General features: G+C 39.1%; 1 protein-coding gene across 9 annotated transcripts; it reads left to right on the top strand.

Moving 5' to 3' along the window:
• The first annotated feature begins 1,019 nt into the window (after positions 1 to 1,019).
• Positions 1,020 to 193,982, top strand: NEBL (nebulette). Of its 9 annotated transcripts, none has more exons than XM_070767098.1 (27): positions 98,011 to 98,070; positions 104,030 to 104,088; positions 117,737 to 117,808; positions 121,491 to 121,595; positions 123,187 to 123,297; positions 132,580 to 132,690; positions 141,539 to 141,640; positions 144,265 to 144,372; positions 144,686 to 144,793; positions 146,079 to 146,183; positions 147,389 to 147,496; positions 149,831 to 149,941; positions 151,488 to 151,598; positions 155,979 to 156,089; positions 158,517 to 158,627; positions 162,335 to 162,445; positions 165,860 to 165,970; positions 166,226 to 166,336; positions 166,637 to 166,741; positions 167,131 to 167,223; positions 168,798 to 168,890; positions 169,279 to 169,383; positions 170,940 to 171,111; positions 174,122 to 174,214; positions 178,482 to 178,607; positions 192,770 to 192,885; positions 193,331 to 193,600. In XM_070767098.1, exons 2-27 carry the CDS (start codon positions 104,059 to 104,061, stop codon positions 193,505 to 193,507), a joined length of 2,817 nt encoding a protein of 938 aa, XP_070623199.1. In that variant the 5' UTR covers positions 98,011 to 98,070; positions 104,030 to 104,058; the 3' UTR covers positions 193,508 to 193,600. The 9 variants fall into 9 exon arrangements, with proteins under 9 accessions (XP_070623207.1, XP_070623206.1, XP_070623199.1 ...); XM_070767097.1 differs by lacking the exon at positions 98,011 to 98,070 and adding an exon at positions 100,191 to 100,297; XM_070767099.1 differs by lacking the exons at positions 98,011 to 98,070; positions 174,122 to 174,214 and adding an exon at positions 100,191 to 100,297 and having other exon boundaries at positions 193,331 to 193,982.
• Positions 193,983 to 243,793: the final 49,811 nt, after the last annotated feature.

The following is a 243,793-nucleotide window of genomic DNA, read 5'->3' as shown; positions in this document are numbered from 1 at the left end:
CTTGGGCAGCATCCCTGCTGCCTGAAACCACCCAAAAATGTAATGTGTGGAGGTAAAAAACAAAGAAGGGTGTGCATGTGCATGCTGGGGCTACATTAAGATGCCCCCAGTTGTTTACCCTCATTTGGGGAGTGAAGGTGCATCTTATTCTCTGAAAGATACGGTAAGTTGTTTCAACTGCCACCTTCAAAACGACGCTATAGAGCACTGCACACCAAGACTACAGTACTAGACACAGGAACAGTTCCCCCTGAATGCCAACACTCTGCTAAACAAATAATTCCTTCACAACTGTCAAACTATTCACTAAGGCTACATTACTATTACTATTAGTCTTCTCATCGTTCCTATCATACATCTCCCCCCACTTATAACTAAATGACTGTAGCCTGTTGCTTGTATCCTTACCATTTATACGTATTAATATCGATTGTTTCCTGATTGCTTATTTGTATCCTATGACAACCATTAAGTGTTGTACCTCATGATTCTTGACAAACGTATATTTTCTTTTATGTACACTGAGAGCATATGCACCAAAGACAAATTCCTTGTATGTCCAATCACAATTGGCCAATAAAAAATTCTATTCTATTCCATTCCATTCCAATCCATTCCATCCTCTCTTCTCCTCTCCTATTCTCCTACCTTTCTATACCTTATTCTGGGGCTTATATATATATTGACATAATTATGTGTATTGTAAGCAGTTATCCCAATACTTATCATGCTTCTAGCATGAAGTGTGAACAAATGACAGTATTTTTAGAACGAGTGAATGGCTTACTTTGCATTTTGATGCCTTTCACAATGTATTTGTGTTCCCACCACGCAAGGATAAAACTTTATTATTTTTTTTTTTTAAAAGGACACATTATCTTGCTGGCACCCACTTACCTGCTAGGTTTAGGCCCCATGATTCCTCAGTTGGAGGCCTGGAGAAGGGAGGCGCCAGACTTGAACGCCCGACCCTTCAGTGCGGAACTGCGGGGGAGCCGAGCGCGCAGGCACGAGGCGGAGGCTGGCGCAGGCGGCTCCAGGCAGAAGCTCCCCTCCCACTCGCTCGCACATGCTGCCGAGCCGCCACCGCCGCCGCCAGCTGGAAGAGCCGCGCATTTTCGGCCGCTAACCTTCCACTTAGTCCGCAGGCTGCCCCCGGCAAGTCACCTTCGCTTGCGGCGGGCAAGGCATGCCCCTGACCTCCTGGGCGGCCCTTACCGCCTGGACGCTTAGCGGGGAGGCTGACCATGAACCCTCAATGCGCCCGCTGTGGCAAAGTCGTCTACCCGACCGAGAAAGTCAACTGCTTGGATAAGGTGCGCGCGCGCCAGGTGGCCGAGCCAGCTGCTGTTTGGGGCGAGGGGCGGCCGGGAAAGATAGAAGGGGACCCAAGCGGGAAGGCGGGTGGAGGGGTGGGCGAGGAACAGCTTCGGGATGGCTTCGTTCCCTTCCCTCCGCCTCCGGAATCGTCTCAGATTTTTACGTGTGCAGAAGTGGAAGGACTCCAAACTGGGACATTTTGGAGGCCCTCCTTTCCTTTAGCGGGGGAGCATTCTTTGGAGAGGGGGGGGGGGCGATGCTGAACTTAAAAGGAATGTCGTTTGCAGTTACGCGCGGAGCCTGGGAAGAGCCTTTCCTACCGGACACCTGTCACCTGTCTTGGATGGCAGCTGCCGCCACTGCCATTTCATCTCTTCCCCTCCCTCCCCCCTCCCGATGTAAACCGTGCGGTTTATGCGCGGGCAAAAGTGTTGCTTTCGAGCTCCCCAAACAGAACCGGAGGATGGGGGGGAAAGAGGTGGCTGAGCCTCGTGGTTGCGCGGCGGGTTCCAGGAGGGGCGGATGGGTAGAGAGAGAAAAGCTTGCGCGCCTTTCGGACCAGGAGGCTCAAGAGGAGGTGCGGTGCTGAAGAGCACGGCGCGGGCTTAGCTTTTCCTTGTGCTTTTGGGAACTGGGCTGCGGCGGGAGCGGGGATGAGCGGAAGCGCTGAAGGCGGCGGAGCAAGCCGACGAGCAAGTCGCCCGGGCAGCCCCTGCGCCTCCTCCCCCACCCAGTATCGCAGTGGCGCTGGCTTCAATAATGAACTTGTCACCCTGCGGCTGACGCATTGCTAGCCTTGCCTGCGGGAGGAGGCGAAGGACTGTGCCGAGCTTGATCTTCCTGTCAGGTTCCAGAGTTTCTCCTTCAGGCCCCTCATCCCCCCCCCCAAACCTGCTCGTCTGGATAGGCTTCAGAGGGAGTGAGGAGACAAGGCCTCCTCCTCTTCTTCTTCGATGAGAACGCCGCGGGACTGTCTCATTTCGACCTCCCCACGTCCTAAAGGTGAATCTCTCATCTGGGCTCGAACTGCTGCCTTGTCTCCAGCGCTGCAATGCAGAAGGGGTTCCTTCGGCGGCAGCTGTTACGTAACGGCGCCCGCCCGCCGGCTTCTGTAGTCAAAGCTTCGCGAGGGTGCAAGGAGTACATCACCTCCCGAACCCGCTCTTCTCGGCGAAATGATTTCTGTCTAGCCCGCTGGGTATCACAAATGTGCGATTGTCTGAAAGAAACCGCAAATAGTGAGGTGGTGACAAAAATGCCTTGCTCCCCCTTCCCAAGGAGGAATAAACAGATTTTTGGCCGGCATTAGGGTGGGTCTTTTAAAATACACATATAAGTGGGTAGCGTGGTTGTTTTCTGTTTCGGGATGGGCCTTGATAAATTATGTATTTTAATCTCATGTCCTTATGTTACTCAAAATAACAGGGACAATATTTTCTGGAATAAGGGAGAAATATAATGCTGTGGGATAGGCTATAAAAGAAGGATGCAAGTCGGATAATGTGATGTTTTTAAAATTTTAAGTAAGATGTCTGTCACATTGGGCTTGGCTAATATAGTAGCAAAATGCTCAGCCACTAGACAATATTTAAGAAGGCAGATTAAAGAAAAAGAATAACTGATAGTTACAAGCCATGCTATTATTTTGGGAGGAGACTTTATATCCCTAGCCACTTTCAAGAAACTCTACATAAAGTTTTAGCAAGCAATAGGAAATGCTGGTATTTGGGTCAATTTAATCCCGGCCCTCACAAAATATTTCCTCCTTTCTGTGGGTACATTGGAGCAAGAACACAAAAGGAGCCAGTGAAAAAACAATGAATTGGGATTGTCTGTTAGAAGCAAAACTTCAGTCCATGATTTTGTTGACATCAGTTCAAAAATGCTCCAAATTCTTGAAAACGCTTTACAACATTATCACAAGCTAAGTCAACAGCAACCTGAATGAAAATGCTCCAGAAGAATGAATGGCACTTTTAAATTGTAAAGCAGCAGCTGAAGTAAATTCTCTATAGCTGAGAAGTATTCTCTATAGCTGAGAACGATTTCTAGGACCCCATACAAGCAGAATGAGCAAGTGATACATTGTATAATAGAGTGGTTTGCCATATTTTGTAATCATATACATTTAAAGGTCCTATTTTGTAAGACCATTAAATCTAGATTTAAAAAATTACTCAGTTGTAGCCCTGAAAACCAATAGATCTTAAAAGCATCCCACTCACTGCATAAATGCTATATTGACAATGGTAATACTTATAACCATACAAAATTTCTTTCAGTACTGGCACAAGGGATGTTTCCATTGTGAAGTCTGCAAAATGGCTCTAAACATGAACAACTACAAAGGATATGAAAAGAAGCCTTACTGCAATGCGTAAGTGTTAAAATGTTAACTTAAAGAAGTGTACTCATACATACTCATTAGCTCCAGGTGGCAACACCTTGGTGATTTGGATGATCTTGAAAAAAAGAGAAGCAAGGAGAAGTCTGATTACTTCTTGAATGGGATGTAATCAGAAATCTCAGGACTATAGGCTAGGTGGAAGAGTAAAAAAATATTCCACAAAATGGGCACTTTGCATTATTATCATTATTATCATTATCATTATCATTATCATTATCATTATCATTATCATTATTATTATTATTATTATTATTATTATTATTTGTTGTGATTCAGCCTGAGGCTCCTCAGGGACCAGCTGGATCTCTGCCGGATCCATGCCCAGAGGAGGAGGACAGTGAACAGGAGGGGGAGGACCAGGCAGACAGGGGAGAGGAACGTCAGGAAGAGGAGGAGGGAGAGCAGCCTGAGACCCCCGGGGGGGGCCTCTCCCCAGCTAGTAGCCTGGATTCATTGGATGAAGACGCACAGGCTATAATAGACATGAGGCAGAGATGTGCAGCTCAAAGATGGGGCCAATTAGAAAGGTATTTCCATCCCTGAATTGGCAACAGCTGGGTTTGGGTGTGGTTCTCCTCAGCAGGGTTGAAAAGGCAGGCCCACCATTACAGTCTTGTGGAGAGTTATCAACTGGGAGTCCTGTGACCTTGCTTCGATTCTTGGCGTCTCTGATCTTGGCTTGTGGCCTAGAAGTCTGGAAGACTTGGGGGAGGCGTGGGTTTTATTATCTCCAGCGTTGTTTTTGTCAGCAAGAATCCTGTTTTATTGCCTGGCCTTCGTGAAACCTCTGTGAAGCTTCATAGTGTTCCTGTCTGTAAGAACAGCTTTTGTTACCTGTGTTTGCTTTCAATTATATAAACTGCCTTTGCTTTTTACCAGTGTGTCTGGATACTCTTTTTGGTTGGTGTTGGCGTCTGGGGGGACCCAGACAGAACAATTATTATTATTATTATTATTATTATTATTATTATTATTATTAATTAGATTTGTATGCCGCCCCTCTCCGTAGACTCGGGGCGGCTCACAACAATAACAAAGACAATGTAAGAACAAATCTAATAATTTAAAAAGCACAGTTTGTAGAAAAATACTCATGTTTTGGAGCCAACACTATCGAAAGGTTAGTAGATATGTTTTATGAAATATTTTTATGAAAACTGGGTATATACCATACACACACACATATACACTTTTCCTAAAAATATTTCATAAATATAGAAATATAGAAATTTAAACAAAATCAAATCATTTGCTTGTTATATTGCTAAAATGTCCAGGATGATCTTGTTTAAAGGTAGATTTATGGGGGAAAGCCTAATTTTCCTTTCAGGTAGGTAAAAAAGGTAAAGGAGTTCTTGCAGAATCTTACTCTGCTACTCATTGCTGACTATGGGGATAGTGGTGGTCATATGTATGTTCATTTCAAGGCCATTGAGCCAGGGCTGTCCGAAGACATTTCTGCTGTCATGTAGCCAGGATGATGTAATGGGGTCCTGTTACCTTCTCAGCAAAGTGTTAGCTATTTATCTACTCACGTTTGCATGCTTTTGAACTGCTAGCTTGGCAGGAACTAGGTCTTCATGTGGTGATTGGGTCTCAAACCTATATTGCTGGCTTTCCAGTCAACATACAAACACATAGATATTTATAGATATATACATATACACATGTATACATTGGATATATATTAGCATTTATTAAGCAACGGAACAGCTTATCTCCTGAAGTTGTGGGTGCTGCAACATTGCTGGATTTTTTTAAAAAAAGAGTGGATAACCATTTGTCCAGAATGGTATAAGGATTATGATTGTGTAAATTGTAATACAGTAGTTTAAAATGTCCAATCATTAGGATACTTTAGACTCCAAAATAATCATAATTGGATCCAATGCAATATATCTGCATTCAATGCAAAATACATATGCAATCATGTTAGGAACAATTTTAATATACTGCCCACGTAGATTAAAAATAAACACTCTCCAGGAATAAATTTTCCAGTGAACATTTTATTTCCTTCAGTATAATCTAAATGCTTTCAGTTTCATCAGGGACTTCTTAATTGGATGTTCGATATTTTATAAATCCATTTTTGCACACTGGTAATGGAACACTTTCATTTAAATCTATTCCTTGTGGTTCCCCAAAGCTCCTTTTGGAACACATGGAATATTAAAATGTTTGACTTGGGATGTGTGCCCAATACATCTAGTTTAGTATGCATAGTGTTTGTTTGCCTTTCAGAAAACAGAGTTCCTTTTGATTTCGAAAAGGGCAAGTTGCCTTTTGTTGCTTGTAATTTATTTACCTGCTTTTGTTTTTCATCTTGTTGGTCAAACAAAATTAGGTTGCTTTCTATAGTTTATTTTTTTAAAAAATCTTCTTTTAATGTTAGCAGGATCCTAGAACTCCTATTGAGGCAACAGGAAACTGAGTTAATAGGAATGAATGTTGAATAACAAAATAACAGAGTTGGAAGGGACCTTGTTCAAGCAGGAAATTCTACACCATTTCAGGGTTGTCCAATCTCTTCTTAAAAACCTCAAGTGTTGGAGCACCCACAACTTCTGGAGGCAGTGAATGTCTTTTTACAACTGGCCTACTCTTTGGTAAACTAAAATTATTATTTTTTAAATGTGCAAGAAATTTAATTTGCCTGAAAGCAAGTACTGGTGGGCCCATAAAATAGAGAAAGTGACAAAATGAAGAAATGAAATTGCTTTTGGACTTTAGAATTCAAACAGAAAGGCACCTGCCACATAATACCCCAGATTTAACAGTTGTTGTTAAGAAAGACACAAAGGTCTGGATAGCAGACATAGCGGATCCTGTAGGCGGCAGAATAGAAGAGAAGGAACTGGAGAAGATAACAGAATACAAAGACCCAGAAATAGAATAACTGCAGAAAAAAGAAAACAAAGGTAGCACCAAGAGGCACTTAGATGGTATCCCAAAATACCTGTAGTAGCAGTTGAATAGCATCAGCATTAATAAAGTAACCATCAGTCAATTGCAAAAGACAACTTTAAATGGAGTAGCTTACATTCTGCAATCATACTTCTAATATAGGGGTGTCAAACTCAAGGCCCGCAGCCTACACCCAGCCCTTGAAGTGCTTAGATCTGGCCTGCAGGACGACCCTAGAAACAGTGAAGGACTAACCCATGATGCTCTGCCAGTAAAACTGGGGTTTCAGGAGGGCAGTACACGGCCCTCCTAAGCACCATTTTTGCTGGCAGAGGGTTCAAGAAGCCATTGCAGCCAGAAAGGGAGCCTGTTTTCACTGGCAGAGCACTTGGGCCCAACTGATGTTGACCTGACACCCCCCCCTCCCAGATTAAACACAACCCTGATGGACCCTCAATGAAATCGTGTTTGATACCCCTGCTTTAATACCATACATCGCACACATCTGGCTATCCCAGGCTATAGGAAAGAACTGGATAAGTGATTAAAAATGCCAAATCCATTCTAAATCTGACTCAAAAAAGAGTAATTATGGAAGGATCCTTGGAGTCCTAGTAGTGGATGATCATTTAAACATAAGCCAGCAATGTGTGGCTGCAGCCAAAAAATCTAATGCAATCCTTGGTTTTATAAATAGATGCATAGACTCAAAATCATGTGAAGTACAGTATTAGTACCACTTTATAAAGCCTTAGTAAGACCAGACCTGAAATACTACTTTTGGTCATATTATAAAAAAGGATATTGAGACTTTGGAAAAAATGAAAAGAAGATCAACTAAGATGATTAAGGGCCTAGATATAAAACCACCTGAAGAACAGTTGCAGGAATTGGGTACGCCAGTCTAGAGATAAGAAAGACTAAGAGTGACAAGACTAGGAGTGAGTATTCCAGTATTTGAGGGGCTGCCACAAAGAAGAAGGAGTCTGCAGAGAGGGACGGCATACAGATCCAATAATTTATTTATTTATTTATTTGTTTATTTATTTATTCATTTATTCATTCATTCAATTCAATTTTTATGCTGCCCTTCTCCTTAGACTCAGAGCGGCTTACAACATGTTAGCAATAGCACTTTTTAACAGAGCCAGCATATTGCCTCCACAATCCGGGTCCTCATTTTACCCACCTCAGAAGGATGGAAGGATGAGTCAACCTTAAGCCGGTGATGAGATTTGAACCACTGACCTACAGATCTAAAGTCAGCTTCAGTGGCCTGCAGTACAGCACTCTACCTGCTGTGCCACCCTGGCCCTGTGATGATGATGATGATGATGATTATGTCAGTACAACACAGCAAACGAGATCACTATGCTGGATTTTGTATTTCATCACCAGTCGGGCGCTTCCCAAGCACCTAGGACTGCGTGGTGTAGTGGCGAATTATGTTTGACGATCCCAGTAAAGCGGCCTTTTGCAATTCACAGATGGAGATTTTGTCAATTCCGATGGTTTTTAAATGTCCGCTGAGATCCTTTGGTACTGCGCCCAGCATGCCAAGTACCACTGGGACCACTTTCACTGGCTTATGCCAGAGTTGTTGTTGTTGTTTGTTGTTGTTGTTGTTGTTATTATTATTATTATTATTATTATTATTATTATTATTATTATTCAAAGTACCAGAGGGCAGGATAAGAAGCAATGGATGGAAACTAATCAAGGAGGAAAGCAACCTGGAATTGAGGAGAAACTTCCTCACAGTGAGGAATATTAACCAGTGGAACAGGTTGCCTTCAGAAGTTGTAGGTGCTTCATCAGTGAAGGTTTCAAAGAAAAGACGGAACAGCCACTTTTTTGAAATATAGGGCAATGATGGGTTAACTTTTTTGATGCCGAGTGCCCAAAGTGTGCGTGCACAAAACTCCAGAATGCAATGCCAGCCCCCCATGTACATGCTCCCCCCTAGCATGCACACATGTCTCCTGTGCATGTGCCCCACCCCCTTGCCCCTTTTTGGCTTTCAGATTGGTGCAGTAGACTTTACAGGCCACAAAATGGGGCACGGGAAACACCCCCCTGTGCCCCCATGCCCCATTTTGGCTCTGGAAAACCTCCTGCACCATCCTGGAAGCCAAACTAGGATGTGGGGATGCTGCACAAGGCCCCAAAATAGAATAGAATAGAATAGAATAGAAATTTATTGGCCAAGTGTGATTGGACAAACAAGAAATTTGTCTTAGTACATATGCTCTCAGTGTACATAAAAGGAAAAGATACATTTGCCAAGAATCATGTGGGACAACACTTAATGATTGCTCTAGGGGTCAAATAAGGAAATAAGGGGTCAAATCCAATGTCAGTGTCCCCGTGCATGCACCCTATCCTTGTACATAACCACATGCATTCCCCATATGCACGATGCCCCCCATGCATGTGTGGCAGAAGCCCAAATATCAGATGGCTGGTGGGAGGCATATGTACCTGCGCAGTGGAGCTGGGCTGGGGCAACAGCTGGCTTGCCTGCAGAGAGGGCTCTGAGGCCATTAATTTGCCATAGAAACATAGAAACATAGAAGACTGACGGCAGAAAAAGACCTCATGGTCCATCTAGTCTGCCCTTATACTATTTCCTGTATTTTATCTTACAATGGATATATGTTTATCCCAGGCATGTTTAAATTCAGTTACTGTGGATTTAACAACCACGTCTGCTGGAAGTTTGTTCCAAGGATCTACAGTGATCCCCCGGTTATTGCGTCCCCGACCATTGCGAACAGGGTAATTTGCGATTTTTCAACCCGGAAGTCAAAATACCATCTACGCATGCGTGCCCTTTTTTTCTATGGGCACGCATGCGTAGATGGCAACCGGGAGATCAGCTGCTGGGCGGCTTCCCTGGGTCTTCCCCCTCTTGCTGGCATCAGCGAGGAGTTTCCCCACCGCCCACGCAAACTCCTCGCTGCCGCTCGCCCGCCCTTCGCCTGCCCACGCCGTTCGCTCCCCCTCTTGCTGGTGGGAGGGCGAGAAGCCCTCCCCAGCACCCGCTCGCCCGCCCTTTGCCGCTCGCCCGCCCTTCGCCCTGGCCGCTTCTTCCCAGCGGAGAAATTCCAGCCCCCACCTGGTCCCGCCCGATCCTCCTCCCTGAGGCAGCTCGCCCTCCCATGGCCGCTTCCTCCACCCTCCATCGCAAGCCCTCGCCACCGCAGCCAACGCGCGCTGCGATCTTCAAGCCCGGCTCCTTTCGGCCCAGCATCCCGGGCCAAGCAGCTGCCTTCCGTGACTGAGCCTGGCTGGCCCGGAAGATCGTAGCGCGCGTTGGCTGCAGCGGCGGCGACATTGCTGCCGGCTTGGCTTCGCTCGCTCGCCGCTGAGGAGCCGAAGATTGGGGGGCGGCGCGGCTCTTTTAAAACATCGCCGCCGACATGGGGGGCTTGCTAGCACCCCCCCAAACCCGGGTTGGGGGTTCGGGGGGGTGCTAGCGAGCCCCCCCATGTCAGCGGCGATGTTTTAAAAGAGCCGCGCCGCCCCCCAATCTTCGGCTCCTCGCTAGCGCTGCGGAAGTTTAAAACACCATCTGCACATGCGCAGATGGTGTTTTTACTTCCGCAGTGCTACTTCGCGAAAACCTGCTCGTTGCGGGGGGTCCTGGAACGGAACCCTCGCAACGAGCGGGGGATCACTGTACTACTCTTTCAGTAAAATAATATTTTCTCATGTTGCCTTTGATCTTTCCCCCAACTAACTTCAGATTGTGTCCCCTTGTTCTTGTGTTCACTTTCCTATTAAAAACACTTCCCTCCTGAACCCTATTTAACCCTTTAACATATTTAAATGTTTCGACAATGTCCCCCCTTTTCCTTCTGTCTTCCAGACTATACAGATTGAGTTCATTAAGTCTTTCCTGATACGTTTTATACTTAAGACCTTCCACCATTCTTGTAGCCCGTCTTTGGACCCATTCAATTTTGTCAATATCTTTTTGTAGGTGAGGTCTCCAGAACTGAACACAGTACTCTAAATGTGGTCTCACCAGCGCTCTATATAAGGGGATCACAATCTCCCTCTTCCTGCTTGTTATACCTTGTTATGCCATCACAAATATTTATTTATTTATTTATTCATTCATTCATTCGTTCGTTCGTTCAATTTTTATGCCACCCTTCTCCTTAGACTCAGGGCGGCTTACAACATGTTAGCAATAGCACTTTTTAACAGAGCCAGCATATTGCCCCCACAATCCGGGTCCTCATTTTACCCACCTCGGAAGGATGGAAGGCTGAGTCAACCTTGAGCCGGTGACGAGATATGAACCGCTGACCTTCAGATCTAAAGTCAGCTTCAGTGGCCTGCAGTACAGCACTCTACCTGCTGCGCCACCCCGGCTCAATATAGGATCTCTCGCTTGAACAGGGGGTTGGATTAGAAGACCTCCAAGGTCCCTTCCAGCTCTATTCTGATTAACAATTAAAGAAGACATCTGGTTGTGTGACAAATCAATCTAGCTGTAATTGATAAAATCACCATGTGTTATAAATGGCAGCTTTACCTGGAACAGCTTACATTTTGCGATGAAACCTTTAATACCAATAAATATTAACATCTGCCTTGGGACAAACATCAACATCTCAGGTTCTTGGGAAGGACTCAATAGGTGGATGAAAATGCCAAATCCAGTCTGAACATTTGGCTGATTGCATGATGAACTACAATAACAACAGGTGCATCTTTAGGCATTAAAATATTACCTACCATCTGAAAAAGTTTTACAATAATTTACCAAACCAAAGGTTAAATGATTAATTTTCAAGTAGTAGCTTGAATTTCTTACTGTTTATTGGACTTGGTTTAATATTCCTTATACAGTGATACCTCGTCTTACAAACGCCTCGTCATACAAACTTTTCGAGATACAAATCCAGGGTTTAAGATTTTTTTGCCTCTTCTTACAAACTATTTTCACCTTACAAACCCACTGCCGCCGCTGGGATGCCCCGCCTCTGGACTTTCGTTGCCAGCAAAGCACCTGTTTTTGCGCTGCTGGGATTCCCCTGAGGCTCCCCTCCATGGGAAACCCCACCTCTGGATTTCCATGTTTTTGTGATGCTGCAGGGGAATCCCAGCAGGGGAATCCAGCAGCGAAAAAATGGGCACTTTGCTGGCAATGGAAGTCCGGAAGTGGGGTTTCCCAGCAAGGGGAGCCTCAGCGAAATCGCAGCATCGCAAAAACACAGAGGTCTGGAGGTGGGGTTTTGAGGACTTCGGTGTTTTTGCGATGCTGCGATTTCACTGATGCTCCCTTCACTGGGAAACCCCACCTCCAGACTTCCGTTGCCAGCGAAGCGCTCTTTTTTGCGATGCTGGGATTTCCCTGCTGGGCTTCCCCTGCAGCATCGGAAAAACACAGAAGTCCGGAGGTGGGGTTTCCCATGGAGGGGAGCCTCAGGGGAATCCCAGCAGCGCAAAAACAGGTACTTCAGCTGGCAAAAGGGGTGAATTTTGGCTTTGCACGCATTTATCGCTTTTCCATTGATTCCTATGGGAAACATTGTTTCGCCTTACAAACTTTTCACCTTAAGAACCTCGTCCCGGAACTAATTAAGTTTGTAAGACAAGGTATCACTGTACTACTAAATTTTAATACTCTTAATTACTGCAGAGAGCAAAGTCTTTCCTTGCTTGAAGAGTGATTTTAATACATGTTACTTACATATTTAATACTGAATGCTTTACTTATTCATATGGCTGATATGAGCCTCTTTTAAAATTGCTGTTTCAAATATGAGCATTTCCAGAAATGTGTATACAGTATAGAATTTGAATCTCTCAGGGGATGTTTGCTCCTAGGCTCCTGTGAGCAGATGAGACTGTAGAACTTGCATTATTATTCACTATATTAAGGATGTCCTTAAGGCTTATCTCCTTTTGTGTGTGTGTGTATGTCTCTGTGTGCTTGATATTAATTATGTTAGAAAAAGGTGAATGGTATTTCGGAATGCTTAAATATCACCACTTTGAACAGCATGATCATCAAATAGGAAACTGACAAATTGAGTCAATATCTCGTGTGAACATGATCCTCATTAAAAATCAATCCTTATCCTGCATTGAGAAAGAGGAACAATATAGAAAATAATCTTTTCACCATTTCATTTCATTCAGTGGAATATAGGAAACAGTCAGCCTTTGTGAACTTTAGCTTATGCTAACTATCAGATTTGTAAATACACCTTCATAGGTTTCATTTCACGTTTGGCACTTACTCTAGGGTATTGCAAATCATTCAATAATATAGTTTTATATCAAAATTTTAAATTGAGCATAAACATGACAAATTTCTGCAAAGATGACTTTGTAATGATATCTCATACAATTCAAAAGTAAACAATTTCATATTTTATGATATGTGCTTAATCTTCATAACAGTAGGTTAGTTTATTGTTTATCATTTTTTCACTTGAGGACAAATCATTGTTCAAGAGCTTAAATGTTGCTGGTAAAAAGCAGAAACTTACAGTATAAATCAGTAAAACTGATTTATGAATTTATGATTGGATCTAGTCACATTTAGAGAAGATTTGTTGATACTAGTGGTATAAATTAAATCTTGTAGTTTGATAGAAAGCTGATTCTATAGCACATCACGTTAACTTTTAAACATATTAATCAAAATACAGTATACCATAATTTACTGATTTAAGGTTAAATGAGTGAAATCAGTCGCAAAGTAACATGAGCTTGGCATAAACTCATGAATTGTTAATTTGCCAAACCTGTTAACAGATATGTTATCCTAGCAATCTATGTTTGCTATACTTAGCCAAAACTATTTTCATTTCTCCCTTTGAGCTCAATTTCTATTATACAGTGGTACTTCTACTTAAGAACTTAATTTGTTCTGTGACCAGGTTCTTAAGTAGAAAAGTTTGTAAGTAGAAGCAATTTTTCCCATAGGAATCAATGTAAAAGCAAATAATGTGTGCAAACCCATTAGGAAAGAAATAAAAGCTCAGAATTTGGGTAGGAAGAGGAGGAGGAAGAAGAGGAGGAGGACAGTCGCTGCCGAAGGAAGAAGGTGAGGGGAGGGGAATCAAAAAAATCCAAAACTTTAAGTCTTTAAAAAAATAAAGAGGGACTCTGAGGCAGTGAAGAAGAGCACGTGCCTCACATACACCCGGCGCGAGGCTGCCTCCCATACACTGCGCCAGAGAGAGAAACACAGACAGTCGAGAGAGAGGAACCTCCCGTTCCTTTGACCGAAAGGCAGCTGCTGCTTACTTCCTCTTCCTTTCCATGCTGAAAGACTCCCCTCTCCTCTCGCTCGCTCGCTTGCTTTGTAGCTGGCGCCTTTCCTTCACTGTGGTTCCTCCTCAGTTTGGCTGAAGCTGAGTTGATTCGGCCAGGGTGAAGTACCCCCTTTTGCCTTTCTGCGGCCAGATACTCCAGGAGGCAACCTTGCACTGGGTGTATGGGAGGCAGCGTGAGGGAGTCACCACAGCGAAGTGTATTCCCTCTCCAAGTGCCCAGAGAAAGGAAAATGCTTTGGTTGCTCTGGGCTGCCAAAGCTTCCTTAAGTGCCACCGAAAGGCTCCTCTGGCAGCCAAGAAAAGCCCGAGATGGCCGGAATTAAAGGGGAAATGGCACTCCCCCAAAGTGCTGCTCTCAAATTTCCTGGGAAATTTTTCTGGGCTCAGGTTCTTAAGTAGAAAATGGTTTTAAGAAGAGGCAAAAATATCTTGAACATCCAATTTTTATCTATAAAAGTTCTTCAGTTGAGGCATTCTTAAATAGAGGCACCATTGTATTATCCTTTATATGATTTTAATACTTTAAAGTCAACTTTTAATACCTGGTTTAGATTGATGTCTAGGTGCAAAACTCCAGAATTTTGGGGGAATTTCTGCTATGTGTTGGTCACCTGGAATTTTGCAGCCAGATATGGTGAACCTAATTCCAGATTATTCTCCCATTTCTTTTAATGTAGTAAAATAAAATGCTGCAAAAAGATGTAAAAAAAAACAAAAAAACATATTGACATCTAGATATGGGTTTAGGATTAAATGGAACTTAAAGTTTGGTAGATAAAGTTATAAATGAAAGCTTTAACTTAATTATGAAACTTTAAAGCAGCAGAAATAAATTGATTTAATGAAGCATGGGAATAAGGACTGCTTTTGAAGCACATTATTTAGGAATGTAGCAAGATAATAGTAATTATGAATCCAGACAAAAATCCCAATCTGATGTGGTATGGGAGAGATTTTTTTGTGGTTTTTCTGCATCTGATGTAAAATAAGAAATATATTAATTTTAAAAAGCTCTACAAATGTGTTTCTCACTGCTTAGAGCATTCCTGGGAGTTGAAGTCCTCACAACTTAAAAGTTGCCAAGGTTAAGAAACACTGAGCTGAAAAACACTACAACAAAAAGATATAATTTATGGGATGGGATGCAATTTGTTTGGGTGGGTCAGTTTATGTGAGACCAGGGATACAATTCTATGCAGATTTTGCACAGCACATAAAGACTGCACCAGTTGCAATTACTGTAAAGAAAAAAAAAGGTCTTTAAATATATTGAATAAATTCTGAATACTAACAAAAATGTTTTTGTGGGGTAGTAGTAGAATTTGGTGCAAGAGTTCCTTAAATGCTAGTAGCAGCCAGAAGGCAAAGCATTCTAAATACATTTTAATGATGTCAGAATCTTCAAGGATCAGACTGGATATAATAAATTCTGCATCAGAAACAAACTTGTGTTATGTATAGAGGATTGAAATTTGGTGGTAAACGGACCTTTTTGCTTGTACTTCAGCCGCTAGAAACCTGTAATCCTCCCTAGGTTGGATTCATACTTCATTACCAACTTTGATTTTTATTCTGATATGGATAAAAGTATTATTATTGGATTGCTACATATTGTTTTTATCACTGTTGTTAGCTGCCCTGAGTCCACGGAGAGGGGCAGCATACAAATCCAATAAATGAAATGAAATGAAATTAGTTGGGAATGAACGAATGAATGAAGGTGTGTGTGTATGTTTGTACGTGTTTATTATGTGTATGTATGTTGTGCATAGAGAAGAGTCAGAAAATTGGAATTCTGGAGTGTTATCTTGTTAAGATGAGGCCATGTATATTACCATTTTGGACAGAGGAATAGAATCCTCAAATACAGTATCATAATTAAATTCCTATTTAGGCATTTCCCTCATATATAAACTAATGCATTAGTATATTTTTAAGACTTCTATTATATACCTGAAAGATGGAATTAGTTAATGGATTGACCATAATCCAGGTTTCAATTGTTCATTAATGAATAGGCATTCTTGACTTTTCAACAAGTGATTGAAAGCACATTTGTAATGCTAGTATTAGAAGTCTGCCTTCTATTTATTTGAATTACATTACCTTAAGATCCCCCTGAAAGTAGAGGGAAGAGAGAGCGATAGAGGGAGGGAAGTAGTATGAAATATAGAAAGAAAACAGATGGGAGATAAAAGTAGAAAAGGCGCAACATTAGGATATCCATTCATGGCATTTTGGACAGAAATGTATAATTATGTATGTTACGATACTATGGTATAGGTATGGATATTTTATGTAAAGATGGTGAAAAAATAATAATTTTTTGTAAAAAAAGATCCCCCTGCTTACAAATAGTCCTTGACTTGTGAGCACGAACTCCAAATTTCTGTTGCTAAGCAAGACAGTAATTGAGTTTTGCCCCATTTTCTGGCCGCAGTTGTTAAGTAAATTATCTCAGCTTTTAAGTTAATAACATGGTTGTTAAGTGAATCTGGCTTTCCAATTGATTTCACTTGTGAGGTCACAAAAAAGGATCATGCTGACACCGGGGCACTGCAATTGTCATAAATAAGAGCCCATTGCCAAGCATCCGGATTTTGATCATGTGACCGTGAGATTTTTGGTTGGTAAGGATTAGGCACCATCTTAGACGGTCGAACTTAGTTTTCTGGGCACCTGATAGTTTTCTGAATCTTTTCTATGTCATCAAGACACTAAAAAAAACAAACAGCACACTAAACATTTTCTATAAGAGGCAGTTTAAAAAAATTACAGAGGTCCGGTTTCTTTAAGTTTTCAGTTGTTTTTCATTTAATGTAGCAAAAAAGTAGAATGGTCTATTCATGTGCAAACTGTGCTGTTTTCTGTACATGCAAATAAAGTCTCTTTTGAGTTTTGTCCTTATAAATAAAGTGTCCTTTGAGCTTGACCTTTGCTGATTTCATGGACACATTAATTTACTCTTTTGGACAATAATATGAAAGTCATTTGCCATTGGTTTATTCCACAAGGTTTTCTCAGCTTCCCGTCCTGTTTACAACTTGGCCATTCCCTTACACCAGTGTTTCTCAAATAGTGGGGTGGCCCCCCCCCCTGAGGGAGCACAGAGCGATGCCAGGGGGACACGGGACCCCGAGGAATTTGCTTCTTTTGCTGCAAGGAGTAGGGTTTTTTTGCACCAAACAATAGGACAGAGTAGGAGATATAACAAACCCTTAAGAGACACCATGGAAACATATTTATCAGGGATGAAAAGAAATGAGGAGAGAGACAGAGATAATGAGACAAACGTTAAGTCTCCCAAAAACTAAGATGAGGAGATATGACCAAGCCTATGTAGTGCTTGGCTTCACTGTATGTTTACTACGTGTAAAAATGTTGGCAGCGGACAGCATGAAGTCAAATAAATTAAGGTGTCACTTAAACACATCACACCCCAATCACGCTGATAAGTCGCTTGAGTTTTTTCAGCGAAAACATGGTGAATATTGCAAACAATTGACCCGGCGGAGAGTTGGGTGTGTGCGAAATGCTCACTTCTTCCTAGGGGAGGCGTAACAGAAAATAATAGAGAAACACTGCCATTTAGTCTCATTGGGATCAGCAACTCTATTGTTAAGCAATGTCATGTGAAACGTACACTGTTTCGGGATCCCCTGCTATCATGTGAGGCTTCACTTGCATCCCATTCATTTTTGGAAGAAGGTAAGGGACTTTGTCATTTCAAGTCTCCCTATCCTCCTATCTCCCCCCATCTCTTTTTTTTGGGCCCAGTTTACCTGACACCACCAGCTGTGCCTCCTGGACTGGCCCGGTGTTTCTTTTGCCCATTGTACTGTGTAGCACTACTAGCCAATGTCTTCTTTCATGTGTGGCCTTTTTTTTGCATACTAGCGGGGGCATCCTTTTACACTCATACAGCCAGTCCTTTCATCTGGTGGCCTTCTTTTGTGAAAAGAAGTCTTAGCTGGCACATGAAACAATTCTAGTGAAACAAAAGAAGGATTTTTGTTGCCAAGTGCAACAAAAGAAGGACCTGGTCAGGAATGGCACACAAGGCTTGAATGATGGATGAATGGGGTTTTTTTTAATATAAGGTTTTAAAATTTGTATTTTATTTTACTATTGTATGTCGCCCTGAGTCCATCAGGACATGGGCGACTTATAAATTGAAGTAAACAAATAAGGCAGTAGACATCTGCCTATCTACAGCATTCAATTGCCAGCTCTGGGACAATTCCATGGTACTTCCCGCACAAATGATCAGAATAGTGACTCCTATGGTGGGTTGGCAACAAAAATCAGTTGGAGAGGGCAGCGCTGGCAACAGGGATGTTTGAAGGCTGGTGGGCCAAAGATTGTTCACATCACTGTGGGGTCACCTCAGGAGCCAGAACCTGGATGATCAGTTGTAACTTTCTTTCTTCAGCACTATCATAACTTCGAACCGTCACTGAATGAATGGTCACTAAGTGAGGATTATCTGTATACAATAGTACCTCTACTTAAGAACGCCTCTAGTTAAGAACTTTTTTAGATAAGAACTGGGTGTTCAAGATTTCCCCCCCTGTTCTTAAGAACCATTTTCTACCCGAGCCCGGAAAAATTTCCTAGGAAATTTGAGAGCGGCATGAAGGCCCAGCCAGTTTCCTGGGCTGACAGAGGAGCCTTTTGGTGGCGCTTAAGGAGGCTTTGGCAGTCCAGAGAGAACAAAGCATTTTCCTTTCTCTGGGCGCCTGGAGAGGGATTAAACCTCTGTCAGGGCACCAGAGAAAAGAAATGCTCCCTTCGCTCTGGGCAGCGACTGTCCTCCTCCTCTTTTTCCTTCTCCTCCCACCCAAATTCCGAAATTTGTTTCTTTCCTAATGGGTTTGCTGGCATTATTTGCTTTTACATTTATCCCTATAGGAAAAATTGCTTCTACTTACAAACCTTTCTACTGAAGAACGTGGTTATGGAACGAATTAAGTTCTTAAGTAGAGGTATATTTAATGTAAATGAACGAACGAATGAATAAATAAATAAATATTTATTTCCCTGTTTTCCTTCCAGTGTAGTTACCCATTCCCCTATCTTCTTTGTTTTCTTCTTGTTTTTGGCTCTTTCTGATAGGAAAGGGGATACTAGGTGTTCCTGTAAATACCTCTGTGTTTCTGTATGTACAGTATGTAGGTGGTTTATGTTATGCAAAGCTCTGTTATATGAATGCATAGCCACCTCTGTTTACTAAGTAAGAAAAGTGAAAGAAAATGCAATTGTTGAGATCTTTGGGATTGTTTACAATTGGAGTGAGCAATACTCAGCTGGAAGGAAGGGATAATATACAAGATTTCTAACCATTTATCTCTCTTTCCCCATATCAGCTGTTGCTTATGGAGAAGGAAATGTTTTAAATTAAATGGCTCTTTAAAGTAAATTTTTCATCTTTTGACACTAAAGCATTGAAATCGTTCAGTGTTTGTTGGTCTGCTTGGGAACCAAAATATATCTGCTTTTCTGAAAGCTTCAGAAAAAATGAATACAATGAAGATAAGATTGTTAATTGCATAAAAATCCAGACAAAACAAATCTGAGGAAAAAAAATCTTTTTCTGAGAGCCAACTGTCCTTGCTTCCAAGAGAAATCCCTTCACATTTGCCAGAACCTTTGCTAATGTAGTAGAAATAAAACTATTTGGAGAAAAAAATTAAAAGAATCACAAAAAAAAGAAACAAAATCAGCAGTCTTATTTAAAGTTTAAAAAAGAAAAGAAAATGAAACAATGAAGATAAATCATCAAAAATTAGTACTTTAAACCTTGAATCAAGAGCTTTATCATGATGTTTTAAAACAATATTTTCCAAATTTTTCATTATAATGGAAATTCTCTAAATCCCCAACAGACAACAAAATACTATAATTGGCCTTATGGCCAGAAAATACTATTGTCTCAACTCATCTAAAAAGCATGTGGTGGAAACTATGTTAATGGGCAATACATTTATCCTGAATGTTTTCCTAGGAATACAATTAGAAATAGGCTACTGCCCGGATGAGGGTGAACGCAGTTGGGTAGCAAAAATGGAGCTCCACCCCAGAATATCCAATTTGCATTGAAAGATTTTGAAAGAAAATGCAAGGCATCCTGCATAAGCCATGCCCACAGTATGGTAGTAAAAAATTTGGTGGCCCTTCACTGAATACAATATAGATAGTCCTAAACTTAGTGACTGTTTTAAGTTACAAGGCTAAATATAGGGAAAACAATCTTCCTCACATCTTAGCATTCTCAAGGTCATATGATCAAAATTTAGGTGGTTGGCAACCAGTATGTGTTTAAAGTAGTTGTAATGTCTGTAGGGATCAACTACCGGTAATCACTATTTGCAACTTTACCAGCTTGTTCTGATAATCAAAGTCAATGCAGTGATTTGCTTAACAATGACATGGTTAAAAAGGTTATAGAATCAGGTGCAACACATTTAGCAACTGCTTTGCTTAGCAACATAAATTCTGGTCCCAACTATGGTTGTAAGTTTTATTTATTTGTTTGTTTGTTTGTTTGTTTGTTTATTTATTCATTCATTCATTTACTTACTTACTTACTTACTTATTTATTTATTTATTCCAATACAAATACACATTGAAGAGAAAGATATGTAATAATATAAGTAAAGAAAAGAATAGAAGAAAAGATATAAAAGTATAGGTGAACATATTTGAAAGGAAGAAAAGATATATGAGATAAGGAGAGACAATTGGACATGGGACAGAAGGCACACTGGTGCACTTATGCACACCCCTTACTGACCTCTTAAGGAACCTGGAGAGGTCAATCGTGGATAGTCTAAGGGAAAAATGTTTGGGGTTAGGGGTTGACACTACTGAGTCTGGTAATGAGTTCCACGCTTCGACAATTCGGTTGCAGAAGTCATATTTTTTACAGTCAAGTTTGGGGCGGTTAATATTAAGTTTGAATCTGTTGCGTGCTCTTGTGTTGTTGCGATTGAAGCTGAAATAGTCATTGACAGGTAGAACATTGCAGCATATGATCTTGTGGGCAATACTTAGATCGTGTTTTAGGCGACGTAGTTCTAAGCTTTCTAGACCTAGGACTAACATAAAATATTTGTCAAAAGTTATGAAAAGATTGGGATTTAATTCTACAAAATGCTTTGGAGTGTGCAGAATGCAAAGGTTGTTTGCAACTCTATAGAAAGGGCTCAGACAATAGACAAGAAGGATTGATCTCTCTGCTGAAGTCAGTAACTCAGTAAATAGAATGCCCTAGGCTCTTGGAGCTCTGAAGGAACTGTTGTTCCTGGAAATACATTTCACCTGACAAGTGTTATTACCTTGAAAATAATCTTCGGAATATTTCAAATACTAAAATGTAATAGAGTTCATTACTGCTACTGATGTACTTCTTTATTGAAAGCGTGAAGCAAATGTTCCCTTTGCCCCGTTGGACGTGGCCCTAGAGGCCTTGAGCATCAGGACTGTGAATTGAATCCGAGTCTCTTTGATTTAAGTTCATTTCTGTATTTCATGAAGCTTTATATTCTCTAGGTCTCTGTTGCTAGCCTGCCTATCTTTCAATACCCTTTTGTTCTTCAAAAGCTCACAAATTCATAATTGCTTTGCTATGTTTGGTTGCTATGTGCTGTAACATTAAGTATGGATGTTGGTAGCTGTGTGTTGAAAGACTAAGTCCTGGCTACTAGCCTGGAAATTTTTTAGTATTTTCAATCAAGTGCTGTTTTGTTTTATAATTTAGAGACAGGAAGAGGAACAAAGTTGCCATTAGCCTAATTTGTTGGATGATTGGTACTGGATGAGCATAGTACCTTGAGCAGTAAAACATTAGCCTGTTAATGCTGGATCCATTATGCTCCATTGCAATGAGGCTTAGGCTGGCATTTCAAAGGAATGGAAGAAGAGTGTTTAATTTTCTGTCCTTTTTCCAAATATATTTATTTATTTATTGGATTTGTATGCTGCCCCTCTCCGCAGACTCGGGGCAGCTAACAACAATGTTTAAGTTTAAGTTTAAGTTTAATCAGATTTGTATGCCGCCCCTCTCCGCAGACTCAGGGCGGCTCACAGCAACAGCAACACAATGTACAACAAATCCAATATTTAAATTAATTTAAAAAACCCCACAAGTTAAAACCAATCATACACACTAGCGTACCATACATAAATTTTATAAGCCTAGGGAGAAGGAACATGTCAATTCCCCCATGCCTGACAACAGAGGTGGGTTTTAAGGAGCTTACGAAAGGCTAGGAGGGTGGGGGCAACTCTGATATCTGGGGGGAGTTGGTTCCAAAGGGTCGGGGCCGCCACAGAGAAGGCTCTTCCCCTAGGCCCCGCCAACCGACATTGTTTAGTTGACGGGACCCGGAGAAGGCCAACTCTGTGGGACCTAACTGGTCGCTGGGATTCGTGCGGCAGAAGGCGGTCCCGGAGATATTCTGGTCCAGTGCCATGAAGGGCTTTATAGGTCATAACCAACACTTTGAATTGTGACCGGAAACTGATCGGCAACCAGTGCAGACTGCGGAGTGTTGGTGTGACATGGGCGAATTTAGGAACGCCCATGATAGCTCTCGCAGCTGCATTCTGCACGATCTGAAGTTTCCGAACACTTTTCAAAGGTAGCCCCATGTAGAGAGCATTACAGTAGTCGAGCCTCGAGGTGATGAGGGCATGAGTGACTGTGAGCAGTGACTCCCGGTCCAAATAGGGCCGCAACTGGTGCACCAGGCGAACCTGGGCAAACGCCCCCCTCGCCACAGCTGAAAGATGTTGGTAAAACAACATGTAACAATCCAATTTAATAAAATCCTTCAGAGAAGCAATTTCTCTGAGAGTGATAATGCTGTGGATGTCTAATTCATAGGTCCCTGATGGCAAACCTATGGCATGTGTGCCACAGGTGGCAAACAGGGCCATAATCAGAAGGCATGCTAGACTTTGCTAGGTTTTCCGTTCCAGTGGGCATGCAAGCGCTGGCCAGCTGATTTTTGACCTTTCCCTGTTTGTTTTGTTTTGTTTTGGTTTGTTGCTTTTCCTGCAAGGAAAAAAGTTATCACCTTGGCTGAACCTGCTTTCCACCTCGGGTTTCCCGATATGGGGGACCTCGGGGAGGGGGTCATTGTGAAGCAATCAAGTCTGGCCTCTCGATTCCTTTTCCCCACCCACTACTCTCTTTGCTCCGGTCACCATCTGCTCTCTAAAGTTATGTTTGTGTGTGTGTGTGTGTGTGTGTGTAGGTGCATGTGGAGGGCAAAGGGATCCGATCCCATGTAAAAGAGGGAAGTTGCAAAGTGGCTGACTCACCGTCCTGCCTCCTTACAGCACGCGGCTCCTCTCCTCGTCTTCTTTGTCAAATGCCGAGCAAACTTTTCTACCTCCCTGCTATAGCTGCTGCCACTCTCCATGCGTGCCAACATACACACACACATACAGTGGAACCCCGACATAAGAGCTGCTCTACTTAAGAGCAACTCGAGATAAGAGCTGGGAGGGGAGAGATATTTTTGTTCTACTTACAAGCCCAAATTCGAGATACAAGCGCCAAGGAGCTGTCTCCTGAAGCCAAACGCTAACTTCCGCGTTCGGCTTCAGGAGACAGCTGCGAAGCGGCGCGCATGTTTTAAAAGGTTGCAGCCGGCCTGGGGGGCTCGGGGGGGTGCTTGCAGCTTTCTTTCTTGCTCTTTTTCTTTCTCTCTTTTACCTTCCCTTCCTCTATTTCTTCTTTTCTTTCTCCTTCCCACCTTCTTCCCTCCCTCCCTCCCTTCACTCATTCCTCTCTTATTCTCCCCTTTCATAAGTTTCCTTCCTTCCTTCCTCTGTTCCTGTCCCTTCCCTCTTTCCTTCCTTCCTTCCCACCCTCCGTCCATTCATTCACCCATTCCTCTCTTGATCGCTTAAAGCCGGTCCCTGGTGCAAAAAGGGTTGGGGACCTCTGTCCTACAGGATTGGGTGGCAGAGAAGTTGAACATATGTAAATTTAAAAGTTTAAGAAAGTTTACAAGTTAAGTGAAAGAAACTTCATTATTCATTTATATGTACATGTACATTTCTTCATTAAAAACATGTCTTTCTGCATAATTTAGACTAACTTTGTGAGTTTTTTGAGGGCTGGAACCAATTAAAATTATTTACATTAATTCCTATGGGGAAAAGTCATTCGAGATAAGAGCTGCTCGACTTAAGAGCCCAGGTCCGGAACGAATTAAACTCGTATCTCGAGGTACCACTGTATATATACACACACACACACACACATGATTCCTTTGTGTTCTGCCGGGCTCTATGGTATGAGTCTCCCAAAAATTCAAGGGTAAAAATTTCACACACACTTGAAAGTTCAAACACAATGTTCTTTATCACAAAATTCAAAAGAAACAAAGCACCCTTTTTGTATTGCAAAGAGCACTCGTCCCAAAACAACCTTGTAGGCTGTACAATCCCCTTAATCAGTCCTTAAGTACTTAACTAGCAGCTGTGAAGAAACGTCACCGCCCTCCTTCTTCCACGAAGTGAAACACATACACTTTGCTCTGCTTTGGTTTCCAAGTCGTGAAAAATCAACAAACAAAGCCCGGAAACAGCAAGGCACAGTCCCGAAGAAACAACGATCAGATAATCTTCCACAACAGCCAAGCCAGCATGCTGCTATTTATATCAGCAGCTCTAATTGCTGGAGCCCCACCCAAACACAGGTGGCCTCTCTTATCTCCTGTAATATTTCTTCAATTTGTCTCTTCTATGCATAATTCTGCGCCTGCGTGGGTCTAACACTTCCTCATCTGAATCGACCGAAGATAATGGAGATTGGCTTCCTGGGTTGTGTGCCAAGCCCCCCTCTTCCAAGTCACTCCCACCTTCTTCTTTGTCCGAGGAAACTGCACTATCTGACTCTGTCGGCAATAAAACAGGCCTATGACATGTTGATGTTTCCCCTGCATTCACCTCCACATTCCTTGGGGCAGGAGCTGGGCCAGAGCCAACCACAACACCTTTGCATGGGGGCAAGTCCCAGCAGCAGCAGCAGAGGCACCAGGCTACAAGGGACTCTTCTGCCTGGGGGTGGGGGAATCGGCAACGTTTGGAAGAATCCCTCCTCCTCCTTCTCCCGGTTATCTCTTTGCCAAGCTTTCCACTGTTCCCACTGGAGTTGGGCTGCACATCAGCAAACAAAGAGAAAAAGAGATGCCCTGGTGGGAGGAGGGGAGAGGAGGAGGAGGATGTCCAGGAGCATAGCAGCTCTGCAGTGATGGGAGGCAGAAAAGTTTGCCATGCGCATGGCAGCCTCCCGATTCTTATTTTATTTATTATTTATTTATTTATTTTGTCCAATACACAATGAGGGTTTTAGTGGGTATACATCTATATACACATAGTAAAATACATGATGAAGGTTATAGAGGAGATACTCATAGTAAAATACAGTGATCCCCCGGTTATTGCGTCCCCGACCATTGCGAACAGGGTAATTCGCGATTTTTCAACCTGGAAGTCAAAACACCATCTACGCATGCGTGCCCTTTTTTCTATGGGCACGCATGCGTAGATGGCACCCGGCAGATCAGCTGCTGGGCGGCTTCCCTGGGTCTTCCCCCTCTTGCTGGCGGGAGGGCGAGCAGCGGGCATCAGCAAGGAGTTTCCCCACCGCCCACGCAAACTCCTCGCTGCCGCCCGCCCTTCGCCCGCCCACACCGTTCATTCTCGCCGCTTTGGAGCTGAGTCCTGAAGCGAATTCGCTTTAGGACTCAGCTCCAAAGCGGCGAGAGTGAGCGCGGACAAGCCGTTCGCTGGCGCTAGCTCTCGCCTGCCTGCCCGCTAGCGAGGAGCCGCCTGCCTGCCCGCTAGCGAGGAGCCGAAGATTGGGGGCAGCGCGGCTGTTTTAAAACGTCCCCGCCGACATGGGGGGCTCGCTAGCACACCCCCAAACCCGGGTTGGGGGTTCGGGGGTGTGCTAGCGAGTCCCCCATGTCGGCGGGGACGTTTTAAAACACCCGCGCGACTTTCCAATGAGTCCCGAAGACAACGCGTTTGTCTTCGGGACTCATTGGAAAGTCGCGCGGGTGTTTTAAAACGTCCCCGCCGACGGGGGGCTCGCTAGCACACCCCCAAACCCGGGTTGGGGGTTTGGGGGGGTGCTAGCGAGCCCCCCATGTCGGCGGGGACGTTTTAAAACACACGCGCCGCTTTCCAATGAGTCCCGAAGACAAATGTCAAACTTCCCCGTTTGTCTTCGGGACTCATTGGAAAGCGGCGCGTGTGTTTTAAAACGTCCCCGCCGACATGGGGGGCTCGCTAGCACCCCCCCAAACCCGGGTTGGGGGTTCGGGGGGGTGCTAGCGAGCCCCCCATGTCGGCAGGGACGTTTTAAAACACACGCGCCGCCCCCAATCTTCGGCTCCTCGCTAGCGCTGCGGAAGTAAAAACACCATCTGCACATGCGCAGATGGTGTTTTTACTTCCGCAGCGCTACTTCGCGAAATCCCGCTCGTTGCGGGGGGTCCTGGAACGGAACCCTCGCAACGAGCGGGGGATCACTGTATATCTAAGAAAGAATAGAAAAGAAGATATAGTAATAGAACATATCAATGAAAGAATAGAAGAAGAGATATAGGAATAGAAAAAAAGGTATAGGAGATATAGGAGAGCAATAGGACAGGGGACGGAAGGCACTCTAGTGCACTTGTACTCGCCCCTTATTGACCTCTTAAGAATCTGGATAGGACAACCGTAGACAATCTAAGGGTAAAGTGTTGGGGGTTTGGGGATGACACTATGGAGTCCAGTAATGAGTTTCATACTTCGACAACTCGGTTACTGAAGTCATATTTTTTACAGTCAAGTTTGGAGCGGTTAATATTAAGTTTAAATCTGTTGTGTGCTCTTGTGTTGTTGTGGTTGAAGCTGAAGTAGTCGCCGACAGGCAGGACGTTGCAGCATATGATCTTGTGGGCAATACTTAGATCTTGTTTAAGGCGTCTTAGTTCTAAACTTTCTAAGCCCAGGATTGAAAGTCTAGTCTCATAGGGTATTCTTTGCATCCTTTGCATGGGGGAAGCCCCAGCTCTGGGTTCGATACTCATAGAGAACAGAAGAGCCAATCGTCGTGGATGGACGAAACACCTACTGTCCTTTTTCTCCCCACAGCACCCCTTCCCTCCAGCCTCCTCTGTTTGCCACATATATGCTCCGCCACTTCTGTCACTCTGCACCTTGCCTCCCTCTCTCTCTCTCCTATCGCTCCACTGAGGAGCATGAACATGCTGTGCTGAATGATGGCTCTGTGGCCGGCTAGGGTGGCTCTCTGGAACAGACTCTCCCACTCCCGCTGCTCTGGCTTGGATTTTGACTATATTTATGATTTTAGCCCAGAGGATCAGGCTGAAGCCATAGATTACAAAGATCATTGCAAAACCAGCTCCCTCCAGAGATTAGAACTGCCCCCACCCTCCTTGCCTTTCGTAAACTCCTTAAAACCCACCTCTGTCGTCAAGCGTGGGGAAACTGAAAAATCTCCCCCTGCCTATGTAGTTTTTTGTGTATGATATGACTGTATGTATGTTTTTATATATTGGGGTTTCTTGTTTTTTAGACTTTCTTAAATGTATTATTGTTATTTTAGATTCTATTAGATTTGTCATTGTATATTGTTTTTATCATTGCTGTGAGCCGCCCCGAGTCTACGGAGAGGGGCGGCATACAAATCTAATAAATCAAATCAAATTAAATCAAATCAAAACCAGTAAGTGCCTTCTCAGGCAAGATGAATCTACTTGTGCTAGTCGCCTTGCCTCTCTCTCTATTCCTGGCTTTTTCTGGGGTACTTCCCTGTTCAAAAAAGGATTTTTCTCTTCAGCCAAGCGCCGAGCTAGGCGCAGCTTCATCCTGGCCCATTGGACACAAAGTCCTAAAGTCCTTCATTCCTTTAAACTCCTTAAATTAGATTTCGGGGATTGGGAGAAGATGTCTGGATTCTGTGCTGCGTGCGCCTATTGCAGAGGTGAAGTTTGTGTGTGTATGTGTGTGTGTGGATTTTTTTTTTTTTGCATCAGGCTCACTCAAATGGATCTTGTGCTAAAAAAAGGCATTTTTTTCACCTACCAGATTTCAGAAAGAGCTGTTTGCATGCGCAGGGGGCAGCACGTGTGTGTGTGCACGTGCGGGGATGAGGGAAAGTGTGTGGGTTTGTGCACAAATGCAAGCATATCCATACCTCCCCCTTCGCTATCACTGTCATAGTCATTCCAGTAAGAGTACTGTTATCGTCTTTTCACATGGACCTTGCCATTTCTTTTTTCTTTTTTTTCTTTTTACATATTTTTATTAATTTTTTAAAATGTAGGACAAAACAAGACATACAACAGTTAACACATAGGGGAGCTACAATTGCTCCGCTAAGTATAGAAGTTTTCTTAATACAGAAAAAAAAAGACTAATTCTAATTTAGATCAATACAGAAAAGTAATCTTATCAATAAAAAAATCACTATATTATCAATAGTAACGTACAAATCTTGACTTTTCAATATTTTCTAGCATTTATATAATTATAATTAATACAACTAAAATCAGTTAGTAAGAATAAGCTTATTTATTTAATATCATTATATAGTATATTCAACCTAGTAAATTTAACTATTTCAATACTTTAGTTTAATATCTTTAAAAATCCTTTTTTTGCATTCCACCCATTGTAGACTTTCTGCCAAGTTTTGTAAAATTCTATTTCAGCTTGATTATTTAACCGTCTCGTCATCATATCTAATTCTGCACATTCCATAAAACCTTGCCATTTCTTATAAGCATTTTGACATTGCACATAATCCAAAGTGGGCCTTTTGACAAAAAAACCAACAACAGTCAGATGACGATGATATAGATGAAAATGCCTCAGACTAATAGGGAGGTCCCACATTTTGGATTACAAAGGACGACATCGTATTGTCACAGAGAAACATGTACTTCTATTCCTATGAATTAAAAAAAAAATAGAGTGCCAGAGACAGATTTCAAAGCGTTTCATGGCAGTTTAAAAGCTAACATATGTTTTATGAAGTACATTTTCATGGATAATTTCATTCTCAACAATACGTTTATCTCTTCGTATATTTGCTAATACATTATTTTGTTCCAAAAGACTAATATAGCAAACCCTATGGAAAAAGATAAATGAATTATATATTATTGAGAAATGTGTATGTTATGAGAAAGTAGAATTAAATCTATAGAATGTAAAGGACTCATTTTTCATTTTCTAGCCAGTGACAAAAATAAATACTGTAACTAGTAATAAAGGCCATATAGTGCACTGGTGTCAAACGCAAGGCCTGCAGGCTGCATCCAGTCCACATGGTGCTTAATTCTGCCTCCTCCAACCACAAGGCCCCCATTTTCGGCCTGGATAGCCTCCTGAAATCCTCTGCCAGCCCTGTTTTTGGCCTGGGTGGCCTGTGATCTTCTGTCAGGGGGCTGCAGGCCATCCAGGAGGAAAGTTCTTTCTTAGCATTTGGCCACCAGCAGATGGCAAGGCTTTGGCATTCTCCCTGGTCTCGCCTTCCTCCTCTGGAGGCAATGGATCCCCCACAACTCCAACCTGGCCACCACTAGTGCTTCCAACACGAGTGATGTCGATCTGGCCACACACCCCACAACGTCCCTCACCCCCCGAGTTCTGATGTGGCCTTCAATGAAATTGAGTTTGACACCCAAAATATAGTGGAAAGACTATCTACAGATGTTTGAAATTTTTACTAATAGATTCATTTCACCAATCAGCAAAGTGCAATTTTTTCATATGTTTAAGTGAAATGAATAATTAACAGCTTGCTTTAAAGAAACAATTATCCAAGATTTTGGTCTCAGGATTGAATTTTGAAATTTGATTGAAGATCCCAAAGAATGTTAGCTTATGTAGGTTATATTTATTAGTATTTAATGTATTAGAAATTAAAACTGAAAATTTTAAACAATATTTATTAATTTATTTTACAAACTTCCCGAAAGGATCTAAACGACTGCTACTCTAAATTATGAATATATTGAATTATATTTAAAAATTATTATCTATTTTTTAATAATTGCCAAAATTATTATCAACTTTGCTTTAATAGAGATAATATCTGATAACAGGATATAATATGCTTTTAAGTTTTCAATGATTCTATTTTCCACATAGCTGTGCTGATTTGATGTCAGTACTGCAGAACAGCTTTAAATGTTTGTCTGGATTAAATTGTAAAGTTACAGCTATCTGGTTTTGAAAGCAGAAACATTAGTAGAAATAAAACTATTTAAACAAGAGTAAAAGGAATGTGCATTGCCTTAATGCTGCCAATTATTGAAATATAAATAGAAACATTTGGAAGTAAGATTTTCAGTCTCCTTCTGTAAGCAGAAAATACTGGCAAATGTTTGCTACTTCTCAAAATAAAATTTGGATAGTCCTCTATAAACTTGGAAATGCAAGCTGCTACATGAATACTGGCCTTTATTACATTTGAAAGCAACGTTAATAGAATAATTAAATGTCAGGCCAAGGATATGTTTTAATGGAATTACTGCCAACAACATTTTGCTAGATACACAGATTTCTTTCATATCTGTATTCCTTATCTAGTATACATGTGAAGTTGAGTGGGAAATTTTTGTGAACAGTTAAAATTGAATAGCTTTTTTTCTTCTAAAGATTTTTCCTTATTTTTTTCTTAATCCTCTAAACATTTTCATACAAAATTACTGTCATGAGAATTATTGACTTAGAGCAGTGTTTTTTGGTATTTGCAACTTTGAGGTGTATGAAATTTAATACTGTATACGGAGTTGAGAAATACTGGTTTAAAGCACAAAGACTTCAGTTAGGGTTGAAAAAAAGGTTGCTGATAAAATTTGTACATTAGTCTCTGGGGATTGCCAACTTTTTTTTAAATGGAAGCCTCTTCCTTATGACTCTTCCTTGGAAGTTTGCCTTGAGAATATGCTCAGGCCTCTATAAAGAGGATTAAGCACTTTACATATACTGTTGGGGATAGTGATAATTTTGTTCCTTTTCAAATTGTAATATGAGAACTCTGGAAAATCTGAGAAAAGATCTCTATTGGCCCAGTTTTTAGATCCTCACAAATGGTATTGCTAATTATCATTTACAATTCCTAAGAAAATATAAAGAATAAAATAGAATTTTTATTGGCCAAGTGTGATTGGACACACAAGGAATTTGTCTTGGTGCATATGCTCTCAACGTACATAAAATAAAATATACATTTGTCAAGAATCATGCGGTACAATACTTAATGATTGTCATAGGGGTCAAATAAGCAATGAAGAAGCAATATTAATAAAAATCTTAGGATATACGCAACAAGTTGCAGTCATACAGTCAACATGGGAGGAAATGGGTGATAGGAATGATGAGAAAAACTAGTAGAATAGAAGTGCAGATTTAGTAGAAAGTCTGACAGTGTTGAGGGAATTATTTGTTTAGTAGAGTGATGGCGTTCGGGAAAAAACTGTTCTTGTGTCTAGTTGTCTTGGTGTGCAGTGCTCTGTAGCGACGTTTTGAGGGTAGGAGTTGAAACAATTTGTGTCCAGGATGTGAGGGGTCAGTAAATATTTTACCCGCCCTCTTTTTGACTTGTGCAGTACTGTATACAGGTCCTCAATGGAAGGCAGATTGGCAGCAATTGTTTTTTCTGCAATTCTGATTATCCTCTGAAGTCTGTGTCGGTCCTGTTGGGTTGCAGCACCAAACCAGACAGTTATTGAGGTGCAGATGACAGACTCAATGATTCCTCTGTAGAACTGAATCAGCAGCTCCTTGGGCAGTTTGAGCTTCCTGAGCTGGCGCAGAAAGAACATTCTTTGTTGTGCTTTTTTGATGATGTTTTTGATGTTAGGTGACCATTTTAGGTCTTGAGATATGATAGAACCTAGAAATTTGAAGGTCTCTACTGTTGATACTGTGTTGTCTAGTATTGTGAGAGGTGGAAGGGTGGAAGGGTTTCTCTTAAAGTCTACCACCATTTCTACGGTTTTGAGTGTGTTCAGTTCTAGATTGTTCTGGTCACAGAATCAAGAACAGATGAAAATACATTCAGAATATTTTTAATATTTCGATTTGCGCTTTTAATACTACCACAAATTTTGGAGCTTGGGGATACAGTATCTCTATTTGCAAAACTTTAAGTGACAATGATAGAAATTGATGCAGGGAATAAATATTATTCCTTTTCCTTTCTTTTCTTTCCCTATGCTTGTTGGTTCTAGATTGTTTTAAAATGGGGAACAATGATTTCATTCATATTTATTAAAATTCGAAATGTATCCTAATAATGCTGGAAGAATGGCCTTAAATCTTCATGTCTCTGCCCTTCATCCTAAGATAAAACACAGGAAAAAGTGTAAGGACAGACTAGATGGACCATGAGGTCTTTTTCTGCCATCAAACTTCTATGTTTCTAAGGTGATAACCAGTTCTCATGAGAATTCCTTCCCCCCATCTAGAGACAGGACATAGTAATTTTGCTATATATTTGTGATATCATCTGAGGTTATTATAACAAGATTGTTATTATAACTGAACAAATAATGTTAGAACTTAAATTCATATTTTGGATAACATTGGTGTTTAAAGTTGATGGAAATAATGAAATGGAAATAAGAAAACTCTGTTTATTGAACTTGTAACTCTGTTGATACAGTTTTAGTAATGAGTTGCAAATATTATTTTAGGATCAGGTGCCATCTATATCTACATGTAAAATTTCCTGACATACAATATCTTCTCTTTTTAACAAACCTAAGTGGAACAGCAATGATCAGGTATAATTTAGTTTTAAAAATATGTTTCTGATCATTTTCATGAACATCATTAAATTTAATGTTTGTATAATATTACTTTGGGATTTTAATTTCAATTACAGGAGCTCTTGGAAACAGTTGCTTGGTAACGCATACACTTTTTTTTTGAAGCAAGTATGCAACCAAAGTGTTAGTGTTAGCTCTGAAATAAGCACATTTTTGAAAGGTAAACTGTAAATAGAGTCCATCACATTTCGTTTTAAGATGGAATAGAAACATAGAAGTCTGACGGCAGAAAAAGACCTCATGGTCCATCTAGTCTGCCCTTATACTATTTTCTGTATTTTATCTTAGGATGGATATATGTTTATCCCAGGCATGTTTAAATTCAGTTACTGTGGATTTATCTACCACATCTGCTGGAAGTTTGTTCCAAGGATCTACTACTCTTTCAGTAAAATAATATTTTCTCATGTTGCTTTTGATCTTTCCCCCAACTAACTTCAGATTGTGTCCCCTTGTTCTTGTGTTCACTTTCCTATTAAAAACACTTCCCTCCTGGACCTTATTTAACCCTTTAATATATTTAAATGTTTCGATCATGTCCCCCCTTTTCCTTCTGTCCTCCAGACTATACAGATTGAGTTCATGAAGTCTTTCCTGATACGTTTTATGCTTAAGACCTTCCACCATTCTTGTAGCCCGTCTTTGGACCCGTTCAATTTTGTCAATATCTTTTTGTAGGTGAGGTCTCCAGAACTGAACACAGTATTCCAAATGTGGTCTCACCAGCATTCTATATAGTGGGATCATAATCTCCCTCTTCCTGCTTGTTATACCTCTAGCTATGCAGCCAAGCATCCTACTTGCTTTCCCTACCGCCTGACTGCACTGTTCACCCATTTTGAGACTGTCAGAAATCACTACCCCTAAATCCTTTTCTTTTGAAGTATTTGCCAACACTGAACTGCCAATACAATACTCAGATTGAGGATTCCTTTTCCCCAGGTGCATTATTTTACATTTGGAAACATTAAACTGCAGTTTTCATTGCTTAGACCATTTATCTAGTAAAGCTAAATCATTTACCATATTACAGACGCCTCCAGGAATATCAACCCTATTGCACACTTTAGAGTCATCGGCAAATAGGCAAACCTTCCCTACCAAACATTGATTATAATGTTTCATGTTATCTTAGTATAAGCATATTGTACATGGAGCCATCATGATGAAATTGAACTAAGGCATCCATTGTTCTCCTGAAGACAAACTGCCCTCCCCCAGTGGGTCGACCTCTAGGTAGGCACAGGATGCCACGATTGCCACATCAGAATGAAGCAACGGAGATAATTTTCTCAATGAGATGACCTCGAATGTATCAAGATCTCTCCTTTTATTGTATTTCACTTTTCCTGACGTGTGGTACAGAATAACCAATTCGCGAACGCCACATACATTAAGCCATCCTCCAACTACCATTTACTCATGCACTGTATAAGGCAACCTCCTCGTGACTTCCCTATGGATAATTAACGGAAGCTCCATTCTTTGCTTTTTCCTGTATTGTGTGTTTACTGGTGATTAGCAAAGGAATGAGAGTAAGGCATATATTTCCTTATATGGAAGTTAGCTATAGGTTTTCTTCATGTTGTATATCAAGTTAATTATTTTCCATGTGGTCATGGATTCTTCCCGCTTGCTTACTCAGCCTGGACTTTGCTTCCTTAATATAGAGGAAGAAATAAGGTTTATTCAGCACCCATTAGGCTAAAACATCACTCTTCAGCAATATTCCATTCCTAAAGTTCAGTGCCTATGAACCTATGATTACAATATTCTCCCCTTCTTGATTTATAGTCATATAACCCAACTTAGCTTTTTCTTTCTCCTTGGGAAATTTAATCAAACTTGTGAACATCAATATGAAGATTTTGAAGCAAATCTAAAAGGTATAGATGCTTTAGCTGTTTACTGCTTACTAGAATCTGTAAAGAAAAGGAACTGGGGCTTTCATCACATAATTGTGGCCTCCATCTTGATTTTTATGACTCTCCTGCAGACACTCCTTCCTACTCTTCCTAAATTCTATCCTGCCTTTTATCTGAGAGCTCAAAGCAGTTTACATGGCAATGCTGCCAGGTAGATTAGATTGAAAGACAATAGCTGACCCAAGACCACTTTGTAAGCTTCGCGGGCTATGAAGGGATTCCAACCTGGATCTCCCTACTGTTAATCTCACAACCACCATATTTCATAGGTTCTTATTACTTCTGTTGTTTCCAACTACTCAGAGTGGTTTTAACCAATAATGGGCATCCAAAAATTTTACTGCCACACTGTGGGTGTGGGTTATTTTCTGGGTGTGGCTTAATGGTCATGTGACTGGGTAGGAGTGGCTTGCCGGCTATGTGACCAGGTGGGAGTGGCTTGAACGATCATCATTGTTCAAATGAACTGTTAAGTCCTCAACTTACAACCTTACCAGTGTTGCTTGCTGGGGTGACAATTTGCTTTGCATTTCCCGTGCTCTCCTTCCTGGGTCGCCCCCCTGCCTCAGGCTGGGTAGCTAGGTGAACGGGTGCTGCCGGAAGCATAAATGCTGCCAGCACCGCTTCCACCCACACTTTCTGCTTGCATCTCAGGCAGGAGGTGGCCGTGTGAGGCTGGAGGGGAGCTGGGCAGGAGAGAGGGAAGCTCATTCGGGGCCAGGAAGGAGGAAAGAGGAAAAAAGCAAGGAGCGCAGATGCTGTTTTTTTATTATTGTTGTGAGCCGCCCCGAGTTTGCGGAGAGGGGCGGCATATAAATCCAATAAACCTAAACCTAAACCTAAGAAAGGAGAGCCGAGCCAAGACCAGTAATCCAGGAAGGGACTGCTGCCGATTAGCTGGAGCTGTGCACACACCTTCATTTCCGCTGGTGGAACTGCGTTCCACCCCATCCTGCCTGCTGCACACCCCTGGTTTTAACCTATAGCAGTGATGGTGAACCTTTCCCCCCCCCAGGTGCTGAAAACATATGTGCATGCACGAGTGCCCACACCCATAATTCAATGCCTGGGGATGGCAAAATGGCCTCCCTTACCCACCTGGAGACCCTCTGGAGGCCTGAAACAGCCCATTTACCAAAGTGTGGTGGACCCGGTAGACTCGTTTTTCACCCTCCCCAGGCTCCAGATGCAAAAATGCCCTCCCCAACCCCTGGAGACTCTGCAGAAGCCAAAAATTAATTAATTAATTTGTTTATTTGTTTATTTGTTTATTTGTTTATTTGTTTATTTGTTTATTTGTTTATTTGTTTATTGTTTGTTTGTTTGTTTGTTCGTTCGTTCATTCAATTTTTATGCCGCCCTTCTCCTTAGACTTAGCAATAGTACTTTTTAACAGAGCCAGCATTCATTCATTCATTCATTCATTCATTCATTCATTCATTCATTCATTCATTCATTCATTCATTCATTCATTCATTCATTGGATTTATATACCACTCCTCTCCAAGGACTCTGAGGAAAATGCCCTCCCAGAGCCTCTGGTGAGCCAAAAATCAGCTGGCCAGCATGCACATTGGAGCTGAACTAGGGTAACAGATCACGTGCCAGCAGATATGGCCCCATATGCCACCTGTGTCACCCGTGCCATAGGTTCACCATTACTGACGTATAGCATGTTCATTTTATATTTTGATTTTTAGCTTCTTGCATCTTTTTTGAGGGGATTAACTATTAATAAAAAGCAGGAGATTAATGGATTTAGTAAAAGAAAAAAATAAATTGAAATATGGGAGTCCTATATATAAGTAGTCCTTGACTTACAACCATTCTTTTAGCAATCATACAAAGTTACAACAATACTGAAAAAAGTAACTTATGAGTAGCCCTGCACTTAAAACCGTTGCAGCATCCCCATAGTCATATGGTCAAAATTTGGGCATTTGTCAACTGGCAATGGTTACAATGGTTGCAGGATTCTGGGGTCGTGTGACCTTGCCAACTAGCTGCTGACAAGCAAAATAAAGGGGGGGGGGGAACCAGATATACTTAATGGTAGCGTTATTTACTTAACAACTGCAATGACTAAGTTGTGAAATCAGGTGCAACTTACTTAAATAATCACTTTATTTAGCAATAGAAATTCTGGTCCCAATTGTAAGGTGGCAGTAAGTCAAAACTTTCTAGTTTCCATTACAGACATTATGTGTATCTCTGTGCATCTACAGTACATTAAGGAGGGGGAAATCATGCAGCCAAATGATCTCAATAGGGTTCCTGAAAGGCAGGTACATCTCCACCCCATGTCCAGTCAACGAAGCAGTGGAAGTGATGTGCTGGTGCCTAGAGGCTGTTGGGGACTGGATGGGTGTCAACAAACTCAAACTCAATCCAGACAAGACGGAGTGGCTGTGGGTATTGCCTCCCAAGGACAATTCCATCTGTCCGTCCATTACCCTGGGGGGGAACTATTGACCCCCTCAGAGAGGGTGCGCAACTTGGGCGTCCTCCTCGATCCACAGCTGACATTGGAACATCATCTTTCGGCTGTGGCGAGGAGGGCGTTTGCCCAGGTTCGCCTGGTGCACCAGTTGCGGCCCTATTTGGACAGGGAGTCATTGCTCACAATTACTCATGCCCTTATCACCTCGAGGTTCGATTACTGCAACACTCTCTACATGGGGCTACCTTTGAAAAGTGTTCGGAAACTTCAGATCGTGCAGAACGCAGCCGCGAGAGCCATCATGGGGCTTCCCAGATTCGCCCACTTATCTACAACACTCCGTGGCCTGCATTGGCTGCCGATCAGTTTCCGGTCACAATTCAAAGTGTTGGTCATGACCTTTAAAGCCCTACATGGCATTGGACCAGAATACCTCCGGAAATGCCTGCTACCGCACGAATCCCAGTGGCTGATAAGGTCCCACAGAGTTGGCCTTCTTCGGGTCCCGTCGACTAAACAATGTCATCTGGCGGGCCCCAGGGGAAGAGCCTTCTCTGTGGCGGCCCCGGCCCTCTGGAATCAACTCCCCCCAGAGATTAGAACTGCTCCCACCCTCCTTGTCTTCCGTAAACTACTTAAGACTCACTTATACCGCCAGGCATGGGGGACTTGAGACACCTTTCCCCCAGGCTTATTATAATTTATGTTTGGTATGTATGTGCTGTTTGGTTTTTAATTATGATAGGGTTTTTATTTTTATTTTTTATTTTTTTCTTAATATTAGATTTGTGCCTATATATATTGTTTTATCGTTTGTTGTGAGCTGCCCTGAGTCTTCGGAGAGGGGTGGCATACAAATCTAATAAATTATTATTAAATTATTATTATTACATTGTGTGAATAAAAAGATTTTATTATTATTTATTTATTTTATTTTATTTATTTATTTTGTCCAATACACAATAATACACAATGAAGGTTATAGAGAAGTGGTTCTCAACCTGGGGGTCGGGACCCCTTTGGGGGGTCTAATGGCCATTTCAGAAGGGTCGCGTAAGACCATGGGAAAAGACAAATTTCCCACAGTGTTAGGAATTAAAGCTTCTATTCTGGCGCCTTGGATCATATTTTTACAATCTGACCAATCAGGTGTTTACAGTGGGGGTGTCCCTCTGGCCTTTCTGCCAATCAGCTTAAATCTCTGTTGGGAGAATTGGCGCTAGACCTATGGTTGGGGGTCACCACAACATGAGGAACTGTATTAAGGGGTCACGGCATTAGAAGGTTGAGAACCACTGTTATAGAGGATATAGTAGAGAAGAAATATGAGATATAGGAGACAGTATAGGACAGGGGACGGAAGGCACTCTAGTGCGCTTACGTTTACAATTTGTATGGGTTTTTTTAATCGTAGTAAAGCATGTCCACTTATTTGGGGATATTTTTACTCAAGGGTTCAAGTAGACCCCCAACTGACTAAAAGAAGAATTTCTTCTTTCAAAAACTTGCTGTGAAATTAAAATTTTAATAGCACTATTATATGCATGTAATTTAAGTAAAATTAAATGAGATTTAGATTATATCCTCCCTTTTTGCCCTTCTAGTTTTAAGGCTCATAATCTTTAGCAAGCTGCTCAGACACATGTAGTATTTAGATTAAAAATGCCTGTCCTAATTTAAACAGGGTTATGCCCAAAGGTCACAATTATTGGTAGCAACAAATCTCACATATAATGTAAGTTAGAAATTGAAGGAATAAAGGAAGAAGAAAAATATTTGTATCTTCTTCTAATGTTTAAAGAGGTTAGGAAATTCCTAACTTAGGCTTGCAGCAAATTTTTTTTAACCTTCTCTTGGTTATCATGATCTTGGGTATTCTTCAAATCATTTCATACCCAAGATATAATGTTCTGACATCTTCTGGAAAACTACTGAAACACTCCTGGAACAGCTCAATTAGTGTTGCCAGGAGGAAGAAGAGAATGTTCTGGAATGTTCTGAAGACTTTTGGTTTTGCACGTATACATTCCTGAAGAGAGAGGCAGGAGAGCAAGCAACAACAATTTTTTTTGCAAGTTGTTTTGACAGGATTTTAATCCTGAAAGGTGGGTTATAAGTAATTGCAATAAGTAAATAATGAAGAGTTTATGAAAGAAATTCAGTGATTCCTTCTATTCCACAGCTAGCTATCCTACTGGTGTATTTTTAATAATTTTAATTTTATCCCATGGGTAGTCCAATTTCATCTTTCATTTTTCTTAAATCCTGCTTTGTTCGGTAAAGCTTACTTTTGCTTTGAAGTGAAAGATTGAATGCACCATGGGATGTTGGCATTTACACTTTTGGAAAGGCAAGAAACACAAACAGTTATTGTCTGTTTAGAATTGCTCTTTGCTTGGGGCAACAATGAATAATAGCTTCAGAAAACTGGATAACTGCCATTTTTAGGTAGAATACATTTGATGCATTTATTTCATGTTTGGGAAGTGAGGATCTTGAAGTTGCCTAAAGCAATGAAGGTTCCCTGTGGATCGGTTCCCCCCAGCCCTTTAAACCCCCCCCCCACTCTCTTAGGAAATGAATAACTTAACAAGAGAAGGGCAGGAGATCTGTGCATGTATTTTTGTTTCTGAGGTTAGTGTTCACTTAATCACCTGCCAACCTCAAAACACTAAAAGACTGTTTCTACTAGAACTAAGTAGGCAATGTAGGCGTTCCCAGGACTGCATGCTCTGTTGCCTCACTGCAGTTTTTAAAAAATATATATAAAATATTCAGAAACGTACTTTTCTAAAGAACAAGCTCATCTTTATAGCTGATGAAAGCAGCACAACTTACATTCTGTTTCATTATAAATTTAGTATAAAGGGAGAAAAAAAAAGATACAAATCTCAAAATTCAGATTTTAGGTATACTGTATTTCTCACATTGTGTGGTTTTTATACATTAAAAAAAGAAAATAATCTCAGTAAGGAATCGTTTTCTTTCTCTCCCCCCTCTCTCCCTCTCTCTCTCCCTCTCTTGCTATCTATTTCTCTCCCCCCTCTTTCCCTCTCTCTTTCTCCCTCTCCCTCTCTTGCTATCTCTTTCTCTCCCCCTCTCTCCCTCTCTCTTTCTCTCTCTTCCTCGTCTTCAGGCCTTTCATTGTTACCAGGACTTGCTCAAGGGCAGTCCTAATTAATTTCTTTCAGTTTTTGGATTTGAACTCTTGGTAATGAACACTGCTTAGCCACTTAGCGTTTATTGAAAGAATATTCAGGCTGAAATATTTTAAATATGTAAATATAGATTATCCTAATTATGTCAGAAATATTCCTCTCTTGGGCAGGACTTCTTTTTGCATTTTTCAATAACATTTTGTAAATAGAATGGGCGTTGGCTTACCTGAACACCTTTTCTCAGTAGATTGCAAAACAGTCCAGGAATGGGTTGCTATACAGTGTTCCCTCGATTTTCGCGGGTTCGAACTACGCGGAAAGTCTATACCACGGTTTTTCAAAAATATTAATTAAAAATACTTCGGTTTTTTTCCCCTATACCATGGTTTTTCCCGCCCGATGACGTCATATCTCATCGCCAAACATTCGTCCACCTTTAATAAATATTTTTTAAAATAAATTTTAATAAACAAACATGGTGAGTAATAATCTAAATGGTTGCTAAGGGAATGGGAAATTGCAATTTAGGGGTTTAAAGTGTTAAGGGAAGGCTTGGGATACTGTTCACAGCCAAAAATAGTGTATTTACTTCCGCATCTCTACTTTGCGGAAAGTCAACTTTCGCGGGTGGTCTCAGAACGCATCCCCCGTGAAAATTGAGGGAACACTGTAGTCTGATCTGCCCATGTCTATGTTTTTTTGACCACTCCTCCATGCCTCTCGGCACATGTCCCAGTTTTCGATGAAGTGATGTCTGAAAAGGAGACTTGCATAGAATGTTAGAGACCAGGTGGCTGCAAGTCCCATAAGCATTCAGTACGGCGGGGCTGGACTATTGTGCAACCTGCTGAGAAAAATTATTTTGCTTGAGAATGGATTTATGAATTTTCATCCTCCCCTACTCTGCTTAATATCAAGTATTGGTTTTAGATTTTTTCCATACTGTAGATTTATTGGAGGTTCGATGTTATTGAACGTTTTATTTTCTGGTAGAAAAAAAATGGATTTTTATTTTTGCTTCTGTTTTTAATGATATGCTCTGGGATGTGCAGCAGGCTATTTACTGTCTGTTCTGAGTCATAGTACAATCAGTGGCATTTATAGTAAAGCACAATGGAATCAAAATAAATTGTGTATCGTATTATAATCAGACAAATGCCAAATGCTTACTTATAGCTCGACATCATAAGGGTATTTGCATGACAAACAACAAATCTCTTTAAATGTTACAATTCTGAAGATAGATATCAATGTGGTATAACAGTTGATCCCCAGGAGAGCAAGTGAAAGGGCTATATTTAGTCTGGAGGAATCCAATTCTAGTTGATTTTTATTCATAGGAGCTTATTAAATGACTTTGGGATTACAGCTGTTTATCAGCCTGATCTATCTCATGTTTTTCATGTTTATGAAACATGAAAAAAAAGAGATTAGTACAGGTACTACTTGACTTACGATCACAACTGAGCCCCAAATTTTCATTGGTAAGCAAGACTGTTGTGAGTTTTACTCCATTTTAAGGTCTTTCTTAAGTGAATCACTGCAGTTAGTATCATAGAATGGAATGGAAGGGAAGGGAATGAAAGGGAAGAGAAGAGATTCCTCACCTCGAGGCTTGACTACTGTAACGCTCTCTACATGGGGCTACATTTGAAAAGTGTTCGGAAACTTCAGATCGTGCAGATTGCAGCTGCGAGAGCAATCATGGGCTTCCCAAGGTATGCCCATGTTACACCAACACTCCGCAGTCTGCATTGGTTGCCGATCAATTTCCGGTCACAATTCAAAGTGTTGGTTATGACCTATAAAGCCCTTCATAGCATCGGACCAGAATATCTCTGCGACCGCCTTCTGCCGTACAAATCCCAGTGACTGATTAGGTCCAACAGAGTTGGCCTTCTCCGGGTCCCGTCGACTAAACAATGTCGTTTGGCGGGTCCCAGGGGAAGAGCCTTCTCTGTGGTGGCCCCGACCCTCTGGAACCAGCTCCCCCCTGAGATTAGAACTGCCCCCACCCTCTTTGCCTTTCATAAACTCCTTAAGACCCACCTCTGCCGTCAGGCACGGGGGAATTGAGACATCTCCCCCGGGCCTATACAATTCATGTATGGTATGTTTGTGTGTATGTCTGCTTTAATAATGGGTTTTTTAAAATGTTTTTAAAATGTTTTTAAATTATTCGATTTGTCTTGAATTGTTTTATTGTTGTTGTGAGCCACCCTGAGTCTATGGAGAGGGGCGGCATACAAATCTAATAAATAAATAAATAAATAAATAAATAAATAAGAGAGAGAAGAAAAGAGAAGAGAACAGAATATCATATGATACCATAACATAATACCATAACAGAATACCATATGAAACTAGACTTACAATTCTGGGTCTAGAAAGCTTAGAACTAAGACACCTTAAACAGGATCTAAGTATTGCCCACAAGATTATATGCTGCAATGTCCTGCCTGTCAGTGACTACTTCAGCTTCAACCACAACAACACAAGAGCACATAACAAGCTCAATATTAACTGCTCCAAACTTGACTGTAAAAAATACGATTTTAGTAATAGAGTTGTTGAAGTGTGGAACTCATTACTAGACTCCGTAGTATCATCCCCTAACCCCCAACATTTTACCCTTAGACTGTCCACGGTTGACCTCTCCAAATTCCTAAGAGGTCATTAAGGGGCATGCATAAGTGCCCTAGAGTGCCTTCCGACCCCAGTCCTATTGTCTCTCCTATATCCCATATATCTTTTCTTCTATCCCTATATCTTTCTTCTATTCTCTCATTGATTATTTTATCCTATACTCTCTCTTCTATTCTTTCTCTAATTCTATTTCCTCGAAGGTGTCCTCTATTACCTTCATTGTGTATTATTGTGTATTGGACTAACTAACTAACTAACTAACTAACTAACTAAACAAACAAACAAAAAAATAAATAAATAAACAAATAAATAAAATAAAGTTTATTGGCCAAGTATGTTTGGACACACAAAAAAATTGTTTCGGTGCATATACTCTCAGTGTACATAAAAGAAAAGATAAATTCGTCAAGAATCATAAGGTATACAGTGATCCCTCGAGTTTCGCGATCTCGATCTTCGCGAAACGCTATATCGCGATTTTAAAAAAAATTAATTAAAAAAAAACCACTTGCGGGTTTGGCTTCGGGAGTCAGCTGGGAAGCGGCGTGGCTGTTTTAAAAGGTCACAGCTGGCCTGGGGGGCTTCCCAGCACCCCCCCGAACCCCCAACCTGGGTCTTCCCGGCCGCCCACGCAAAGGGGAAACCCCGGCTCCTCGCTGATGCCCGCCGCTCGCCCGCCCGCCCGCCAGCAAGAGGGGGAAGACCCAGGGAAGGTTTCTTCGGCCGCCCAGCAGCTGATCTGCTCGGTAGCGCAGCAGCAGCGAGGAGCCGAATCGGGGTTTCCCCTTTGCGTGGGCGGCGGGGAACGCAAACTCCACCATCTACGCATCCGCGGCCATAGAAAAAAGGGCGCGCATGCGCAGATGGTGTTTTTACTTCCACAACCCTACATCGCGAAAAATCGATTATCGTGAGGGGTCTTGGAACGGAACCCTCGCGATAATAGAGGGATCACTGTGACACTTAATGATAGTCTGGGTACAAATAAGGAATCAAATCATATTAGAAACCAGTCAATATAAATTGTAAGAATATAAGCAACTAAGTTACAATCATACAGTCATTTGTGGGAGGAGATGGGTAATGGGAACGATGAGAAGATTAATAGTAGTGCCGACTTAGTAATTGGTATTGAGGGAATTATTTGTTTAGCTGAATGATGGCTTTCAGGAAAAAATTGTTCTTGTGTCTAGTTATTCTGGTGTGCAGTGCTACATAGAGTCATTTTGTGGGTAGGAATTGAAGCAGTTTGTGTCCAGGATGTGATGCGAGGTGTCTGTAAATATTTTCACAGCCCTCTTTTTGACTTGTACAGTATACAGGTCCTCAGAGGAAGGCAGGTTGGCAGCAATTGTTTTTTCTGCAGTTCTAATTATCCTCTGAAGCTTGTGTCTACCTTGTTGGGTTGCAGAACCAAGCCAGACAGTTATAGAGGGGCAGATGACAGACTCAATGATTCCTCAGTAGAACTGTATCAGCAGCTCCTTGGGCAATTTGATCTTTCTGAGTTGGTGCAGAAAGAACATTCTTTGTTATGCTTTTTTGATGATGTTTTTGATGTTTGGTGTCCATTTTAGATCTTGTGATATGGTTGAACCTAGGAATTTGAAGGACTCTACTGTTGATACTATGTTGTCTAGTATTGTAAGAGGTGGAAGTATGGGCAGGTTTCTCTTAAAGTCTACCACCATTTCTATGGTTTTGAGTGTATTCAGTTCCAGATTGTTCTGGTCATTCCACAAGGTTAGTTGCTCAATCTCCCATCTGTTTGTGGATTCATCATTGTCTCAAATAAGGCCAATCACTGGTGTGTCAGTAGTTTAACATATGGATTGTTAGAAATGTAGTCATTGGTATAGAGAGAGAAGTGGAGAGACCACACAGCCTTGGAGGGCCCCCGTGCTAATTGTACAAGTATCTGATGTGATTCTGCTTAGTTTCAGCTGCTGCTACCTGTTTGTTAGGAAGCTTATGATCCATGTATAAGGGTGTTTGGATACCGTTAGCTGGTTCAGTTTAGTTACAAGAGTGTCTGGAATGATGGTCAGCAGCTCCTTGGACAATGCTTAACAACATGGTCCCTTCAATGAATCCCTCCATTTTTGCTGGTGCTGCCTTGAATCCCAGCGAGAGGAGCCTCAGGGGAATCCCCGCGCTTTGGCTGGCAACGGAAGTCCGGAGGCGGGGATTCCCAGCGGCGCAAGACAAAAGGGGTGACTTTTGGGATGGGGTTGCATGCATTATTTGCTTTTACATTGATTTCTATGGGGAAAATTGCTTCGTCTTACGAACTTTTCATCTTACGAACCTGGTCATGGAACGAATTAAGTTCGTAAGACAAGGTATCACTGTATAATAAAATACCTAATCCCAGTCTCACAGTTTACTTCTCACAACAGTCACATTCTGAGCATTTACCAGATTTCAAGGCTTACAATTTTCATATTGTTTTAATGATTTTTGTCTTATGAATTTATTTGGACGACTTGGGTAGTGATAAATTCATATGACTGATTCTAAAGCTATACAGGTTTGGGTCTAGTTTTTACATGGATGGGGACTCTCTAGGAAATCTACAATGGAAGAAGTCCTTAAAAACTTTAAACCTCCCAAACCTATACAGATATCCAATAATCATCTCAAGAAAGAAAGCAGTGGCAATTATTTTTGTACTAGTGCCTCAAAATCCCATCTTCATGAAATCTTCAAGGGTCTTCATGCTTGATTTTATCTAGTATTAAAAGTGTTTTTATATGCCTACAACTAGACACACTATAATATAATAAAATGTAACATTAGGAAATTAATATAGTAGCACACTATAATTCAATTTAAGAATACTCAGTAATTAAAATATAGAGCTTATGTAACCTGAATGGCCTATAATATTTATAACAGTAATTACTAATTATAATTTTGATAGTAGCTGGATCTATATTGTTAAATAGAGAAAAGCTCTCAAGGTGTTGTGGCTCCTTAAAGATAATGAGGTCCCATCAGCTATGGCTAGACAATTGAGTCAAGTACACAAATATGAACTACAAGAAGATTGTTCAAATATCCAGGTTTGTCCAGGTGAGCACAGTTCATTGAGCTTGCACAACATATCTGGTGTGAAAAATGGGGCTGCTTAAGTTACTCAATGAGAAATAAATACATAAATAACATAGCTAATAAAGTCCACATCTTCCTTCAAATATTGATTGATTGATTGATTGATTGATTGATTGGATTGGATTGGATTTGGATTATTAATGGTGAATATTCTGAGCAGTGCCTGGTTACAAGCGGTGTTCCACAGGGGTTTGTTCTGGGTCCTATTCTTTTTAATATGTTTGTGAGTGACATAGGGGAAGGTTTGGTAGGGAAGGTTTGCCTATTTGCCGATGACTCTAAAGTGTGCAATAGGGTTGATATTCCTGGAGACGTCTGTAATATGGCAAATGATTTAGCTTTACTAGATAAATGGTCAAAGCAATGGAAACTGCAGTTTAATGTTTCCAAATGTAAAATAATACACTTGGGGAAAAGGAATCCTCAATCGGAGTATTGTATTGGCAGTTCTGTGTTAGCAAAAACTTCAGAAGAGAAGGATTTAGGGTAGTGATTTCTGACAGTCTCAAAATGAGTGAGCAGTGTGGTCGGGCAGTAGAAAAAGCAAGTAGGATGCTTGGCTGCATAGCTACAGGTATAACAAGCAGGAAGAGGGAGATTGTGATCCCGCTATATAGAGCGCTAGTGAGACCACATTTCGAATACTGTGTTCAGTTCTGGAGACCACACCTACAAAAAGATATTGACAAAATTGAATGGGTCCAAAGACGGGCTACAAGAATGATGGAAGGTCTTAAGCATAAAACGTACCAGGAAAGACTTAATGAACTCAATCTGTATAGTCTGGAGGACAGAAGGAAAAGGGGGGACATGATCGAAACATTCAAATATGTCAAAGGGTTAAATAAGGTTCAGGAGGGAAGTGTTTTTAATAGGAAAGTGAACACAAGGACAAGGGGACACAATCTGAAGTTAGTTGGGGGAAAGATCAAAAGCAACATAAGAAAATATTATTTTACTGAAAGAGTAGTAGATCCTTGGAACAAACTTCCAGCAGATGTGGTTGGTAAATCCACAGTAACTGAATTTAAACATGCCTGGGATAAATATATATCCATCCTAAGATAAAATACAAAAAATAGTATAAGGGCAGACTAGTTGAATCATGAGGTCTTTTTCTGCCGTCAGTCTTCTATGTTTCTATGTTTCTAACTGTATTAAAATAAACAGAAGAACCATTAAACTTACCTGAATGGTCTTCTCAATGCACTGTGAGGAGAGTCCAACATGGGTTATTCTTCAGCCTTATTGGTAGGGACTGAGTTAAAAATTAGGATATATAAAATTACATCCCGCCCACTAGCTGCCCTTTCAAGCCAGTCAATAAAAATGAAGGAATAGTGTAAAACAGCCAAACTTTATTAACAGTAAAACTAACTGAATAATGTATACTCTAACAAGAACCTGCGCCCCTGGACCAAATTAGGCCAGGAAGTTTGGACTCTCCTTGCAGTTCATCGAGAAGACCGTTCAGGTAAGTTCAACGGTTCTTCTCCACTGCACTGCTTCAGAGAGTCCAACATGGGATATACCCAAGCCAGTGAACTAGGGTGGGACAGGCTGGACCAGGGGCGCTGAACCACACACCCCTTGCAGCACTCTACGTCCAAATTCAGCTTCCGCTGAAGCAAAGGAGTCCAAACGATAATGTTGTATAAACGTTGTGGGCGCTGACTAGGTCGCAGCCCTATAAATGTCCTCAATTGGAATCTGAGTAGTCCAAGCAGTGGAAGTAGCTGCGCTCCTAGTAGAAGGAGCCGTGACCCCAGTTGGCAAGGGGGCACCACTCTATACGCCTCCATAATACAAGATCATATCCATCTGCTAATAGTTCTTGCAGATACCTTTGCACCCATGGAAGATGGGAGAAATGAGACAAATAAGGTCTCAGACCTCCTGAATGTCTTACTGCAATTAACATATATCTCCAATGCTCTACGAACATCTACCATGTGTCCTTTTATCTCTAGTGGTTGAGTACCTTGTGTACAGAAGTCTGGGAGAACAATGTCCTGAGACCTGTGAAATGTGGTGTTAACCTTAGGTAAGAAACAAGGGTCCAACCTCAGTTGAATGGAAAACACACAAATCTGGATGGACTGACAATGCTGCCAACTCCAAGACCCTGCGAGCCGAAGTAATGGCCACTAGAAAAACAACCTTAAATGACAAGATTCTCAGAGAAACTTCCGCTAAAGGCTCAAACGGAGGTTCTGTCAGCGCCTGTAGAACCAAGGGGAGATCCCAGGATGGAAAATGATGAGCAGCAGGTGGAGACAAATTTGCTGCGCCTCGGAGAAAGTCCCTCACCCATGGGTGATGCGAAATGGAACACGGAGTCAGGCTGCAGAACCATGGCAATGGCCGCCACCTGCCTGTGCAAGGTATTCGGTGCCAACCCCTTGTCCAGACCGTTCTGTAAGAATTCTAGGACATGGATGACCGAGGATGATTGTGGTTGCAATTCCTGTTTAATGCAAAAACGACAATAGGCTGCCCATGTCCCTCCCATTGAGCCACGGTGAAAATTTAGATTGCATCCATTCCTGGCTGGTAGAAGCAGTCTGGGAAAGCAAGACTCCTTTGCCAGCTTCCCAGCTGGCAAAACATTATTTTTTGTGGGTTCTGTGGGCATGGCTAGGGAGGGGGCATGTGACTGAGAGCGTGGGCATGAGTGACATCAAGTTGGCCATGCCTACTCAGTCACATGACCATCAAACCACACCCACAAAATAAGCCATGCCCACAGAGTGGTAGTAAAAAGATTTGGAACCCACCCCTGGTATAGATCATTTATTGCCAATAATGCCTTCGAGATAGAATTAATTATCATATTTTTCTGTAAAATTATAAGTATTATTGGATGATATACTGGCATATAAACCAATCATCCCAAAGGCTATACTAACATTTAGATGAGTCTACAGAGAGGGGCGGCATTCAAATCAAATCAAATAATCAAATCAAATCAAATCAGTAAATGATCTGATCCTTGTACTTTCATAATGAGAAAAACATTGTGTGTAACCTACTCACACAATTTGTGAGCAGATTCACTGTTTGCTATAAAGAGATATCGAAAGAGAAAGGCTTTTCTCAGGGATGTTTGCATAGAATGCAGTGATGGGTAATTGATTGATGCAACCCATTCAGTTTATAGATAGTGGCTTTGTATGAGCAAAAGATATAATAGTAAATTCCTGTATGACAGTTCCCTCAGGCCAAGGAGGAATTTCCATGTTGGCTGTTGCACTTAAGCCTCCAGTCAAGCTATGAGTGATGGTGGGTGGGGGCAGTACTACAAGTTGCATTTTATCTGTGACTCTTTGTGAACTATGTAAGAAGAAGGTGAAACTAACAAGCAAGGTGGTCTCCAGGGCAAACTTTACAGCATGTGATAAATGGAAGGCAGACAGGTTGTGCTGGTTTTTCTCTAAAAACTAAAGAGAATGAATGGAAGCCCAAAAGAAGTCCTTTGCTTTCCTTGCCAATAGAACTTTGCTCTGGCGGCTTAAGAAGGTTGGATGCTGCTTAATTCAACATGTCAGATTGTTGTGTCAGAGCAGACATACATCATGTTCCTCTTCTCTGCAATAGATGCTAAAAGGTTGCTTAGCAACTTAATTCTGCCTGCTTTAATTACTGCCTTAACACTTTGAAACTGATAAAAGAAAACTGACTTTTGAAGATAATTTTCTGCAATGGCCTTTTCTTATACAGTAGTACTAAGAGTAAGAAGCAGCACTAAGCTGTCTGGATTTGCTTCATAATAAGATAGCAGTGAAAAGGTTTCAAAATCCATGCTGGGCAATATCATTATTAAGCCATTCAAAATGAAAGAGTGGTGTGCACGATTTTGAATTTTTTTTTTTAGAAATTTTTGTCATATTCCATATTTATTTCTTTATTTCAGCATCACCTGGATAAGTGAAAGTAAAAACTTCATGACACTTATCTTGTACTCATACAGTTTCCATATTTCTTGGTTATCTGAGAATATATTTAGCTTGGAAGGGTAATGGGAGTTGTTAAACTATGAATATTCAATCCAAGTAATTTAGTTATTTAGTGTTGAATATTTGCAATTCCTAGAACTTTTGTTGATCATTCTGGTTGTATTTTTACCATGGTCATAAGCTGGCTTTCCACTAACTCTCTTTCAATAGCTTCTCAGTAACTCTCTTTCAATAGCTCTGTTTCAATTATTAGGTCAGTATGTAAGGAGACGGTTTACTATGCAGTGTTTCTCAAATAGTGGGGCGAGCCCCCCTCGGGAAGCACAGAGTGATACCAAGGGGGCGCATGACCCCGGGGAATGTGCTTTTTTTGCTGCAGGAGTAGTGGTTTTCTGGTACTGAACAATAGCACACAGCACAGAGTAAGAGATACAGGGTGCATATGACAAACCCTTAAGAAACACCATGGAAAAATATTTAACCAGGATGAAAAGAAAGGAGGAGAGAGGGGGAGATAATATGACAAATGTAAGCCTCCTGAAAGCTAAGATTTATTTATTTATTTATTTATTTATTTATTAGATTTGTATGCCGCCCCTTTCCGTAGACTCGGGGCGGCTCACAAGATAAGGAAATATGATGAAACCTATGTAGCATTTGGCCTCACTGTGACTATGGTGGAAGATGAGGAAAGATCAGTATGTTTACTGTGTCTAAAAATATTGGCAGTGGACAGCATGAAGCCAAATAAATTAAAGTGTTACTGAAACACATTACACCCCATCACGCTGATAAGCCGCTTGAGTTTTGTCAGTGAAAACGTGCTGAATATTGCAAACAATTGTCCCGGTGGAGAGTTGGGGAGGCGTGAAATGTTTACTTCTTCCTGGGAGGGGGTGTAACAGAAAATAATTGAAAAACACTGATTTAAAGATTCAACCAGAAAGAAGTGAATTGACCCAGGCAAGTACTATGAAATGCAACCCCAACAGAAACAACCATGCATAGTGCTAAGCTTATTTTATTGTGTCAGTCATCTCTCCCGATTCCTAAGAAGTCAGTAAGGGGCGTGCATAAGTGCATCACCGTGCCTTCTGTCCCCTGTCCTTATGTTTCTATTTTACTAGTATCATGTATATAAGCATCGTTCTATCTTTGTATGCCACTAATATGTACTTGACAAAACAATAAAATAAATAAAAATAAATTTCAAGTAAATTTATAAGCAGGCAAGCAAATTTTGCACTGCAGCCTAAGCTGCTGATCTATCATTTGGCTCCCAGCGGAATTTCAGTCTGGATTGCACTGGATTGGTCATTATGTTGGGCTGGTGCTCAATCTGAACTATGGAACTCCAGGATTGGTTGACTTCACGCTTCTTGCCCATACTAACCATGCAGGGAATGTCAGATCACTGGCTGGCCCCAATGTGTATTTCCTTTTTCCTTTCCAAGGCTTTTTTGACTGACTCTTTTCTCTTCTAGCCCAGTGGTTTGCACACACTGGAGCTCTCACCTCCCTTTCTCACATTATTCTATTTCCTTTGTAATAACCCAGACCTCTTTGTTCCGACTTCCTCAATAGGTCTTTAGAAACTTAATAGAGGAAGACAGATAGTTCAGCTTCATTGAAGCAAAATAGAAAGTTCTTACATTGTAACTTAATGATGTTTAAAAAACACTTTTGTGGGCAGTGTGGGTGGGAAAGCAGTCTGGAGAGCCCATTGAGCTCTTGAAGCAATGGCCATTGTTGCAAGGAATCTGTTTAGTCTGCTGGTTAATGTGTGGGCTAAACCATGAGTTCTAATCTCCCCCTTAAACACAGAAACCAGATAGATAAATAATCTCTCTCTCTCTCCTTCCTTCCCTCTCTCTTCCCTATCTTCCCCATACATGGTTGTTGTGAAAAAAAAATTGTGAAGAATTGTGTGCTATGCATACTGCCTTCATTTCTACCCCCACTCTTCAGCAAACCATAAATCTAATGATTAAATAAAAGATAAATGTTGTGTTGGATGGAGCATGAACATAGAAACATAGAAACATAGAAGTCTGACGGCAAAAAAAGACCTCATGGTCCATCTAGTCTGCCCTTATACTATTTTCTGTATTTTATCTTAGGATGGATATATGTTTATCCCAGGCATGTTTAAATTCAGTTACTGTGGATTTATCTACCACGTCTGCTGGAAGTTTGTTCCAAGGATCTACTGCTCTTTCACTAAAATAATATTTTCTCATGTTGCTTTTGATCTTTCCCCCAACTAACTTCAGATTGTGTCCCCTTGTTCTTGTGTTCACTTTCCTATTAAAAACACTTCCCTCCTGGACCTTATTTAACCCTTTAATATATTTAAATGTTTCGATCATGTCCCCCCTTTTCCTTCTGTCCTCCAGACTATACAGATTGAGTTCATGAAGTCTTTCCTGATACGTTTTATGCTTAAGACCTTCCACCATTCTTGTAGCCCGTCTTTGGACCCGTTCAATTTTGTCAATATCTTTTTGTAGGTGAGGTCTCCAGAACTGAACATCTATGGTTGTGTATAGTTTATAGATTTAATGTCCCTCGGTGGGATCAATTGCAAGTGCACTAGAGTGCCTTCCGTCCCCTGTCCTATTACTCTCCTATATATCCTATATCTCTTCTTCTATTCTTTCATGATATACTCTATTCCTATATATATGTATGTATGTATGTATGTATGTATGTATGTATGTATGTGTATGTGTATGTGTATATGTGTGTGTGTGTGTGTGTGTATGTGTATATATATATATATATATATATATATATATTCTGTTACTATATTCTATATATTCTATATATTCTATTCCTATATATTCTATTCCTATATCTTCTTTTCTATTCTTTCTTAGATATATTTTACTATGAGTAACTCCTCTATAACCTTCATCATGTATTTTACTATGTGTATATTGATATATACTCACTAAAACCCTCATTGTGTATTGGACAAAATAAAAAAATAAAAAAAAATAAAAAAAAGTTATTCAAAACAAATCAGCAATTGTCAGCCGGCAGAGAACACAGCATGCAGTCAACCAGCAGAAAGTGTGTATCTTACTATAAATTAAATATATCGTTTTATTTACATATTTAATATATTTTTATCCTGTTGCAATTCAAAAATGATTATTGATATACAATTGCCTTGTTTCTGTACGATCAGTTCTCTAAGAAAAAGAAGTATCAAGAAAGAGTAGTTGAAAACGTTGCCCTCCTCATTATAGTTCTCATTATCAAGACAGAACAGACTTCCCTAGCAGATTGACTCCTAGTCACTCTTCCATAAGCCTTCCTGGCCAATGGGGAAAGTTCTGGTGAAATATTTCCAGTAGGGTTCATGGATTGTTAGACACTTTCTAGAGCAGTGTTTCCCAACCTTGGCAACTTGAAGATATTTGAACTTCAACTCCCAGAATTCCCCAGCCAGCGAATGCTGGCTGGGGAATTCTGGGAGTTGAAGTCCAAATATCTTCAAGTTGCCAGGGTTGGGAAACACTGTTCTAGAGAAACTGGGTAGGGAGTTTGTATTCTTAAAACACTCCTTTTTGTCCCCAAAATGATCCCATTGATAAGGAGATTTAGTAGGATAGTACCTAAGTATCTTAGAACAGGTTATGAAACTCATAAACTCCTGTTATGAGTTTCAAATAAACATGGATTTCATGTATTAATGTCAGAAGCAATAATGTCAAATATTTAAAGCAGGTATTTTTATTTCAAAATGACGTTATATTTGAAATATTTGATACACTAATTATTTACGGAAATAGTATTAGGCAGCTAACAATAGATTGGTAATTGGAGGATCAAATCTTGTATAAGTAGTCCTTGACTTACATCTGTTTGTTTAGTGGCTGTTCAAAATTATAATAGTATTGGAAAAGTGACTTATAACTGGTCCTTGCACTTACAGCTACCAGCATTCCCACAATCACGTGACATCATTTTGCAGTAGATCAAATTATATCCACTTGTTGACTAGAACTTGAAAAAGTTTAGGTAACTCACTCTTTAAAAACTATTATATTATTTTTCAAGTATAATAATAATAATAACAACAACAACAATAATAAACATTTATTTATAATTCCCTTTTAACAAAGGGTATGACAGCAAGCCATATACAACTAACAGACAGACAGTAGGCAATACACACACCTAGCTAAAACACAACTAATAAACAAAACCTGTTAAAAACATTCACAACCTCTCCAATTTCTTCCCGTCTTGCAATTCCTCTCTTCCCCTAATAATGCTACCTTCAACAAATTCAAAATTATAAACAGCATTATCACTAGGATTAAATACCACAAGGCTCAGAATTGCAGAATAAAATTGAATAAAATTGTTTCCTGTTAATTGAGGAGGTTATCAGCAATTCTTGTTTAAATAAATTATTTATCATCTGTACAATTGTGAATCATTATATGTAGTTGCCTCATATTGGCCAATTATGCATTATTATACATTTAGAAATGTTCCTAATTGTTAGGTATAATCTACCCAATTAAACATTTAGAGATGTTCAGATACCTTATGGATTGCCAAAATTTGGGTGTCATATCCAGAGGTGGGCTCCAAATTCTTTTACTACCACTCTGTGGATGTGGTTTAATTGTGAGAGTGGTTTGGCAGTCATGTGACCAGGTAGGAGTGGCTTGGCAGTCATGTGACTGGGTGGCAGTGGTTTAATGGTCATGTAACTGGGTGGGCATGGTCAACTCAATGTCACTCCGTATGTAGGAGGCACTACAACTTTGTTTTAAGAAGTGAGATGTATTTTATTAAACATTTGAAGGAATATTAATGGTAAATTTAATTAGAAGGCAATGGATTTATATGGATGACAAAACTAGAAAAGGAGGCGGCAAGAGTTAAGCTACATATACAGAGGCTTAGGAGATAATCGAATGGGTATGCGATTTGTTCTTGAAAAAAAAAAGTACTTAAGATGTTTAAATTGTATTGAAGGTATATGATGTTATAAGCATGTTTTTACACTGTAGAAAACATAAAAAACTTTTTGGCAAAAAAAAAAAAGGTCACTCACGTCCAGGAGTGCCTCACCTGCCCCTCCCCTCCCAGCCATTCTTTGTCACACGCAGCCTCAAGGCATCTATAGATCTATAAAAACGTTGTTCATCTTTTTTCAGCTTTATTATTTTTATTATTTTTATTTCAACTTTATTATCTACATACTATGGAATATAGATGTACTTTCATGGACCATTGAAATAAGGAAATGGTTCACGCGCTTTGTCCTAGAGTGTGATAGACCAGGGGTTTCTAACCTTTTGGACTTCAAGGACCACAAAATTCATAATTTTAAATCCCGTGGACTACTGGTGGATTGGAGTTCAGACGCCTTCCAGACTTACCTGTTTGCTTCTGCGAAACCTCCAGGTGGGAGGCCTGAGAGAAAGTGCCTACACAATACTACACAATCATAACCACACATAACTTTTAATGGTCAGAAAGGGGGCATGTACTAGTTGCCCCATGCCTGGTGACATAGATAGGTCTTAAGGCTCTTGCGGAAATCCAAAAACTGTTCTTCGGCCTCTTTGTGTGGCTGGCTATGCTTCTGTATCGCCTTCCTGATGGTAGGTCCAAAGAAGGGAGAGTGTGACTCCAGCAAGTGTCTGATAGAAGGTGGGGGTGTCACTGTCATCTGTGAGTGTGACATCCACTCCTCCGGAGAGCAGCCAGCGGGAAAATGTGAATGCTTCTTTGTTGTGCAACAGCAAGGATCTGAATTTTTCATAGTTTACTTCGTCCTCTGAGAAGCTTTTTTTTAGACGTTCAGGGACTTTTCCATCAATTATGAGAAGCATCCTTTCCATCTCTAATAATAATAATAATAATCTTCAGAGATGAAGAATAGTTCATTCATGTGCTTAGTTTGACTTGCTTATGAGACCTGTGCTAAACTTCTCTTTCTTGAGCATGACTTTCTCATATGAAACTGCTGGAATGTATTTAATGCAGGAGTTGTCTCCTTTAAAATTACATTTCCTGAAAAGGCAGCAGTTAGCAAATTCAAGGATCATCACTAGGTTATATAAGGAAGGTATGTGTGAATCAGCATTGCAATCACAGCAAGAGATTGCATCTCAGGTCTGATAGCTGACTGAAAAGGGAGGGAGGAAAACCATCTGGTTTTCATGAAACCCGTGGAAAAAAAGGTATTCTGTTCATTTCTCCCACACTCCCAGTCCACCCCTCCCCAATGTCCACAGCAGTCTTTGGCAGTACCAATTGACACTTACAGAGAAACATAAGGCTTCATTTCCTAATCCAATGAGAGAATGGAGGAAATGACCTGAAGGTTAGGAAGAAAATGAGTCTCTCTAGCAGTTGCCCTTGCTGAAAACATGTCTTCTACTTAAAGAATTATAGCCCTAAAGAATTTTGGAGTAGAGAGTGTTGAAATTCTTTAGCCTCCTTGCAATTCCTAGCAAGCCACTATGTTGGTATGTTCGTAACTATGAAGGTTCAAAGCTGCCCTGCTTAAAAGAAAAGCATTAACAATGTAAGTTTCATTCTCCTTTACTACAGGGAGGATCCTACAAATAATGCCTTCAGTTTTATTTTAGAAGTACAGTAATTAGTTTTGGAAAGAACAAAAAGGAAAACCTTGTTTTTAAAATAAATACACGGAGTTAATGCTATTATTGCAGCTTGCAACCTAAATTGTTTTGCTGAGGAGGAAACACCTCTCCAGGAGGAAAGGTTACAGCTTCTTATCACTAAACTGCACTTGACCAACTCTTTACAAAATAGGGAACCAATGTTTCTTTTCAAACAATGTTTCTTTGGTATACCAGATTTTTTTGGTACCCAGAATGTGGTATTATTAACATAGAAACATAGAAGACGGCAGAAAAAGACCTCATGATCCATCTAGTCTGCCCTTATACTATTTTTTGTATTTTATCTTAGGATGGATCATGTTTAAATTCAGTTACTGTGGATTTACCAACCATGTCTGCTGGAAGTTTGTTCCAAGATCTACTACTCTTTCAGTAAAATAATATTTTCTCATGTTGCTTTTGATCTTTCCCCCAACTAACTTCAGATTGTGTCTCCTTGTTCTTGTGTTCACTTTCCTATTAAAAACACTTCCCTCCTGGACCTTATTTGACATATCTGAATGTTTCAATAATGTCCCCCCTTTTCCTTCTGTCCTCCAGACTATACAGATTGAGTTCATTAAGTCTTTCCTGATACGTTTTATGCTTAAGACCTTCCACCATTCTTGTAGCCTGTCTTTGGACCCATTCAATTTTGTCAATATATTTTTGTAGGTGAGGTCTCCAGAACTAAACACAGTATTCCAAATGTGGTCTCACCAGCGCTCTATATAGCGGGATCACAATCTCCCTCTTCCTGCTTGTTATACCTCTAGCTATGCAGCCAAGCCTCCTACTTGCTTTTCCTACTGCCCGACCACACTGCTCACCCATTTTGAGACTGTCAGAAATCACTACCCCTAAATCCTTTTCTTCTGAAGTTTTTGCTAACACAGAACTGCCAATACAATACTCAGATTGAGGATTCCTTTTCCCCAAGTGCATTATTTTACATTTGGAAACATTAAACTACAGTTTCCATTGCTTTGACCATTTATCTAGTAAAGCTAAATCTTTTACCATATTACAGACGCCTCCAGGAATATCAACCCTATTAGAGTCATCGGCAAATAGGCAAACCTTCCCTACCAAACCTTCCCCAATGTCACTCACAAACATATTAAAAAGAATAGGACCCAGAACAGACCCTTGTGGCACACCGCTTGTAACCTGTCTCTGCTCAGAATACTCACCATTAACAATAACTCTCTGATGTCTACGCTTCAGCCAGACATCAGTATTTTAATAATGATGATAAAATTGAGGCATAAATTTAGATAGTCATTTCAGAAGATATATTTGTTACCATCTTTTGAAATATAGAAACATAGAATATTGATGGCAGAAAAAGACCTCATGGTCCATCTAGTCTGCCCTTATACTAGCACCATGTAATGCTCCTGTTACTTGCCCCAACTTCTGCCAACCTAGCAGTTGAAAAGCATGTAAAAATACAAATAGAAAAATAAGGACTATCTTAGGTGAGAAGGTAACAATGTTCTGTGTGCCTTTGGCATTTGGTCCTGCTGGCCACATGAACCACAGAATTGTCATCAGATAGCGTTGGCTCTTTGGCTTTATAACAGAGATGAGCACCGCCCCCTAGAGTTGAGAAGATTAGCGTGTATGTGCAAGGGGAACTTTTTCCTTTTAATATCAAGATCTTAAAGGATTTTAAAGTTGATTGTACTCAGGATAATTTTAGCACTTTGGTATTGGGATTACTTTGAAAGGAACAAAAAGAAGGAACAGGGGAAAGTGACTGATACTCCAGAAGAAGACTCACCCTGTTTATTGACTAATTATGGAGACTAATGGCCTGGGATTTATAAAGACCTCCCAACTGCCTGGAAGAAGTTGATTAGGTCTCTTCTTGACTCTTTTAACAGAAGCTATTAAACTCTTGAACTATTATTAGATTTGTAAAAGGCTTTCATGCAAAGTATTTTTTCCAACATTTCTGGAACATTTAATTGCATAAATGCTATGTAGGCAGTAGGATGCTATGTAGGCAGTAGTAGAATTCTACCCATTTGTCATAATCACTATCAAAGATTTTTACCTTGGATTTATACTAAAATTATTGAAATGTAATTACTATGGAAACAAAATACTTATCAGAACTGATTACAGTTTTGAAGTGTATAGGTTGGAACTTCTATGGATGATTTCTTAGTCACTTCCGTAGGATTGTTAGAGTAAAGTGAAAAATATTGTAAGTTTAGTTTAGTTTAGGATATTTAGTTTGTGAATAAGTATGAACATAACATATAAACATATAACTATAAACAGGTAAAATATATGCATAAGAAATGAGTACGAATAATGGAAACAGTAGGATGGATGCTAGGCACGCTGGTGTGCTTATGCATTCCCCCTTACAGACCTGTTAGGAATGGGGTGAGGTCCACGGTAGATAGTTTTAAGTTAAAGTTTTGCAGGTTTGAATAAATAAATGATTGGGCCTCTAAGGCATATTTTGGCATATAGATTTAAATTACCGGTTATTTTATAATACATAGTAAAATTGATTCGTTCTTAAAATAAAATAAAATGCTGATTTATGTCTGCATGTGATTGTTTCTCAAAACATTTTACAAAATGGAATTACAGTGTTCCCTTGATTTTCGCGGGTTCAAACTTCGCGAAAAGTCTATACCACGGTTTTTCAAAAATATTAATTAAAAAATATTTCGCGGGTTTTTCCCCAATACCACGGTTTTTCCCGACCGATAACATCATGTCATCGCAAAACTTTCGTCTGCTTTTAATAAATATTTTTTAAAATAAACTTTAATAAATAAACATGGTGAGTAATAATCTAAATGGTTGCTAAGGGAATGGTAAATTGCAATTTAGGGGTTTAAAGTGTTAAGGGAAGGCTCGTGATACTGTTCATAGCCAAAAATAGTGTATTTACTTCCGCTTCTCTACTTCGCGGAAATTTGACTTTCGCGGGCAGTCTCGGAACGCATCCCCTGCGAAAATCGAGGGAACACTGTATTCCAGAACAATCTGATTTGATAAACTAAATGTAGATTGACCCAATGTATCTCAATTGAATTCTTTACCATTCATCTCATATATATGGACCTCATTTTACAGAAAATCATATGACTTTTAAAAATTCTTGTTTTAGATACTAGGCCAGTGGTGGGTGGTATAATATTTTGCCACTGGTTTGTATGTGCAGAAGCATCCCTGGTTGGTGAGTAGAGCCTCCCACTGCTGGTGCTACTGGTTCTAAGAACTGGTCTGAACTGGGAGCAATCCACTTCTGTACTAGGCTAGATACAATAATAATAATAACAATAATAATAATAATAATAATAATAATAATAATAATAATAATCATCATCATCATCATAATAGGCTAGATACTTAGGCATGGATGTTAGTTTACAAACAGCATGGGCTGACACAACATAGGAAGCCAAAGCCAAGCAGAGTGCATTATGAATCAGCACAGTGGATCAATAGAGTCAGTAGAAAGAGATGCTTTTGCTGAAAGCAGAATTCATTGATTAGATTTAGATTTAGTACCCATATGTTGGACTACCCTGCGTTGCTTATGTAAATTCTATTTTAAAAGCTTAACGAATTGTATTGGCATTTGGGAAAGGTATTTCAGTTTTTGTAATTGTGAACTGGAATTTCCTTTGCTAAAACAGTTAACAGCATTTTTAATATTAAACCCAGTGGTCATCTGCTCTGCTACATTCCTTATATTTCTTACCAAATTAAATATGATATTGTATTGTTGCAAACAAACTACAGTTCATTTATTATTTATAATGCATCTTTTGTTTTATAATAGCACATCCCGTATGATGCAGCTTTCAATGTAATTCAATTTTAGAAAAAAATCTTCCCATGTAAATTACCAGTTTCTTTACTTTTTTATAATGAAATAATGATATACAGTGTTCCCTCGATTTCCGTGGGGGATGCGTTCCGAGACCACCTGCGAAAGTAGAATTTCCGCGAAGTAGAGATGCGGACGTAAATACACCATTTTTGGCTATGGACAGTATCACAAGCCATCCCTTAACACTTTAAACCCCTAAATTACCATTTCCCATTCCTTTAACAACCATTTACTCACCATTATTACTGGTACTCACCATTGAATAAGACACTTAGTGATCCTGATATTTATAAACATAATTATTTATTAACAATAATTATTTTTTTTTGTTATTTATTTGCAAAAATTATTAGTTTGGCATTGACATATGACGTCATTGGATGGGAAAAACCTTGGTATAGGAAAAAACCGTGAAGTATTTTTTAATTAATATTTTTTGAAAAACCGTGGTATAGGCTATTTGCGAAGTTCGAACCCGTGAAAATTGAGGGAACACTGTATACTATAGTTTAAATTTAGGAGAATTAGAAAACAAATGTTATTGGCTTTCATCAGGAATGATAGCTAATAATACAGATTATCCTGACTTACAACCGTTCATTTAGTGTCCATTCAAAGTTACAATGGGACTGAAAAAAAACCCTTTATGGACATTTTTCATACTTCTAACTGTTGTAGCACCCTCATGGTCACATGATCAAATTCGTGATGGGTTGATCCAGGTTTGGCCAGGTTCTATGAACTGGTAGCACTGGCAGTGGAAGGCTCCGCCCACCCACCTGGGACACTTCTGCGCAAACCAGTAGCAACTGGATTTAGAACCCACTACTGGATCAAATGCTTCACAAGTGATTCATATTTGTGATGGTTGCAATGACCCAGGATCATGTGATCACCTTTTGCAATCTTCTGACGAGCAAAGTCAATTGGGAAGCCAGATTCACTTAACTGTGTTACAACTTAACAATTGTTACAATCATGTAACAACTGTGGTAAAAATGTCATAGTATATTCATATTATGTGTACTGGACTTTGAAACACAGAATCTATGAACTCAATCTGTATAGTCTGGAGGACAGAAGGAAAAGGGGGGACATGATCGAAACATTTAAATATGTTAAAGGGTTAAATAAGGTTCAGGAGGGAAGTGTTTTTAATAGGAAAGTGAACACAAGAACAAGGGGACACAATCTGAGGTTAGTTGGGGGAAAGATTAGAAGCAATGTGAGAAAATATTATTTTACTGAAAGAGTAGTAGATCCTTGGAACAAACTTCCAGCAGACGTGGTTGTTAAATCCACAGTAACTGAATTTAAACATGCCTGAGATAAACATATATCCATTGTAAGATAAAATACAGGAAATAGTATAAGGGCAGACTAGATGGATCATGAGGTCTTTTTCTGCCGTCAGTCTTCTATGTTTCTATATTTCTATATGATAATTATATCTTTGTTTTATTGACATATTTGTGGCAGATTGATTTCTAACTTTTTAAAATAAATTTCAACAGGGATAGTGACCGATATAACAATGTAAGTTTTCGATCTGGGTTAAATTTGTAATATGACATGTATCTTTAATGTGGGGGAAAGTATGGTAGAAAAAAAAATTAATTTATGTTCTGGTAGCAAATAATGCAATTGTTTTGTTCAATGGCATTTATTAACAGGAAATATATTTAATACAAAAGCAATGAGGGTAATATGTAAACTTCACTAAATCTTCCAGTTCCAATGAATGTCACAAATCCCTAACAGAAAGGTTTTGTCTATTAATTTTGAGGTGTAGTGGCAATTTCTAGATTGATTTTGACATACAGACAGAATCTTTTAAATTTTATTTCTAATCACTGTGCACATTTATTAAATGAAATTGCAACTGTGTTTTTGTTCTTATTACACCTTTTCTTTGCTCTGCGGACCTGCAAAGATTGGAAATGTACCGTATTTTTTGGAGTATAAGTCACAGAGAAATATAAGATTCACCTTACTTTTGGGGGAGGAATATAGGGGGGAAAAATCTACCTCTAGGTATTCATTTTAGTTTGTTCAGCTTCGGTACATTATTTTATCTCCTGGTTAAGACTGAAAAGCCTTTTTCAGAGGGAGTACGAATGAAAACAAGCCTGCAAAGACTTAGGGAAGGAAAAACTGCTTCAGAAGGAGTATGAATATAAATAAATGCTGCAAGCCAAGAACATCATTAGCATTGCGTTAGGTCTGAAAAAGCCTTTTTCAAAGGGAGTAGGAATGAAAACAAGCCTGCAAAGGGCTTTGGAGGTAGTAGGGATAAAAATAAATATTGCAAGAAGATGATTATGAGAGTTGCTCAAAGGAGCAGATGGTTATATTTCCTGGAATTTTGCAAGACAATTGAGAGCAGAGTGTCAAACTGGATGCATTATGTGAAGGGAATAAAGTCATGATACGTCTCATGATGCCAATGTGATGTAACAAGTTTGACACCTGTGGCCTAATATACTAGTTAATTGTTTGACAACTAACAATGAAAAAATAATTGTCACCAACTACTAGCTGTGACTCTTTAATTTTCATGGAAAAAAATTCAAGGCAACTAAACAGGGGATCTATTTGAATTTACTTGTGAGATGGATTTAGAGACATTTTACTGCAGTCATTCATGAAAGTTCTGGTTAAAATTCACAAGCTGATGATGAGGAAGAATAATTCTATTCTCTTTACCAAGTAACCTTGTCCATCCTTTGACTAGACTCCAAGTAGACCTTGATTTGTTCATTTAGTGACTGTCCAAAGTTATAACAGCACTTTATGACCATTTTTCACACTTAGGACTGTTACAGCATCCCAGTGTTCACATGATCAAAATTCAGACATTTGGCAACTGGTATTATTTAGGATGGTTACAGTGTCCTAGGGTCATATGATAATCTTTTGTGAACTTCTGAAGAGCAATGGGCATGCTAGACTCACTTAACAGCTGTGCTACTAATTTGACAACTGCTAAGATTCACTTAACAATTATGTCAAGAATGATTTTAAGATGGAGCAAAACTTATTTAACAACTGCCTTGACTAGCAATGGAAATTTTGGCCTCAAAATTATCAATTACTTGTGGCCACTGGACCAAATATATTTGTCTATAAGAATTATACACATAAGTATATTTTATGTGCATATGTATCCATGTGGGATGAGGAAATAAAATTAGGTTTTGAAGAATTGGCCTGCAGGATTATTAATACTTCATTGACCCAAGGTGCTACCTCCTATTTTCATTGGACTTTAAGTGACAAAATGCAGTTATCAGCTGCAAAAGGCTGTGTTAGAGAGAGAAAAAAAATCTTCATGCTTATTACTACCACTTTTTAAATCAAGTGCCAGTTATATTGTTTAAAGAGCTGTCCTCAACAATGTGTTAGATGAAATCTCTTATGCTCTCTTATGCGATTTACAATCTGCAATGTTGTGACTTCCTAAAGCATGATATATCTAACAGTTTTCAATTCAGGAGAGAAGATTTATAGATCTGTTTCTTTTGTAAGGCACTCATAACTTGGCATGCTTTCACTATTCAGGAATTAGCTTCCTTTTTTACATCCCACTACCATATATCCATCAGTCATCTCCAAACTGGCACACTTTTGGTACTACCTCTTGCAGGGTTTCTGCCTACCAGGGTTTTTTTTAAAGTGAAGGCGCTTTTTTTGGTGCAATTACCATGCCTCATTTATGAAATTTTATGAAATTTTAATGCTATTTCCATTTGCTTTTTCCGTCTTTTTTTTTGCCATAGAAAATTTATCCAAGATGTTTGACATAATATAAGAAACAACGATACTTTAAAAAATCCTTGTTCTTAGGGGTGGTGGTGTATCCTTACCATTAAGATAAACTCATTCATGTAAGTTCTTGGTCAAGGTAGACTGAGAACCTACTGACAGAAAGGCTTTGCAGTAATTTGAATTTATTTTGAATTTTTTAAAAATGAGTTCTTTCAAATGTCTTGCTTTCACCAAGATTCCTTCCACTTGACAATTTAGGATCTTTTAATATTATATTTGTGCACAAGTTATGTTATACAGTACTCTTTTTCAAAAGATTCCCTGATATTATTTCCCCATTGAATCTTCCCCAACAGTACTGTGATTTACAACTGAGCTACAGGACCTAAATTGCAATCCTTGAAACAATGGTGAAATCCTACCGGTATGTCCTAGTTTGGGCATACTGGTAGTGGGGGCCGCCAGTGGTTCGGAGAACTGATAGTGGCAGCACGAGGTGCTACCCACTTGTTTGGACTTTGCCATTTTCTTGTTTTTAACCCTCTGTGCATGCACAAAGCCTTCTGCTCACGTGCAAAGTTTTTTGCACAAAACCTTTTGCACATGGTGCAGAGCCTTTTGGAAATGTACACAGGATGAAAAAGTGCACACCACAGTGGCTCACGTGCAAAACACATCCTTCTGAGCTGGTAGGGAACGTAAGTAGATTTCTGTCTTGAAATTTCTAAAAATAGTTACAAAATAATAACTGTTACTAAGATTGGGGAAATCATTAATTAGTGATCAATCTGTAACCAAATGTTGACATGTCAGCATACAGCTTATACTAACTGGTTTTGAAAGAAACATCGGATGGCTCTTGGATTTTGATAGAAAACTGGGAGGATTGTGGTCTTGCTAGAACCCTTCTGAAGAGCCTGATATTCACTGCCCCTCATTCATATATTTGAGAGTATCAGGATGTTAATATCTGGTTCAGAAATATTGAAGTATCCAAAATATCATATTCTCTTTCTTTTTAACAATTTGCCTCTTAGAAGCCAGATTGTTAGCTCATAAAAATTGGAGTTTGAGAGTATTTGTATTGGTGTATCATCAGAGAGACAAATGTAGAATGAATTACCTGGCATTATGCTATGAGATATGTCTGATAAAATTGAATTGTGATCTATGTAAAAACTTAAGCACATATGCACACCAAATAGTTAAATATCAAAGCTAAAGCCTTAATCTGGATTTCTTATGATAACATAAATTGATAAAAGACTTTATTGCTTTATTGTTTATTGCTGTCCATTCTAAAATGGGTATTATATATTTGATGTAATTAACTGTTTTTAAGGCATATCATACAGATAATTGTTCTTTGCAGAATAGAGGTTGATGTTTCATTGTGTAAAAATTGACATTTACAAATAATTGCCATTTAATAAAAATGGTCTGTTCTTTTCTTCTTCTTTTACATAGCAAATATGTGGGTTTAAAAAAAAAAGTGTCAGGATGTAGTACAGTATATCATTATATAACACCAGGTCTTCAGATAAAGAAGTTGACATGCTGGCTTTTTTCCCCATTGAATTGATATTGTGCCCTTTGATTATTTTATTATTTATAGCAGTTACCATGACAAATTTAATCTTGTTTAACCAATTTGGAATGATCTTATCTCAAACCTCTTCAATTCTTCCACAAGAATGAGATGCAATTCCTGTGAAAATATAAAAACAACATACAGTACTTTAGAAAGGAAATAGAGTCACGGATAGCTATGCATAGTAGGATGAATTATAAGACTGCCAAATTTGACAAGGTTACACTTCTTCCCATTCCATCATTGCCAGATTTTTAAGCTCAAAAGCAACAAGCAGATATTTAAATTAAGTAAACATGGTGGAAATTGGTGAAAAGTATGATTTACTTGGTATTCAGTTCTATGTTGAAAGAAAAATAATTAAATTTTTATTTTCTAATAATCGTTTAGGTATTGTCGATCCTAATTCTGGCAGCACATGAAGCAAAGCTTTTCTCTACCTAAGAAGACAAGCTCCAAAATAACCAGCCAAGTAATTAGAGAAGATTTTTAATAGTAGAGGGTTTATTAAATCACAGACAGTAGTAAATGCTTTGCGAGTTCATGAAATTTATCTCATATAATAAACATTCTTCAGTTATTGTCTGTAACAGACTTTTGTCAGGTTCAGGTCTTCCTGAGAGAATATTCCAAATTGCAGAGAGAGAAGAGTTGTATCGCTTTAAATGTAAAACTACCTAATCATGGTGAATATGCAAATTGTAGTGTAACCTGATTGGCTGACAAAAGCACATAATGCACCTTTGCATAGGTGTGGCGTGTGGCATGTGGCGTGTGGCGTGTGGCTTGGCTTGAAGGTATTGTGGTTTGGTATGGTTTAGAATAGCTGGTAAATAAGGTGGCTTAGGGTGGATGGAAAATTGTAGCTAAATATTGTGACTGAGACTAGTAGCTAGAGAATTGTGAGTACTTTGTATATGAACTACTAGAGAGCTACAGTGTAAATAATTAGTGTAGGGTTGCTACTAAAGAAGTAAATATTTTCCTAAAAAACTCTGCAGTACGTTCTTCAGTTATCTTCAAGATAAAAGTTCCTGATATCCTGGTCTAAGTCAGGCTGGTTAGCTGCTGTGGCTATCTGGATGGGTTAGCTTCTGCAAAACGTTACTCCAACAACTTGCTCCTGCCATTTTATACCAATGTATTTGAGGTATCTTAATATTTGGAGCCCAGCAAGTAACAATTTTGTTGTTCTGACTAATTTTGAGAACCTAAACAGAGTGAGACAGCGTTAGTATTTAGTATTTAGATAGAAAACATCCTGGAAGAAGGCAACAACAAATCACTTATGAATTGTGCCAAAAATATCTACAGGGAGATGGCTATGTAGTCATTAGGAGTTGAGCTTGACTCCAGGGAATCTTTATCTTAATATTTGGAATTTCAAGCTGGCTCTCCTTGTTCGGCAAAGAGGCCTGTGAAGTAGTTTCATGGTTAGGTGATTGATGGTCTGGGTGTTCCTGCCTCTCTCTCTCCTTTCATATTCGGTTTTTTTTTAATTGCCTTTCCTGCGTGGGTGACTTCCTTTGTAGAATAAATAAAAACTTCACTTTTGAAACACGAAGCAGTCAATTCCTAACTAGTACACCAGGATGGCCTTATTCTATACTGCAAGTTCTGAACTTTTCCCCAATAGTTCTCCAGGTTCTTTTCAGAACATTGTTTCTAACACAGAAGGAGGCAACTATTTTGATCCATGAGACTATTTGGGCTTGAGAAGTCAAATAAAAAAGCTGCCACAGTGTTGGATGATCTAAATGAATACAGCCTTTCATAAAACACCCATTTACTGGAAGACAAGGTAGTGAGGCTGCTTTGAGCCTTGCTCGTTAGCCCCAGGGATGTTTTCTTCAATTAATCTTTCTTTTATCTTTTCCTTTTAAGCCAATGGGTATACTTTTAAGCAAAGCATTTGGACTGTAGTCACTTGTTATTTGTTACTTTTCGAAAGCACTTCCACACAGCATAGGAATATACTGGGTCAGAATCAGCACTTAAATGGATCGATCTTGTAATGTCAGTTAAATTTGAAAACTGACTTGGGTTTTTGCTATGGTATGTTGAAATCAAAGCAATGCTGAGTGTTCAAGTACGCAGTTCAAGAGGTTCCATGAGTAGCCCATTCTCTCAATGGTAGGCACTTACCTCATTCCACTTCTTGGCTTATTTCTCTGCCATCTGTCCAAAAAAGGTAAGCTGCCGGGGTTGGCAGTATTTTGAAAATGGTGAAAGTAAAAATGCTGTTTCCCAACCGGAAGTTGAAATTGTGACGTGGATAAATAGAATTCCTATGAATGCCTTTAGTTGAAGTTTAAATTAGACCTTGAAAATATAGGGGATACTAGAAGTTTATTACTTTGCAGGATCTACTTGATAGAATATATCAGTGATCGGGTGCCAAAAGAGCGTGGGCATGTGCTATCGTGCATGTGCCAGTGCCCACACCTATAATTCAATGATTGGGGAGGGCAAAAATAGCTTTCTCCACTTTCACAGGCTGGAAATGGCCTGTTTCCCAACTTTTGGCAGGCCTAGTAGGCTTGTGTTTCGCCCTCCCCAAGGCTTCCCTGTAGCTGGGGGTAAAAAACGTCCACCCCATCCTCCTGGAGGCTCTCTAGAAGCCAAAAATGCTCTCCAAGAGCCTCTGTGTGAGCAAAAAATTAGCTGGCCGGCACACACATGCACATTGGAGCTGGCTTGTGTGCCAGCAGATATGGCTCTGCGTGCCAACTGTGGCACCCGTGCCATAGGTTTGCCATCATTGGAATATATGAAATACTAGTAAAATACTGTATAACCAATTCTCTATAACCGTGGCACTAGCTTTGGACATTGGAATGCTGCACAATACCACATTGGTCAGATGCATTTATAATACTAAGCCATAATGTAGTTTATTTATTTTTGGTTCAGCATTATGGGTAAATCCATCCAATATAGCTTAGAGTTATATCTGATCCAAATCTTAATAGACTTTTCATCCTCATGATTTTTTTAAAAAAATGTGATTTGGAAAAAAGGGGAATTAGGTGTCCATAAATCAGGAGCTGCCTTGAACAGTATGAAATTCATTCAGTCTTTTTTTGCCATTTCCCAACATAACTCATGGTTTACAGTTAATGGTATGGAAAGTATAATAAATCCTCTTTAATAAATTATCTTTTCAAATTGCCAGTCAATAAACCCATCTTATTCTGTTTTGTGGGCACCATTCCTACTTTGATGTATGATCCCAATAAATTAACTGTTCACATTTCTTTGTCTGTAAATATACTTTTTTATGATTAGAATAAAAATAAAGGTTTCCATATGCCATAGTGAGTTGGTGGGCTATTTTAGCCCTTCTAAGACCACACGATGAAGTGGAATATAAGTAAAATAAACATCATTGCCAGAGTCTACAAAGTCTCCAAGAAACCACTATTGAAATTTAGAGGTTCTTAATATAAAAGAAAATCCATATTTTTTTAGCAGCCAAGTCTTGAAAGTAGGAAGCTGTAGGATGACCTTTTGAAAGGTCTTATGAGAATAGAATATTATTTAATGGAACTTTTGATATTAACTCCATTCTGGGTTGTGAAGTTTCAAGACGTGTGATTCTTTCTTGAAAAAGGTTATGACTAGGTTAGAGTGTGAGTGCGCAATACTCTAATGTAACTGTGCTACTATTTTTGTAAAGTCTTTGTTATGCCCCTGGGCAGGAAAGCTGGTTCAGAACAACAGTGTTATTTTCAAAAAGCAAGTCACGGTCTACAATAAATGGAGGAAGATGGCTTTGTCTAAACTTTTAAATAATCTAATCAGTAACATGTACTGCTAGGGTTTTGCGTGCCCTGTTCTATGAAGCTTTTGGAATACTGTAGCCCTTTAATTCTAACTCTTAAAATTTAGGTCTAATGTTGCAAGTGATTTCAAGTGCTTTATTAGAAAGCACATTGGCATTTTTGTTGTTTTTAAGGCTAATAGTAATTGTCCTAATGGATAACCATTTAAATATGAGGCAACAGCTGCCAAAAAAGCCAAAACAGTTCTAGGCTGCATATACAGATAATATCACAAGTTTAATAATAATGATAATAATAATAATAATAATGATAATGATGATGATAATAATAATAATAATTATTATTATACCATTATTATTATTATTATTATTATTATTATTATTATTATTATTATTATTATCCCCTAGCCCAGAGGCTCACAACCTTTGTGTCATGGCCCACTATTGGGCTCTGAGCTGTTTGTAACCAGGCCAAGAAATGGCGGGCAAGTGCCTCCACTTGTGCCTCCACTCGCGTGAACAGTAGCCTGTCTGTCTCTCTGGAGCAATGTGTGTGTATGCATATGCATGTATGTCTACGTAGGTATGTTTATCCTGAATCTGATATCTTCCAGATGTGGCAATTTACACCACCTTGAAATTCTTTATTATTAGCTCCACTCAATTTTTAACTCTGGATTGAGGATTTCTTTGAGGTTTATGGGATATTATCATTCTACCATGGCTCTTAAAATCTTGTCTGCTTTGATATTTTTGCATCAGTAAAGAATTAGCCACTGCATATTCTGATTCTCAGAATATCGCATTTCAGACATTAACACCCTTGAAAATGTCCAAAGATACTTCATCAGAAGAGTCCTTCACTCCTCCACTCGAAATAGAATACCCTACGAGACTAGACTTTCAATCCTGGGCCTAGAAAGTTTAGAACTAAGACGCCTTAAACAAGATCTAAGTATTGCCCACAAGATCATATGCTGCAACGTCCTGCCTGTCGGCGACTACTTCAGCTTCAACCACAACAACGCAAGAGCACACAACAGATTTAAACTTAATATTAACCGCTCCAAACTTGACTATAAAAAATATGACTTCAGTAACCGAGTTGTCGAAGCGTGGAACTCATTACCGGACTCCATAGTGTCATCCCAAAACCCCCAACACTTTACCCTTAGATTATCTATGGTTGACCTATCCAGATTCCTAAGAGGCCAGTAAGGGGCGAGTACAAGTGCACTAGAGTGCCTTCCGTCCCCTGTCCTATTGCTCTCCTATATCTCCTATACCTTTCTTCTATTCCTATATCTCTTCTTCTATTCTTTCATTGATATGTTCTATTACTATACCTTCTTTTCTATTCTTTCTTAGATATATTTTACTATGAGTATCTCCTCTATAACTTTCATCATGTATTTTACTATGTGTATATAGATATATACCCACTAAACCCCTCATTGTGTATTGCACAAAATAAATAAAATAAAATAAAATAAATAAATGCATAAAGCAAAAATATTGGAAAAATTGTACCTAAAAGTCACATGTTGCAGTCAGACATATTAAGGGTTTATTTGGATTTTGCCTTACAGTATTGGTATTAGAACTGTTATTAAAATTATGAACCATGATTTATGGCAGAGGTGTGTTCCTGCCGGTTCTACAGAACCAGTAACAGGCATTTCCCCCCCTCTTGATGAACTGGCAGCGATGGCCGGCGCTCTCAGTGGCACCATAGGCACCGCCATCTTGTCTTTTGCTTCTGCTCACATGCAGAAGCTGTTTTTAGCACTGGGTTTTTAGCACTGTGCATGCACGCCCTAGCAGCACACAACGTGTGGCATGCCCACCCATAGCAGCGGAGGAATTTAACTGACAGAGAGGTAAGTCAGAACCTACCCCTGATTTATGGCTTATCATTTTGAGTGAATCCAGCTAATTGTGTTCAATAAACTCATAGTTAAACAACGTCATGTTGCAACTACAAACTTAGACTGTAGATCAGAGCCAAATCTGCATTGTTCTGTTTTTATTCTGTAGAGAAGGGGTGGGCTGTTGCCCGGATTGGGGGGGGACACAGTGGGGTAGCGAAAATGGAGCTCCACCCCAGAGCACCCAATTTGCACTGAAAGATGTTGAAAGAAAATGCATAAGCCACGCCCACAGAGTGGTAGTAAAAATTTTGGTAGTCCTTCACGGCTGTATAGTATCAAATTATTGTCATTTGCAGGCTAATGAATTAGATAGAACAAGATTAGGGATTCCCCTCCTCCATTTTTGGGAGGATAATGTGTTTAGTGGCTGCCTCCTAAGCAGGATTGAAAAAAAGCAACATTGGTTTTTGGCAGAGGGAAGAAGCAGAACACACTTCTTGGTTTGATACCTTTTCTTCTTTCTTTCTTTTTCAACCGGCAGGCAGTAGGAATAATTTTCTTTTTACACTGCTGAGGAGGAGAGGGGTTAAAATTATGTTGCAGATTGCATGAAGTTGGCTGAAAATCCACAGACTTCCTCCCTCTACATTTTTTTCACCTAATATGCCATAGAATAGAGAAAAAAAGTTACTTCTCCATTTTGTTGTGCGGTATAATGAAGAGGATTAGGTCATGCTTTTCTGAAATAGCTAATGCGCATAAAAAGCCTTATTGAAAAGGAATGAAACATCCTTACAAGTGCCATTGATACATTCCCTTCTGCATTTGTTTGTGTGTGTGTGTGTGTAGCAGCAATAATAGGGAACACCGCTGCTTTTAATCCTAAAAGTTTTTGTTGGAAAATTATCCATCATGTTTCTCAATTTTGAATGAATCAATGATTCAAGATGTGCTTAAAATGAAATAAGAGAGCTGCAAGACAGGGTGACGGGAAGGGAATTAAAATATTTTTTCCCCCCAATTTCATCAGCAGCAACTTTTCATATACAGTGATCCCCCGAGTTTCGCGATCTCGATCTTTGCGAAACGCTATATCGCGATTTTTCCACCCGATGACGTCACTCCCTTCCTTTCTCATCTTTCTTTCTCTCTCTCTTTCTCTATCTTGCTTCTTCCTCTCTCACACTCTCTTCCTCCCTCTTTCATCTCTTTCTTTCCTTCTCTCTCTTTCTCTATCTCTCCCCCTCTTGCTCTCGAGCGGCGGGTGGCACCCAGGGAAGGTTCTTTCGGCCGCCCACCAGCTGATCTGCTCGGCAGCGCAGTAGCAGCGAGGAGCCGAAGATGGGGTTTCCCCTTTGCGTGGGCAACGGGGAAACCCCATCTTCGGCTCCTCGCTGCTACTGCGCTGCCGAGCAGATCAGCTGGTGGGCGGCCGAAGGAACCTTCCCTGGGTCTTCAACTCCCAGAGCGGTGGACAAGCGGAAAGGCGGCAGACAAGCGAGCAGGCAGGCGGCTCCTCAGCTGCTGGGTCTTCCCAGGTGCGGAAGTAAAAACACCATCTGCGCATGCGCGGCCATGGAAAAGGGCGCGCATGTGCAGATGGTGTTTTTACTTCCGCACCGCTACATCGCGAGAAATCGATTATCGCGAGGGGTCTTGGAATGGAACCCTCACGATAATCGGGGGATCACTGTACATGGAACAGCAGCACAAATCATGATTAAGAGTTAGCTTATACTTGAAATAAAGTAGAAATTATCATTGAAACATTATGGTTTGTGCTGATGTTCCACTGTATATGTAAAGTTGCCAAAAAATCTTTTCCCAAAAGATTTTTAGGGAAAAATCTTTTAATTGCCTCCCTGCCCTCCATGGTCTTGCAGCCCTTTTACTTTACTTTATATCAATTCTCCTTGCATTTTCTTTTCTTTTCTCTTTATATGAAGCTTTAAGTAATTATTTTCTTCCTTAGCCAGGTCTCTTTTGTACTTCAGCCAGTTCTTTCATCTTTTCAGAGTTGAACTCACTATTTTAATTAACTAAAGGGCTGCCATCGTAGTGCAGTGTTTGGTTTTTCAGTTTAGTTAAAAAGACACATTTGCTTACTTAATTTTGCAGTATCGTACCATCCTCCCTGGTTTTCTAGCATCTGAATTAAATGTTTATTTTATGTTCCATTGTTTTTACAGCTTTAGCATTATGCGCAAAGCATCTTGTGTATATTTGTCCTGTTTCTAAACTAATTTTACAAATTTTCTGCTATCTGATGTACTCTGATGATAAACTTCAAAGCACAGGAGAAAGATAATCTCAAACTGGAACTTCAAACAGAATTTCTGACTTTAAAAACACATTATGTCCAGTACCCAGCGATATCAATTTTCACCAATCTTTTCTTTTTTTAAAGCTCATGTCTCATAAATGTTTAACATCCAGGTCAGAATTGTAGGATTCTCTCAAATGATTAGGAACCAAACATTTGTGCTTCCATGACTTGTACTTTTTACCATATCAAAGCATTAGTGTTAATATAACATTAATCACTAGAAGAAGACAAAGATGACTATACAGTATATGCTATTAGGTTGACATTTGAAATCTAAATCCTCACATTTTTGTCTGCACTGTATGCCTATATTGAGCATTAGACATACAATTGGCCTTTTAAAAAGTAGCTCATAAAAATTGAGCTGTGTTTCTGTATTGCTTTATTTCTGTATTTATTTATTGTACATTTATTTAAGTACTGAAGAGATGTAATTTTTGTTTACCTAAACAACCTTTAGATTGGGATTTTAATGAAAAATATTTGGATTGCAGATGTTTACTTCATTAGATCTATAGTACACATCGAATTCTGCAACGTAAGATTTAACAGAAAAATTCTGAATCAACTCAAACAGCACAGAATCAAAGTGCTATTTTGTCAATTATAGAATCAGTCAAATGTCCAGCAGAAGATACTGAAAAGTTCACTGAGTGCTCTACAAGGTCAGTTCCAGTTTTCTGACATTATAGAGCAGTGATGGAGAACCTTTTTTCCCCTTGGATAACAAAAGCATGCGTGAACACCCATAATTTAGTGGCCCCCTATTCATCACACAACCCCTGCGCATGCACGTACAAACCCCTCCATGCTGTCCCACTGCCTGCATGAATGCACGACTCCCCTCCCCATTTCCTGACTTCCAGTGGGCCCAGTAGGCCCATTTTTATGCCCTCCCCAGGCTCCAGAGGTTTTCTTGCAGCCTGGGGAGGGTAAAAACTGTTGGGCTTTTTTGTGTATCTTGGTTAATATTAATATTATTATAATATTATTATTATAATATTATTATAATATAATAATATTATTAATATTAGCAGAGTTCAGCTGGCTTAAGTTGCAGTGAATTCAGCATGGCAAGAAATTAATTGTGTGGTTTAGAATCCCATTTGTTAGTAATGAATGATCACTCCTTCAAAAAGATGAAATTTATTGTTTATTTATTTATTTTGTCCAATACACAATAATACACAATGAAGGTTATAGAAGATATAGTAGAGAAGAAATACGAGATATAGGAGAGACTATAGGACAGGGGACGGAAGGTACTTTAGTGCGCTTATGTACACCCCTTACTGACCTCTTAGGAATCTGGAGAGGTCAACCGTGGATAGTCTAAGGGTAAAATGTTGGCGGTTAAGGGGATGATACTATGGAGTTCCATGCTTCAACAACCCGATTACTAAAGTCATATTTTTTACAGTCAAGTTTGGAGCGGTTAATGTTAAGCTTGAATCTGTTGTGTGCTCTTGTGTTATTGTGGTTGAAGCTGAAGTAGTCTTTGACAGGCAGGGCATTGCAACATATGATCTTGTGGGCAATACTTAGATCATGTTTAAGGCATCGTAGTTCTAAGCTTTCAAGACCCAGGATTGTAAGTCTAGTTTTGTAGGGTATTCTGTTTCGAGTGGAGGAATGAAGGGCTCTTCTTGTGAAGTATCTTTGAACATTTTCAAGGGTGTTAATGTCTGAGATGCGATATGGGTTCCAAACAGATGAGCTGTATTGGAGGATGGATCTGGCAAAATTTTTATAATCTTTACTTACAATTTTGTTGATTCATGCATTTACATAATACAGGCATAAATGCTTATATTCCTGTACATATTAATTATTTCTGCATGATTCCATGTGTGAGGATGTCTTCGGATTGATCTCACACATGTGTCCTCAGCCGAGGACAACGGAGCACACAGGGAGATGGAAGGAGTAAGAAGGCTCAGCAAGGCCAAAAGGGAAATAGAGAGGGGGAGTCACTGAGTCACTCTGCTGTGTTTATATAGTCTGCAGAGTACATCCCCCTTTTTGTCATCAAAAGGTGACACACCAGTCAGTCAATCTGCGACCTGACCATAGAGATGTGCCCACAAGACAGTGTAAGCATGTGTTAGAGTGGTGAAACCCAACAAAAACGCCCTTTCCCACTTTCTAGAGGCCCTCCGGAGACTGAAAACGCCCTCTTAGAACCTCTGCATGAACAGAAAATCAGCTCGCCAGTGCGCAAATGCTGGCTGGAGCTGAGCTAGGGCAATAGTTCACATGCTGGCCAATATGGCTCCATGTGCCACTTGTGAATACCATCAGAAAATTATTTCCCATTGTCTTCTAATTCACTCAGTTCATGCTGAGTTGACAGATTGTAATAATCAACTTCTCAATAGATTGTACAAATCTTTTCCCCCATCCAAATGTCTTATTATTATTATTATTATTATTATTATTATTATTATTACTACTACTATTATTACTATTATTACTACTACTATTATTATTATTATTACTATTATTACTATTATTATTATTATTATTATTATTATTTATTGGATTTGTATGCTGCCCCTCTCCGTAGACTCGGGGTGGCTAACAACAGTGATAAAAAACAGCATGTAACAATCCAATATTAAAACAACTGAAAAAAACCCTTATTATAAAACCAAACATACATACAAACAAACATACCATGCATAAATTGTAAAGGCCTAGGGGGGAAGAGTATCTCAGTTCCCCCATGCCTGATGGCAAATGTAGGTTTTAAGAAGCTTATGAAAGGCGAGGAGGGTGGGGGCAATTCTAATCTCTGGGGGGAGCTGGTTCCAGAGGGCCGGGGCCACCACAGAGAAGGCTCTTCCCCTGGGTCCCGCCAAACGACATTGTTTAGTTGACTGGACCCGGAGAAGGCCCACTCTGTGGGACCTAACTGGTTGCTGGGATTCGTGCAGCAGAAGGCGGTCCCGGAGATAATCTGGTCCAGTGCCATGAAGGGCTTTAAAGGTCATAACCAACACTTTGAATTCTGACCAGAAACTGATCGGCAATCAATGCATACTGCGGAGTGTTGGTGTAACATGGGCATATTTGGGGAAGCCCATGATTGCTCTTGCAGCTGCATTCTGCACGATCTGAAGTTTCTGAACGCTTAACGCTTTTAACCATTAATCTGTTCTTATAGGGTAAAATCTAGGAGTTCATAAATATTTTAATGGTCCTACCTTGAGGACATAGTTGTACCCAGCCACTACTCTCAGAAGAACTACTCAACTCATAGTGCCTGTGAGTGAAAATCTTCCCCAATTATTTCTCTTCTTCATGTCTACAGTATTTCTTCTCTTACTGCTACACATTTCTACTTGTCAGTTTCTGGCAATTATTATCCCCTCCAGATGGAAATTATAGTCACATGAATGCCCCATTTATTATCCAAGTTTTGAGCTGCTAATTGGTTTGGTTCATTCTTACATAACTTAATCCCACTTTCCAAGAAAGTGGAAAGTGTAAACAAAAACTCCAAAATAATATCACCTCAATTTTGCTTGGCACAAGTAGGAGAAATTTCAAATTTTAGCTATTACACAAATGTAAGTACACTATTACATTTCGGTTGACATAACCTACATAAATAATCTCAATAACTGATCAATACCTGGAACTTACTACCTGACTCTATTGTTTCTTCACCTAACCCCAAAATCTTCAACCTTAAATTATCTACTGTTGACCTCTCCCTTTTTATCCCTGTGTCTGAATAAATTGTAAGGGCCGTTCATAAGTGCACTCTGGTGCCTACCGTCCCTGTCCTTCTGTCCTATTATCCTTTTTATCACTTCTTTATTATGTTAATACAAACTAAAGCAAACAAAGGGACTACCTTTGAAGAATCTTCAGAAACTTCACATCGTGCAGAATGCAGCTGCGAGAGCAATCATGGGCTTTTCCAAATATGCCCATTTTACTCCAACACTCCGCAGTCTGCACTGGTTGCCGATCAGTTTCCGGTCACAATTCAAAGTGTTGGTTATTACCTATAAAGCCTTTCATGGCACCGGACCAGGATACCTGCAAGACCGCCTTCTGCCGCACGAATCCCAGTGACCGGTCAGGTCCCACAGAGTTGGCCTTTTCCGGGTCCCGTCGACTAAACAATGTCATCTGGCGGGACCCAGGGGAAGAGCCTTCTCTGTGGCGGCTCCAACCCTCTGGAATCAGCTCCCTCCAGAGATTAGAACTGCCCCTACCCTCCTTGCCTTTCGTAAACTCCTCAAAACCCACATAGGGGAACTGAGACATCTCCCCCTGCCTATGTAGTTTTAGTGCATGATATGACTGTATGTATGTTTTTTATATTGGGGTTCCTTGTTTTTAGATTTTTTAAATGTACAATTGCTATTTTAGATTTTAATTTATTAGATTTGTCAATACATATTGTTTTTTATCACTGTTGTGAGCCACTCCGAGTCTGCGGAGAGGAGCGGCATACAAATATAAATAAATAAATAAACAAACTCTATACTTGTTTGACAAATACAATAAATAAATACATTTTGAAGGTTAACAGAGGCAATTTATTGAAAGGTTGAAAGAAAGCAATGTGGGTTCCATACAGGTGAGCTAGTCTGATTTTTTTTCTGTATACCAATCGGATACAGAAGGAACAGAATAAAGCATTATCTTGAGTGAAAACTAAGGATGCATTGAGAAAACTGCAAATGTTTGTGGGCAACCTTGCATTCCCAAACATAGAACTTGGCACAGACTGCCTTATTAGATGTAAAATGGCTATAAATGTAAACTAATCAACACTTCAACCCAATTGCATTGTTTCATACCAATATAAAGGTAGTCCTCAACTTACGAAGACTTTGCTCTATATTACGACCTTTCTTGCCTCAGTCGTTAAGTGCATCACTGCAGTTGATAAATTAGTAATCTGGTTGTTAAGTGAACCTGGCTTCCCCATTGACTTTCTTGTCAGAAGGTTGCAAAAGGGGATGTCATGACCTTGGGACATAGCAACAGTCATTAATATGAACCAGTTGCAAAGCCTCTGAATTTTGATCACATGATCATTGGGGTTCTGCAAAGGTTGTAACTGAAAAATGCTCATTGGTTACTTTTTAAAGTGCCGTTGTAACTTTGAACAGTTACTAAGTGAATTGTGTAAGTTGAGGACTACCTGTATTATGCTTATTACTTGGAATACTTTAGGGAGAAGAAACCCTTTGGAATGATGACTATTATATGTTTCCTGGACTTTCTACACATAGAAAACTATCAAATCATTTTAACTTATCACATTAATTTTCTGTGATGATTAACAAAATGTTAAATGCTAAAAGTACTTTATATTGCTCAGAATTGGCTGACAGCAGAAAGAATGTCCAATTTTCAATTAAACAAAGTGATTTTTTTGTGGTAAATAACTAATTCTATTATTAGTCTGCACTAGACCCTGCATTTCTATTGTATTAATGTAGATGGGTTATTTGCTTGCAAGAAATATGTAATTATTGATTGACAAAGCTTGGAGACAAAAATATAAAAGGGAGTTGTCACATACATGCCCCATAGAGGTAGATTAGCAAATTGCAGTTGCTATCATATAAATCCCTGGGAAGATTTATTAAATTTTCTTTGGTCTTCTTCTCAGCTAATAGGCCTGACAACAGATGATGGTAATCCTGGATATTTTTGACTAGAACAAATCATAGTATTTTGATTTCTATATAGTACTGAACTACAGTATATCAAAAGGGAAGAAACCTTGTGTTCCATATATTATATTTTAGCCTAAGGAACTTACCGTATTCATTGCATCACCAGGAATATTGATCTGAAGATTGTTTAGGCATTTGGTCTGAATATATTCTATATGTTTAATTTCCTATTTTTTTAACCTCCTTTAAAATTAGGGAAATTGACTAAATGCACATTAACTGCTCATTTTATGAACATATATGTAAGGTGAATAAAACTGTTAAATATGCATATAATTCTTAGAAAATAAGCAACAATGGTTGCAATAAATGTCAGATTGGAGTAGCATTAAGCAAATCAAATTGTGGCTTAGCATTATAATGATATTTTATAAATGGTAGCTCTTTAATTATAGATAACTTATAAAATAAAATCTCCTGATTACAAACTTTGTAAAAGTGAAGATCTGTGTGGCACCCATGGGTTACTAAAATTAAATGTAGTAATAAATAGTATTTGAGAGGAAAGTAGTATTTCAGACTGAAGATAATGTTCTAAAGGCATGATTTTCTTTATGGTAGAGCACATTGTTTATTTATTTGTTTGTTTGTTTGTTTGTGTGATTGATTGATTGATTGATTGATTGATTTGTATGCTGCCCCTCTCCGTAGACTCTTGCCTATTTATGTGAAGGAAAAGTGCTGATCTTATTAACATTAATAAGGATGACCTTTGAGAATGTGGAATATGAATGAACCTTTTGTGACCAGTTCATAAAGAGGCTGAGTTTGCATTTAAAAAGACAGCTATCAAGATAGTAAGAGACAGAATTATATATACTCAGCCAGACATTGCAAATCAGTTGATGGAGACTCCCCCACTCAAGATATTACATGTTCTATTTAACAGCAATACTGATCACTGTATTGCTGCTGAAGGCAAACTGCTTCTTAGATTTTCATGTTTATAGACATATAATCCTGTCTGTCTCTGTCTTTCTCTCTTCTACCTATCTCTTGGCTTGAGAACCAGTTTGGTGAAATGATTAAAGCATTAGGCTAGACATCATGAGAGCATGGATTCTAATCTTGCCTTAGGCACAAAGCCAATTAGGTAAACGTGGGGAACTCTCAATGATTTCTTTGAGTAACTTAATGGAGAGTCACTTATTCTAGGAAGGGGGCAGTGGTAAACCATTACTGAAAAATGACAGCGCCGGACTTACCCGGCAGGCAGGCTTTGCTGGAGGGACCGGGAGACACGGTCCCTCATGGCGGCCGCCATCTTGGATCCCGGGCGAAGTCTCGCGATGCGAGACTTCGCTCGGGAGATCGGGGCCTGATTGGCCAGGCCCCTGATTGGTCCGGGCGGGGCCTGCTTGCCCTATATAAGGGCGAGCAGGCCCGGGGCTCTTCCTTTTCGCCCGGACCAAGCTACAGAGCAGACATTCGTTTGTCTGCTCGCGGCGGCCATTTTGTTTGGCGACCTCGTGCGAGGCGCCATTTTGTGGCCTGTGGGGGTGAAAAGCCTTCTCTCTTCTTCAGCGGAGCCAGCATCGGCTGGCTCCGCTCCGGTTTGGAGCCTCATTGTTCTGTTTAAGGGGGAGGGTGGTGCTGCCTCCTGGTGGCCTCGCGGGCGCGCGGGGGTCGCTGGGGATCGAGGCCTGGGATAAAGGCCTGGTGTTTGGGCCTTGTTGCCCTCGGGGATAGGGGGGAATTGGCTTCCCGGGGGGTTTTAGCTCCGCTTAGGCCTGCTATTTGAGCAGGCCTGGTTCCAGTGGTGCAGGGCCCGTTGGGGGAGGGCTTTGTCCCGCCCTATTCCTTATTGTATAAAGATAGAATTTAGTGGCATGGCCCCTAAGAAGCGGCCGGCTAAGGCCCTCCCGGCCCAACCTGCGGTGCGGCCCAGGAGGGCTGCCAGGCCGTCTGCTCGGGCTCGGGCGGCGGCAGAGGGGCCCCCGGGGGGGATCCCGGTGGGGGGGGTGGCTGGGTTTATGCCCACAGTCCCTCAACCCGAGGTGTCCCCTTCTCTTTCCTGGGCCAGGGTCCTGGAGCGGCTCGACGAGTTGGAGAGGTGGAGGTCGGGGGCAGGCCCGGAGGGGCTTTCCCCGGCTGCCACCGCGGCTTGGGGCGCAGACCCCGAAGAGGAGTCGGCCCCAGCTGGGCAAGTGGCCCATGAAGTGCGGATGGCGGGCCCCGGACAAGCGGGCAGCACCGGACAGACGGGCCATGCTGGACAGATGGCCCCGCATGGGCAATGGTCATCGTTCCAAGGCCCAACCAGGATGGGCCCACCGTGGATGGCTTCGACCCCCTACGGGGCAGGTGAGGTTGCACCACATGTAGGTACATCTCCGCTCCTGCCCATTCAGGGTCCCGGGTTCATCCCGCCAGCTTTGGGGGGTGGCAACAGCTTCACGGGGGCTGCTGCAGGCACCTGCGGTCAGGTTTGGTCCCCGCCGGCTCCGCCAGCGGGGGCGCTGGGGGTGCCTGTCCCGCCTGGGGCGGGGGTGGGGGGTTGGATTCCTCCTCCACCGGCCATTATGCCACCGGTCCCATTCATGTACCCGCCGGGGCTTGGGGTGCTGGGCTCGGGGGCCACCACGGTGTGGGACCCGTTCGCCAGCATCAAGCCTGGGGCCATCCCTTGTGGGTTGCCCGCCACACCTTTAGGGTACCATCTGCACCCCTCAGTTAAGGAGGCAATCTGGCGGGGGGAATACGTTGATTTGTTCTCCCTCCTGAACAGGGAGGTCCCTAAACAAGATAAGGAGATTGTCCCTGGGGAGAAAGTGAAAAAGACAAAGGTCACGAAATGCTTCAGCTCGTGGCTGTATGCATTTCTGACCTTTGCGTCGGTGGTCATTCAGAGGCAGCCGGAGAGGGCCGCTGCCTTGTTGAAGTACATCGACCTGATAGCGAGGGCCCATTTCGAGTATGGGGGGACCATATGGAGGCACTATGACAAGGGCTTCCGTATGCGCATTGCTCATGAACCCTACTTGCCTTGGAATATGGTGGTTCCGGACCTGTGGTTCCAGGCCACTCATATGTCGGGGAAGGAGGGCTGTGATAGGACCGATAGCGGTCATTTTATGGAGGAGGAGCCTGCGACGCCCGCGCCGGCAAAGGCAGTGGCGGGTGCCGTTAGTAAGGGTGCCTCTTTAATTTGTCACGAGTTCGCTGCAAAGGGGGCGTGTTTTCGCCCCATTTGCAGGTTTCGTCACGCCTGCGGAGGTTGTGGGGGAAACCATTCCGCAGCCGTGTGCCCCCGCCCCAAGAAGGGGAGTGAAAAGAAAGGCTCGGGTCCCCCGAAGCCTCCCCCACCTGCTGGGGGAAAAGGGGCCCAGCCCAATTAATTTAGGGGTGCTTGAGGGTTGGTTGGGCGACTACCACCCTCGCTCGAGAGCGGCCGCTCTCTTGCTAGGTTTTGTGCAGGGATTTAGGATCCCTTATCAGGGTGTTAGGAAGGCCTTCATGTCTGACAACCTTAGGTCGGTTGTTGGTCATGAAGACATTGTTAGGGAGAAGATTGGGAAGGAGGTGGCCGAAGGCAGGGTCCTGGGGCCCTTTGCGGAGCCGCCCTTCCCGAATCTTCGTGTGTCTCCCTTAGGTGTGGTCCCCAAAAAGGCGAGTGGTGAATTTAGGTTGATTCACCATTTGTCTTTTCCAAAAGGGGAGTCAGTGAATGATTTCATTCCTGACGAGCTGTGTTCAGTCCGGTATGCGTCCTTTGATGCAGCCGTGACTATGGTTAGGAAGTGTGGGGTGGGAGCCCTTATGGGTAAATGCGACATTAAGTCGGCATTCCGGCTCCTCCCCATACACCCAGACGACTTTGAGCTGTTGGGCTTCCATTTCGAGGGGGGCTATTACGTGGACAGAGCTTTGCCCATGGGGTGCTCTGTCTCGTGCTCTCTTTTCGAGAGTTTTAGCACCTTCTTGGAGTGGGTGCTCAGGAGGCAAAGTGGCCTGGGTACGGTCGTTCACTACCTTGACGATTTCCTTTTGGCGGGGCCTGCGCATTCGGAGCAATGTTTTGCTTTGATGCGGGACTTCGAAGCCCTTTGTGCTCAATTAGGGGTGCCTTTAGCCTCTGAGAAGACCGAAGGCCCCGCCACCAGGATTACTTTTCTGGGTATTGAATTGGACTCAGAAGAGCAATCTTCCAGATTGCCCCTAGAGAAGTTGGTAAAGATTAAGCGGAAGCTCGATGAGGTCCTGGGCTGCCGGAAGGTGACCCTACGGCAGCTTCAGGAACTGGCAGGCATTCTTAATTTTGCCTGTCGGGTAGTTGTTCCTGGAAGGGCTTTTTCCAGGAGGTTGTATGATGCGATGAAGGGGCTCCGTTTGCCCCATCATCGTACCCGCCTTTGCGCCGGGGTCAGGGCTGACCTCGGCGTGTGGCGGGATTTTTTGGATAGATTTAACGGGTTGTCTTTCTGGAGGCACGAGCTTCTGTTGGAAGCTGAGTTGCAGCTCTGCTCTGATGCCGCGGGGACTTGTGGTTTCGGGGTAGTGTTAGGTGACCAGTGGTGCTGGTCGGCATGGCCTCCGGAATGGAGTGCCACTTCGTTGGTTAAGGACCTTACGTTCCTGGAGCTCTTCCCCTTAATAGTGGCCTTAGAGCTTTGGGGGGAGCAGTTTAGGGACAAGACTGTGCACTTTTGGTGTGACAACCTAGCGGTTGTCCATGTGGTGAATGCCCTGTCCTCAAAGAGCGACAGGGTCATGCGGCTTGTCCGCCATTTTGTGCACAGGTCCTTGTCTCTAAACGCATTGTTTTTGGCTAAGCATGTCCCCGGGTTAGATAACGGGGTTGCTGATGCCTTGTCCCGTGGTCAGTTGTCCAGGTTTCGGACCCTGGCCCCGTGGGCCCGAGAACTGCCAGAAGCGTTCCCCAGCCACCTCTGGAGTCTGGGAGGGATTCAGAGTGGTGGAGAGGCGAGGCATCCCGGGCAATCTCCTTGTCTGTAGCGCCCGGCACCCTCAGGGCATACCAGCGTGCAGGTAAGGAGTTGTGGGAGTTCAGGCAGGGCAGGGGTTACCAGCTTAGTTGGCCTGTCCCTGTAGAACATTTGGCCGAGTTTTGCGTCCAACTTAGGCAGCGTGGCCTATCAGTTAGGACGATCCGGTCCCGGTTAGCCGGCCTCGCCTTTCTGTCCAAGGCGGGGGGGTTTGCAGATCTTTCGGGTGACTTTCGCATCCGGAAGATGCTGGAGGGCTGGCTTAGGGAGCAAGCGGGGGCCCCAGGTGACACTCGTCAGCCCCTGACGGTGGAGCAGCTGTCATCAATCAACGTGGTTTTTGGCAGTCTGTGTTCCTCATTGTACGAGGCCCGTCTTTTTAGGGCAGCGGCTTGTGTCATGTTCTTTGGGGCCCTTCGGGTCAGCGAGGCCATGGCTTCGTCTCAGGCTGACACTTCGCTCCGGGCCTTCCAGTTCGCTGATCTGACCTTTAGGCAAGGGGGGGTGTCCCTTGTAGTGAGAAGGTCTAAAACGGATCAGCTGCACAGAGGGGTTGCCTTACAACTTAGTGCGGCCACCGACCAGTCGGTGTGTCCGGTGGCCGCCCTACGGCTTTATTGTGGTATGAGGGGGTCAGGTCAGGGGTACCTGTTTAGGCATTGTGATGGTACCCCTCTGACCCGTTTCCAGTTCTGGGCTTTAGTATCTAGGGCGATGGCCCAGGTGGGCATGGATCCCGCCGGTTATGGAACGCATTCGTTCCGTATCGGCGCCGCCACTAGTGCGGCACTTTCTGGTTTCCCGGCCCATCGGATTCGGGAGATCGGCCGCTGGCGGTCAGCGGCATATTTGGGTTATGTTAGGCCCGCTGAGGATCCCAGGCAGGGCTTAGGCTAGGTAACCTCTCTGTGTCTGTGTCCTCTTGCAGGTCCCCAGGCTAACACGAAACCGACGGCGCTGCTGTGTGGCCACAGCATGATTTTCTGGGCCGGCCGCGCGGCAGCCAGGAGCGCCATCGGGACCCACCTGTCCCTGGGGCGGTGGGTCAACGTTACCTGGATGGGCCGGAGAGGTATGCGGTGGGAGGGTCTCCTACCGGCGCTGCTGGGCGGTCAGCATTCTGTGGCTGCGCCCGGCGATATTGGGGGCGGCTCCTGGAGTCGCGCCCAAAGGGGTCTGGGTGGGCAGCGTCCTGTGGCCGCACCCAGGTGGCCGGTATTGCACTTAGGTGGCAATGACCTGTGCATGCTGGGAGGCCTGGCGCTGCTCATCCAGGCACGCGAAGACCTGCGAAGGCTTCGTGAGGTCTGGCCCACCACGCAGGTGGTGTGGTCAGACATATTACCTAGGATTGTGTGGAGGGATGCCTCTTCCCTTAGGGCCATTCACCGGGCTAGGAGACGGGTGAATAGGGCTATGGGGAAAACAGTTAGAGAATTGGGTGGAGTGGTAATACCTCATCCCCTTATATCAATAGATAAGCCATGGCTTTACCGTAATGATGGCGTTCACCTGTCTGACCAGGGGAACGCCATCTTCTTACAGGACCTGCAGCGGTCTCTGCGTGAGCTGGCGCAGATAGAGGGGGGAGTCGGGGGGCCAAGATAGAGATCTGACCCCCGCTCCTGTGGCAGGTTAGGGGCGGAAAATTGGGTGGTTTAGCAACCGCGCGTTCTCCCTTGGGCATCTTTGGGGATGATTGACAGGTTCTCTGCAAGCTCATGGAGGGAGTTTCTGCCTGAGCAGCTGGGGGGAACCTGTCTTTGGGTCCTGCACCTTTAATTCCCCGATTCGGGTTAGCCGGTGGGACCCCCCTCATGCACAGCATGGCAGAAAAGGTCACAGGTGACGGCCTGGCCCTCACCTGGACCTTGCATCGAGATACGCCCATGTGTTGCCCAGGAATGTTTACTGGCATAACGTCATTTCCGCCCCGGAAGTATTTGTTTGACCCTGCAGGTCCAGTTCCGGGTCATAGTTGTTTATGCTAATTTATGCAAAGTATTTGAATAAATTATGCAAATTTATGTTAATAAAAATGACCCAATTTTAAATCCAGCTCTGGTGTCCGTGTCGTTACTCCGTCTCTCCAGCAATGACAGCGCCGGACTTACCCGGCAGGCAGGCTTTGCTGGAGGGACCGGGAGACACGGTCCCTCATGGCGGCCGCCATCTTGGATCCCGGGCGAAGTCTCGCGATGCGAGACTTCGCTCGGGAGATCGGGGCCTGATTGGCCAGGCCCCTGATTGGTCCGGGCGGGGCCTGCTTGCCCTATATAAGGGCGAGCAGGCCCGGGGCTCTTCCTTTTCGCCCGGACCAAGCTACAGAGCAGACACCCGCCCGCCCTCCACTATTTTGCAGTGTGCTTAGGGGTCGCCCTTAGGGGGCCGAATGGGAATTTTTTGCAGTTCTGCCTCTTAGCTGAGCTGTTTTTTCGCCCATTCCACACTGGGGTGATGGCTGTGCGGTTAGGGGGTGCTTGCATTAATTAAGTTAATTGGCTTACCTTTGGTCATTTGGGTAGGCAGGTTAGGGGCGGAAAATTGGGTGGTTTAGCAACCGCGCGTTCTCCCTTGGGCATCTTTGGGGATGATTGACAGGTTCTCTGCAAGCTCATGGAGGGAGTTTCTGCCTGAGCAGCTGGGGGGAACCTGTCTTTGGGTCCTGCACCTTTAATTCCCCGATTCGGGTTAGCCGGTGGGACCCCCCTCATGCACAGCATGGCAGAAAAGGTCACAGGTGACGGCCTGGCCCTCACCTGGACCTTGCATCGAGATACGCCCATGTGTTGCCCAGGAATGTTTACTGGCATAACGTCATTTCCGCCCCGGAAGTATTTGTTTGACCCTGCAGGTCCAGTTCCGGGTCATAGTTGTTTATGCTAATTTATGCAAAGTATTTGAATAAATTATGCAAATTTATGTTAATAAAAATGACCCAATTTTAAATCCAGCTCTGGTGTCCGTGTCGTTACTCCGTCTCTCCAGCAAAAACTTGACAAGAAAACTGTAGGGATTTGTTTAGGCAGTCTCGAAGAATTGGAAACAATTGAATGAATTGGTTTTAAGTTTTTCCTTAATTTTGCTTTTCATTATTTATCTCCCATTTTAACAATGTTTTATTTTCCTTCCCTTTCTATTATACTTTCAAACATAATGCATATGTAATGTTTGGTTTATTACTACGCTTTCTTAGAACAATGTGTGTGCCAATACTTTATTAACTTTACTATTTATTTACTTAAATTCTTCTGCTTCTAAATGCCTAAGGTTTGCAGTAGTTTAAAGAATGCTGCAAGAAGGATTGAAATAAAAATAAAGTAAAAACAATCATAGACAAAAACTTTGCATAAACTATGATTGTATCATTCAATGGTGATAAGCTAAATGCCTTCTGAAAGTGCGAAGTCTTTGCCCAGTAAGGTAGAGAATTGTGGCCAGTCTTTTTTGTTTTAAAAAATGTCTAGAACAAGTACTAGGATCTAGGTTTCGGTTTCACAAGTAGAGAGACTTCAGCCTATGCCATTGGTGGCAAACTTTTTTCCCTCAGGTGCCGAAAGAGTATGGGCGCACGCTACTGTGTATGCACAAGTGCACACACCCATAACTCAATGCCTGGGGAGGGCAAAAACAGATTCCCTCGCCTCCTGGAGGCCAGAAATGGCCTTTTCCCCAACTTCTGGTGGGCCTAGTGGGCTCGTGTTTCACCTTTCTCAGGATCCAAAGGTTTCCTTAGAGTTGGGGGAGGGTAAAAATCCCTCCCCTTTCCCCCTAGAGGCTCTCTGGATGCCAAAAACACCCTCCCAAAGCTTCTGTATGAACCAAAAATCAGCTGACCAGCACACACATGCACATTGGAGCTGAGCTATGGAAACAGCTCATGCTCCAGTAGATATGGCTCCACATGCCATCTATGTCACCCATGCCATTGGTTCTCCATCACTGGCCTATGCTATGTTTTCAATACAAATCATGGCCACCATTTATCATGCCCTTCAAGGACATATATTTAGAAAAATAGGAGAATAGGTGCTACGGTGGGGGGCCAAAATATCAACTAATCCCTGTCATTGGGATTGAGTTAATTTTAAACTAGTAAGATAAAAAGCCAAATCTGTTATGAGCTGCCCTAAGTCTACAGAGAAGGGTGGCATAGAAATAAATAAATAAATAAATAAAAAAAAAAACCTGTTTTTTGATGCAACATACAGGTTAGCCTCAACATTAGCAAAGGAACTCCTGAAATAAAATAGTTTAAGTGCATACCACAGTGCAACAATTATTAAAGTGATTTAATTGAATAGTATAATTTTTTCCAAAAATTGCTCATTTATAAAACTGAGTGATAACAGTATATTCAAAAATTATTATATGCTCATGGGCCAGCATGTGTAAGGTAATAATGAAAATCCTTTTGATATTTATTCCTAAAAATTGTCAAGAGTTTTTAGATATAGCGGTACCTTAGTACTTATTTTTATTTGGCTCTGGGAGATGTGATGAGTATAAACATTTTCCCCCCATAAGGAATAATGTAGTGAGTCACAAGCCAACTGACACCGATAAGTTCTAGATTGCTTCAAGTATTAAACAAACAATGAGTACCAGGACAAAATGTTCACATCAGAATGCAATGACTACCGAATTTGATGAAGCAGTGTACCAAAATATCACTGTAATTGATAAAAAGTCTATATATGAAATTATTCCATCCCGAAAAAGTTCAGATTAACTGTATATGTTCTGGAATATCGGTAACCTGTGAGAGGAAAATGTACCTAAAAAGAATTTAAACACAAATAGTGTGATAGGACAAATTTAGAAATAATGAAGAGAAACAATGATAGCATAGCAGACTTTTTTCACTCAAAAACATCATTCTCTGCTTTTTTTTTGCTCTGAAAGATGAATTTATTAAAAAGAGAATAGTACAACTGTGAATAAGTAAGTGTGTCTTGGTTGTGAAGTTGCTAGGCTTTAGAATCCCATTATATTTATTGTTTTCTTTATTAAAAGTTACCATGTTATGCAAACCGCCATTAGAAAGTATGTACAATCATTAATTACTTTAAATTATTGTAATGAGCCAGAATAAGACTCAGAACAAATAAGTTACCAGGCTGTTGCTGCTGCTGTTATTATTATTATTATTATTATTATTATTATTATTATTATTATTATTAATTATTACTTTGTTCCAGACACTATCCAAAACAATCCTTTACTACGGTGGCAGATACACCTGAAAACATTCGATTAAAACAGCAAAGTGAATTGCAAAGTCAGGTAATGTTTGCATTATTTTTTGTAAATGTGTTATGGATAATTAAGGTGTATTTTTAAAATGATCCTGATTACTTATTGATTTATTAACTAAATGTTTACCGATTATTAAACATAAAGGATTAATTGAAAGATGAGGGTTTTTAAAAAAATCCACAAATACAATCATTCTTTGTTTTTATTTTCTTATTTTAATGTTTCTATTAAAAACTCAAAGATGTGTCTCACTTCTGTATTTTGTTCACTATATTTTGTTTATTGTTATTAATTAATAAGAATATCTATTGAATCACCTGTAGTAAAACTTTCTCATTATTGACTACAAAATAGAACTTACTTGACCAAGAATTAAGAATTTAAATCAACTGATAGTTAATTCCAGGAAACATTGATCTTGATCTTGAATTGCTGAAATTACCATTTTTTTTTTCTTTTCATGCGTTGACGAAATCTGTCAAATCAAATAAAGAAGAAATCTTTGATAATTTATCTTATCTAAATATTTAATTTTCTTCTTAGATGTTCATTCCAGTTATTCATCAAACACAATTTTCGTGCAAACGGTTTAGAATTTAGAATTCATGAGAGACAATAGTATATATTTTGTTGTGAGCCGCCCTGAGTCTGTGGAGATGGGCAGCATACAAATCTAAATAATAAATAAAATAAATAAATAAATACCTTTCATATCCCCCAAAATGTTTTTGCTTCTTTTCCTGGACATTGCAAAACTTGGACCTTTCAATGTATTGTTTGGGAAAAAAAGGTTCAACAAGTGTTAGCCAATTGCATAGTTTACTTATGTGATGTATATTACATTTGAGTTGGTGGCCAGATTATTTACCCAACTAATTTAATAGAGTGCAAGAACGGTATCAACTGATTGCTCTGTTATTTACAACGTGTTTTCAAGTTATCTTAACAAATTTGTATGATCACCAGTTTTGATAACCATTTCCTCCTTCTCTCCATCCATGTCATGAATGAAATAATGAAGAGAAAAACAGAAATACTTCTGGATTATCCTTGAAATTAATTTGAATGCCTATGTATATTCATATGACATACTAGAATAAAGAGGAAGATTATATTACTGTATATTCTTCCTCCTGTAAAAAATGCCATTGTTTACATGAATTAATGAAATAACAAAAAATAATTACATGAACTAAAGAAATAACATCACAAAAATACAAAATGTATTTTTGTTTTGTTATTTCTTTAGTTCATGTAATTATTTTCATTTACACTACAAAACAATTGGCTTCTTTACAAGAGAAAGAATAGATATAGAATTCTCTTCTCCCTTTATTCTAGTATATTGTATAAATATATATAAATATTTATGCAATGTAGAATAAAGTAAAGTAAAATGACTAACTGGTGAACCTGGTTACATGTATTCACTAAAGGTAACAAGAGAAGTTTGAATGCACATGTGAATCAAATTTGCATTGTTCTTTTTCCTATTCATAATGTAATTTTCTTAAAAAATAGCTTCTATGACATATTCTTTTGTTCCTGTAAAAATACAAAGGATACATTCATCTATGTTTATTCACAATGAAAACTGAACATTTTTTTATCAGTGTTTAATTTTCCCTTCTTTAGAAACAATCTTTCTATATTTTGCAAAATTCCAGACAGACATATGATAGCATAAAAAGGATATGGAAAGCTCCAACTCTTTGTTGCCATATATTGATTATCTGGATTTTTGCAGCCCAGATAAGGTAGTCATAGTGTTTTATGAAATTGATGCTTTCATGCACTTCTGATTTAGCATTTAGGTTTCAGAGTTGTAAATGATTAGTCACTGGTCCACTGAGAGTCAGATGATTAATGAAAAGACCAGAGCATTTAATTTACACATTCACTGGTGTGAAAATATTCAAGTGTTATGTGAAATCCTGATATGAAAATAGAAATTTGAAAACAGTGAAGTGTGAATCAAGGTGGTGTTTTTGACATCAAAGACTCTAAAGAGACAAAATATATAAAAGGGTGGGAAAGATGATGTAATTGAAGTGGAGAAATAATATTTACTATTAAAGAAATAAGGATTATTTATTTTAAATATTTTTTCCACAAGTTCTGTATATTATGTAGAACAGATATATTCCTTTTTTAATTTTACTACCTATATATAATTATAATGGCTAGGCACCTTATGATTTAATTACTTATAAGGTTCAGTGAACATATGTGGTTTTCTATAGTCACAGCTGTATACAAAAACGTTATACTTGTATTAAAAAAAATATTGTAGAAATGTAGGTTACAGTCTAGACTAAATTTTAATTCTTATAGTTCAGGACCCTCTCCTGATTATGAAGTAGTAGTGATAATATTACATTTCTCATATTTTCTTTGTCCTAAATACGTCCAATCTGTTCATGCATAATTTTTATACTAAAATTGTTGGCTTATTTATTCATCCATCCATCCGCCCGCCCGCCCGCCCACCCACCCACCCATTTATGTATGTATGTATGTATGTATGTATGTATGTATGTATGTAAGTATGTATGTATGTGTGTGTGTATTATTTATTCATTCATTCATTCATTCATTCATTCATTCATTCATTCATTCATTCATTCATTCATTCATTTATATGCCGCTTACTCCAAAAGGAGTCTGAGTAGCTAACAATTGGAATAAATACAACAACAATAAAAAACAGTTAAAATCTAATAATAAAAGTCAATAATAACAATAATATAGAAAATATACATACATTCAGCCTAATTCCAGGCCTGCCGGAAAAGCCAGGTCTTTACAGCTTTCCGGAACACCGTTAGGGTGGAGATAATGTGGATCTCTGGAGGCAGTTGGTTCCAAAGCGTTGGAGCCACCACAGAGAAGGCTTTTCCCCAAGGTTCTGCCAGCTGACATTGTTTGGCAGACGGGACCTGGAGAACGCAACTCTTTGGGCCCTTACTAGCCGCAGCGAGGTATGAGGGAGGAGGCAGTCCCGTAAATAGTCCGGCCCATATTCTAGTTTGAATATGGATAATATTATACATTACGATTTTGCTCAAGTTATTTTACACATTATTTGTTGCAACATAGTAGCATCACATCATGTAATTAAAAATCTGGAAATTTATTTTAAGCCAAATGACATAATTTAACTTTTTTTAAAAAATATTACATTTCAACATTCCAATGTGATAAAAATGTTGGATTTGAGTTTAGGGGGTATCTACACATATTTGCACTACTGTAATGAATTGTTGGTATCATAAGCAACTGTTATAAGTTATAGTAATGTTTTGGACTTCAGAAAAGCCAGTAAGACCTGGAATTTTTCCTGGATATTGTTCTGCCGGCTTGTTTCAACCGCCCGTAATTACAGGGTAATTAGTCCAGGAAGACACACACCACATGATAAAAGGAAAACCCAAAGTTTTTATAAACAGAAAAACAGAAACATCTCCCTTTTTAAATGTCAAAGGGATTTTCTGGTACACACAAGGCACAGGTTAAATGCAATCCAATTGCTCACCCAATAACTGGGAAATTGAGTCCAATTTTAAAGTCCAGAGAGTCCACACACAATCCTGAACAGCACAAAAACCATGAATCAGATAAATTGCCATGAGGCTAAAACACCAGGTTGCACTTTTATCTGTAGCACTAATTACAGCAGCCCCACCCAACCACAGGTGTCCTCATTTTCTCTTGTAATAATCCTTTAGTTGTTGTCTCCTATGTATCACTCTACGCATGTGTGGATGTGTCATTAATTCTTGTTCAGAATCCAAGGATGATACAGATGATTGATCTCCTCCTGGGCTGTCTGCCAAACTCCCCTCTTCCCTGTCACTCACACTTCCTTGGTCAGAGGAGGCTTCGTCGGCAGATTCCACCGGGCGCAAAACAGGCCTGCGGCATGTGGAGGTTTCCCCCACATCCACATGCACATTCCTTGGGGCAGGAGCTGGGCCAGAGCTAACCACAACAGGGCAGAGATGTCTGTATGCGTTTTGTAAAATGGTTATGTGCAGTCTCTATTTTCTTTCTTTCTTTTTATTATTTTACCATATTTATGGAGACCTCTGTCTGTCTGTCTGTCTGTCTGTCTGTCTGTCTGTCTGTCTGTCTGTCTGTCTGTCTGTGTCTGTCTGTCTGTCTGTCTGTCTGTCTGTCTGTCTATCTATCTATCTATCTATCTATCTATCTATCTATCTATCTATCTATCTATCTGATAGGTTGCTAGATGCCTACAATTATATATTTATATTGGAAGTCACATAAACTTTTTAAATAAATAAAGTACATGCTTATGTGCTTCATGATGTCATCAGGGAAGTGAAATGATTAGGCTGTTTCAATTGTGCTATGATGTGAGATACAAATAAACAAAATAGATCATTTCCATTAGTTTAGTATTATTATTTGTTTAAGAGAATGAATGTTTGATTTAAAATTGGTTGTTTCTTTTTAGCTGCAAAAAACGCAGAAATTTCTTTATCTGAAATCCAAATTTCATTGAATCATGGACTAAAGTTCTGTAATTTTAGTCTCATAAATATAAGAAACATCACTCGCTTTTCTTTTAATATCTGTCAATCTCTGTTGCTTCACATTTCTTTTCATTTTGATAATTACATTTTCTTTTTGCCTTCTTTAAAATAAAATAGTTCCAGTGTCTCTTAGTTTCAATGCTCCTCACCAGGAGTTCACTGACACCAGATGGTTGATAAAAAGTAATAGCACTTAGTGTAAAGCTAACACCAAATGTGTTCTTCTTTTAACCATCAGTCTGTGAGAAGAGAGGAAGAACTGATAAAAGCCAATCTGTTTATAAATAGTATCCAAATAAATTGGAATGCAGAGAAAAAAAAGGAAGTTTAACACAATAGATTTCTCCAAAATTTCCTTTCTGCTCTTACTGTGGAACATTTAACTTACTGAACTTGTTTATCCATGCTCAAACAAGCATTAATATTAATATGGATGCATTTATATATTATAGATGTCTCTTAATTTGATTCATTGACACAATTTCTATGAGTCTACAGAGAGGGGCGGCATACAAATCTAAATAATAATAATAATAATAATAATAATAATAATAATTATTATTATTATTATTATTATTATTATTATTATTATTTTGTTCAAAAGCATGGCACTGTCAATCATCTGTACCCTCAGCTGCCCTGAGTCTCAGAGGAAGGGAGGCACATCAATCAACCAACCAACCAACCAACCAACCAACCAACCAACCAACCAACCAACCAACCAACCAACCAACCAACCAACCAACCAACCAACCAACCAACCAACCAAATAAGTAAATAAGTAAATAAATAAGTAAATAAATAAGTAAATAAATAAGTAAATAAATAAGTAAATAAATAAGTAAATAAATAAGTAAATAAGTAAATAAGTAAATAAATAAATTCTATTTATTTTTGCATTTAACTGAACAGTGGTTACCCTAATGCAGTATTTGACCGTCTTTTCTAGCCCCAGCACCATTACTTGACCTTGAAGAACAAGAGAACAAGAGACAGTGGAAGTCCTATGGGGGGCAGGGAGGACAAAATCAGAGGCAAAACAATTTTCTTCAGCTGGGATTATTATTAGAAAAATATAAGAATGTTTTCTTTGCAAGCAGGCGGATTAACCTTTATTTTTCTTATGTCTAGAAATTCTCTAATTTCTATTTTTCTCTATCTTATTTTACACTCTATCTAATTTTTAAATTTTACTTTGTAGGTCTCCATTCCATATATACACTCTCCACACATCATATACAATATTTAGGGACGTGGTGGCTCAGTGGCTAAGATGCTGAGCTTGTCGATAGGAAGGGTCAGTAGTTTTGCAGTTCGAATCCCTAGCTCCGCATAAAGAAGCGAGCGCCCATTACTTGTCCCAGCTTCTGCCAACCAAGCAGTTCGAAAGCATGTAAAAATGCAAGTAGAAAAATAGATAAGAGCATTCTGTGCGCCTTTGCAGTTTAGTCATTACAGCCATATGACCAGTGATATGTCTTTGTACAGTGCTGGCTCTTTGGCTTTGTAATGGAGTTTGAGGACTGCCCCCTAGAGTCAGGAACAACTAGCACATATGTGCGACAGAAATTACCTTTTATACAATATTTTAATTTAGTCAGTCTTTGCTTTAACATTGTCTTTCTCCTTGTTTTCTTGCTAGTTATTCACTTGTGTCAGGCCTTTGGAAGGCTTTTACTAATATGAGGTACTTTAGGCTACCTTTCATAAAGCTCTATTATCACCCAGGTCTGGGGCTATTTTTTTCTTTGGCATGTAAGCCTTTCCAATGCTAGTGTCCAAGCCTTTTTTTTCCTTTGGTCAAGATTTAGCAATGGTGCTGGGCTTTTCTGAACGTAACTGTTTCTTCTTGGATGTTGATGAATAATTGTATGAGTTCCTGAGACACAGTTGGTATTGTCTTCTGTTGCCAGTGCCTGAGCCTCACTCAAGATGTTGACAGGAGCAGGGTCTGATGGCCGCAGCAGTGGGAACCTTTCTTCTCTCACTTCTTCTTCCCCCTGCCTGGGGTTCTGGTCCTTTTGGACAAGACCGGATCCTTCCTGCAGGGAAGGTGATACAGGGGACACTGCCAGAGGCCTGGTAGGGCTGGCATGCCCCATCAGGTGAACTGGCTTGGTCTCGCACCGGCTGTGGTGAAGCCGGCCAGGCAGCCATGCCTGTGCCAACACAGCTGTGGAGACAATGCGATGCCGGGATGGAAACCGAATAGTAACATCTGGAAAGAGCTGAAGGAGTTACTTACAGAGAAAAGAAGCGATCTACAGCGGATGGTGGTGAGTTGAGAGTGCCTGAAAAAGATTTTGGACTTTTATTTTTTTATTGGATTGTGGACAGAGCTAAAACAGCCGTAAATTGAAGAAAGCAGCTATCTTTGCAAGGTGGTCTTCAGTGAAAGCTTCAGAAAGTGGCAAATTGTCCATGATTTTAAGTTACCTAATTATTTTTTTTAAACTTGCCCCTTTGAATCAGGAACCTTAAATTCTTGTTGTGGGAGCTATATTTTTCTTTTTATTTATAAACAAAGTGGAATGTTAAATACCGGAAGAGGATACTAAAAACCGGAAAGAGCTGGGAAAGAGCTGGAAAATCTGTCATCTAGCACCATCGTGTGGCTGGAGGAAATATAGCAGCTTGTTATTTGTTTAAGGACTTTGATATTGCAGTTTATAAATACAGTATTGTATTTTAATTTGAGGTATGTGAATTGGAATCTCTGTAAGGTGTGGAAAACAATAAAAAAATTATACCTAAAGATGTTGGATGTTATTGGCTAAGCTGTTCCGACCTTTCAGTTTGCTCCCCTTGTTATCCAAAGCCTTTGGTATTTAGGTGTCACACTTATAGATCTTTTGGGACATCTTCACTTTCTGTTTTCCTTTTCTCCATTATTGCCATTGTACTTTTTTTTCAGTTGGTTCTCCAAAATTGTGACCATGGAACCTTTAAAAGGAATAGTAAGAGTAGAAAATATGGACAGGAGTTATTTCCACTTATTTTATACAATGCAACTTCTAGCAGTTTTTTAAAAAAATTGATTTGCCATCAATTGAGGATAATTTTTAGCAACCTGACAGTCAATTTTCTCGAAGATGAAGGAATGTGATCTTTCAGGTATTGCATTGTTGTACTCTTTACTACTGTAATTTTTTTATTTGATTTTTAATGCCACCCTTCTTCTTAGACTCAGGGCGGCTTACAACATGTTAGCAATAGCACTTTTTAACAGAGCCAGCATATTGCCCCCACAATCCGGGTCCTCATTTTATCCCACTTCGGAAGGATGGAAGGCTGAGTCAACCTTGAGCCGGTGATGAGATTTGAACTGCTGACCTGCAGATCTAGCAGTCAGCTTTAGTGGCCTGCAGTACTGCACTCTACCCACTGCGCCACCTTGGCTCATTGAAACCATCCAGCTTGCTGCTGTTTTTAATTTTGAAATAACTACCCCTGCATGATGAAAAATGGCTTTTATTGATTAAAACTTTTGCAATTCTTTCACTTAAAATTACCTTGAAGCAAAGCCGTTAGTTCATAAAATCTTGCCCTGTCTTTTTCTTATTTATAGGTCAAGTACAAGCGAGACTTTGAAGAAAGCAAAGGAAGAGGTTTCAGCATTGTTACCGACACACCTGAATTACAAAGACTGAAAAGAACTCAGGAGCAAATCAGTAATGTATGTGACAAGGATCATACATAAAAAAAACCCCAAACCATTATGGAAGTGACAGTGAGTTGGGTGATTGTTGCCAGAACTGAGTTTGTATGGCTTCAGAAATTGGATTATTTGATACTTTGTGTGCTTGTGGTGCTAGTTTTGTTTTACTTAGTAGCACATTGGTAGTGTGTGTTTTCCTTTCCAAATAAATTAAAGGTGGAATTACCAATCAAATTTATTTAAAGATGGCAAATTAGTATATTTATGGTAAGCTTCAGTGCACTGCAGTCAAATATTTTTCTGTTGTAAATTAGATGAGCTAAACATTATAAAACTACTTCCCAAATAACTAGGTTGCAGAATTACTTTATTTAATAGGAACACTGGCTTGGGTGGAAAGGATTATCATTGGGGGGAGAAAAAGTTCACTTCTTAACGGAATACCAAATTGCATTGGGATTTATGATATGAATATTTTTGTATGAAGAAAATACTCTGTTTTAAAGAGCACGGTGTGTTCTGTGTTCTGTTCTGTGTTGTGTAGCAGAACACAGCTTCTTATGTGAGGATACTGCTATCTTGCAATGCTCTTTTGTTATAAGATGGAAAAAGTCCTACAGTGAGTGGGAATGCTTTTTGATAGCAATTTTAGATCTAATCTATTGCAAATAATATTTTTTGAAATAAATACACTGCAAGATATAATCTGCAAAATTAAAAATTTACAAAACAAACAGATGAAGATCCAAAGGCTCATAGGAATTTGTAGATTGAAGTGTAAAAAATATTATATTTAAACAGATGATAGCTTCTTATTCTCTCAGACAACTTTTGACTAACCAAAGGCAGGAAGATATTTTGATTTATTTATTTAAGGATTTGATTGGAGGAGATAAATCTGCTGGATTATGAGGAACTGCTGAAATCCATAAAATGTTTAGAGTGATATAAAAAAAGGATATAGAAGGATTGTTGATAGCGTTTGGTAACACCAAGGAATAGGAATGACAAGAAAGGAGTGTATTGTACAAATACAGATATAAAACTCAGGGCAACTGTGAGATAATTCCAACTGTTATTCAGGAGATGTGGAGTGTGTCCTCTCTTTTCTGAGGTAATGGAGGTAAGTTTTTTAGAATACTTTGGAAGGCTATTAAAAAGATATGTGTGGAATAATATGCTATTAGCAGCATTTAAAGCTATATTGCTGAATTTAACAACAGCTTTATTTTCAAAAGTCTTCAAAACTCTTTGTTTGATGCCATGTACAATAATTTACAGATACTGTATTAACAATTATTAATAATTGTAAAATGTCACATTTTACTAAAGCCTTTTGCTATTAAAAATATTGAGGAAATTTGAGAAACGGTTACAGAATAATAATACTATATCAGAATGGAATTTTGTCATTAAAAAATCAGCAAAACCTGAATATCAAATATATAATTTTATAACTAGGTAAAGGAATGGTTCTGGAATTCAGTAGGATCGTGGTTATTTGAAGAAGAAATTCCTAGCAGGAGGATCAGTGACTTGATAGAGTTCTATTGTCATCATAGTAAAAATCTCAATGGATTGCTCTAAGAGTATTAAATAAATTAACTGCTTTTCCCAATTTTAGTTCACTTTTCATAGTTGAATGAACATTTTAAATTGCCTGTACATTTTCCAATTTGTGTAGTGTAGTTTGAAATGCTAATAAATTATTGTATTTTCAATATTTCAGATCAAAATATTAATATTTTTCCTGGAGAGTACACAGCTTTGTCTTTCAAGAAGTCTGCCTATGATTTCATTCAAGAATACAGCAAACTACACTTTCATTTATAATCAGAAACTATTTATTTCCTTGTTACTTATAAATTTTGCTATGCTGGATATTATCACAATAAAAACAATTCACTGTTTAGCTTTTTTAGTGTTTCATAAAAAGGTTATAATGAGCACTGAAAGTGAAAAATTGTGTGAGAAAATGAATATAATTATATTTTAAATGCAGCATGAAACCAAATCCTGTGGAATAATTCATTTTTAATCTCAGTAAGAGATTTTAAATTACATTAAAAACATGTGATAGTATTTTCATATGTGTTTTCATGACTATTTCATAATTTTGTTGGCTTGATACCATGTAGTGCTATTAGCCAGGAATGACTAAAGAAGCAAGTGGTTTGCTTAAATTTTCTGGTTGGAAGAAGTAGCTGAACTCGACAGAAAATATTGTCATTCGGCACTTATTGAGGTGAGTTTTATCATTGACAATCATAAAAATTATCACGAAATGCAGTTCAGAAACTTAATGTACCTGCTTTCATTTTATGAATATTTTTTAGTCCAATTGTTGGACAGTTTCTTAGAATTAATGCTTGGCAGATTGTATGTTAGTGGATATTTTTTCTGGTCATTAATTGTATAATTAATAGAAATGTATTTGTATTAATACTGTTCATTGCAGAAATATATTTGTTCAAGAAAAGAAAAGAGAATTAGTTTACTTTGATACAATCCATTCATCATTTCCTGTTGGCTTATTTTAAAGTAATAGTAGATATCACTTTTTGAAAAATAATTATCTGAAGTTAAGTGTTTCTAAATTCTTTATCAATACAGTATGGCTGGTAGCAGTCAACGGGAAAAGGAAGAGCTCAATCATACAGTATCTTTATTGCAGCTAGGTTAGCATACACACACACATTTACTGTACATTATACTCCCTTTATTTGAATTATTGTTAAAGAATTGTTGCAATAAGGTCTTTTTTCCCCTTTAGCCTTTCATAGAGTTCCCCTTCCTCCAATTTCTTTGGAGGTTTCTTTTTTTTTCAGTTCTCTACTGAATATTTGCTTGAATTGTAGATTTTTTTCCCCTAGGAGGTTGCAAAAGTGGTGGAAATTCAGGTGGAAGGTCACCTGAAATTCAGAAATTTTATCTCTTGATCAGGACTTTGTTTTTATGAAAAAGCCTGAAAATTTGAAGACCCTGCTTTAGTAGAAAATGAAAAACTATTTTTAGAAATCATGTCTTAATTTTTTTCTTGCAGATTTATTTTGTGTGTGCATAGTTTACTTTCATATTTATCAGATAATTATATATATATTTTATTTAATATAAATCATGCCATTTTTGTTCAAGTGAATACTTAAGGCAGCTAGCAATTATTAAAATACAAGACAGAAAAGGATAAAAAACCAAACCAATTTATTTATTAATTATATTTATTATCAGCCACCCTTCAAAACATTCAGAAGTTTATATTAATAAAACATAGAAAATAAAATTAATTCTAACATTTAAAAATTTGGTGAAATAAATGTATTTGTGTAGATTTCCCTGAGGCCAAAAGAGCACTATTTTCCTCCATAAAGTAGCCACATCTTTCTCCATAGCTGCAGGCAAATACTGTACTTCTGCCCTCCATGTTCTCCAAGCTCCCGGATATTCTCCTAATAATCTCAAGTGATCTAAGTGCCAGAGCTCACTGTAACAGCATTGCCAAAAAGGCATTAAGAGTTGTTAACCTGATCTTGTTTAGCTTCTTCTCTGGTAATGTTGAACTACAAACTAGGGCATGCAAAACTTTTGGTAGACCAATTCTTGAATACAGCTCATCTGTCTGGAATCTGCACTGTATATAAGATATTAATACCATTGAATGAGTCCAGAGATACTTCATGGGAAGAGTCTTCTACCAGACTTGCAATTTTGGGATTAGACAATTTAGACCTGTCTTCATTCTGACCTTAGCATAGTACATAAAATTATCGGCTACAATGTCCTATCTGTAAATACTACTTCAGCTTCAACCACAACAGTAAATGAGCATGTAATAGACTCAAACTTATTGTAAACCATGCCAAATTTGACTGCAGAAAAAACGACTTCAGTAACAGAGTTTTTAATGCATAGAATGCACTATTTGACTCTGTGGTTTGTTCCCCAAATCCCAAAAACTTTAATATTAAATGGTCTACTGTCGACCTCATCCCATTCCTGTCTTTAAGGGGCATGCATAAATGTACCAGCATGCTTACTGTTCCTATCCTAATGTTCCTTTTTATTTGTATCCATTTAATGTATTCATAATTATGTTAATACAGTGGTACCTCGGTTCTCGACCACAATTTGTTCTGGAAGTGAGGTTGAGAACTGATTTGGTTGAGAACCGAAACAATTTAAAATAAATTCCCCTCCTCAGTTGTCTCTCCCTCTAGCTTGCCTGCTTCTGTCCCTGTGTCTCTCTCTTTCTTTCTCTCTCTCTCTCTGTAGCTTGCCTGATTCTATATTCAGCTCTCTCGCTTGCTCGCTACTATCCCTGGCTCTCTCTTTCTCTCTCTGTAGCTTGCCGGCTTCTGTCTTCAGCTCTCTCGAGTGTTGGAGTTCCAAATATTTGTTTGGATTTCAGGGCAAAAGTTTCTTGAATTTCCTGGTCAAATACTGATTTGTTTGAACTGAGAAGCGTTCGAAAACCAAGGTACCACTGTACTTATATCTGCTATCTAACACATGTCTGACTAAACAAGCAAACAAACAAGCAAGCAAATAAAGTTCCTCAAAAAATAGCTTTATTGGAAAATTTTGGCACATAACTAGTGAAAACCAACTTTGATGGGCCCCTTGGTTTTCACCTAATTAAAAGTAAAAGTCTTTCCAAACAATCCCAACCAACCAACCACCCAGCCCAATTAATGCAGTTTCCGCTGGTCTGAAGACATCACTCCTTCCTCCAGCCAGGTGTGAGAACGTTCCCAAGAAAAAGTATTTTATTTTGACTACACAGCCCCAGCTATCTCTGATTCCCCCTCCCTATCCCTTACTCCAGTGTAAATCCTCAAGATGGCTTCAGCCAGGTCAGCTTCAGCGTTGACAATATTGTACTTAGCTCCCCTAACATATCTTTCCAGCCTCAATTTTGCTAGTGCCTTCCTAGTCTTGACTTTTTTCTGCTTTTCCCTCCCAAAAGATTATTCCAGATCAGTCACATTTTAGTTTATCCAGTACTAAATAAGCTTGATTCATTCTGTATATGGATCAAAAGATCTGCAACATTTTGGGTTGGGCATGGATTAATTCAGGACCCCTTTTCCCTCCCAAAAGATTATTCCAGATCAGTCACATTTTAGTTTATCCAGTACTAAATAAGCTTGATTCATTCTGTATATGGATCAAAAGATCTGCAACATTTTGGGTTGGGCATGGATTAATTCAGGACCCCTTTTTTACATTCCTCATTCAATGTTTTCAATTGGAAACTTAATGAAATCTAACTTGTATCTCTCCCTCTAATACAGCGTTCCCCATCCTTTCTCAGTTGGTGGCCTGGTGCGGGGGGAGGTAGGAAGAGTTTTGTGTGAGGTACAGGTGTACTCATGTGAGTGGGACTGCGAGTGTCGGTACTATTTGCCTATATAACTGGGGTTGGGAACACTGATGCCTACTGCTCAAGTTAGTGGGGCGGCAAGTGCATGCTGCCCACCACTCACAATACTTGATCACACCCATTACATCCTAGTAGTGGACCATGGCTCACAGGTAGGGGATTCCTGCTCTAATAAATGCTGTAAGAGATGAACTGAAAAATTAATATTACAAAATATAAGTGAGAGGCCCATTGTTTTCATCTGTATGTTTTCAGCCATTTTTGTTTATAATTCTTGAAGAATATATTTTAGCTAGCATAACATTCATACAGGTTTACTTTGAAAGTCTGAACAGCGTCTGAACAGGAGTAAATATGGATTGCTTTCTCTGCCACTTGTCAAGTCACAGTGAAAAAAAGGTTACTGTGTATTTCCTGCTTAAAATTTCTATGGTCATTGATCTTTTATGATTTTTGGTCAAATCAACTTTAAAAGGAAAAAAAAGAAAATACCGTAGGTGATATTTGTAAAATATTTCTTTGCTTAAGAAGTCTTTATTTGTATGCTGAATGTGACATACTGTTAATTATTGTTATTCCCTTTTTCCCCTCTCCAAGGTCAGAAAGTATTTGAGGAACATACAATAATGGATCAAGAGGAGACAAGGATAAAGAGGGTAATTTTTTTTTCATCAGCTACTGACTAGTTACATGTGCCTTGACCTTGGAGTTATTTATTTCATTTTATGATTCATCATCTGCCTAGTGACTAGAAAAGCATATCTATTGTGTTAAAACATTGAAATAGAGATGAATAATATTTGATATCTTGTCGTTCTACTTCAAATAGAATTTGACTGGGCCTGTTTTGTTTGTTCATTTATTTATTAACCCAGTGCTACTGTTCATTTCTGACACATTTTTGAAGCAGGACTGAATTCTTTTATCGTCATGACAGTAGTCAGATTTAAGGCTGATGCAAGATGTAATATAATACAGTGCCATGTGCATTAATCAACGAGAATGTAGCTAAAGAGAAAAGTGAGTTTCTTTAGAGGAGAATTGAGGCTAATAAAAAGATGCAATATCAAGCTAACTTAAAATGGAGAGTCTGTTTTCTTGTGAAAAATTGTATTTTTTGCAGTCTTGGTATTCAAATATTAGAGATAAGTTGATTGAGGCATATCTACACTAACAGCAAAGATGTAATCAATCTACTCTTTCCCTCAGAGATTTTCATCTGTGAAACAGAACTATGAAAAGATTTCCTTAGTTTCTCTGTTAGGCGCACTCTCTAGCCAGATTAGCACTCTCTTTTGTGTATTTTATGTACTCAGCTACACTGTATATTCCTGTTGAAGTCTAAGATGAAGTGAAATTTTAAAAAATGATGATTTTCTTTTGAAAACCTTCCCCCCCTAAATTCATTTCATAGCGTAGTAAGTTAATCTTTGACTTACAGTCAAGTTCAGTTCTATTTGTAGAGGGCCCCCTCTCTCTTTTAGAAGAACTCTATATTTTTGTTAATGGGATTTCTTGAACAATTGAGCCAGGTGTGTCAACACTTCTGTATTCTTAAGGTTAGGAGTCAACTTAGTCTTAATTTTTTAAAATAAAAAGTGATTAAAATACAAAGAGTTGCCTTAAATTGTCCTTACTCCTAATAGATCCCAGCTTCCTTTGTTTACAGCCTTCCACATTTGTTGACTATACTTCACTTCCAGCCAATATGAAATTCACTTTTTAAACAAATTATGTGTTCTGCTCAGCTAAAACTTATCCTGGATTTGTGGCACAGATCTAGCTCTTAGACTTGTTGATATTATTTAAATCTAAGATCCAGAATTTGAATTTTGAAAATAAAATATGAGTTGGAAGGGACCTTGGAAGTCTTCTAGTCCAACCCCCTACTTAGGTAGGAAACCCTATACTACTTCAGACAGATGGTTATCCAACATCTGCTTAAAAACTTCCAGTGTTGGGGCATTCACAACTTCTGGAGGAAAGCTGTTCCACTGATCAACCGTTCCACTGATTGTCAGGAAATTTCTCCTTAGTTCTAAGTTACTTCTCTCCTTGTTTAGTTTCTACCCATTGCTTCTTGTTCTACATTCAGATGCTTTGGAGAATAAGTTGACTCCTTTTTTGTGGCAACCCCTGAGATACTAGAAAACTGCTATCATATCTCCCCTGGTTCCTCTTTTCATTAAACTAGCCATGCCTAGTTCCTCATGTTCTTCATATGTTTTAGCCTCCAGTTCTCTAATCATCTTTGTTGCTCTTCTCTGCACTTTTTCTAGAGAGTCTCAATATCCCTTTTGCATTGTGGCGACCAAAACTGAATGCAGTATTTCAAGTGTGGCCTTACCAAGGCCTTATAAAGCGGTATTAACACTTCACGTGATCTTGATTCTATTCCTCTGTTAATGCAGCCTAGAACTGTGTTGGCTTTTTTGGCAGCTGCTGCACACTGCTGGGTGATATTTAAATGGTTGTCCACTAGGACTTACTGTTGAGCAATATACCACATATACTGTGCCTGTGCATTTTGTGCATTCTAATTAGCAAGAGTAGCATGCAGAAGTCAATTGTATTGATATTATGTAATAAAAATAATGTTACATTTTATTTATAGTCAAGTTATTTATTATTCAATTAATCTAGGGCAGGGGTAGGCAAAGTTGGCTCTTCTATGACTTGTGGACTTCAATTCCCAGGATTCCTTAGCTAGCATGATTGGCTCAGGAATTCTGGGAGTTGAAGTCTACAAGTCATAGAAGAGCCAACTTTGCCTAACTCTGATCTAGGGGAAAAGAGCCCCGCCTTGAGGCTGGAAATATAAATAAACGAAACAACAAATAAGCTATCAATCAAAAAAATAAATAAAAGTTTCAGAAAGAAAAAAGACCTGAAATAACTTGTAATTTCAACATGTTTCCATTATAACATGCACTTTACAATCTATTATTTAATGGTCAAAGTTTTTGGTATAGAAATTATACGTTTTCAGAAATATTTTTTGTTATCAACAATTTATGCATCACAAAGGAATTTTTTGATGTGAAGCTAATGAATACCTGTCCTGCACCACTTATTTAACTTTCTTACCTCACTAACCAGTACAGTTGAAAAAGGACCTTTTTAGTATATTGAAAGGCACAGAGGTCAAATATTCAGTTCTCAAGTTCTCATATATCCAAAGTTAAAATATTTAGCTTATTCTCCTTATGCCCCTGCTCACTCCTTCTCTATCACCACCATGACCACCACTAATAGGGGCTGCAGCTCCTACTTTTTCTCCTTTTCCTGGAACTGGGCTTTGGTAGGTGTATCTTCCTGGTAAGAAGCCCCAGAACTGCGGGATTTTGGAGCAGCTTGCTGTCCCACAAGACAAGGTGCAGGATGGCCAAAAGGGCAGAGATTGGGGGGGGGGAGGGAATAGGTAGGTGAAATGACTTTATCTTAGTGAGGTTCAGGACTGTGAGACCTGGACTGGTTTGGATTAGGATTAACGCTTGGCAAAAATCTTGCTTTATGACCTCATGATTTAGCAGCCAAAATCACAGCTATTTGTGATTGTATGTTGAGGCATATTTATATTCAAATATATTTTTCTTATGTGTAAATTTTGCATACTTTGTTGTGATAATTATTTGTAAGTGATTTTAATTGATACCTGGCAGGTATTTCATATTACTGTAGTTAAAAGAAAAGAAATTTATTAGTGACATGGAACAAATGACAGCCACAGCAGGAGGGGAAAAATAAATTATTCTAGGATGAGTTGGACATCTGTTGCTCGGTTCATTATCTATTAAATAGAACATTAATAGTGGAAAATATTACATTCAGCAGAAGTAACTGATAATTAGCAGTAACTGAGAATAATTGTTCTATCCCTTCTTTAATTTTTTTCTTATTATTGAAAGAGGGACATACAAAGAGAAAAAGAAAAATAGCTGCAGACAAAACAGATACTGAATATAGATTAAAAATATTATGAAAATATTTTTAATCTACATTTTCATTTACTTATTTCTCATATTGAACATTAAAGGTTGTTTCTATTTCTATTTAAATCCTAGAAATCAAATTCCAAGTGCTGTGTAATGGGCTGCTTGAATCTTATTGTAAAATTCCATTACAGATAGATACTGCCAATTTTGATTGTAGCACATCCATCAGTTCTAGTTTCACCATCTAATGCTTTCAGCTAGGTTTTTCTTTTATAGCATTTTTGTCAATATAATAAATTGCATTATAAATTTCAAAAAATAATTTTCTAATGTATTAATATAGGTGTTATTTCCTGAATTATATCTAATAAAATATCTGTGACTTCAGTTTCAATTTTATATTTAGAGTTTAAAAAAATATTTCAATCAGTTTGCTTCCAGTATTTTTGAGGGTTTTTTACCTTACCAATACATATTTTCAAATTTTCAAACTTGTTATAGCATTTCCAATATTTGTGTTTATGCTTTTTCTATCTTGGTGATTAGTGACAGGGTTATGAACCATCTATATTATTCAAACATTCATTTATTTAACAAAGTTACATGACTGCCTACCTTATTGAATGTGACTCTGGGAAGTCACATTCAGTGAGACAGGCACAAACTCTTAAAAATACTCTTAGAAAAGAAATAAAAGCAATATTGAGGGATAAAAACATCTAACTAAACACAGTACAATTACCCTACAGTTTTCCTGACTGGACCCCCAAGTTTTCTGGAAGATTACATTTTAAGGGCCCTTTATAAATAATTAATATTATACATTTAAATAATATTTAAATATTATATTTATATCTCTATTAAAATATAGATTATGAGCTTTTATAACAATTTTATGCTATAGCCTAGATGAAAAAAAATCAACAATTAAAAGCTTGACAAAGTGAATAATTCCTGAATCCTAAATAAATCTGGTTTTGAATATTTTAATACCGCCATTATATATTTGAATGAACATAAAACATATGATGAATGTAAGTGATACAAATAAGTATTCTGATTGATAATCACATTTTTGGAACATTATAGACAGTATATTGTGTACAGTATATACAGTGATCCCTCTATTATCACGAGGGTTCCGTTCCAAGACCCCTCGCGATAATCGATTTTTCGCAATGTAGGGTTACGGAAGTAAAAACACCATCTGCGCATGCGCGCCCTTTTTTCTATGGCTGCGCATGCATAGATGGTGGAGTTTGCGTTCCCCGCCGCCCACGCAAAGGTTAAACCCGATTCGGCTCCTCGCTGCTGCTGCGCTACCGAGCAGATCAGCTGCTGGGCGGCCGAAGGAACCTTCCCTGGGTCTTCCCCCTCTTGCTGGCGGGCGGGTGAGCGGCGGGCATCAGCGAGGAGCCGGGGTTTCCCCTTTGCGTGGGCGGCCGGGAAGACCCAGGGAAGGTTTCTTCGGCCGCCCAGCAGCTGATCTGCTCGGTAGCGCAGCAGCAGCGAGGAGCCGAATCGGGGTTTCCCCTTTGCGTGCGGGGAAACCCCGATTCGGCTCCTCGCTGCTGCTGCGCTACCGAGCAGATCAGCTGCTGGGCGGCCGAAGGAACCTTCCCTGGGTCTTCCCGGCCACCCACGCAAAGGGGAAACCCCGGCTCCTCGCTGATGCCCCCGCTCGCCCGCCCGCCGCCCGCCGCCCGCCGCCCGCCAGCAATAGGGGGAGAGATAGAGAAAGAGAGAGAAGGAAAGAAAGAGATGAAAGAGGGAGGAAGAGAGTGTGAGAGAGGAAGAAGCAAGAGAGAGAAAGAGAGAGAGAAAGAAAGATGAGAAAGGAAGGAAGAGAGTGACGTCATCGGTGGAAAAATCGCGATATAGCGTTTCGCGAAGATCAAGATCGCGAAACTCGAGGGATCACTGTACTATAAATGGAAATCCGTCCCCCCCCATCCCTCCCAGAAATTGTAACAAATCAAAAACTACTTTACAAAAATTACAAGAATCTAATTTCAGGATAATAAGGTGCTCCAAAAATATGGCAAACATAGGAATTGCCAAAGAGATGGGGGGGAAAAGGGAAGTAATTTGTTTTTAAGGACAGTAGCTTCCTAGTACAGAAAATGTACTGCATTTTATCTAATGACAACTATAATATATCTTCAATTCAAACACATTTCTCTGTTGTGATAGACAGGGTCAAGAAGTAAGTGGAAAGGCTAGCATGAATCATCAAACAATACTGAAGCAGCCATTACCCCTATTGTTACTTTGATGATATATTTCATGATATCATACACTGAGATTGTGTATTGCTTTAGGCTAGTTTGTGAAGCAGAGATGTCTTTAACTTTGTCTGCTTAAAGAAAGATAATTATGCCTTCCAAAAAATACAGCTTAGGGTCTGTAATTGGGGTCTTGTGTGTGTTTTGAAAATAATACAGAATTACTCTACTTTGAAACTGTGCAATGTGTTACACAAGGCTTTTAAACATATAATCATTTTGAATTATTATAAGTTCTTAATAAAATCTTTTACATGGAGGACATGATTTTTATGTGAAGTATAATAACTGATGTTTCTTGTTAAAAAGGTAGGTAGTTGCCAATGGAAAGCCTATATTTGAGATTTGGAGAGTCATTGTTACAGTAGATAATATCATGACAAATGTATAAGTTGACCTTGTATATATATAAAGCCCCACATCTACAGATAGAAACTTCCTGGTTTCACAGTAGGACTTTTCCAACATTGGCAATGGAATACAGTGGTACCTCTACTTAAGAACTTAATTCATTCTGTGACCAGGTTCTTAAGTAGAAACATTCTTTAGTAGAAGCAATTTTTCCCATAGGAATCAACGTAAAAGCAAATAATATGTGCAAACCCATTAGGAAAAAAAAAGCTCAGAATTTGGGTGAGAGGAGGAGGAGGAAGAAGAGGAGGAGGACAGTTGCTGCTGAAGGAAGAAGGTGAGGTGAGGGGAATCAAAAAAATCCAAAACTTTAAGTTTTAAAAAAAAGAGTGACCCTGAGGCGGTGCGGAGGAGCATGCATGCGCCTCCCATACACCTGGTGTGAGGCTGCCTCCCATACACTGTGCCAGAGAGAGAAACCCTGGTGGGCGAGAGGGGGGAACCCCCCGCTTCTTTGACCGAAAGGTGGCTGCTGCTGCTGGTGCTATCTGCTGCATCTTCCTTCCCATGCTGAAGGGATCCCCTCTCCTGTCGCTCATTCGCTTTGTAGCCGGCGACTTTCCTTCACTGTAGTGTCTCCTCAGTTTGGCTGAAGCTGAGTTGATCTGGCTGGGGCAAAGTGCCCCCTTTTGCCTTTCTGTGCCCAGATGCTCCGGGAGGCAACCTTGTGCCAGGTGTATGGGAGGCAGCACGAGGGAGTCACCACAGCGAAGCACCCAGAGAAATGAAAACACTCTTTGCTCTGGGCTGCCAAAGCCTCCCTAAGCACTACCGAAAGGCTTCTGGAAGGCAGCCCAGAAAAGCCCGAGATGGCCGGGTTTAAAGAGGAAATGGCAGGAAACTGGACTGGCCTTTGTGCCGCTCTCAAATTTCCTGGGAAATTTTTCCGGCTTGTGTTCTTAAGTAGAAAATTGTTCTTAAGCAGAGGCAAAAAAATCTTGAACACCTGGTTCTTATCTAGAAAAGTTCTTAAGTAGAGGTGTTCTTAAGTAGAGGTACCACTGTACAGTGATACCTCATCTTTCAAACTTTTCATACAAACTTTTTCAAATACAAACCCGGGGTTTAAGATTTTTTTTGCCTCTTCTTCCAAACTATTCTCACCTTGCAAACCCAAGCCGCCGCCACTGGGATGTCCCACCTCCAGACCTCTGTTGCCAGTGAAGTGCCCTTTTTTGTGCTGCTGGGATTCCCCTGAGGCTCCCCTCCATGGGAAACACCACCTCCGGACTTCCGTGTTTTTGCAATGCTGCAGGGGAATCCCAGCAGTGCAAAAATGGGCGCTTTGCTAGCAACGGAAGTCCGGAGGTGGGGTTTCCCAGTGAGGGGAGCCTCAGCGAAATTGCAGCATCACAAAACCAGGGAAGTCTGGAGGTGGGGTTTCGAGGACTTCCGTGTTTTTGCAATGCTGCAATTTTGCTGAGGCTCCCCTCGCTGGGAAACCCCACCTCCGGACTTCCGTTGCCAGCAAAGTGCCCATTTTTGTACTGCTGGGATTCCCCTGCAGCATCTCAAAAACATGGAAGTCCGGAGGTGGTGTTTCCCATGGAGGGGAGCCTCAGGGAAATCCAAGCAGCATAAAAATGGGCACTTCGGCTGGCAAAAGGGGTGAGTTTTGGGCTGGCATGCATTAATCGCTTTTCCATTGATTCCTATGGGAAACATTGTTTCGTCTTACAAACTTTTCACCTTACAAACCTCGTCCCGGAACCAATTATATTGGTAAGACAAGGTGTCACTGTACTTCCCTTCCACTATACCAAAGAAGTGGTGCAGATTGAGGACATGCAATTTTCTATATTGCTTATTATCTTCCCACATCTGTTTCCTGTCTGGTGGAAATCCAGCCCAGTTCTTTATGTACATATTCCATAAATTTGATTTAGATTATGAATTCGACCTTGTTCCCTGCTTTACTGTCCCCAAATACTTCAATAAAACTGCATCATAAAAATAAGTACATATCTAAAAATGCTGGTTCTAATAATCATAATAAATTCCACAAGATTATATTACTAATTTTGCTTCTGCAAACTTATATTAGAACAGTGAATGGAGAATACAATTTTTAAAAAATACAAGTTATCCCCCAAATCTAAGGAATCTTATCAAAGTATTCTTGAACAGAGAGAGAGAGTTTAAAAAAGATAGGAATTTTATTTTTTTCTATATTTGGTAAAATGTGTTTTAACAAACAGTAGTTTAATATTGAAAATGACATTGTTCTCTTAAAACCATACAGAATATGAACATTAATTTAAAAAATTGATTATAAAAAAAAATCAAATTATTTTGTTCTCAAATAATTTGTAACCTGAATTTCTAATTTCAGTTAGGAAACATTAAATATGGAATTGCTTGATGGCTAATTCAGGGAAGCAAGATTAATGAATGGTAGATTTAAATGTTAGGGAATAAAATAAAGTTTCACCTTGGAAAAGCTATGAAGAAATAAGATTTGACATTTCCCTTTTCTGTCTCCTGGCAAAGGCCCTGTCATTTTGATTTACAGGTTATTATCTTCAGGCTTGTGCTGACACTTAAAACATTCCTTTTGGTCTAGAAAAATCCACAAAGCTTGGTATTACACATTCAAGCAGCCACTGCATTAGCTTTTTAAAAGAACTGAAAGGCAAGCTATGAGGTCATCATAGTGATAAAAGCCTAAGAGCTCATCCCAGTTATGTCCTTAGCCTTCCTAGAAATCAACTTTCAATCTGAATAGGTTAACATTAATAAATAAACTTTTGCTTTGAAAAAAATCTATTCTACTTATCTTTTCAGTTCGTAGCATATTTTGGATTACATTTTGCATTTTTTATCTGTACCCTCTTATTTTTAATCTTGCCATAATAACTTTATATTCATGCCAGGCTTTTGTTCTCCTATTCATTCAATTCTTAGTAATCAACAAAGTCTGTTATTGAGGTTGGTTCCCCCCACCTCTTCTGAACTTCTCATCTACATCTTGAAAGCTTCTTTCAGCTTATCATGATTACATCTATTCTACTTGTTTTTTTAATATTTTGATACGTAAATGTAATATTTCTCTTTTTTTAACAGATTTCTGGGAATATTTTTGGTTTTTCTGTTCTAGCTGAGAGAGTCCTATACATTTTATGCTAAATAATACATTTCTAGTACCACAATTATTATAGTTCTTTAAGAATTGAGATATTGTAATTACAATGCTGCACTTTAAAAAATTATGCTGCCTACTAAGTAATTACTTTTTTAAAACTTTTTTTTTGCTTTTAGTATTGGGTTCTGTAACCCAAATATGTTTCATTATACACTCTGTCTGTGCCATAAATAATTACTTCTTATACGGTTTCAAATTCCCTTTTCTTTTTCATATTATAGTACTAGAAAATTCCCTAACTCTTTACCTTCAGCTTAAAGATAGGAACTGGATACATGTGTGAAATCTTTTACAAACTTTAATTTTAGTTTTCATTGTTAAGTAAGTTTTAAAAAGCATCAGAAGCACAATGTCACTCCAAATTTTATTTTATTTTATTTTATATTCATTCATTCATTCAATTAATTTTATTTTGTTTGCCAGAAAAAATATCAAGCACTATTGCAGTGCAAATGAGTATAGGGTAAAAAGAAAGAAAAGCATTGGCTTCCAATTCTTTTTAGCAAAAGAGAATAAAATGTTAATATTACAGTCTCACCTTTTTCTTTCATATACTTAATATGTACTAGCCAATTCTATAACAACAAACTTATCTATTAAGCAAAATACAAACTTCATTTCCCCCCCAATTCAAACTCTGAAACTTTGAAAACTCTGATTAAAGCAGTTAATTTAGCCATCTGTGCAAGTTCCATGAGTTTTTCCAGTCATGGGTATTATGGGTATTAAAGTATCTTTCCATTTTCTGCAGAAAACATTCTTGTTCCAATCAACATAAATAACAGCAACTTTCCAGATTTTTTCAAGGTCTTTGTCCATTAAGACTGAAATGAACGTCTCTTGTTTGATTTTTATATTTCCTTTAAGAATGAATCGTACCCCAATACTGCTTTATCACAAGTCCACCAAAGATGGTCAAAAGTTCCTTCTTTTCATTTACGTTTCCAATATACATTTGAAATTTATGAAATTCATATATCTTTGACAATTTATTGGATGTTAAACAGTACATGATTTTAAATTATAATTGAATATAAATTTTAAACTTTGTCCACAGGTTTTCCCATTGTTCAAGCATTATATTTTATCAAAAACTCTTTGGATATAAATTTGTAAATCTAATTTAGTCTTTCTTTCACTTATAATTGTGTAAACCACTAATAGATGTATCCTTATGATACTCACTCTTCTTTTTTTTGATCCCGTTATCATAGTTCCCTCTAAGCTGAGCAGTGAGCAATCGCTCACTTAAAAATCATCATCAACTCAGAGTTTTCCAAACCTGCCCAGAAGCCGAGAGGGAAAGAGTGAGAGGGAAGGAGAGAGAAAGGAAGAGAGAGAAACAGATGGAAAAAAGAGAGGAAGGAAAAGAGAAAGAAAAAGAATGGGAGTAAGAAAGAGAGAAAGAAAATCAAAATCTAGTTTGAAACTAGCTCAACTATTTAAGTGGCATTTTGATATTGATAGAGTTGCCCTATAGACACACAGTACAGTATTTTATTTTGAAATTCTCTGGGGCAAAACAGGGTGGGTTTTTTATTTATTTGTTTGTTTGTTTATTTATTTATCTATCTATCTGTCTGTCTGTCTATTCATTTATTTATTTATTATTTCTGTGCCGCCCAGTCCCGAAGGGACTGCCGCTCAGACACTATACTTTTCCGCCCCCCCCCAAAAAAAAATTAGAGGGAACACTGCCCGTTATACTCCCCCCCATATGTCTCTGTTACCCATATCCGCTATAAAGACATTGGAATAAAAATCGGAAAGTAAAATGCTCCATTAAAAAAAAAGGGGGGGGGATTTCCTCTAGCTTTAACCTCTTTAGGAATTTTGGAGCACCATTTTCAGAAAAAAAAAGCCCATTTAGAATTATTTTTTAAAAATCTTAATATACTGTTTATAATATCTTAAGATAACACCAAATATATTCCTGAACAGATGTTTGTCAGCTGTGAAATCTAACGTTTCATGCACTTTGATTAAGGACTTTCAAAACAAAACATGCTAAGTGGGAGATGAAAAACAAAAGATAAACAAATAGTTTCTAGTCAGCACACTTTTTTTGCCAACATCATTTAAATCATTTAATATCTTAACTATATGGTAGAGTTGCAGTAGGGTAGTCTTCTGGAATGTCATATGGACATTATAAAATAGATATTTGACAAGGCGTAGATAAGATTATGTTTTTCAGGAGGCTGAAGAAAAGAGCCATATTTATCATCTTGTCCCAGTTGTCAAGGTAACCATGTTTCCTTATTGAGTATTATTCCTAGTAGGGAACATAAATTCTTGCCTAATTATTGCTAGCGATTACATTTTTCAGTTCATTGTACAGTATATCAATTACTTCAACAAGATCCAGGGCTTCCATGAATTAATGTAATGACTAACATATGTACATGCAAACTGTACTGAATTTATCATAAAATGTGATGAAGAACATATAAGGTGGATAGAAAGAAGTTATTGCACTGTTAAACATTAACATATACTGAGTCTTTTCTGGAATAATTTCTTCATTCTGAAGGCCAATCTCAAAAAAATATAAGCAGAAGGATAAGAGAGGGCCATGGAACCGATAATTATGGTAACAGTGCAGGATACGCTAGCATTTTCAACAGATGTCCTAGTTGCAGAACCAAAGTTATTCTGAAGGCTCGCATTCTATAAATTATTATATTTAAGAAGATTCTAGATATTCTTTTGTAAAATCACTTTAATTGTCAAGATTATCAAATTAACTTAATTAAAAATGAATAGGTTGGATAGGATGGGATCCCTGTTCAGACAGGAAACCTATATCACTTGGTTGTCCAATGTCTTCTTAAAATCTTCCAATGTTGGAGAATTCACAACTTTTGGAGGCAATTGTTCCATTGATTAATTGTTCTGTCAGGCAATTCTTCTTAATTCTAGGTTGCTTCTCTTCTTGATTAGTTTTCATCCATTGTTTCTTGCCTTCAGATGCTTTGGAGAATAGCTTGACCTCCTCTTCTTTTTGGCAGCTCCTGAGATATTGGAATATTGTTACCATGTTACCCCCAGTTCTTTAAGTCTGTGTTTTTCAACCAGTGTGCCGTGGCACACTAGTGTGCTGTGGGACATGGTCAGGTGTGCCGCGAAGCTCAGAGAGAGAAAGAAAGAGAAAGAAAGCAAGAGAGAGAGAGAAAGAAAGCAAGAGAGAGAAAGAGCGAGCGAGAGAGAAAGAACAAGAGAGAGAGAAAGAAAGCAAGAGAGAGAGAGAAAGAGAGGGAGGGAAGGAGAGAGAGAGAAAGACATAGAGGGAGGTAGGGAGGGAGAGAGAAAGAGCAAAAAAGAGGAAGGAAGGAAGAGAAAGAAAGAGGGATGGAGAGAGAAAGAAAGGAAGGAAGGAAGGGAAAGAAAGAGGGAGAGAGAAATAGAGCGAAAGGGAGGAAGAGAGAGAATTTTTTTGTCCAAACTTTTTTTAGCACCCCCCCTCCGCCCCACTCAATGTGCCCCAGGGTTTTATAAATGTAAAAAATGTGCCGCAGCTCAAAAAAGGTTGAAAATCACTGCTTTAAGTTATGCCCACATTTGTATTTCTCTAATTGATGGTCTACTTTTCTTGACAAGAGGTGTATATGATAGGATCAAGAATAGAGAGATATGATCTGACTTTCCTAGATGGGATAAAGGCATAGTCCTGTATCCATGCATCATGTTACTATATACCTATCCAAGGTATATAGTCTACTTACTGATAGAACTTAGGGAGGACAGTCTTTAAATTAGCTCAATTAAAATCACCTGCAGTCAAAAGCACCTTATCTGGGTAGGCAAAAAAGATTGTAAAATCGAACAAAATTCACTTAACAACTGTTTTGCTTAGCAATGGAAATTTGGGCTCAATTTTGGGGTCAAGGACCACCTGTACCAACTTCAGCAAATTGCCAATGATTTTGAACCATCTTATTTTAATATTTCATTTTTATTCATGTTCATGTTTCATATTTTATATAGGTCATATTTCATTAAGCAAATCTTCAGACATTTAAACTAATTGCAATTTTTTTAAAAAGAGGCAGCTTCCTATGTCATGTCAATATCATATTTGGCTCTTATTATTTGGAATTATAGGAAGTGCAGTTTATGAGTCAATAAATTTCAAGGGCATCAAACTAGGGAAGGCTGTTTTTCAAGAATGTTTACCCGAAGGACATATGATGCTTTTCACTTCATGCTACATTGTTCAGATAAGACTTTCAAGTATTGTCTAAATAAGGAAGAAACCCTCAGTGAAATGAAGATAGCCACAACACCAGAGTGACACAAGGAATTCAAATGGTGCAGGGCATAAGCTGCTTTATTACTCAAACTTGCCATCTTTCTAAAAGAACAAAAAATGGCAATGACTTTTCAGGAATCTACAAAGAATGAAGATGAGGAAATGATGGAGGAGGAAGAAGAGGAGGAAGCAACAGTAGGTGGCTGCGATCTATTATGTAAAGGGTGAAAAGACTTATTTTGTGATTTGTACTCACTTTTGGAAATGCTTTCCCCATAGGTATTCCTTAAACCTGTCATTGAGGATAAAAACATGGAACTTGCAAAGAAGTGCACAGAGTTAATAAGTAATGTAAGTAATATTTTCCGTCCTAGTATAATTCATGATATAAGATTTCTGCCCTGCTGATATTTAAATACATAAAATAGTATTTGCTCTAAAAAATGAACAAAATTGATACTGAAAATGTATTGTGTATTTTATTTATTCGTCAATAAAAATTACAAATTCTGACAAGCAAAATGAAAAAAATTAAAATGCGACAGGAATGATAGGCATGTTAGTGCACGTATACACGTCTATTTAGATATAGGACGATGTAGATATAGTTTGAATATATTATTCAAAATATCTGTAATATTCCATAATATTGTGGAATTGGACATGCCCTTTTAACCTTTCCCTTTTTAGCCTAGCCTATCCTAGTCTAGCGCAGCCTAGCCTAGCCTATCATTAAAGGATTATTGAGAACATAGTGGCATATAATAATTATATTGCAATTTTTTTTGGCTGAAGAGGAAGATATTTAAAATACTCCTAGGTGTTAAAAAAACCTCTAATTTCCAGATCTTTGCAATATTATTTCCTTCAGGCCAGTTGCATTGTTAATTTAATTATTTTTCCTGAGTATACCATTAAACTTTTTAAAAATTGTCATTGGTGTATTGTAAACTTACATTTCATTTGATTTAGACATAGTCAATGTCTTTGTTCCCATAGTTTAAAAAGTTTTAGTGAACTATTTGGATAAGTTTCAAAATAATTCATTCATAATTTTCCTTAAATGAATATTTCAGAATTGAGAGGTTAATGCATTTCTTTCATTTTTTTTGGTCCAACCTTCTTAATTTTAGTTTAATTTTTCTTAAATGAATATTACAGAATTAAAAGATTAATGCATTCTTTCCATTTTTTTTGTCTAACCTGCCTAATTTTAGTTTAATTTTCTTATGTTTTATTCAGTGGCTATTTTGTTGTTACTTGATTAATTGGGAATGCTTCAGCAAATTATAAAGTATGATTGTTAGGTACCCTTATGTTTGGTTTATGCCATATTGTTTTGTTTTTTTGCTATTTTGAATTGTTTGTAATTTTTCTTTGTAAGAAAGAGAATTGTTTTATATTGAGTTGAGCTTTGTGCATACTGACTTAGTCCGAACACACACAAGTAATCCTTGATTTATGATCATTTGTTTAATGTTGGTTTGAAACTGTTATTGTTACACAATCCTTGTGGCTCATGTATTTGAAATCTGGGTGCTTGGCAACTGGCTCACATTTATCCCATTCTTGTAGTCATGTGAAGTTGTGACCTTCCCAGCTTGCTTCCAACAAGCAAAGCCAGTTAGGGAAACTGGATTCACTTAACAACCATGGTAAAAATGGTCATAAAATTGGGTTTGGTCAGATAATGATTTGCTTTATGATTGTATCAGCATGGTAAAAATTTCAGTTCAATTGTGATTATAAATTGAGGACTAGCTGTAAGTGCATGCAAGAGGGGAGTAAGGCTGACAGGTGATAAAATATGCATACAATGTTGTGTCACAGCTATTAAAAGACAGAGCTTACAAGTGTGACATTATAACACATCAATGTTACATTACTGTGGTTTAGAAATAACCTGAATTATAATATTTAATCTGAATTGCGGAGCTGCTAATGGTAACAGAGGAACAATAATGCCGACGTCTCTTGATAAAAGTGTACTAAAAGCAAATAATGCTTGTACTTTCTTCCTTCCCCTTTTAAATGTTCCATTAATTTCAATGGCAATTGCTTCAAATAATTCTGTACTTTAGTGAGCCTGGTAGGATAGTGATTGTTGTTCTTGCCTTTATTGCTTAAAAAGAATTGGAAGCTTGTCAGGACTAGTATGGATAATATGAAACAAATAATCACCTTTCATGAAGAGCTCTCTGCCCATAGGCCACTGATTTTTCCAAAGCTCTTTGCTCTGGCTTAATGGAGCTCTGTTGGATTTCAGCCAGCACAGTCTAAGTGGTGGTCACAAAAATGTTAAGATGTCCTTATTTACCCTCTCTTTTTGTAGCATTGGTTCAAGCTTTGCATCTTATTCTCTGAATATGAGGTAGATTAAGCCACAGGGCGAAATATATTTCTTTAAAGTTTACCACTAATTTAGATGTGAATTTAAAATATGCCTTGGTTTTTCTCTCCCCACCCTGGGAGCACTGCAATTAATATATTGTCATTGAATTTCATAAGCTTCTTAAAACCCACCTCTGCCGCCAGGCATGGGGGAACTGAGATACTCTTTCCCCTTAGGCCTTTACAATTTTATGCATGGTATGTCTGTATGTATGTTTGGTTTTATAATAAGGGGTTTTAACCATAGTTCCCTCTAAGCTGAGCAGTGAGCAATCACTCACTTAAAAATCATCATCAACTCAGAGTTTTCCAAACCTGCCCAGAAGCCAAGAGGGAAAGAGTGAGAGGGAAGGAAAGAGAGAGGAAGAGAGGAAGAGAGGAAGAGAGGAAGAGAGAGAAACAGATAGAAAAAAGAGAGGAAGGAAAAGAGAAAGAAAAAGAATGGGAGTAAGGAAGAGAGAAAGAAAATCAAAATCTAGTTTGAAACTAGCTCAACTATTTAAGTGGCATTTTGATATTGATAGAGTTGCCCTATTATGAGCTCACTGTTATAGACACACAGTACAGTATTTTATTTTGAAATTCTGTGAGGCAAAACAGGGTGGGTTTTTTGTTTGTTTGTATTGGATTATTATATGCTGTTTTTATTACTGTTGTTAGCCGCCCCGAGTCTACGGAGAGGGGCGGCATACAAATCCAATCAATCAATCAATCAATCAATCAATCAATCAATCAATCAATGCTCAAGGACAAATTTCACATTTGCAGGATCTTGCTACTTACATGAAAATGACGAAAACAGTGTGGTAGCACCAGCTTCACCTCTTGTGTATGTATAAACAACAGGCATATATTGAAAGGGTGAGGCTTGAGTTGTAGTGTTGCAATATATAATCTTACAATTTGAACCCTTCTGTCAGTTGCTGCAGGCAGTGCTTCAAAGAAAACAGAAAGTTTGAGTGAAGATTTATTTATTATATTGAAGAAAGAGAAATGCCAGCAGTCCATACTCAGCTAGCTAGTACTGTGTTTCCCCGAAAATAAGACCCTGCCATATATTTTTTGGAACCATGAAATATGTCTTATATTGTGGGAATAGTAAGCATCTAGTGGCTTTAAAGATGTTTCAGTTGCAGTGGGAGATTAATTTGTTCAATAAACATTCCATCTGTTAGTACACTACTCTATTGGATACAAATCATATTTTTATTCTAGAATTGTGATTTTCAGTTTGTTAATAATAATGGTAAACAAAGAAAGAGAATCCCATGAAGTTAGGTGTCTTCCTTTCAAGAGACACATTACAGTAATCATATGCATGACTTAATATTAGAGTAATTCCCTTACAGCAATTCCACTGAAATGCTTCAGTGACACAGATAAAATGGCCATAATTATGAATACTTCACAGCTTCTGCCTATACGAGCTTTCCTGTCATTTAAAATCTGTTAGCTATTCTAAACTTGTGTGGTCTGGTAGTTAGGCACATTTTAAAAGTTAAAATTAAATCATATTAAATATTAATCTTTCATTTTAATCAGGAATTATTAATCACTTTTTTTCATCTTTAGTCTTGTCAAAATAAAAATTGTTTTTATTCTCTATTCCCACTTTTAACCCATTTGTAAAAATTCTCTTTAGGTCCGTTATAAAGAAGAATATGAAAAATCAAAAGGCAAGTGGACACAGGTGCCTGATACTCCACAGTTGACACATGTGAAAAAAATGTCTGCTGTTATTTCTGAGGTAAGGCAGAACATTTTCAATCTTCGTTTGTTATATTGATGTTTCTATGATTTACAAAGTAGCACTTATCACAAGAACGCAGCCCATTTCCCTGTCTTTCATTATGCCTCCGCCTGATTAAGTTTCAGCCTGTCAGAGGTCACACAGTTCATGGAATTACATTATGATACTATTTAGTCAATTTACTTTTATGACATGATGCTGTCATTGAGACCAAAGTTAATACAGAATTAAAAAATTGTGTTCAAGGCATGACCGGATAAGGATTTTAAGAATGACAATATTAGAAAATTTAGTTATCTGTGATTTTTTTCTTACATTTCATTTAACTTTGGCATAGTGGTTTTTTTTTTAATTTAAAGCATTTTCATTTCTGTTTAACAACCAAACTTCCCCTGGCTAGATTGCAACATTATTTAATACATTTAAAGAATGAAATAATAAAAATGTAATTTATTTACTCTGATTTTTAAAACAAAGCTTTTCAAAGAAATGATGTAGTTGATCAATATTATTTTGTTTTTAAGCACATTAAAAATGTTAAGCTTAAAGATCTACTATCTGCTGATCTGAAAATTAGCTGATGTGCAACACAATCTTAGTACATTCAGCTGAAATTCAGACAACTTAGAGGGACCTTATAGAGCAGAGGTTTTAACATATGGTATTGATTGATTAGGTAAGCAACTGGATTTAAAAAAAGCTCATGTTGCGAAGTCTGATTGAAATGATGAAATTGTTCTCAAAGGTAATTTTGGAAATTAGGAGACAAATTGGTTTAATTTTATTCATTATTTCACCATTATGAAAATGTAGCTTTTAAAAACAGAAACTCAACCAGTGAGGCCTGCCCCAAAATTTAGGAAGGTCTATTTTTCTAAACCATTATTTTTTAGACTTGTCAATTTTAAAATGCTTGGACTCAAGTCCAAGAATTCCCCAGATAGCATGATTGGTTGGAGAATTCTTAGAACTAAAATCCCAAATTTTAACAAAACTACCGTATTTTTCGGAGTATAAGATGCACCTTACATTTGGGGAAGGAAAATTGGGGGGGGGGATTCTACCTACCAGGTATTCATCTGTCTAGGATCCTTAACCTGTTCATCTTCAGCATATTATTTTACCCCCTGGTTAGGGCTTAAAAAAATCTTTTTCAGAGGAAATAGGAATGAAAACAAGCCTGCAAAGCTTTAAGGCTGGGAAAAAGCCTTCTTAAGAGGGAATAGGAAGCCGGGAAGATCGTTAACGCCTAGTTAGGGCTGGGGGTAAAAAACTCCCCCCCAAAAACCCCTCCCACTATATTCACAGTATAAGATGCACCCAAATTTTCAGTCACTTTTAGGGAGGAAATATATACTTATACTCTGAAAAATATGGTACCTTCTCCAAACAGATGATAACTCCTTTAGTAGTAGAATGGGAACTGCAGAATCAAACCTGCTTTTATTCTGGATCCCGGCTAGATAAACATTAATTTTAATATCTAATTTGTGAAACATTTAAAGTGAAAGTATTTTTATTGAATATCATCTTAATCTTAAACAATCATTAAAAATAATTGTTACTTTATTTTTTTCTTGCCCTCCAGGCAAAGTACAAAGCAAAAGCTAAGAAAGAACTTACTAACTCATTCTATCAGCAAATGCCTGCTACAATTGATAGTGTGTTTGCAAAAGAAGTCATGGATCTTCAGAGCAAGGTAATTTCACAAACATGCACCACAATATATTTTCCCACTTTATGCATGGTTTGTGGAATTGTGTGATTGTTTTTAATAAGGATTTCTTAATGTGTTCTGTTTTAACATTGGATTTGTAAACTGTATTGTTTGTTGGAAGCCGCTCCAAGTCCTCAGAGAGGGGTGGCATACAAATCTACTAACTAACTAACTAACTAACTAACTGACTGACTGACTGACTGACTGACTGACTGACTGACTGACTGACTGACTGACTGACTGACAGACTGACTGACTGACTGACTGACTGACTGACTGACTGACTGAATAAATAAATAAATAAATAAATAAATAAATAAATAAATGTTATCTTTTCTACCTTTTCTAAAAAAGGTACTAAACACAAACACAGCATTAATTGAAAAGCACCAAATGAGTTTTAGTAATGGAAGGTGCTTTGGTAATTTTCACAGGGAGAAATTTTAAAAAATTGGAAAAATTAAGTGCTATGTATATCAGCTTGAATTCCTGGATGAAAAGCAGGAATTTATTTCTAAAATAAATAAATGTGAAGGACTTAAAAAATAAAAATAAATATATAGCGATTTTTGTTTCTCTGTTTGCAGCAACATTAGTAGTAGGTAGAATTAACTAGGATTCCCACTTACAGTTTGCAAACATGTTACTTATAATTCAGTGAGAGAAATATTTTACCAATGCTTTGAACTCTAAGGGACAATTAGGCAAGTCTATAACATCTGTCAGCGCTCCAAATAGCATCTGAGAAATAAATCAGATTCCACTTCAAACCTGTCATCCACAATTCGATTTATTAACAGAGCCATGTTGGTTAAACTGTTGCCATACCGATATTATTCCTTCCTGTACCCTACCCAGGTTAAGGTTCACCCCGCATCTCCCTCGTCCCCACACCCAAATGTTCAGTTCAGTTGCAGGGATTCCATAGACCTCCTTACATTTGCTGGTGCAGAACAAAGGATGACCTTGGACTTCAAGAAAGGAATTTGTTGTGGCTAGTAACTTTCCCTTTCATAGAAACATAGAAACATAGAAGTCTGACGGCAGAAAAAGACCTCATGGTCCATCTAGTCTGCCCTTATACTATTTTCTGTATTTTATCTTAGGATGGATATATGTTTATCCCAGGCATGTTTAAATTCAGTTACTGTGGATTTATCTACCACATCTGCTGGAAGTTTGTTCCAAGGATCTACTACTCTTTCAGTAAAATAATATTTTCTCATGTTGCTTTTGATCTTTCCCCCAACTAACTTCAGATTGTGTCCCCTTGTTCTTGTGTTCACTTTCCTATTAAAAACACTTCCCTCCTGGACCTTATTTAACCCTTTAATATATTTAAATGTTTCGATCATGTCCCCCCTTTTCCTTCTGTCCTCCAGACTATACAGATTGAGTTCATTAAGTCTTTCCTGATACGTTTTATGCTTAAGACCTTCCACCATTCTTGTAGCCCGTCTTTGGACCCGTTCAATTTTGTCAATATCTTTTTGTAGGTGAGGTCTCCAGAACTGAACACAGTATTCCAAATGTGGTCTCACCAGCATTCTATATAGTGGGATCATAATCTCCCTCTTCCTGCTTGTTATACCTCTAGCTATGTAGCCAAGCATCCTACTTGCTTTCCCTACCGCCTGACTGCACTGTTCACCCATTTTGAGACTGTCAGAAATCACTACCCCTAAATCCTTTTCTTTTGAAGTATTTGCCAACACTGAACTGCCAATACAATACTCAGATTGAGGATTCCTTTTCCCCAAGTGCATTATTTTACATTTGGAAACATTAAACTGCAGTTTCCATTGCTTAGACCATTTATCTAGTAAAGCTAAATCATTTACCATATTACAGACGCCTCCAGGAATATCAACCATATTGCACACTTTAGAGTCATCGGCAAATAGGCAAACCTTCCCTACCAAACCTTCCCTTTCATGCAACTACCCCTCCCACTAACCATGATATTATTCTACTGTGGCAGGCCAAAGTCTATAACTCCAAATAATGGCTTTGGCCTGACAAAAGCCCTAAAATTGAATGATTTAACATAGATATTAGTAAACCCATATAATTATTGCAATTAGTAAAATTATCCAATACTACTTCTTGCCAGTATTTACCCTGTTTCTAGATTGAACATGAATCATGGTTGACTCCAGCAATAATCTCAGCATCTTTATAATATGATATAAATACTAACTTAGAATTTTTGGATAACTAAGAATATTGATATACCAGAGACTAAATCTGAGTGATTTTACATACAAACCATGTGTTTACAGAAAATAGAGGAAATAGTATAAGGGCAAACTAGATGGTCTTTTTCTGCTGTCAATCTTCCATGTTTCTATGTGCTTTAGCATTAATTCAATTCAATTTATTAGATTTGTATGCCGCCCCTCCCCGAAGACTCGGGGCGGCTCACAACAACAATAAAAACAATATAACAATGGAACAAATCTAATAATAAAATTACGTTAAAAACCCCCAACAATTTAAAAAACCATACAACACATACATACCAAACATAAAATATAAGAAAGCCTGGGGGAGATGTCTTAATTCCCCCACGCCTGGCGATATAGGTGGGTCTTGAGTAACTTGCGAAAGACATTAAACATTTAGCATTAAACTTTATAATATTGAATACTATACCCGGAGTAAATGGATATGTCCTTGAACATATGATTTCCAAAATGCTTTTATTTATTAATTAATATTTTAAATTCATTAGAACAACAATATAAAAAACTGTTCTTCTCAGTCCAACCCAAACAGGAACTCTTGAAGTTTTGGAAACCAAAAACACATAAGAAAGTTACATTTTTATTAAGTCTCAAGAAGGGGATACAAAAGGTTTCTCTCTACACCTGTTTTCAGAGATCAAATAAAATGGATCCAGATAATTAGCACTGTCAAAAAAAATCTAGGTATCTCTGCTTTTATTTGGGGATATTATCCAGAGTTGAAAGATTTGAGCAAAATAGGAGGAAACAATATTATATATCTTCATTGCTTTTATTTATTCATAAAGATAATAAAGGTGTGATATTAAAACAAGCAAACAAATTTAGATTGATAGGTAGTCATATACTATGAACGAAGAATTTTATAAATAACACTGCAAAAAAGGTTCAGTTTTTGACAGATTACTTTAATGATTATACCTGGGAAGCAAATAGTTTAATTTAAGAGCTCAGCTCTTTATTCAGAAAATGATATGATATTTTAAAAGAAATCTGTTAGGTAAAGTCTAGCTTAGTTATATATCACCTTGTATACTTTCTCTTCTGGTATAAACATTTTGAAACATGGCTTTGGTTTGGGGTAAAAACCAAACTGGTCTTTCTCTTTCTATAGCCAATCAGTTATCCCTTGAGATGATTAAAACCTAGCCTGGAATATTCATAGAATACAGGGTTATTTTGTAGTTATTAAATCATGGTTTTTTCCTCTTCATCTATGGTACCACAAATATGGTATCACAGGACAGAGTTGGCTGTGATATTCAGTTTTAAGATAATTTTAACCTCCTATATGTTTTGCTGTCTTTGTAAAAGTATTAAATACACAATGGTACTATTTAAGACTTACTCTGGAACACACATCTGCTTTAAGAGGACATACACAATATATTCTAGATGTACCATAAAACGTAAAATGTGCAGACACATTCATTTCCCATCTGTACCATAAATCAGGGCATTCTGCTTCAGACTGTAGGAAAGTGGAATAATTTCTACTTACTGAGTTTCCCAAACATTATGCCTGTAAGGAAAATGAAAGGGGAGATGTTGGCTTTTACAACAGAGCTGGGACTTGCCCTTTCCCCAAAAAACTGTTGTCTAGACCTTCATATTCCAAATGCACAACATTCATGTACAGACAGATTTTGACATATGCTGGAGGCAAGAAAATGATAATATTTATATTCTGTTCCCTCTTGCTTTTTTTGTCCTGTTCTTTAGTATTTATAGAGCCTCTAATTCCTTTTTTGATTTAAGATAGTCATGGAAAATACAAATAAACTTGTACGTAATTCTCAGTGCTTAATTTGCTTCGGTAATTGTTGAAAATGAGGGTAATTTATGACCAGTTGATTTGTAATAATTCTTATATATTTACTATATTGACAATGGGGTAAGAAACAAGCTGGTCAAAAACATTTTATTAAAAATTAGAATTAAGAATTCACATTTTCTGCTGATTATGTTTGAGTTGCTTGAAGAGTTTATGATTTATAAAGCCTCTTTAATGAGTACATTACTATCCCATAATAGGAATATAATTACAGTGGACATATTGGGACATTTTGCTTGTAGCAAGAGTAATTTTTAAATGAAATAATGGATGATGGGACTTTGTATATTAAACAGCTGTCTTGTATCCTGAGTCTACAGAGAGGGGCGGCATACAAATCTAATAAATAAAATAAATAAAATAAATAAAATAAATAAAATAAATAAAATAAATAAAATAAATAAAATAAATAAAATAAATAAAATAAATAAAATAAATAAAATAAATAAAATAAATAAAATAAATAAAATAAATAAAATAAATAAAATAAATAAAATAAATAAAATAAATAAAATAAATAAAATAAATAAATAAAATAAATAAAATAATAAAATAAAATAAAATAAAATAAATAAATCCCTCTTTTTTAGTTATGTTCTGCCTTCAGGAACAGAAAGGGTAATATCACATTTACAACACTGAAGCATTTAGTTGTCAACCCAAATGTTATTTGTAGACAGGAGTACCTCTTTTGTAAGAATAGCGTTTTGTACTACCCTTAAGGAACTTAAAAGTAATATAAGCTGAAGAATGGTCTAACGTCTAGTCTAAAATTAATTACATGCTACATGTTGGCACAAATAAGATGATAGACAGAGTCAGTGAAAACATGCCTGGGCATCAGAGAGATACAAAATCATGCTATGCTGACATTTTGTGGTTATCTGGAAGTTTGAATATAAGAAAAAAATTATAATGAGACAATCAGGAAAAATAGGATAGTAGAGTTAAAATTAGTTGAGCAAATATAGAAAGCATCCATGTTGAACTATAAGAATATAGAAATGGAAGGGAGAAAATCATGAGGTGAGTTTGTTAGGTAGAGTAGAGGACAGAAAAGCGATTTTAGAACAAAGGATCAACATTAATGGGAAACTTCTACCTTCAAAAATCAGCAACCAAGGAATGATACTGTTTGTTATGGAAATAGAGGAAAAAATAATTAAATCCTGCCTCTTGAAAATTACAAGTTCTTAATGGGTGGTATTTACATTTAAATGCTCTTAGGTTTTTTAAATGTTAGTTGCTAATGGTTGTTTCAAGTCTTTACTAAGAAAAGAAATACTAAAAGAGCATTCGGATTATGTGCTGCTTTTAACAATGATGTTTTGTATTGTCAACATTTTTTTTATTTTCCCTGAAAATTTTAATTATCCAGGAAAAAAAAACTTGATAGATAAATTAATACAAATCAAGGATGCATGTTACATGCAATTTTTTTTGGTATCTTTTCTGATTTGGACCTAAAGGCAGAATATAGAAAGTATTATAAAGCCAAAAATAATTCTAGAAACATAATATTTTCCTGCAGAAACAGTGGATGCATTATTATACTGGGAGAAATTAAACCAGTTGAAAGGCAGTTTTACGAGTAATCTATTCAAAGCAAAAAGAAAAATAAAACAAACTGTAAATGAGATGTTTGAATTTCAGAATGAAGAAATTAATTTTTGATCAGGTGATTATTGTTGTTAGACTTGCATAAAAGGAGATTGGAGTCACAGTAACTAGGAAAGGCTTTATTGTATCTCAGCTGTAGCGAATGCAGACTGCCAGCTTCTAACAGCCATTCAGAACTCCCGCTTGCAACTCACCAATCAGTGAGCAACATGCAAATTTTGGAACGTACCACTGTACATAACAATTATTGATTCTAAATCACTGGAAAACTCATATATGTATATAATAATAATAATAATAATAATAATAATAATAATAATAAATAATTTATTAGATTTGTATGGCACCTTTCTCCGTGGACTTGGAGTGGCTCACAACAAATAATATAATATAACAAATCTAATATTAAAAACATCTGAAACCCAACATTAAAACCATATGACACAATCATTCCATGCGTTAACTATATATACCTGGGGGTATCTTAGTTCCCCCATGCCTGGTGACATAGGTGGGTCTTTAGCAATTTATGAAAGGCAAGGAGGGTGGGGCGGTTCTAATCTCTGGGGGAAGCTGATTCCAAAGGGCCAGGGCCTCCACAGAGAAGGCTCTCCCCCTGGGGCCCACCAGCCAACATTGTTTAGTCGATGGGACCCGTAGGAGGTCAACTCTGTGGGACCTAATTGGGATTCATGCAGCAGAAGACGGTTCCGGAGGTATTCTGGTCCGATGCCATGTAGGGCTTTATAGGATATTACCAACACTTTGAATTGTGACCGGAAACTAATCGGAAGCCAGCCTCGAAGTGTTGGAGAGACCTGGGCAAATCTAGATAGCCCTACGATACCTCTCACGGCCGCATTCTGCACAACCTGAAGTTTCTGAACCTTCAAAGGTAGCTTCATGTATATATATATGGGAAATTATATGTGGATAATTCTATGCAATTTGTTACAAATTATCTTAGGATTTAAGATATGTTAAGATGTTTAAAACAACAACAGCAACCTTTCTTTAACTGACTTACTGATTGGTAGCAAAATCCTAAATATTTTATGCAATAATATCAGCTGATATAGTTTTTATCTTTATGGCATTATCAAGTTGTTATAGAAATTTTGGGTGCTGTGCGCTCAGTGTAATTATAAACAACAGCCTGCAGGAAGAAACAAACCATTGTCAAAACCATCCCCTTGCCTTCCCTTCCTTCTTTTTTTTATGAATAAACTTTTCTGTTATTTTAAAACTAAATTAACAGGTTTCTGAGTTTCTTGTTTCCTTGAAAACATTCTAAAAATATCATAGGCGAGGCAAAACTTTTTTAAAAAAATGAAGAAATGAATGGACAGTGTGGTAAAAGACTTAACTTATAACTTAACTTATTTTGGCAGAAAATTCCAGTGGTTGTTTCTTACTGAACACAATGACCCAAGAAGAATAGAAAGTGAGAACATGTCAGTGGCCTGCTCAGTGGGTTCTTAAAAAAATAAAAATCGTCAAGTACCATACTTGGCAAATGTGCTTGAAGCAATATTTTTGTTTGTAAAGTTAATGAATCTTAAGTTACAAACACAGTATCCAAGATAATAGTAATACTACATCTCTAAAATGTATTTTTGTACTAGATTTTCTTTTCTCAGAAACAGTTTATACTTTCATTTTTGCATTTAATGTTTGTTTTACCGTGTACAAATTACCTTGGATTTAAAAATAAGTTAGGTTAAACTTGAGTTGTTGCACACATTCTGCAGTTATGTATCCAATTATGATCTGCAATGGGCAAATTGCAGCCTAAGGCTGTATTTAAAATGTTGATTACATTCCTGTTCAACTAATCAGTTGAGAACTCTTCCCTATTGGTGGAAAGAAGGGAGAGGATGGACAGAGATCAGAAAATATGCACCCCAAAACCATTAGAAAATGCAAAGAGAGAATGGATTAGATCTTATCAATTGCTTAATTATACCTAAGCTAAAATTAATCCCTATAGATTCCTTACATATAGGCTTGAACAATAAATGAATAAACAAATTGAGAATCAATTGAATTTAAATTAACCAATTAAATTCAGTGCAGATTCTCTCACATATTTGATTGTATTACAGTTTTAGGTTATTAAAAAAGAAGGTTTTTTTAATGTACTGAAATATTTATTTTCTTTAATAAGAAACAAAATAATAATAAAATATAAATAAAAAAAATTAAATAAGAGAAAAAAGAAAGGGAAAACTACCAAAATATACTCATAGAAAACGGCTCACTTTTAAAATACAGTACTAAATATTAACCACACAAGTAATATTTTTCAGGTCTTCCATTATATTGAATATAATAGCTGGTAGGTAAGTCAGATGACTTGAAGTATGCAGGCTGGAAGGTTTTCAAAAGCCTAAGTAGGTAGAAAGCAAACTGGGAGATATAAGATGGTAGAATATCTAGTAGAATTCATGATGCTCAGAATATTGATTGGAGGAGTAAACATTCTTTTAAATATACTGTGACATCTTCTCCCACACAGGTTCTTGCTTCAATCAGTGCTTGCCTGTTGAAAGAACAGTTTGAAAAACAGATCTTTCAGTAGTCTTATGATCTGATATAGAGCTGTCTTATAATTAAGCTTCTGGAAAGGGACAGGGCAATAGAAAGGATTTTGAGATTTAATGGAGATTTTTTTCATCCAAATGGTTCATTGAATTCAGATTTTCTTATAATTCAATATCACATTGACCCAACCTTTTTACATTCAATTGCTTTTCCCAAAACCATGTTAATAAATGTATGTATGCACGAATCCCAGCGGCCGGTTAGGTCCCACAGAGTTGGCCTTCTCCGGGTCCCGTCGACTAAACAATGTCATCTGGCTAGACCCAGGGGAAGAGCCTTCTCTGTGGTGGTCCCGACACTGTGGAACCAGCTCCCCCCAGGGATCAGGACTGCCACCACCCACCTTGCCTTTCGCAAACTTCTTAAAACCCACCTCTGCCGTCAGGCATGGGGGAACTGAGACATCCCCCCTTGCCTATGTAGCTGTATGTTTGTGTGTATGCTTTTTATATACTGGGGTTTTTAGGATTTTTAATATAAAATTGTTATTTTAAACTTTAATATTAGATTTGTTACTGTATATTGTTTTTATCATTGCTGTGAGCCGCCCCGAGTCTGCGGAGAGGGGCGGCATAAAAATCTAATAAACAAACAAACAAACAAACAAACAAACAAACAAACAAACAATAGCTTAAAGCCTTAATCCAAAATAAAGTGTAAACTACAGCACAATTTGTTTCTTAACAAGCATGCATAGCTCAGTTAAATGGATTTTTCAGTTTTGTTCATCACATATTGTCAGGATTAAAGTTAAAAATGAGTGTTTCTATAACTTTGTATAACATAATTTATATTCTGAGTTTATGAAACTTATAAAAAAGCTTAAAGGGTTTAAAAACCTCAGAGATATATGGAATGAATGTATAAATGTTTGTCCTCTTATTCCAATAATAAAGAGAAACCCTGGGCTGTACTCTACTTTGCCTTTTGCATGCATACTAATAATATTTATCATTTTAGGTTCTTTACAAGAAAAAATATAATGCTGATAAAGGAATATCAAATTATGCACAGATGAAGGATCTTCCAGATGTTAAGCATGCCATGGAAGTTAATAAACACCAGAGTAATGTGAGTATTTTCTCAGCTTAAATAATTAGGTTCTTGTGTGTATTTTAAATGAAATATTATAGTATTTGACAGGTTGATGAGTAAATAATTGTCTTTTGTGTGATTATTTAAATTGTGATTTAGTTGTGTACAGTATTTACATTAGTAAAACATGTGGATGACTTAAACACAAACTAATGATTAACAATTTGCTAAGAGGGGAGAGAGAGAGGGAGAGAAAGAAAGAAAGAAAGAAAGAAAAATAAAGAAAGAAAAGCAAGGCATCTTTTCTTAACCATCTGCAGGTGAGTGGCTTCTTCTGACAACCATAGAATTGGAACTGGCTATAGAAATCCAATTCTAAAATAGAAATATTTTACTTCTAGCCATCAATTCTCAATATACTTAGTTTCTGCAATTTCTCTTCAAAATACAAATTTTCAGTTCCTTATTATTTTTATTGCCTTATTCCCTATCTTTTTAATGTGAGCAAGGCTTGGACATATCACTTAGGCTAAATATGGCAAATATAGATTATACTATTATTTCTATGATAATCTGAAACTATATTTTGATAATCCAAGTGCAGGACTGAATGTTATAGCATACCAGTTGATATTTCAGTCTACTTTAAAGACGATCTAATATAATAGTATATTAAAGGCCTGGGTTCCACTTACCTTCCCTACTGATTCGCATCGAAACAAAAATGCATGTTCGCTTTGCTCACGCATGCGCCCCATCATGTCATGCAAATACCCTCTGCGCATGCACAGAAGCTGCGATGACCGGACAACTGGTTTGGGGGCATGGACACTGATACAACTACAGCACCCCCTACTTTAGTCGTTTACAAGTTATAATACAAGGTATAATTTATTTTGTGAAATGTTTTACAATACTTTATTTATTTATTTATTTATTTTATTTATTGGATTTGTATGCCGCCCCTCTCCGCAGACTCGGGGCGACCAACAACAGAATAAAACAGCATATAACAATAATCCAATACTAAAAACAGTTAAAAACCCATTATTATAAAAAACCAATCATACATACAGACTTACCATGTATAAAATTGTAGAGGCCTAGGGGGAAAGTGTATCTCAATTCCCCCATGCCTGGTGGCAGAGGTGGGTTTTAAGCAGCTTATGAAAGGCAAGGAGGGTGGGGGCAATTCTAATCTCTGGGGGGGAGTTGGTTCCAGAGGGCCGGGGCCGCCACAGAGAAGGCTTTTCCCCTGGGCCCCGCCAGAATGTTACAACATTCTCATATTTCACCAAAGGGGCTACTGGATCAAAATTGAAACATGCTTAGAAGATTTATTCTTGACAAATCAATACTGATTTCTAATAATTATCATTTTGCTGGCAGTTGGATCTGCTTCCCAGAATATCACCTGTTCCAGGTTTCAGGGATCGCTGCCACTGCCTATTACTGCTGCTACCTATCACTGCATCCACGTGCCCCATTTTCAGCTTCTGGGTTTTTTGGCCTCTGCACTCCATTTTCAGAACAGGTGAAAAACAGGATGCATAGAGGCTGAAAATCAGGCCCATGGAGTAGGTGATAGGCAGCAGTGGTGATCCCTACAGCCTGGAACAGCTGATAAGCAGTATTCTGGGAGGTAGATTCAACCGCCAATCAGCTACTTGTGCTAAATCAGGCTGTGCTGACGCTGATCAGGCTGATTTCTCTTTGCTATATGGAGGCACATAGCTAGGAGGCAGAGTCCAGAGGTGTGGGCCAGTGGGCCTAGCTTCAGCACATTCACTCTATAAGATTCACAGACATTTCCACTCACATTTTGGGGGGAGGCAGTGCATCTTATACACATATGGTATTTTCAAGTTCCCAAAAGGTGTTCTGATCATGATTTCTGAATATGTGAAAAACCAATATTAAACTAGAGATTTTTATTCAGAGCAGTTTGAAGTCTGAAGAAATGATAAAATTGTAGATAGCTTTTAAGCAACATGACAGGCAATAGCCTAGAGTATATGGATTATACTCTAGGCTTGAGTATATGGATTATACTCTAGGCTTGGGTTAAGAAAAATGCCACTCTCTAGATATCAGATTTCAAATCTCATCATGTCCTTTCAATATGACAAATAGCCAAGAATGAAAAGGGGTTGTAGTTCAATGACATCTGAAGTGCAAGTCTTGCTTTAACCACTGTCTCAAATAAGAGTTATGGATGAAGAGTAGGAGACAAAGCAAGGATGCGAAGATTTCAAACGGCAGGAGAAAATAAAATAAACTACAAAAGGGAAAAGGAGATTGTCAGGCATTATCTATATCTGGAATACAGGAGGTAAGAAAGAGATAAGAGCTAGAAGAGGAAGTAGAGAGTAAGTTAGAAAAATACCTACAGAAGGATATGAAGAAGTAGCACTAATACTTAAGAAAAAGCTAGAATGGAAGTTGCCTAGCTTCAGAGGAACCATACTGAACAAAGCTTCCTTAGTTTAGCTTTTGACCTTGTTAAAAGAACCCATACAAAGAAGCTTGAGACTTAATTATTATTATTATTATTTATTTAATTTATATGCCGCCCCTCTCCGTAGACTCGGGGCGGCTAACAACAATGTTAAAAACAGCATGTAACAATCCAATACTAAAACAACTAAAAACCCTTATTATAAAACCAAACATACACACAAACATACCATGCATAAATTGTAAAGACCTAAGGGGAAGGAATATCTCAGTTCCTGCATGCCTGACAGCAGAGGTGGGTTTTAAGGAGCTTACGAAAGGCGAGGAGAGTGGGGGCAATTCTAGTCTCTGGGGGGAGCTGGTTCCAGAGGGCCAGGGCCGCCACAGAGAAGGCTCTTTCCCTGGGTCCTGCCAAACGACATTGTTTAGTTGACGGGACTCGGAGAAGGCCCACTCTATGGGACCTAACTGGTCGCTGGGATTCGTGCGGCAGAAGGCGGTCCTGGAGATAATCTGGTCCGGTGCCATGAAGGGCTTTATAGGTCATAACCAACACTATGAATTGTGACCGGAAACTGATCGGCAACCAATGCAGACTGCGGAGTGTTAGTGTAACATGGGCATATTTGGAAAAGCCCATGATTGCTCTCGCAGCTGCATTCTGCATGATCTGAAGTTTCCGAACATTTTTCAAAGGCAGCCCCATGTAGAGAGCATTACAGTAGTCAAGCCTCGAGGTGATGACTGTGAGCAGTGACTCCTGGTCCAGATAGGGCTGCAACTGGTGCACCAGGCGAACCTGAGCAAACGCCCCCCTCGCCACATGTGCATAGTTATTCTATAGCTGCAGGATAATTCAGTAAAGTACCTGGCATGCAACTCCAGGCACTTCTAAAATGATTTAAATGTGTCATGTTAAATTGCAATTAGCAATGAAAAAAAATGGCAATTCCATTAAGAAACCATTCATATCTTATAGACAGGCAATGTAATATAGTAATGAAGATATTGGACTTGGATTCAAGTAATTCTTGACTTATGACCACAACTGAGTCAAACATTTCTGTTTCTAAGGGAGACAGTTGTTAAATAAATTTTGCTCCATTTTTACAATACTTTTCCCCACACAGTTGTTAAGTGAATCACTGCAGTTCTTAAGTTATTAGTCTGGCTTCCCCATTGACTTTTCTTGATCAGATAAAAGTTGATCAGATGATCCCTGGACCCTACAACCATCATAAATATGAATGAGTTGCTAAGCATCTGAATTTTGATCATGGGGGTTTGTAACAGTTGTAAACAATGATCATAAGTCATTTTTTCAGTGCTGTTAAAACTTCAATTGGTCACTTAATGAACTGTTGTAAGTCAAGGACTACTTGTAATTCACAAATTATATTGAGCTAGTTATTCTTTCATCAGAGTGAATCTTTTAGGAATATTATAGGGATAAACATAGGGAAGACTTCTTTGAAGATACCTTTTTAGGGAAAATCAAGTGCATAAAATATTTTATCCTTATTTGTTAGCTTTTAAAGTATTATTTGCATCTTCATCTTTCAGTAATACCAGACAACTAGGCCATGGAACCAGAGTTGCTGGTGGTGATTCTTAAGCTGCCTTATCTTCACACTGTATGCATGAATCAGTGAAAGTATTTTAGAGCCTAGTTTTAATTATGCCATGAATTGCAACTCATAGCAAGAAATGAAAATGCACAATGTGATATTAACAAAGAGTATGAACTTGATTACTTAGCAATATATACACCTATTATTTCTTGGCAATTTTTTCCATACAATTTGCAAACATTCTTGTATCATGTTTTGAGTGATTAAAAAGTTGGCACTTTTCACAGTGAGTCAAAATATTTGGTAACAGCATGTGATCGTTCTGACCTGCACCTTGTGATATTTATTGAATGATTGGAAAATACATAATATTTGTAAATCTTTATATTGTTCCAAGTTCTTCGTATTTTCAATGAGGTATATAGCAAGATACAAACTATGGAAGACATTTAAAAATTGTCTCTCTTTATTCATGTGCTGGAAGAGTAATAATTCACAGGTAGAAAATATTGAACTAGATCGTGTCTGATGAAATGACAGCTGTATGATTTTTCTATTCTCTTGTCTATATGAAATTAATCACATTACCTTATTTCAATTACTGTAATGCTCTCTACATGGGGCTACATTTGAAGAGTGTTCGGAAACTTCAGATCGTGCAGAATGCAGCTGTGAGAGCAATCATGGGCTTCCCCAGGTATGCTCATGTTACACCAACACTCTGCAGTCTGCATTGGTTGCCGATCAGTTTCCAGTCATAATTCAAAGTGTTGGTTATGACCTATAAAACCCTTCATGGAATTGGATCAAAATATCTTCGGGATCGCCTTCTGCCGCACGAATCCCAGCGACCGGTTAGGTCCCACAGAGTTGGCCTTCTTCAGGTCCCGTCGACGAAACAATGTCGTCTGGCAGGACCCAGGGGAAGAGCCTTCTCTGTGGCGGCCCCGACCCCCTGGAATCAACGCCTCCCAGAGATTAGGATTGCCCCCACCCTCCTTGCCTTTCGTAAACTCCTTTAAACTCATCTCTGTCGTCAGGCATGGGGAAATTGACTCCCCTGGGCTGTTTTCGTTTTATGTATGGTTTGTATGAGATGTATGATTGTTTTTTATATTAAGGGTTTTAAATTGTTTTAATTATTGGATTTGTACTGTTTTGTTGTTGTGAGCTGCCCTGAGTCTTTGGAGAGGAGCGGCATATATTATAACAACAACAACAACAACAACAACAACAATAATAATAATAAATTTATTTGTTCTACCAGTGCATATAATAATGTTAATAAACATTTTATGCTAGTATATTGTTATGTTTCTAGTAGAGTTGATTGTCACAAGGCATCATAATATTTTTTTCATTCATTCATTCATTCATTCATTCATTCATTCATTCATTCATTCATTCATTCATTTAACTTCTATGCTGCCCAATCCCGAAGGACTCAGGGCGGCTTACAACAATAGTATGAGTACAATATAAATAGATACAAAACAGTAAAAAAAGTCAAACTTTATCTAAGGTTAAAACATGACAAACTAAAACCCCGTAAAACGTTATTATAAAAAATAGCAACCACACACATATACATACACACCATACATACATTGACCATCGAAGATGTAAATTAATGATCCCCAGGCCTGCCGGCAAAGCCAGGTCTTTGTGACCTTGCGAAAGGTCAGCAGGGTTGGAGCAGTATGGAATCGGGAGGAAATGGTTCCATAGAGCCAGGGCAGCCCCCTAGCCCTCCCCTGTGGACCCGTCAACCTGCATTGCTTAGTTGATGGGACCTGGAGGAGGCCAACTCTGTGAGCTCTTATTGGTCTCTGGGAGATATGTGGCAGGAGACAGTCCTGTAAATTTTACAGGTTTATTTTACAGGTTTCTAGTGATGGGCGAACCCAACGAAGTTCAGGTTCGGCGGATTCGGGCGGACTTTGCAAAAAATTCGGGTGACGTCACCAAACCCGGAACCCAAACCCAAATCGAATTCCGAACTTTTAAAAATAGAGCCATGGAAGGCAGCTCTTTGGTTGCCCACAAATTAAATTTTCAGGAGGGTGAACAGGGATGCAGAGTAGCAGGAGGAGGCAACAGCAGCCACCCACCAGATTTTGCACAGCAATCCGATATGCGTCAGGCATCACCTTTTTCACAGTAATCCCGTGTGATGGAAGGCCATGCGCTCTGTGGCCCTATCGGTCTCTGGCTGCTGTGACCGGTAGTAACAGCTTGAGGCTTCAGTTTACACAGAAAAAGGAAAGGCAGAGAAAGAAGGTGTTCCTGTGGTTGACCCCAAATTATATTTAGAGAGCGCATTAGTGGCTTTGTCTTGCGTAGAAAAAGGAAAGGCAGAGAAAGAAGGTGGTCCTGTGGTTGACCCAAAAGTACATTACAGGCTCTCAGAACAAATCTGTGCAAAAAAAATAGGTTTATTGAACACAGACTTTAGTCAAACACAAACTATACTCAAACTTTCACCATAAAAATATAACTGACTATATATGTACAAACATAACATGAATTTTACAACTGTGAGGGTGTTGTTGGTGTTGTTGTTGGTGGTGGTAGCGAACACTCTAACCACTCACTCAGGTGGTGGCACAGCAATATCGTCTGAGAACCACACCTGGTTCATTTTAAGAAATGTCAGTATGTCAATGTTGACTGTGGATAGGCAGATCCTTCTGTCATTGATGACCCCTCGTGCGGTGCTGAACACATGCTCTGACAGGACGCTTGCCGCAGGGCAGGCCAGCACTTCCAGGGCATAGAGGGCAAGCTCTGGCCACATGTTCAATTTTCCTACCCAAAAATTGAAGTTGGTGGAGGCATCGCTAAGAAGAACCATCATGCGCATGGACAGGTATTCGTCAACCATGTGGGTCACTTGATTAATATAGCACCGGACAGTCATTAATTCTGCCAGATATTTGTGTTTTTAATATTAGAAACATAGAAACATAGAAGTCTGACGGCAGAAAAAGACCTCATGGTCCATCTAGTCTGCCCTTATACTATTTTCTGTATTTTATCTTAGGATGGATATATGTTTATCCCAGGCATGTTTAAATTCAGTTACTGTGGATTTATCTACCACGGCTGCTGGAAGTTTGTTCCAAGGATCTACTACTCTTTCAGTAAAATAATATTTTCTCATGTTGCTTTTGATCTTTCCCCCAACTAACTTCAGATTGTGTCCCCTTGTTCTTGTGTTCACTTTCCTATTAAAAACACTTCCCTCCTGAACCTTATTTAACCCTTTAACATATTTAAATGTTTCGATCATGTCCCCCCTTTTCCTTTTGTCCTCCAGACTATACAAATTGAATTCATTAAGTCTTTCCTGATACGTTTTATGCTTAAGACCTTCCACCATTCTTGTAGCCCGTCTTTGGACCCATTCAATTTTGTCAATATCTTTTTGTAGGTGAGGTCTCCAGAACTGAACACAGTATTCCAAATGTGTCTCCCCAGCATTCTACATAGCGGGATCATAATATTGTACTAGAATTTATATTTTCATTTATTAGAAATGTTTTTCTTCCACAAAATATATTTCCTTCTGTCCTATTTTATTTTTAAATATGGGAATCTATTTCCAATTTCTATTGGTGAGGTTTCTGAACTTTATTCTTGAAAGTGCCACTGGTGTTGCACTTTTATTTTTTCTTCATAATAGAGTCTCCTTGACTATCTCCTGTTCTCATTCTAAAAATGCTCTATAGAAGAGCATCTTTCACATTGTCTATTGCTGGCTTGTTTTTGATATTACATTATCCAAAGAGTCAACAGTCTAGTGGAGAGGGAATTATATAGTTAAAGGTCATTCACATCCAGTGCTAGATCTTTTCATAACTTTTCATGACAAAAGAGAAGGGGTGCTCTGCATGAAGGTTTCACAGGATTTCAAAAGCAAATTCTTATTTTTAACAGATTGAGTGAAAATTGATAAAAGTGTTTAATAAAGTTTTTTTTAGCAACACACTAGGGTTTTTTCAATATATAAATTACATATAAAAAATAGAAAGTGACAAATGGTTAGCAACCTTCATTTGAGGAGAAATTTATTTTGTTGCTATTATTAAATAAAGTTTTTTTCCCTTATCTCCCTTTTATTAGGCATATAAAATTCTGTGAGTAAATTCTTCTTTTTTCTTTTTCCCAGACAAGTTAATGCTGACTAGTATTAATAGAATAGAAGCACACATAGATGCATGCTTCACATCTTTGGATAAAAAATTACAGCACAGACAACTGGAAATTCAAATGCTCAAAATCATATTCCGATACAACATCCACTACTTTAATCACTAGCTGAACAATCACTACCTCAGCCATCTAACAACCATCCAAACAATATATCCTTACTCATGAAAGATACCCTTGAAAGGAAACAAAAACATAATAACGTTATTCTATTTGGGCTTGAAGTCACAAATGAAGCTGATATAGATCAGATTTGCAACATTATTGCATCGAAGTTCCCTGCTGAAGAAATCATTAAAGTTTCCAGAGATGATTCGGTAGCCCCAAAATTCTGTTATTTATAAAGATGAACTCAGCAAATGAAAATTCATTTATACTATATACTCTATTAAAAGAAATGACCCCAACCCCAAAAAACTTTGCTCAAGTCCTGACCTATCCGCTCCCGCAAACTCCGAGCAGATCTCAAAAAACATCAAGATCAAGAATAAAGTGATCATTACTTTTTTACTTATGCTATGTTTATAAACTATGCTATATGTGTTTGACAAATAAATAAGTAAGTAAGTAAGTAAGTAAGTAAGTAAGTAAGTAAGTAAGTAAGTAAGTAAGTAAATAATAAATAAATAAATTTTGTTTTGAAGGCTGAATATACAAAAGGAAAACAAGAAATGAGCAAAGAGCCAACTGTACTTGGAAGACTAGACATTAATCACGCTCAGAAAGTATCCAAGTTGTTAAGTCAGGTAAGGTTTTGATGTATTTTACATTCAGCTGAAATATATTTCTCCCAAGCATAAAATCAACATTTTCTTTTTAAATTGTATTTTTTTAAAAAAAAAAAAGCATAAAAATGAGGCTTCAGTAACTTTTAAAAATTGTGTTGTGAAAAAAATGAATTTATCTGTCAGTGTTGAGGGAACAATAGCAGCAGCTCACCAATAGATAATAAATCTCAGTTTTGTTACAGAAGGTGATCAGATTATAATATTTTGATATACTCCACATAGTAAATGGTATGCTGGATTGTGCTTAATGTTGCTAACTTTTGTTATTGCAAATATTTTTTTAAAAAAATGTATTGACAACAAGGAATAATTTCAGTAGAAATGAAAACACATTCTGCAACTCAATATGCCCATTAAGCTAAAAAAAGAATGACTTGACTTTGTATTATGTTATATAACACCTAATACTAAATATAATATGAAGGATTCTTCAAATCAGAAAATTGACATAAAATAATATTTGCAAGATAGTTTTCTGGAAAGGCTAACCAAATTCATTAAGTCAAAACTTCTCAGGGATGTTAGGTTGCTTGTAATTGACTTAATTTTCTAGATCACTAGAATTTGTTTTTTCAGAAAGAACATAGTGTTGAAATGAATATAATTAAAGGTGGCTATATGGGACAGAGGTTTGATTGTTTAAATATTATTGCCTACTTAATCTTGATCAGTCAGAAATCTAGGCCCAAATTTAGTAAATTGACAAACTGATTATATTCTGTAGTAGAGTGTCTTTAAGACGGTTAGCAAGAAATAAGCTCAGTTTTCATCTTATAAATTGGCAATTAAACAAATAATAGCAGACTTTATAACTGGTGCTCTCCAAGTATATTAACTTCAAATCCATAATTCTGGGGTAGCATGGTTTGTAGTTCAGGAATACTGGAGCAAAACATATAACATATCTAGAAGCCATTAGGTTATAGGAGACAATGTTGGAGAAATTAGATTGAGGTAGTAACAATTAACTTTTTTAGAAAATAGTTAATTAGGAAAAGGTAAAGATCTTTTGTATGATTATATGCAAGCTAAATAATTAAAATATAATTAACTATCACATAGAATAGTTGAAGGTAGCTAAGTTGTATATTCCATTTTTTTACAGTTTGAGCAATAAAGAAATCCCATTATTACTTCATCTTTTCCTTTTTGTTAATAATGCTTTAAAGTATATTAATTTCCATCTTATATTAAATCATTGTGGAATTAATTGTTCTTCAGTATAATTATTACAGCTATGAGAATGCTCTCCATACTGCAGTGAACTTTAAAAATACGACTTCAGAATCACTGAATTAAAATTTATATTCAGGGATCTCTAGTGGATTGTTTTATATATTTTTGGGTCAGTAGTATTTTGGGTCACACTTGATTCAGAATATTATTACTGTATCAGTGTTCCTAAGAATAATTTGTTTAGATTATTTATAGAAAGTAGATGATCTCAGTAATGATTTCATATCTGATGCTTTTGGATAAATATTAATTTCAGAACATATTTATTCTACATTTCATTGGGTATTCCTAGAATTTAGATTTATTTTTGTCTTTTTAGTTATCTCTTTTATTATAAGCATTATGTTGCCATATAGTGATCAGGAAATTTACTTTTCTAACTTTTATGCACATGCATTTTTTCCTGTTTTCGTATGGAATCAGGAGAAATCACTGTGAACATACTACATGATCCTTTGATAGCTTGGCAGGAATTCGGTATCTTTTAAATGAAGGATTAACAACGTCTTTGGTAGATATTAGGAGAAAATTTTTTTGATCCTTACTTATTTGACAAACCCACATTTGGGGATAGTTCCAATTTGAAAACTACAAATGATTATTTATTTTGAATTCATGGGTTAATAGGGTATAAATATATTTAATCAGTTTATTTTATTTCAAATTTTTAAACAATCTGAATCATTGCAACAACAGCAATATATTCAATTAAAGCATTATTTGATTTCACTTTAGCAGCTTCTGAACCTTGCAAATTATTATCAGCACTGAAATGTATTTCTAATCCAACAACAGTTTCTTTTATGGACACCTTGGACCCACATATAAAAGTGGTTCATTGTTTTTGTACTGAAAGTGAAAAATAATAGGGATTGCATTTAATTATACCTGTATGTTTGTTTTACGAAGAGTAATATGTCTTAAATATGTGAAAATTATTTGAATTCTACTTCTACTTTTTATTAATTGGATTTGTATCATCATTACTGTATTTGTTGTTGTTGTGAGCCACCCCAAGTCTTCAGAGAGGGGCGGCATACAAATCTAATAAATTATTATTTTTATTATTAATTATATACCAGAAATTTGAAATTTATCATTATATGAAGAACTATACATTTATCATGAATGGGACTTTAAAAATATTATTTTTTAATATCCCAGATGTCCCCTTTCTTTGTACAGTTGAACACACTTTTTAATGGTATAATTAACATTGAACAGTGCTCAAAGTTTAACACTATTCATTTTTCCTTTTGAGATGCTAAAATAATCTAAACACTACAATAATAAATATATAAATTCTTCATAAATGTATTATTTGTAGTGATATATTTATTTCTTAGGCTAAATATAAAGAACAGTTTGTTAAAGAAACGAAGAATAATTGTTTCAATCCTCTGGAAACTGTTTTTTTCAAGCAAGCTCAACGGGCTTCTGTATTGGCAAGTGATGTAAGTGGAATTTTGGGGGAGAACATTTTACTACATTTATTGTAATGAATATTGTAAGTGTTCATTCAAAATGCCTTAGAATAATTTCCTTAAATTTTATTTGGAAAAGTCTAGTCCATGTTTTAATTTGGTCTCAAATTGAATGTTTTCTGATTATATTTTGGTGTTCTGCAGTAAATGAGTGCCACCTCATGGCCACTATAGATATTAAATAAATACATTCTGATTTTTTTTTTGCTAGAAAATTGGGAATACTTTATTTCTTGTGTATTTTGGGATAATATCACCAAAGAAACCTTTTTCCTTCATAAAGGTAAAATACAAAAAAGAAAGTCTGGACAGTCTTCATAAACCAGCATCTGAATTTCCAAACCAATTACAATTCAAGCATGCATTGAATGCCAGCAAGATCCACAGTAACGTAAGATGATCTTCTTGTGGTTATTTTGTAAACTTCATGATAGCTACATTTCCAAGAAAGTTATTATTTCAAGTATTTCTTCCTCACAATACATCTGTTCTGTTCACTGGATTCATTCATTCATTCATTCATTCATTCATTCATTCATTCATTCATTCATTTATTTTATATATCTATCCCAGGTTTGTTACTTTGGCAAAAAACTCAATGTGGCAAACATATTTGCGTCTCCTCCTTTTCCCCCCACAAGAACAACTCGGTGAGTTGGGCTGAGAGAGTTACTCAGCCAAATCACTCAGCCGATTTTCATGAAAATATTAAAGTTCAGAAAACCTAAATATTTAAATACATTGCTTACGACAGATTGGGTCTTGAAGGATTGCAGGTGATCTCCCACACGATAAGGGCTTTTCAGGCTTTTATCTTTTCCAATAGTCAAAAGATATTTCGGAGCTGTATTGTCTCAAATAGGAAAAAACGCTACAGTAATTTCTAGTACAAAATCCCAGGATCACACTTGATATTCAGTATACCGGACCTGATTATCTCAGGGACCGCCTTCTGCTGCACGAATCCCAGCGACCAGTTAGGTCCCACAGAGTGGATCTTCTTCGGGTCCTGTCAACTAAACAATGTTGCTTGGCGGGACCCAGGGGAAGAGCCTTCTCTGTGGCAGCCCCGGCCCTCTGGAACCAACTCCCCCCAGAGATTAGAATTGCCCCCACCCTCCTTGCCTTTCGCAAGCTACTTAAAACCCACCTCTGCCATCAGGCATGGGGGAATTGAGATCCTCTTTCCCTCTAGGCCTTTACAATTCTATGCATGGTATGTATGTATGTATGGTTGGTTTTTATATTAATGGGTTTTTAATCATTTTTAATATTAGATTACTATTGTATACTGTTTTATTGTTGTTGTTAGCCGCTCTGAGTCTCCGGAGAGGGGCAGCATACAAATCCAATAAATAAATAAATAAATAAATATTGTATTCAATATCAGTAATTTAAACACCAATTTTCAATGGCACAATTCTTACAGAATTGCCTCAAAGATCATCTCCCCCTCCGCAATAGCTCTTATATGCATTTAAGTAATTGTATAAATAATTGATAGCTACAGATTCCGTCTTTGTCAAAAAAAGAGACTTTTCTCCTCTTTAGGGCATTATAACTTGATGAAAAATATATGCATACACAAAAAGTTCCTACCCTAATGTACGCAAAGATATTCCGGCGCTAAATTCAAAATATTTTTTAAATTTAAAGATATATTTTCTTTTTTTCAGTATGAATATAAGAAATTATTTGAGAAAACTAAGGGGCTCTATCATTTTGAAGTGAATACTGCTGAACAGCTGCATTACAAAGAAAACACAGTCCTGCAAAGTCAGGTATGTCTGCATACTCTGTAAACTTGGAAGTGCATGTGTGCTTAATATAACACTTATATTGGTGGATTGTGTAAAATGAAGGGTAGAAGATATTGAATACATATAAAAGAAAGGAAATTCAAGGAGACTTCCGATTGACCTTATGGCAGAAATGACTGGAAAATAGTAGCGTTCCACCGAGTTCTGAAATGCAGTCAGCATTTCAGAGCCTGGTGGAGTGCTTTCCCGGTGGAGTGCTTACCTTATGGGGTCAAGCCACCCTGGAGAGTGGTGAAGGAAGAAAAAGCACTTCATTGATCATGACAAAACTGAAATTTCCTCATTGATCCGAAGAAAGCTCTCTCAAACGGCAGCAGGAACATCGTTCATTTTGCTCAGTTATAAGCTGGGACAATATGGACACTAAGATTCTTTGCAAGAGCGGTCCATGAACAGACCAGTGAAACTGGGTGAGATAACTTCCAACTTTTGCCCTAGAGTTAAATCCAAGTTAAAAATTCCAAAATAATAATAATTTCCAAACGTTAAGAAAGTGGCCATTGGATTTATGGAGTAGTATTAAAAACTAAAAAGAAAGATTAAAGATTCAGATGCAAAAGAAATTCCTAAAGAATGCTTTAAAAAAGAAAATCTGGAAAAAGTTGAACAACACTCTGAAAAGTGATTATAGAGAGAAACTGATTTTCTAAACTCTATCAGCCTGATTGGTTGACAATAAGCTGTTTTGACTTTTACACTCTGTGGAATGCTGGAATTGGGGGCAGCGGAGCCATCTACTGGAGGAAGAAGATTACTGAAGTGTGAGAAACAAGTGAAAGTGATGAAAGGAGAGAAAGTAAACAACATCTGGAAGGCTATTTGACCTTGATTCCAGCTTAGTATGCAATTTTGGATACTTGGAAATATTTAGTGACCTTTTGAAGATCTTTAAGCAATTGTATTATTATTGTTAGCATTGTGTAAAAAGTATATGGACCCAGTCAATATCCTTTAATATGGATATTAAAGGAAAATTTCAAATAAAACATTACATATTTATACTCACACACACGCACACACAAGAAATATGTATACAAATGATTCACTTTTCTATAGATAAAAGTATAATTGCTTTTCATGTGGAAGGTTTGTTTCTAATGGGCATATAGATAAATTAAAAGGCTATTGATTTTTAAATTGATTTTGATGTTTAATGTTTTTATTAGATTAAATATAAAGAGAAATATGAAAAATCAAAAGGCAAGTCTATGCTAGAATTTATGGACACCCCGACATATCAAACTTCAAAGGAAGCTCAAAAGTTTCAAAGTGAAGTAAGTGAAGTGTTTTTGAAAATTATTATTACAGGTAGTTCTCGGCGTACAGACCCAATTGTGCCCAAAATTTCAGTTGCTAAGTGAGACATTTGTTCAGTGAGTTTTGGTACATGTAATGACTTTTCTTGCCATAATGGTTAAATGACTCACTGCAATTGTTAAGTTAGTAACACAGTTTTTAATTGAATCTGGCATCTCTATTTACCTTGCTTCTCAGAAGGTCATAAAAGATGTTCCCATGACCCTGGGACAATGCAATCATCATGAGTAAGAATTAGTCTGAATTTTGATCACAGAACCATGGGTATGCTACAATGGTCATAAGTATGAATAATGGTTATGTTTTCTCCCCCAGTGTCATTGTAAGTTTGGGTGGTCACTAAATTAATGGTTGTAAGTCAAGGGCTACCTGTATAGTATAGTAATCAAGTATTGTGCTGAAGCAGCATCTAAATAAAGGGTTTGTGTATCAGTGCAATTTATTGTGAAACGGAGCAACTTAATAATGGTCCAATATTTGAATCCAGTCTTTGGTTTAGGTACATTCAGTAGAAGATTGGATTTATTGAGCAACAAATCAGCTGGATGTAGTATAAGCTTCTTTTTCAAATATCTTCACTTTATTTGTTTGTTTGTTTGTTTGTTTGTTTGTTTGTTTGCTTGCTTGCTTGCTTACTTGCTTACTTATTTAATTGGATTTGTTTCCCACCCCTCTCTGAGGACTTGGGGTGGCTTACAACATGTAAAAGCAATACAATTCTAAAATCCAGTAATAACTAAAAGCAACCAGTCTAAAACCCCAATTTAATTTAAAAACGGCCATTCCAATCCACCAACATACTTTCCATTCAACATACATTCATCCATCGTCATGGGTTGATGATTAGTGTACCCTAGCCTGTCGGCACTAGTATGTCTTCAAATTATTATGGAAGGCAAGGAGGGTGGGGGAGTACGAATCTCTGGGGGGAGCTGATTCCAAACAGCTAGGTCCCCCACAGAGAAGGCTCTGGGCCCCTTCAAGCAACATTGCCTAGTTGACGGGACCTGGAGAGGGTCGATTCTGTGGGGCCTGACCAGTCGCTGGGACGCATGTGGCAGCAGGTGGTCCCGTAAATAGCCTGGTCTGACACAAAGTAGGGCTTTATAGGTCATAACCTTTGAATTGTGTTCAGAAACTAATCAGCAGCCAATGCAGCCTGCCGAGTGTTGGAGAAACATGGGCATACCTGGGAAGGCCCATGAACGTTCACGCAGCTGCATTCTGCATGATCTGTAGTTTCCGAATGCTCTTCACAGAGAGAGCATTGCAGTAGTCAAATATTGAGGTGATAAGGGCATGAATAACCATGAGTAGTGACTCCCTGTCCAGATAGAGCAACAACTGGTACACCAGGCGTACCTGGGCAAACGCCCCCCCCCCCCTCGACACAGCTAAAAAATGGTGGTCTAATGTCAGCTCTGGATCTGGTTGCGAACCCTGTCTGAGGGGGTACCCCCCAGGGTAATGAACAGACAGATGGAATTGTCCTTGGGAGGCAAAACCCACAGCCAGTCCGTCTTGTCAGGGTTGAGTCGGAGTCTGTTAATTTATTTATTTTATTTATTTATTTTATTTATTCGATTTTTATGCCGCCCTGCTCCTTAGACTCAGGGCGGCTTACAAAATGTTAGAAATAGCACTTTTTAAACAGAGCTAGGCTATTGCCCCCACAATCCGGGTCCTCATTTTACCCACCTCGGAAGGCTGGAAGGCTGAGTCAACCTTGAGCCGGTGATGAGATTTGAACCGCTGACCTTCAGATCTACAGTCAGCTTCAGTGGCCTGCAGTACAGCACTCTACCTGCTGCGCCACCCCGACTCTTATGCCCATCCAAACCTTAATAGTCTCCAGACACTAGCACATTACTCTCATTGCTTCACTGAGCGGACACGGGTTGAGTTACTGATGGTAACTCACCCCGTGCCCTTGGATGATCTCACCCAGGGTTTCATGTAGATGAAATGTCACAGTAGATGTATGTCACAGTATGACAGATATTTTGCCATACTGGGACATACTTTTCAGAAAACACAAGTTCAAAGTATTCTTAGACATATGGAATAAGTAAAGCAATACTTTGGATCTTGTTGTGCTTATCCCAAATTACAATAATTATTTTAGAGCCACACTTTGATATTTTGCAAGTGTTTAAATTATACTTTATAAATATACTTTATACATTATAAATATGTTTCAGATCATTGTATAAAATGTTTTAGCTCTAAATTAGGAATGCATACATATGTACATACATATCTTTGATAATCAACAATGTTTTGGATTACAGAAAATGTATAGAAAAGAATTTGAAGAAGAAATAAAAGGGAAAGCAGCCTTGGACTTAGACAAGACTCCAGAATTCTTGCATATGAAACACATAAGAGATTTACTAAAAGAGGTAACATTTACAAACACAACATGAATAGTGTTTTTGGCATTATATTGTTTAAATTATATCACGTTTGTTTTTCTTTTTCTTTCAGTTTTTTCTTTTGTTGTAGTTATATACGGTAGAGAATTAAAAAATGAAGTTGCTGAATTATTATATAAAAACAATAGTTTCAATGTTTTTTACAGTTCAGATATTTCAACACATCACAATCAGTGTTCCCTCTCATTTTTGGGGGTGGGTGGGCGGAAAAGTATAGTGTCTGAGCGGCAGTCCCTTCGGGACTGGGTGGCACAAAAATAACAAATAAATAAATAAACAAACAAACAAACAAACAAATAAAAAACCCACCCTGTTTTGCCTCAGAGAATTTCAAAATAAAATACTGTACTGTGTGTCTATAACAGTGAGCTCATAATAGGGCAACTCTATCAATATCAAAATGCCACTTAAATAGTTGAGCTAGTTTCAAACTAGATTTTGATTTTCTTTCTCTCTTCCTTACTCCCATTCTTTTTATTTCTCTTTTCCTTCCTCTCTTTTTTCTATCTGTTTCTCTCTCTTCCTCTCTTCCTCTCTCTCTCCTTCCCTCTCACTCTTTCCCTCTCGGCTTCTGGGCAGGTTTGGAAAACTCTGAGTTGATGATGATTTTTAAGTGAGTGATTGCTCACTGCTCAGTTTAGAGGGAACTATGATCACAATTTGTATATGATGTACATTAGAGCCAAACCATAGTTTGAACTTACAAATGAATAGTATGGGAACACTTGTTTATAGCAATTTGTCAAATGTTATTATTTATCTAGATTTGAATAAATAAATTTACTCCACTTTCCAGCTTTTATAGGCTTATGATTGTTTACTCAATTATCTATATCTCCTTATCATACTAAAATTCCATTAAATGAGATTTATGTGATGACTGAATGAGGCTTATGCTTAGAATTTGAAAATGCCCCAAAGATAAAACTAAAAATGACACCACTTGGTTTGACAATTAAAGAAAAAAGTATAAGTTGTCTATTTCCTCTTCTGGATAAAGTGAAACAAGACTGAAATAATTAAGGTTTGCCTGTTCTGCCAAGTTTTGTATAATATCTATCTATGTGCTCATTTCAATCACAAGAGCTCATTGTGCTTCGTAACTCTGATTTACGGATAAGTGCCTTTTGTGTTGCATTTAGTGATCCTTTGTGAATAATGATAGCATTAACAGAATTTGAGTGACAGGGTCATTTACTTGTCTGTAATCCTGAAAGCCATCCAGAATAGAAGCTCTTACGGTTTTATAAAATAACCATGTAACGCTACCATAGTGTATAAGTAAAACAATGTTTTCTTTTTTTAGGAGCAAGATAAAGATTACCTTATAGTATTTGCACTTTTTTTGATTTCTCAGTTTTGATTTCTCAGTTCTGTTTTAACTATGAAAACTATAAACTCCTTAATTTTTATAGAAAATTTCAGCTTCACCTTGAAATATTTACTATGAAAGATTTATTTTTATCTTTTAAGATCTTGCTCACTATTTAAAGCTGATTTTCTATTACTTCAGAAAGAGTATAGAAAAGATTTAGAGGAAGGAATAAAAGGAAAAGGGCTGGTGGTACTTGAAGATACTCCAGATTTGATCAGAGTGAAAAATGCAACTCAGATACTGAATGAGGTAGGTGCCGTTTGTAAAGCTTAGTTAATGCCATTGAAAGTTTGCCCGCACAAGTATCTAAGTGAAATAAATTCTTAGTTTTGTTATAAGTAGAAAATTGTGTTTTACAGTATTTGAGTAAATCTATTCAACATCACCGATAATGCTGCTGCCCTACAAATCGACCTTGACTATGTGTCAGAATGGTTAAACAATTGGCAACTCCAAATCTCAATCAATAAATGCTCTGTCTTACACATTGGCAAAAAAATCAGAACACCAAATACAAACTGCGTGGCTATGACATCGTAGATGACCTTCAGTTTGTCAAGCACCTTGGAGTACTCATCTCAAATGATCTAAGAGCCAGAGCTCACTGTAACAGCATTGTTAAAAAGGCATTAAGAGTTATTAACCTAATCTTGCAAAGCTTCTTCTCTGGTAGTATTGTACTGTAAATTAAGGAATACAAAACCTTTGGCTAGACCAGCGATGGCAAACCTATGGATGATTTCTGATGGATGATCTCTGGTGGGCCTGGGACAGGGGTTTATGCTCTGTCCTGCTGCTTCTTGACCTCTCAGCGGCTTTCGATACCATCGACCATGGTATCCTTCTGCGCCAGCTGGAGGGATTGGGAGTGGGAGGCATTGTTCTTCAGTGGTTCTCCTCCTACCTCTCTGGTCGGTCACAGTCGGTGTTAGTGGGGGGTCAGAGGTTGACCTCTAGGTCTCTCCCTTGCGGGGTGCCTCAGGGGTCGGTCCTCTCCCCACTGCTATTTAATATCAACATGAAACCGCTGGGTGAGATCATCCAAGGGCATGGGGGGAGGTATCATCAGTTCGCCGATGATACCCAGCTGCACATCTCCACCCCATGTCCAGTCAGCGAAGCAGTGGAAGAGCCTGTAGGCTGTTGGGGTCTGGATGGGTGTCAACAGATTCAAACTCAATCCTGATAAGATAGAGTGGCTGTGGGTCTTGCCTCCCAAGGACAATTCCATCTGTCCATCCATTACCCTGGGGGGGGGGATTATTGACCCCCTCAGAGAGGGTCCACAACTCATCCTCAAGCCACAGCTGACTTTAGAGCAGTGATTTTCAACGTTTTTTGAGCCGCGGCACATTTTTTACATTTACAAAATCCTGGGGCACACCACCAACCAAAATGACACAAATCTAATAAATAAATAAATAAATAAATAAATAAATAAATAAATACATACATACATACATACATACATACATACATACATACATACATAACCCCCTCATATATACAATCCCATGTAACATCCTCTTATAAATACAGTCAATCATCAATCATCCTTCCTCAAATTTATACCGCTCTCTCATTTCTGGGTACTTCTCCTGTCTTTCCCCCTTTTTTCTCTCATGTTTCTCATTTCTCTCTCTTCCTCCCTTTTTTCCCTCATTCCTTCTCCCTCTCACTTCTCCTCTTTTTCCATCCCTGTCTCTCTCCCCCCTTTATGCGTGTGTGTGTATACACACTCGAACCATTTCCAAAACGAGTTGAGGGCTGGTTTTTTTCCCTCTTTTATTCTTTTCAAAAACAGGTGTGGGCTGGGGTTTTTTTCTTATTATTTGGGTGCTTTTTACCATATGCTTCAAGAAGCACCTCTCTCTCGCTCTTTTGCTCTCTCTCGTTCTCTCTCTTATTTTCTTTCTCTCTCATGCTTTCTCTCTCTTGTTCTCTGGCGGGATTAGTCATCTGTTGTCCTCCTGATGCTGCTGACGTGGTGCCAGGGACAAAACGCCCACCCACTCCTGAGGGAAAAGATGGACTGTTTGGGATGGGAATTAGCATCTCTCCCGCCGTGTTAAGTAGGCAAGGCAAGGCAGAAACTCGCCGGACGCGGAGCCCCAAAAAAGCGCCTCAGGAAGGCAGAAGCGAAGCGCCCCCACCGCCCGCTCGCTTTCCAACGCTGCGCCCGTTGCGCCGGGCTCTTTGCCTGAATCCGCCTCCTTTCTGAGGCTCGAGCGAACCTCCTTCGCCGGCAGCCGGGGGGTCGGCTTCGCCCCCTGCCCAGCCGAAAGTGTGCGTGTGAGGGGGGAGAGCTTGCTTCTGCAACCGCATGGCCAGAGAGAAGCGGGATAGCAAGCTTTCTTCTACCTGGCCTGGGCGCTCTGCTTGGTTTTCCCGGGCTTCCCGCAGCATGTAGGTGGCCGAGAAGACCGAGTGGGACTGTGAGAGGGGTGGGCGTTCCCACAGCGCTCGGAGCGGCTAGCGGACAGATCGCCAGCGCCGCTGCAGCCACAGCTGTGGGAGGAGCCGTGCCCCAAGAAAGCCGGAGAGAAGGACGGATCGGGCGGGGACAGCCACAAGTGGAAGCCTCAGCCCTGGATATCCCACTTGCAGAAGCCACCCCTCCCCCGGCTATTGCCCGACGCTATTAGCGAGGAGAAGCCATGCGCGCGAGGGGGACGACTTTCAAAACAACCTTTGCTGGCCTCCACCTCGCGGCACACCTGACCATGTCTCGCGGCACACCAGTGTGCCGTGGCACACCGGTTGGGAAACACTGCTTTAGAGAACCATCTTTCGGCTGTGGGGAGGGGGGCGTTTGCCCAGGTTCGCCTAGTGCACCAGTTGCGGCCCTGTCTGGACCGGGAGTCACTGCTCACAGTCACTCATGCCCTCATCACTTCAAGGTTCGACTACTGTAATGCTCTCTACATGGGGCTATCTTTGAAAAGTGTTCGGAAACTTCAGATCGTGCAGACTGCAGCTGCGAGAGCAATCATGGGCTTCCCTAGGTATGCCCATGTCACATCAACACTCCACAGTCTGCATTGGTTGCCGATCAGTTTCCGGTCACAATTCAAAGTGTTGGTTATGACCTATAAAGCCCTTCATGGCATCGTACCAGAATATCTCCGGAACTGCCTTCTGCCGCACGAATCCCAGCGACCAGTTAGGTCCCACAAAGATGGCCTTCTCCGGGTCCCATCGACTAAACAATGTAATCTGGTGGGACCCAGGGGAAGAGCCTTCTCTGTGGTGGCCCTGACCCTCTGGAATCAACTCCCCCTGGAGATTAGGATTGCCCTCCTTGCCTTTTGCAAACTCCTCAAAACCCACCTCTGCCATCAGGCATGGGGAAATTGATTCCGCCAGGCTGTTTTCCGTTTTACGCAAGGTTTGTCTGAGATGTATGATTGTTTTTTATATGTAGGGTTTTAAATTGCTTTTTAATTGTTGGATTTGTATCATATGTTATGTTGTGAGCCGCTCCGCGTCTCTGGAGAAGGGCGGCATACAAATCGAATAAATCTAATCTAATCTAATCTAATCTATGGCATGGGTGCCACAGATGGCATGCAGAGCCATATCTGCTGGCACACAAGCCATTGCCCTAGCTCAGCTCCAACCTGCATGTGTGTGCAAGCCAGCTGATTTTTGGCCCACACAGAGGCTCTGGGATTATTATTATTATTTATTAGATTTGTATGCCGCCCCTCTCCGTAGACTCGGGATGGGTTGTTTGGCTTCCATAGAGCCTCCAGGGGGATGGGGGAGGGCATTTTTACCCTCCTCCAGCTCAGGGAAGCCTTTGGGGCCTGGGGAGGGTGAAACATGAGCCTATTGGGCCAACTAGAAGTTGGGAAACAGGCCGTCTCCAGTCTCCAGAGGGCCTTCAGGGGGTGGGGAAGCTGTTTCATCTTCCCCAGGCATTGAATTAAGGGTGTGGGCACTCGCGCATGCGCAGTAGCACGTGCCTATGCTCTTTCGGCACCTGAGGGAAAAAAAGGTTCGCCATCACTGGGCTAGACTAATTCTCAAATACAGCTCATTTGCCTGGAATCTGCCCTGTATATCAGACTTTAATACAGTTGAGCAACTCCATAGATATTTCACGAGAAGAGAACTCCACTCCTCTGTTCACAACAGAGTACTTTATACCACCATGCTTGAAATTTTGGGCTTGGGCAACCTACAGGTACTTAGGTGACCTAAGCATAGTACATAAAATTATCTGCTTCAATGTCCTATCTACCAATGACTATTTTAGCTTCAACCTCAATAATACACAAGCACACAATTGATGCAAACTCAAGGTAAACCAAACTCTATCACAGAAAACAAGACTTCAGCAATAGAGCAATGGCTGGCATGCTCTACCTGACTCCGTTGTTACTTCATCAAACCGCCATAGCTTCAATCTTACGCAGTCTACCGTGGACCTCACCCCATTCCTAAGAGGTTTGCAAGGAGCGTGCATAAGCGCCCCATACCTACTGTCCCTGTCCAACTATCCCGATTTATTCCTGTGTTCATATTTATGTTTAAGCTTATAATTGTTATCTCTTACACGCTTGACTAAACAAATAAAAAAACCCAACCAAATAAATATGATTTTCTCTTTTGTTTAAACAACAGAAAGAATACAGAAGAGATATGGAACAGGAAATAAAGGGAAAAGGAGTGAAACATATTTCAGAAACTCCTGACTTCCAAAGAGCAAAGAGAGCATCTGAAATTGTTAGTGAGGTCAGTAAAGGAGGATATTCTTTAAATTATTATTGACATAAAGTGCCTGCATTTATTTTTCCTAAATCCAGACATCATGCTTCGGACAGATTCTATAGCACCATGAATTAATGTATCTTGTGAAGTGGGAGGAGTTGACTTGAACAAATAATTCAAATGAGCCGGGGTGGCACAGCAGGTAGAGTGCTGTACTGCAGGCCACTGAACCTGACTATAGACTGTAGGTCAGCGGTTCAAATCTCATCACCGGCTCAAGGTTGACTCAGCCTTCCACCCTTCCGAGGTGGGTAAAATGAGGACCCAGATTGTGGGGGCGATATGCTGGCTCTGTTAAAAAGTGCTATTGCTAACATGCTGTAAGCCACCCTGAGTCTAAGGAGAAGGACGGCATAAAAATTGAATAAATAAATAAAATCTTTATTAAACTCAAAAATTAGAAAAAGAGGGTTGGTATATAAAATAGGAAAAGGAATCTAAAGGGGAAGTAGAAGATGGGTGTAGGGAACATAAATGCAATATATGGGAAGATTAAATTCATAACAGTATTCTATAATAATAATCTACTTGCTCATTAAGAATATCTCATTATGGCACTGGTCATCATTTGATGGATTTTAAGCACTGTTGTGCTGAACCTGGCGATATAAAATCTTGCTCCTGTTTCTATGTACGGTAATTTTTGACAGTAATTAAGATTTGATTATTGTTTTAATATATTTGTAATATATTTGTATATATATATATATATATATTCTATTCCTATATTCTATATATTCTATTCCTATATATTCTATTCCTATATCTTTTTTTCTATTATTTCTTAGATATATTTTATTATGAGTATCTCCTCTATAACCTTCATCATGTATTTTACTATGTGTATATTGATATATACTCACTAAAACCCTCATTGTGTATTGGACAAAATAAATAAATAAATAAATAAATATTGTTTGAATTGCAATCAAGAGTCATTGACTGAAATGGGTGGTTATAGAAATTGAATGAGCGAGTGAGTGAGTAAGTGAGTAAATAAATTAAAAATAAATGCTATAGCAGAGTTAGTACCTGAAAGCAGTAGGGAAGTATAGAATTGTCCTGTTAGTCCCAGATATTCATGCAATAAGCGTAAGATAAGGCCAGTGATGGGTTGCCGCTGGTTCAGACCAGTTCTTTAGAATCAATAGTGGAAATTTACTGCCACTTGCTGGTGCCACTTGCTGGTGATGTAGCAAAGTACGTACTTCGGTTGTGATGCGAACCAGTAGAGAAGTTAAGTAGAACCCATCCCTGGATGAGGCCCTATATGAATGTATCTATAATATTGGTCCTGGAGGAGTACATAGTCTATTTTTCTGTGTATCCAGAGCTACTTGGAGCATCATTTCTCCAGGCAGGGAAACTTCCTTCAAGGGCAGCTTGAGAGCAGGGCATGATATGATGCTAGAATAGACATGTTGCCAGGAGAGGCAACATATCTATTGGAGTCACTAGCAATAAAATTTTGGGGCATGACTAGGTTTAATTGTCGCTCTGTGTCTGCAACACACTGTTTAACAAGTGTTTTGGCCTCATCACATCTTTTGACGAATAGAAGATCAGGACACAAACCATTGAATTACAATTTAATTGCTACTGACTTTTTCCATGCAATCTGAAAATCATTCCTCATGGTTTGTGGGACAAGACCAGACAAGGCCAATGGAAAAAGGGGAATGAGCCAATAGTTGAGTAATTGTTATCCACACTTTAGCCTTCACTTTAATGAGGTCTGTCTCTACTCTCATGGTGACATTAAATTTTGGAGCCTAAAGGACTGATCTTAGAAATTTGAATTAAATGAGTTGTAATGGTGTAAAATTTGCGTAAGGGCACAAATGGACACCATAAATAATTTCAAATAATTTGAGTTCTGCAGGTATATAATGTCCACCTCTTGTCTTAAATAAATTAAGAATGGTAGATGAGCCTTTCATTTTCAGTAACATAGTCCCCATGAAATTTCCTACTCTTGGTAGAATGAAGGACTAGTGTTTCATGCTCTGGATTACCAAGTAAATAATACCTATGATAATATAAAATTTCATTCAAAGCAATGAAATGTTCCTTATATGCTTAAAAACATTGGAGGACAAATATGCCAAAATTAAGTATCTTACTAGAAATTAATACTATTATAAATTACAAAAGGGAGGGAGGGAGAGAGAGAGATATGACAACACAATAACTTTTTAAATAGGCAATTCTCAATCAAGTTTATTGTAGACTTATATACAATTTCATAATAGCCTATTTCAGAGAGTCAGTTCTGCTTGTATAGGTCATAAGACTATGTATATATGTGTATTTTAAAATTTATCTTCTCCCTCACTTCCCATCCCCAAAATGAGGCTTGTAAGTTTACAGTATGTATTCTTATATTCACAGAAAGAATATAGGAAAGATCTGGAGACCAAAATTAAAGGAAAGGGAATGCAAGTTGGCACCGATATTCCTGAAATACAGCGAGCAAAGAGAGCATCTGAAATTGCAAGCCAGGTTTGCTTAAGATGTTTTCAAAGCATAATTCTATAAATTATTACTTCATTACATTGTAAACTGATTGAGGACCCCTTCATACAGTCACTCAAGCCCTGGCCAACTCATATTTTGAATAAATGGAGCTGTCTTTGAAAATTGTCCAGAAGCGGGTGGCCCAGAATATGTCAATGCAGGAAGTTGTAGGCCTGCTTCATTATGTCTTGTTATGCCCATGTAACCTCACCTTGCAAACTGGTTTCTAGTTTGCTTACAATGTAATTCAGGATGTTAGTCACTTCCTATAAAACATACCGATTTAATAAATTGTTGTTATTGTTAAAATTATTTTTTTGCAACAATATGAAATGCTGGTTCTTTATCTGATGTTCACCTTCATATGCATCAAAAGTTCAGGACGGCAAACAAGTCCAAGATGGAATAGGATACTGTAGAATACTGTGTTCAGTTCTGGAGACCTCACCTATGAAAAGATATTGACAAAATTGAACGGGTCCAAAGACGGGCTACAAGAATGGTGGAAGGTCTTAAGCATAAAACATATCAGGAAAGACTTAATGAACTCAATCTGTATAGTCTGGAGGACAGAAGGAAAAGGGGGGATATGATCGAAACATTTAAATATGTTAAAGGGTTAAATAAGGTCCAGGAGGGAAGTGTTTTTAATAGGAAAGTGAACACAAAAACAAGGGGACACAATCTGAAGTTAGTTGGGGGAAAGATCAAAAGCAACGTGAGAAAATATTATTTTACTAAAAGAGTAGTAGATCCTTGGAACAAACTTCCAGCAGACGTGGTTGGTAAATCCACAGTAACTGAATTTAAACATGCCTGGGATAAACATATATCCATCCTAAGATAAAATACAGAAAGTAGTATAAGGGCAGACTAGATGGATCATGAGGTCTTTTTCTGCCGTCAGTCTTCTATGTTTCTATGTTTCTATAAATAACTTCAAATAATTTGAGTTCTGCAGGTATATAATGTTCACCTCTTATCTTAAATAAATTAAGAATGGTGGACGAGCCCTTCATTTTCAGTAACATAGTCCCCATGAAATTTCCTACTCTTGGTAGGATGAAGGACTAGTGTTTCATCCTCTGGATTATCAAGTAAATAATACTTGAGATAATATAAAATTTCATTCAAAGCAATGAAATGTTCCTTATATGCTTAAAAATATTGGAGGACAAATATGCCAAAATTAAGTATCTTACTAAAAATTAATACTATTATAAATTACAAGAGGGAGGGAGGGAGAGAGAGAGAGATATGACAACACAATAACTTTTTAAATAGGCAATTCTCAATCAAGTTTATTGTAGACTTATATACAATTTCATAATAGCCTATTTCAGAGAGTCAGTTCTGCTTGTATAGGTCATAAGACTATGCATAGAAACATAGAAACATAGAAGACTGACGGCAGAAAAAGACCTCATGGTCCATCTAGTCTGCCCTTATACTATTTCCTGTATTTTATCTTACAATGGATATATGTTTATCCCAGGCATGTTTAAATTCAGTTACTGTGGATTTACCAACCACGTCTGCTGGAAGTTTGTTCCAAGAATCTACTACTCTTTCAGTGACATAATATTTTCTCACGTTGCTTTTGATCTTTCCCCCAACTAACTTCAGATTCTGTCCCCTTGTTCTTGTGTTCACTTTCCTACCGTGTTTCCCCGATAGTAAGACCCCCCCGATTGTAAGACATATGGGGGGTTTCAGGGGGGTCGGCTAATATTAGCCATACCCCGAAAGTAAGACATATGTCTTACTTTCGGGGAAACACGGTATTGCGGGGGGGGGGGGGAGCCCGATGACCCGCCGAGCAGGTGGGAGAGCTCGGCCGCAAGGCACAAAGGATTTCCCTCGAGAGAGAGAGAGTGGGGGATAGTCGTCGTCGGAGCGCTAAAGACCAGGGCAGAGAAAGCGCGAGCTGCATGCGGGAGAAGCGGAGGAGGAATCAGGCAAGCCGAATGGGAGCCTGTTCTGTGTGAGTCCGGTCCGGGTTTTGCTTACAGCCCCGGGCATTAGCAATAGCAGCGGCGGCAGGAGAGGCAGCCCTTTGCAATGTGGTCCGCCTGTCTCGGCACTTGCAGAGCGAGGATGTAGAGGTGGGTTTGCGGAGGAGTTGCTGGCGGGGAATGGAGCGAGGGAGGGCAGGGGAAGGATTCCCATTCGGCTTGCCTGATTCCTCCTCTGCTTCTCCCGCATGCAGCTCTCGCTTTCTCTGCCCTGGTCTTTAGCGCTCCGACGACAACTATCCCCCACTCTCTCTCTCTCTCTCTCAAAGAAAAGCCTTAATTTCGTAGCCATCGGCCTTCCGAGGCTGGAGTTCATCCTTTTGGGGGATTACGATCGCTTAATCCAAACCACCGCCGCTATCCCCCCCCCCCCACGCGATTCCTTGCACCTTCTTCCCAACGTTATATCTGCGGTTCAGCCTCCTTCCCCGTCGAGAGAATTCCGATAGCAATACTAAGTTCTTTCCCTTTAAACACAAGCATAAGCACGCGACCCAAAGTACAGATGCAAAACTTTTTCCAATGTAAGACATACCCCGATAGTAAGACATAGGGGGGCTTTTGGGGGTAAAAAGAAAGTAAGACATGGTCTTACTATCGGGGAAACACGGTATTAAAAAAACTTCCCTCCTGGACCTTATTTAACCCTTTAACATATTTAAATGTTTCGATCATGTCCCCCCTTTTCCTTCTGTCCTCCAGACTATACAGATTGAGTTCATTAAGTCTTTCCTGATACGTTTTATGCTTAAGACCTTCCACCATTCTTGTAGCCCGTCTTTGGACCCGTTCAATTTTGTCAATATCTTTTTGTAGGTGAGGTCTCCAGAACTGAACAGAGTATTCCAAATGTGGTCTCACCAGCGCTCTATATAAGGGGATCACAATCTCCCTCTTCCTGCTTGTTATACCTCTAGCTATGCAGCCAAGCATCCTACTAGCTTTTCCTACTGCCTGAACACACTGCTCACCCATTTTGAGACTGTCAGAAATCACTACCCCTAAATCCTTATCTTCTGTAGTTTTTGCTAACACCGAACTGCCAATGCAATACTCAGATTGAGGATTCCTTTTCCCCAAGTGCATTATTTTACATTTGGAAACATTAAACTGCAGTTTCCATTGCTTTGACCATTTATCTAGTAAAGCTAAATCATTTACCATATTACAGACCCCTCCAGGAATATCAACCCTATTGCACACTTTAGAGTCATCAGCAAATAGGCAAACCTTCCCTACCAAACCTTCCCCTATGTCACTCACAAACATATTAAAAAGAATGGGACCCAGAACAGACCCTTGTGGCACACCGCTTATAACCTGTCTCTGCTCAGAATACTCACCATTAACAATAACTCTCTGATGTCTATGCTTCAGCCAGCTTGAAATCCACTGAACTATCCAGGGATTAAGTCCAATCTTCACTAATTTATGTATCAGCTCTTTATGTGTAACCGTATGAAAGGCTTTGCTGAAGTCCAGATAGGCAATATCCAGGGCACCACCTTGATCCAACACCTTTGTGACATAGTCAAAGAAATCAATGAGATTAGTCTGACATGATTTGCTTTCAGTAAAGCCATGCTGATATGTGTATTTTAAAATTTATCTTCTCCCCCACTTCCCATCCCCAAAATGATGCTTGTAAGTTTACAGTATGTATTCTTATATTCACAGAAAGAATATAGGAAAGATCTGGAGACCAAAATTAAAGGAAAAGGAATGCAAGTTGGCACCGATATTCCTGAAATACAGCGAGCAAAGAGAGCATCTGAAATTGCAAGCCAGGTTTGCTTAAGATGTTTTCAAAGCATAATTCTATAAATTATTACTTCATTACATTGTAAACTGATTGAGGACCCCTTCATACAGTCACTCAAGCCCTGGCCAACTCATATTTTGAATAAATGGAGCTGTCTTTGAAAATTGTCCAGAAGCAGGTGGCCCAGAATATGTCAATGCAGGAAGTTGTAGGCCTGCTTCATTATGTCTTGTTATGCCCATGTAACCTCACCTTGCAAACTGGTTTCTAGTTTGCTTCAAATGTAGTTCAGGATGTTAGTCACTTCCTATAAAACATACCAATTTAATAAATTGTTGTTATTGTTAAAATTATTTTTTTGCAACAATATGAAATGCTGGTTCTTTATCTGATGTTCACCTTCATATGCACCAAAAATTCAGGATGGCAAACAAGTCCAAGATGGAATAGGATACTGTAGAATACTGTGTTCAGTTCTGGAGACCTCACCTACGAAAAGATATTGACAAAATTGAACGGGTCCAAAGACGGGCTACAAGAATGGTGGAAGGTCTTAAGCATAAAATGTATCAGGAAAGACTTAATGAACTCAATCTGTATAGTCTGGAGGACAGAAGGAAAAGGGGGGACATGTTTGAAACATTTAAATATGTTAAAGGGTTAAATAAGGTTCAGGAGGGAAGTGTTTTTAATAGGAAAGTGAACACAAAACAAGGGGACACAATCTGAGGTTAGTTGGGGGAAAGATCAAAAGCAACATGAGAAAATATTAATTTACTGAAAGAGTAGTAGATCCTTGGAACAAACTTCCAGCAGACGTGGTTGGTAAATCCACAGTAACTGAATTTAAACATGCCTGGGATAAACATATATCCATCCTAAGATAAAATACAGAAAATAGTATAAGGGCAGACTAGATGGATCATGAGGTCTTTTTCTGCCGTCAGTCTTCTATGTTTCTATGTTTCATCTAGAGCTTTTACAATTATTATTTTTAGATAGTAACAGAATATGAAGAATGTATCAGAATATTTCCTACAGCCCACTTTTTCTGAATGTATAAAACATTTTGATCTTCTAGTGCAGAGGTGTCAAAATAGATTTAATCGAGGGCCACATCAGGGTTGTGTTTGATCTTGGGAGAGAGACAGGGGGCATGATTATGGTGGGCGTGGACAGCTTGATGTCCTTCACATTGGGGGCACCTGTAATGGCCTGAGTGCTCTGCCATTGAAAGCGGGCTTGTGATCTCCATTTTTGGCTGCAATGGCAGCCTGCAAACCCTTGAGAGTAAAAATGGAACTCGCACACTTTCAGCAGAATGTCAGGGGTATTTGTTGGCATGGGTGTCAAGATAAAGGAGTGTTTATGCATATGTTTTGGGAATGCCGATAGTGCAGGAATTTTGGCAAAAAGTGCAAGAGGACATCAATGTAATGCTAAATATACAATGGAGACTCACTAAGGAAATGGCAGTACTAGTTAAAAGCAATGCGATGGGAGAATTTAGAGAAATAAAACAATCAGCAATAGAAAGCGCTCAGGCGGTAATAGTTTTGGTTTGGAAGGATGTGATAAAATGGACAATGCTAAATTGGTATAGGTACATGGTGGACCATATTCAATTTGAAATTATGGATAAAAAGATAAATTTGGACAATGAAACTGAATTGAGACAACTGATGGGACAGTGGGACAAGGTAAGACAATATATGATGAGTAGAATCCGAGACCAAGCTATAAGAAATAAATTGGAATCACTCTACAATATGTAAATAGATATATTGCTCTTGGGTCAAAGTGGATTATATAAGAATCACCCCTGATTGTTGGTGTGGTATGTGCGTGTGTCGAGGTGGTGGGCACATTTCACTATGCACTGTTTTATGTTGTGTGTATATTAAAATTGTTAAAAATTTATCTATCTATCTATCTATCTATCTATCTATCTATATCAATATCTATCTATATCTATATCTAATCTAATCTATATCTATATCTATTTCTATATCTATATCTATATCTATATCTATATCTATATCTATATCTATATCTATCTATCTATCTATCTATCTATCTATCTATCTATCTATCTATCTATCTATCTATCTATCTATCTATCTATCTATCTATATCTATATCTATCTATCTATCTATCTATCTATCTATCTATCTATCTATCTATCTATCTATATATATATATATATATATATATATATATATGAATGATGAGGCAGCAGCCATCTCGATCACCGGAACATAGAAACTTTAATAAAACCACTTAGCTTTCGTTAGCGTGCTGCTAACTTTGTCAGAGTATTAAAATGCCATGGGAGCCATGGCATTTTAATACTCTGACGAAGTTAGCAGCACGCTAACGAAAGCTAAGTGGTTTATTAAAGTTTCTATGTTCCGGTGATCGAGATGGCTGCTGCCTCATCATTCACACACGTACCTGGAACTCGCATTTTTAGGACTATTCTTGATATATATATATATATTTCGACAGTACCAAATTAATTTCCAAAACAGAACACTACAGCAAAAGAATAATCATGGAAGCCATCGAGATAGAAAAACATCCCCAAAATATGAACAAGCGGGATGAAACCTCTCGCTTACCAGACATCTGGAAACCAGCCCTCAAACGTATCCCAGCCATAGAAATCAGACTTAGAACACACATTGTAAAACAATCAAGTAGCCTGCAAGTTCCAACTACTCAGGATATCACGCCTAATCTACAACCATTAACTAATCAGCATACCTCAGCTACATCAACCACCCCAATTGTTACCCCACTGACTCACCAGGAAGTTTCTACACAGCAGGCAATTGCTGAGCCATCAAACCACACCCAGCCACCAGTATTTATAGAAGGAATGAAGCTCAGGTCTCGCAGTGTTCGCCTGAGAACAAGGACAGAAACACCAGCCTGAAGATGACGAGTGAGACCTCGTCGAAACGTCGCCAGAAATTTCCAAATCCTACACGGGAAGAAACCCAAATATACCAAGACCGTCATACCTGTACCCGTGAAAATCTACGAAAACACACACACACACACACACACACACACACACACACACACACACACACAGGCAGCCATTGCAGCCAAAAATGGAGATCACAAGCCCATTTTCAATGGCAGAGCACTCAGACCATTACAGGTGCCCCCAATGTGAAGGAGAGTAAAAGAGAGTAAAAATGGAACTCGCAAGGGTCACACACAGCCTTCCCGAACTCTGTTTTTGCTGGCAGAGGCACTGCAGGCTGGTCCTTTGTTGTTTTAAGGGTGGCTCCCTGGACCACATCCAAGTTTGACACCCCTGTTCTAGTATATAATTTAATAAAAGCACCATAGATTAAAGAAAGTTCTGTATAAAAGCTGAAGTTGTTATACTGAAAGATCTGATTTTGTTCTGTTCTGTTCTTTATAGAAAGAATACAAGAAACATCTAGAAATGGAAATTAAAGGAAAGGGAGTGCGAGTGAGCATTGATACGCCTGATATGCAACGAGCAAAAAAAGCGCATGAACTGGCGAGCCAGGTTAGTCCAAAACAGAGCATTCAATGGCATTCAAAATAAAGTATTATAGTGGTCCCTTAAAATGTGTTCTGACAAAATTCTTTTTTAACAAAATAGAAAACATACAAAAATAATAGAACTAAATCCTATGGAAGTGCAACCACCAGTAATGTAGTCTGTGTTGCAATAAAACATTTGAAAGCTCATACAAGAATGGATACAAATGACTAAAGGTTGCATATATTTCAGAATTATTTAATGTGCTATGTCTTGCAGAAAGAATACATGAAGGACTTGGAGACTGAAATTAAAGGGAAAGGAATGGTAGTAGGCCCAGATATTCCAGACATACAGCGAGCAATGAAGGCATCTGAAATAGTTAGTCAGGTGAGTAGAGAATGAGCAATAATTAAGAATCATTCATAGAATAGGCATATTCTTCTGAGTGTTCTCCCCACTCTACTCTACTACTCTAATAGCAGCCTTATTTTTAAGAACTATATATACAGTCTAGAATTAATTATTTATACTTTAATGCCCAGTTTACAATGGCCCAGTTTATTTAAACCTGAAAGTGGGAATGAATTTTTTAATGGTAATCAGACTGATGTAAATAAATTTAAGTCAATTTAAACTGCCAATTAATATTGTACATTGTGTATAATAAGTGGTGGGATATATTTTCAGAAGAAGTATAAAGATGAAGCAGTGAAGATGCTATGTACTTATTCTGCTGTGCCAAATACTCCCGAAATTGAGAGGATTAAAAATACACAAAGACATATCAGTGCTGTAAGTAGCAGTAATTATAATAGACATATTTGCAATATGTAGCATTGAACTAATTCTCTTGTGTTTCAGCATAAATGGTTCTTCTAATAATTCTGAAATGAGTTGTTTTGGGCTCACGCGTATCCTATGTGTTTTGGGTTCACAGGTATTCTATGAAGTATTTTAAGGAGATGTATTTGTATACCCATTGTATTCTTTTAATGCAATATTTATCTATTATGCATTCCAATAGATAACCATTGAAGAAATGGAGTTTCTCTGCTGGTTTAGTAATCTTATGGAAAACTAAAATATCTCCTAATTTTAAAATAATGGAATAAATTATTCCCTACTCACCCAAATGTTTCCTAGAAATTGTGTATTTATTTTATTTTCTTTGTTTAATGAAGGTTCTTTACAAGGAAAGATTAGGTGCTGGTATCACAGTAGCAGAGACTCCTGTGACTGAACATGTAAAGAAAACTCAGAAAAATATTAGCACAGTAAGTTTAACTGGTTCTATACATTGTGCTTTGCATAAATAGTAAAAACTGTAGTAGTGAAGTTATTACTGTTGTATGCAATAGAATCAGAGATCCAAAATACAGATGTATTTGTATACCCATTTTTCAAATCCTGTAGTTATTTGATAAAGAGAAATCTTTCTTCTCAATTCTGAAGTGACTTTTCTAAATTTTCTAAATTCCTTATAAGGATGAGCAGCACTATTTTCTTATAACTTTGCTTTTATTATATTACTCTTGATTTTGAAGAGCTTTCGGTCATTTTACAAATTCTAGTAATAATTTTCTGGATTTTTTATATGTTAGCCTCTGTCACGAATGATGAAATTATTCATGCAATCATTATGTTCTAAATATTTTGGAAAGAACATTATTTTTGTATATATTTTTCTTCTAGGAACTTATATTTTGAACAGTATAAACGTCCACTGAGTTGGAGTTACTTGAAGTTCCATTACAATGGTTTCACCTTCAATTAAATTAGATTTATCCGTATTTTTCGCTCTATAAGACGCACCTGCTGATAAGACGCACCTAGATTTTAGAGGTTCGGGGGGGTGCTGGGAAGCCCCCCAGGCCGGCTGCGATCTTTTAAAACAGCCGCGCCGCTTCCCAGCTGTCTCCTGAAGCCAAACGCCAAAGGCGAACTTCCGCGTTCGGCTTCAGGAGTCAGCTGGGAAGCGGGTTCGGGGGGGTGCTGGGAAGCCCCCCAGGCCGGCTGCGATCTTTTAAAACAGCCGCGCCGCTTCTCAGCTGACTCCTGAAGCGCGGAAGTTCGCCTTTGGCTTTTGGCTTCAGGAGTCAGCTGGGAAGCGGCGCGGCTGTTTTAAAAGATCGCAGCCAGCTTGGGGGGCTTTCCAGCCCCCCCGAACCCCCAACTTGGAACCGCGTTCAGACGATTCCGCCCCCGTCCCCGTCCCCGCGCCTACCGCGCACCGCTCGCCTTCTCGGGCAGCCCGACACGCCGGAACGCTCACTCCCTCGCGTGTCCCGCCCGCCGCCAAGCCCCGCCCGCCGCCAGGCTCCTTCCATCCACTCGGCCCGGGCGGCCGCTTTCCCGGGACGCAGGCGGAGCTGCTGCTCCAGTTCGCTGCCAGTACTGTAGTATCCAGCTTGCACGCATTAATCGCTTTTCCATTGTTTCCTATGGGAAACAATGTTTCGACATACGAGCTTTTCGACTCACGAGCCTCCTTCCGGCACCAATTAAATTCGTATGTCGATGTTCTACTGTATATCGCCACCCCCCCTGCTCCAGCGCCCCCCCCTCCCTGCCTGCATCTTCGCTCCATAAGACGGGGCTGATTTTTCATCCTACTTTGGGAGGAAAAAAACTGCCTCTTATGGAGAGAAAAATACGGTATATTAATATTTTCCTTCCCCCCTCAAATAATCAACAAGAGAGAAAGCAATCTTTTTAGCCTTTATGCAGTATTAATAATCTTGAAACAAACTGAAAAAAGGGAATTTCAGTATCAAATGTTGTTTAATGCTATGCACTACTTAACATGGTTCAATCACAGGATATATGTGTTTTAATCATTAATTATCAGGTGTGCTATAAAGAGCAGCTTGGTAAAGGTACTTCAGTGAGTGTCACTCCTGAAATGGAAAGAGTCAAGAAGAATCAAGGAAATATCAGCTCGGCAAGTCCTTTGTCTCTTGTTTCTTTTGGTTGTTTTGCATGAATACATTTATCTGTCTGATCAAGAATGGATCCTTCCTTTTTGAAATTTTAAAATGACAGTGCATCCATATGGCCTAATGACTTTTGTTAATTAGATGGGAACAGTTGTGCATTTTCTTTGAAGCTCTATCTCATTTTTGTGTAATATTACCATTAGTTCTTTGAAATTTAAATAATCTTTCTTTATAACATCTATTAGCCATGCAAATGTTATGAACTGTAACCTATTGGATCATTGATATTCAGGTTTTGAATGGACATCCCTGCTGATGATAATTACAATATTGTTAGTATTTTCAAAGGTTAACTGTGGTCAAAATATTTCTGTGTAATGATATATTTTACAGGTGAAGTACAGCAGAGATCAGCAGCAAATGAAAGGTAGACCTAGCGTGATTCTAGACACACCTGAGTTAAGGCATGTCAAAGAAACACAAAACATCATCTCAATGGTAGGGTAGATTCTTCCCATAATAGTATTTTCTACAGAACAATATTGTGTTGTATTCTGAATTAACATACAAAGCTTTGGACACAAAACTGAAGTGAGAATTGATTTCTTCTTGCACTGTGGTTGATGGACTGGAGTTGCTAACAATGTAATTATCTCCCCACCAATAATACTAATTAAATGATTTATCTAATAATTCACTGAGTGGCTTTTTAAACACGTCACATGGCGCTTTTCTTTCCACATCCCAAAGCTTAACGGGAGAGGATGACACACACTGCCTTGTGCCTGTGCATGTTAGAGGTTCATGTGTGCAAGTGAAATTCTGAATGTGGTTGTGATTGTTTTGCAAAGTTATGTATATGCAAAGTTTTGCAAAGTTATGTATACGGATTGTGCAGAATACATTATGATCTTGGAGATGACTCTCCTTATTTGTAGGTTCCATCCAGTACATAAAACCAATAAATAAAAGAGTCCTAAGAAATAAGATCATTACTCTACAGGAATTGGGGGTTAGGTTTGGAAGACTATGGTCATTCTTCTTCTCACAAGCTTGTCACTTTTTCTCCCTACTTATTCTGTGGCAATGCACCTACATGTGCTCCTCTTTCTCCTCACTTGGTTGTGGTAAATCTTGTTGGATCACTACTGTTGTAAAATTTCACACTGTTTCTGGTCTGTATTAGCATCCAGTGGTTCAAGTTAAAGGCCTCTCTAATATTAATATTGGGAGAGAGACAGGCTTCATGGCTACAAATAAGCCATACTTAAGTAGGATCCAGGAGGAACAAACATCGGAATACTGAATAGATCACCTAACTCTTATAAATGTTCTTTATGTATGCACAAAGATTTATCATATTTTTCCATCTTTAAAGTAATAAAGGTCCAAATTGCAATATGCTGAAACTTTTTACATGTTTATCAAAGACTGGTTGATCTCTTTGGTTCAGGCATAGATACACATATTTGCAGATATCAAGAGCTACCTATATATCAACCCTGTAATAACTGAGTTAACTTTGGTAATTTGTGAATTAACATGAAGCACTATTTGAAATTAAGCCAGTTTAATATCAACACTTGCATGAAAATGTAATTGGTGCAATTACTTAAAATATTCTTAAAGATCAGAACTGAGACTGACATGCTATAAAGGCATATGCTGGCATGAAAAATTGCATGTTGATGATTAACCACCTGTGTAATATGCAACAAAATGGGATATTATCAGTCCTAATAATCCTCAGTCTTTAGGGATTGGATGGCATAGAAGTAGAATTAAATCAATCAATCAACCAATCAATCAATCATTGGCTGATAGAATAATATCCGCTAAGTGAATCAATTATCCCTTACTTTTGTACTCTCTGTACTCCCTTAGTGCCCTACTGGAGCTAATTTGAGGAGAATTCAGGGAAGAAAAACAAGAAGAAAATCTTTCTGCATGATAAAAATTCTGTATATTGCTGAATACAAACCAATTGCAATACCCAATAATTATTTACTGTTCTTAATAGTTGAATCTCAGACAATATACATATTTTTCTCCAGGTCAAATATCATGAAGATTTTGAAAAGACAAGAGGCAGAGGGTTCACTCCAGTAGTGGATGATCCTGTAACTGAAAGGGTGAGAAGGAATACCCAAGTGGTTAGTGATGCTGCATACAAAGGTGTTCACCCACACATAGTTGAAATGGACAGGAGACCTGGAATAATTGTGGGTAAGTCAATTCTGTAACTTTACTGGATCAGAAACTCGTGTCTCTAATTATATATTTTTTGTGATGGGATGTGATGGAATGTAATTTGAAGGTGAAAGGATTGCATTCCTGGGGAGCAAAAGACAGAGAGATTTAGATAGAGTGGAAGGAAAATGACCAGAATAGCTCCTTCCTAGAAGTTCTCTGAGTTTCTGATTAATGGTGTAAGTAAATACAATAAGTATTTAAACTGTTAATATGAAAGGCCAATAATAAAACTTTTAACTATTTTAATAATGAAAGTAATCTTTGCTTTAGCTTGGCAAGCTCTCTACCTATGGGTAAGGAACAATAAAGGAAATTGCTTAGAAGAATCTATATGATTGTACTAGTTTTAGTATAACTGAAATGCTTTTGATACTTGTAGTTATGTGCTTTTGTCAATTTTTAAAATCATATTAGAATGATAAGCCATTGGGGATTCCCAGCAAAAATGATAATTGCAGTGCCCTCTAAAGTAATGAGAATATTAATTAATACAATAATGAAATAAATTTTAATCTATTATTAAATTGCTTGACAAGAGCTTTTTTTTTTAAAAAAAAGACAAAATACAATAAGTATTTAAACTGTTAATATGAAAGGCCAATAATAAAACTTTTAACTATTTTAATAATGAAAGTAATCTTTTATCAGAGTATTTGAACGTTGTCAGATTATATGTAGCTAAAACTGAATTTGCAAGTAGTGAATAGCTGAATAAGTTAGTAGTCCAATGTTTATATAAGATACTGGATTAAAGAAAACTGATTTAGAGATTAGTGAATTAGATGTCTGTATTGTCATATTCAATGCCTCTCTATGTTCTCACCGTATGAGTTTTTCATATGTAATCATTTTACAGATTTTATTTTGGGAGAGTTGTCTTATTTGCCAGTAAAAATCAGTTTGAAATAGGGTTTTTTGTGAACAGAAAAGCAAACTCTTGTAACAAACTCTTCCAAAAAGGAAATTAAATTGATAAATTTATAGATAAATGTGAAATATTGGTTTGCAACATGTCTTTTATGACTGGGATACCATCGTGGAGGCAACACTGTCCTCAGATACCCTTGTCAATTGGCATTTTGGAACAGGTAGGTTTGGGGCTGACAAACTATTACTACAACTTGGCGGTCAGCAGAGATGGCTTCAAATTATCATAGCGCTCATTAGGAATGCTATGATAATTAAATAAGAAAGATAATAATGCTTCATTGAATACCATTGACAAGGTAAGAAAATGAAGACCTTTGCAGGGTTATGGCCAATCACTGTTTTGCATTTTATGAATTTGGATTGCAGAACATTAAAAAAAATGCTTTTATAAGAATTAGAAAGTTTCATTGCATTTTTTTCCAGACAATATAAATTAATTCACAAAAACAATAGAAGCAGAAATGTATCATTTGCGTATGGTATAATTAGTTCAGATATAGGACAAAATATATATAGTTTATAAATTTAGATACACTTTTACAGAATTGCACCAAGGAAGGAGACAAACATGGCCAAAATTCTGAATTATTGCAGGGAGCAAATTATTTTGAAAAAAATGGTGGCTTATGAAACAGCTTCTAGACCAGACATGTCAAACTCAAGGCCTGTGGACCAGATCTGGCCTGTGATCTGCTTAGCTCTGGCCCACAAGCAGACAAACACAAGAGGAAGTGATTGAGTAGTTATCTGCCTGCTTGTTCAATATCTTGTCAGTGGCAACACTGCTTGCTGTCCGAGAGCAAGTGACTGCCGAGGGAAGGAAAGGGGAAGAAAGAAAAGAGAAAGGACAGAAGACACTTGGGTGATGTATGTAGTGGGAGAGTGATAGCACCACATTGGTCTGGGGTAAAGTGAGCTGGGGCTACAGTGTTGCTGGGGCTCTGCTGAGGCCCTGAGATCAGTTCATGCAGCTCCAGCTGATTAGCGTTTCCAGCAGTCTTGGCTCTCGGCTAGCAGCAGCAACAGCCTTGAGTAAAGGAGTCAGCTGGAACTGTGGGTCTTCCAGGGCTCAGTGGAGATCCCAGAATCAGTGCATACAGGTCCAGCTGATGAGCGCCCTGTGCAAAAGCCAGCTGGGCAGTATCAGTTCACATAGTGGAACAGCAGCTGGAGCTCTGCCTAAGCCCCAGAGTGTCACATACCCACAACAGAGGGGAAAAAAATGAGGAAGCAGGGAGAGAGAGAAGAGGAGATAAAAGTAGTGGGTTTTAGCAGGAAAAGAAGGAGAGGAGTGAGAGGAACAGGTGATAAGAAGGAGAGGCAGGTTTCTGTGGGGCAAGCCTGAAGGAGAGAAGAGTGAGTGAGTGAGTGAAAGGGAGGCAAGCAGAGAAGTCAACAGAGACTGTGGAAGGAAAAAGAGAGAGAGAAGAGAGAGAGAGAGAAAGACCGACAGACAGCAGACAGAGGAAGAAGGGCCAACCAGCTGCCTGAATACCACCATATCACGTGACCCACCTGTTGGGAGAGACTGACCATCCCCCATCATAAGAGCCACCATCCCCTTACACCCCAGAAGATCTGGACTCACAACATCCTACTGAGACTTAACCATAAATGCACTTCTAAACTAATATGATACATAGCCTTACATACAACTGTCCTTTTCAGGGCAATGCTGATGTGGCCCTGAATGAAATTGAGTTTGACACCCCTGTTCTAGATTGAAATGAAAACTTATTATTATTTTGACTACGAACAAAATATGATTCTATTCCTGTAGCTGGAGTAATGTAAATAAAGCAGTGCTTCATACAAACAATTAGATAAAATCTCTATAAACAGGAAATTTGATACTGAAGATTGTTCCCCAGCTGTATTTGAAAATAACTTCACAAATTCAGACTGTGTGGACTCCTGTAATAATATCTTTTGATGATTAGAGAGAGTATGTTTCAGCTACAGGAAAGCCACTGTCTTTCTAATAATAGAGCAGCTGGATTTTCTCCTTGACTTTTTTTTACCTACTGTCCTTGTTTCTTTTTTGGGGGAAAAGATCTCAAAGTTTGGCGCACAGATCCTGGCTCCATCTTCGACCTTGATCCTTTGGAAGATAATATTCAGTCTAAGAGTCTACATATGATTTTGGGTATTGTTTGATTATGGTTTTTTGGATTGGTTTGTTATAGTCCTGGAAGTAAAATTCACCTAGTGTCTTGCACTTTGTGTAAAAATAACAGCATACTATTATTTTTGATTACTAAGGATGCATGAATATGGTTACTACATATAAAATTTCACTTAGTGAAAACTAATTCACCTCCATTTAGAGACTGATTGGAGATAATGTCAGATGTAGACCAACCTTATTAGGTTGGCACCAGGCTTTTTAAAAATGGCCTGTTGGGATTTAATCAGCTGCCCAGCTTCTGTAATAATATGAAACTATTTACAGAATGTCTGATTCCAGAAAGGCTTTTGTGCCATTGTTCCATATCACTAGTCATGAAGTTTTTTGGGGATTAACATGGATGATGTTTTCTGTTTGTTATATGTTTTCTATTTTCATGTTTCCTGTGGCTATTTTCATCTGGTCAGAGAAAAGTCATATAAGAGAAAAAGGGGAGCCAAAGTATTTTTTTTTACTATTAGCACTACGTTTCACTTTAATGTTTAAGTATCTGTGTTCAAATAGTGTGTATTATTTTTAACTCAATGGAACTTCTAGTTCAGGGTTGTCAAATACAAGGCCCTTGGGGCTGTCCTGGAATATGTAAGGGACTGGCCCATGTCACTCAGCCCAATCTACCCAATGCGAAGAGGAAACATCGGGACAGTGTGGCTTCGGCCCGGTCTGCCCAATGTGAAGCGGAAATATACCAGCAGTTTGAGGAATGTCGTCAAGCTGGCCACACTAACCTACACAGCCAACCATGACGACCCAATCAGACATGCTCAGTGAGTGGTGTAGCCATCTAGTTGGCCACACCCACCCAGTCAGCCATGCTCACCCAGCCCCCCCAAAGTCAATCATAGCCCTGATACAGCCCTCAATGAAACTGAGTTTGACAATCCTGCTCTAGTTGCTATAGAGTTAAACCCAACTTTCTTTCTGTAAATTTGAATTCATACTTACACATAAGACAGTTGTTTATAGTGTGAAAGTAAGAAAATGGACTATTACCAAACAAAAGAGGGGTTTTTTTCTTTTTACCCCAAAATATGACCTTGGCCTTATTATTGGGAGGGGGAGTATTTTGGGGATGCAATAGGCTGCAAGCGTGGGACTGGATTTCCCATCACTGCAGCCTCCCCTCCCTGTTCATCATGCTGGCCGAGTGGCTGGATTGCAGTTGCCTCTTCATGGAGCAGGACTCTGCAAGTTTTGTGCCATTGCACGCATGGACTGCAGGACTTCCATGAGCTTCACCATACCGACACAGTTAGCATCCTGCTGCTTGCGGCTGTAATGGTATATTAGAAACATAGAAACATAGAAGTCTGACGGCAGAAAAAGACCTCATGGTCCATCTAGTCTGCCCTTATACTATTTTCTGTATTTTATCTTAGGATGGATATATGTTTATCCCAGGCATGTTTAAATTCAGTTACTGTGGATTTATCTACCATGTCTGCTGGAAGTTTGTTCCAAGGATCTACTACTCTTTCAGTAAAATAATATTTTCTCATGTTGCTTGAACCTCATGGTAGTGTTGCAGAGTTTTGCTCCATGAGGGCATGATGAGTCTCACAAAGACTCATTTCTGGCAGGTGGGATGTATCAATTTTGGGATGGCAGGTGAGTTGGGGCTGGCTGTGAAATGCGCATCCTACCTGAGACTTGTAGCGCTATTGCTTTCCTTTCCATTGTGTCCAGGGAAGCATGTTGTAAAAGAAAACTTCCTTTAAGTCAAACTTCTTGAACTCGCAATAAGTTTTCTTTTACAACATGCTTCCCTTGAAACAACGGAAAGGAATGCGACCAAATTACAAGTCTCAGGTAGGATGCATGTCTCTTGGTGGGGTGCAATTTGAGGAAGGCAGGTGGGGTGGGGTTGGGGCGTTGGGCTGCAAGACGTGCCTCTTACTGCGCATGGCTATGGAGTCTGGAAGCTCCATGGCATCTCTCAGCTGGTCTGCGCACGGAAACATCTTGCACAGTATAGAAAAACTCATGAATGGAGCAGTCAACAACATCTGTACTGTGCAAGGTGCTTCTCTGCACAGCCCGGCTGTGAGATGCCATGGAGCTTTCAGACTTGGTAAGATGTGCAACTCGAGCAATTTGGAATGGCAGAGTGAGCGGGAGATGGGCTGGGCTGCAAGACACGTATCTTGTGGGCCCATCATATTCCACCCTGACCCAATAGCATGGCTGCTTCCTTTCACTGCTGTTTCTTTATCAAGAGGTGTGGCAGGTGTGGCACGGGAGAAACGAGACCCATATCCTACCATACCTGAGACTTGTAGCTCTGTCGCATTCCTTGCCATTGTGTCCAGGGAAGCATGTTGTAAAATAAAACTTCTTGCGAGTTCTTTCAAACTTCTTGAACTCGCGAGAAGTCTTCTTTTACAATGTGCTTCCCTGAACACAACAGTCAGGAATGTGATGGAGTTGAAAAGGTAAGACACATGTCTTGTGGTCTACCCCATCCCACCTGTCACCCCCAAATTGCATACCTAAAGAGGTAAGGGGCTAAGCAAAGGGCTGGAGCTGTGCCATGCCTGGTGGAGGGGGGAAGGGGAAGTGGGGTGGCATATAAATCTAATGAATGAATGAATGAATGAATGAATGAATGAATGAATGTCTTACTTCTCCCCTGCCTCACCTGTTACTCCTATCGATAACGAGATAGCAAGAAAGGAAAGCAGGCAGGCTGCTGTTGCCATTGGGTTGGGGTGAGACATGTTGGGCTGCGTTCTTCACCGTTGTGTCCAAGGAAGCACATTGTAATTAAAAAAAACCTCATGAGTTTGAGAAGTTTGAATTGAACTCACGAGGTTTTTTATTACAGCATTTTTCCCTAGATACAATGGAGAGGAACTCAACAGAGCTGGAAATGTAAGATGAATGTTTTGTGGCCCACCACATCCCACCCCAACCCAATGGCAAACAGCAGCCTGGCTGCTCCCCTTCCCTGCCCTCATTTTATTGACAGGGGTGGCAGGTAGGTGGGCAAGAAGCAAGACGCGTGGAGCTGTCACTTTTCTTCCGCCATCTCTTCTCCCCTCCTTTGCTAGGCATGGCAGGGTTCCTGCCCCTTGCTTAGCAACCTGCCTCCTTTAGGGATGCAATTTGGGATAGCGTGCAGGGGATGTGGTGGGATGGGCCATGAGACATCAATCCCACCTAGAAGCCGCTGGAAGCAGAGAAAGAATGGTCGGGCCAGCCGCTTGCTGCCATGTCTTCTGGCAGCTGGAGCAGAGAGGCAGTAAAGGGAACTGCAACCCTGCATGGAAGTGGAACCATAGGGTAGGAGGCACACTTGCAGAATCGCTGCTGCCAGAAGACTCTGACCTGGTTCCTGAAGACTTGGCAGCAGACAGCTGGCCTGACTGGTGTCTTACTGCTCGGTCTGCGAGTGGTGCTGTGCCTGGCCAGAGGGAGGTTGTCCACTGGGTGGGCACTACTTTGCAAGAGGTGCTAGGCAGCTGCTGTGTTGTGAGTTTGCAGGCAAGGGAGATGGATGGGAGGTGGGCGGGGGCCAAAAACACTGGTGTGTGCGTGTGAGAAAACAGAGAGGCAGTTCCTGATCAGTTCAGCTGGTCAGGTATAAGTGGCCCAGCTGCCTCACTTGATTGGGGAAGGGAAGGGCTGCCTCCTGTGCTGTCCATGCCTACCCCTTCACTTGGGCTTATTTTCAGGGAAGAGCATATATATATTTACACCTACCTCCAAAATCAGACTTTATTTTCAGAACATGTTCTATTTTGGGGGAAAACCTGGTATGTACTTTTAAATTATCAATGCCACAAATGATGAATTGTTAGACACACAATCAGCCTTTAAAAGATAATTCCACAGGCGAACAAAAGGAAAACACTTCTATTTGTATAGCTTTCAACTTACTTGATTTAAATGAGCTTGGTTTTTTCTCCTTTGCCCTTACATAGCATGTGGTTGAATCAGTTAATGTTAGGGGATAAAAGTTTATTTTTCTCTTCTTTTTAAATTTGTTCTTCCTGATAACTGCTGTCCTGTATAAATAACTGCACAAGGCCACTTTTCTAACAAAAGCATTAGTGTGTGTGTTTGTGAAAGAGAGAGGGGGGTGGCAGACAGAAAATATAGTTGCTTTGTACCAAGTGGTGCTTGTTTTTATTTATATTTTAGTATTTTTAAAATAAACGGTCCCCTTTAAATTTTAAATTTTTTTAATGATACTATTTATTGCAGCATTGTATTTTCCTTATAGAAAAAGCAAGACGTAGCCAACACCATTTGCATTCTACCAGTACTTCTGGCGTTGGAGATGACAAGTCAGATAATTCTATATTTTCTTACTCCAGTGAGGCAACAAGACTATCTAATGAAGGAGGAGGTATATGGAAGTACTCACCCTTAACTTTCACTGTGTGCTAATTCTTTGCACATATTAAGAATTAATTCAGCAATCTTCACTTACCTAACAATTGCTTTAGACAAAGTATTTTTTGTTAATTTTATCAAGAATGACATCCACCTATTGTTTTTACATCTGGTGGCTTTCAAGTTATAGATTGTTCACTACTGATTTGGGTTCTTTATGTTATGTTATTTAACTGCCTATGTCAATAAGCAGAATTATTGATTGAATTTGAAATGTTCACAAAATAATGGAGTTTGCCGTTGGTATTTATACCATTAACAAGTTTACCAAGTTAATTTATGATACAAACACACTTATTTGAATGCACTTGAACATTTCTGCATACTTTCAAACAAACTTTTGCAGGCATAATATCTAGAAATGAACCTTAAAAGAGAAACAGATAAGATCCTAAGAACATTCTGCAGCTACTACAGTATACAGTGTTCCCTTGCTTTTCGCGGGGGATGCGTTCTGAGACCGTCCGCGAAAGTCGAATTTCCGCGAAGTAGAGATGCGGAAGTAAATACACTATTTTTGGCTATGAACAGTATCACAAGCCTTCCCTTAACACTTTAAACCCCTAAATTGCAATTTTCCATTCCTTTAGCAACCATTCAGATTATTACTCACCATGTTTATTTATTAAAGTTTATTAAAAAAAATATTTATTAAAGGCAGACGAAAGTTTGGTGATGACATATGATGTCATCGGGTGGGAAAAACCGTGGTATAAGAAAAAACCCGCAAAGTATTTTTTAATTAATATTTTTGAAAAAGCATGGTATAGACTTTCCACGAAGTTCGAACCCGCGAAAATCAAGGGAACACTGTACTGTGTCTATTCATAAAATAAAACATTAGCAAATGTCTACATATATAGGTAGTTCTTGACTTATGACAACAATTAGGACTAACATTTCCATTGTTAAGCAAGTTGGTTTTTAAGTGAGTCAGTCCTGATTTGATGGCCTCTCTGCCATGGTTGTTAAGCAAATCATTGTAGTTATTCACGGAATCATCCAGTTATTAAGTTAATTGTCCAAGGTTGATTGGAATGTCACAATGGGCAATCACAGGTTTACCATATAGTAAGTTGGGTGGCCAATACATTTTATAAACAATAATTTTTTAAAAAAATATCTAGAGAAACCAAAGCTCAACAAAATTCACCCAAAGTGACAGAGATTTTGCTTTTTAAATGTGCTCCTCTGCATCAACAGAATATCTGGAAGGCATGCAGAAAGCAAAATTCAACAAAGCAACCAAAATAACCAAGTAGCTTTTGCACTGAACTATTTTATCGATATTCCTATAGAAAGCACAATATTGCATGCAAATACACCCTTCCATTACTTGTCTGGCGTGTACAGCACACAGTATAATTTAGATGCAAGATACATTATAGAAATAGCATTTAGACTTATATACCACTTCCCAGTGCTTTATGGCCAGTAATGGGCTACCAAAATTTTTACTACCACACTGTGGGCGTGGCTTATGCATTTTGTTTCAACATCTTTCAGTGCAAATTGGGCGCTCTGGGGTGGAGCTCCAAATTTTGCTACCGGAACTGCATTCCTGGCCGTTCCCGTAGGAGCCCATCACTATTTATGGCCCTCTCTTCACAGTTAGCATATTGCCCCCAACAATCTGAGTCCTCATTTTACTGATCACAGAAGGATGGAAGGCTGAGCCGATGAGACTCGAACTGCCAAAATCCAGAAGTAGTCTGCAATACTATATTCTAAAATTTTTTTTTTCTAAAAGCACTAACAGTAGGTAATCTGGAAGCAGTCTTTGTATTTTATTGCCAATTTCTTCTCCTTTCTGATATCATGCCATCTAGTCTAAACTTGCAACAACCAGTTCCAAAAGTAAACAAAAGTAAAAACAATAACAACAACAACCCAACACCAACCACTAAAAACCAAATAAAAAATGCTGCATTAGAAACAGTCAGAAACAACTGAAGTAGCTACTGGTAATACTTATTCCAGGGTCCTACTTTATTCAGATCTGCAGTATGTGCTTCAAGATCATAACAATTAATTTAATTTAATTTAATTTAATTTAATTTAATTTAATTTAATTTAATTTAATTTAATTTAATTTAATTTAATTTAATTTAATTTAATTTAATTTAATTTAATTTAATTTAATTTAATTTAATTTAATTTAATTTAATTTAATTTAATTTAATTTAATTTAATTTAATTTAATTTAATTTAATTTAATTTAATTTAATTTAATTTTTAAATTTAATTTAATTTTTAAATTTAATTAAATTTATTTAATTACTTTAATTTAATTTAATTTTTAAATTTAATTAAATTTATTTAATTACTTTAATTTAATTTAATTTAATTTGTCGAAGTATAGGATTGTAGTTTGTATAAGCATAACATAAGTAGGAAGTAATGATAAAAGAAGAAAATAAGACAGTAGGACAGGGACGGCACTATGGTACGCTTAGGCTCGTCCCTTACAAACTGTTAGAAAAGGGGAGAGGTCAACTGAAGACAATCTGAGGTTAAAGATTTTGGGGTTTTGGGGAAGAAACCACAGAGTCAGGTAATGCGTTCCAGATGTCGATCACTCTATTGCTGAAGTCGCATTTTCTGCAATTTAATTTGGAGCGGTTTATGTTAAGTTTGAATCTGTCACATGCTCTTGTGTTGTTGCGGTTGAAGGTGAAATAGTCATTAAGAGGAAGGACATTTTGGTATATGATTTTATGAACTACTGTTAGATTAGATTGGAGGTGACGTAGTTGTAAATTGTCTAATTGCAGTATTTCAAATCTGGTGGAGTAAAGGGTCTTATTCAATTCAATTCAATTTATTAGATTTGTTGTGAGAAGAGGAGTGTAGGACTATTTTTGTGAAATATTTCTGGATTCTCTTAATTGCATTCATGTCTGATATGAAATGCGGGTTCCATACAGGCGAGCTGTATTCTAGACTGTATTCTAGAATTGGTCTGATAAAAGCTTTGTAAGCTCTGGTTAGAAGTTCAATGTTTTTGGAGAAGAAGCTATGTAAGATTAGATTAACAACTCTTAATGCTTTTTGGCAATGTTATTACAGTGGGCTCTAGAACTTAGGTAATTGGATATGAATATTCCAAAGTCTTTAACAGAGTGAGGTCATCTACAAATTCATTTCCATCATGTTTGTACAGTATTTTGTGATCTGATTCTTTTTGCCAATGTGTAAGTACAGAGCATTTGTTGGTAGATATTTGAAGTTGCCAGTAGTTAGACCATTTAGCTACATGGTCAAGGTCCACGAGATTAAAATACTTTGCATATTCCTCCTCACAGTATTTTGGTTGGACTGTACTCATCTGGATGAATGGATGCAATCATTATAGTTGAAATGATGCACTATTGTCTTAGAATGATAGAGCCCAGATTTTTATTTTTACATTTCCATGTCACCGAAGAACCATTATGCTCAGAGCTCTCCCCAATCAGACTTTTGAATATTCTCCCAAAGTCTGTCCCATAGACATTAAGCTGTTATATGATCTCAGAAGAGGGCATGTCAAATTCTAAATGATTCTCCTTGAAACCTGAGATATTATTTAATTAGATTTATCTCCTGCCTTTCCTTCAGGAAGTAATGGCATTAGTTGTAGCCCTTCCTCTTTTTCTCTCTCTGTATAACCTGATAAAGTAGATAAGGTGACTGACCCATGGTCACTCATTGAAATTCTTTGATGGAGGGAGGATCAGATGCTGTTTTACTTTCAAGTATGCTGCAAGTATGGCATTTTAACAATTACATCACACCAGATGTCTGAATTTGGCCCAAATGCATCACATGGTTCCTCCCAAGATAGATAGACCTCAACTTAGAAAATGGATCCTGTACATCATGGTCATAAGTCCTGATGTTTGTAAAATGGCTTGATCATGTGCCTGCCACCTTTTTTGTGTCAATCATTAATTGGCTCACCATGCTTGTTAAGTGAGTCTGAAAACAAGACAGTTGTTAAGTGAACCAATGGTTTGTTATAGGCAGCATTTTGATAAAAACCTGGGATGAATTCATTGGTTAAAGAAATGCTGGGGAGGAAGGCATTCCAACATGGAGTCAATCTGTGAGAGGAAATTAAAGAAACTAGACTACCATGTTTCCTGAAAATAAGACTGCCTTATATTTTTTTTGAACCCGGAAATAACTTCTTGGACTTATTGCACTCAAAACCTCCATTATTATCAGGGATGTCTTATTTTGGTGAAAACAGGATATTGATGCATTTATTTGATCATAGAATCATAGAATCATAGAGTTAGAAAGGACCTCTAGGGTCATTGGGTCCAACTCCCTGCTCAATGCAGGAATCACTAAACCATCCGAGAAAGGTGATTGTCCAGTCTCAGTTTGAAGACCTCCAGTAAAGGCACTTATTTGTTTTGATCATTTGTTTAATGATGGTCACACGACCATGGGACTGTGCAAATTACCATAAATGCTAAGCCTTGAACTTTGTTCATGTGACTATGGGTAGAGAACTTGACTGTTAGAACTTTAAATCCAAGTCATAAATAGCCCCAAAATAGGTCTTTTGTAATTTCGCTAAGCGACCGTCATAAATCAAGGATTACCCATGTGCTTCTTTATGCTGTCAACCACAAGTCTAGGCCCTCAAATTCTGCACCGAAGAGGCAGCTGAGACACTTCAAACCATTAACCATAAAAGTAAAAAACTGGAAATAGTAAAGTCATCTTCAAGTTGATTCATCTTGACATCAAAGCGGCTGCTCTTGCTTTCTTACATTATGTTCTTTTGGGTATCTGAGATTTTTCTGGGCTTCTACCCAGGTGATAACAAGATTTGGCCCTGTTTATTTTCCTAGGAACTGCCACTGTTTTGTCAGCTGATTATTACCCCAAACTTACACTGAAAAGTGAAATAAAAATTATCAGATATATCTTACAAGGCTATATATTTACCTATTTTGGACTTTTTCTTTTCTCTTAATGTGCTTATGGGATTAGTGATAAGTTATGAACAGAAAAGTGTCCCAGCTCCGTGAATCAAGCTTGCCAGTATTCAAAATGAAGTCATATTTCCATAAATGAATATACATGGGGCACTAATAAGTATGCGTATTGTTGTTTGTCTGGGCTTTAAAGTGGGTTTTGCATTACCTTTAAATATGTCTATGAAATATTCATTACAATGTTCTATTTTGCTTGATTGTATTTCCAGATCATTTAAACGATGCTTTGCCATCTCTATTTTCAGTTTTATAATGGAAGAACTTTAATATTCCTATTAGTGGCAGACAGCCATGTGTGGCTTTTTAAAATATGTAATGAGTATTTTTTTTGGTGTTTTGGTTTACGAGTCTTTTCCTTACAGTATTTTTCTTTGCAAAAAAAGAAAAGGAAAACCAAGTGTTAAAATAAATGTGTTAGACTGAAAATAACTTTTCTTAATTAGTACATTTCCTTTTATACTGCAGTTGGCAAGAACAGTCAAATCACTGTACAGTGATCCCTCGAGTTTCGCTATCTCGATCTTCGCGAAACGCTATATCGCGATTTTCCCCACCCGATGACGTCACTCTCTTCCTTCCTTTCTCATCTTTCTTTCTCTCTCTCTTTCTCTATCTTGCTTCTTCCTCTCTTACACTCTCTTCCTCCCTCTCTCATCTCTTTCTTTCCTTCTCTCTCTTTCTCTATCTCTCCCCCTCTTGCTGGCGGGCGGCGGGTGGCGGGCGGGCGAGCGGGGGCATCAGCGAGGAGCCGGGGTTTCCCCTTTGCGTGGGCGGCGGGGAAACCCCGATCTTCGTCTGCTAGCTGCTGCTGCAGCAGCAGCGAGCAGATGAAGATCGGGGTTTCCCCGCCGCCCACGCAAAGGGGGAAGCCCGATTCGGCTCCTCGCTGCTGCCGCCGAGCAGATCAGCTGCTGGGCGGCCGCAGCAGCAGCGAGCAGACGAAGATCTGGGTTTCCCCGTCGCCCACGCAAAGGGGAAAGCCCGATTCGGCTCCTCGCTGCTGCCGCCGAGCAGATCAGCTGCTGGGCGGCCGCAGCAGCAGCGAGCAGACGAAGATCTGGGTTTCCCCGCCACCCACGCAAAGGGGAAAGCCCGATTCGGCTCCTCGCTGCTGCCGCCGAGCAGATCAGCTGCTGGGCGGACGCAGCAGCAGCGAGCAGATGAAGATCCAGGTTTCCCCGCCGCCCACGCAAACTCCACCATCTGCGCATGCGCGGCCATGGAAAAAGGGCGTGCATGCGCAGATGGTGTTTTTACTTCCGCAACCCTACATCGCGAAAAATCGATTATCGCGAGGGGTCTTGAAACGGAACCCTCGCGATAATCGAGGGATCACTGTAGTTCCAAAGTATGAAATCTGAGAAAAGCACTCTTACACGTTAGATTAATTTACCATATTTCATAACACAGGTTCCTCAATTTTTCAAATGTATAGTCCAAGCATTCGTATTATTCCATTCAGAATTGAATTTCATAAAGCATCAATGTTATAAATAAAAGGCACATGGAAGGCAATGTTGTCCAGAAGCATGTCTTACTAGAAACTAATACAAAAAACCAGAAGAACAAATACTTGAGAAGAATTAACTGTAGGGGAAAACTGTGCTTATCTGAAACGTTTTATCCCATGTTTTGGCTACCTAGCAGGTAATATGGTTAGTAGTAACACCAGTGGTGGGCTCCTATGGGTATGGTCAAGTACACAGTACCGGTAGCAAAATTTTGTTTTTTTTTCTTTTCTTCCTTTCTGGGCTCTGGGTATGTTTTTCCTATTGCAGTAAATGAGGTTGAATGGGTATTATTTTAGAAGAGTTGTGCGTGCAAGTGTGTGTGTGTACATACACTTTATATAGTAGATAATTGGGTGGGCTACTGCCCGGAGGGGATAGAAAGCAGTGGGGTAGCGAAAATGGAGCTCCATCCCAGAACGCCCAATTTGCACTGAAAGATATTGAAACAAAATGTATAAGCCATGGGCACAGTATGGTAGTAAAACTTTTGGTAGTCCTTCACTGAGTAAAACAATATTCCTCCAAAAGCTACTGTCTGTATCTATCTATCTATCTATCTATCTATCTATCTATCTATCTATCTATCTATCTATCTATCTATCTATCTATCTACCCTGTTTCCCCGATAGTAAGACACCCCCGATTGTAAGACGTATCGGGGGTTTCAGTGGGGTCGGCTAATATAAGCCGTACCCCGAAAGTAAGACATATGTCTTACTTTCGGGAAAACACGGGGGTATTGCCGCCTCCCTCTCATCTAGCTGTGCGCCGCCTCCTGCCCACGTCCGCACCGTCCCCCTCTCCATACGTCACCGCGTCTGCCACCTCCCTCTGATCTTAATGAGCGCCGCCTCCTGCCCACTTCCGCGCCGCCCCCCTCTCCATATGTCACCGCGCCGTCCCCCTCTCCATACGTCACCGCGCCATCCCCTGCACTTGTCACTGCTGCCTCCTGCTTAAAATACGGTAATGCACACAGTATTAATCATACATCAGTAAAACATACACACTGGCATACTGGGGTATCATCTGCTGTTTTGTGGTGAATACAATACTGTTCAGGTTGTTAATAAATGTTAATTTTATGGTTAAAACAAAAAAATTGACATTTTTTTTTCCAATGTAAGACATACCCCGAAAGTAAGACATAGTGGGGCTTTTGGGGATAAAAAGAAAGTAAGACACTGTCTTACTTTCGGGGAAACACGGTATCTATCTATCTAATCTATCTATCTAACTATCATCTATCTATCTAATGAATTAATCTATCTATCTATCTATCTATCTATCTATCTATCTATCTATCTATCTATCTATCTATCATCCTTGATGAAAAATAAAAATAAAACTAGTATGAAACAATCTAATAACAAGGATGCAAAAATGAACTGAAAGTCACATTGCACAAAATGGGATTTGCTTGGACAATAGCTGGTCTTCAAAAAATGGGGTAATGGTGAATCTGGATGTGTCAAATTATTTTGGGCTTTAGGGTTCATAATGGCATTTGGAAGCAAACTGATAATTTGAGAATTTATCAAATGTACGGATGGGGGCAAAAGTAAGTCTCTAGCTCTGCTTCAACTGCATCTACCTTATTTATTTATTTATTTATTTATTTATTTATTTATTTATTTATTAGCTTTGTATGCTGCCCCTCTCCGTAGACTCGGGGTGGCTCACAGCAATAATAAACAATATATAACAAATCTAATAATTTAAAAGAAACACTAAAAGCCCCATTATTAAAAACAAACATACACACAAGCATACCATACATAAACTGTATAGTCCCCGGGGGAGATGTTTCAATTCCCCCATGCCTGACGGCAAAGGTGGGTTTTAAGAAGTTTACGAAAGGCGAGGAGGGTGGGGGAAGTTCTAATCTCTGGGGGGAGCTGGTTCCAGAGGGTCGGGGCTGCCACAGAGAAGGCTCTTCCCCTGGGTCCCGCCAAACGGCATTGTTTAGTTGACGGGACCTTCATCTATAGGAGGGGTCATAGATGTCGTAATCAATGAATTGATCAAAAAAGTGCTTTTAATTTATCTCTGCATACACATAAATATTAAACTGTTATGCCTGAAAAGGTCCTCTTAATGATTAAGGGATACTGATATAATATATCATATATTTCAGTCCGTAGTAAAGTATATTGATTATGTGCCATCAAGTCAATTTTGAAACTTAGTGGCTACGTAATTTTCTCTATGACAACTTGTTCTAAACTAATTTTACAGATCCTCCAATGGTGGAGTAATTGCTACTGTAGCCATGATGGCGGATCTGTGGCACATGTGCCACAGGTGGCATGCAGAGCCATATCTGAGGGCACATGAGCAGTGTTCCCTCTAATTTTTTTCCAGTGTGGGCGGAAAAGTGTACCGTCTGAGCAGCAGTCCCTTCGGGACTGGGCAGCATAGAAGTAAACATAAATAAATAAATAAATAAATAAGGGAAAAAACCCTTCTTTTTTATTAAAAGAAATTAATCATAAAACAAAACCAAAATCTATTACTATTAAAACTAAAACAACCAGCAAAACCAAAAACACAACTATTAATAAATCCATGCTTTAAAATCTTCATTTCTTAAATATTTATCATAGTATTATAGTAATCTAATAATACTATGAAAATCTATCTGAACACCAATGCATCAATTAATATATTTCCATATTTACTTTTCTATAATTTCATTCAATATTTCCAAGCTCAATTACTTTTCAGGCACTTCAATTTTATAAGAGTTCTGTTTTAAGAGAACTGTCTGAGACAGCTTATTTAAAATGTAAGTAAGAGGCTGTCACAAAGAAGGGGGAGTCAAGTTATTCTCCAGAGCACCTGAAGGACAAGAAGCAGTGGGTGGAAACTAATCAAGGAGAGAAGCAACTTAGAAGCAAGGAGTGAATGTGAGAACAATTAATCCATGGAACTACTTGCCTCTAGAAGTTGTGAATGCTCAAACACTGGAAGTTTTAAAGAAGATGTTGGATACCCACTTGTCTGTAAGGTTTTTTGTCTAAGCAGGGGGTTGGACTAGAAGATCTCCAAGGTCCCTTCCATCTTGGTTGTTAGAAAATGTTTCACATTTTAAAAATATCTGTACAAGCCACAAGAGACATCTCTTTAGAGGAACATGTGACATGAGGCTTTGCACTATGTCAGCTTCAGCGCATATGTACATGCTGGCCAGTTGAATTTTGGCCTTCTGGAGGACAGGGGGGGGGGGGGGGGGGGGGGGAAAGAGCCTGAATAGCGAAAAACAGACCCAACAGGTCTGTTGGGCCATTTTTCACCCACCCCAGGCCTCAGAAAAGTTTCTGAACTTCTGGTAGTCCCGTTGTGCCTTTTTTTTTTTTGCCATCCACAGGTTTCTGAGGCTTTCCTGAAGCTGCAGAGGCGTTCCTGAAGCCTAGGGAAGGCGAAAAATGGCCTAACAGGCCTACCGGAAGTCTAGAGGCTTCAGTGAGGCCTGCACAGAAGTGTTGGGGGCAGAGTAGGGGGGGAGGTTGTGCGCACATCCATGGGAGGCTTTGCAACACGTGCACACACTATTGCACAGGCATGCCCCCTTTTGGCACCTGAGCAAAAGAATCCCATACCATAACCTTGCTGCTGGTTTCCTTTTCATCTCTTTCCTTCTGCCTTTCCTAGGATTAGAGTCTGCTTTACAAAGCCAGATCTTTACATAATATGTCTGAAGTAGGACAATTTAAGTTTGGTCATTTATGTTTTTGCGTGAGAGCTCTAGTTGATTGTTAATTTATCCATTTGTTTGTTTTCTGTTTGTTTGTTATCCATGTTATGCACAAGAATCTTCTCCAACACCAAAGTTCGAAAACATCTATACTCTTCATATCCTGCTTCTTCAAAGTCCAACTTTCACTTCTTTATAACCTGACAGAAACTGGCATAACTTGCATGATTCTGATCATTGTGGATTTAAATAAACATGACCAGGATGGGTTCTACTTACCTTCCTTCGGTTTGCATTGCAACATTGTTTCATGCCTCTGTGCATGTCCAGAAGCCTTTGAGCATATGCAGAGGGGTGGGTTTTTTTGCAAGCTGCAGTGAATGGACGACTGGTTCGGGAGCATTGCTGCTGGTTTAGCGAGCAGCGCCAAATTCCCGCTACAGGTTCTAAACCAGCAGCAACCCAGTTCTGAACCTGATATTTGAATATCTTTTCCAAGACATTCATGGTTGCTGTACCATGTTTTAATTTTGTATTTATTTCTTTATATTTATTTATTTATTTATTTATTTATTTATTTATTTATTCATTCATTCATTCATTCATTCATTCATTCATTCATTCATTCATTCAATTTTTATGCCGCCCTTCTCCTTAGACTCAGGGCGGCTTACAACATGTTAGCAATAGCACTTTTTTTAACAGAGAAAGGCTATTGCCCCCACAAACCGGGTCCTCGTTTTACCCACCTCGGGAGGATGGAAGGCTGTACATATAACAAGACAAACTCTTCATATACTACCATACTGATATGCATAGTTGTGTGATAAATAGTGATACCAAAATTGAGTAAGGACACAACATATTTTTTAATCTGCTTCTAGCTTTACATTAAAAAATGACCACTGGGTCTCTTAAAGGAAATTTAAATTTCTATATGCATTTGATTCTAACTTCAGAAGAAAGTAAAGGTAAATTTTAATTCTTTTCCATTTTAGGAATTATTTCACTACCGAGCAAATGTGTTTCATTATTTAAAATATTATTGTTTATATGCAATCACAAGCACTCCCTCATTGATAGAACTTCTCCAGAATTAGCACTGATATGAGTCCATTATTTTGCTTTTTGCATTTTCCTTGCTTTTCAGTACTGTGGATTTATTAAAGGATATTATTTTTGCATTATGTGTAGAAAAAAAGTTATATTTCAGTTTCTTATTTTATACTTCTTACTCTGGTTCTGAAATGGAATGGTGTAGCATACCGGTGCCTGGATTTATTTTATTTATTTATTTATTATTTGGATTTGTATGCCGCCCCTCTCCGAAAACTCGGGGCGGCTCACAACAAGTGAAAAGACAATCCAATACATAATCCAATTTAATTAAAATATTATAAATTTAAGAAAAACCCCTATACTAACATACACACACACAAGCATACCATATATAAATTCAACGTGCCCAGGGGAAGATGTTTAGTTTCCCCATGCCTGACGGCAAAGGTGGGTTTTGAGGAGTTTACGGAAGGCAGGAAGAGTAGGGGCAGTTCTGATCTCCGGGGGGAGTTGGTTCCAGAGAGTCGGTGCCGCCACAGAGAAGGCTCTCCCCCTGGGGTCCGCCAACCGACATTGTTTAGTTGACGGGACCCGGAGGAGGCCCACTCTGTGGGACCTAATCGGTCGCTGGGATTCGTGCGACAGAAGGCGGTCTCGGAGATATTCTGGTCCAGTGCCATGAAGGGCTTTAAAGGTCATAACCAACACTTTGAATTGTGACCGGAAACTGATCGGCAGCCAATGCAGACTGCGGAGTGATGGTGAAACATGGGCATACCTGGGTAGGCCCATGACTGCTCTCGCAGCTGCATTCTGCACGATCTGAAGTTTCCGAACACTTTTCAAAGGTAGCCCCATGTAGAGAGCATTACAGTAGTCGAACCTCGAGGTGATGAGGGCATGAGTGACTGTGAGCAATGAGTCCCGGTCCAGATAGGGCCGCAACTGGTGCACCAGGCGGACCTGGGCAAACGCCCCCCTCGCCACAGCTGAAAGATGGTTCTCTAATGTGAGCTGTGGATCGAGGAGGACGCCCAAGTTGCGGACCCTCTCTGAGGGGGTCAGTAATTCCCCCCCCAGGGTAATGGACGGACAGATGGGATTGTCCTTGGGAGGCAAAACCCACAGCCACTCCGTCTTATCCGGGTTGAGCTTGAGTCTGTTGATTGTCGGATGACAATCTATATATAGCCCCTTAATTATCATGATAGAAGGCTGTGGGATGCTAATGAAATAAATAAAAATGTTTTTTTTTCTTTCTTGCGCCCTATGCTTAAAAAGATAAAGGCACTATTTTCATTTCAAGATTAATCAGGGCATCTGGAAGGAAGAAAATAACATAGGGTTTCTTAATTTACCTAATTTGCAAAATGTTTTATTTATTTATTTATTTATTTAATTATTTTGTCCAATACACAATGAGGGTTTTAGTGGGTATATATCTATATACACATAGTAAAATACATGATGAAGGTTATAGAGGAGACACTCATAGTAAAATATATCTAAGAAATAATAGAAAAGAAGATATAGTAATAGAACATATCAATGAAAGAATAGAAGAAGAGATATAGGAATAGAAGAAAGGTATAGGAGATATAGGAGAGCAATAGGACAGGGGACGGAAGGCACTCTACTGCACTTGTACTCGCCCCTTACTGACCTCTTAGGAATCTGGATAGGTCAACCGTAGACAATCTAAGGGTAAAGTGTTGGGTGTTTGGGGATGACACTATGGAGTCCGGTAATGAGTTCCACGCTTTGACAACTCGGTTACTGAAGTCATATTTTTTACAGTCAAGTTTGGAGCGGTTAATATTAAGTTTAAATCTGTTGTGTGCTCTTGTGTTGTTGTGGTTGAAGCTGAAGTAGTCGCCGACAGGCAGGACATTGGACTTCCATTGTCAGAATTCCCTAGTCAGATGCTTGAGGAATTCTGGGAATTGGAGATTAATCACTTTAGAGTTGTCAATGTTGAGAAACAATGGATTAGACAGAATACAGGTTATGGATGTGGGACTAAAAGTAGTAGTGGCTCTATAGCTTTGTACAAGCTTACTGCTTAACTCATCATCTCATATCATCTAATCCCAGAGACGCATTAGTTATGCTAAACGTAGTCTCCATTATGCACACAACTATTCTTTTAAAAAGCATTTGAGCGATTCTCTTTTTTGTTTAAGATTCTTTCTTTTTTTAGCCCCTCAGTCAATAAATAGGTTATTTGGTTTATTTTTTTAAATTGGAAGTATGATTTTTTTTCAACTTTTATTATTTTATTTTATTGTTTTGTTTTATTATTTTATTTTATTTTGAAATAAAATTTCATTTTTATTGGCGCCCCCAAAGTGAGGAGGAATAATATGTTCCCATTGAGTTGGAAGTGCACAGCACTGAAGTAATTTACTTGTGTATTAATAATGTATGATATGAATGACTTACCATTCTAATTGAGCTCAGAATTACAATCATATATCATGGTGATTAAGTGGGTCACCATGTGACTGTTCAATTTTGTGATCTTTTTTGAAATTCCTGAATATTACTTCAAAACATTGTGTGCTGTTTCCTTTATTAGCTGTTAAAAATAGAATATAAGAATATAATCCTGAAAGTTTTATCTCTCTTGCATTGTTCCTTAAATCTAGATTTGCGTCTTTCTGTCTATGCATGCAAGCAAGGATAATATTGTTTTTATTGTTTAAGATAAATATTTATAATACAAAAAGTTCAGCAATTTATTTCAATTCCTACTAACAAAGCAGATCCTGTGATCTTTTAATCAGGAGAGCAAATTGCCATACAAGTATCTTGGCATGGAATAGTAATATGGTTTCATTTATTTCCCATTCAGCCCCTGTGCTTCCTGGGGCCTACCAACAAAACCAACCCCAAGGATATGGTTACATGCACCAGACTAGTGTGTCATCTATGAGATCAATGCATTCACAGCCACATTCGGCTAACCTGGTAAGTATTAAATCAAAATATATTTAAAGATACTTTTGCTATCTTTGATATTTTAAAAAGCTGCTAGGATGCAAATTTCAAATTAAGTATGAAGAGGTACTATAAATTAATGCATTTTCTTATGTCTGCAAGAATGAAATAAAAAATAAACAAAATAAATTTTAAAAAAAGTCAAGATAACTAATCACATGATTGTGCCTACCACATTGACATTTTTGAATACAATTATGGACATCCCTGTATAATTACAGATTTCTTCTTTGTAATACATTTTACATAAAAAGATTGTTTGCAGATTTATTCAGCCAGCAATTGTAGTCACATGAAAGTTTTTAGATGGATAGTGATGGATATATGCTTATAGATATGGTTGCATTAACTGATCCAGTAGCTGCTTTCCAATGGAATTTGTTTAATGGACTTTCTTTCTATTTTCTTTTAACAGAGAACTTATAGAGCTATGTATGACTATAGTGCTCAAGATGAAGATGAAGTTTCCTTCAGAGATGGTGACTACATCATCAATGTACAACCAATTGATGATGGTTGGATGTATGGTACAGTTCAGAGAACTGGGAAAACTGGAATGCTTCCAGCAAATTACATTGAGTTTGTTAATTAGTACAGCATTAATTCTTATGAGCTTTTTGATTTACTTATAATCTTTTTAAACAAAGTATTTTTAAAACCACAACTTTATGATTTCCCTGTTAGTGTAACAATCTGTGATCATATGCTAAAGTCAACATATAGTCCAATAGGGAAAATAGGAATAATGAGTTCCAAAAGCATGATACTTAAAATGATTTATAAAAACATACTGATGGTGGAAATTTGATTAATTTTGGTTAGTTCCCAAATAGAATCCTGCTTTTACAGTAGGTTGTGCTTTTCATTTGACTTATAAAGGAACTGATATTTTTTTATTGTATAATTTTGAAACTGTAAGAGGTATAGCTTCCTGTTGAGATTTGAGTTATTAAAAAAACAAGTGCATCGGATCAATGTTTTTGTTGTAATGAATGACATGATCAAAAGTTGCTTACTATTGCTTTGCATACCATGTCCTTAATGATGAAAAATTTCTATTACCTATAGTTGTCTAATCTATTGTCTTTATTCTAAAGTTCTTGTTTGTTCTCTTTCTGCTTATATTAGACTTCCCAAAGCACTACTACACATGACTAATGAATCATTAACTTTATAAGTCTTTTGGAGCAGTTAGTGACAACTTCGCAAACCTCTTGTTAAATTCTGTGTTTCTGTTGTGTTAATCTATAATCATATAGTTTTTATATAGAAATGATTATCATTTAAAACATCTTTCAAATTATACCAATATCTAACATTTCCTTTGATCACAATGGGAGTTTTCAGTGGAAGCAACTACAGATAATCTTCAGCTTATGACTATTCATTTAATGATAGTTCATAGTTAATGATGAGTTTAGAAAAAATGACTTACAATTCCTTTTTGAAATTATGACCATTGTACACTCAATCATAAGATGGAAATTTAGATGCCTGGCAACCAGCAATGCCTCTCATTTATGGCAGTTGCAATATCTTGCAATCATGTGATTGCAATTTGTGGCTTTCCCAGCTTGTTTCTAACAAGCATATTCAATTGGGGATGCTGGATTGGGCCAAGTCACATGATGACTCATTTAGTGTCCACATTGTTAGCAACAAAAGTTCTGGTCCCAATTTGGTCATAAGTCGAGGACAACCTGCATACTTTATTTGTAACAGTGTAATAGATTGATGATATATTTTAGTTATAACATGAACTATGAATCAGCAGGATTCTTGCCACCATCTTAATTTGAAAATGGTAGATTTTCAGTAGACTTCCTTGTCAACATAACTTGCTAGTATCTTCAATAGTTGAATTATGATATCAGAAATTTTCCTTTTGAGAAAGATTTTTAGGTTTTAAAATACTAATTTCAAAAAACATTTAAGAATTTAGAGGTTGATATCTGCTTAAATACACTGGTTAACATAAACATAAACAACAAAATACTTTGTAGATGTATCTAAAAGTTGATTAGAGTTCATGAAATCCAATGGAGCTAGCTAGTAAAAAAATTGGCAGACTGTCCCAAATGTAATTGTGGAAGTGCTCAAGGAGAAGGAAAGAACCTATGAAGTCCTGTAAACAATCAAGGCAAAGTGTATTGTGTAAGACAGCATTTTAAGTACCGCACACTGCCTACATATTTCTTACTGTTTTCATAGGCCTGTACTAACTTGGTTAAACCTAGGCTAACCAAGTTTTTCAAGGTTTCACTTTAACATCTAGAATTGATGTAATCATCTAAAGATGAAGTATTAGAGGTTCATTAATAACCGAAGAACTATAGCTAAGGCTGTAGCAAAGAGCACAGTCCTATTCTTTCATTTTCCATTTCATTAATCTCAAAGGAATGAAAATATAATGTATCAATTTCTGGTTGGTACAGGTTGGCTTTCCATCAAATAAATGAAGTTTTATTTACTTTGGAGGTTTCTCCGAGCAAAGCCTGGGACCACGTGGCATATAATGTAAACAAACAAACAAACAAACCTCCTACTGTTTGAGTAATTTTAAAACTCAAATAATATTTTCCTCCCAAATTCAGTCTGAGACGAGCCATTCTTACCCATCCTCTGCCTAACAACAGCCTGTGTTTTAAGGTTAAAACAAAGTATAAGTGAGGCTCTTTATGTAGCACTCTACAGGATAGATAAGAGACTGGCAGCATTCAGTATCCTATTTGTAGCTTACAAAAAAAGAATAGATGGGATAAACTTTTAAAAGTAACATGACTATAGATAGTCCTTGAGTTACAAATGCAATGGAGCATGCCAATTACATTTGTAATCCGAGGATTCGTAGGAGTAAATCGCATAACTTGACCACAATGGCTTTTGAATGCGCAGGTTATCAAGTGCATATGAGGTATCTCAGTGGGAAAGGCCTTGAGGGCCTTACAATGGAACAGGCCACCTATTTAAGACCACCAAAGCCCCCCTTGACCCACTGAGATATCTCATGCTCCATTCCCTGGGGTCCCCACAATTGTTCTCTTCCATCCTGAACAGCATGTCACTTACCTTGTGAAGTTCTATCTCCTCTCCAACCTTTCTTCTGTGGTTTCTTTGCCTACTTGGCGCAAAAAGAATTTGCAATCTGATGAGACTTTGGAGAGGTGAAATAGCATTGCTTCAGGCCTCCCATCAGCTTTCAAATGATTTTTGTGCCATTGCAGTCTCAGTGTGAAAAACACTTGCAAGCTGATGGGAGGCTTGAAGAAATGTGATTTCACTGCCCAAAAGTGTTGTTGGCTTGTAACCGTTCTTCATGCTGAGACTGAGACAGCATGAAAAGCATTTGCAAGCCAACGAAACTTTGGGGCAACGAAATTGAGATTCATCAAGCCTCCCACCACCTTACAAGTGCTCTTCACACTGAGACTGGAAAGGCACAAATTTTTTTTGCAAGCTGATGGGAGGCTTGAATAAATGTAATTCCATTGCCCCAAAGTCTTGTCAGCTTGTAAGCGTTCTTCACGCTGAGGCTGGGATGGCAATGAGACTTCGGAGCAGAGAAACTATATTGCTTCAAATTCTCCCATCAGCTTGCATGCCGAGACCGGAACAGTGCAAAAAGCATTTTCAAGCCGATGGGATTGAAGCCGATTGCTTGAAGCAATGTGATTTCGCTGCTTTATTGGCTGGCAAGCACTCTTTGAACGCGAATGTTGCAGTGCTTCTACCATTGTTCATGTGAACGACTGTCGTGGTGCTGCAGCTTTCATAATTTTGGGACTGGGTCATAAGTACTTGGGGGTATGTTGTAACTTTGACTAGTGACTAAGTAAATACAGGGGTTACTTGTATTTAAACCTTGCAGACACATAAGGCCACAAATACTACTATAAAGAACACAAGACTTCTCAATTTGGCCCAATTCTACCAGGCAGGAGGGTTAGGAACCAAATTTTGAGAAACTCCAAAAGGTAGTAGGTTTTTTAAATATCATGTTCTAATGAAGTTGCAAAAAATTATTGACATGCCTCCCATAGATTTAGAGCAGCACAAAAACTGAAAGTATTTATCTAATGCAGCTATAGTTACTGAGTATTACTGTATGGGATGAATCATACATTTTCTTTCTTTCTCTTTGAGGAGCAGTCTTTCTAAAAGATGAAGGAAAGCTTGGGATCCATCCTATTGTTATTATTATTACAAATGTTATAAGGTGGGGGGGAAGGGGAGGAAAACAAAATAAATATGGGAAAAAACTTTGGAAAAATATTACTTTTATTTATTGGAATGTGATTTCCAAATTGTTGCTTCTCTTTGTTAGGAGAGTCTCGGAGCACATTTTTAGATACGTTCTTGCAAAAGAAATCACTATGAATTCTGTTACTTATATTGTATTTTTATAATATTCAAAGTATTGTGTAAAAAGGAGATTTGGAAAGATCCTATTTTTCTATTACCTTGGCTCAGCTATTAGATGGCATTGATATAGGATTAAATAATTATGCAACTCATATTTTTTCTGGTCTGAGTGAAATGTAAAATTATTATTATTATCATTAATTTAGGTGAGATTAGGGGAGAGAAAATTCCAGGAGTTAAAAAAACTGTTTAATTACTTTTATACCTATTTGTATCTAAAAGATAAAATATATTTTACTAACGTTACAAACCATAGAAATGAAAGGTATGTTGATCTTTGACAGTCTTGACTCCATTGTGTTTATTTTACATTGTCTGGAGAAACAGATTTCAATTGTCCTTAACAATGTTGCCAAAGGTAAAAGATCAATATTCTTTCAGTGATTAGCTAAAAAGCTTTAAATATATAAAATCATTATTTAAAATAGTTTTTTTTTAATCAGAAGGAGAGGGAGAAGCAGAAAGAAAGAGAAAAAGAGAGAGAAAACAAAAGTGCAGAAGATGAATAAATGTTGTGTCTTTAGGAACCTTTTCTGTGATATTGCTATCAAACCTTTCTCAAAGCGTGTAAACACAATCCCAGAATAATTGATGATACACTGTTATCCTTCTTGAAGCAACAAAATGAATCAGATACTGGTTTTAAAAGTGCTACAAAGTGGGGAATACATGGCAGCTTGTTATGCATTGTGGCTCAAAGCATGGAAAAGAAATGTTATTTTAATAAAAGAATATATAGCTATTTATAACATTGTGATAGAAAAGAGTCAGGGATGTTTTGAAGGTTCCTCTCAACCTCAAATCTATCATAGGTAGCATCAAAATGTAGAGTGGAAGAGGACTTTAATCATTAGTGTCAGTAAAAACTATTATTTGTGCATTTTCAAGTTCAGAAATATAGGCTATCATCAGTGTGGACCAGTGATGGGTTGCTTCTGATTCCGACCAGTTCTTAGAATCAGTAGTGCCAACGGTAGGAGGCTCCACTACTGATGTGCACATTTTTGCTAAATAGTATTAAGGTATATGGCTGGAGAAATTGAAAGTTTAATTCTTGATTTCTGTATTAAAAAAAACCACCTGTTTCCTTACTGAAGAAAAACTTTGATTTTATTGGCCACCATCATTTTTAAAAGCAACAAGATTCTGTCTCTATCTTTAAATCTTTAAATCTTAAGATTCAGAAAAAATATTCTTAAACAATAAAATAACGGTGGCAAAATTAAATAGTTTTTGAAATGATTAACTTTAGACTAACCACTAGTGGGTTTTACATTGACAAATCACATTTGTGGAAGGAAAACAGTAGACAAAAGTTACTTGATTTCTTTCCACACATCCTATGTTGCAGCAGATGAACTTCCAAAGCTACAAAATTATTTTTACCAACTAGAAACTTAAAAATTTGCTGTCTATCTTCTGAATACAGGACATAGAGAAAACTAAGGATGAAAATGGAGGACTTTGCTTAATTCTAACACAAAGACTATGCTTATTGTCATGAAATATATCATCATGCCTTAAATATTTTTTGAGAAGTATAAATACCTTAAACCTTCATGGCATAGCTTTATAATCATTTTTTAAAAAAAGAATTATGTAATATTTTGATGCAATAATGCTGTTCAATCATTCTCGTGCTATGATGGACTGTATTTTGTCAAGATTGTTTGCTGATAGCCTTTCCCCTGACGTTATTGTAAGCTCCTGAGTTTCATTGACACAATCTACTGCTTATCTTCTTCCGGCCTAGTTTTCTATTTCATTGATTTTTCTTTTCCCATGAAATCTCTCAAATATATAAACTTTAGCTTTATTATGAGTGTTTCCAGTGAGCATTACTTCCATTGCTAAAGCAATAGCCTTTTAAACCTGGCTCATAGCACATAAACCTGAGCTTTCTAGCCTTTGGTTGTCCCTTTCTTCTAATTGTTTTTGGAATATGCGCCCACACAGTACCATATTTTTTGGAGTATAAGACATACCTAAAAGAGGGTGGAATTGTTTTTGCATCTTATACATCAAATGCAGCCATTTTTGCTGTCCCAAAGCCCTGCCCACCACCTGTAAAGAGCTCTTAGGTGCTGAGGAATGGCAAAAATGCCCCTGCTTTGTAAAAAATTGGCCATTCTTTTGCCTGTTTTCCCCCCAAAATGGGATGGGGAAAGGGTCTGGGGAGCCTGCCTTCATTTTTGTGGAAAAACAGATGAAAGATGGCATGTTTTTCACAAAAATTGGGAGATTTTTTACATTCCCCTAGTACCCAAGAGTTGTCTGTCTCCCCAGAACCTTTGCGCACCCAATTATTGTAAAAAAGAAAAGGAAAAAAAGGGGGGGGGAGATGATTTATTTTTTTGCAAAAAAAGGGGGCTGTTTTTGCCTTCTAATTACCCCATCTAGCATGACTGGAGGAGGAATTCTAGGAGTTGAATTCCACTAGTCTTAAAGCTGTCAAGTTTGAAGTTTGTAAAAAGTATACACGGTTGTAAAAAGTATACATGTTAGTAAAAAGGATTCTGGTACACTGGTATTTTATTAAATAATATATTACTACACCATTTGGTTCAAAATAATTTTTTCCTTTTTCCCCCCCTCTAAAATCTAGGTGCATTTTATACTCCGGTGCATTTTATATTCTGAAAAATATGGTACTTTTAAAAACTCTTAAATGTTCCACAGATTGTTTTCTCTCATATAGCACTTCATATGGTATATCATTCATGGATGAACTCCATAGCCTATTAATTAAATAATTAGCAGCCAATGTGGCTTCACCCCAGTATGACCTGCTGAGACCAGAATCCTCCAGCAAACCTTCATGGTTTGTAAAACTTCAATTTGCATCTCAGCAACACTGTTCTCCATTGCTGTGTACAGATTTGTGCATCTGTGTTTTATTCCCAACTTCATATTTGTACCTTTTTCTGTAAGTGTAAATAGGGAAACTCAAGAAACCAGGTGATCAATTAATTCAAATGTAGCTAGAATTCAATCTCAGTAAGTCAGAAAATCATGGAAGGAATCTTAACTATCAGCCACACGTTCCTGAGCCCGAAGAAAGCTAGTTTTCTTTTAAGACACACAATCTTTCTTCTGATGAAGGGACAATCTTCTTTTTTAACTTCTCTCTTAGGTTTCTTTTCATGGGTAGGTTTTTCACATATTGCAGCATGAGCTTTTTCTATGCACTTAATGAATATTCTATCAGATCCAAATAGGGATTGTATCCGAACTCTGATTTTTCACTTCTTTTCTTAATAATGGTCACTACTATATTTCTCCTATGATTTCCTTATCAATAGTAGATGATTTTCTACTTCTCTGGTGTAAAGTGCAGTCAATTTTAGTTCATTCCTAATTTTACTTTGATTCATGGTTTCTACGTTACATGTATCAATGTAAGAATATTTTTGTACTATCACTTTTTTCCTTTTGCTTTTGGTTCTATCAGCAGATGGATATCATTTCAGTTTTAGTCTAGATATATCATAAGCAACAGTGCTTACGTTGTTCTGATTGTGGATGACCAATTGGGATTTTTTTTCACAGAATACTGGAGTGAATTGTTGTTTTTCTGGGCCATATTGAGACTAACCTTATCTATGATCGATTGATCATGTGTGACCCTTATGGGAGTCCACCCTCCCATAGGATAGCTCATAGCATTATTGGGCTATGCAAGTCACATTTCAAGTAACAGCACATGAATGTGTTTAAAAAGCAGGGTGATCATCCTTCAGGTATTTTTAAAGTGGTGTATGTTACTCTAAGTTCTGATTTCCAAGATTTGAGTTTTACTTTTGTTGCTAATAGAGAAGTAGGGCAATCTATATTCACTCTCCCATCTTCAGATAATATCCACTGCTACTAAAATTGGCAATTTCTTTGCCATTACTTCTTTGCAGTTACAATTTCCAATTGACTGAAAGGAGCAGCTCTGATTTGTCCATGTGCAATGTAGCAATATTATTAAATAGGATACTGAATTGCAAGGGGAAAATGCCAACAATGGTTACCAGGTTCATGATTTGTGCAGCCTAGGCAGCCTTAAGATGCCCTGCATGTCACTTTTATAGTCCTGTGGAAAGAGAAGGAAGGAAAGAGGAATGAATGGATGTTATGTTGTTCCCCATCTAAGAATGGAAGGGGGAACAAAGGGGAGGCTTATGAGAGTAGTTCACTTACTTATTTTTTTATATAAAGATATCAAGCATGAAAGCACAGTGACTGCATGATGAAGAGAAAGATATGAGGAAAGAGATGAAGCTGGGTGGCTAAAAGAATCTTAAGCTTTTAAGATCATTCAATACCTCGATATAGATTTAAAATGAATAGGACTTCTCCAAGAATATTGACCAGTTATGAATGTATTTAAATAAATGTTAGCAAAGCACTTTTTCTATTAAGTGCTACTTCTACAAAAGGTTGTTTCATGCATCATGCAGGCAATGTAGTTGCAACCAAAAATTTCATTCTTATCATTCTATGCCCAGTGCTAACAAAACCATGCAGGTTTATTTTTTTATCCATGGATTGTTGACGAAGCCAAAGCTGGTTATATTTGCACATGTTAAGTCAAAAACCTTACTTTATAAATCACAGTGGCTGATTTTGCACAACTTGCTTTACAAAATCTAAGCAAACATTAATATGGATTAGTGTGATGCATGAAATCGGGCTCATCTCCTTTTGATCAGTCACTCTAGAAATCTAGTCTTCTTGCAATGTTTGCTTTTAGTGCTGCAGTACTCATCTAGAGTGTTGCCATGCCAAAATTGCTTTCAGTGACAATTGTATCATTTTGAAATATCTGAAGTAGTCTTTAGAGTCCCACTGTGAATATTTATAAGTCTGGATAACTGGAAAAACATTTTGACACCTTCTTGAGAATAAAAGGCATATAGGCCGTTTCCAGGTTACCCAAAGGCTTCATTCCATGAGCCCATTTATAAGATGACAATAGCAGTAATAATTTTTAACATCTGCAAATATGATGTCTGTCATTTTGTCCATTCCCAACCAGAGCTTATTTGATTACGGGCCATCTCTATTAAAATATCTTTATTTTCCATGAAAGAATCATGGCAATATACTCTTCATTTTCACTAATTTAAGTATACTGTATAAGTTTAAGTACTGTTGCCATTTCCAGGATGATTATACGGTAATTTGACTGTATATTATGAGTTTGGGATAATATGTAACTTTATATTACTGGATAAATGTTAGCTACTGTTTAACTAATTAGTTTAGCATTTAGTACTGTATATTGAAACAAGTTGGTGACATAGAAATATTCAAATCTTCTAGACACATCCTGCTAGCAAACACAGATATCTATAAGTTACAAGTCACAAAGAACTGAATATTTTATCAACATTTTGTGCTTTTATTATTATTTTTGCTGCCTCTGGATTTTATTTCTATTTTCGTGAAAGAAAGAAAAAGCACATTAATAAAAAAAAGTACCTTTCTATTCCATAAAAATGTCTTATGCTGTCAACAGTTTTTAGAATAACATATGATTTCTAAGACTCCATATATAGTCCCTGGGCTTGGTTAAAAGGCTCTAGAACACACACCAACTTGCTACCATTAACAAGGGCAAAGTTTGTAATAACAATTCATTTTTCTGGCTCATTGCAAATATCCACGAATTAGAGGAGTATCAAGGTAGAGGAGTATCAAGACAAGCATATTTCCATCAGCCCCCTTTTAAACTTATCTGAAGTTCTTTGTAGATTGACCCAAAGGCCTTCACAGATATTGGAACCATATTTACCCGAGCTTGCTTTAACGCTCTGTCAATTTTAATCCAAATAAAGCAATGTTCCACGTAGACTGACCTAGAGGAATTTATACCATCTGTCCCTTGAAATTTGATAAATAACATGCAAAGATCTGCAGAAATAGCCAGATGCTGCCACTCTTGCATCTACTGTTCTTTCCATGGGGATGTTATCTCATTGTAATAGAGTACACTTTTATATTCTGCCAGGTTGTTCCTTACTGTTCCCTATTACTTTGTTCTTATTGGATAGTTGGCCAAGGGAAGAGAAAGCATTTAGTATCTACCCACCTACAAAGAGTTGAACATAAAAGAAAGAAACAAGTTGGAACAGTGTGCATCATGATTAATGCTGCATCAATAGGGTGACTGTGATAATTCAGCTTTCATTAACAAAATGACTTAATTCTCAGGTTTTCTGCTCTGCCTTCCTACCTCTATTTAAATCCCAGGCTGAGATCTGCTTCAAACTTTCTGTATGTTTCCCATTTTGGGGGGATAATATTCCAATAGTTGGTTGCCATTAAAAAAAATCTATCTCCCTCACCATGTTGCTATAAAAGCAAAAAGAAGAATTCTTCTCCCCTGGTGCTCTACTACATGTTTATTTAATTGTGCATCTTATAGATCTGCCCTTAGTTAGAAGGTATCTCCAATCCAAACGATTGGGTTCCTAGGTTTCCCTTCAAAGCAGTAATTTCTCTTTTGCAATGTCAGAGTTGGTATTCCTGTTTCAGTAGATTTTCCTAAGCCAGTGATGGCAAACCTTTTTGTCCTTGGGTGCCGAAAGTACATGCACACACACTATCGTGCCTGCACGAGTGCCCACATCCATAATTCAATGCCTGAGGAGGGTAAAAATTGCATTCCCTGTCCCTCTGGAGGCCATCTAGAGGCCAGAAACAGCCCATTTTGCAACTTTTAGTGGGCCCAGTAGGCCCGTTTTTCACCCTGCCCAGTCTCCAAAAGCTTCCCTGGAGCCTGTGGAGGGCAAAAAACCCCACCCTCCTCTATCTCCCCAGGGGCCTTCCGGAAACCGAAAATGCTCTCCCAGAGCCTCCATGTGAGCTGAAAAATCAGCTGACTGGTGTGGACATGCATGCTGGAGCTGAACAAAGGCAACGGTTCGCCTGCCAGCAGATATGGCTCCGCGTGCCACTTATGGCACCCATGCCATAGGTTTGCCATCACTGTCCTAAGCCATTGAACACGTTTTCAATTAAATTTCTGGTTTCCCTTATAGTTAAATAAAAAGTATCATGAAAAACTACATCATTTAGATACAACCAAGGTGATCAAATTCTAAAATAATTTTTAAAAAGAAAATAAAATGAAGCAAAACTTTCTGTTTATGTGTATCAAAATACCAATTTCTTCTCTGAAGTTTAACATCAACCTTGTAGAATGGTAAATTTTGCATTTTTCTTGTTCAATATTTGGAGCTAATTTTTCCTCCTGCCTGCATGATTACAGGATACTCAGAAGAACTTTAATGTGTTATCCTTACCCATGTATAGAAAATACACATACAAAATATTGTATCTATCATGCAATCACACGGAAGCAGAAAATATGTTATTTTGAAACAATCATTAAGTTATCTACTGTACCACTGAAAAACTGTGTACTTAAACATTGCAAAATCTGAACTGATTAAAACACCAGAAATAAAATTTTATTGGTTGTATTTGATTAGCATGATATGAAACTCCCCTACTATTTTTGACGTTTATAAAGAGCAAAAAGCAAATTGCTGCTGCTGTATAATGTACTGTTCCTTCAAATGTAAATTCTTTGTTATTTTTCAGAATTGTATGTTATTTGGTTACAAGAAATTATGAAGAATCATTGATGCTCAATGGAATGAGGACTCTCAATTGATCAGATTATATATTTATAGAATTTGGCTTTTGTTATGCAAAAAAATCACATCAATAATTAAAATATATTTTACTTGAAATGCTTTAAATTCTATTTTCCCCAGCTCACTGTGAATAAAGTAACATCTTGTTACCCGACATTTCAACCTATGCAACCTAATATCTATATTGGTTCTGGTCAAATTTTGCAGTTAACATACAATGGCATTGAAATAAAGTGCAGTATTCTACAATGTATGCATTCTATCAATCAAAAATATTTTGAAAATGATTAGATCCCATGACACACAACAGGATTGGGCAACCTTCATCCTTCTTGATGCACCTGTGTTCCAGCTTTTAGAGCCATCTCAACATACTTATGCAATTACTGAAATAATGTTTCATGATTACATTTGTGACTCTTCTGTACTGTGGCAATAAGTTGTATACTATTTATCCAGATAAAGTTACATTTTAATTGAATACTATTTAGGATTGTAATTTTCACAATTTGGCTCCCGCTCAGTCAACAGCAGTCAACAGAAAATTATGCAAATATGGCGACCTTTGACCCCCAAATGGTTACCCAGACCTGATGTGCATATTTACATTACAGTTGTGATATATGGAAGAAATATCATTTTGGGAGGTTTCAGAAACTTTATCACATGCTAGGATATGGTAAACGATGTCTTATTATCATTCTAGATTATTTGGAAGCAGTGATAACATAAATTATCGGGATGAAGAGTCATGGTTGAGTGATTCAGCTCATTCTTCTACAGAGGAAGTAATGGTTAAAATGTTGAACTATGATTGGGGAGATCTTTGTTCAAATCCGTCTCTGCCATTGAGTTCACAGGGTTGAATTATCAGTTGTAATTATCATTATAACTACATAGTAGTTATAACAATGTATGCTGCCTGAGCTTCTGAAGGATCGGCGGGATGAAAATATATGAAATTAATATACATTTGGCTGTACTGTTTTGAGTTAAAATAATCAAAGAGAATAAAATGAGATCTATGTTGGCAAGATAAGGCAATTTATTACACTGAATAACATTTATGTTATTCCTCATATGATCCCAATACTATTTTGCTGCTTGTACAGAGAAGGACTGACGAAGTAGCAGCAACAGTTTAGCTGGGCCCCTCCTTCTGACCTAGGAAATTATTTTAATATATGAGGTGCATGGCCAGTATTGCGTTACAAATCACAAATTTCTTATAATTCTTAATGTAGCAGAACAAGAACTCCCATTTACTTATTTATTTTGCCAAGACAGCAGGACCCACCGGATTCATAATACAACTGTTGGAAAGACAACCCTAATTTCAATGTCTGTGGCTTCTGGCTGAAAGTCAAAGTATGCAATTCAAAGATTCTGAAACTGACAATATGAAACAATATCTCCACAAACTCAAATTTTGGAAAGATTAGTAGCCCTCAGTATAGTTTCTTTTTACTGCAGAAACATCAGGCATCCATCAAAGTCATATTTCTATAAACCCACATTGTAATTTTAGATGATAATTCTATAGAATGATTTTTGTGGGGGGCTTTCTCCTCTCCTCCATTAGGAAAAAAAAAGACCCTTGAAGGTTTTCATCTGACATGGAAGTATACAATTATTTATCTGTTCTTTCTAAAACGATTTAAAAACCATCAGAACCAATAGCTGTTTATTTTTTCAAATACTTTTAAACTTTTTTTTGTGTCTGTTAAACAAATAATCAATATAGTAAGATACCATGTAACACCCTATGTTTTTACAAAAAGGGTTGTTTATTGTATTAGATGCTACTAGTAATAAGAGTACAATTTCTATTATAGAGCAAAAAAGTATTTTATCTACTTCTTTTATCATGAATAGCATTGAGGTGTTGGTTTTTCTATAATTCATTGTAATAGGAAAGGCCCAAACATGCATAGAAATCACTATAGTAGGAAACATACAGTAGCTTACATTTGTCACCGATAGCCTGGAATTGTTTGGCCCTTCCACTATGAAACAAATATCTCCAGCTTTATTTTGGACGATATTTTGAGACATATATTAGTGATGTGGGTTTATATAATATGCTCTGTAATACTCTCTTTTGGCATTTCTAAAGCTTTAGAATGTTTGCAGTAAATGTTCATGTTGGCGAAAATATCCTCAAAAATTGTCTTGTGAAAAGGTTTTAGTTTCATTTGTCTGATTAAAAATGTGCTCTTTTTGTTAATCACAAGAGATCATTGAATTCCATTTGTAACTTTTGCTCCCTAAATATATTATTGTGTACTCACACATCTTGGCTTCAAATGTTTATTTTGTTCTACAGATAATTACTTGGTAGCATTTGTCTGTATCTGGGTGTGCATGTGTGTATGCATGTATGTTTTCCAGAGGTTTTACATACTTACATAAAATGGTTTTTCTGTGCACAGGAATAATATTTTCAATAGCACGGAAAGCTACTAAAAGCTGCTTGTAATGCAGATAATATGAATGACAATGATGAAGAAAAGAAAAAAAATATTACACAGATGTATGGGAGGGAAGGAAGAGGGCAAAGTGGTTACAACTTTCAAACAAATTCTATTAAAATATTCTCATACTTGCTTTAATTTTAGTGCCTTTCATAGAGGTTATGTTTACCACATGTTAACGAAGAATTTTTACACTTTATTATTAAACAGCCACAGTAGTCTGTTTCTCACCTGATGTGAACAGATGGCTTTCCATATTGGGGTAAATCATCAATTACATCAAGGCATTAAACATAAGGCAAACTCATAAGTTGTCACAGGAAAACTTCCTTCTTAATGTTCTGTCTGGGTTACTCCAGAAGCCAATACCAACCCAAAAAGAGAAGCCAGACACACTGGTAAAAGGCAAAGGCAGTTTTATAAAATCCAAGAAAAACACAGGTAACAGAAAATGTCCTTACAAACAGGAAAATGCTGTATCTTCAGATATATTCACGAAGGCCAAAAGTTCATGCAGCAATGCAGAATTCTTGCTGCCAAGCCAAAGCTGTAGATAGCAGACCTACACCTTCCACGGATCTTCCAAAGCTGCTGGGCCACAAGCCAGGAACAGAGACGCCGAGAAACAAGACAGGATAACGCCACGCCAAGCTGATAACACTCCACATGGCTTAAAGGGCTTGCCTGCCTTTTAAACCCTGCTGATGAGTACCACACCCAAACCCAGCTGTTTCTACTTCAATGGTGAAAATATCTCTTTAACTGCTCCTTTCGTTGCTCTGAACGTCGCTGTCTCATGTCAATGACAGCTTGTGCGTCATCACCTAATGACTCCAAGCTACTGGCTGGCGAGAGCCCTCCCCCCCGGGGCTCTCATGCTGTTCTCCTTCATCCCATTCCTGATTTTCCTCTCCCCCGTCCGACTGTTCAGCCCCCTCCTCTGCGCTGTCATCCTCCTCCGGGCAGGGAGCCAGCAGAGACACAGCTGGTCCCTGAGCAGCCTCAGGCTGAATCACAACACTTAATACCTAAAAATCCAAATGGAGAGCAACTGCTTTTTAAGGTTTTCCTGACTGGGCAGGAGGCTGGACTAAAAGACCTCCAATGTCCCTTCCAACTATATTCTATATTGTAAAGAATCACAGTATTCAGAATAAAATATAGATCAGCCCTTTTTATATGGAAAACATATACAGTAGAATCAAACAGGTTGTGTTAGGAACATGAATGTTATATTATTGATTAGTATCTCTTTATGACATTGGATTTGAGAGGAACATTAAAAATTAAAACACCACACTAATTACATTATAAGTACTTTTTAATAACTCACTAAAGGGTCAAAATACTCAGTTCTTTAATACCTGTCCCCTATCTATGTTATTTATGGGCTGTATCTGTTGAAAAATTATTTTTTCCCCCATATGATAGAATAATTACCAGAATAAGGGAAATGATATAATAAGATAAATTAATGAGTTTCCATCTTTTTCATTCAGCTGCAACTATTTCTAAATATCATTTATTTGATTTAAAACCAGTGTTTTTATTTTAAGACAAATTCACGTGCAAGTACAGAGGGCAGGGAGGAAAAATCCTTTTGACATTATTCAAACATTTTAACATTTAAAAGCCCAAATTTGAATGCTAATCTTCTTCATGACTCTTAATGGCAAAGGATTCAAAATTAATTCCAGGGGGAACTGAAATGTCAGTTGTAGAAAGAGAAGACAAAAAAAAATTGATGGTTTAAATTGAGTCTGCCTTTTTAATATGAGACAGACAAGGAAGAAAAGTGGCTGTATTATCTGGATTCTAGGAGACATTATTCCTCCAAACAAAGGCTTCAGAAGAATGCTACAAAATGGAAGGAAAATCAGAGGCCACATCTAAATAAAACAGAACACATTATTGGGAGTAAAACTGACCATTTAAAAAGATGTTGCTGAAGTCAAACCAAGGAATATTGTAGGCATAGTTGTAAATTTATGCTATAGAACTGTTGATAGTAAAAATTGTCATCATTTCCATGCATGCATTTATACATGAAATAAACATGCACATTCTGAATAAAAAATAGACTTCTATATTGCATTCAAGAAAATCAACATGCCTCCAATTTTCCATGGTAATGGAACTCAGTAGAAATTCCTCTGCTCCATTTCTCTGATCTAAAACTGAAAATCAGGCTTGTCAGTTGTTGCATCTTTTCTATCCTACTCTACAGAGTAGAGAGTTGGTCTCTGATAGAGAACCACTTGAAGAAACTACCCCGAAAGTAAGACAGTGTCTTACTTTCTTTTTATCCCCAAAAGCCCCACTATGTCTTACTTTCGGGGTATGTCTTATATTGGGGAAAAAATTGTCAATTTTTTTGTTTTAACCATAAAATTAACATTTATTAACAACCTGAACAGCATTGTATTCACCACAAAACAGCAGATGATACCCCAGTATGCCAGTGTGTATGTTTTACTGATGTATGATTAATACTGTGTGCATTACCGTATTTTAAGCAGGAGGCGGCAGTGACAAGTGCAGGGGACGGCGTGGTGACGAATGGAGAGGGGGACGGCGCAGTGACGTATGGAGAGGGGGGCGGCGCGGAAGTGGGCAGGAGGCGGCGCTCATTAAGATCAGAGGGAGGTGGCAGACGCGGCGACGTATAGAGAGGGGGATGGTGCGGACGTGGGCAGGAGGCGGCGCGCAGCTAGATGAGAGGGAGGCGGCAATACCCCCGTGTTTCCCCAAAAGTAAGACATGTGTCTTACTTTCGGGGTACGGCTTATATTAGCCGACCCCCCTGAAACCCCCGATACATCTTACAATTGGGGGTGTCTTACTATCGGGGAAACAGGGTAGAAGCATTTGGAATGTGGATTTACAAATTGCTGTTATGTATAAACTAGGTTAACAAAATCAAAAATGAGGAGGTGATAAGCCACCCAGGAAAGCAAAGAGAAATCATCACAACTATTAAAAAGCAAAATAGAATATTTTGGACATGAAAACTAAGACATCCTTCATTTAATCCTCCAGGGAAAGATTGAAGGCAAACAAGGTCTAGGCAGAAGAAGAACATCATGGCTTAAAAATCTATGAACAAAATTCAGCAGCATCTTTTCATACAGCTGTTGACAAAAATAGGATTGTTCACATGATTGCCAATGACTGATGACGGAAAAGGCACAAAAAGAATAATTTCTCTAGCACCAGATTGAGGCAAAAGTTATTCAGATAACTTTTATAGTCATGTGAGGGTTGACAATGATTAATATATTTACTGTTAAGAGAATATGGAGTAATGTCATAAAAGTTGTGCATGTCAACTTGTTTTCTGCATCAAATTGACCTGGATCATGGTGGAAGCCTTAACTCAAGGACAACAAATCTGGATTCATATGGAAACTAGAATGATCAGTTCTCACATTATATGACATTTTCCTGCAAAGTTTGGGGATAATTGTGTGTTGTAGGTAGCTAAACACAAGTGAGAATCTTGTTAGGAGGAGGAGAAAAATGGGGGATCTCAAAACATAGTTCTATATTTAAAATAATTAACTGGTTATAATTTTCATTTATGTCAGTAAGGCTAATGTTAAAATATATTCATAGAAATTACTTCAGTTATTACTGTTTATTTTCCTGGATCACTACTTTGGGGGGAAAGTTCCACTGCTGTGAGAAGGAAGCAGTTGAAATAGACTCCAAATGAAAATTTTGCTTCAAGTTCTTTCCTACTCAAGACTTCTCAGTGTATGTTTGCCAAATTCAAATCTATTTATAATAGAGAAGGAAAGAGAAATGGGGTGAGGTATCATCAGTATGCGGATGATACCCAGTTGTACATCTCCACCCCATGTCCAGTCAATGAAGCAGTGGATGTGATGTGCCGGTGCCTGGAGGCTGTTGAGGTCTGGATGTGTGTCAACAGACTCAAACTCAACCCTGATAAGATGGAGTGGCTGTGGGTTTTGCCTCCCAAGGACAACTTGGGTGTCCTCCTCAATCCACAGCTCACATTAGAGAAAAATCTTTCAGCTGTGGCGAGGGGGGTGTTTGCCCAGGTTCGCCTGGTGCACCAGTTGTGGCCCTATTTGGACCGGGAGTCACTGCTCATAGTCACTCATGCCCTCATCACCTCGAGGCTCGACTACTGTAACACTCTCTACATGGGGCTACCTTTGAAGAGTGTTTGGAAACTTCAAATCGTGCAGAATGCAGCTGCAAGAGCAGTCATGGGCTTTCCTAAATATGCCCATGTTACACCAACACTCCGCAGTCTGCATTGGTTGCCGATCAGTTTCCGGTCACAATTCAAAGTGTTGGTTATGACCTATAAAGCCCTTCATGGTATCGGACCAGAATATCTTCGGGACCGCCTTCTGCAGCCCGAATCCCAGCGACCAGTTAGGTCCCACAGAGTCGGCCTTCTCTGGGTCCTGTCAACTAAACAATGTCCTTTTGCGGGGCCCAGGGGAAGAGCCTTCTCTGTGGCGGCCCCAGTCCTCTGGAACCAACTCCCCCCAAAGATCAGAATTGCCCCCACCCTCCTCGCCTTTCATAAGCTCCTTAAAACCCACCTCTGTCGTCAGGCATGGGGGAATTGAGATATACATTCCCTCTAGGCCTATACAATTTATGCATGGTATGTTTGTGTGTATGCTTGGTTTTTAATAAGGGCTTTTAGTAATTTAAATATTAGATTTGTTTTTATGCTGTTTCTTCTTGTTGTTGTTAGCCGCCGTGAGTCTACAGAGAGGGGCGGCATACAAATCTAATAAATAAATAATAAATAAATAAATAAACCCCTAGCTAATGAAAGAAAAATAACACATTAGGTTTACTTCTCTTCATTCTATTGATTAGCCCTTGGGGCATATCAAAGTGCAGAATTCCAGGCACAAATTATTACTAAAATCTGAGAAAAACAATTTAAAATGGAATTAGATAAAATACAATATAAAATGAAATTGGAATAAAATACAATAATTTAATATAGATATCAATAATATTAGTATTGTAAAGTATAACAAAAACAATTTAAAATACTTTTAAACCATTATCAAAACTAAAATTTGATTGTCGGGCCATACCTGAAGTTCGCGATAACTGCTACAATGGGAAAGTCAACAATGTAAATCAGATGGGAGCAGGGTGTGCATGCAAAATGAAAATACCAGATATCCACCCTCCCTCCCCCCCTCCCTCCCTTCCTCAGAATCTAGGCCATTGTTTTTCAAATTTAGTAACTTGAAGATGTATGGATAGCATGCTGATATGGGAATTCTGGAAGTTGAAGTCCACATATCAAGTTGAAACTGATCTTTGGCATTTGGATGGCATCTCACCAGAAAATCCTAAGGCTAAAACCTAATTTGGGAAGGAAACACCAACACTAATACAGCAGAATACAACAACAAACTTATTTTTGCCACTTAGAAAAACACATTACAGATTATAATCCATAAAATTATAGAGATCAAGCATGATTTAAGAAAATTTAATACATTTTCACCAACTTTTTATAAAGATGTCAAATTGAGGGCAATCATAGATTGCCTCCTTTTCCATGTACAAAAGATTGGCATTTAAAATTCAGATTTGGTCCTGTCATTGTAACCCAAATGTGTCTTGCTCTTTGAGGATGGTGTTACAGCAACATATGTGGAAAACATTATATTAATACAGTAGAGTCTCGATAATCCGTTCTTTGATAATCCAACATTCTGGATCATCTGACATTGTGGCTGCTAGGGGGCATGGCTGCAGGCATTTCTGTGCCCCCAGACCCCCCCCAAACATGGCAGCCGTGACTGGGAAGCAGTTCCGTGGGCTGCATGTGGCCCGCTGAGGCCATTTATCCGGCCCGTGGGTGAGTGACACAACACAGGGTTTCATCTAATTTTCTATGAATAAAATGCGGTATTTTGTTAGTAGCTAATATCAATCATCAAAAAAGTTGCAAAAGTGTTTTTTCTAATTTTATCATCCGGTTACATTCATTTTCTTTTAATTAAATTCCCTCCTTAATGTTCCTTCAAAAAGTACACCAATTATATTCTAACTTATTATGCCAAAGTGCTTCCTTCTTTCTTTATACATTTTTCTATAAGCCAAGAAAACCTACAATCAGATGTTAACAAAAGAAAATTAAAAACAAAACATAAACGTATATGAATTTCAGACTTCTCCCCCCCTCCCTCTAAATAGTACATTCCCATTTTGTTTTTTACTTTAAAATAAGGTATGTGCAGTGTGCATAGGGATTTGTTCATAGGTTTTTTTTTATGGTCCGGCCCTCCAACAGTCTGAGGGACAGTGAACTGTGTAAAAAGTTTGGGGACCCCTGACATAGAGTCTGGCTATCTGACTATCAGCCCACCTGTTTATGTCAGATAATCAAGACACTACTGTATAGTCAAAAGCAGCATTGGAGATGAACATAAGGGTTCTGAGATTATACACTGACTGGGATTTTAATCTTAAATTTAAAAACTAAGCAATGGAATGATTGCCCCTTTCTACTTAGCTTGCAAACCAGCTATTTTGATTCTTAAACTGGAAAGTATGAATATGCATACTGTACAAATTCAACAAATTGTATTTTATTATGTTGAAAGCCAACTCATGTTTTTCATTGCAGATGCCAGGATTTCAAATAGCATCTGAAATTAGAGTCAGAGGCATAATCTTCCTCAAATTTCCAATTAATTAACAGAGTCATGTTAGCATATCTGTGAGAAACGCGAATCTGAAGTCACATGGTTTTCTCCATCCAGTGTAAAGTTCATGCCCAGGCAGTTGCTAAACTAAGGATGACCTTGAGAATCTAAAAATAATTTGTTATACAGTAGTCCCTCACCTATCGCTGGTGTTACGTTCCAGACCTGGCCGCGATAGGTGAAATCCGCGATGGGGAATTTATCGACTGATAGTACTTATTTAAGTATTTATATTGTAATTGTTTGGTAAGTTTTCATTGTTTTAAGTGTTTATAAACCCTTCCCACACAGTATTTATTTTAGATACAGTATTTAAATACAGTATTTACAATTTTAGATATATTTTTTTTTAAAAAACCTGCCGATCGAGTTCGGCGGGCTGTTTAAATCTGCTGATCGACTTCCTCAGAAACCCGCGATGAAGTGAAGCCGCAGTAGGTGAAGCGCGGTATAGCGAGGGACTACTGTACCTACAACTCTACAACACTCATGCAACAGCAAAATCTGTAGCCCTCCCAAATTCTCACACCACTAATACATTCTACATTTTAATATGGGACAGGCCAAAGTCTCCAAATCAAATGATGGCTTCGGCCTGACAGCAGATTAAGCCTAATTCATATCTTTATATTAACTTTGGCATTTTATATGCCTTTTTATGTTAGATTGAAGCCATAGAGTTATTACTCCCACTAAATCATGTTTCAAGCATTACATAATATATATTGACAGTGAATATATGATTTTAGGGAGGAAAATATAGATTTGTTTTTCTTCTTTCCCTCTTGCATAATATTGCATTATGAAAATGTCCTTTACTTGCTTATTAATTAAATTTATATAGGTGCCCATCTCACAGGTGTGACTTTATGCAGTTCACCCCATTTAAAATAAAAATATAATGTTCAAAACACAAGCACAACAGCAGCCTAGATGTAAACATAATTAAAATTAAAACATGATCCAAACATAGATGTAGTTGCATAAAAATGACACAAGGGGGCAGATGCATACTATTTAGTAAAATCTATGAAGGAATGGGAAGGTGAAACTTTATAGAAGTACTGTACAGTAGTACAGTAGTACAGGGCAGCAAAATAACCTGAAGAGGTAACATCTTTAGAAGTTATCTCAGTTCCCCCATGCCTGACGGCAGAGGTGGGTTTTAAGGAGTTTACGAAAGGCAAGGAGGGTGGGGGCAGTTCTAATCTCATTACCTGGCTGGCAGCAAGCTCTCTGCCTCCCCCCTGTCCTAGAAGAACAGCAGATAAATTATAAATGATTTGATATACTAGAAATGTTTTAATATACCTATAATCAATTGAAAGTGGTTGAAAGCACAACAAAATACTGAATTAAGTGAATAACTGAAATAATTCTTTTTTTCATATTACCGTCTATATTAGCCGTGGAATATAGTTATTATAAGATGTGTTTGATGGAGATGTACCAAATGATTAACCAGTTGATACATTTCTTTTCATTTTGTTGTTTGTTTCCTTTTGTTTTCTACATATGTGTTGTGATTCAGCCTGAGGCTCCTCAGGGACCGGCTGGAGCTCTACCGGATCCATGCCCAGAGGAGGAGGACAGTGACCAAGAGGGGGAGGACCAGGCAGACGGGGGAGAGGAACGTCAGGAAGAGGAGGAGGGAGAGCAGCCTGAGACCCTGGGGGGGCCCCTCTCCCCAGCTAGTAGCCTGGATTCATTGGATGAAGACACACAGGCTATAATAGACATGAGGCAGAGACATGCAGCTCAAAGAAGGGGCCAATTAGACAGATAGTTCCATCCCTGAATTGGCAACAGCTGGGTTTGGGTGTGGTTCTCCTCAGCAGGGTTGAAAAGGCAGGCCGCTCTTACAGTTTTGTGGAGAGTTATCAACTGGGAGTCCTGTGACCTTGCTTTGATTCTTGGCGTCTCTGATCTTGGCTTGTGGCCTAGAAGGCTGAAAGACTTGGGGGAGGCGTGGGTTTTATTATCTCCAGAGTTGTTTTTGCCAGCAAGAATCCTGTTTTATTGCCTGGTCTTCGTGAAACCTCTGTGAAGCTTCATCGTGTTCCTGTCTGTAAGAACAGTTTTTGTTACCTGTGTTTGCTTTCCAGTATATAAACTGCCTTTGCTTTTTACCAGTGTGTCTGGATACTCTTTTTGGTTGGTGTTGGCGTCTGGGGGACCCAGACAGAACACATATGTATGTTGTATTTTCAGTGTTTTGCTTTTGTATGTTTTGTTTTTAATGTAAATAAATCAATAGAAATTATTTAAAAAATAAAATAAAATAGAAGAACAGCAGTAGATGAAGGGAGACGGGCACGAGTGACCAGCAGTCTGGGGTTGCATGTGCCATGCACAGTGCAGGGCATGGGGGGGGGGTTGTGTGCTCATGTGCAAATGAGGTTACACATTGCATTATGGGTGGCGGCATGCGCGAGCACAACAGTGCTCTCTTGCTTGGACTTTTGGCATGCAACACCAAAAAGGTTTGCCATCACTGGCTTAGGATATGTTAATTTAGAACTCTTTCTTCAAAGCAGAAAGAGTTCTAAATTTAGAGGGAAGAATACAGCATGAGATCCAAACTTCAATAATTCCCAATGGACTTCAGCTGTTCCTAACTTCTGAAGTTCTGGCTGTGGGAAGATTTATGAAAGACTGCCCAGTTTGAAGGGGGGAACATTTTCTATCTCTCCAGAATATGTTAGTGATCAGGCTATAATTTTCACATTTAGTTCTAATATTGCCAGCAGACAACACAAATAAATGTTATAAGAACAGATGGATGAAGTCATAGATTGTCACACACATGGTCCATCCTGATTGGATAGTTAAATGTTATGAAGTTCCCTGTTAAGTACCAAGACTGGGTCACCTGGATTGATGCTGCTCACCTTTATTTTATTAAAAAATCATGATACTTTAGAAATGCTTATAAATGACTACAGATGTTCAAGTTACTGTTTATTTACTTTAAGATCTGTCTCTATAACAAAATGTGCTTATTTCCAAGGAGTAGTTTTTTAAATCAGACAAGCAGGAAAAATATGTACATTCTGCACACTAAGTGATATTATGCAGGCCACTAGATGGTAGTAAAGAACTAAACTTGTATGTCAGATCCTTGTATGCCATTTGCTAGCTTTTACAAGAATATGCTTTAGTCTGTTCCTTTACAACTTGAATGCCAGAATGCTATTAAAGATCTCTGTCTGTCTGTCTGTGGACACACAGACACACAGAGGGAGGGTGGGAGGGAGGGAGAGAGAATGTGGGGGGAGTTCTCTAAGGTGCAAAGGAGTGAGAAGGATTGGTGTTGCCTGATTTGAAGTTGCATTTTGCAGCAGGGTCTGAAGTTTTGATGACATAATTTTATATGGTACGATAAAGTTAAGATTAACACAGAGTCCGTAAATCACACGAGTATGAAAGAATTTTTTTTAATAAAATGATGTACCATTGGTATATGACTTCAGAAAAAAAATATTTAAAATTTATAATGATACTTTGTATTTATGTTGGAAATGTGGAAACATGAAGGGATATTTTATCATTTAAAATAAATTTTAATTTATTTTGGGTAAAATTTAAATTTATTTTTATTTTTATATCTGAAAATTTTGGATTCAAACACTTGCAACAATGCCAAGACTTTTGAGATTAATATAGAAATTAATTTTTAAAGATTAATATAAGACTTAGACTAATATACTGCTTCATAGCTCTTTATGTTTTACAAAGTTATTATACCAGATCAGAATATCTCCGAGACCGCCTTCTGCTGCACGAATCCCAGTGACCGATTAGGTCCCACAGAGTCTGCCTTCTCTGGGTCCCGTCAACTAAACAATGTCGGTTGGCGGGCCCCAGGGGAAGAGCCTTCTCTGTGGCAGCCCCGACTCTCTGGAACCAGCTCCCCCCAGAGATTAGAACTGCCCCTACCCTCCTTGCCTTTCGTAAACTCCTCAAAACCCACCTTTGTCGTCAGGCATGGGGGAATTGAGATATCTCCCCCGGGCCTATATAATTTATGTATGGTATATATGTAGGTATGTCTGCTTAAAAATGGGGTTTTCTTAACTACTTTAAATTTTAAATTGTAAATTATTAGATTTGTTATGAATTGTTTTATTATGTTGTGAGCCGCCCCGAGTCTACAGAAAGGGGCGGGATACAAATCTAATAAATAAATAAATAAAATAAAATAAATAAATACTACTCTCAACAATCTAGGTCCTCATTGACAGGCTTTGGAATGCAAATCAATCTTGAGTTGGTCAGGATCGAATTTCTGGCAATGGGCATAGTTACTAGTTAGCCTGCAATACTTTATTCTAACTATTGCACCACTAGAACTTTTAAATCTTTATTTATTTTATTTATTTATTTTGTCAAATAAGTATTGGTAGTGTACAAAGATATAACAATGTTTATATACATGATGCTAGTAAGAGAAAAACATTAGAACGGGGGAAGGAAGGCATGCTGGTAGACAATTAGAAAAGAGTCACAGAAAATTATTTTTATTTGATCATTGCCATGAGACTCCTATATGTGTATTCAAAACAATGATGGGTAAAGATACCTCGGCAGAAATGGCAAATATTTCTTTAATGTTTGCTTGGAGAAAAGTCAATAATAACATTAGTGATTGGAAGCTGGTTATAGACTTTTGGCTGACAAAAGAAAAAACTGAATTGGTGATTTATGGTTTTCATTATAAAGAGTAAATTATAGAGAGAAGGAAATTTTGATGTACTCTTAGATAGGAGAAAAAAATATAAATTAACTTTTAACAGCTTTCAAAACATTGAAAGTAGCTTAATGTGTTTCTTCTTTATTTTTATTTTCCAATCTTTTCTTTCATTTTTTTTCAATTTCTTATTAGTTAGTTATAGTTATAGTTTATAGTTATAGTTATTAGATTTGTATGCCGCCCCTCTCTGAAGAGTCGGGGCGGCTCACAGCATAACAGTAATACAATATATTACAAATCCAATAATAAAAAATTAAAACAATTTAAGAAAGCATTAATAACGTAATAAAATCCTTAACTATGCAATCATACACATTCAACCTGATCTATCATACAGTAAGGCCGAACACATAATAAAAAGGGGGGGGGGGAAAGGTGGTAATTATCACCATGCCTGGCGACAAAAGTGGGTCTTCAGCATTTTACGGAAGGTAAGGAGGGTGGGGGCTGTTTGAATCTCTGGAGAGAGTTGATTGCAAAGGGCTGGGGTCACCACAGAGAAGGCTCTTCCCCTGGGTCCCACCAGCCGACATTTTTTGGTCGATGGGACCCGGAGAAGGCCAACTCTGTGGGACCTAATCGGCCAAGCAGTGACTCACGGTCCAAATAGGGCCGCAACTGGTGCACCAGGCGAACCTGGGCAAACGCCTTGCTCGCCACAGCTGAAAGATGGTGCTCAAATGTTAGCTGCGGATTGAGGAGGACGCCCAAGTTGCGAACCCTCTCTGAGGGGGTCAATAATGCCCCCCCAGGGCAATGGATGGACAGATGGAATTGTCCTTGGGAGGCAAAAACCACAGCCACTCCATCTTGTCAGGGTTGTGTTTGAGCCTGTTGACACCCATCACATTGCTGTGAGCCGCCCTCAGTCTGCGGAGAGGGGTGGCATACAAATTTAATAAATAAATAAATAAATCCAGATCCTCACAGCCTCCAGGCACCGGCACATCACTTCCAGTGCTTCACCGATTGGACATGGAGTGGAGATGTATAACTGAGTATCATCCCACTCCCAATCCCTCCAACCGGTGCAGAAGGATACCATGGTCGATGGTATTGAAAGCTGCTGAGAGGTCAAGAAGCACCAGGACAGAGGTTTGAATTGATATGGGTTTGTCCAATTTTGCTATTCTTAAATATCAATTGGATGGTGCATATGGTGTCAAAAAAATCAATAAATTGTAAAGATATGGACATAGTTCCAATAGCTTGGAAGCTATTAGTCTATGGAAAATTCTAAATATTTTTTCACCTTATAAGGTAGCTCAAATTTATATAAGCTTGATGCAGAATGTCATATTGTGGTTTTTTTATTAGCATTGACACAAAAGTTTTGTTCATCATAGGAGCACCACTATGGTGTGTTGTGGCCTGTCCATGTCCTGCTCAGCTGATCACGGTATCCTAGGACAGTGTACTTTGCACCTGAGTTTGATAGTGAGGAGGTCAGAGAGGATATGGCGTTAGAGACTGAAAGCCAACCAGAGACTGTTGCACCTCCAGAGGTGATCATGAGAAGAGAGAAGAGTACCCCTCAGAGAAGAGGAGGATCCCCTTATCAATACAAGGTGCAGGAATATGAGCAGACAGCAATATTTGAAGAAAAAGAGATCTCTGTGTGAATAGTTCTATGGAACACCTGACCACGCCTTGTGACTAGATAAGGCGAGGTCTCGCGAGAGACCAGTGTGAATAACAACGTTCGAAAAATGGAATGGTGTAGATATCTGGCTAGAAACCAGGAGACACAAAATTGGATGACCTTGGAATGGTCCTATTCTCTTAACCCAGAGAAAAAGGCATTTTAAACCACTTCTGAAAATCTTGCCTAAAAAATTACAATGACTTGTGTAAAATAAAGACTAACAAAAATTAGTTGCTAGTGAACAATGAATATATGTTTATGTAAAATACTCATCATAAACCAAATTACAATCTATCTATCTAGGTCCCTCTCCCCCATAGGGCTGTTTAAAATTACCTTGTTAAACTTCAGAATGGTTCTGGAGTCCTTACTAAATTTTATGTTATAGATAGGAAAAGAAGGGCTGAGTTTGGGCTGAGTTTCCACAAAAGCCAAACAAACCGCTCAATTCTCAGCACACCAACCTGCAAAATTCTAAATTTTGAATTTCACAGATGCTATGAAATAAGTACTAAAACGTAACCATCCCACTAGTAGCGTGAAATGTTATATTGAAGGGAAAACTTTAGTACTGTACAATTACTTTAATCTTGCATTATAATTTTTAATAATTCTGATAAAATTTAGCTGGCTAATCTTTTCAGGAATCCACCCACTTGGGGGAGTAGATAGCCACAGATACATTGTTAAATTTGAAATAGAGCTCTTACTTTTATTTAGTTGCCACATCTGGTAAAGCCATTCAGAAAGAAGCATGATGTTGTTGTTAGCTGCAAAGTCATGTCTACCCATCACAACCCCAAAGACAATGCTCCTCCAGCCCTTCCTGTCCTCTACCATCCTCTGGAGTTCATTTAAGCTCACATCTACTGCTTCAGTGACTCCTTCCAGCAACCTCATTCTTTGTTATCCCGTTCTTCTTTTTCCCTAAATCTTTTTTCAGCATTAGGCTCTTTTCCAGTGAGTCTTTCCTTATCATTAAGTGGTCAAAGTATCTCTGAGTTAGAGATAGAAGTACTGTATAACAATAAGCATTTCCATCCTGACAAGTTAAACTAACCTAGTTAGTTTAACTTTTTCCACTTGTCCAAGTTAAGCTAGAGTAATTGGTCATGTTCTGTTAGCACACCTGATAGTTACCAAATTTTCAGGAATTTTATTTGGACATAGGCATATCGACATGGCTAGTAAAAGCATATTCAAAATCCTCCCTCCCTCCCTTCTTTACTCCCTCCCTTCCATATTTTAGACTGACATTTACAAATCAAACTAATTCCCATTTTCAAAAAACATTGGGTTGCATTTGTAGATAATCCTGGAACTATAATTTGTACAATTATATATGCTTGTGAATAAGAGTTATTTTTGCAATGTAACATATAATTTAACCCATAAAACTATGTTTTGCTTCACTCCTGGATACCCTAAGGCTGTTTTTCTCAACCTGGGCAACTTTAATATGTGTGGACTTCAACTTCCAGAATTTCCCAGCCAGCATGCTAGGGAATTCTGGGAATTGAAGTCCAGACATCTTACAGCTTCCAATTTCTCTTAATCTATCCAATGATACTGGCACTCTTCACATAATGAGGCTAACTATATCAACCCTTTTTGCCAGAAAAGCCTGACAGGCAGATATTTATGAAAGGAATATCATAGTTGATTATTTATATTACTATTATTACTATATTATTACGATTATTCCAGATAAAATTCTGGAAGAGCCACAAACCTGGCTTTTTTTTATTTCTCAGAGATAATGTCATCTGTCAAGTTTATTACTCTCTCTCTTTCTGGAAGGAGATAATTTCAGTCCATGGATTGATTGGGTTACATTTGAAGCTGCTAAATGCAGTGCATTTTTGGAAAGAAATGGGTACCACATCAATATTGTGGAGTATCAGAAAAAAACAGATAGGTGGCTGCTAAAACAGAATAACTATTTTTATTTTGGAATAATTTGTTGAGGTTCATGCCAGCTAGAGAATGAAATGGAGATAATAGAATAGAATAGAATAGAATTTTTATTGGCCAAGTGTGATTGGACACACAAGGAATTTGTCTTGGTGCATATGCTCTCAACGTACATAAAATAAAATATACATTTGTCAAGAATCATGTGGTACAACACTTAATAATTGTCATAGGGGTCAAATAAGCAATGAAGAAGCAATATTAATAAAAATCTTAGGATATACGCAACAAGTTACAGTCATACAGTCAACATGGGAGGAAATGGGTGATTAGATTAGATTAGATTTATTGGATTTATATGCCGCCCCTCTCCGAAAACTCGGGGCGGCTCACAACAAGATAAAAACAATACATAATAACAAATCCAATACCCACCAATCCAATTACAATTTTAAGCTAAACATTCATAATAGGATAGGAATGATGAGAAAAACTAGTAGAATAGAAGTGCAGATTTAGTAGAAAGTCTGACAGTGTTTAGGGAACTATTTGTTTAGTAGAGTGATGGCGTTTGGGAAAAAACTGTTCTCGTGTCTAGTTGTCTTGGTGTGCAGTGCTCTGTAGCAACGTTTTGAGGGTAGGAGTTGAAACAATTTGTGTCCAGGATGTATAATGCCAAAACCCAAGTTGAGTGGGACTATCCATTCTGTTTGTTAATTATGGCTTTTTTATTTTTTTATTTCTCTTTCTCTGTTTATACTCTCATCTCTTCCTCTTTTTCTTTCCCCCCTCCCATCTAGCTTAAAGTTAGACAACCAACAGATTGCTTCCCCTAAAGCACTGTATTGATTGCTTACAGAGAGCTTTTGAATTATGCCAAGTGCTGTATAATGTATCCATCATATTTTGGTTCCTTCTTTTGGAGAGATGAAAGGTAGATGCTTGTCAGATCTACTGTCACGTATTCCACTCCCCATTTGCAGCTGCTAGCATATTGACTATTTTTGTAACTATCAGGCCTGCTGTTTCCTCTAGCATATCAAGTACAGGATAGGTGGGCTGATGAAAAGTGTCACAGATGAAGGAATGAACATCAGAAAACAAAACACTATGGATTGTCAATCTGGACAAGAGTCTACTCTTTAATGCCATACCCTGCCTGAAACCTACTGTTGAGTTGTGGGAATAACAACATGAGACAGACTTCAAAGGAATTTCTTTATTAGACAACTGGTAAAGACTGACAGCTAGCCCTTTTATAGGGAGCTATCAGATGCATCGACCAATAGTGTTTGAGCATTCTCCCACTCAAACACTGGACCTGGGTTAAACCCCAATCTGCTAAGAACCCCTCAAATTGGATTGTAGTGAACTGGGGGCCATTATCAGATACCAGGACATCTGGTAACCTGTGGGTGGTGAATAGGCGACAGAGGATCTTTAATACAGCCTCAGTGGAGATTGAGCCCATTAGGAACATTTCAACCCATTTGGAATAGGCATCTGCCAAAATCATGAAGGTCTGGCCATAAAACAGGCCTGCCAAATTAACATGTAAATATGACCAAAATGCTTTGGTCTTTCCCAATCGTGAACCAGGGCCCTTGGGGGAGCTGACCTGGACTCTTGACAAGGCTTACACAGTTCTACACATTTTTGGATTTCCAAGTCCCTATTTGGCCACCAAACATAACTCCTAATGAAGGCTTTCATTCAGATGATCCCTGGTTGGCCCTCATGCAGAATACTAAGTATGTCAGCACGCAGGCTAGGTGGAATGACCACAGGGTCGCCCCAGAGGAGCAAACACCTTGTTCTGGCAGCTCATACTGCCTTTTCACAAGAGTTGAATTTGGTTCTGACAGGACCCTTCGGCCATCCCTTCCACACCTAGTTCAACACAGTCTTGAGTGAGGGGTCTTTGACTGTGTGCCTAGCCACCTCAGCTGAGGTGACAAGGCCTGAGGAGGAAATGTCAGTGAGCAAGTAGGGTAATTGACTGGTGTACTATAGGGTTCCTGCTTGGGCAGTGGGTTGAACTCGATGGCCTTCATGGTCTCTTTCAACTCTAACAATAAACAAACAAACAAACAAACAAACAAACAAACAAACAAACAAACGGCACCTTTCCGGGCCAGTGCACCAGTCGATAGGATTAGGATGACAGAAAAACGACCCATCTGACCCACCCAGATGGCTTTATTCCCTCAATTCACTATCTTGGTCTGTCACCAAGTCAAAAATTCCTTCCAACTAGATACATGAAATTTATTGACCCCAACCAGCAGCCAATGCCTCCCTGTTCAGTTGGCTATAAGTTTTCTCAGCCCTGGAAAGAGTCCATGAGTAGTACGTGACTGGGACCTTGGTTCCATTTGTGGCTCAAAACTTCCCCAATGCTGAAGGGAGAGGTGTCGCAGACAAGGACCAGAGTGGTGTTGTATTGTATCAGAAAACTGTCAGCTGTCGGAAGTCATTTGATGGCTGTAAAGGCTTCGGATTCTTTGAATCCCCAAACTCAAGAGGTGCTCTTCACTAGGAACCTAGGCAAAGGATCCACAATGGTGCCTTTGAATGCCGCAAATGAATTGGTTGAGCAATATATCATTTAGATCCCTGAATTCATAGTGACCTGTGGAGTGACCTGTGGAGCTTTATGGAGGGCAGTGATATATTGGTTTCTTGCCTTGCCCTCCTGCTGCATCCACTGCCATAATTCATAGCACCGGACAACTTTTGAGGGAGTGGAAATGTAGTGGGTCTTCAAGATTGTTTGCAGGACCTGCCATGGTATGGATTGTACTGGGATTGTGCCTGACAGGCACCCTGCTGTTTGACCACATTATGTTTATCATGTGGAGAAAACTACTTTATATTTTCAAATGAAGGAGATTGCCCATATGTTTGAGAATGATTGATGTCCAGAAGTTATATTTGGGCTAAATAAAGATTCTAGTTTGTTGTAGCACATTAATTTGTTTTGCACCAATAAAGAATAATTTCATTCGGATAATTATTTTATCTTCTTAGCTAATAGACACGTATATGATTAAAGGATTTGTTTCCTACAAAGGAAGATAAAATCCTATAAAATTATTGTAGGAACAAAGGAAAATGACTTTGATAAAGATATGCAACCTCAATTGCCAATTTGATAAGGAGTAAAACAGATTCTGACTTTCCAGATAACATTTGGAAATGGCTGAGACAGAAAGCTACCTAATTCACTAAACTATAAATGGGAAAATGTGGGGCAGCATAAATTTACAAGACTGATGTCAACATTATTAGGTAAATCAGATCAAGAAATGAGCTCCACAGGAAAAGCTAAAACTAAACTGTGATTGGCTTTTATAATAGAATTGTCCATGTTATAGAAGAAAGGTGTAATACATGCAAATGTGAGCATGTGCATGCAAGCACACAGCCTCCTGTGCATGCGCATTGCTCACGCATTATATCAGGGTTGGTGGGCAGAGCCACCTGCAATCATCGCTATCGGTTCATGCGATCTGGAAAGAACTGGCTGAATACCACCACTGAATATTTTATTTATTCAATTTTTTTATGCCGCCCTTCTCCTTAGATTCAGGGCGGCTCACAACATGTTAGCAATAGCACTTTTTAACAGAACCAGCATATTGCCCCCATAATCCAGATTCTCATTTTACCCACTTTGGAAGGACGGAAGGCTGAGTCAGCCTTGAGCCGGTGATGAGATTTGAACTTCTGACCTGCAGATCTAGCAATCAGTTTTTGTGGCCTGCGGTATACTGCACTCTACCTGCTGCGCCACCTCAGCTCTTATATATGTGAAAATGTCTCTTTTGTGACATTTTGCCAGGAGAGGAAATTTTGCATATCACAGTTCAACACATCTCAATTTTAGCAAGTAAGGGAAGGCTGTTTTAAATTATGATTAGTGATGGGCGAACCCAACAGTGTTCAGGTTTGGCAAGTTTGGACGAACTTTACGCAAAATCCCTTCGTGGGAGGGATTCCCCAGCTCCTTTAAAGGGAGGTCTTTATGTAAAAATAAATATTGTTATTTTTACGAAAAAAGACGCCGCAGTGGCGCTGCAACGAGAGGGCGGTCCTTTCACGTAAAAGCTGGGGAATCCCTCCCATGAAGAGATTCCGGGCAGAACCTTGACATCACCGGCAGGTTGCTAAGGACGCCAACCCAGGAAGTGATCACTTTGGCATCCTTAGCAATCTGCCAGTGACATCAAAGCTCCGAACACTGAACACAACCCCGAACTTTGCCCGAAGTTGCAAAAAATTTCGGGTTCGTGTTTGGCATACCGAACTCCGCAAAATTCGGTATGGACCTGAATTGTGCGGGTTCGGTTCACCCATCACTAATTATGATACCATCATTACATATTTAATTGTAATATTGCCTGCATAGTACTCCACATATTTTTATATATGTGGTTACATAGCTTTGAAATATTAGAAATGCTTAATACTGCCTCTTCCTAGTCATGATATACTCTACCAAAAATCAAAGTTTTGATTTGTTTTTGTCGCTGTGATCAATTAAAGCAATTGCATTGAACAAAGTGCAAGAAATCAGTTTCAAATGTTTATATACTTAAGGATTTTGTCATACTTTCCCCATTCCAACAAATTAAATGCCATGGCTCATGAATGATGTATTTTTCCTCTTTCAGTGAAGCAGACACAACAACAAACTTCTATAAAATGCATATCTTTAAATGCATTAGAGGAAATAAAAGAATTAAAATGCCATGTACTTTTCTTCTAATATTCAACATAGACTGAATGTAGAAGATATAGCAATATAGCATAGATTTCTAGATTCTTTAAAACACAGTTTATTTATTATTGTACATTTTTAGAAGTCATCCAGCACCTCATTACAGATAAACAAGGAATTGGATATTAATGCAAACCTAATTAGAAATCCAACTTGCAAACTATTCTAAAAATAATTATTTGATTCAAATTCTTCAATAGCACGTAATAAAAGATAAGACTACACAAATAGTAAAAACGATTTTCAGCCTTTGCCTTGTCAATTGAATTGTTTTTGTATGTTTAAATATATTAAAATTAGTGAAATTAAATAGTATGCTTGTATTAAAAGTAACACTTACCATACAATATTATAGGACAGCATGCCAATCTTAATATAAAAGAAAAGAAAGAATATTCAATGGCTGCTCTAGAATCTGTGTATATGTAGTATCACATTTATTATAACTATACACTATACACTAAAATCGTGATGATAATGGAAAAGATCATATAACAGCAGGAAGAGACAGAAGGCAGAAAATCGGAAGCTAAGATAGATGGTCTATCAGACCTTGACAGTGGAGAAACCAATAAATATCGTGAACTGAATTTGAATATTTCAAGTTCAATCTGATTTCAGATTTCAAAGAATTATATTTTTAATATAGCCAGCCTAGATATAATGGAGCAAACGGCAGCTTGGCATTGTCAAAGTATACAGTATATCCCTCATTTTGGGTTAAATTATTCTGGCACATCAGCATGAGTCAATCAATGTTGCCTTCAGCTGATCAGTAGGAAAATACAGAAAAGTAGCATTTAATCTGTGCTCCATCTCAAGCGACTGTTTTGCCAGTGCCATAAAAATCACAGACAACAAAAGGAAGAAAATATTGATATTCTTTCCCTGCTGCATTTTTGGGAGATGGGAAAATGGTCTGATAGCAAGCTTTGTAGAACTGCAGAGATTTGAAAAAAAAAAACCTGTCAACTGCAGAGATTAAAAATACCTGTCAACTCCATAAATAATGAAAAAGCTAACACCGCATGTCTGAAAATATAAATGCTATATAGATTGTGGTGGGTGTGCATGAAAAAAGAATTCACAGTTGCATTTTTAATCTGTAAATGAGGAATGAAGGAACTTATTTCCTGACTTATATTTCTTTGTTCATATTTTGCATAATGTTTCTTGAAAAGGAATAGTATGAAAGATCCAGGTAGATGCTCTTCGTCTTCCTGATAACAGGGATATAATGATAACAAATTATAATGATAACAAACTGGTTGCCGATCAGTTTCCGGTCATAATTCAAAGTGTTGGTTATGACCTATAAAGCCCTTCATGGCACCGGACCAGACTATCTCAGGGACCACCTTCTGCTGCACGAATCTCAGTGACCAGTTAGGTCCCACAGAGTGGGTCTTCTCCGGGTCCCGTCAACTAAACAATGTCGTTTGGCGGGACCCAGGGGAAGAGCCTTCTCTGTGGCGGCCCTGACCCTCTGGAACCAACTCCTCCCAGAGATTAGAATTGCTCCCACCCTCCTTGCCAGGCATGGGGGAATTGAGATACTCTTTCCCCCTAGGCCTTTACAATTTTATGCATGGTATGTTTGTATGTATATTGGTTTTACAATAGGGGTTTTTAACTGTTTATATTGGATTGTCATATGCTGTTTACTACTGTTGTTAGCCACCCTGAGTCTACGGTGAGGGGCGGCAGATAAATCCAATCCAATCCAATCCAATCCAATCAAATTAAACAAGACCACTCTTTTTTAATATCAGACCTTATCCTGACAAAGCTATGTGCTATTCTATGTTACATAAGTCTCTTCAGATGTCAGTAATTACGTTTACAATTTAGAGATAATAAATGCTGAAGAATATAGGGACACAAGGTGTACCTTGGGGCTATAGAAAAGAGACAGAGAGAATGAATAAGAATAAAACTCCCTACAAAATACAGTCCTGCTTCAGAATTGAATTCAGAGACATAGACCAAATTCAAGTTTCTGAAACAGCTGGCATATGAGTTAATATGATCTGCAGACATTGCTATGCCATTCTTGTTGAAAATAAATTTTGATTTCTCAATATGTAGCTAAGGTCAGGCAATTTTTTTAAACCATGAAATTCTCTACACTCTTTAGCAGGGAAGACTGATAGCTGATCATGCCACTTCTGTATGAGAGTGAAATCTAAAAATTTTCCCTACCGGTTCTATGGCTGTGGCTTGGAGGGCATGTGGGTATGGCTTTAGGTGGGCATGGCTTGATGGTCATGTTACTTGTTGGGTGTGCTTGATGGTCATGTGACTGAGTGGGTATGGCCAACTTGTAAAATATGGTGAAACTCACTTAAAAACGCTCTTGCTTAGGAACCAAAATTTTGGGCTCAATTGTGGTCATAAGTTTTCTTTCTTTCTTCTTTCTTTCTTTCTTTCTTTCTTTCTTTCTTTCTTTCTTTCCTTCCATCTTTCCTTCCTTCCTTCTTTCTTATTTCTCTCTTTCTTTCTCTCTATCTTTTTCTTTCTCTCTCTCCCTTCCTCTTTCTTTTTCTTTCGGTTTCTCTTTTCTTCTTTCCTTCCTTCTCTCTCTCTCTTCTTTCTTTCTTGTCTCTCTTCCTTTTTCTTTCTCTTTCTTTCCTTCTTTCTCTCTTTTTTTGGCTTTTCTTTCCTCTTTCTTTCTCTTTTTTCTTGTCTCTCTCAATTTTTCTCTCTTTCTCCCTTCCTTCTTCTTTCTTTCCTCTCCTTTCTATATCTCTTCCCCTCCCTCCCTCCCTTCCTCTCTCTCTCCCTCTCTCTGTACCTCCTTCTATCTCTCTTTTACATACTGACCTACAGAGTAAAGATTTACATAGCTGCCATTGATTGGTTAATTCTGATACCCAGCTTTACATCTCCACCCCATGCCCAGTCAACGAAGCGGTGGAAGTGATGTGCCGGTGCCTGGAGGCTGTTGGGGCCTGGATGGGTGTCAACAGACTCAAGCTCAACCCGGATAAGACGGAGTGGCTGTGGGTTCTGCCTCCCAAGGACAATCCCATCTGTCCGTCCATCACCCTGGGGGGGGAATTATTGACCCCCTCGGAGAGGGTCCGCAACTTGGGCGTCCTCCTCGATCCACAGCTCACATTAGAACAACATCTTTCAGCTGTGGCGAGGGGGGCATTTGCCCAGGTTCGCCTGGTGCACCAGTTGCGGCCCTATCTGGTGCACCAGTTGCGGCCCTATCTGGACCGGGACTCATTGCTCACAGTCACTCATGCCCTCATCACCTCGAGGTTCGACTACTGTAATGCTCTCTACATGGGGCTACCTTTGAAAAGTGTTCGGAAACTTCAGATCGTGCAAAATGCAGCTGCGAGAGCAGTCATGGGCCTACCTAGGTATGCCCATGTTTCACCATCACTCCGCAGTCTGCATTGGTTGCCGATCAATTTCCGGTCACAATTCAAAGTGTTGGTTATGACCTTTAAAGCCCTTCATGGCATCGGACCAGAATATCTCCGAGACCGCCTCCTGCCGCACGAATCCCAGCGACCGATTAGGTCCCACAGAGTGGGCCTTCTCCGGGTCCCGTCAACTAAACAATGTCGGTTGGCGGGCCCCAGGGGAAGAGCCTTCTCTGTGGCGGCCCCGGCCCTCTGGAACCAACTCCCCCCGGAGATTAGAACTGCCCCTACTCTTCCTGCCTTCCGTAAACTCCTTAAAACCCACCTTTGCCGTCAGGCATGGGGGAACTGAAACATCTCCCCCTGGGCACGTTTAATTTATGCATGGTATGTCTGTGTGTGTGACTGTTAGCATATGGGGTTTTTTAAATATTTAAATATTTTAAATTTGTCTGATTGCTTATGATTTGTTTTTTACATGTTGTGAGCCGCCCCGAGTCTTCGGAGAGGGGCGGCATACAAATCTAAGTAATAAATAAATAAATAAATAAATAATTCTATGCTGGGAGAATTAAGCTGCTGTCAGTGGCCAGCAGGCTTCAGAAAAGCTTTTAAAAGTGGCTTCCCTGCAGCCTGCCAGCAGTCCATATTAGTTCGAGCTAATAGAATAAAGATGCTTAATGGTTCCTGAGTCTCATCTCTTCATTTATGTGCAAATCCAACATTCTCTGTCTCTGTCTGTCTGTCTGTCTGTCTGTCTGTCTGTCTGTCTGTCTGTCTGTCTGTCTGTCTCTTTCTCTCTCTCACAGACACATACCTAGTCTCCTTGGTTGTCTTTATTTTTAAAATATATTTAATAATTACTAGAATAATTCACTTTCAGCATAATAGCCTTGAAGTATAACCCAGAAACTGTAGCTGTAGGGTTTGTATTGCACTGCCTGGGGAAAGTTAGCTACATTGAGGTCTTAAGTATTGCTTAAAATAATACTTCATTCAATAATTTAGACACCAGTTATCACATTGCAGTGACAAGAATGACCCAGTCTCAGGCAGAAATTTCATTATCTCACAGGATATTAAAATCTTGATATTAATGCTGTCAACATTCCAATAACAAATAGAACTTAAAGAATAATTACTTACTAGAAAATATATTTAAATAACATTTTGAGATGACAGTATTTTATCTACTGTGGGTGTTAAAATTGATTAGTACAGGAGGGAAAGAATGAATGTTAATTATCTGCATAGATGAAAATTTGTTAGTGTTGTAAATAATGACATCATTTGTAATCATTCAAAAATGCTGAAAGACAGATCAAGTTCTTCAGAAACTTCAAAAAGGCTGTGTACTTTCATAATTTCCAGTCATTGAATGCTGTACTTTAAGATAAATGATAGAAAGATGTTTTGCTCTACATCAGGTCAGTTTTTCATATTTGAAAAAAACCCCATATACAATCTTTTGAAAACAGTTTCCTCCAGGTTTAAAAATTCGATTGCAAAAAACTGACACTGTGCATGCAATATACTTTAACAAGTTTACTTCAACCATTGTCCAGTCTTTTGTTATTCTATAATGAAAAGAGCTATAGCTATAGCTGTCTTGTAAATAATGTTAAAATTTCTAAATTTTGCTAGCAGGACAAACCAAAGATTTGTTTTAAAGGGTTCTCATGATATTCTCATGATATTATAATTGCTGAACGTTAATATCCTATTTACCTGGGTAAGTAAGATAAAAGCTAAGGAATACTAAAATTCCTTGGATTCATGTTAGACCCAGTGTCTAATTTATGGTCCTTTTTTGTCTTTCACATATATGATCTTTTTTTTAAAAAAAATAAACCACTTGGATCAGTTTGGTGACACGAAATTCAGATGGAGATTTCCTCTTTTAAGATCAAAAGTTTCTCCTAATTATGGAGGAGAAAATCCAACTATTTGTCACAGGACAGCTTTTAATATATTTTAGATTTTTATATTTTAAACTCCTAAGGCTGCTCACCAATTGGCAACTTACAATTTTAGTAAGAGTACTATATTAAAACCGTAAGAAAAGAATAGAGAAAAAGAACTGTGGGAATAAAATCAATGCAAAATTGATACACAATTGATTCCAACCCTGGGTTATGGTCTTCAAGGGTTTCTTGAAGAATAGTATTAGATTTGCACAGGACTGAGAATCAAAATGTAGAACAGTTCAGCTCAATTGATTTATTGAGCCTCAGCTAATACTAGGAAAGAATTGCTGGGGAATTGCATGGAAACTGCTTTTAAGGGTTTCCCTGAAGCCTGCTCAAACAGTGACAGCAGAGGTGGGCTGCTGCTAGAATAATTAATTGCGCGCAGCTCCCCGGCTCTGGAACGTGAGTGCAGGATCGAGTGCAATTATGCTTCTTGCACCTGTGCAGGTAGCAAAATCGCGCACAGGGATGCCCATGTGGGCACTTTTTGGCGAGGTTTCTTGCAAAAAACTTCATCAAAACATGCCCAGATGTGCATCGCTGTGCGCGATTTTGCTACCCGCACAGGTGCAGGAAGTATAATTGCACTTGATCCTGCACTTGCATTCCATAGCTACGGACTGTGCGCAATTAGGTGTTTTGGCAGCAGCCATCTCTGAATGACAACTATTCAAATCTGCCTCCACTACATTGGCCAATGTGGTGGTAATTATCATATTTATTCTGTAGGTCACTAGGCAAGAAATAGCATTGTTGGAATCTTCAGATCTCACGGGGGAATGCTATTTAAACTTTTTAAAGAGCATAATCTGCTGGAATTGAAACTCAATGATGGTTGCAAATGGACAGTAGAGGGAACCAAAGGACAAGGCAGACGTGACATGGATAAACTATGTATTTGATAATTAATTTGGTAAGGCTGGTTATACATTTTTTAAATCTTAATTTTTAAAATATGAGCTGAAATATTAATTACAGGAAAAAATACAGATTTTAGTGGATAAACTTTTATGAGATGATTTAATGGATAAACTTTTATAAGATGAATTGTTAAAAAACAATTTTTAAAATATACTTTACAAAGACTATACAGTTTGAAGGCATGGAAGATGTAAAAATTCAGAATACAAAAATGGGAATACAAAAGACAAATCAAGAAAAATTATTGGAGAAGGATTGATTGCAACAAGAAATTCTGAATGATGTCTCTTTATGGGATTTATAAAATAGGCTGGTGAAAACTTTGAAGACTCCTTTTAAATGCCACAGTATGATAAAGTATCAAATACTGCGTGCTGCGATGGAAAGGATTTAAAGATCAAGACTCTGCAGAGCAAAAAGAAGGAATATAAAGTTGGACTATTTGACCAGGGATAAACTATATATTTGATATTTCCAGTAACTTTGAATTGCCTTTTTTCTATATCAGAATTGAAAAGATGGTGTCATGTTCTTTAGATAAAAAGGTAGGCTATGGGGATATGAAGAGAAGAGTAACCAAAATGATTAGGGGGACTGGAAACTAAAACATATAAAAACAGTTACAGGAATTGGGTATGGCTAGTCTGGTGAAGAGAAGTACCAGGGAGACAGTGTTCCAATATTTGAGGAACTGTCACAGAGAGGAGTGGGGGTGTCAACCTATTTTCCAAAGGACCTGAAGGCCAGACAAGGAATAATGGATAGAAACTGATCAAGGAAAGATTCAACTGAGAAATAAGGAGAATTTTTTTGACAGAACAATCAAGCAATGGAATAGCTTTCCTTCAGATGTTATAGGAGCTTCATCACTGAAGGCTTTCAAGGTGTGACAGGACTGCCATCGGTCAGAAATGGTGTAAATCTCCTGCTTGGGCCGGAATCAGGACTAGATGACCTAAAGGGTTCTTCCAATTCTGTTATTCTGTTGATAATGGATGCAACTTTTTTTTATTATTGTGTTTGGTATCTTTTTCTTATTGCTGTTTTATCCCCTCCCCATTTTTTCTGTACTTTGTCCATTTATTTTTTCTTTTAGTTTAATTTGTATTTGCTTCTACTACATTTATTATAGACTTTAGTAAAATTATTTTCTAAGAAAAGAACCTAACTTGCAGGAGGAATACATTTATCATAAGCTCAACAACTGCCGCAAATGTTATCAGTATTTTGGCACTTGATAGAGGGTTATGAGAGCTCCGCTGTTAATGGTTCTACCCATCCCACTCTACCTTCTTCACCTACTCTCTAGGCTTTGTAAGAGTTGACCTTTCCTTAGCTGGCCTTAGATATCAAATAGGAATTGATTGTTCCAAGATTAGCTTTCTACTTCCAACACATATCATATAGCTTTTGGAATTAAATACAGTGGTACCTCTACCTACAAATGCTTCTACTTATGAACTCTTCTAGATAAGAACCAGGTGTTCAAGATTTTTTTGCCTCTTCTCAAGAACCATTTTCCACTTACAAACCCAAGCCTACGAAACGGTAACCGGAAAAGCAGGGAGAAGCCTCCGTGGGGTTCTCTAGGAATCTCCTGGAGGAAACAGGGGCAGAAAAGTTGGGGAGAAGCCTTTGTGGGGCCTCTATAGGAATTTCCTGGGAGAAAACAGGGCCTCCACCGCACGCATTATTTGCTTTTACATTGATTCCTATGGGGAAAATTGCTTCTTCTTACAAACCTTTCTACTTAAGAACCTGGTTATGGAACTAATTAAGTTCGTAAGTAGAGGTACCACTGTACTAAGTGATGCATTTGTTAAAGGAGGTACCAAATGTCCACAGCAGACTTATGCCTTCAATTCTGGGTAGTTGTTAAAAAATCATTCATGGTCATTAAATGACATATCATGTCACAGTGACTTGCAATTTTACTGCTGGCTTCCTTGTTGTCTTGGCTTGTTGGAAGCTGGCTATGATACATGCAAAAGACACATGTCTGTGAGACACAAGGGATGTATGAGGTACTTTTGGTTATTCTTTTACATAAGAACATAAGACGACCCATGCTGAATCAGGCCAAAGCCCATCAAATCCAGCATTCTGTCACACAGTGGCCCACCAATTGTACATGAGGATCTTGAGCAGAAAGAGAAGGCAAAACCATACTTTCCCTTGATCCCCAACAAATGGTACCCAAGGGAATTCTGCCTGCCTCAATCAACATAGAGGCGGAACTTGAACATCCATTTCAATAACCACTGATACACTTGGCATCCATGAATTTGTCTAATCCTGTCTTGAAGCTGTTCTGTCTGGGTGCCCCCAGACTTCAACACCAACTGGAAAAAGCAGCCAGACACGCTGGTAAAAGCAAAAGCACTTTATAGTTTGAAAAATAAACACAGAGAAAAACCTGTTCTTCCCAACAGGCAGGCTATGAGACTTCACAGCAGAGTCCTGATGGCCAGACAATACAGCAGACTTCTTGCTGGCACACCCACCACTGTAGAGAATAAGACCCACACCTTTTCCCCCCAAGGTTTCAGTATTCAAAGTCACAAACCAGAATTCCAAGACGCCAAAGATCACAGCCAGGTCCCAGGACTCCCAAAGATAATACTCCACAAGCCAGGAAGGGTGGGTCTGCCTTTTCAGCCTTTCCAGAGAGCACCACACCCAAACCCAGCTGTTGCCTCTTTAGTGCTGAAAGTACCTGGCTAATTGTCCCCTTCGTTGTGTTGCTCTTCTCTGCCAGAGATCGATTATTGCTTGTGCATTTTCATCTAAGGAATCCAGGCTGCTTGCTGGGGAGAGCTCCCTCTCGGGGGACTCTGGCTGTCCTCCCTCTCCCTCAGCCTGAGATTCCTCCTCCCCGTCTGCCTGAACCTCCTGTTCCTCATCCTCCCCCTCTGAGCAGGAAGCCGGCAGAGGATCAGCCGTTCCCTGAGGGGCCTCAGACGGAATCACAACAGAAGCTATCCAGGCTGATAGCTGTCATGACATCTTCTGGAAGTGAATTCCATAAACCAATAACCCTCTGGGTGAAGAAAGCTTTAGGGAGTGCCCCCTCGTCCTAGTATTGTGTGATAGAGAAAAGATTTTTTTTCTATCTCTGAAATAATTTTTCTCTGTCCACCTATTCTATCCCATGCATGATTTTATACACTTCGATCAAATCACCTCTTAAACGCTGACTTTCAAGGCTGAAGAGACCAATGCTAGTTTCATAAGGGAGGTGCTCCATTTGGTTGATCATTCTTGTTGCCCTTTTTTGCACCTTTTCCAATTCCATTATATCCTTCTTGAGGTGTGGTGACCAGAACTGTTCACAGTACTCCAAGTGTGGTCTCACCATCGATTTATACAGAGGCAATACAATACCTGCTGACCTATTTTTGATTCCCTTCCTAATCATGCCAAGCATGGAATTTGCTTTTTTTACTGCTGCTGTGCACTGGGTTGACATCTTCATTGAGCTGTCCACCAAAACCCCAAGATCCCTTTCTTGGGTTGTCTCAGAAAGCTTGGTCCCTATCAGTTGATAGGTATAATTGGGGTTCTTTGCCCCAATATGCATAACTTTGCACTTGTTTAGGTTAAAATGCATTTGCCACTTTTTTGCCCACTCACTCAATTTCAAGAGATCCTTCTGGAGCTCCCGATAATCAGTTTCACTTTTCACTACCTGGAACAATTTAGTGTCAACAGCAAACTTTGGTACCTCACTATTTACTTCTACATCCAGATCATTAATGAATAAATTAAAAAGTAAAGATCCCAAAACTGAACCTTGCGGTACACCACTTCTCACTTCTTTCCATCCAGAGAATTGTCCATTTATTGCCACCCTTTGCTTCCTACAATTTAGCCAGCTACCAATCCAGGACAAGACCTGTCCTATAATTTCATGTCTGAAGAGCTTTTTTAGGAGCCTTTCATGAGGAACTTTTTCAAAATCCTTTTGAAAGTCAAGATATACAATATAAACTGAGTCCCCTTTATCTATGTGTTTATTTACACCCTCAAAGAATTCTAACAAGTTAGTAAGACATGATTTGCCTTGGCAGAAACCATGTTGATTTTCTTTCAGCAATGCCTGTTTTTTTATGTGCCCAGTAATTTTATCTTTAATAATGGTTTCCATCACTTTGCCTGGAACTGAGGTTAAACTGACTGATCTATAATTTCCTGGATCACTTCTGGATCCTTTCTTGAAGATTGGGGTTACATTTGCCTCCCTACAATCCTCAGGTACAGTGTCTGATCTTAGAGAAAAATTATATATTTTAGCTAGAAGTTCAACAATTTCACAATTGAGTTCCTTGAGAATTCTAGGGTGGATGCCATCTGGATCTATCAATTTGTTGACATTTAGTTTAGTAAAGTATGCAAGAACATATTCCTTGTTTATCTCTATCTGGTTTAATTCTTCTAATTCCCTCCCTGAGAAAACTAATTCGGTGGCAGGCAACTGCTCTCTACCCTCCTTGGTGAAAATGGAGGCAAAGAAGTAATTTGGCCTCTCAGCAATCTCCTTGTCTTCTCTAATTATCCCCTTCTGACCATTGTCATCAAATGGCCCAACTCTTTTTTGGTTGGGTTGGGTTCTTGCTGATGCACTTTAAAAAGTTTTTGTTATTATTTTTTAATATTCTTTGCTATAGGCTCCTAAAAATCTCTTTTGGCTTTTTCGATTTTGCATTTAATCTGCCAGAGTTTATGATCCTTCCTGTTCTCCTCAGTAGGAAGAGCTTTCCATTTCTTAAATGAGTTTTTCTTCTTTCCAATAGCCTCCTTTACCTCATTTGTAAGCCATATTGGTGTCTTCTTGGACTTTCCAGTCATCTTTCTTCTTTTAGGAATGCATTTTAGTTGAACCTCTTGTAATGTATTTTTAAACAGATTCCAAGCACTTTGGAGGGATTTGACTTTTTTTACCATTCCTTTTAGTTTCTTCTTTACTATTCTCCTCATTTTGGTGAAATTCCCTCTATAAAAATTAAAGGTCTCTATGTTTGTTTTCACTGTCAATTTGCTATTCATGGTTAAGTTGAAGGTTATTGTGTTGTTATCGCTGGTTCCTATGGGCTTGGTTACAAAGACATCATGAATCAGATCCTGTGCATTAGTTAGAACCAAGTCCAGGATCCCCTTTCCCCTGGTTGGTTCCATGGCCATCTACTCAAGGGAATAATCAGCTAACATGTCGAGGAACCCTTGTATCTCTCTCTTTTACAACATTACGTGTGTAGATGCAGTTTCTGTACCTATACTGTATCTGAAACCGTATCTGCAGTTTCTCCTACTGGATTGAACTAACTGATTGAACTTTAAACATATTATCGCCGGCTGACTTACCGGCCCCACGGCGCTTTTGCTGAAGGGCCGGGCAGACTCGGACCCTTCCGATGGCGGCCGCCATCTTGTTTTCGGCCGAAATCTCGCGAGGCGAGATTTCGGCCGAGAATGCTTTGCCCACGTGGCTGGGCATGACGTTGGGTCCGGGCGGGGCCTGCTGGCCCTATTTAAGGGCAGCAGGCCGGGAAGAAAGCCTTTTCGCCCCGGACCTAGCTGAAGAGCAGACACTCGGCTGAGTGCTGCTCTGACGCCATTTTAGGTTGCCCTCGTGTTGCGGCCGCCATTTTGTGGCCGACCGAGGGAGCGAAAAGTTTTTTCTTGGCTCTTCACCGAATCTGCCGTTGGAGGCTCCAATCCTCAGGACTTGTGGAGCTTTCTTCAGAGGATCCCCCCTCGGGCCCGAGGGGGACTGGTAACCTCCTCCCGGCCGGGAGGAGGGCGCGGTGGGGGCGTTTGGTTCTGGGGTCCCCGGTCTTGGGCTGGTTGGAGGCCGGATTTCGGGCCTTTAAGGCCTACCTGTGAGGGGAGGCTTTTTCTTTAGCGCCTGAGGGAAGGGGCCTGGGGGCGGCAAGGGCTTCTTCCCTTTCCAGTACTTGGCCCTAGGTAGGGTCCAGTGGTGGGGGACCTTTGCTTGCCACTCAGACGGTGGGGAGTCAAGCCTAGGTAGTTTGGGTTGCTCCCTGCATACAAGAATTGAGAAGTTGGGATGGCTCCAAAAAAGAGGCCTGCCACTGCCCCTACGGCTCCGCCGGCTGCGCGTCCCAGGAGGGCCCTTAGGCCTTCTGCCTGGGCTCGGGCCAGTAGGGAGGGGCCTACGGGGGTGGTCCCCGAGCAAGGGGGGGTGGTTTCGTTGCCTCCTGCCCCTCAACCTGTTCTTTCTCCTGCCATGTCTTGGGCCAGGGTGTTGGAGAGGCTCGACGAGCTCGAGCAGTGGAGAAGCGGTGCGGGCTCCGGAGGGTCCCTTGATCAAGTTCCTGCGGCGTTGGGGAGAGATCCTGCGGCGGCCCAGGCTGGGCAGATGGCTCCGGTTGGACAACAGGCCCCGGCGGGGCCGATGGCGGCTTTCCCGGGCCCTGCAACAATGGGCCCCCCGTGGATGTCATCAACCCCGTACGGGGCAGGTGAGGCTGCACCACACACTACACCGCTGTCCTTTCTTCCTTCCCCCACCCCGGGTTTTCCCCCGGCGGGGGTTGGGAGTGGGTCCAGTTTTTTGGGGTCCTCCACGGGCACCTGCGGGCAGGTCTGGGCACAGCCGGTTCCTCCTTCGGGGCCGCCGGCGGCCGGCCCTGCTCCGCTGCCCGGGACAGGTCCTACGGGGATACCTGCGGTGCCTGGGGCAGGGGGGTGGGTTCCCCCGGCCCCTGCTGTCATGCCCCCGCTCCCCGTCTTGCCCTACCCCCACGGTGCGGGAGTTTTCGGTGTGGCGGCCAACTCGGTATGGGACCCGTTCGCTTGCATTAAAGCAGGGGCTATCCCGTGCGGGTTGCCGTCCACCCCTTTAGGATGCCACCTTCACCCTTCGGTGAAGGAGGCTATATGGCGGGGGGAATACGTGGATCTTTTTTCGCTTTTGAACCGAGAGGTTCCTAAGCAGGAGAAAGAGATTGTCCCGGGGGAGAAAACGAAGAAGACCAAAGTAACGAAATGCTTCAGCTCCTGGCTGTATGCTTTTCTTACTTATGGGTCTGTGGTGATTCAAAGGCAGCCGGCTATGGCCTCTGCCATGTTTAAGTATATAGATTTGATTGCTAGGGCCCACTTCGAATATAAGGGCACCATATGGCGCCATTATGATAAGGGTTTCCGTATGAGGATGGCGGTAGAGCCTAACTTGCCATGGGATATGGTGGTTCCGGACCTGTGGTTCCGGGCCACGCATATGTCTGGAAAGGAGGGGTGTGAGCGTACGGATAGTGGGCACTTCATGGAGGAGGAGCCTGGCGCGGCTTCACCGGCCAAGGCGACTCCTGGTGTGGCTGGCAAGGGGGCCTCACCCGCTTGTCATGAGTTTGCTGCAAAAGGGGCATGTTTTCGTCCCTTTTGTAAGTACAAGCATGCCTGCGGGAATTGTGGGGGGTCCCATACAGCTTCAGTCTGTCCCCGCCCCAAGAAAGGGGCGGAGAAGAAGGGCGGGGGTCCAGGAAAACCTCCCCCACCAGCTGGGGGAAAAGGGGCCCAGCCCAATTAATGTGTCTGTGCTCGAGGGTTGGTTGGTCGACTACCACCCTCGCCCGAGAGCCGAGCTGCTCTTGAGGGGCTTCTCCGAGGGATTTAGGATCCCTTATGTGGGTGTTAGGAAGGCTTTCATGTCGGACAACCTCAGGTCGGTTGTCGGACACGAGGACATTGTTCGGGCTAAGATTCGAAAGGAGGTTGCCGAGGGCAGGGTCCTTGGGCCTTTCCCGGAGCCGCCCTTTTCGAATCTTAGAGTGTCCCCCCTGGGGGTGGTCCCCAAAAAGGCGAGTGGTGAATTTCGGTTGATTCACCATTTGTCTTTTCCAAAAGGGGAGTCAGTGAATGACTTCATTCCTGACGAGCTTTGTTCAGTCCGGTACGCATCCTTTGATGCGGCCGTGGCCATGGTTAGGGAGTGTGGGGTGGGAGCCTTTATGGGTAAATGCGACATTAAGTCGGCATTCCGGCTCCTCCCCATTCACCCAGGCGACTTCGAGCTTCTGGGCTTCCATTTCGAAGGTGGGTTTTATGTGGACAGGGCATTGCCTATGGGCTGTTCTGTTTCCTGCTCCCTTTTTGAGAGCTTTAGTACCTTCCTGGAGTGGGTGCTCAGGAGGCATAGTGGCCTGGGTTCGGTCGTTCATTACCTTGATGATTTCTTGATGGCCGGGCCTGCGCAATCGGAGCAATGCTTTGCTTTGATGCGGGACTTCGAAGCCCTTTGTGCTCAATTGGGGGTGCCTTTAGCCCCCGAGAAGACCGAAGGCCCTGCCACCAGGATTACCTTCCTAGGTATTGAATTGGATTCAGAGGAGCAATCTTCCAGATTGCCCCTGGATAAGTTGATAAAAATTAGGACCAAGCTTGAGGCGGTCTTGGGCTGCAGGAAGGTTACTCTTCGGCAGCTCCAGGAGTTGGCCGGGATCCTTAATTTCGCCTGTCGGGTAGTGGTGCCTGGTAGGGCTTTTTCTCGCCGGTTGTATGATGCGATGAAGGGGCTACGTTTGCCCCACCATCGTACCCGCTTATGCGCCGGGGTCAGGGCTGACCTCTGCGTGTGGCGGGAGTTTTTGGAACATTTTAATGGGTTTTCTTTTTGGCGGCAGGAGCTTCTTTTGGAAGCGGAGCTGCAGCTGTGTTCCGACGCCGCAGGGACTTGCGGTTTCGGGGTAGTGTTAGGTGACCAGTGGTGCTGGTCGGCATGGCCTCCGGAATGGAGTGCCTGTTCCTTGGTTAAGGACTTGACCTTTTTGGAGCTTTTCCCCTTGGTAGTGGCCTTAGAGCTCTGGGGAGAGCAGTTTAGGGACAAGACTGTGCATTTTTGGTGTGACAATCTAGCGGTTGTCCATGTTGTGAATGCCCTGTCCTCTAGGAGTGACAGGGTAATGCGGCTTGTCCGCCATTTTGTGCACAGGTCCTTGTCTCTGAACGCCTTGTTTTTGGCTAGGCACGTCCCGGGGCTAGATAACGGGGTGGCTGACGCCTTGTCCCGTGGTCAGTTGTCCAGGTTTCGGACCCTGGCCCCGTGGGCCCGAGAGTCGCCAGAGGTGTTTCCAGCCCACCTGTGGAGCCTGGGCGGGCTCCCGAGAGCTGGAGGGACGAGGCCTCCAGGGCGATCGCCTTATCTGTAGCTCCTGGCACCCTGCGAGCTTACCAGCGTGCAGGTAAGGAGTTTGGGGATTTCAGGCAGGGTAGGGGTTACCCCCATAGCTGGCCTGTCCCGGTTGAGCACCTAGCTGAATTCTGTGTCCTGCTGAAGGGGCGTGGCCTTTCAGTCAGGACTATCAGGTCTAGGTTAGCCGGCCTCGCCTTTCTGTCCAAGGCGGGGGGGTTTAGTGATTTTTCAGGTGATTTTTGCATCCGGAGGATGCTGGAAGGCTGGGTGCGGGAGCGACAGGGGTTCCCTTCTGACGCACGTCAGGCCCTGACGGTTCAGCAGCTGTCTTTGATTAATCAAACATTTGACAGTCTGTGTGCCTCTCAGTACGAGGCCCGTCTTTTTAGGGCAGCGACTTGTGTTATGTTTTTTGGGGCCCTTAGGGTCAGCGAGGCAATGGCCTCCTCGCAGTCTGACTTGTCGCTCCGCGCTTTCCAGCTCACTGATCTGACCTTTAGACAGGGGGGTGTCTCCCTTTTGGTGAGACACTCCAAGACAGATCAGTTACACAGAGGGGTTAGACTTGAACTTAGCGCAGCCACCGATCAGTCTGTTTGCCCGGTGGCTGCTTTGCAGCGTTTTTGTGGCTTGCGGGGGTCAGGGCGTGGGTACCTTTTTGTACACCAGGATGGCACCCCCCTGACCCGGTATCAATTCTGGGCGATAGTGTCTAAGGCTATGTCTCAGGTAGGCATGGATCCCGCCGGCTACGGAACGCATTCGTTCCGTATCGGCGCCGCCACTAGCACGGCACTTTCTGGTTTCCCGGCCCAACGGATTCAGGAGATCGGCCGCTGGCGGTCAGCGGCATATTTGGGTTATGTTAGGCCCGCTGAGGATTCTGGGCAGGGTTTAGGCTAGGTAACCTCTCTGTGTGTGTCCTCTTCCAGGTTCCCAGTCCAGGCAGAAACCGACGGCGCTGCTGTGTGGCCACAGCATGGTCTTCTGGGCCGGCCGCTCAGCAGCCAGAAGCGCCATTGGGACCCAGCTGTCGTTGGGACGGTGGGTCAATGTTGTTTGGATGGGCCGGAGGGGTATGCGGT

Source organism: Erythrolamprus reginae, chromosome Z, assembly GCF_031021105.1.
Source record: "Erythrolamprus reginae isolate rEryReg1 chromosome Z, rEryReg1.hap1, whole genome shotgun sequence".
In the NCBI taxonomy this organism is placed as follows: domain Eukaryota; kingdom Metazoa; phylum Chordata; class Lepidosauria; order Squamata; family Dipsadidae; genus Erythrolamprus; species Erythrolamprus reginae.
The sequence above is the reverse complement of the archived record's forward strand: the minus strand, read 5'-3'. Positions and strand labels throughout refer to the sequence as shown.

Coding starts and splice junctions, on each gene's coding strand:
- NEBL (XM_070767098.1), top strand. CDS start 104,059: ATGGATCAAGAGGAGACAAGGATAAAGAGG. Junction 147,497..149,830: donor CTCAAAAGTTTCAAAGTGAA/GTAAGTGAAGTG, acceptor TTTGGATTACAG/AAAATGTATAGAAAAGAATT. Junction 166,337..166,636: donor CATCTGAAATAGTTAGTCAG/GTGAGTAGAGAA, acceptor ATATATTTTCAG/AAGAAGTATAAAGATGAAGC.